General features: G+C 40.1%; 9 protein-coding genes across 18 annotated transcripts in view; 5 read left to right on the top strand and 4 right to left on the bottom strand.

Annotated features, from left to right (window-relative positions):
- Positions 1 to 27,138, bottom strand: part of LOC117831625 (RIMS-binding protein 2-like) — a 96,027-nt gene extending 68,889 nt beyond the window's left edge. For 5 of the 6 annotated variants that reach the window (XM_034710394.1, XM_034710398.1, XM_034710397.1 and 2 more), the window contains exons 1-3: positions 27,012 to 27,138; positions 21,560 to 21,703; positions 9,372 to 9,515 (exon numbers count right to left, since the gene is read on the bottom strand). In XM_034710394.1, the coding sequence (XP_034566285.1) occupies positions 9,372 to 9,515; positions 21,560 to 21,697 (282 nt within the window). In that variant the 5' untranslated portion in view covers positions 21,698 to 21,703; positions 27,012 to 27,138. Of the gene's footprint in view, positions 1 to 9,371; positions 9,516 to 21,559; positions 21,704 to 24,673; positions 24,754 to 27,011 lie in introns of those variants that run through there. The other variant, XM_034710395.1, reaches the window with a different exon arrangement.
- Positions 27,139 to 29,420: 2,282 nt separating this feature from the next.
- noc4l (nucleolar complex associated 4 homolog) lies at positions 29,421 to 38,978 on the bottom strand. Its single transcript, XM_034710370.1, has 15 exons — positions 38,787 to 38,978; positions 38,516 to 38,636; positions 37,252 to 37,358; positions 36,641 to 36,748; positions 36,057 to 36,206; positions 35,831 to 35,933; positions 35,660 to 35,694; positions 35,528 to 35,578; positions 35,313 to 35,424; positions 33,348 to 33,408; positions 33,079 to 33,189; positions 32,573 to 32,736; positions 31,486 to 31,568; positions 30,628 to 30,741; positions 29,421 to 29,716 (listed from the first exon to the last, which is right to left on the bottom strand). Exons 1-15 carry the CDS (start codon positions 38,937 to 38,939, stop codon positions 29,597 to 29,599), a joined length of 1,593 nt encoding a protein of 530 aa, XP_034566261.1. The 5' UTR covers positions 38,940 to 38,978; the 3' UTR covers positions 29,421 to 29,596.
- Positions 38,979 to 39,856: 878 nt separating this feature from the next.
- On the bottom strand, positions 39,857 to 42,361 carry pus1 (pseudouridine synthase 1). Of its 3 annotated transcripts, none has more exons than XM_034710233.1 (6): positions 41,979 to 42,361; positions 41,640 to 41,862; positions 41,395 to 41,532; positions 41,083 to 41,185; positions 40,187 to 40,881; positions 39,857 to 40,081 (listed from the first exon to the last, which is right to left on the bottom strand). In XM_034710233.1, exons 1-6 carry the CDS (start codon positions 42,044 to 42,046, stop codon positions 40,046 to 40,048), a joined length of 1,263 nt encoding a protein of 420 aa, XP_034566124.1. In that variant the 5' UTR covers positions 42,047 to 42,361; the 3' UTR covers positions 39,857 to 40,045. The 3 variants fall into 3 exon arrangements, with proteins under 3 accessions (XP_034566124.1, XP_034566123.1, XP_034566125.1); XM_034710232.1 differs by having other exon boundaries at positions 41,640 to 41,866; positions 41,983 to 42,360; XM_034710234.1 differs by having other exon boundaries at positions 41,640 to 41,840; positions 41,983 to 42,359.
- Positions 42,362 to 48,951: 6,590 nt separating this feature from the next.
- Positions 48,952 to 80,683, top strand: atp2a2b (ATPase sarcoplasmic/endoplasmic reticulum Ca2+ transporting 2b). Its single transcript, XM_034709022.1, has 23 exons — positions 48,952 to 49,597; positions 50,530 to 50,547; positions 51,270 to 51,352; positions 54,231 to 54,335; positions 57,193 to 57,331; positions 67,154 to 67,234; positions 67,984 to 68,069; positions 69,621 to 69,776; positions 69,911 to 70,052; positions 70,367 to 70,533; positions 75,401 to 75,489; positions 75,670 to 75,772; positions 75,909 to 76,040; positions 76,122 to 76,241; positions 76,375 to 76,593; positions 76,751 to 76,874; positions 76,994 to 77,205; positions 77,366 to 77,586; positions 77,696 to 77,898; positions 78,219 to 78,304; positions 78,390 to 78,523; positions 78,777 to 78,894; positions 79,043 to 80,683. The coding sequence occupies exons 1-23, from the start codon at positions 49,480 to 49,482 to the stop codon at positions 79,313 to 79,315; spliced, it is 3,129 nt and encodes a 1,042-aa protein (XP_034564913.1). The 5' UTR covers positions 48,952 to 49,479; the 3' UTR covers positions 79,316 to 80,683.
- Positions 80,684 to 87,717: 7,034 nt separating this feature from the next.
- LOC117831552 (breakpoint cluster region protein-like) lies at positions 87,718 to 205,508 on the top strand. 2 transcript variants are annotated; one of them, XM_034710291.1, is made up of 24 exons: positions 87,718 to 88,478; positions 88,841 to 90,588; positions 155,403 to 155,587; positions 164,339 to 164,443; positions 164,739 to 164,924; positions 176,141 to 176,248; positions 177,927 to 177,987; positions 178,130 to 178,182; positions 178,835 to 178,975; positions 186,938 to 187,059; positions 187,363 to 187,528; positions 187,710 to 187,829; positions 188,115 to 188,190; positions 188,337 to 188,441; positions 188,777 to 188,851; positions 189,277 to 189,374; positions 190,879 to 191,010; positions 194,929 to 194,988; positions 195,320 to 195,429; positions 196,616 to 196,755; positions 197,399 to 197,533; positions 197,660 to 197,765; positions 200,022 to 200,184; positions 201,198 to 205,508. In XM_034710291.1, exons 1-24 carry the CDS (start codon positions 88,420 to 88,422, stop codon positions 201,285 to 201,287), a joined length of 4,344 nt encoding a protein of 1,447 aa, XP_034566182.1. In that variant the 5' UTR covers positions 87,718 to 88,419; the 3' UTR covers positions 201,288 to 205,508. The 2 variants fall into 2 exon arrangements, with proteins under 2 accessions (XP_034566182.1, XP_034566183.1); XM_034710292.1 differs by having other exon boundaries at positions 87,719 to 88,465.
- Positions 205,509 to 209,230: 3,722 nt separating this feature from the next.
- On the top strand, positions 209,231 to 217,496 carry LOC117831255 (adenosine receptor A2a-like). The gene is made up of 5 exons (XM_034709869.1): positions 209,231 to 209,410; positions 212,680 to 213,235; positions 213,500 to 213,631; positions 215,740 to 215,843; positions 216,268 to 217,496. The coding sequence occupies exons 2-5, from the start codon at positions 213,036 to 213,038 to the stop codon at positions 217,200 to 217,202; spliced, it is 1,371 nt and encodes a 456-aa protein (XP_034565760.1). The 5' UTR covers positions 209,231 to 209,410; positions 212,680 to 213,035; the 3' UTR covers positions 217,203 to 217,496.
- Positions 217,497 to 228,583: 11,087 nt separating this feature from the next.
- On the top strand, positions 228,584 to 231,794 carry snrpd3l (small nuclear ribonucleoprotein D3 polypeptide, like). Its single transcript, XM_034710434.1, has 4 exons — positions 228,584 to 228,709; positions 229,297 to 229,436; positions 230,774 to 230,966; positions 231,559 to 231,794. The coding sequence occupies exons 2-4, from the start codon at positions 229,311 to 229,313 to the stop codon at positions 231,621 to 231,623; spliced, it is 384 nt and encodes a 127-aa protein (XP_034566325.1). The 5' UTR covers positions 228,584 to 228,709; positions 229,297 to 229,310; the 3' UTR covers positions 231,624 to 231,794.
- Positions 231,795 to 236,247: 4,453 nt separating this feature from the next.
- On the top strand, positions 236,248 to 270,046 carry LOC117831531 (calcium/calmodulin-dependent protein kinase kinase 2). 2 transcript variants are annotated; one of them, XM_034710257.1, is made up of 18 exons: positions 236,248 to 236,625; positions 247,437 to 247,733; positions 248,992 to 249,333; positions 250,908 to 250,955; positions 251,852 to 251,905; positions 256,552 to 256,603; positions 256,761 to 256,894; positions 257,970 to 258,006; positions 258,177 to 258,198; positions 258,313 to 258,401; positions 260,812 to 261,011; positions 261,198 to 261,251; positions 261,358 to 261,431; positions 261,626 to 261,713; positions 263,577 to 263,708; positions 264,231 to 264,334; positions 264,499 to 264,552; positions 267,327 to 270,046. In XM_034710257.1, exons 2-18 carry the CDS (start codon positions 247,503 to 247,505, stop codon positions 267,397 to 267,399), a joined length of 1,788 nt encoding a protein of 595 aa, XP_034566148.1. In that variant the 5' UTR covers positions 236,248 to 236,625; positions 247,437 to 247,502; the 3' UTR covers positions 267,400 to 270,046. The 2 variants fall into 2 exon arrangements, with proteins under 2 accessions (XP_034566148.1, XP_034566149.1); XM_034710258.1 differs by lacking the exon at positions 264,499 to 264,552 and having other exon boundaries at positions 236,249 to 236,625.
- A 15,828-nt stretch (positions 270,047 to 285,874) lies between these two features.
- Positions 285,875 to 288,358, bottom strand: part of LOC117830721 (NMDA receptor synaptonuclear signaling and neuronal migration factor) — a 60,410-nt gene continuing 57,926 nt past the window's right edge. The window contains 2 exon segments of the mRNA XM_034708971.1: positions 285,875 to 286,927; positions 288,329 to 288,358. The exon segment at positions 288,329 to 288,358 is cut by the window's right edge and continues 46 nt beyond it. Coding sequence (XP_034564862.1) covers positions 286,830 to 286,927; positions 288,329 to 288,358 — 128 coding nt within the window. The 3' untranslated portion in view covers positions 285,875 to 286,829.

The following is a 288,358-nucleotide window of genomic DNA, read 5'->3' as shown; positions in this document are numbered from 1 at the left end:
AAAAAACGTCCCTTTAATATTAGAATGGCTACACTATGATATTCAGACGGCTATGTATGTATACCATCCATGTTGAACATACACAGCAACATCATTGGTTTGCATAAACACTCCTTCACAACTACTGAATTTAATTTTATCCTGATGATGACACTAAACGAAACCTTGGTACAAAATATTCAGAGGAATCATTAACGTCTCTTCATTATTTCATGGTGAACAATGAAATAATTATTTCAGCCTAGCGAATAGAGGTGAAGCCATTAACCAAGCGACAGATGGGCAAATCAACAATGACATCCACAGAGTCATGTAACTTCACCATGGCTGATATGAGTCTAATATAATTGTGGTGAATCCAGCAATGAGCATGTTTATTTTTGTATAAAACTTTACATGCAAAATGAAGCTTCATTCTATCCCCATTTAACCAATTATTCCACTTTCGTTCTGTTCCAACACTAATCCTCACAGTTTCACAGCTTTTAGCCTTTAACTACAACACAGACTACTTGCTATCACACTGCCTACACTGCCTTGTCACAATGAGTAATTATTAATATCTTATTGACGTTAGATTATGTGTGGGGGCTCATGCGTGTCCATGCATGTGTCAGTGTGAGTGTGGGTAAACCACAGTTAGCCCCTAAAATGATTTAATCCGGTTAAGGGGATTTTCAATTAATCCAGGAGGGCCCTACATTTTGACAGCACCACACTTTTAGCACATTTTCCTTCTGATGCAACAGAATTTATTTCCCCCCTCTGCTTTAAAGGCTTGCATGATTCAGTGCTCCCACGGGATGGACTGCAAATTTGTTTTGGACACTTGTGTTGTTGAGTATACCCTCTGAAATGAAGCCAGTGTTGGACATTTATGTAACTATCCGTCTCTGTATCACACAGGACATCATACACAGACCTTTTCCCTTTATTTCAAATGACAGTTCCAACTCAAACAAAGATCTAAGCTGTAGCTGCATGGGAAGCAGGACTGTGAGATACCACAGTTATCACACAGACTCATCATGAAAATATGATCCACAGACTGACAGGAAGGAAGTATAACTCATTTCAGATTTTGTGTATGGATTGAACTCACAGAAAATGTTTGAAATCTGATTACAGGCTGGCATGGCCGACCCTGATACACATCACATCTACTTCAATTACTGCAGGCATGAAGCTGCACAAGCCAGACCAAGAGCAACACCAGTCCCTCTGCCTGGGTGTGGGCATTAAGAGGTTCGGACAGGAAGGAGCAGTGTGGAAGAGAAGAATGGTAGACACAGGAGAAAAGACAGAAGTATGAGGGGGAAAAAAAGAGAGGTGAGAGAACAGAGGTGAGGTATGGTGATGAGCTGAGAGGCTTACTGTGTAAAACAAAAAAGCAAGGATTCACTGCCACCGGAAATCTATCTGACCTTGCTTATTCAAAAGTCAAGTTCACAGACAAAAAATTAAGAAGTTTGATACATTTGACATTCATTAATTTGATGCCATTACAATGTCATAGTCAATAAAGCCAGTAAAGTGAGCTTACATAAAGGCACTGGGAGGAGCTTTCATCTTGTGTTGATTCTGGTGACCCCTTTGGATGAAATTTTGTAGTGTCTTACTGGAAGGGAAACTGCATTTCCCATGAGCACTTTGGTCAAGACTACTTTTAGCAGGATGCAAATTGATGAGGGAATGCATTGATTTGTAGCTGAATAACATTATTAAATGCAACTCGACAACAAAACATTGTAAACACTGATTTATCACTTTTATCATGAGCTTACTAAAGGTGATCAGACGCACCACTTTAACGTTACCCATCACAGCTCTAGTGTCATGTTGTGTTCTCCGTTGTCCCAGTAAATGTCCAAATAATGTAAATATGCACAACGAGCAGAGAAACATTCACACTCCTACATAAACACTCCTACATACAATCCTGCCCATAACCATTTCACTATTTACCAAGCAATGCCATGGTTGTAGAGTTGTAAAACTCCCACTGTTTGCTAGCTCACTTCTCACTGCCAAACTTTACCAGTGGAGATGTAAAAATATAGCCACTCTCAGGTGATTATTGATGTGGCTTTTGTCGCAGACAATCCGACCCCAATACAGGCACTAATATTCAGTTTCAAAAAAGTTTCAAGGAAATAATTCCATTATACTATATAGTTCATGCAGAGGCATCCTTATAGGAGTGACACTACTTCAAAATCAGTTAAAGGTGACATATCACACTTTTTTCATCAATATATATTGGTCTAAGAGGTCCCCAAAACATGTCTTTAAAGTTTATGCTCAAAAAAACACTTTGAAATCAGATTTTGGCATGCCTGAAAAACCCTCTTTTTCAGTCCTCCTCAGAACACTCTGTTTTCTCTCTGACCACGCCCCCTCAGGAAGTTTACATGTTGGCTGAATATACACGGCTGCTCAGAGATCACGTTACTTCAACCCTCTGAATCTGATCCAGAATCTGATCCTGACGGAGAGGCGCCTGTAGCAGGACCTTTCTGAAGGATTGGTCACAGATTTGGGGAGTAAAACTGACCTTTGTGTTTATTAAGACAGCCTACAACTAGCATGCCTCCCTCCTAAGCTCCTTGTTAGCACACATTTGTGCAGGGAATGAAAAACGGAGGAGGGATTCAGTATTATTTTATACAGTCTATGGGCTGAACAAGCTCCGAGCTCTGACTCCGTGACAGACCGGATATTGTTGTTACGTAACAAAAACACTGAAGTCTGAAACGGCTCGTTTCACACACATTTACAGAAAGGTGGAGAAATCAAAACAGGGGCAGAATGGATTTTTTTCATTCTCGGGGGTTTGTAGACATGCCAGGGACACATATTTCAGGTAGAGAACCATTAAAAAGTCCATTTTGCATGATATGTCACCTTTAAAACTCCTCACAGTGCATTTAAAAAGTGTGGAGACTGCCTTCTTTTTGCATAAGATATAAGTTACAAAATTTAACACACCCTAACCATAACTGCAAGGAGTATTTTTTGAATACTGATATTTTAATGTGACTGAAAAAAACAATCACGACATCCAAAAACAAGACAGACTAACTCTACATTGTTATTTTTAATGCCTGACACTGATCTTGTCCAGAATAGCAATTGATATAAAGCCCATTGGAGGTGCCTTTGTTTTCATTTCAAGCAGAGAAGATTCACAAAGTGTATTATGTTTGAAATTGAAAGACAGTAGGTGGATTTTTTTTTCATAATAGACAGTAGACACACATGTTGAGGACCAAAGATACACCTCTTTCAAAGACACAAACCTTGTCTAAATTAAATAACAGTTTTCCAGTTAGACATTTCTCTAACATTCAAAATAATGTAAGAGCAATACTTAGCAAGCCTCTATACACTGTAAGGCCGAACAGTCCATGCTTGTTAAAAATAATGAGTTCCTTCAACGCGGAAATTTGAAATTGTTATTTCACCTCTATTTTTTTGAGTAACTAGAACGTGATTTTAATTTTATGTAAACAATACTCAATCACTTTTTTGCCATAGTGATAGCACTCAAATTATTTGACATTCATACATTCAATCTGCATGACGTCATGGTCACGTTTGGACATGCTCTCATCTCGTCAAACTTTTGTAAGAATCCGCCATCTTTGCTCCTTGCATTTTGAAGTTAGTTGGACCCTCCGACTTATGCTGAGAGAATTTTTATACTGGAAAACGTTGAAATTACGTTGAAGCGTGAATTAAATCAGGATTATTTTTGGCTGTTCTATGCATTTGAGGGACCAAACGCAGGCTGTAGTAAACAGAATTTGTCTCTTTTCTCTGTCTCCACTGTGCTGACAACACTGCTGTTGCTGTTGCTGTTGTTGATGTTGTCTTTGAGCGTGCTTATCTGGTGAGTAGTTTTTATTTTATGACAATTCAATGTAATTTGTATTTTTCTGCATTAAATCTATTATGTGTATCTGCAGTTATTTCATGCATGAGCAATAAATGCATGTTGTACCCAGTTTGCTTAGTTTACTGTAATGCCGTTCTGCCCGTTACGTTAAAATTTGTGTATCTGGGGTGAATTTGAGTTGAAGCAATTTAAAAAGAATAATGTAATAAGTTTCAATAAAAAATTAAAGTTCTTCAAAATGCTGTTTTGAGTTGGAATCAATGATTATTGATTTATTTATTTTTATCATAGGTATAAGTTGGCACAGCTTAATTAAACTAAGAAGAGTTATGTTAACATTACCTAAAGAAGTACTTGCAGAGAACATAAAATAATTATGGTAAAGCTAAACAAAAAATGTGATTTTATAGTACTCAATTATTATTTGTAATGTCAACAGAAAAAAAGTAATTTAAAGTAAATCAACAATGAGAGTTAATTGTTCTTGTAAATTGAGTGACAATTAAACTAGGGTGTTTGTATTTGTATACAGTGGATAGAACATCATGTTTTTGAGATAAGCCTGCCACAGGTCTTCGTTTGTGTCCCATCTTAATGATTATTTGTATGTAAAAATATATGCACAATTGAAACGTGTCAGTTTCGAATGTGTCGCTGATTCTTCAATAACAGTTGTTTTTTGTTTTGTTTCTTGCACCCTGCATTAGTTGAGTTACAGACAGACAAGCTAACTAGGCTACCAGGTCTAGCTTTGTTACATCTTTAGTCCGCCCATCTTCCCTCATGGGAATCGAGCTACACAGAGGTTGGAAGATGCTTGGTGACCCCTTTGTTTCAGGGCTCTTTTCTGAGGACTTTGTTTTAAAGAAAAAGCTTTGTCTTTCCTTTAACTCTCAGTCATTCACTCACAAGACCAGGGATGGAAGAGGAAATGGACTGAAAAAAAGATAATCTGATTACTTGGAACCATCTATGAAAGCCTAAATACACCCTGTCTAAGATCAGTAGTTAAAAGAGACTTGAGAGGCCATACAAAGTGAATTTTCTGGACCATCCTGTCTAAGGAGATGGTATTATTAAAGCTTTTATTACACCGTGCTACTATTGAGTGTGGTTTGTCTCTGTGTTGTAGATTAGGGGGAGTAAAAATGGAGATCACTTGGTCAGCTGAGACAACACAGGCTATTAGTGATTATTGATTAGACGCTGTTCCTCTTCGCACTGGGACAGCCCATATCATCATGAGGACTATCATCTGAGTGAGCCTGCTGCGAGCAGTACACAATTGTTGCCATAGGGACGGTGTCCAGGGATACAGCTGTGGCCTTTTAGCGGCAAACAGAAGGTCATTTCTTACCTGAGGTACCGCTCTCTGACTGTCACAGATTGTTTCCAGGCAACAAATCTAAAGCTTTGTGTTCAGTATTTTTTTTTTTCCTGGGCAACAGTCCACCCTCTCAGACTTTCTGCCATTCAGGTAGAAGAGTAACAAAAAATGACAAGAAAGGAAGATTGTATGCAAGTGATAGACTTTTAGACCCTTAGCTGGAAGCATGCTCAAGCACCTTTATGGTTAACATAACAAAGGCATAAAGTGAAAAAGGGACCAACTGTCCATGTACTGGGTCTGCAAAGACATCACTTTATAGAATTGACCTTAATCTGGCCCTCACCTTTTACTCTTCTACTTTCACTCTGTGACAAAATAAGCATGCAAACTGTTGACATCTTAGTCTGCATTGTTTTAGAGAGACTATAAGAGCATATACTTCTGTAAGGTGGGCTGCTCATACCTCATTGGATTTGAACCAAATGTTCAATGCACTGTTCATAATAGGACCAGAAACATGAACACTCAACCAGGAAGTGCATGAAGGGAACTGTAAACCAACTTGGATGAACAGATTGATTAGATATGGACTACTTAAGCCTGATTTATACTTCTGCTTTGAATTGAAGGCGTAGCCTACACCGGCAGTCCGTGTAGCTCCCGTACCTATGCAGAGGCCTACACATGTAGCTGAAGTGCACCTCCTTCAAAATGTAACTACGCGTAGAATCGACTCGGACAGCAAGCCATGTGATTGGTCTGCTAGGCGGCATTGTGTTTCCCACATTTACAGCACTTCTGGGATCCCCGCTCATCGGACGCAAATCATCAGTGTATGTCATCTCCTCCTCTCTATTCTTCATGTCATCATGTCTGTATGATAAACAGCAACATGTATCAGCTGTAGATTAACATAACACGCTCTGAATCTCTGTGGAAAAGTAAACAGAGATCATAGCGGCGCCGGAAGCAGGCGACCGACTATCAGAGAGACCACACTAACCTCAAGCGTTTCGGAAGAGAATTGCTGCGTGACACGGACACAGCACAACTATGTGGTGCTCATGTCCGTGGCAGCCCCTGCTGCGTAGGGGAGATGCAGAAGTAGAAATCAGCCTTTAGAACTGCAATACCTGATATGTCTTGTTAATGAGAGCACTGAAAATGATCTGCGGACATACTATCATATTGTCATTTGTGTTCACAGGTTGTCAGTAGGGATGCATCGATCTGATCCTGTTATCGGATATCAGCTAGATCGGACTCAAAAAGCTAGATTGGATATCTGTGACAAGGGGCCGATATATAGTGCCGATCCATATGGCAGATCTATTCATCTCAGTTCTATGCTTTTCTGTGTTTACAGCAGCCATGTGCGTCTCCTACATCATCATTTATAAAATGTGCTGCTCATTAATATTGTCACAATATCAGACGCGGAGAAGGGAAACAGTAAGGGCAAAGCTGGGCAGAGTAATAGTGTATTCAATGATTTTAATAGCCCTCCTCCCTGCTACAGGTACAGAGGCTCTGCAGTTTAGTGTAGTTTAGTTTAGTTTAGTTTATTTTGGTTTAAAAAGTCAGACAAGCCTGAAGTTGCCAAAATATGATTCTATCCTCACATTAAGGAGATTGTTAAATCAATACCAGGATCGGATCGGCTAGTATCGGTATCTGCAGATACCAAATCCCAGGTATCGATATCGATATCAGGACCTAAAAAGTGGGACCGGTGCATCACTAGTTTTCAGATTCATTAATAGGCTCCATCAAGTCAGACAAGAACTGAGAAAGTTGGGGGAAATGTTTGTACCTGACTACCAAAGTTAACAGATGTGATGTCATATTACACAGGAACATAGTGGACAAAACTTCGGCTTGCCCAGTCAAAATGTTCCATTAAATTCCATTAATTCACATTATGCACCAAAACTTTTCTCCATGTAAGGAACTTAGTTTAGCTCTGAACAATTAAATATGATGCATCAATGCTGTTTTCAAATAATGTCTTAATGCATATATGTATTGTCCAAGATAAATAAAAATAATAAATAAAGAAGCTCCTGGACACACTGAAGTCTGAAGAATGACATCCCAACTAGGGAAACAAATGATCTGGGGAGCACATGGACGCAGAATGATCATAAGTGGAGCTGTGTAGAACAGCTGAGTGACATAACTCTGGCTCCATCACTACCAGTAACACCTTTCAAATATTGCCATTTGATCCAGAGTTAATATTAGAGTATCGATTATAGCCAAAACATTTCAGAGGTATTCTTATTCATTTGAGCCAGCATTTATTTTTGAAAGAGAAAAAAAAGCACCACGTCATGCTTCCTTTATGCAACCAAATACAACATGTGTATCTTTTTTCAATGACAACTGTACAATTATGCTAGAGTACAGGAAATAGAGCTGACAATAAATATCTTTGTCAATAAAACATCAGTTAAACCATAACTAACCTGACTAATCAGCCATCTGGAGTGTACCAGAGTCTTTGGTCGTAATCTCATATCTCCTATATAATGAATTCTGGACTGACTCCCTATGTCTTCCAGCATTTAACCCCAACCTCATCATAGATCTTTTAAAATTAAACACAATAAAGAGCACTTTGGTATTAAAGTCTGAATCGATTCATGTGACTCTCAACCTTCCTGTCCTTTCGATACCCTCCAACACAGTAAGCCCATAGTATATCTGCATGAGCACATCTAGGAGAGTAAAGCCTCCTCCATGACTGAGCCTTTTCTGAGTCCTGCTGATCCAAAGCTGAGTCTGTCTTTGCATGAATGACCATGATGCAGTCTGTGATACTGTAGCTGTCAGCAGTGACAGTAAATAGACTTCCAGGCACCAAGCTGGACTACCTCCAACCTTTCATAAGAAAAAAAACAACACACACGCACACACACAGACATAATTACATAACATTATTGAGTTATGTTGCTGACTGCTGCATGTTAGCTGTGATGACAGACAACAGGACAGGGTTCGGGCCAAGGTTTTGGCTGTGAAGACCAACAAAATCTCACACCAGGCAAGTTGCCATAAATGTCACTATTTGAAAAGGTGTTGATATATTCAAGAAGGAAAACGCTAAATAATAAAAAATGCTATTTCTTGTCTCATATTGTGAAGGGAGAGTGTTCAGTAGTCCAGGGAGATTTTAATGCATTTTGTTTTTTCAGATAAGGAATGATTGATGTCAGGGAGAGGGCTTTATTCTTATTTTGCACTGCATCTTATTCTGAGGGTGTTACTAGGAGATTATAGTGAATTATTTTGGATTCACTCTAAAGTAAAATAGAAACAAATGTATGCTTCTTTGCCAAATAAAATAAGACACTAGAATGCTCTTAATCTAAAAAAAAAATCAGATGTGCTAAAGAAGTTAGAGCCTTCCTGATACATGGACTTGAAACATTATCAGTATTAGGTTTGTAAAAGCAGACTGTAACATGTGGGTTCTGCTCTGTTTAAGTATTTTGAGGCATCGAAGCTTATAACATCAGCAGCTTTTATGCTCTGTCAGTTCCCCTCTTACGGTCTGTCCACACTCCTGCAAATGGGCATGTTGCCAAGACAACGGCTCACACACCTTGTCATCCGAGACCACCTGGGGGAGGCCTCCAAAGGACAAATTAACTAAATACACAACTGCATGCACGTACATACAGTGCACCGGAAAATGTACATGGCCCCAACAAGCACACACCAAACCACACGCACTTCCTCCTCTCTTTTATACCACATTACATATGCTCACGTGTGTGTGTGTGTGTGTGTGTGTGTGTGTGTGTGTGTGTGTGTGTGTGTGTGTGTGTGTGTGTGTGTGTGTGTGCATGACGAAGAACAAACAGAGGGAGGATGTATGCACAGGGCCATGAGAGTCACACCCATATACACAGCTGCGTCCTTGAAGAATAAAGGCTGCATCAGGGACAACAATACACCACACGCACCAGATTACCACCGTAATACCCTCTTTATATTTCCAGGTCAAGTGAAGGGTTATTAGTGAATATATATTGAGATTATTTGCAGGTAAACATAATCACAGTGATGACTTTGTGAACAGAACAAAGTAATTGAGATATGAAAGGGTTAACTGTCCAGGTGAGAACAGAGGATTACCAGTTTCCTGTACTGCTGCTTCTCTTGGCGGAGCGTGGCTAGCTCGAGCTTCAGTGCTCGGTTTCTCTCCTCCAGTAAGCGAAAGCGGTTCACACTGCAGACTGAGTGTCCGGAAGCTTGCTGGGATGAAACTTCATATCTCAACTGCAAAAAAGACATTCAAAATAAAAGAGAACAAATCAAGAGAAGGAAGGACTTTCAAACAGTTCCAACATCTGGTATCAATGCTAATCTTAGTATGGCAAGTAGTACATCAGATCTAAAGCGGGACACTACAGACATTCTTAAAAGATCATGGGAGGAAGACTTGGGCTTGTCTTTATCTGAAGACACTTGGGGCTCTATACTTGAGCGTGTTAACACAACCTCTCTCTGTGCTCACCATTGCCTAATCCAGTTTAAAGTGGTACACAGAGCTCATATCTCTAAAGCTTAACTGTCTCGTTTCTATCCTGACATCGACCGGTATTGTAAAAATTCAAGAATGCAAAAGCATCACTTATATCCAAGATAAACAACATTGAATTGAAACCCAATCCTCTTGTTGCTGTGTTTGGGGTCACTGGAGGAGTGGTACAGTCATTGGACCCTGGCCTTTGCTTCCCTCCTGGCCAGGCGTGCCGTGCTGCTCAGATGGAGAGACGCTACCCCGCCCACGCATGCACAATGGTTGGCAGATATTATGGCTTGCTTAAAGCTAGAGAAAATAAGATTCTCACTCCAACATTCAAATGCACAGTTTATTGAAATTTGGGGACCCTTTCTGAACTCTGTACACAACCTTTAAAACCATGATTCAGATGCAGCTTCATCATCTCTCTCTTCCAGATGTACAACTGGGTCTTTAATGGGACTGGGGAAAGTATTTCACTTTATCACTGGCAGTGACAGGGTAGGGATTGTTTTATAATGGTTGTTGTTGTTGTTTTTGTTTTGTTTTTTGTTTACCTTGATATTTTCTTTAACCTAAAAAGCAAAACAGTAATACAGGCTGTTGTTGTAGGTCCATGCTTCACTTATTTACCATGTGCAGTTAATAGTTCCCATGTAGACGTGACTGCTAACTGTGTTTGGTGTTTATTTATAACATCCTCTAATATCAGTGACTGATCAGCACTGCACTTCATGTATCCCTTGTTTGTATCTCAGTAAAAAGATTTTGACTAAAAATGTTAAATGACTAAATAGATAAGAATAATTCCCAAGAACAAGACTCAAAGTCTGCTGCCACACAAGTCGCTCTGTGAGGTAGACTGATCAATTAACCGATTTATATTATTTATGGAATAAGGATTTCTGCAATCAAGCGTTAGTTCCATCCTGTGGGGTCAGCCTCAGGAAAAGTATTACCAGGTCTGAAAATGAAGCTGCTTCTGCAACAGGTTTGAGTCTCAGCAGGATTTGCCACTCAACATTATTTTTCCTTTGAAATGTTCTTGATGGGATTGAACCCTCCATGAAAATAGGGTGCTTATCTGTAATAGGCAGTCTGGAAGCTTCTCTTGAGGTCTGCAAATACTTTCTGGTAAAACTCAGATAGTTTTCATTCATGCCAGACGTCAATTTAGCGGCACGTCTTCGGTTGGCAGTTGTCTTGTTTTAGAAGAAAACTGCTTTGCTGTCAATCTTGTACTTTTCCAAATTTCCTATTACTTTGTGGTCATCCAAGCTGTTGCAGATGATACAGGAACTGAGCATGTTTTTTTTGCTGAGGTAAGGAAGCTGTAACTCTGCCTGTGCCTTTAGAAGCACCCTTGCAGGATGTGAGGATGGCCTGTGCTCTGTTTTGTGTCACAGGGAGAAAAAAAAACTCTCCCAGTAAATTAATTTCAAATTGGATTTGATGCTCCTCTCCAGGCTGCTTTGAGTAATATAGATGTATGACACAGGGACATTTTGGAGAGCTGCGATCTGAAATCCCAAATGGGGTGTAGTCTTCCCATTTGCTTCCTGAAAAAGCACACTTAGCCAACCTAGCCACTCCAACAGTACCACGGCTATAAAAAGAAAACATTACCACACTATAAGAGAAACCTGTGCTGCATTTATCTAAAGCCTGTTCACTTTTTGTCTTTTCCTCTCCTGTCTCTGCTCTCGCCAAAATTTGGATTACCTTCATCCATTTGAAAGAAAGTAATGGGAGATGAGAAAATATCAGCCCACTGATCTCCTGGAGCATGTTTTTCCTTTTATTAACCCCTGAGAGAACAGCTAACAGATGGTTCTAATATCAGTTTATATGAGCCTAAGATATCCCTTAGCATGTTACCAGAGAATTTGGTATCTTTTCAGATGCACAAATGAACTCTCACTCACACACAACAGCCAGGTCCTCTGAACGGGAACCAGGCCATCTTCTTCAACTAAACAAATGCTAAAACAAAGTTGCAGGAAACATGTCCGTTTTCACAGACAGCAAGGGCTACCAAAGCCAGTCTGATGGATCTGCCAAGCAGACGGAAAGACGGCCAGATCCACCTGCTAATGCAGCAGACCTGCCAAGCAGACGAGCCTACTGATGGACCCACCGGTGGTGATACGGAGGACTTTCCAAGAACAGACAGAGAGATGGATGGACCTGCCAACCAGTACTGTGGGTTTTTCAGACAGACTAACACGTTCAAACAGCCTATTGAGAGCGAGATATTCAGCCATATGGACATCCATGTGAGTACTCAAACACCAGTCATTCAACTACAAAACTACTGATGCACAAACTGAAAGTTAGCTCAAATAAAAAAAGGAATCACTAAGTTAACTTGTTAGCATGCTCAGAGAATAAAAAAGAAGAAATAAGGGTAGGTGATGAAATCAGCTCCAACTGTAACACACTGCTTATCTTGCAGACCTTTATTCAAAGCATAAAAGAAAACTTCAAAATTGAAAGATGCAACTGACTGGACTGAGCAAATTAAGGTTCAAATCAATTCTTAACTCATCATGTGTACATGAGATGTCTCCGCCTGGCAATGTCCAGTCCCCAAGTCAGTCATCAAGCAGTCAATGGAGGCTATGACTGCCACCGGTCCCTTGTTGGACAGGGTTCAATTTGTGCCGTCCACTTGGGAGACGTCATCATCGTACCGAGGGAGCTGCTAAAGCTACTCTGACAGCAGCTGCGTCACAGTTTGGGAATCGTGACGCACTTGTGCGCTCGAGGGGGAAACAGGAAATACTGACAACATCCCCTGCTAAATGTGCTCCAGGAGGGGAGGAATTAAAAAGGACACAGAGAAAGGTGACACATTCTGGGCCATGCATTTACCCCAAAAGCTGCGCTGTCTAACACAACTTCAAAACACCAGCCTTTTGAAATTGGATCAGAACTTTGCAACACAGGTATCTGGATCAGTTTCTCCACATGTTGTACTGAATGAAGATTGGTAAAAGGTTCTGTATCATTACTACACAGCGATGGATCATGTTGCTGAAAAAAAGGAAATACTGTGTAAACAAAGATAAAGATTGTGTGGAAAGATGAGCAAGGATCAAATCATTTATTGGAGAAAAAGTGCAGACTAAGCAGTCTACAAAACAATGTAGAACCCTGCAGCAGCCACATTGAGACTCTAACATCAAACAAAGGATTTCCTTTGTGTATGTGTTTAATATTAGGTTTTTATCTACCCTTTCTCTTGTCATCACAGTGGGACAAGCACACAAACAAAAAAATAATCATTTCCAGGTGCTTGTCTGCATCTGTTGCAATATCTCATAACTTGCTCTTATCAAGTGTTGCCTGGCATTTTATTAAAAAATGGCTTGTCTCCTGTTAGAGAAAACTACAGTCAGCTTGTAAGAGAACATCCCCAGAGGTTCAGCAATATGTGAACTTTAAATGATGTTTTGAGCAGGTACAAAAAAAAAAGACTAAGACAACATTTGGAAATATGAAAATCAAGCTGTGTTGGGAACTGACTCTCAAGCCTTACTGTTGTTTACAAATGTAGCCCTGGGAAATAGTTTGATGTCATCACTATTCAACAGTATGTGTAAGTGCTATCTAGCATTATGGCCATTCAGCACACAGAGGAAGTTTATGATAAAAGATATATGACCACATTATAAACATTTAGACAGGAAAAGCCTGGGACACTACAAGTTTACTTTGTGAGGCTATTCTGATTGTCCGTCTTAGTCTTAGTGACACATTGTGTAAGATGCTTCACACTAGGTTCTTGATGCTCTGTATTTTTACACTGTGATACTATGATCAAATTAACAAGCATGTGAGCAGTGCAGCAACCTCAGGTCAAAACTGCTTGATCCTGATTTATTCGTTAAAGTGCTTGATGTATACAAAAAGCCTTTAAGTTCAAACATGGGGCAGTACCCTGTTCAAGCTGGATGACAATCAGAACTGGTTAAACACTAAAACAATACTTCTTTATGAAACAACACCAACTGTGTGAAAATATTTCAAACTAACAAGACAAAAAAAACAGGGGAATTCATGTGTACTGTGTGACCTGCACATCACTGTTGACAAAACTAATGACTGGTGCAGTGTAGAGGTGCCATGGATCATAAATCTCAAGGTTTGGATTGGGTGACAAATCAGGTACCAAAAACCAACTGAAGATTTCTGTAAAAGGCTTACAAGTTCCCACCCCTCAGCCAGCTACAGCTGTGCATTTTAAGGCACATTGCATCTCCATGCATCTCAATAATGGACTACATCCTCTGTTTTCTCCACTTTATACCAAGCGGCAAACTCCGGTCTCAAATGATGAAGCCAATGCGGAAGTGTTATAAACTGCAATACATCGAAAATCCGCTTGAGGCTGGCTGCAGAAACACCGGAAACCACATAGATATGAATGGGAAAAAGACGATCTTTGCAGCATTAATAAACAAGTTTACAGCCTGGTTCAAAAAACGGCTTGGCCCTACAACGCTAATCTCTCCAATGGCACACACTGTACGGGGGGTGAATTTTTTTCTAACATGACGGTTAAGAAGATATTAAGATTATGAGTTTTGCCCAAATAAGGACATGACTGACGTGACTCCCGGTCGGGAACACACAGCCATTGGCTAAGAGACTCACACTACGTCACACTCTGCCTAGTTGAGTTCCGCATTACCAATATGGCTGCTGCCGTCGATTTGCTTCAAAACAGCTCTCAGGAACAGATGGGTGACGTCACGGATACTACGTCCATATTTTATACAGTCTATGCTTTATACACATCGCTACAATTGCAAAAATTATAATACAGAAAAGTGCTTTTGAAAAATAGTCTAACAGCCTGTGAAATAAAAGGCTGTACCATTTCAATCTCAGCATGTGTTACCCCCAAAACAAAGTATATCAACATTACAAACCAAAAAACTCAATTTGCAGCACATTACAAGTCTGGTGTAATCTACAAAAATACGATTTTTCTTCTATGAGCTTCGGCGATGTGAACTAGTAACACACACACTACATTTGGTGTACAAGTGTGTCCCGGTGCACTGGCTCCTTCACACTTATTGTGTGAGTTAGATTAAACAATAAACAGGCAGCTTTTGTTTAGAGAATGTATCTTCAGTTTTACACCAAACATTGCCCTATTTCTTGAAGATTATATTTTGGGCTTTTCTATGCCTTTACTGGGAAGATATGACAGAGCATAGAGCAGGAAACTGGGAAGAAACAGTGGGGAATTGCATGTGTCAAAGTGCCACATGTTAGATTTGAACCCATCCCCTGCAGGGATATAGCCTCTGCACAGAGGAGCAGTTCAACCATTAAGCTAAACCAGCACCCCCACAGCACTGTTTAACACAGTTTGTGCATTATGGTAGCTATGGAGTATGGAAGGCTGTGGAATAATGTTACTAACATTAAGCTACTGGTTGTTGCCATACAACCACCTGTATGATAAATAAAGTCACTGTAAGAGTGAGAGAAGAAAAGTTGAAGCACTGTTTGATTCAAAGTGGCCATCACAAAGAAAAACAAACACTTGTTGACCATCGTCTGTGCAAGTAAGTGTTGTAATGTATTTTTTAAAAAGACTTGACAGTCGTCGTATTTGTACAGTGGATCTGGTGCCAACACACACTATTTATGCACTGCTTTCTTTTCATTGAGAATCCAAACAGGGATTTAAGATAAGTCTGTGGATCACATTGTTCGAATCCTGAGGGGTGATTGGAACCAATTATGGATCAACTGTGATCCATTACACCGCTAGTACATTGTCAACAGATGACCTAAAACTGATAACTAATTGGAAGATGGTGTAAAAGTGTATTAAGCAAAGCAGATAATGTGGGTAACTGATGAGATGTTACAGCATATAATTAAGTAATAGGGGCTTTTTAGTAAGAATTAGCTAGTGTCAAGATGAATTTAAGTCAGTAGCTATTTATTTCTACCACTGTGAAAGAACGCCTAAGTCTGCATTCATTGAATTGTTCAAATCATTCCATCCTTTTTAAGGAGGTTTATTACATTTCTGCTTTGCTGGATGACTGATGTTGGAGGCATACAGTAGAGTGAAATAGGAAAGCAGCATGTGGGGGCTGGATCCGAACCAAGGGCATTGTGGTTAAGTGGTGTGTGCTCAGCCAACCGTGCCACCAGGATACCCCAAGGTAATCTCATTTCGACTGGGAGTGATTTAAATAGATTGTCATAACGCCATCTGGTGTGCGAGTTAAATACTTGCATCAGTGTTGCCTGATGCAGTGAATCAAGGGTGTAAAATATTTAAGAAACTTAAAAAAAGAAGACATTGAGCTTTTCAATTCTATCAAGTCACATGTCCAGCAGAACTTTTGTTCTGAATGTGTTTCAGTTGGAATGGAATTTGCACAGACTGCAATAAATCTAGTCAACTTCTCCAGAGAGAAACAATCCACTTTCATATACAGACACTCAATCAGGGCTCCTCAAAAGAATTACAGCTTATCTTGTGTTTCCCTGCATGTACTACATTTCTCTGAATCACATCATCTTGTTGAACCTTTCACTGTTTTTACAAGATAATCTGAGATTTTAAAATAGGTGCTATATCTTTGCTTTCAATGATACTAATAGAGGTATTGTCCCTACCTTTAAAGCAGTAACCCACTTGTCCCAAAATGACTCTCCTACCTTCCCGTCACATCACAAGCTGGCAGTGAAGGCTGAGGTGGCACGTCCGTGAGTGTGCACGTGTGCTGCCGGTGTTCGAGTGTCCATGTGTGCTCTCAATCTGCAGATTTAATAGCTCGCTAGACTGAATGCCACTGGGTGTCTATCAGTGGAAGCAAAAACAGCTACAATGGCTTGACACTGGTACATGAATACAAACACAGTCCCCTGGTACCACCCCTAAATCTGTTTACGCTTTCTGTCTTCTCCTTCTTTCAGCTGTGTTTAAAATCCCCCCTCCCTCCTTATTTTTGCTCCCTGTCTCGCTCATACGCAGATTTGTGCACGCCCTATTCAAGTGACCAAAACCAACGTCACATATGCCAAAAACAGACACGCGTGGCAGCTTTCATCTAAATAGACTGTGTGCATCTGTTCAACAGGGATGATGTTTTAATCATTACATCAGAGATTGACATTTTGACCTGGGTATACATTGATGAAGCAAAGAAGATCATGGTCGCGCATCCCTTCTCTTCTGTGTCTTACCTTCTGATGGGGAGGAGATAATGATTGTCTGTTTTGCTGACAGAAGCAATGACACACACCTCAATGATCACCTCATCCCACATTTATCAATAGAACTTGTATGATTTATGCTATTTCAGAGCTGTCAGTGTTTACTCTGTATTACAACTTTCCTCTTGCAACAAATCAGATTTAGACTCTCATGTTGCTGGACTGATCTCAAACACAAAGATCCCTTTGCTCTCGTCACCCCTTCTAAATCCCTCATCAGAGAACTCAAATTAAATCGACGTGGCGGTTTTCGTGACGTTACATCAGCAGAAGGCACTCAGTGTTTGCTGTCATTAGGCGTTCACTGTTTCAACACTGGGACGGAGGCACAGGATGGAGGAGAGGACAGACAGAAAGAGACACTAAGTGTTCGTGAGTGAAAAGAGAAAAAACTAAACGTACACTCTGTTCCACTCTGTTGCCTAGCAACACTTGCTCTCTGTCTGTTCCCATCTTTTCTAGAGACACATTGCTCTTTCAGTGAATTGGTTTTCAGTCATGACATGAAGCCTTTTGAGACCAGGGATCAGGAACAGATGGAAACTGAATTAGGCAGAAATATGCAGTGACCCCTTTAAATATGCAAATACCTGAAGGCAGTGTGTCATATCACCACTTAAACAAGCTGCTACCATAAGACCACATTACAGCCATGTCTCTTTAACTATGTGGGTTTTAATACTGAAGTGTGTTTGCTGTCCTCTTCTGGACACATTTGTAAAAGACTTAGAATGAAATGTAAAGGAGGAATAATAATATCGTGCAGGAGGGTGTTGAAGGTTAAAAACTTAGAGGAACTAGTTGATTTGGCATAGAAATAAGAAACTGTGATGCATTTGAAAAATATGTGAAAAATATTGCATAAAGTAATTTGATATGACACTGTATGGCCGAGTCAAGGAAAGAGAGATACATCATTTTTCATATCCTTATAAAGACTCCTTTCTGACACTTGAGAAGCCTGTCTGACTGAAGCAATGTTTTGTTGCTTCTAAAGCAACAAAAGCAAATTTAATGTCACAACTAGAGGACCTGGAATGGGATTAGTAACATTCAGTGTTTACTCAACCAATGTTAAAAGGCTTAACATGAAAAATATCTTTGTTTGAAACTGATTGTGTTGTGGGACCAAGTTAATGACATACCTAGAAACTGCCTTTCTGTCAGTCTTAAGCTCAGTACCAATAATGATTTTATCTTCAGTTAGAGTTGTTCTTGGTTTTAAAACTCAGGTATAGAACTAGGTTTTGAGAGGGACTGTACATCACAGACAATCAACACACAACTCACTGAACTGCAGTGTTACTGGCAAATGCAAACACATGCACTCTAGAAAAGCTCATGGGCCAATAAGGAAAAAAGAACAATTGTCTTAGTCCTTGTAGAAAAATCTGCTCTGTCACAGAAAAAGGTTTGATCCCCAATGTGGGTGAAAGTCTTCTCTAAACTATTTCCTATCAGGGGTAAAAAGTCTCTCTTTACAACATGTGGGGTCCCTTTGTATGGAATCTAGAGAGGACAGCCTGGGGATTGATGGATTATGTGTTTGGGTGAATTTGTGTTTATATCTTCAGTTGTTTGCTGAGAATTCAGTTGTGTTTAGTGCTTCACATATTCTTGTGTAAACCTGAATGGATACATCCATTCGAGTACCCATATCGATACATGTGACTGCATACCTAATTATTTGTGTGAATATACAGTATGTTTGCATGTAGGGTTGCAGAGGGGTGGAAAATTTCCAGTAAATTTCCATGGGAAGTGAAGCTGGGGAATTTTGGAAATATTCCATATTGTAAACTCTCCATGGGAATTATGGGAATTTATGGGAGTTAACTGAGAATTGATGGTAATTTAATGGAAAGGTATCATATCCAAGCATAAATATTTGTTTTGTTATAAGCAGAAATCCATCCAAAAATAATACAATTAAATTTGATAATTGTAAGTTAAACAATAGTACCATACATCAAATTTGTTAAATATATTACCACATAATATCATCAAAACTTACTTCACTTTGTGTAGTCCACAGGCTAAAATATGTGGCTTCAATAGTCCTGTGTTCTGGTCTCAGAAGTGTGGTCCAGGATTCTAGAAATCATGTGTGCAGGTGATGGAGGAATGCACAGTGCATGTAGGGGGTGTGGTCTCAGTAGTCCTGCAGTAAGCAGTGTGCTATGTGCATGTGATTGAGGAATAGCAGAGATATTCAACTGTACTTGCATGAAATCTGGTTGTTTTAGTCAGGATTATGCTAAAATATATTTTCCCCAACTATATTTAAGTTCCCTATTAAGAGTTAACCTTCAATTTAGTAAATAATTGGTTTATTCCTGTTTATTCCCGTAAATTCCTGTTTATTCCCATGGAAAGTTTCCAACTTTGAAAATTCCCAGAATTTTGCAACCCTATTTGCATGTCTATGTATGTATCCTGTATACAATGTTAGATCTTGTCAGAAAAATAACAATCAGTGAAGTGATCATGCTAAAAAAAAAAACAGAAATAAGAGTTGAGTTCACATCATGATTTTGTTGCACTTTGTCACAGTAGCCTGCAGGGGGGGCTGCTTTGGCTGGCACAAAAGCAACCCTGAAAAACTCTGAGGAACAAAACTGATGATGTGTTGTAATGGCAGCAACATTGCCTGATGGTCGTCTCCAAAAGCCGACCAAACCCAAATCAATCGTGGAAGACTTGGCATGTCCAAGAACTCTCTCTGGCTCTGTCTGGTGGTATTACAGAAATAGACTCTGGACTCATAAAGGGAAAGTAGAGCAATTATTCTTTCTCTTAAACAGGAAGGTTGCCAGAAAAGACACTAAGTTGTCACCTCCTAGAACAAGAACAAGTTCTGACCTAAGTCAGCAGAATTGCATAAACCTCATGGTTTGTAAGACTCAGTCCCTTTAATAAATATGTCATCTTATATGAACTTTGCTTTTTCTGCTTGTATTTTTCACAGATCAGAAGACAGTGTAACGCCGTACCTTATTTAATCTCTTCAGATCTGTTAAACTGTTACTGCGTTAACTTAAAACTTAATTAAATATATTTCAGGGCTGTGGGGAAGAAATAGCACGGGACAACTTCTGCTCTGCGTCGTGATGCCTTTAATGACCCTTCAACAACGTTGGACAACCGCACATCAAACTCGTGACACATTTACTTAACCTCAGACAATATCACCCTGAGCAACCTTAAAGAAGCAGTGCAATATATGAAACAGTAGTCTTTCAAACTTCATTAAAGACTTAATGATATAAACACTTAGACCAAAATAAAATCTCATCTTACATACTTTCCTCTCTTCAGATGAAATGTCCTCATTTCAAAGGTTATGAAAAATAAATCTCATCCAACTGTGAAACCTATTAAGACTCGTAAACAGAACAACAGTCAAGAACAACCAGGCAATGCACATAAATTAATTCAAATATGCATAGAGACCAAAATAAAATCTCATCTTACAATAGCACAAATAGACATTCTCAGTATTGAGATGATTAAATGAGCTCTGTTTCTTGCCTGTCACAGAAAAAATCTTTCAATTTGTCAAATAATGGTGACTATGAGGTCAGAATGTAAGCTCTTTACTGTTAATGCAGTAATGCATAATGTTTGAGCTGTTCAATTAGAAAAGGTGCACATCACAGTAAACGGCAGTGGTGTATTTTTGTGTTGTATTGGACACAACTGTGAGAAAAGGGTTGACGAATCTGCACAAGAATCTCTTTCATAACAACTAAAAAAAAGGGGTCTAATGTTACATCATAACGATGTGTAATAAAGGTCTTTCATGTTAGACTGAGTAGATGTCACATTTTGTCTGAGGGTAGTCTATGAATCTATTCCTGGATTTCAATGGCACAAATGTAATCATAACAGAGGACATGTTTTGTGTGTGTTATAGGATACATTTATCAAGCCTCTTAAAAATATTAACTTGTTTTTTAGTTGTGATAGTAAACAATGGCAACCCTAATTATGCAGCCCACTCAGAGCACAAGGCATCATCATCTATCTGCTATATGATGAACACAGTATTACTAATGTAATGAACACCCAGTGTCTGCCCCACGAAGACTTTTGCTGGGTGTCACGTCTAGCCTCCTCCTGCTCCTGTTTCCTCACACACACTGCTACACACACATGCGACATGCACTCCTGCATCTCTCTTGTAAATGCAAGGAGTGTTTGTGGACCTCCCTCATTTAATGTCAATTTGTATTTTATGCCGTTGTTCATTAAGTGCTGCTGTATGTAACTGATGTGATTCAGTATGTTACCATGTTGGTTGTGGTGTGTTGACACATCATGTCATTAACATCTCACTTCATCCTCATGTGGCTCACCTAATATATTTGTCTTACAAATAAAGGTGAAGTTAATATGACACTATGTTAGTAACTGATTTTGTAGGTGCACCATAAATTTAGTGAGTCTGGTGAGCTGCTCAGGCCTGAAAACAAATTTAGCTTGGGGCTCCACTTTGAACAGAGGCAGTCCTGGTAGTAAGAGCACATTAGTAAAGTACCTTGGCCTTTGAGTGCAGGTGGTGATGGTGAATGTTTCTGGCAGCGATCATAGCTAGTTGTCTCTGGATCCACTGTAGCTCCATTTGAGACTGCCTCAGCAGCTCCTCCACATGAGCGCTGGATGTGTGATCCCGCATTATCACCTGCAAAAGCACACAACCTCAGATTACACACTGCAAACCTCACAGTTCATAGGCTTACTTAAAAAACACACATGAAAACAAACTCAAAACATGCACCTAAGTGAGAACAGAATGCATTTATACTTGAATATGATGCATCCATATGTCAGCTCAGACCAAGTACTGTGCCTTTCTCACAGTTTATCATATGTGCTTTAAATGAGGACTTCAGCTTTTTAATGAACTGGTTGTAAGTTGAGAGCGTTTACATCTTCTTTGTAAAATTACATGGAAAAATTAGTTACATTTTTACAACTTCTGAAAATGTAGCATATTAGAAACTTACAGTCAGAAAATCCCCTTAATGTAGGATTTTACATGATATTTGGTCCATCAAAGCACTCATTACCTCACAAAGACACCATCTACCATTATAAAGTATCATGTTCTTACAACTTTTTCATGTATTCTTTTGGTTCATTCTGGAAGACAGCCATGCCAAACAGTTTATGATAACTGCCTCTATGAATATCTTTCATTTACATAATCAATTCAAATTAAAATACACATTTAAACAAACGTACAGAAGCAAAAGCTATAATATAGAAAAAAATATCTCTTCACCTTTTACTTAATAGCATCATAACAAATGTATACTGTGCCAGGACGGCCCAACACCAATACATTTCCAGGTAGCAAAGAAACAACTGTGCATCTGTACAGTGAATAAGAATTCACTAATAGAGTAAACTGCATAGAATACTGCATCACTAAATACATCTAACAAAGAGTCACTTAGCACTTACTGTACAACTCCTTCATCTTCTGTCATTAAAAGTCTCATAACTTGCTGGTTACTGTAACTTTAAATAGTCCATGACAGCAGACATGTCCAGCTCCTTCTCTATGGATTTGTAAGTTCTGACTGTTGTGATCAATATGTATACGTGTGTGGCCATGTGCATGAGTGTGAGTTTGTTGAGTGAGAGAGAGAGAGGACTCCACTCGGTTACATAAGAGAGGATTACTGTATCACAGCAACACAAAGACACGAGGGAAGCCTGGGAAAAACATCAGCTTTTATCAGTCACTTTTAAATCCCCCCTCTACGGTGTTCTGTTTGGTACCGTCTTACAAACACACAAATACTGTCACTCACTGTACACATTCACTCACACTCTACCATATTACAAATTCACAAAAATAAATGTAGTGTGAACTGACAGGTTCAGAGGGTTAATACTGGCTATATTTGGTTTATCTGACTGCTGTATCATAATACACACAGATCTCAGTCATCTGGTGACAGTAAAGCCTGAGTCTATCCTGCTCCTGTCTTGCATCTCCATACATGCTTGGCAGATATAATAAGTTCACACAAGTTATCAACTGATGGAAGCATTTCCCAGCATGCCTTTCCTCTGTTACTTTTGTAAAGAAAACAGCCAAATTAAGAGAGTGATTACTATAAATAGATTCCATTAATAAAAGAAATGTAGTTCAGTATCGCAATCGTGACTTTGTGCAACCATGACTTTGTGTAATACCTAAGTGCAATAATAACATAAACTGTGCAATAATAAGACTGAGAAAAAAATTCACTCTCAAGTGTGAACTTTGCTGCTCCGTGGTTTGATTTGTATGTTGTGTGTGTATGACAGTGTTTTTTTTTATTCCTGTATTTATTACTTTTTATACCTTGATTGCTTTTGTCTCTTTTAAATGGCACCTAATGAGGACTGCACCTTGTACTTGTTGCAATGACAATAAAGGCATTCTATTCAACTGTATATTAAATAATCAAGTAAAATTAACATGACATAGAAGGGATTCAAAACTGTCAGTGTACTGGCCAAAAGGGTGTTATAAATAAATCCTGCTTGCCATTGTCAATAACTTGAACTAGGTTGACTAGCTGACACATTTCCCACTTAATCATTATAATGATACAGTAGGTGTCAAATCTCATCGTGAGCCCTGTCAAAGGTTTGGGCCCTGGAGCATGGCACCAGCTGCACCACCTATAATTTCTGTTGGTTATTTGTGAAAGAGGAAATGTAATATCTTTTAGACTCATTGCATCCAAATCATAGACTGTATATATAATGGACAGCATCCCTCCGCCTTTTCCAATTGTACGGTTTTGAAGCCAAAATATCCCATTCCAGATGGCAGACATCTTTTAAATTTTCTGCAGCCAGAGTCTGCACAGTAGGGAATTTGTGTGTTTCCACGGTAACAAGCTCCGCCCTACAGCATACTGTCCCGAGGTCCTATGGAGTTTCTCTCTACAGCAGCTGCCAAACAAAGTAAACCCAGATGTAAAACCCAGTTTTTTAACCTCCAATAACTAATGAAAAATAAACTTTTCAGAAAAAAAGTCACAGTCAAATAATAACTACATATCACCACAGCATACGGATGTGAGAAACATTCGTACCATGTGTATTTATTTTTTAAAGTTTAAACGCAGCCCCATTCAAATGAATGGGGGAAACAGAGTTTCTGACCTATACTGCAGCCAGCCACTAGGGGGGCAGTTTTTGTGGCAGCCTCACTTCGAGCTGAGCCAGATGATATCCATTTTATATACAGTCTATGATCCAAACCAAAATTATTCATTTGTTTGTTTTTTCATTCTAATTTTGATGATTATGACCTAAAACAAACAAAAAAAAGTAAAAATACATATCTCAAAATACTAGAATGTTCAACATTAAGTTTGAGTAAATCACTATCAAAAAATAAATAACATGTATCTCTCTATCTTGTTCAGAACATGCAACCACAATCTTAGGTAAAACTGCATACTTGACCGTTGTCCAGAAGACAATAATCCTCAACCTCAACAAGGAGGGTTAGTCAGAGGAGGTCATTGCTGAAAAGCCCAGCTGCTTGCAGAAGGCTGTATAAAGGCGTATTCATGGTAGGAATTAGAGTGGTAATTAATTTCATCTAGCCTGGCATCACCAGACCCATCCACCAGCTCACCTTCTTTTTCACTGGCAGGTGGGTCTGGAACGAGCGGCAACCTCCAGCCACGAGAATTGAAACCAACGCGGAAGTGTTAAAAACTGCAGTTTCTTGAGTGTCCACTTGAGCTGGCTTCGGAAGTATCAGAAACCACATACACACAAATTCAATAAAGCCGATCTTTACAGCAGAAATAATCACGTTTATAGCCTGGTACAAAAAAACGTGAGTAGTCTGGATTGCTCTCAATCGGCACACATTGCACGGGGGTTGAATTTTTTCATAACGCGGCAATTTCGAAGATATTAAGATTACGAGTCTTCCATTATGAGAGGCACAGCTGACTTGATTGACAGGCGGGATCACTGTAGCTGTTGGCTAGGAGGCTCAAAGCCCGCCTCTTTACGTCACACTAGCTCCACAGCTGTTACTGTATGTTGACTTCAGCATATCCAATATGATTCACGCCGACGATTGGCTTCAAAACAGCGCTTCAGAAACAGATGGGTGACATCATGGATGCAACAGCCATTGTTTAGACAGTCTATGGTCTGGAACCGCTAGCATTGTGAACAATTTCCCACCGATCTCGAGTATTCCAGACCAATCAGTCTTTTATTTAGAAATGGGGCAAGTTTCATAAGATGATGATGACACAGGAACGCTGCCATCAGCCCATTTGTAAACAACCAACATTGCCGCCTCCGCAGGGAGATCTGTTGAACTGTGGCAGTTTCAAACAAACTAGGTGTATTTTCATTTTCTGCAAACTGCAGAAAAGTCATTTGTATAAAAGATATGTATGCTGTACTGCAGACAGGAGTTTCGTAAAGTTTAATTTGTAAACTAGCTAGTCTTACATTGCATTGCTCTGATTGGATGTAGGTATGTCCAATATTACGTGTCATAGCATGTTATAATGGATTAATTTATCTCAGTATCATGTGACAACAACAAAGCTTGTTCTGAGTATCCCATGATAATGATGATAAAGGGGAGGTATGGTCATCTGATTTTAAATACAGATCTCAAGAGAACCCCTGAAATTGACTTATCACAGAGTAAATACAACGCATGGATGCATGTCCACTTCAGGCTTCCGTAGATTTCATAAGTCTTCTCAGAGCTAGGATTAAACAGTTCTTTCTCTCCTGTCTCTTTTAGAGCCTCGGCCAAATGCTTAAACAGCTTCTTCCATGCTGACTCACCTTGGACGGCTTCTATTTCCTCGCAGGGGACTGGAGGAGCAGGAGGAGGAAGAAGAAGAGGAGGAGGAGGAGGAGGAGGAGGACTGACACATCAACAAACGCACAGGAGTCTTTATGCAGAAATGTCCCATCCTGCCAAAACCTCTATGAACCTGCAGTGCTGAGCGTCTCTCTCACAGATTTATCAAAGAGAGATGGTAGAGCTTTGCCTGCGTCATAATCCATGCCTAAAGGAGGGTGTTATTTCCCATCTTTATACCTACGAATTAATCAACCATTGCTATAGTTTGTTTGGTATCACTACTTTGCTTATGATAACTTCTGCAAAGGAAGCCATTTGTGACATGTTAATAAATGTTGCCACCTTAAGTGAAAAGATCTTCAGATGGATTATACAAGAAAAAAAAGTTAAATTATTTGAAAGCATTTTACATGCCACAGGGACACGTGGGATAGGTAATTGAGGTGCTGGTTTCTTTCAAATAAAATGTATTTATATTATTAAATATTTCTAAAAGTAATGGTAGGCTATTTATTTTTTTTGAGGCTGTATGTCAAAGTAATAATGACCTTTACATCAACAGCATCTTGAACCTGGAGTTTGCATTTGCTTAGAATGACAAAATAAAAGGTGCATTTAAGTATATACTGGCACACTGAAAGTGCAAAACTGAAATGTTCATAGACATTATTAAAATGCATGGAGTGCATTATATTTGGTAAAAACAAACAAACTGTTAACTGTGACAAATAACTAAATCCATAATATGGCCTACCCATTCAAGTGACGCTCCTGTGTGTCTCTCATCCTCTCCGTGGTCATTTTGTCTCCTCACCTTTTTGCAAATTATAAGTATAAAAAAAAGGTGAAAAACTGAAAAACTTAAACGCTAATATGTCTGCTCTGCCACACGCATTGGTCCCTGGCTTTAAGCTTGTTTCGGGTTTTAGCAGTCTATCTCTGCATGTTTTTGGACAGCTTCTCTCTGTTATGACTTGCTCTTTTCTGACTGAACTCAGTTATGATTCAGAATTTTCTCTCACGGTGTTTATGTACCCCGGGCTGCCTGCTGTGTGGCCATATGGCTTACTTAACGAGAGGATAAAAAACAAACAGGAGATGGAAGAAAAAAGTATGAGAGGCTTACCTGTCTTCATGATATGAAGGGGGACTGGACCTCCTGACGGTGTTAACGGTACTTGTTCACGTTCGACATGAAGCAGAAACGTCAAACCTCAACAATATAATATTAACAGTTCACACACACAGGTGTTTTCACTTAGCCCAGGCGTGTCCAAAGTACGGCCCGGGGGCCAATCACGGCCCAAGGTCCATTCATTTATGGCCCCGAGCTTCCATCTTAAATTGTGTTATTTATAACACAGAAATTAATCACATTCTGTACATCTGCAGTTTCTTTCAAGCGCTCAAACAAAACTAAAGTCAATTCAGAAACGTCTCAAAAAGCTTCACATGGACTACTTTTATAAAAGACAAAACACTGGGAATTCAAACACAAGAACTCTTAAAGTTGACAGGTTTTCAAATTAATGTTTTTATCATGATGTGAAAATGTTCTTGATGAACACTAAAAGTTCAAAAGACACAAAAGAGGACACAAGACAAGATCAAAATTATGAAATTGTACAGAAAAGGCCAAATTTGATGCATAAAAATTGTTCAGAACGCATGAAAATAATAATTTTCTTATAAAATGTTGTCTGCTGGTCAGAAAAGTCTTAAAACAACATGAAAAAGAAGCGTGATGAAATCCAAATAGGGATCCTGCCATAGGAAAATAATGATACAGTATTTTTCCCACATTGCCCGACCCGAATGAAAAACATTTTCCTCCAGGAGAAGATACAGTTTGATAATGTTTACATGGCTTGTGGAGAACTGAGGACTTCCTAGTTACTGTTTAATTGAGAAATGTTTTTAAGTAATTGTTATTAAATAGAGATTTCATATCCAACTTTTATGATTCTTAGTCTCAGTAGGAGCCACTGGCCCTGAGGTATTCTGACAACATCAAATGTGGCCCTCTTTGAAAAAAGTTTGGCCACCACTGACTTAGCCTTATCAACTCTCACCTAAAACTACTGTTCATTTTCTTGAACTTGTCAGTGGAAGGAAACAGGTTTTATAGTTAGGGCCTTAGGATTTTCTTTTCTTTTTTTGATTCTTTCTTTATTCTATATGTTCTTTGCAGGTCAACTCTCAGACATTCGTGTCAAATTTCGAAGTCGTTCTTATTAATTCTACTCCATCATAGGCTAAAGCAGCTGCTATATTAAATTGCCATAACCCCAGGCCTTCTTGAATGTGAAAGTGTTGCAGTCCTTCCTTGCTCAAGTTTTTTAAAAATAAGTATTCATGGAGATAAATTGTATTAAGCCAAGCTTCAAGTTATTACAGTATCTTCTTTTAAATCACAGCTGAAAACATAGCTTTATTGAAAAGCCTTCCTGTAATATTGTTTTATCCATAATGCTATATTTATTTTTAATTTACTTTTATTAATATTTTTCTTTTATTCACTCTTTGTTTTTATTTGTTTTACTTATTTTAACAGTTTTTTTGTTTTAATTGCTTTTAGTAGTTTCTCTTTTACTTTTACTCAGCTGTTCCTATACGCAGTTCCTCTTAAATTGTATATTGCTTTGTTTATTATTCTGTGTTTTTATGATGTAAAGCACTTTGAAAAATCTGTTTTGATAAGTGCTATATAAATAAAATGTATTATTATTATTATTATTATTGTTATTATTATTATTATGACGACATACATTAAAAATATAGGATGGCTTTGATGCAGCTTAATTTTACCAAGCATAACAAGGACCCTGGTATTTTTGTCATACTGAATTTGAGATATATGATGTAACAAAAACTTAAATTATTTTGATGTACTGAATATTATGAAAGTACTGGAACACATCCACTCATTCAGCAGCATATGCAGGCCACAGCCACCTAAAACTCAGATGGTCTCCACTGGAATAAATGAAAACACCTATTTGATTATATGGATTTACAAGCTGGGTTACCTTCTTATCTATTTTAACTCAAAGGGATGAAATCCTTATCAGACAGAAAGATGTGAAAAATTAAAATCTTTCTTGGGCTTCCCTTTAGCAGACACTAATTTTCAGCAGTTGGAGCCGTGTATCACGCAGGTAGGCAGGCATATAGAAATGTATTACTGATTCTTTTTTAACACTGGAGTAATTTCTTGCTATAAAAGCTGGTAAATTGTGTAGCACATGCTGGATTTAAAGCTATTTTCATTTACTGAAAACTGCCGCTCTCAAGGTGAGACCATTTAACATTTAAATTGCTATAAAATGATTGAAAAGAGTCTGATAAGCACCATAGAGCTTTATGGTTTGATAGTTATAGTGACCGTAATGGCCATGAAATACTCAATCCTCACAGGAATTCAAAAGGAATAAATTGTTAATATCAAATATTCATAAGACTGTATGGTATAAGTGAATACCATTAATGTTTTATCCCTAAAATGTGCAGAGAAACAAAGAAAAAATATTCACCATGAGCTTCAAAAAGTATTTTTTATTGATGTGCTAAAGTGACACATCAGAGACGTATAAATATAACAACACAACTCAAGATCAAATGCATTTCCTCTGAACTTTCCTCTGCTGTTACTGCTGGTCCCAGAAATATTACCCACATGTGAATCCAGTTCCTTGTTTTTTTTTAATGGTTTTAATCCAGGCAGAAGTGCTGCCCCAGCACATCCCCTCCTCCTTGTAGTAACTGTGTGGCAGTTTCAAACTCCAGTGGGACACTCTTCTTTTGAGACTGCTTCAGGTCTCTCTCCATCACCTGGGGATGGAAGAACATGTGACACATTATTCATGACAACTAGAATGAAATAATCTGTAACGGCATTGTTAAGAGTAATTATTCATTTGGTTTTGTATAAAATACTGGAAGTCATTTACAAGGTTGATCTAAACCAGTGGTGGCCAAACTTTTTTCAAAGAGGGTCACATTTGATGTTGTCAGAAAACCTCAGGGCCAGTGGCTCCTACTGAGACTTAGGAATCATAAAAGTTAGATATGAAATCTCTATTTAATAACAATTTTTTTTTTTTTTCTCAATAAAACAGTAACTAGTAAGTCCTCAGTTCTCCACCAGCCATGTAAACATAAGTAAACGTTATCTTCTGGAGGAAAATATTGTCTCATTATTTTCCTATGGCATGATCACGATCTGGATTTCATCACACTTCTTTTTCATGTTGTTTTTAAGACTTTTCCGACCAGCAGACAACATTTTATAACAAAATAATTATTTTCCTGCGTTCTGAACAATTTTTATGCATCAAATTTTGCCTTTTCTGTACGATTTCATAAACTTGATCTTGTCTTGTGTCCTCTTTTGTGTCTTCTGAACTTTTAGTGTTCATCAAGAACATTTTCACATCATGATAAAAACATGAATTTGAAAACCTGTCAGCTTTAAGAGTTCTTGTGTTTCTTCTTTATTGCCGTCTTGCAGAATTCCCAGTTCTTTGTCTTTTATACAGGTAGTCCATATGAAGCTTTTTGAGACGTTTCTGGGTTGACTTTAGTTTGTTTGTGCGCATGAAAGAAACTGCAAATGTACAGAATGTGATTAATTTCTTGTGCTATAAATAACACAATTTAAGATTGGCCCCCGGGCCATACTTTGGACAAACTATTAAACATAACAGAAACAGATGAAGAAGAAGATAGAGGCGCTGCATTACCTCATATGTTGTTATCTCCAAAACCTCGTTGATGTCCTCCTCTTGTTCTGAAAGGGGCGAGTTGATTGACATAGCAGCTTTGGCCACATCTGGATGATAATGCTTCTGCAGAGTCTGCAAGAGAGGAGAAGAAAATAAAGGAAACTTTCAATCAACACAGCATACTTACGTCAAAGCTGCTCTGACGAACTCTCAGTTGTACATTTTTGCACACCCTGTGTGTAAAGATGTACACCTACTCTCTATTTTGGCCTTGTTCCTCACATCCATGTTCTTTGTTTGTTTAGTTTTTTTGAAAAAAAAAGCCTGCTTTCTCTTTTACAGTTTAATGTGTCATTCAAGGTGCACATTCTGCTCTTGAAAATGTGTTGTCAATCGTTAAATTCATTCTAATAAATTATAGGAAATATATTGTTGCTGGTTGTCTCACCTTTTGTAGGTCATAAAGAGGCATTAATATTCATTTAGATCTATTTCACAATCAGTTAAAACTCCTCACTGGAGCTTTAAAGCTGGGGTTGGCAGTCTCGGAAAACTAGCATGAATTTGAATGAAGCATTTCCACAGGACTCCGTCTAACCCCTCCCCTCCTCCCTCAGAGCTCCTCCAAAACGGAGGAAAAAATTTTGGGTCCCAAAAAACGGTGATTGGTTGGTGTTTTCCCAGGTTTACTCTTGCTGTAGATAGCAGCTTTTCTTCACTCTTTTTTAAGAACACATTATGTATTGATTGCCATCAGGACATAAAGATCATTTTAACCAATATAACAAAAAGTGTATCTAAATCTGATTACCAACCAATCTTGCCTGACACACAAAATAGATCAGTTGTATTAATGATCGACTAATATGTACACACCTTAATCTCCCACAAGCTGCTCTCTAAGGCACAGCAATGAGCAGGATCCCCTTCATCCATAAGATATGGGTCCTCCAAAAGCTCTGTCAACATCAACAGAAGAAAACATCTCTCAATTAATCCATTCATAATGTTTCCAACAATATTGTGGATTTCAGGAAACTCGATAGACACTATTTCAATATAATAATAATAATAATAATACATTTTATTTAAAGGTGCCTTTCTTGGCACTCAAGGACACCGCACAGATATAAATATATACAGACACGAATTTACATTAAAGGAAACAAAATCAGAGTCAAAAATGAAAACAATATAAACTAACAAGGGGTAAGAAAAAATAGAAACAATAACAAAATGACAGTGCAATTGGAGTCAGACGGAGTAAGCGGTTTTGAACAGATATGTTTTGAGTTGTGATTTGAAATGGGGGAAATGGGGGTGGATGGAGGGGGTTCGGGCAATGATACGGGCAGCTGAATTCTGGACCAGTTGGAGTTTATGGAGGGATTTGTGAGGGAGGCCGAAGAGGAGAGAGTTGCAGTAGTCCAGACGGGAAGTGACAAGGCTGTGGACAAGGATGGCGGCAGTGTGGGGGTGAGGGAGGGGCGAAGACGATTGATGTTACGAAGATGGAAGTAGGCAGTCCGGGTGATGTTATTGATGTGTGATTGAAAGGATAACGTGCTGTCAAGGATGACACCTAGACTCTTAACCTGGGGGGAGGGTGAGACGGAGGAGTTATCAATGGTGAGGGAGAAACTATTGGATTTGGATAGAGTGGATTTGGTGCCAATGAGGAGAACCTCGGTTTTATTACTGTTTAATGTAAGGAAATTTAGGGTGAACCAGGTTTTTATTTCAGAGATGCAATCAGTGAGGGAGGTGGGTGGGAGAGTGGACGAGGGGTTAGTGGTGAGGTAGAGCTGGGTGTCATCTGCGTAACAGTGGAAGTGAATGTTGAATTTGCGGAAGATATTACCGAGGGGAAGGTAATAAATCAGACAAGCTTAATACTGCAGATGATTTGAATGGTTATTGGCTGATGAAGTTACAAATGTTGAGGATGTGTGTTTGCTCTCACCATCTCCTGTAGTGGGCCTGTGAATGAGGACTCTGCAGGACGGGTGGCGACGGATCAGGTTGTAGATGAAGGGCAGCACTATGAGGAGGGCTGTGGGCGGGGCTGTGAGAGCCAGACGAGCCAGCCGTTTGGCGAAGGCAGCAACGAGGTACACTGGCAAGTGACTGAAGCCATGTACGAACACATTCACACAACACACAATATTATTGCTGATGGAAGTAAGCTTTTGCATTTTTATAATGAGAATTGTGAATAATGGGATGGACAAAAATAATTACAATGCATACAGAAGCACTTGACTTCCATTTAAACAGAAGGGCTAATATAGCTGGAGTCTAATGAGCAACGGTGTAGATGTACTGCGAAGTTCAGCTGACAGTGTAACACTTGGCTGCTGGTCAACAACACTTTTTTGCATCCAGTGTTACAAAAAGACAAATGTATACAATATAACTGGATAAACAGAAGGTCTAAACAAACTTTCAGAGTAGCACGGATCATCTCACCTGGAGCTGAGGAAGAGGTTAGCTAGGTGGAAAAAGCGAGCTCTGTACTTCACATGGAAAACAGACGGCTCAAGCAGATTATACAACTTCTTGTAGAAGTCAGGGTAATCTCTGAAAGAAACACACACATTTAAATATGTTTAAACACAGCTTCAAAGTATTTCTCTGTATTCTGTTGACCTTTACAGATTCAGGATGGAGCCGCACTTTGGGGTTGTACTTTTTGGAATTTCAAAATGTCTGAAATATTGTTACATTTGTGTACTCACAGGTTGTGTTGATGTATGAGGACAAACAGTCCATTGAGGGCCAGCAAACTGATAGCCCCACCTGTTCAACAAAAACATGACAAAGTTTCAGATCATCACTGTTATCATAACACACAGACAATACACATCACTCCCGTACTCGCTCCTCTCCACTGGCTTCCTGTGCGTTTTAGAATAGATTTTAAGATTTTACTGACCACTTTTAAAGCTTGCCTTGGTCTGGCCCCGAGGTTCATTGCAGAAATGCTAATAAATTATGAGCCAATCTCGTGGCCTTAGATCCTCAGGTGGGGCATTTTTAGTCGATCCAAAGTCGAGGCTCAAATCCAAAGGGGATCATGCTTTCTCCGTCAGAGCTCCTCGACTTTGGAACGACCTCCCTGAGGAGATAAGGCTCGCAGAATCAGTGACATCTTTTAAATCTCTTCTTAAAACCCATTTTTACAGACTTGCTTTTATGTGACTTTATCTTTCTAACCACTTTTACTTCTATTTTATTATAAATTTAAATTTTTATACAACTAATTCAATGTTTTAAATTGTATTTGAGTATTTATTGTTTTAATTTATTTTTATTTTTTTCATTTATTATTTTAGTGTTCCTAATTTATCCTGAACACTTTTTCTAATTTTCTGATGTGATGTCGTCCTCTTACTCTGAAAATCTTGTTTATTGTCCTTTTAATGCTTTCATTTACTTATCCATTTTTTTTTATTTATCCTTGAAAAACCTCTCAACAATGATTTACTGGTCTATTGTCCCACCACTTCATTCTGTTTAATTGACGTGTATTCCTTTTAACCTCTTGCGTTGCATTTTGTTTTGCATTGTTAAAATTCCTCCTCCCTGTCGTTCGAAATCTTTCCCAAGTTATTTGAACCATGCTTTGTTTGTCAAAGTACTTTGTAAACATTTGTTTTTAAAGGTGCTACATAAATAAAGTTATTATTCTTACTCTTAAAACAATAACTCTCAGAGACCAAAGCGGCATACCAGGAAGCGAGCTTTAACTCAGAGTTTTCCATACCACGAAGCTGGCTCCTGGTCGAAACTAGGTTACGAGTTTGAAATCAAATACAAGTGCCGTCATTTCATTAATCAACACCAGCTGATGTCCTCCCCAGGTAATACAGATCATCAGCTAATGTTGAATGAGAACTTTTGAAACAGTGACGTCATGATCATAACACAAACAAAAACTATGTCCGAATAATACCTGAATTCAATTTAATTCCCTAAGTTATGAATATCATAAATCCTCCTCCAGTCTCCCAGCTCTCTTTTCCGTCCTGTTTGCTTCCAGTAAAATAAACCCTTTAAGTTTCATCAGATCATCCGTACAATAAAAGAAAGATAAAGGCACAGCATCTTTGATCACATTAGATTAGGTCTCTATATCTGATCCCAAAATCCCTGCAAGTGGTTTTCCAGCCAAAACACAGATAATAAAATCTTGATATTATAAAATCAAATCAATAAAATAATTTGACTTCTATTTAACAAAATACTTAAATTATTTCTCCATTCTTCTATGAAGTGGAGGTATCCAATGACATTGCAGTGTCTTTCTGTGCTGCATGTGTATCATTGTTTAAGTTCAGAGTTGTCATGTGTGTCACTGTCACATTAGAAAGAAACAGGAGGCAGTGAATGATGTGATAAATCAAAAGGCTATATGAATGTATGAAGAACTAGATGTATTTCACAGGATTCCTTTCTTTCCTTAATTGACATGCTTAACACTCTCTATGGTGTGAGCCCGCACAGAGTCTGAGGCAGAAAGCATGGAGTTAACAGAGTAAGATCAAATCCAGTTTCTAATCCAGAGCCAGCTTACTCTAAGAACACCTGGATATGTTGAGCTCGCTTTGTGGTGGTATACCCCTCAGATAGAGAAACCACACGTTTGCTCTGATTACATATTAAAGACAATAAAACCTGAGTACACCACAGGCGCAACTTACCGACTTCATAGGCAGCAGTCAAGAAGTCAATCATCAGCGTGGGTTTACTCATGTGTGGCAAAATGGAGTCATGGAGGATGACCAGGATCTTTTTGTACATGTTGTTTGGCAGCTACAAGAAAGAGACTTAGACTTAGAAGGCTCAGTCTTGATGGCACACAGTTCCAAAGACGAGTACACACATTCATGTAATTGAAGGAATAAATCTGTCATACCTTGTACTTGAGAAAGCCAAGCCACATCTTCTCAAAGGCACGCTTGTGTTCCTGTAATGAGGTATAACTCTTTCATTCACAGGTTATGAGAAATAAATAATGTGTATGTGTGACAACAAATATTTTACGTACAAGCAGTTTTGCGGCTTTCCAGTCCTCGTGCTTAGCTGCAAAAAACACATCACTTAGTCAACATAGGAAATAGTCATATTAATGTACCAAAAAAAGCCTTTTCTGTACATAAAGTTCAGCATCACAGCAAGAAGGAAAACCACACCATGGTGCTGTAAAAGTAGGTCTTACCTTCCTGTTTGACCATAAAGTTGTTAAGCTCTGATTCCTGGCTCGGCACACTGATGTTGGACATGAGGGTGAGCACATTGCTCTGATATACAGGCATCACAGCCTGAGAGGAACAAGGCGTTTTGGTAAACTTGTAAATGAACATTTACTTCATTCCAAAAAGATGTCCCTACATTGCATTAATAAGAGCAACAAACAAGTAGAGGCACAGTCAGAGTTTTCCTACCCCTTTGCTTTTGTCCAGAACTTGACCCACATTCTCACGGATGGAGCTCATGACGTAGTAGCGTACGTCCTCCATCTCAAGGAACTCCTGGAATCTGGAGATCAGCAGGGAGTTGTCTGTAGTTTTGGACAGCAGTCTGTCCACCACAGCCTGACAGTAGAATAAGAAAAACATCAGAGTGTGCATTACCCAATAGGTTGAGGAAATTAACTGCTGCACAGTAGGGATGTAAGGATATATCACAAGACGGTATTTTTGTATAGTCATTTTTAGTTTTTTGCAAGCTGCTGAAAAAAAGTGTGCAGTGGTTTTATTTGAGTTACAACACACCTTAAAAATGAAAAAGGATGACTTTGTTTACAAAGAAATATAAGAGAACAAATATATATTGCAACTGTCCACATCTGAGTATTGAAATAAAATAATTCCTTATTTAAACTTTGAGTTCAATCCAGTTTTCTTGAAAATCATGAGTGAATCGTATCGTGAACCAAAAATCGGGATTCGAATCAAATCAAATTAAATCGTGGGTTGAGTGTATCCTTACATCCCTACTGCGCAGGCTATAAGAAACAAACTCCTACCAAGATGAGCTCTCTTGGAAAGCTGTAGTGTTCAGTCCAGTCCAGGTCCTCGAGGGGATGCTGTCCCTCTGCTGCAGCAAATTTCATCAAGCAGGACATAGCGCTCTCCTAGTATTTATAAAACAACATTAATAAGACAACTTTATTCCCGTCTTCATAGCTTGACATTTAATCCTCACATTAAAAGCTTTTTTACTAACATACATGTTGGTTCGTATTGGTGGACCTGAGCTGATATGTTGTTGTAGCACACAAGTTAATGTCAGATTATTGGTTGTAATAAAAGTATCATATATGCCATTTCTGTGTAAACAATAAAAGGGACAGCCCGTAAGCAGTGCCCACACTGCAGGCCTGAGTGTGTAAAATAGGAAAGAACCAAGTGGACTGGTAGAACAAAACTACCTTCATATTTCATCATGTGCGCACACAGAGTTATGACTTCATGTCTGTTGCTCATCTGTGTGTAGCTTCTCTTTTGTTACACTTCAGTAAACATCCTGGCTCCATACTGTGGTAGATGTCTAAATATATTTGTATATATTTTAGAAACAGTCCCGTTCTTTAGAAATTGTGGATGAGAGAGCCACTCAAGCTGTCAGTGAACTCACCTTAACTCCATGTTGCTCATGGCTGAGGTGTTCAAGCAGCATCTCCACACAGCTGTTGTACCGGTGTCTCATGAATATGCGGTACTTCTCTTCAGCACTGTAACTCCCTGAACCAGGAAATACACACAGACAAACAGACACACATAGAGAGGTATTCCATTAGTTGTGATTCAATCTGTAAATGTTTTGACTTCAATGTTCAGAACTGCAATCTTTGAACACTGCCTTTATGAGACATTCAAGATAATAAAATATATCTGCCATCCACAACAATCATAGTAAGACTTAACAGCCTATATACTATCTACTGCTCCCTGTATGCTCGAGTTGGCTGGACTGCATTGTCTACCCGTAGGCTACATCACTGGCATGTCCTTGTTTATAAGGCGTTTATTAACTTGCTTCCCTCGTATTTATACGATTTTAAAATACTGGAAGCTCCGGTCTCCGCTCTGTGACCCAGTCACAAAAATTGCTTTTGCTTTCAGTCCCCAGAGTGTGTCTTGAAATGGGTAAAAAGAGTTTTAGATATGCTGCTCCTGCATCCTGGAACCTGTTGCAGGAGAGCCTGGGTTTGAGTAAGCCTGGGTTTGAGTGAGCTTGTCTCTTTAAATGTTTTTAAAAGCAGACTGAAGGCTCTTGAGGAAGATGCTTCAGTTTGTAGATGCTTTGACTGATGACTTTTGTTCTGAAACCCATGATATGTTGTCATGTTTTAGAATTATGTGTTGTTTGTCTGTAACTTTTCTGGAATGTGCTGCTGCTGATCTTGACCAGGACACACTTGAAAATGAGATTTGTAATTCTCCTGGTTAAATAAAATAAAATAAAATAAATATACAGCCTATTGCTCACAGTGTATAACCCGAGCAGGATCCTTAGGTCAGCAGGTGGAAGTCTTTTAAATGTACCCAGAGTCAAATCAAAGTATGGTGAAGGGGCCTTTAGTTACTGTGGTCCATCTTTTTGGACAAACTGCCTGCTGACCTCAGCTCCATAAGAACTGTCTCCACCTTTTAAAAAAAGACTCAATACATATTTATTTTCTCAAGCGTATGAATGATATAATGACTATTGTGACTGGATGCATGTGCAGAAACAATTGCTGTTTGTTTGATTGCAGTGCCTGATGTATGTTGGGGTGTATTTGTTGTTTTTCTGTTTCTATTTATTCTATTTATTTTATGTTTCTCCATGTAAAGCACGTTGAACTTACGTGTAATGAAATGTACTTTATAAATAAAATTGCTATTGCTATACTCACCACTCAGAGCATCGTCCTCTGCGGGCAGTTTTCCCTTGAACAGCTCTTTCTTCTCCAACAGGGCGCTGAATAGTTTGCTGCACGCATTGACAGCACTGATGATAGTCTTTTCTTTTTCAGACTGCAAACAGACACAAATAGTACAAACACATTAAGGGTACAATCGTTTGAGTGAGTTTGGTAAGTATACAATGTGGCTGATGATAACAGCTAACCAGCATGTATGCTGTTAGGTTGTAATATGAGTGATACTTAGTGGTGAATACATTACCTGAAGAACCTCGAGGACGTCAAAAACGTCGTTGGCATGTTTTCTGCTCTCAAGTATTCTCTCGACTTTGCTATTAAGGTCAATTTTTCCAGTTTTTGCACTTGGTTCTGTTGTTTTTACTGAACTCACGTTGCGTTTTCTGGTCGGCGCCATGATTTCTGACTGATGCGTTCACATGCTGTTTAAAGAATACGAATAAATTGTTGCAGACATACAGATCATGGATTCTAAGTCAGTTGTGTTCTAAATTAAAATATATTGTGTACCTAAAGCAGTAATGTAGATGTATATAACTGGTTGGGTTATTTTATATATATTCTATTGTTTATGTAGTACGGTATTCATAGTTCAAGCTGATGTTCTTTACTGTGCGCCCAGGGGCTATTGAATGCAACATTATTTCAAAGCACCCAACAGCTGTGTCGCCCCCTAGTGGCTGGAGGGTGAAGTTTAAGATTTATGTAGTCAGCATCTGCTTGGAAACAGCTGCATCACAATTGGGAAAAATTGTGCGCCTATTAAATCAGTGTTTGTAACGCACTATTTTAAGATAATCATTTTGAGAGGGATACATAACGTTTAAGTTATCAACCTGTATGATTCAATAAAACTGATTCTGTTGTTTTGTAACTCTCTTGACTGCTGCTGGCATAAAAGCTACTGGACTGTTAAAACAGATCTTAACTTTCCTAGCCAAATTCATGCCAGTGAATGATCAGAATAGGGTTTTTTTTATGTCACTTGTGTCATTTCTTCAGTCTCTTGCTGCTGTTTTCTAAAAAGCAATCCAAGGTTTTGGTCAGATGTATCAATGATCTAATCAAAAACTGACATTGTTTCAAGATTTTAAAATACTGATATGCCAATTAAGTATCTGATGGCTGAGATTTTGTAAGGCATGGATTCCCATTTGTTATTGAAGATCTTGATTAGCATCCCATAATCTATATTTCAATTTGTATTCATTAATGGAAAGGGAGGATATTATTGTTCCCACTCTACATAGCAGTTATCTGTTTGTGTAGATATACATATATTAGTTTTATAAAAGGATAGACATGAAAAAAATATCAAGGTATAGAAAGAGAAAGGTCTTTATTAACATCTTTGTTTTTAACAAATATAAGAAAAGCAGAAGTTCATCCCACTCGAAAAGTAAATATTGGAAAATAAAATGTCAAACATAGAAACAAAAGCTTATTCCCAAAAGGAAATAATTTTTTGTTGAGAAAATGTCTTCTTTCAGCACGTAGGATGACTTAATCTGAGTCGTTTCCAATAATCTCTGCATTGTCCTGGGGGAAACATAATTCAGACAATGAATAAAACAAATTTAAATAATGAATTTTTGAAGTCAAACATCTAGTTTTGAAATAACAGTCTTTATAATGTCTAGATACCTTTTCTTTTTTCTGTTGAGTATCTGTAGCTGACGCTTCATAGTCGTGGATTGGAAGTGTGGCCATCCAGCTGAGCATGGAGCGCTCCTGACACTCCGTCTCCACAATGGAGGGGTAGATGTGAGCCTCCTTGAAGGCTTTGACCGCCTCCCCCTCGGTGTCCCACTCCAGCCGCTCATGCAGCCCATCCCCTCCAAACCGCTTATTGTACCGGTCAAAGTGAACCTTTTCAAGAACCAGGCCCAGCCCTGGAGCTTTGGGCACATCCACCTTTTCCTTTCCCCAGCTCCGCTCCATCACATCCTCCTTTGCGTAGCCCCTAATCACTGCGATCACCAGGCCGATCATTTTACGGATTTGGTGCAGCATAAAGCTCTGGCCTCGCACTGTGATCACAGCGAACTCTGTACTGCTGCACATAAATGGCTCTCCACAGGACATCTCCGTGATGTAGCGACGGGCACTGGGGTCGTTTGCTGCCTTCTGAGAGGTGAAGTTATGGAAGTTATGAGTACCTTTGTAAAAAGCAAACAGATGGTTCACCCTCTGAAGTGTCTCTGGCTCAACGCGAAAGCCTGTTATATCTGCTGTGTCATAGTCTTTGGGGGAAAAAGCCACTGTTGGAAGCATGTAGGTGTATGTGCGAGCATCACAGTTGTTTTTGGAGTTAAAACCCTGAGTCACCCTCTTGAGACCTGTTGAAAAAAAAGTGTAAACACTTACTTGTGGTAACATAAAATAAAAACTCAGCTCCAATCAATAAAACTTGAATATGGGGAACGGGTGGGGCTCATATTAATGAAATGCAAAGTTTAGATGAGTTTTCCCCTAATCTTTGACTTATTGTTAAAAATGTAATCAGGCAAATACTAAAAGCAAAATGAACATTTTCTCACCGATTACTCTGATCTGTGGCGGCAGATGCTCATTGATTTTAGCAACTGTGTCATCAATAAGTCGCAGCTTTAGTGACACCACTTGGCCCGCAGCAGACACACCCTTAAAAATGTAAGAAACAACACCAACACTGTTTTATGTAAGGACACACCAGTAACAATGCTGCGTGCAAACTCTTCTTTTAGTTTGTTACACACTATTACACCAATCTAAGTGACATGTAATACATAACCCTGCAACATCCAACCACATTGAATGCTTTGGTCTTCTTCAAAAGCTCCTTGTTGGCAAACTACTGTAAAAGCCCATACCTTATCTGTCCGGGCACATCTTTGAAAAGACATCTTCCTCATGTCTTCACCGTGATTTTCAGGAATGCATTCAGAAGTAACAAGTGCAGTGACCAGGGCATCTTCAATGGTCCTAAATTGAGAGTTTCCTGGATTTCTCTAAAACACAGAAAACGTGCATTATGTAAGTCTGAGGTTGCAAAACATAAGTAAACAAAGTGATGGTGAAAAACCTGAGAGAGGATTAAACCAGCTTCAGAGTTTACCTGCATGCCATAGTAGCCCTTTCCAGAGTATGCCAGGAGAAGGACTACTTTCTTTTTGGGATATTTCTTGTCATCATCAACTTGTTCCCCCTCTGTTTTTATTCTTTTCGAATCCTGCAGCCTCTCAGTAGAGTCTTCATTTTCTTCATTGGCTCTTTTCAGCAGCTTAGCTGACTGCTCGTCCTTGAGTGCCTCGGTCATCTTGTTTAGGAAAGATAAAAAAACACCTGTAAATACAACACGGCACATCCCCTGTTATCACTTACCCATACGGATTGCATGGATTAAAATACAACATACATCCCATTACCATAATGTCACATCTCATTTTCAAGTGTCCTACCTCTTCTCTGTAACGTCAGTCCAGGTTTCAGTAAGGCACTTAACAGTGATCCGGTTTTCAGCATGTCACGCCGAGCCTTCAGATCAACATCTCACTGCTAAATGATGCAAGCTGGTTCATTTAAACTACGGAAGCTAGCCCGCAGCAGAGCAGAAAATAGAGCTAAAACTAACTTTAAGAAATCTCTTCACGAAATATACAACCTCCTCAAAACTCAAGGAAGCCTTTAAAACTAAATCCTTACACACGAAGTGATATATTCCTATACTTTAAGTACAAAATGTAGCTATATAGACAGTTATTCTGTGGATACCGCAACATTTACACATGGCCAATGTCAACTTTGACCCCGGATGTAAAATATCGCGAGACTCGTTTAGTTCCGTCCTCTGTCTACGTCATAACCTGGTCATAATATGAACTCAACTCAACTTTATTTATACATCAGCTTTCATACATAAAATCATGCAGCCCAAAGTGCTTCACAGAATGACAGAGACAGAAATGGTAAAATTATAAAAGGCATGATTATAAATAAAATACCTAAAAACGAAATAAAATAAATTCTGTAAAATTAATAAAATAAGCAATAGTGGAAGAAAAGTTAAAAATAAGATAGTGTTAACAAGATTAGATGAATACAAGAAATAAATAGATAAATACATTATTAAATAAGATAAACATATGTTGATTCAAATACTAATGGTTAAAATAATAATAAAAAATAGAATAATAATAGTAATAATAAAAATGATAATGTAGTTCAGGGCTAAAAATGAATTACTTCAAATTAAAAGCTAGATTAAAGTCTTAAGTTTACTTTTAAAAACACCCAGAAAGCTCACTGTTTTAATATCCAGAGGCAGAGAGTTCCAAAGCTTAGGGGCTTGAAAAAAGAAAGCTCTCTGGCTAGAGCTTGTGTGAGACACACAAGGAACATCTATCATTAGATTTATCATTAATCATAACTCATCATTAGAATCCTTAAAAGGGACACATACAATTAAAGTTGACCTCTCTATGAAAATGCTAATACTCGTGTTCCTCTTGATTTTTGTGTTGACTTAGAACACATTATTAGGATTTAAGTATCTTAGTACACAGCCAATCATTTTTTTTTTGTCATATTAGCAAAAACACTGATCATTTCTAACATTATTGCATTCAGTTTCTTAATGAAATTAAGGACACATTAAACTACATAAGCTCAATATAATTTCTAGAAATTCAAAGAATCCCCAAATGCAGTGACATAGTTGTCCACTTGAAGGCAGTAAAACTTCAAAAATCAAAAACTTGTCCAGTTAGTTTGCATTTTTGAAGGAAAATGCATCCAACTGGTATTTAGGTTTGTGTTATTGTTACAGGTCCCAAGGATAAGACCATGTAGGCAATTAATAATAATGCTGAATTCCATCTCTGATCCCGGGCAACACTGTAAAACAGTGTAAAACAGTGTAAAACAAAGAATAGAGGCGGGACGTGGCACATTACAGGTTTATATTCGTAGACTGGACAGACTATTAATTGTGTTGTTTTAACTAACAATCTGACAGTAGAAAAATAAATGAAAAATAATAAAAATTTAAAAATAATACCCCACACCTGACCACACATTTGTGAGCGACACATTATCAATCTCATGTTGCTCCTAACAGTAACACCACATGCAACATATATGTTTGAGCTTGTAGGCTTTTATTTCTGTGTGGGTATTAGTTCCATAGAAGACTGTCCTTTATCACAATAAAATATGAATATAATATAAAATGTAATAATTTTGAATGATGTGGCCATGTAGCTGTAAACTCTGTGGGTGGATACTGAGTTCAAATTTAAGCAGCACTTTGGTAGAGAAGACGTGTTTGGGTCTCAAGTACCCCACAATAACAGGGAACACTGGTTGCTTTGAGGCCAAACCTTTAAAAATCGTATCCTGGCGTGACCTCAGAATGCGCACTTGCACTTTTTCATAAGCCCGTATAAGGTGATCAACTTGTTTTCTACGGTAATGTCCAAAGCCAAACATAGACATGCCACTGGAAAATGGGCCTGCGGTTGTCACTATCTAACATCATGCAAAGCATGTGCCTGTTTTGCTAACAAACGCTGGTAATGCGGGACCGTGGTGATACTAAATGTGTAACAGTGATTTTTCAAGGTTGGTTTCACAGCTGATGAGACTTAGGGTGAAAGGGTGCAAAGTTGTTGTTTTGTTTAAAACAACTGGGACATTGCTGGGAGATTTTCACATCATCAAAAATAAAGGGTGCTCAGATGTTGTAAAAAAGCCAAGTGTAAAGTTCAAATGACTTATGAGGCTCTCAACTTGGGGAATGACAAAAAGTGACTCCCATTGCAGTAAATAACGGTACGTTTGAGCCTGACCAGGGAGACACACTTATCAAGTCTTTTGAAACATAGCAAAAAGGTTTGTATCCCCTGGAGTCAGACATAAACAAAGCCAACATTGATTTTGTCCTCAGTGTCTCAAGATATTTCGTTTCAAGACTGATAGAAAGGAATGAGCACCACCGATCAGACTGCAACCATGGATTCTCAAATCTCCCAAGACAGTGCATCGTCCTCAAGGTGAGCATAAAAAAGCAGTCAATACAGACCCAAACCTGTCTGCAGGTCTCTCTCTCATCTGTAAATCTTACAAAGTGCAAGCTGGACACATTTTTCTTTGAAGGAAACAGCCAGAGCTCTTTGGATGAGGCTCCAACTCTCTGCCTCTGCTGCCCCCACATATAACAGAAAAATAATGAATTAAAAACCATCCTCACTGTCAGCAGAGAAATCCACAGCTGTTGGAGCTCTTGCTCTGCTGGCTCAGTTATATAATCTGCCAAATAAAATAAATATCACATATTTTTCAAATGTGAAAAGGAATGTCTTCATTTGAAACCACAAAAACACTGTTACCTATGATGCTAATAACTTTAATTAAGAGGGAGAAAACACTGAGATCTTCTTTCTGATATTTTTCATGTATTTCCTTTTTAAAAACAATTTTATTCTCTTAAACAGCAGTGATTTAGTTCTACAGGAAAGTCAGTGATGTCAAGCGTGAAAGTGTCTCGTGATTTGTTTAATCCCTACAAACTAAGGATTAGGGATGCTTGCTGGTCTGCTTGGAGGAAACGTTTGTGTTATGTGTTTTACTTGAAACACTGAGATTTGGTTCTCAAAATGGATCCATCCTGTAACCATACATGATAGTTATCCAACTGTAAATTAATCAAACTGCAATGATAGAAGAGGCGTTTGGTTGTGAATTATGGCTGTTTAGTAACCCACAGTGCATACAGAATTCATACAGATTTTGCAGTAGTTATTTCGATAAAGTTAAAGCATATGAACCATGATATTGTTTTTTTATAAGCAAACTTCATTTTTTGGGTCCTGTGTCTCCATGTAGATATGCACATTATGATGTGCGCATACCTGTGAATAAGGCTTAACAACTAGTCATCTATAGTCACATAAAACAAACCCACCTTCATATAAGAGTGGTGATTTGTTGTTTTTATTAGCATTACAATGCAAAAGAGTTACAAATAAATACATACACAGTGGAATTTCAGTTAGGTGAACAATCCATGAAAGCTGCTCTCACTGTCTGCACTTCAAAACTCCACTGTTTGTATTTCTGATCACTTGCTTAAAGATGTTTTATTTTATTTCAACTTGGATCAGGTTTTACCCACTTATACAATTTGTCTGCACAGTGTTTCCCCGTCACTGAGCATGAGTCTGATCGTGGGAGCACACATTAATCACAGTGTCCAAAAATAACTTGGTGATAGACAGGAGATACTGTGGGCTGCAAAAGACAGAAACCATCTCACACAGGAGCTGTCTCATCATTTTTAGGCATTTTGATTTTATCTGTTTAAAGGATTCATTTAGTTATCTGTGAGTTCAGCATTACAGCAAAGTGACCTCGGCACCAGTTCACACTCTTGCCTTGTGTATGTAGTGTTTTGTGTTCCTGTGAAATGTCTCACTGCAAAAGGTTAGATATATCACTGCCAGTTTGAATGCATGGTGCCATTTTAAGACATAGACATTCCAAGTCCACTTTACAAGATAAATTACTCCTAAAACTTTAATGAAAGGCAGAAAACAAATGATAAAATCCCTTTTTTATCACTTATACTGTGTCAGTATAACTGAGTCTTCTCAAACAGCTCCTTAGTAGTAACAACATAAGACAAGAAGAAGAATATCTGACCTGTGGACTTGTGTGATAGACTTCGATGAATCAAAAGTGTTTTTTTTTTAATTATTATTATTATCTAACCGTCAAGTACTTGAAACTAAAAATATGGTGAACAGTCAAGGGCTGATAAGAAGATTATCTATTTGAAGAGTGTAATTTATTTTAAAACGCTGACATTTTGAAGCAGCATCTAATACAAGAGTTTTTTTAAACCTGGGCAGGTGTTTAAATATTGTGCTGAATTTTAAACCTTAAATGTAGGGACAACGACTTTACATCATAGACGCACATTTACTTCTGTTGTAGAGAGAGAGAGAGAGAGAGAGAGAGAGAGAGAGAGAGAGAGAGAGAGAGAGAGAGAGAGAGAGAGAGAGAGAGAGAGAAGAATTGTGGAAGAATTCTACATGTTCAAAGAAAAACTTTAAATAACGCCTGCCGAGCAGAACTGGGACGTTTCTCATTACTGTTAAACATTCATAAAGCGGCAATCAAATTTTAGACACATCTAAATTTAAGCCCAAAAGACTCACTTCAATTTAAAGCACTAAAAACCCCAAGAGCTGAACCCTGAAAACTGTCCCCTTAGTCAGCTGGTGAGGAAGCTAATCAGCCAGACCCCCATCAGCACTGATCCAAAACACAACCAAATTAAACTCATCATGAAGCGATCCAAAGATCTGTATGTAGAACAAAGACCCAAAGTAGAATGAATTGTTATTTGACCCTAAACCGTGATTATAAATGATCTGAATATCTGTACAGTGTCAGAGATACAAAACAACGACGTATCCTGACCAAATACAGGCTTAGTGACCACCAGCTAGCTGTAGGGACAGGGAGACACAGACAGACATGGCTGCCCAGAGAGGAGCGTCTATGTGCTCACTGCTCCACAGTGGACATAGAGACAGAGATCTCCACTGCAGCAAGTTCTCTTTGCTAAGAGATTCCCACTACAGGGAAATTACGACAATAGTAACAAACTTCCCAACATTAACCCCAGAAGAGAAACTGTCAGTTCTCCTGGGGGAAGGGTCAGCAGCTCCTCTGGCTGCTAAATATGTGTCTGCCTGTCACAGCCTGAGGGACACACCATCCCATAATATCTGATTTTAGCTGAAGGTTTTATGAGCATACTGCATCAAGTGAGGACATTGAGATGTGTTGTATGGGTGACATCATTGTTTATTAATGCCTATAAAATATGTAATGTATATAATCAGTGGTGGACAAGGTACACAGCTTCATTACTGAAGTCAAAGTATAGATCCTCCAGGTCAAATATTACTCCAATACAAGTGAAAGTTGTCCTGTCTGATTATTACTTGAGTTAAAGTACTGAAGTACTTGCTTTTAAAAATACTTAAGTATTCAAAGTACTTCTTAAAATATCTCAAAACATTGTATTTTCACAAAGCATGAGCACAGTCAAGAATACATAGGAGTATATTCTGTTACATTATGTTTATTTAGAAACCATTACTTGAAATCTTTAAAAACTAAATCCTGGAATAAAAACAGAAACTAAGTTACTCTAAGCACAGACAACTTAGTTTGAAATGTTCATCTGGAATAAAACAAAGGTTACGTAGCTCAACACGCTTTCTCAGGTTGGACAGTGAATGTTTGTATGTTTGGACAGAGTGGGAAACAGGGAGAACATTTCAAACAACAAGTATCATTCTTCATTTCAAAAACCTCTAACACGGGCTGAAGATATGGACATGGGTGCTCAGGTGGAGCATTATAGCCATCATTACCACCTCTACATGAACTGCCTGATCTGAGTGAAATCTGCTCTGTGTTTGCTCCACGTTCAACCATGGAGACACAGGATATACAGGTACGACTAAACCACTGAGACAAACAGAACTACACAAACACAGTTTACTGTCTTAGGATTTCGGAAAAGAGAAGGAAATTCATGAGCTGACTTCAAAGCTAAAGTAGTGAGTAACTAGAGCACTGATAGAAATGTAGTTGAGTAAAAAGTGCAATAATTGTCTTCTGAATGTAGTGGAGTAAAAGTAATAAGTATCCCCAAAATATAATACTCAAGTAAAGTACAGATACTCAAAAAATTTACTTAAGTACTGTACTCAAGTAAAAACTGTATATAATATGAAATATATAATATGTAATTTATATATATGTAATGTATATGTGTATGAATCTTATGTGCTTTGGCAACAACATGTCTTTGTTAATGCCAATAAAGCAAATTGAATTGAAATTGAGAGAGAGAGAGAGAGAGAGAGAGAGAGAGAGAGAGAGAGAGAGAGAGAGAGAGAGAGAGAGAGAGAGAGAGAGAGAGAGAGAGAGATTCATCCTTTTATTTTTATTATTTCTTATTATTTCTTTTTCTCTTTTTCTTTTTTCTTTTTATGGTGATAATAATAATAATGATAATTATTATTATGATTATTGTTTTTGTTGTTATTTTATTAAATCAATTAACGTTTATAATGATCTATCATTTTTTAAATATATATTGTATATTTTGTTTCAGACTTTTGTTTTTGATCTAGCTTTGATGGGATAATATATTATATTGTTTATATATGTATGTGTATTATTTGATGCGATTTATGATTAATGTTATTATCATTGTTAGAGAGAGAGAGAGAGAGAGAGAGAGAGAGAGAGAGAGAGAGAGAGAGAGAGAGAGAGAGAGAGAGAGAGAGAGAGTGGGACTTCCGGTTTGTCCAGCCAATGGGCTGATTCCACATGCGGACAGCGAACGCCGCATTCGACACACGCGAGAACTGCAGCGGACAAACGCGATCGGTGCCGATGAGGACGCCAGTGATTCCGCAACACACAGCAGAGTGAAGGGAACTGAGCTGTAACTCAGCCACATGTTTAAATTATCGCATTGGACCAATTTATTCAGGAACTCGTTCTCTTTCAGGACGTCACTAGAATACCCACACGACACCGGAATGTTAGTATGAATCGTTTGTTCAAGGTCTGACTGGAAAGCTAGCGGAGCTCAACCGGCGAATTGAAGCGGATTCAGAAGAGCAGTTAGCTAGCTGTAGCCTGTTAGCTCTCCGTTAGCCCAGGAGCCGCTAACCCTTCCACTCACCCAGGCACCTGCACGCCTGTGAAACACATAATTAACCGGTAACAGTGTACACAGTGAGGCCTCGCCCTGACACTTACAGGTATTTGTATTTTTGAGTGCGGGAGTGACACACGAGGGAGGAGAGAACCGTGACAGGTCGAGGTTGGGACCAGCAGCGCTGTCCTCAAGTGGCCGTTCAACCATGGACAACGCACACACAAAGACGGTGGAAGAAGTTTACAGCTTTTTTAACGTGAACGAGAGCACGGGCTTGAGTTTAGAGGAAGTGAAGAAACAACGGGAACGATTCGGAGCAAACGGTAAGGAGCTGAGTGACTGAAGCACGTCGCCTCACTGTGCCGGTGTCATGGCCCGTAGTGACTCCTGGTTTATTGTAACGGGCAGAAAAGGAAAAGTGTTGACGTCACGATCTGTAGTGGACAAAGTCACATATCTGTGGCACATTATCAGAGATGACTCATTGTGATGATGATGATCTGCAGCGACAGTGCTGTAAACTTTACGCACAGACTAATATGCTGGCACGTAAATTTCCAATGTGGACAGATAATGTTAAAACAGAGCTTTGTAGAGCTTCCTCTTTACACTGCCCATGAGTGGTGCAGTTACAGTTAAAAGCTACAATGAAAAAGCTTCAGGTAGCATTTAATGATGCATATCGAATTTTCCTTAAACTACTAAGATGGATCAGTGCAAGTTTTATGTTTGTATCAAATAATGTCCCTACGTTTCATGCTGTACTGAGAAATCTGATGTATAAATGTATGTGTCACTTAGCTGATTCAGACATTTTAAGGGAGATCACTCAGCCCACATTAAGTGGCACAAGGTATTTTCATGCTTTTGGAAACATTGGAACAAATGCCTTTTTATGCTTTAATCAAAATCAATGTGTAAATTGTTGTCATATGATCTTTTTATTTCTTGCTGGACATATATTTGACTTGTTTAAAGTCTTTTATATTACTCTTGTGCTGATATGGACCTATGGGTCTGAAATAAAATCTATCTATCTATCTATCTATCTATCTATCTATCTGTCTATCTGTCTATCTGTATGTTGAATTACTGGAAAGTCATTTCTGGGACTCCTCACTTGGCTGATATCAAAACATACTCCTTTTTTTTTACACTGCTACTGCTCCAGTACTGTGCTCTTACATTTGACAAGTACTGAAATTAACTGCTTGTTCATCTCTCCTGTTTGCGGTCTGAATGGTCTGATCTGCAGAGCTGCCAGCTGAGGAGGGTGAGTGGACCTCTGAAATAATGCACGATTTCCTAATCCTGTTTGATTATAATGAAAGGGAAATAGTTCATACTAGGGATGCACGATGTTGAGTTTTTTGCTGATATTTTACAACTCATTTAGCCGATTAACGATATTTTTTTCCGCACACCTAATTGCAGAGATCAACAATCCTCTTCTGTATTGGAGTTAGCGTACAGTATTATGATGATACTCTTATCACATTTGTTATGTAATATTCATTTCTTGTGCAAAATAAGAAAAATACTTAATCCTTAAAACTGCATATTTATTTCTGAAAAGTGCGTTCATATAAAAAGATACATCCTACTTAAAACTTGGATGATGCTCTCCCTGAGACAATCATAACAAAACCCACAACCAGGGCAAATTTGACCGATTTCACATTTGACATAGTAAGTAAACCTAACCTCTGTTCACAGGGAACATGTGAAAAGTGTAACTGTAAAGCAATTAAATCAAACCGTTTACTCTTTGATGGTAAATGTGTCTAAATTATTCAGCTACATGTACCTTACTGACTGCTGACTGAATTCAAATTTAACTTCAAACATGAGCCCAACATGTATGCAGCAGCCCATTAGTGTATCGGTTCATTATATCGGCGGATATTGGCGTGTTGGCCGATGTTCGATAGTTCATTTGCCGATAATACTGTGCACTCCTCCCTTCATGCATTTTAACCTACCTCTTGTTTTCAGGTAAATCTCTATGGGAACTAGTCATTGAACAGTTTGAAGATTTGCTCGTGAGGATCCTTTTACTTGCTGCCTGCATATCTTTTGTAAGTAACTAAAGTCACTACATATGAATCTTTGAACTTTACTTTTTTCTTTAATGAATAAAATGTGAGTTATAGATTGAAGTTCTACGAGCCACCCCTTTAGAAATGTTATGAAGTCAAGTCAACTTTATTTATATAGCGCATTTAAAAACAACCAGTGTTGGCCAAAGTGCTTTACAAGGTAAAAAGTACATAAAGACAACAATAAACAACACAACATATCGGGGTATTCATGTCCTCCTCACGAGGAGAAGATGGGTCTTCAGCAAAGATTTAAAACATTCAACAGTGGGGGCCAGTCGAAAATGCAGTGGCAAGCCATTTCAGAGCGTGGGGGCCGCTGCTGCAAAGGCTCGGTGGCCCCGGGTTTTAAGTTGAGTTTTAGGCACATCCAGGAGAAGCTGGTTTGTTGACCTCAGTGCTCGAGCTGGGTTGTGAACATAAAGGATATCGGCCAAGTAGGATGGCGCCAATCCATTTAGGGTCTTGTATGTTAACAGTGCAATTTCAAAATCAATCCTGTGATGGACTGGGAGCCAGTGGTATGAAGATGAGAAGCAGTCAGTGGCTGTTGTTCCGCCTGAAGAGGTGTGCATAACACTTAACTTATGATTAAGTTGAAATGAGATCGGGTGTTTTAGAGAGCCTAATTCCCCACTGTGATCTCGAATACAACAGTCACTTTGTAGTCACCATCATTTCACACCACTCTTTTAGTGAAACATTGCTATTCATCTTCACAACCATGTTTAATTTACTATCTTTGCACAAATGCATCATCTCAAGTGTCTGCTCAGACTGATTCAGTGCAGATCAGAGTTTAGGAAGCATGCTATTCAGAGTGGAGAAGGCTGCCAGAATCTATCCAGTGACACAACACAGAAGACGATGAAGATTTAAAGCTTTTTCAGAAGACATAGAACATTCCGAAGGTTAACAAAGAAGAACAATACCCCCCTCCCCCATCCCATTCTACAAACAAAAAAACAAGACGAAACAAACAAAAAAAAACAGAAAAACAAACAATCAAACAAACAGAAACAAAACACACACCTCTTCTGTGTAGCACTCTAAATTACATATTGCTATGGTCATCATTTTGTGCAATTATATTGTGTAATTAAAGGGCAAAGGCATTGAGGTGTCATGTGGGTCTTCTAAGAGCCGTGATGTAGTCCAGGAAGGGCTGCCATATCTGTTTGAACCTCGTTGTTTTGCCCAACAACTCGTATCTGATCCTCTCCATATATAAGGTACTGGAGAATTCTGTAAGCCAGGCCTCACAGCAGGGCGGTCCCTCCTTGTTCCAAACTTTTTCGAATCATTTTCTTTTTGCAATTACCATTCCATACTGAATTGAGGAGGTTTTCAAATGGCTTAGAGCTTCCAGCTGTTGCAACCAGCCGAGAATGGCTGTTTCTGGGTTTGAAGGAACGTTATAGCCATAAACCTCAGAGTAGCAAAGAAAGATTTCTGACCAAAACTTACGGAGCTTCGCACAGAACCAAATCATATGGGCCAAGTTACCATCAGTGTGTTTACAGTTAATGCAGAGAGGTGATGAAGATGGGTGAAAGGAATGTAGCTTTGCTGTATACATGCTTTTACAGCAGATCATAAGTCATTGCTGCCTCTTCTTGCCTGTTGTTTGACAGAGATCACGTCAATACATCAATAACCAACAATTATGTAGTTAATGTGACTTAATGATGATATTGCACATTGCTGGACGAGGCAGCACATGTCCTGTTTTAGGCTATTCCAAAACAAAACGGACAGACACTTAGGAAGTCTGCATATCTCTCTCATGTTTTAGTTTCCTGTTGTCAACTCGCCTCCACGCTCTCCACACCCCTCTCTCTTAAATGCCCAGTGTTCTCTCTGTTAATGCGAGAACAACATGACAAGTTCAAAGACGGACAGGCATAACTTGTGCTAACTTGTGTTCTTGACACCAGCGAGCGTCGACCGCAGTGTAGTTTATGTGACACAGAGTTAGCTCAACCCTCTCTGCTCTCTCTCTCTACTTGGATTGGCTGTCAGCCTATTGTCTGTCATAACATCAGTCACAGAGGCATGATGATGACAGCCAGCTACAGTTACAAAGCTTATAAATCACTGCCTGTAGTCCATGGCTGGCACTCATTCCCACAAGCAAATGCAAAGGCATTTACTTTTCTTTTAACACAACAACATTTTGATTGCAGTTGAATATGATTATATTTGAAGATTAGATTCTGCGTTCAGTTACACAGCACTGATAGAGGCTGCATTGTTTAACAGACTGAGAATTGAATTTGATGTGTGATTGGCCATGCTTAAACAGGTTGGAGTAGAAGAAAGGAGGCCGTTGGCGTATCATTTGACACACTTCACTCCTGGCACAGATTCTAAAAGAGGGGAGAGCGGTTACTACTCTCTTACTCCCTCTGAAATGACTTCCTTACACACTTGGCCCAGTTTCTGCAACACTCGCAGAACCCTGCCTGGCGTTTATTAAGAATTATTAAACAGTTGTGAGATCTTTAAAATCCGCTGTACGTTTGAAATTCTAAGTGAGGTTTTGGCAGAACTTAATCGAAGAGCACAAATAACACAAGGGTGGAAGTGCCCTCCTAAAACATCATCAGAATCCGGTTTATTGCCAAGTCAGATGTCTTGTAAAATGAATGATGATAATCTAATCATCACCAGCAAATATGTAGCAAGCCCTTATTAAGATAATAAATTTGGATAATACTCACAAAGTGGAAGTTTCTAAAGTATCTTCTGTTATCCAGTGAGACCGTCTGAGCTCAGTATCTGAAATGAGTCTGTTCACTCTTTGTTTCTGGTGTATGTAATGTTGCTAATTTTTCTCTCTCTGTTCTGTGTGTAGGTACTGGCCTGGTTTGAGGAGGGAGAAGAGACCGTTACAGCCTTTGTGGAGCCTTTTGTTATCCTACTTATTCTCATAGCAAATGCCATTGTAGGAGTCTGGCAGGTAATTGCATCACATTTACAAAGCTACCTTATATGTGGTTATTAAAAATCATGTTGTGTTTAGCTAAATGTTTGACACTTGTTGAAATGTTTAAGCAGTTTTCCTCAAAGCTGAGACCGTAGTTTTATTTACAATTTTAAAGTCATCACTCAACACTGAATAGTTAGGTGAGCTTTGGAGGTAGCACAAGGTTAAGTCATAATGTTCTATATAGTAGTATAGTTTAAAGTTGAGGAGTGGAAGTTGTTTCACATAGCAAGCAACGTTATAATACTTTTATGAAAGCCTAAAGCCAGAGTGAAAATAGTAAGTACACTGCACAAACGTTAATCAGACTTTACTTACCCCTCCTGTTATGTTCGTTTCTCTGGAGCAGCTATAATGTTCCTGGGTCAATTTGACCCGGGGCATATTCAATAATCCAAAATTGTCAGAACCCCAAAAAATCCCAATATAAATTTTTTTAAATCTAGTTTTTAACTCAATTTCTAACCATTTAAATCAAGATTTGGTCCATTGGTGTTCTTTAATTCTCACAGATCATGGACTCCTCTTCTGTCACATGCTGCCCAGATTTTTATGCTGTATTTAGCTGGTTTGGAGGGCACATATTGCCTAAAATAGACTTTAAAAAGGGTCAATTTGACCCGCAACATAACAGGAGGGTTAAAAGTAGGATAAATGGCAAGGAAGGGAAAGGCAACTTTATTTGTATAGAGCATTTCATACACGAGGGCAACTCAATGTGCTTTACATTAAAACATTAAAAGCATTGGAAACATTCAGACAGGCATAAAAGAACACAATTAAAATGACAAATATGGCAATATGTTAAAAAATAAAAATTAGGTTAAAGTGAGTTAAAATGAGCTAAGATAGGAAGGCAGTGTCAAATAAAAAGGTCTTAGTCTTTGATTTAAAAGAGGTGAGAGTTGGAGCAGACCTGCAGCTTTCAGGGAGTGTGTTCCAGATATGTGGTGCATAATGACTAAACGCTGCTTCACCATGTTTCGTTCTGACTCTAGGGACTGAAAGCAGACCAGTACCTGATGACCTCAGAGGTCAAGGTGGTTCATAATGTAGCAGCAGATCAGCATGTATTTTGGGCCTAAGCCATTCAGTGCTTTATAAACCATCAGCAGGATTTTAAAGTCTATTCTCTGACAGACAGGAAGCCAGTGTAGAGATCTAAGAACTGGAGTGATGTGGTCTACTTTCTTGGTCCTTGTTAGGACTCGAGCAGCAGCATTCTGTATGAGCTGAAGCCGTCTGATGGACTTTTTTTAGGGAGTCCTGAAAAGACCCCGTTACAGTAGTCCAGTCTGCTAAAGATAAATGCATGAACGAGAGAAGATGTACCTCCAAAGAATTTCCCTTCAACTGTAATAGTCACCAAATGTGTATACAAAGTGTAAAGCTGAATATCATTCTCAAAGAAGGAGCATTAATGGAAAAATCCTCAGGTTCTTTGTGTTAGCTTGAAATAAATTAGAAATCCAACATGGCTACGCTGACATTCAGCATACATCCTACTGGACCCTCAGGGTAAAATACCCACCGATGTTATACGCTCCTTTTTGTCTCAGTCACCCAGGAAACCTGTCCTGCTTTACTTCCCTCTCTCTCCCTTGATACATCCTGACTCTCATTCATTAGCCTACCCTTTGAGGAAAACCCTAACTCTTACCCTCTGACTGAGCAGGGCAACATTCAGTCCTAAAGATCGGATGTTTTAAATGGCACTGGTGCAGATGTATTTTTATGCCTGTGTTTGCATGTGGCTGCCAAGTCTTGGGTTTTACCCCCTGGAGTTACTGTTGCAGTTCCTTTGAGAGGCGGTATTGATTCATCAACATGCACTTTAATTACAGACACAAAGCATTAAAGCAAAGGCAGCAGCAGCGGTGTATGGAGGCACTCATCTGAACACAGACAACTCATTGTTTTCTCCCCTGGCACTCATTCCTATCAATTTTAGAACGGCCCTGAAAACAATCCGTATTAGTGAGGTTCATTAATACCTCCACGCTGTGAGATCTAAACAGGAGTTCAGGGATAATTAATTAATAACTTATGGATAGTCTCTGGTCTACATTGTAAATCACCCCACAGTCTCCCTGGTCAATGAAGACACCTGTCAGGTTGGGTGGGTCTCTGTTCGAATGGGTTGTAAATTGAACAGTCAAAGAGGGCTCTGTTGAGGGGCTCTGTTGAGGTCTGTGCAGTTCAGGAGTTGTTGCTGGCTGTTTACCTTTTTTAAAGCAAACAAAGTCTGAGTGACAAAGAAGCCAAGGGCTTTTTTTTGGGCCTGTTTGTTTGTCCTTACATGTTTGAAAATAGCCCCCTCCCCTCCTCCCAGTTCGTTGCAGTCCCTGTTTTGTATGTCTTTTGTAGCCTCCATTAACCTTGTAAGCTCTCACCTTTACTGCCAGCCACCTCAGGGACTTTGTGTCCTTGTTGCTGCCCCCTTCCAAATGTCCCGGGGGTCGTGCAGCCCTGTCTTGCCGTGTCTGGTTGAGTGCTGCCTGCCAGCCAGGGCTGAGCACCGCCACTAAAACTGTCCACACTGAGAGCAATCAGTCAGGCAAGGTAACGTCAGCACTGACAAAAAAGTGCAAGTGAAGACTGATTAAGAAGGAACTGAGTGGGCAAGAAGAAGACATTTTTCAGCCTTTTATAATACGCCGCAGTGTTTACATAATTCTGCTTCTCATTCCCTTAAAGACCACTTTTCAGATGCACTTAGTTTATTTGCTGTATTTTTATGTAAAGTCTACTTTCATCAGTTGATTTGGAGTAACAGAGCCACACCATATAAGACATCTCTTTAATGTGTACTGTTTGTAACATTTTCCAGGAGCGAAATGCAGAAAATGCTATTGAAGCTCTCAAGGAGTATGAGCCAGAAATGGGGAAGGTGTACCGCCAGGACAGGAAGAGTGTCCAGAGAATCAAGGCCAGGGACATTGTGCCTGGAGACATTGTGGAAGTGGCAGGTAAGATTAAAAGTATTAATCTCTTTTTTTTTTGTGTATAAAGCAGTGTCCCTCTCGGCTGGTTGCCTACCTAAGTCGATGTCTCTGAATCTCAACAAGTATTATTATTCCACAATGTTTTGGAGTCCAGCCGCCTGCTGCAGCGCCTCTCTTTTCAGAACGTGTTTGAAGGTAGAAGAGCTGAACTTTTCATCTGTTCAAACATCTGTATCAGTCTCTGCTAAGAGACCACTGGGACAAGCAGGTGGTGGGAAGAGATGAATTCCTATTCTCTGTTTGCTTGTTTATTAGTTTATGATGAAACGGAAAGTGACAGAAGGCTCATCCAGGAGAACAGATGGTTCTTACGTTTACTTGAATGTAGACTTGACATGGATCACTGCTGGGACTCTGACCTTTCAGAGGGGCAAGAGTTGCATAGGTTGGAGTCAATTTGTTTGTCAAAGGTTTGTTTTTGTAAGATTAAGATATTTGTTTATTCAAATATATTCATATTGGCTCCTACTGAGTTGAGTCTCCACGTGTGGCCAAGACTGTTTCCCCCCAGATTGACAAATCGTAATTCAAAACATAAGTCGTTTAAGTTAAGTTAATATTAAATTAAACACACTGGCTAGCTCCAGTGTATGCTAGGTTGGGACTGATTGATCAATCAAACTCTTTTGCACAAGTCAAGTGAAATGTATTTATGAAGCACATTTAAAAACACAGCAGAAGCTGACCAAAGTGCTGTACAATACATACAAAAAGAGACAAACAGACAACAAGGAAAGCATTGGGGATTAAACCTATTCAGGGCTTGAGGACTCAAATGCTAAAATATAAAAGTGTGTTTTTGAGGCGAGTCTTAAAAGAGTGGACAGAGGGGGCGGCCCCATTGAGGAGGGGAGGCTGTTCCAAAGACGTGGGGCCTTTACACTAAAAGCGTGGTTGCCCTTCAGTTTATATTTTGACCGGAGAACTGCCAGGAGACCCACGTCAGAAGACCTACTGGCCTGGAGGTTTTGTAATGGCTCAGGAGGTCAGTTATATAAGGTGGAGCCAGACCATTCAGAGCTTTGAAAACAAAAAGCAAAATTTTAAAATCAATTCTAAAGCGATTTGGAAGCCAGTGGAGAGAAGCCAAGGCGGGGCTGATGTGATCGCTCTTCCTGGAACCAGTCAGAAGCCTTGCTACAGTGTTCTGGAGTAACTGCAGGCGGGACATGGCTGACTAACTGATTCCAGAGTACAGGGAGTTGCAATATTAAAGGCGTGATGAAACAAAAGCATGGATGACTATTTCAAGGTCGTTTTGAGAAAGAACTGGTTTTAACTTTGAGATGGTTCTGAGCTGGAAGAAACTATTTTTCACCACTGATTTTACCTGAGAGTCAAAAGTGAGGGCTGAATCAAAAATGAATCCAAGGTTTTTTAACAGATGGTTTGATGAAGGTTGACAGATCACTTAAGTTATTGTGAATTAGTTTGGTGGCATCCACAAAGACTCCTCTCATTGACTAAGAGTTTTGTCAGTCACTTGGCTCTAGCAGAAGAGAACATCATGTTTGTTGGTCTGTCTCGATGATAATTGTCAGTGTTGCATTTCTGGAAATGAATAAGAGATAAATTGAAGGCATTAATTCAACACTCAGATGTTATCGTTGACTGCAGGACATGAAAAGATAACATGGGTTATGATTTCCGTAAACCTCTTCCTCAGTGTTATGATGCACGCTTTACCGTTTCAAACACACACAGCTGATCCCTCATCCTGTTCTTCTCTCTTGACATTTTCAAAATAATGGTCGTCCCAAGTACGTAAAGCAGTTATGTAACACAGAGCAGAGGGCCAATCTGTTCCTTAACTGCTTCTTTTCTTGGCTAACCTCAATTTAGACAGTGCCACATGTGTTTATGCCTTTTGCGTCACCGCTCTTCAGGCTTTCTGTGTTTTTTTCTTACAGCTTTTTGCTCAGAGGCCCCTTAATAACTTTTTTAAAACCAACTTGTGTTTTCTGTCTCTGTCCCTGCTGATTATGTCATATCCCATGAAAAACTGACTTTATCTAAAAGCAAAGGTCGGTGGGGTAGGGTCCATGAAAAGATGTTCTACCTTTCTTGATAGTCTTGTCTTAAAGTGACGGTTATGGATTTATTCCGTGTGGCTCGATGCCGTCCAGCAGCACTTTTGGATTTCACTCAGTGGCACGGATCTGCACTTCAATAAATCACTGAAGTTGGAAATTTGAAATGACTTACTGCCACAGTGATTTTCGAGCACATAAGTGAGGACTGATTCATTAATCTTGTATAAAATATATTGTGCAACAGTGCACTCATTTTTTATTTACATCCAATGAAGACTTGAGGAATCAGCTGGTTTTAAAACCATGATCAGCACTTATGTAATTGCCTGGCATGGCATCATGGCTTATAGCGACAGTAGCCTTGCAGTGAGACTGCTGCACAGTTAGGAGAGTATTCCTTTACGTATTGCATCATATGCAAATAAATATAACCAGCCTCCAACAAATGACAATTTAAGACTGAATGAAGCCACTCACATTAGATTTGTCTGACTAATTCTTAAGACTGATTGATCTCAGCATGAACTGCTGCACTCGACATTTGTGTGACTTTTTGAAAACCCTGCAGACATTTCCTCATTGTTCTCCAAGTTGAACTGCTGCGACTGTTGTGCATTCATTCAACCTCCTATTTTGATGTTTTGGTGGGAAGGAAGTTGAATCAAATAAGCTGATCGCAGTTCTTTTTGTACATATTTACAGCCATGTGATTTACTGTCCACTTACTTACGACGCCAAGCTGTTTCGTAAATGTAGTCGTAAGTCTGACAGATTTGCCTCCGAGGTCACAAAGTAATCAGAACGCGGTCGATTAACAGGTTTAGGCTGTTCAGTATCGATCATAGACTGTATAAATAATGGATGTAGTATCCATGACGTCACCTATCTGTTTCTGAAGCGCTGTTTTGAAGCCAATCACTGGCGGGAACCATATTGGATATGCTGAACTCAACCTAACTGCTGTCATGTTGGTGTGAGGTAAAGAGGCGGGCTTTGAGCCTCCTAGCCAACAGCTACAGTGTTCCCGCCTGTCAGTCAAGTCAGCTGTGCCTCCCATAATGAAAAAGTCGCAATCTTAATATCTTTGAAATTTACACGTTATGAAAAAATTAGGGATGCACCAAAATGAAAATTCTTGGACGAAACCGAAAACCGAAAATGAGGACACAAGGCTGAAAACTGAAACACTGACATAAATGATTATGCCAATTATTAGTCGGGAGACTGGGGACAGTTGTAACATTTCACTCCTTGGTTTTGAGAATAAGCCATGCATTTTCTGTCTGTGTTGCACAGGCCTTTACTAGACCATTTATTAGTTTGAACACACTGGGTTAAAAGAGCTCAAAGTTATAGACAGAAATGTCAAAAGTGTTACAACTGTCCCAGGTCTCCCCTACCATTGCATTTCTGGCTCTGACTGTACTAACCTCACTAAAATCAAGGATCTCATTGAACATATCAGACAACGAGGGTGCATGCCCCTCATCTGGTTCAGAGAGACCAGTCCTTTTTTCTGCGCTCTGTTGTCCTTCTCCTGTGCTGTGCGCTTCTCCGTCTCCAAGCAGGTTCTCTGCATCCATCCTGGCCTGGATCATTTCTCGTGCACGCTGCTTTATTCACACATCCAAGTAATGATCTTTATAACGCAGATCAAGTATAGTCGTCATGAAGTGCAGAGGATCCGAATAGATCTTTGGTGCATCCCTAGAAAAAATTCACCCCCTGGACAGTGTGCGCTGATCAAGAAATGAGCTATCCAGACTACACTCGTCTTTTGTACCATCTTTTTATTTGTTTATTTGTATGTATGTGGTGTCCGGTACTTCTGGAGCCAGCCTCAAGCGGACACTCGAGGAACTGCAGTTTTTAGTTCACGCATTGGCTTTGATTCTCGCGGCCGGAGGTTGCCGCTTGGTATCGATCTATCACAGTTTTGACTGGCTGTCTAGCTGTGTTTACTTATTCAAAAAGCTATGTCTGCATGTGTTTGTGTAAACAGCTGTAGAGACACGCCGTCTACTCAACGCAGTGCTGCGCAAGTCTTGATGACATATGAGTGTAACACCAGACACAAAGCGCCTCATCAGATCTGGCATATTGTTTTATATGGAGCACTTTAAGATCCAGCGCTGTGATAACTTCATCACCAGCTCAGGTGCTCCTGGAGAGGACAGTGTTGAATACTTAGTGGAATTCAGTGTGTCATGTGTTTGAATAACTCAGCACTGCATTGTGTTATGAATGTGCTTTTATCATTCCTTCTTTTGAAACACACTGGGATGTGCTCACTTTCCCTCTCACAGACACACTTCCAGCTCCTTTTCCTCTAATTGACATCTCAAAAAACTGCTGTCTCGACTACCCGGTCAACATCAGACATCTTTTGGTACGGGCGAGCCAAGATTCTCCTCTGAAAAATGGACATGTGCAATGTTTGCTTACTTGTCTAAAAGAAGTCCTTTTGCTGTGTCGGCCTAAAAGCTGATTAATTAATTTGGTATATTTCTCCAGAGTTTGCCTTTTGCTCTTCTCTCTGGACAGGGCATACCTGCCCCCCTTTGGCATCAGTGGGGTAGTTCTGAGCTGGCAGCTTTGAGGGGGAAAATATATTGTCAGAAAATGTATTTAAAAGGAATTTAAATTAATATACAAAACTAACAAACTGAGAAAAGAGTTTACCTTCTTACTGTGCCACAGGTCAATGTCATTGTAAAACATTGACACCCACTCTAGCCTGAGGAGGCGGCGGCAATGCCCTTTGGTTAGTGACCATGAACAAGCAAATGATCAGCCATTAGCGGTGAAAACGGGTCGTTTGTACTAATGGTGAAAAAGACATGGATTAGCGGTCTGCATGAGTCAGGTTAACACCCCAACAAAGCATCACATTTAATGTCAGTAGACCCCACCATTACAAGTGCTAACGGCAGGATTACCTCACCTGTTAGTCTGTATAAAGGATGGAGGACATCGTGCTTATGTGTTACCGTTTAAGACGAAATATGAGAAGACAACGGATATTTAGGGATCGAATGAATCCTTTGGAAAAGTATGACCATGTCGAAATATACAGCAAATTTAGATTTAGGAGACGTGACACAATTCTTGGTAACCTACCAGCAACACCGTGAAGTGAATCCTTCCCAAACAACTCCGTTAACAAGTCCTCATCCTTCAATGGGGGGACAAGTGGTCTTCCACCTGGACCACGTTGGTGGTGGTGCTTGTTGCGCTAAGCTGCTTTCATGTTGCTGATTTTATTTTGTAGGTCTTCTACTGTGCGCTCAGAAACACCACACGCATTAACCCGGTTCTAGATCTTCAGACAGACTTTCCCTTTCTCCTTGTTTGTTATCTTTGACGATCTTTGAGGATTGACTTTCTGATAGTATCTGTTTGTTCATTCTATATTCTTCTAATAAAATGTTAATTTCTTCTTCCACTGAAAAATAGTTTTTTCTTCATGTTCTCTCAGTCACAGCGGTACCGCTCGCCATGTTTATTGTTGTTTATGCGTTGAAGGCATGCTCAGTTTGAATTTGTTGGATCAGGGTTTTCCAGAAGGGTTCCCTGGACATATGACGTTTTGCACCAGCCTCGCTTTCATGGTGCAATTAGTTAATCCTCCAATGCATGCGGCTAACGCTACGGTCAAATGTGCCGTTCCATAATGGTGCGTTAAGACTAATGGTCCCGTTTGTGTAATAGCTGGACGTGCATATGGGCCCTGGAGTCAGTCTACGTTGTTGTTGGTCACAAATCACTCCATTACACTACCAATTTTTATCCACCACTGAGGCTGCATTGGTGTTGGAGGAGGTAAATCTCTGTTGTGTGTGCACTAAAGTTAAAACGTGTGTACAAAAAAACAAAACATGATCAAAGCAGTGATGACGGTTTTGCTTATTCCTTGTTGTGGCAGACAACATGACGTTACACCAGTGATGCAATTGAAACCGGAACACCATCCACTGCTTCTTTCTATACAAGACAGTATTAAAGATGTGACATTACTAAAGCTGTCTTTTATTTGCTCTGATTATTCCTGTCCTTTTAGACGTGCCATTCATTCACCATTTGGACCTTTTGAATATTAAAAGAACTCCTTTAGAACCCAAAGGGACTCTGGTGGATTTATCCACTGAAGCAGCACTAACAGTTCTTTGAGTCTTCGGTATCTTTTGTTCTGCCTTTTTACTGCAGCTCCTTATTGGACCAGAGTTTCTCTGTCTGTTACCAAAGTGATGGCCTTGATCCTTGTAGCAACAACATCCTGTGTTGAGGGATTAAATATCCTTTTATTCCTTTTTTTATTTCTCTCCTCCAACTCAATCTTTCTGTCTGTGTGTGTGTGTGTGTGTGACTTGGATGAGCATTAAACGCAAGAGTGATCACGTTCCTGGCCTGTGGATTTTATCTGAACCCCGGTCTGAGTAAATGTCCAGCGTTAGGTGAGAGGAGACGGCAGGACAGGATGTCAGGTTTAGAGAAGTTACAGATGCAATGTGGTCAATCATTTGTGCTGCAGATGGCCTAATGTCTTAATGTCCTTTCTTTTGTATATTAGTATGAGACTGTCTGTTTATTGTCATCACCTCTGCTGTTTGTTTTTGCCTGTCCTCCACCGACTGTCTATTCCATCACTCCATCCTCTGAGCTTCTTCTTACATTTAAGGCTCTTACGTGTTGCCAGCTCAAGGTGGGATATTTGTGCCGCTGTCACGTCTCTTGAAGTCTTTCTGCCTCATCTGCTGTTTGAGGTAGTAACAGAGGCATAACTGGGGGGAGGTGACGGCAGTGTGTCGCGTTATAGCCGGCGGGGTTGAACAGTGGTGTGTGTGTGTGTGTGTGTCTGTGTACACAGAGCTCCTGCTGAGTGTTTACACACGGTGCCTCTTGTGCTTCCACAATGCTGTAAATCAATGCAAATCATACACTGGGACACCGACATTAAATCATTGCGGCGTCCAATGTGTAAGTGCAAAGACATGATGATGGCAGTACTTACTTACAGTGCTGTTGCAGAATTGCTACGTGCAAGTGGCTATTCACGGCATTGCTGCATTATTGTGACACACAGAAACGGCACAGTGTCGTGTGTGGTTGTGTGTGTGTGTAGGTTTTCTCTTATAATTTTTCCATTCATAGAGAAGTAAAGAGTCCCTCGAGGCCTGGAGGAACCCATGAAGGGTCACAAGAGGCTACAGGCCTACGTGCTTGCAAATCAGGGAGTCCCAGTCATCGAGAGGGAAAATATACAACCCCCCTAAGGCCTTTTAAAGTTTCAAAAGACCCCCCATGTTGAAAAGTTTGGTGCTGATGTGTGAAGGTTTACCCTGTCAGTCACATGAGGAAAGGGTGTCAACCACAGTGAGTACTTTGAGGTGAAACAGTAGGGATTCAGATTTATGGCTTTACAAGCGCATACACTTTTCAATGTATGCAAACTCAAAACAATCCCCAGAGTGAGAGACAATTGCCCCGTACTCCAGAGAACGGACATCAGATAAAACACTTTGTTCATGTGAGAGAAACAAAGTTCCCTGTCCCGCAGGCTGTCCACTCTTTCCCAGGAAACGCTAAAAAAAGAGCTTGCGATGTCAGATCAAGGGAGAGATAATTGAGTGCTTGAGCTGGGGTTGAAACAGCTGCAAATTTTGCGTCACTGAACTTCATATCTGTTGATAATTGCAAAATAACTCTTTATGGTGTGCAATTAAATGTTTGAGCATACACCAACAGTTAAAGTCATTTTTATAGACAAATGACGATTGATCATATGGTTGATTTCCTCACTGAAGTGTAGTGGGTTCATCAATTTGAGGACTCAATTTGTTTTTGATGAAGTTTTGATTCAAAAGGCCTGAAAAGTATTAAATAGGTCTGATGTTTTCTTTCTGTAAAACTAATCTGTGCCTGTAAAAATGGCCTGTTCTACTTGCTGTGACCTTTGTCCCTGCATACGCCAGCAGGTGGTAAATAGGGGGGTGTTTTACGAGTACTTTAAGGTAGGCGGGTTTCTAATTAGTTACTTTTTTAGAAACTGTCCCCCCTGGGCTTTTCCTCTTAAACATCCCCGGAGACTACTGTTCCTTATCTCTTCTGTGTCGGCCCCTCATGCTCCGCTTGCTCATCTCCTTCACTGTCTCTTGTCAGTTAAGAGGGATGTAGTCTGAAGAGGAAGGTGATGATGAAGAGGTTCTGACAGCATCTGGTCAAACACAGGACCAAATTTGGAAGTGCAGCTGGTCCAGCACGGAAGCGTTATCACTCACCATGAACTCAGGGTTATCACATGTTTCGGTGTATTTACAGTCGTGTGATAACTTTGTTTTTTGGATGACTAGTATTGCTCGAGAGATGCATCAAAAATGCAGCGATGTGTTGTTTGTCCTGTTTTTTTAGTTCTTTGAAAAAGTCTCAAAATCCTCATCTAGGTCTCAATGTTTGTCCCAAAGTCAAATAAGATTGGTGGGAGTGAATAAAGAGTCCGCACACAAGGAAACATCCCTCTGTTTCTATTTAAACACACATGACGGAGAACAGGTTTCCTTGCTTTAAACAGAAGTTCCTATCAGTCCCCCTGCCTCAAATCCAGCAGCACGTTTGCAACTGATCAAAATAGTTTTCCCATTTTTGGACGTGTGTTTTGCAGGACTCATCTGATCCCCTCTTCTCATTCTCTCCTCTCCACCACCAACCCCCCTCTCTTCTCTTCTCTTCCTCTCCACTCAGAAGGGCACCGCAGAGGCCCAAGGGTTGGTTTACATGTCTGTCACCACTGTCCGCAGAGGGATCTGTTAAGAGCCTCTGGGTCCTTGCTTTGTAATGCTTTTACCTTCATCCTTTCAAGCTGCGTGATATCCTACTGTAAGATGAAACCAATGTTTCACTTTGTCCTAACAGTGGCGTTTTACACCGTGCTCTCCAATTTCATTACAACTTCAACCATCACATCTGAAGGCTTACTGGAATATCAACGCATCGCTGGGGGATTCTTTGGATTCTTCATTCCTGATCCGACCTTACAAGAGATAATAGCATTTTGTATTATCAGCCAAGTCTCATAGATGGAATCTGCAACCATAAACTCTAGGAACAATGAAAGCTGATGCACAAATCGGACCTACACAGCATGCAAAATGATAGAAAGTAGTCCAAACGCTTGAACTCCTTATACACCAAGCTAATAAATGTCAGTAGTGTCAGTGGTGCTAATCTGCTCTCTGCAGAGGAAACACTTGTTTGGAACTTTGTGTATATTTACATTTTACATTTGTTTTACTTAGGATCACCAAAGCCTTGTGTTAGTGGAAAGAATGAGCAGGGATCTATTTGCGTCTCGTGAGGGAGATGAGTGGAACATTAATAATTTTTGAACGGATGACTTTCTCTCAGCCTCTCTCAAGCAAATAACTTGAGTTTGATTATTTTATCACGCTCACGGAGCATGATTTGGGATAACAGAGCATTTTATTGTATTTCCAAGACGTTAGCGTCTGTGTGTGGTAACTCTGTGTTTGTTTATTGCTCTTATCTCAAAGTATCATCCCTCTACATGAAGATGTTCTTGTTTTAGACGTATCCTTTTTCATGAGGGACATCGAAATGCCGGACAAAGTGTTTAAACTGAACATCACAGATCCTCTTGTGGTCGTACAAAGTATCAAACCACCTGTAGACAGATCCATTAACATGTTTGTGGAGAGGTACTTAAGTGTCTCCTGTGCTTTGTTGTCTCTGTCCACAGTTGGTGATAAAGTGCCTGCAGACATCAGGCTGACTTCTATCAAGTCAACCACACTGAGGGTGGACCAGTCCATTCTCACAGGTAGGAACTGTTTGAAATGGTTAAGTTTTTCTCTTGTTTGTTTTCTTACCATCACACTGGTACATTTCCATCACATGTTTCCCTCATATTTAACATACTGCCCTAATGGATGTTCCCCGTGAGACCGCCTGTCCTCTTTTGATCAACCCCAACACAGAAGAAGAATAAACCACTTTCTTCTCCTTTTGACGCACATGCCCCTCATACACTCTGTTGTCATGGCGGCTCGGTCCATTCCAACACAAAGACACATGAGAGATAAGGAGGAAAGGAAGAGCAAATGAATGAATCTGTAGACGGAAGATCAAAAAGAGTGATGTCGATGGAAAATATTAGGAGGGGGAGTATATTGGAGGATGTAAAATGCACAAGAGAGGGGCCATGTGAATTAAGTCCTTAAGACTCGTGTCTGCCTGTACTGCCTTAATTGGTAGTGAATTCCGTGGGATATTTTAGTGTTTCAGCTATTTTCCCTCTTCTCTTCCCTCCCCATTCATGGCCAGACCTTATGTTACATGCTCCCTGTGTTAGTCTGAGCAGAGCAGTGCAGTGCAGAGCCTGCAGAGTTGATTACACGCTAAGACGAACAAAGTGCAAGTGCTCATCAGATACACCGTTTCAAAGGCAGAGGCAGTGCATTATTTAATCATCTTCAGGCCTGCTAAGCCGTGTCCACTACAACATATCTGCCCAGGTGTGAACAAAGTATCACAACTCCATCTTTAATGTTTTGTTTCATCTGTCTGCAGGAGAGTCAGTGTCTGTGATCAAACACACTGACCCAGTGCCTGACCCTCGGGCAGTCAACCAGGACAAGAAGAACATGCTCTTCTCTGTGAGTGACACACATCTCTGTTTAGTCTGTTCAGTGTGTTTTGTACACTTTTGGTCTAACCACCCCCTTTGAAGTCAACACCCTTCCCCTCCCCTAGATATTAACTTATTTCTTTGCTTTTAGAGTCGTCACAATTTCATTTTACATCAAAACTGATCATTAAACAGATTGAGTTTTCAAGTGCTCTGTGTACTCTCCTTAACTGTAGCCATCAGTTGCTCTTTTGTTGACAACATGGTCTTTGTTGGAGTAAGAGACAGCAGAAGAAAGAAAAGAAGAAAATACTTAAAGAGGAAAAACAACCTGCTTCCCTAAAGTTACCTGTGGCAACCTTTTCTCTTTTTGTGAGGCTTGATTGTTGAATATCAGCATTTAGCCTTTGTTAAGATTAATTCAATACTCCAATGTTTACTCCTTTTTTTAAACAGTTTTGTTTATTAAATTGTTGTACACAAAGAGGTAATAGGTTCACAGTACTTATGAGTGACAGTGTTGAGAGATTTACATCAACAAACAAGAACAGACAACATTAAAACATGGTGGTCAGTCTGGTCATACTATGGATCATGGCTGTTGCTATGAAGAGTAATCTCAGTCCTCAAAGCAGAGCAGGAGAAGGAAGATAAAAGAAGATACACTAAAGAAGTACATACATCAATTCAATAATTACAAGACTTCATTTAATTGACAAACAGAGGCAAGCAGCAGGACAGGGCAGGATCCTATTCAGGAACAAGTGGGAAAATAAAAAAACTCTGCATAAATAAGGAAGTGGCCCCACACCTCTCTGTTTTACAAGATGACCCTTTTAATGTATTTCGAATTCTTTCAAGTTTTAAGTTATTAAAAATCTCTTTCACCCAGAGAGTGTGGGAAGGGGGTGTTGCTGATTTGCACCTCATTAGAATGAGGCGTCGACCAATTTTTACTCCTAAAAATAAAAAAAACTTGTCTCTTCACATGGTTCTGAAGAAGGCATTTTACTAATATTCCTGCTGACATGCAGCATCAAATACATTATTTTCCAAATGCGCTGTATATGTGTCTAAAGAAGGCTCCCAACAATGTTTACGTCATGGTTCTTGTTTCGCACCAGTTACCTGTTTTTACTAAACACCCTCTTCACTAGCCCTCTGGCTTGTTTTGACAAAATTACAATATTTTATAGACTATGCATCATTTTTGCAAAGTCATCTGAATAATAAAGACTTGCATCAAATTTGGGACACTGTTAAATCATTAATAATCATGATATTTGAACCGTTAACGTGCGAACGTGTTAACTGGCAAACCTCCAGTGTGTGAAAACTGTATCAATGGAAATCTCGTCTAATCCATTAGTGGTTTGAGGAATCGTGTAAGCCTTATTTGCTTTCTCTGTCTGATGCATGTTGACTCTTTCTGCATGTTGACACTTGTTGCGTGTTACCCTCTCCTGTCTTTGTGACAGACCTCTCTCAATAGTTGCTGAACTAGTTCTACCTCCATGCTGAGAATCTTACTGAGTAATATGGTTCATTTTCTGTCTGCTTTTTTAATACCCCTCCACAGGGCACCAACATTGCAGCTGGTAAAGCTGTTGGTGTGGTGGTGGCCACAGCTGGAAACACAGAGATCGGCAAAATCCGAGACGAGATGGCAGCAACAGAGCAGGAGCGCACACCTCTGCAGCAGAAGCTGGATGAGTTTGGACAGCAGCTATCCAAGGTGATTACATGAGTTCCTTTATTTTCACTCTCTGTTTACCCTCTTCTATTTAAGAAAAGAAAACAACCTCAGTTATTTCAGGTTGATGAATTAATTGCTACTGACATAGGTAACCCAGTCTTGTGCAATTGCAGGTGATTACGCTGATCTGCATCGCTGTGTGGATCATTAACATTGGACATTTTAATGATCCTGTCCATGGAGGCTCCTGGATCAGAGGTGCTGTCTACTACTTCAAGATTGCTGTGGCTCTTGCAGTTGCTGCCATCCCTGAGGGTAAGCTGAGGAGCAACACACATGCATCTTTCTCTTGTACATGTTTTCTTCACAATGAGAGGTTTCATTGCCGTACCATAATTCAAACTCTTCCAACAGTCAGCCATAAGCTGCCAGAGTTGGTAGAAACATCCTCCTTTATGGAGCTGTTTTAGAATTCTTCATATGCAAGGGACTGTGGATTATATTTCCATTACCTGATGAAATAAGTGAATATGAATGACTGCCTTTCTGTATCTGCTAATCCCCTCTCCCATGTGTCTTAATCCCTCTTTTTCTCTCTCTTGTGCTTCTGTTGCTGTTCCTCTCTCCAGGTCTGCCTGCTGTCATCACTACTTGCCTAGCTTTAGGAACACGGCGCATGGCCAAGAAAAATGCCATTGTCCGCAGTCTGCCTTCTGTGGAGACCCTCGGCTGTACATCTGTCATCTGCTCTGACAAGACCGGCACCCTGACCACCAATCAGATGTCCGTGTGCAGGGTAAGTGACGAGTGAACCGTGGCAGAGACATGAGGAAGCCAGAAACCTCTACTACTGGCAACAGATGCATAGTTGATGGTTTCATGATCTCTGTGTGTTTATTCATGAATATAAATCAGGACTCTAGAATTATAAAAGGTTTGAATGTTTTATAGGGTCCTGTGTTGCCTGTTAGCTTTGTCCATTAGTCTGCTGGTTACCAGTCAGTTATCTACCCAGAGAATAAGATGACATTGATTCTCATCCTTAAATGATAAAACTAGGGAATACATTTCCATAGCAAGGTGTTAGAAAATAATTGCATGTAGTGTGGTGGACAGTAACAAAGTACATTCACTTGAGTACTGTACTTAAGTACAGTTTTTGAGTATCTGTACTTTACTTGAGTATTATTTTGGGGGTACTTAGTACTTTTACTCCACTACATTTGAAAGACACATATTCTACTTTTTACTCTACTCACTACATTTCTATCAGTGCTCTAGTTACTCACTACTTTTGATTTGAAGTCAGCTGATAAATTGTCTTTTCTGAAATCAGATCCCAAAGACAGTAAACTGTTCTTGTCCTTGTGTTTGGTTTGTCTCAATGGTGTAGCCGTACCTCAGTTGAGTGTAGAACAAATGCAGATCAAACGTTCTTCAGATCAGTGCGTTCATTTAGTCGTGGTGATGATTACTATGACTGAGGAAGGATGATGATTCTCTACCTGAGCACCACGGCCATATTTTATTCCACGATTGAGGTTTTTGAAATAAAGAATAATTCGTAATGTTGTGAATCTCTATATAAATATAAATATCTAAATATCTGTTTACCACACAAACTCCATCACAGCCTACAGAAAATATCCATCTAACCTGAGAAAGCATGTGGAGGTCTGTGACTAACAAACTTGTTTTATTCCAGATGAACATTTGAAACTTGTCTGTGCTTGTAGAAACTTAGTCGCTGTTTATATTTCATGTTCAAGTTTTCAGATGTGAAATAATGTTTTCTAGATCAACTTAACGGAGCTGAACGTACACCCATGTATTCTTGACTGCACTCATGCTTTATGAAAATACATTTTAAGATATTTTAAGAAGTACTTTGAATATTTAAGTATTTTTAAAAGCAAGTGCTCCAGGATTTTAACTCAAGTAATAATTTAATGGAACAACTTTCTCTTGTATTGGAGTAATATTAGACCTGGAGGATCTATACTCTGACTAAAGTAATGAAGCTGTGTACTTTGTCCACCGCTGCACTGGGTTTTGTTTTTTTATATGTAGCCAGGCCAGACTTTGCCTTCATATAAAAAAATCAAAATGTAATGTACCTGGTCCATTACTTCCCATATTCATAGCCCATGATGTCAGTAATCACTTAAAGCGTCCTCCTTAACCGTTTAAACTTGGCTCACTACACTTACAACCCTGTTGACATGGTTGCTTATCTCCTCTGGTTTCGTAGTAACCAGTGTAACCGTATGAGTAGTTGTTTAATTCTTCAGTATGTCAACAAAGGAGAGTGCCTAGATAGAGTACCATGACATCATTAGAGCATATAAACATGGTGTAGTGAAATGATAAAGTACCACACAGAAATCATTGATTATCGGTGGATTGACCGACCTCTGTGTGAGTTTTCAGATTATGAACATTAATAATGTCTTAGACTCAGGATTCTCTGCTCAAGTAAATGGTGTATCGACTTCTTCAGGTCACTTGACTGCAGTGCTCGTAATTAGTCCACTTTAGGAATACTAGCTGAAATCCCTTCCAGCAGAGTATGACTAAAAAAACATTCAGTGAAAGGACAGAAGTAATGTGTCTCACTGGATGTGTTGATTCAAAGTTAATTGTGGATTTGGCAACAATGGAATTTCATTAAAATATACTTAAGTGGCACACCATAAATTTTAAAGAGATGACAAAGGACTTTTAAATTTGAGGTTAGCAATCACTCATCTTCCTCTCCTCTAACATAAATAGCACAACCCTGACTGGTTGCTGCCAAAATCAACACAATGAGCATCCAGGTCTTTCTGTGAATTTGAATCTGACACTGTACACACACGGGGCAGGGACCATGGCTCTCTACATCCTCCCCAGGGTAATAGCCAGCTCAGGAAGCAGTGACAGGGTCTGCAGTGCAGAGGGAATCGGTCATTTCAAAGAGGGAGAAAAATGTGAGAAAAGTCTAAAAATAACTGTTGCCATATATGGAAAGAGCAAGGGCTGAATCCCTCCTGACATCAGAGAACTTCCAAGCATAAACTTTTCAGCGAGTAATAAAGCAGCCCTGACAGTCTTCTGCTGACAGTGGAGATTTGTTGACACTAAGCTCTGCTGACATTAAATGGCTAATACTGGATAATGAAGGATTTAATTTAGACAAAGTAAGACTCAAAGTACATTCTGTCTTTATGTTTGTTTCCATATCTCTAAATTATATATTTCCTTCTTATGGCCTGTTTTCATCTTTCTGCTTTAATGTTGCTTCAGAGCTCATCCCTTCACAGAAGACTCATGCTTTACCCTCTTCTGCTCCATCCCTCCATCTTTCGCAGTGCTATGCCTCAACCCTTTATCCTCATGGTCCTCCGTCTCCCTCCTCCTCCTCTCTCTCTCTCTCTCTCTCTCTCTCTCCCTCTCTCTCTCTCTCTCTCTCTCTCTCTCTCTCTCTCTCTCTCTCTCTCTCTCTCTCTCTCTCTCTCTCTCTCTCTCTCTCTCTCTCTCTCTCTCCCTCTCTCCTCCCCCTTCTTGTTCAGGCAGCATGCTGATCAGTATGCAGTAGTTAGTCACTTGCAGCAGAACCAGCAGTCGAGTTGCATAACTGACCTTGTGTTGAAAGATTCTCTCTCTCTCTCCCGTCTTTCTTCTTCTTCCTCTCCTTCCCCATCCCTTGCTTTTCTAGCACAGATTTTAAATCAGAATTATGTTCACCAGTTTTGGCCTCATTTCGTAAACCCATCGGGTTCTGTTCCTGGCTGTTTGACAGGCACTGACTGAGACGCTTTGGCTTGACGCATCAGCAGCACCCAAATGTCTCCTTTAATTTATAGCCCTAAGTAACTGAATGTTTCTTTCAGTTTGAGTTCTTCTTCTTCTTGTGACTGACATCGCTGCTCTTTGTGGTCATGAGAGTGCCTGTGGGAAGTGAAGCCGTTAATGCCAGCTCATCATTTCATTCACATACTTCTATTTTTGTCCCCTCTGTGTCTGTGTCCCTCCCCTCTTTGACTTTGGGCAAATGTGAAGCTTTTAAAGGTTGATTCAATAACACTGGCTATTACAGCAGCTTTACCTAGTATGTGTTTTTTTCAACTCTTTGATTTTCCATTAAAAATGTAGCCTTGCTCCCTAACATCATTAGCATACAGATGACATTGCTATTAGTGGGTCAAAAACTCCTTCTTTTTTACCCCTGATTTGGAAACGCTTACATTTCATTCATCAAGTCCTCAATGAACGAGACACTGTTACATTTTTCTCAGCTATGGGTTTGTCTGCTCGAGGTCAAGTTATTTCCGCCTTACAGTGATCGACTTTGATACAGTGTACTCATGTAGCGTGACTACACGCAGGGGAATTCTGCGTCTGCCTTGCTGTAAGATGACATTTATTAGCCCGCCCCACCAGACTTCTCAGTGTCTGCTTTGGCTCAGCATTTCTTTATTGTACTCTGTTGTGTGTTCAAACAGACTCATGATGTGGTTGGGAGTCTGCTGCCACCTGCTGGATACAGTGTCCATTGCAAATACATCTGATTTTTGCTCCCTTTTCTTGTCTTTGAGACCTAAATATGTAAAAAAGACTACTTTTAAAATGTGGTAAAATTACTGATAACACCTTCAATCATGTTTGCATTCACTGGCATAACCAATGCAGAGACACTAGTTCATGCTTTTATAACCTGTAGAATTGACTATTGTATTGCTCTTCCTTCTGGTCTTCCTAAAAAGAACATGTCTCTGCATCAGCTGCTCCAAAACTCAGCTGCTAGAATGCTGACAAAGACCAGAAAGAGAGCCCACATCACACCAATTTTAAAGTCTCTGCATTGGCCTCCAGTATCTTTCAGAATAGATTCTAAGATTATTTAATTGGTTTTTAGATCTCTTAATGGTCTTGGTCCTTCTTATTTATCAGATTTTCTTGAGTCAGTGAGAACCCTCAGGTCTTCAGGTAGTGGACTTTTAATTGTACTAAAAGTAAGAACATAGACTCACAGTGAGGCAGCTTTTTATTATCATGGCCCACGCCTGTGGAACACCCTACCTGAAGATCTGAGGGCTGCACAGAACATCAACATTTTTAAAAATAAACTCAAGACCGACCTTTTTAGTCTCGCCTTTAACTGAGTTTCATTCTTAACAGTTTTATGTATTTATTTATTTATTATCTAGTTCAAATTCTTGTCAGTTTTATTCTATTTTATTTATTTATGTACTTATTTATTTAATTTTGTAAGTACAACAACTTAGTTTCTTTTAATAGTTTAATATTTTAGTGTCTTATTATCTTAGAAATGTATTTTATTATGGTGATTTCAATTTCCTGTGTTGAGTTTTCACATCTTTTTATAACTCCAGTGTTTCAGCGACTTCTTTTTTCTTTATTTATTTCATTTTTATTGTTATTATTATAATTGTTGCATATGTATTGTTCTTAACCTTAGGATTGTGGGGTGGGTTTGGGGTCGGGCTGTGGATGGGATCTTTTTCTTAATTTATTCTATTTTAAGTTGTTTTTATTTACAGCACTTTGTGTTAAAATGCCATTGTATGAAAAGGGCTTTATAAATAAAGTCTGATTGATATATGTTTCATGCACATACATTGTACTAACATTGTACTCTCTCTCTCTCTTTGTATCTGTAGATGTTCATCCTGGATCAAGCAGATGGGGAGCGCTGCTCACTAAAAGAATTCACTGTTTCTGGCTCCACCTATGCCCCAGATGGAGAAGTGTGAGTATTAAGACTCATACGCTTGAGTGCAATGATGTAATAATGCTTTTATAACAACACAACATGTGTACATTATCCCTGTAGTTCAAAACACACTATTAATTTACAGCTGATTCATTGTTGTGAACATTAAACCTGTACAGTTGGCTGACCTGATTCTTCCATCCTTGCATTACTCAGGTTCCAAGATGGCAAAACAGTCAAGTGTTCCCAGTATGACGCCCTGGTGGAGCTGGCCTCTATCTGTGCCCTGTGCAATGACTCCTCATTGGACTATAATGAGGTCTGTAGTGAATCTATTCTGCATGTTGATTGGCTCACAATCCTCAAGTGCCAGTTTTGCTAAGTCTACAAAGTCTTGCATGTTTTATTTGATATTTTTCTGATTTTGGTTTGTGTCCATGTGTGTGTGTCCCCAGGGTAAAGGTGTGTATGAGAAGGTGGGAGAAGCCACAGAGACAGCTCTCACATGCCTGGTTGAGAAGATGAACGTGTTTGACACAGATGTTAAAGGCCTGTCCAAGATTGAGAGAGCCAACGCCTGCAATTCAGTAAGTCACCTTCTGATCACAACCATGTTCACTTCACTTCACATGAAGAGGACTAACAAACTGCTGTTGTCTTATTTGTAGGTGATCAAACAGCTGATGAAGAAAGAGTTTACACTGGAGTTTTCCAGAGACAGGAAGTCCATGTCTGTGTATTGCACTCCCAATAAGGCTCGCTCCTCTATCGGCAAGATGTTTGTAAAGGTAAAGGACAAAGGATGAAGGACATTTTCCTAAACATTTTATATAATCTGAGATTCATCTTATTTAAGTGTCTCTTAGACCTTGTTATTCTGTTCTTTTGGATCCTCATCATCCTGTTTGTGCCTGTACACAGGGTGCCCCCGAGGGAGTGATTGACAGGTGCACACACATCCGTGTAGGCAGTAACAAGGTGCCCTTGACGGCCGGCATCAAAGAAAAGCTCATGTCTGTGATCAGGGAATATGGAACCGGTAGGGACACACTGCGCTGCCTCGCTCTGGCCACCAGAGACAGCCTCATGAACAAAGACGACATGGTGTTGGAGGACTCCAGCCGCTTTGTTGAGTATGAGGTGAGATTGATACGGTCACTGGATTCTCATTCAGCTTTGTTTCACTTCAGATTCCCAGATTACATTTAATTTCAATTGTGCTGCTGTCTATGTGTGCAAGAAATGTGTGGGTTAAGCTTAATCACATGAATATTTCACCTTCTTTCACATCATCCAGACTGATCTGACATTTGTCGGCTGTGTCGGCATGCTGGATCCTCCCAGAGCAGAGGTAGCAGCCTCTATCAGACTCTGCCGACTTGCAGGCATCCGAGTTATTATGATCACTGGAGACAACAAGGGTATGTAGACAAATTCCTTTACTTATGTACAAGAATGAGCTATCACTTCCTTCACAACATGCATACGAGCTTGAACTCCAGAGAGCATCAAGGTAAACACGCTCTCGTTTGTATCTCAGGGACGGCCGTGGCTATCTGCAGACGGATTGGAATCTTTGGAGAGGAGGACGATGTTTCCAGCATGGCATACACTGGCCGAGAGTTCGATGATCTGTCACCTGCTGCTCAGAGAGACGCTGTGGTCAAAGCTCGCTGCTTTGCACGTGTGGAGCCTTCACACAAATCTAAGATTGTGGAGTTCCTGCAGTCCTATGATGAGATCACAGCTATGGTAAGACGAACCTGAAGAACACTACTTGCTAGCATCTTTTAGTTTGTTCTCTTTTGAAACATACTGAATCAAGTGCAATCTTCTCTCAAATTTGAGGGTATAGATGAGATTCAGTTATCTTTGAGTTAAACAATTCAAATGTGACTTTTCTCTCCCTCAGACTGGTGATGGAGTGAACGACGCCCCCGCTCTGAAGAAAGCTGAAATCGGTATCGCCATGGGCTCCGGCACAGCTGTGGCCAAAACTGCCTCTGAGATGGTGCTCGCTGATGACAACTTTTCCACCATCGTAGCTGCCGTCGAGGAAGGCCGAGCCATTTACAACAACATGAAACAGTTCATCAGATACCTCATCTCATCAAATGTGGGCGAAGTCGTCTGGTAAGAATGACCGAATAAACAATCAAACTCAGTTCTCTGTAAATGAAGCCCCTCTGAAACACACAGACACAGGTTGACTTTGTCATAACTCCACTTCTTTTATCTGCAGCATCTTCTTGACTGCCGCTCTGGGATTCCCTGAAGCCCTCATCCCCGTTCAGCTGCTCTGGGTCAACCTGGTGACAGACGGTCTGCCCGCCACTGCTTTAGGCTTCAACCCACCAGACCTGGACATCATGAGCAAGCCACCTCGTAACGCCCGTGAGCCCCTCATCTCAGGATGGCTCTTCTTCAGATACCTGGCCATCGGATGTAAGTCGCAGCTGCATGTGACACTCTTGAGTAATGTTTCACTCATCAGATTATTTAATTATCTTCACTTGTACAAACCTGTTGGTAAAATCTTAGTGTAGTATAAACTGGGCAGCCATAGTACTGCAGTAGAAACATATCCGTCAGTTCTATACGGTGGCCCTGAAGTGCAAATCACAACGGCAAATCAGATCATCTAATTTCATGAGTATTTAAAAACAATTGACATAAGCAATACAACATGCAGCATTTAGTCACGTAACTTCCATCATGTCTTGCTTGCATGTATGAACCATGTCTCTTCTGCTTTGCATCATCAGGTTATGTGGGTGCTGGCACTGTCGGTGCTGCTGCCTGGTGGTTTGTTGCAGCCGAGGATGGTCCAAGGATCACCTTCTACCAGCTGGTATAAATAAGAGCCAAGTCACTCCTTTTGATTACTCTCTTTCATAAACCATTACTAACCATGAGCTTTAATCTGTGTGTTGTAGAGCCACTTCCTGCAGTGTGGTCCAGAGAATCCAGACTTCCAGGATCTAGACTGCAAGGTCTTCGAGTCCCCTTACCCCATGACCATGGCTCTGTCTGTGCTAGTCACCATTGAGATGTGCAATGCCCTGAACAGGTAAGATTATAAAAGGCATATTCTAAACAATTTTCATGACTAAGAGAGTAGGTCCAACATGTTCACCTATTTTGCCTTTTAGTCAGTTTTATGGGTTACTGCTCTGTGATCGGTCTTCACATTTACTGCTGCTGTTTACTGGAGGTCTATGTTTCACCCCCCTGGTGTTTTCCTTCTCTGTTTTGGTACACAAAAATCTTAACCCAGTGAGTAAGTTTTTAACCAACACGCCAATTTGTCTTTCGTTGCTCAGCGTGTCAGAGAACCAGTCCCTGCTGAGGATGCCTCCCTGGGAGAATGTTTGGCTGCTGGGCGCCATCTGCCTCTCCATGTCCCTCCACTTCCTCATCCTCTATGTGGAGCCTCTGCCTGTAAGAACTTTTATTTATTGGACACGTATCATGACAACATGAAACACTATTATATTTTACAAGAATGACCTAGTTTAACTCAACCCATTGGTCTTTATGATTGAGTTTGTACCACAGTTTGACTCGTGTCCTGCGCGCCTCTTTTCAGATCATCTTCCAGATCACCCCTCTAAACCTGACGCAGTGGCTGATGGTGCTAAAGATCTCCCTGCCTGTCATTCTACTGGACGAGTTCCTCAAGTTCGCTGCCAGGAACTACCTGGAGCCGGGTAAAGAGCTGGAGAAGCCCGACGGCTCCAAAGGCTGCCGCCTGTCTGCATGCATGGAGGGCATCTCCTGGCCCTTCGTGGCCGTCTCCCTCCCTCTGGTCCTCTGGATCTACAGCACCGACACTAACATGGCCGACATGTTCTGGTCCTGACTGACTTGAGCACAACCTCAACTTTTTCCATTCCTCCCCCCCCACCCCCTCCCATCCCCACTCATCCACCACTTTCACTTCCCTCCTCCCTCCCCCTCCTCCCTTTCTCCACCTTCCTACATGTGCATAGCTAGCGTGTGTGCGCGTTTGTAGAGTTAGTGTGTAGTTGTGGGTGCGTACCATGTGTGTATGAGAAGGACCAACTTTAATACATAAGACATAACAAATAATATAAAAAGTTAACATTTAGAAGTCAGCTGGTTTGAGTTGGGATAGGATTTAAGAATGAGGCTTGAAAAGAGAGTGTTAGAAGACCGTCACTCCTGTAGCTGTGGACTTATTTTGCTGGTTTAAAGAATGACTCTGTCGACAGACTTTTATTTCTTCTTCACGTCAGCACTGCCTTTAAGGTTTCTATTTTTAATGATTCTGAGGATATCACTCGTCTCATGTCACTACAGTAACAACACCAACTTGTTCTGTTTAGCTCCCCCTCTTCATGAACAGAAAATTTAGATACCTTTCCATGAATTGTTCTGTACAGCGATTGAATTTCATGCAATTTTTTTATGGCTTTGTACATTTTTTGACCAGCGTGGCTTAAACATTCAGCCTTGATTTATTTTCTAATGTTTACCATTGTGTCTTCAGTATATACACTCAGAACTCTTACAGAGGGGACAGGCTCCGTGTGGAGGACGAGGACGGGGGAAAGGTTTGGCAGTGACTGATTGAATGCTCTTAAACTTAGAAAGGAAAAAGAAAAAAAAAAGTCCTGCAAAACGAAACAAAAAGCCGCATGTCCTGTGACCAAGCATGAATTCTATGTGGTTTCTCATTTTAATTTAATTGTGTTTGTCCCTTCCAACCCCATGTTTGAGTATAAATTAACTTCATGGATGTTTTTTTTACCAAAATGATTTGAGAAGAAGCCAGTTTTTCTGCACTGGGCAGAGCACAGCTACCTCAATATGATAAAAGATTTTTTGTTGTTTTTGCTCATCTCTAGATGCTTTTCCTAAACGGTCTTGCTAAAGCGCAACATCTGAGGTGTGCCCCTATTTGCTTGTGCAGAAAACAAAGAACGAAATTTGCCTCCCCTCTAACATTTTAAGGATATACTTTGTTTGTATTGATTTTTGACATTCTTAACTTTATTTTGTGTTTTGCTTTGGAGACTGAGTGGGAATGACTTTTGTTAATTACGTCTCCGTGGCGTTTGATTCAAAGGATGGTAATATTAAAGATTAAAGAAGTAAGAAAATACTAATTAAGAACGTATTCCAATGAACTTGGATTGCAAATCCCAAAATGTTGTTTTTTTACTCCAAGAAAAAAAAAATACACTCATAAACCCTTTGAATCAAAGTGTTTTCTGTCTTTATTTATTAAAACCAGAGGTTGACTTTATTCATTTCCAGTGTTATTTGTATGTGCATTTAAAACTTGAATCCAAATCCTTTCAGTCAAATGAATGCTCCAGCTTCCTTGGCACAACATGACAGGCAGGAGATACCGACCACAGAGCTCTTGTGAATATTTGACTTTTCTAGGCTTTGATATTTTGGGATCTTGGTTTGTGTTGGGTTCACCACACTCTGTGGAAGTGTACAAACATTGAATTTAAAGCCCATATTGTCAACAGCACTAATCTTGGACCACCTAGGCATTATTTTTTTGTGGGAAATTTCCACGTTATGAGAAAAAACAAAACCTCTTCTGAAGCATGCGTTTGGGTTGAAGCCTGGTTTGTTGGCACGGTGTGTTTGTGTTCCACTTAACAACTGTGTGCTTTTCTTCCTCAATGCCGCCATTGGCTCCCCTGTCACTAGAGTGAGTATCCATTTGTCTTTATTCACATGCAAGTCACTACAGTAGAGAGCGATTTCACAAGACAACAGCAGAGAGCAATTTTAAAGAAAAGAGATAGAGATATTTGAGTCCACAACAATACTTGACAAAAGAAAAGAAGCCTTTATTATCACACTGTGCAGCAAAATCTAGTGTGCTTCTCCCAAAACAAGAATTACTCTCACTACATGAGTCTAAGCATTTAACCACAATCACATGCACAATAGATGCAGAGAAAGGTAGGGAAAAAAGAGTGCAAAATATGTGCTACTGTATGTTGAATATTTGTGCATGTTATTTCCCCAATGATGATGTGTAGATAGAATATTCCCTGAGAGGAGTTGCTGTAAATATTCCCATGCTTAGCGGTTACAGCTTGCAGATTTATGAATTAAAAATAGATGATGTTCTTATCTTGACCACAAGCCACGAGTGTGAATGCCACTGTGTGCTGCTCCTTTCACATCTCCCACCCTTGCTTACATTCACAAAGCCAGTATCTCCACGTGATGTTGTGGATGAAAATAGAACAATGTTAAAATGTAAACAAGTCGTGAAAATTCTCCTTTTCTTGTACTGATCTTCTTTCTCTCTCTCCTTCTAGGTTGGCTCTCATAAACGCTTCTGCAAAATTACAGAGTGCGCTCAGAGGCTGGACTCATTCCACTATCCAGCATGTGTGCTCACTCTGAACTTCACACACCTCAGACAACATGATGACCAGCAGAGTGTGTGTGTGTTTGTGTGTGTGTGTATCATTGCACAGACAAAGAAAGGACAAGTTTTCACAGTAATAAGATCATATCATGAAGGTGCAGTTTGGCTGGGAACATCTTTGCCCCTCGCACCACAATACAAACCACAACCACATACACTTCTTTAACACACTTATACCTCCGTGTGCAGATGCTCTATCAACATAATATTCCAGTTTGTGTGCAGGGAAGTTCTTAACACCCTTGACGTCCCTCCTTGCATGAAGAACTTTTTTCCCAACTTCCATGGTAGCTTTGTCATGTAGAGAATCTTAGAAACACGAGGTTGAACGGTCTTAGCTGTACATCAGTGTACAAAAACATTCATGCATGCGTTCCAGCTGTATGTAGGCTTTGCAATTTGTATTTATAGATTCTAATGTATAATACTCAAATGACATATTAAGATGGTTTTAAGATGGATTTATTGCAGATATTAGAGAATCACTGTTTTTATGGTAACAGTTTGGGTAATTTGCACAATATACGACATGGAGAAATGACTCATGCTGAACTTGACTGTGCTCTACTTGAGTTGATTTTTTTTTTTACTTTAATCTTTTTCCTCTTGATCACTGATCCATTTACTTTATGATGAATTAATCCTTTGCAATGAGGACAACGGACTTACACTTTGATTCAATGGTAATCCTGCAATACAACAGTGTTCTCCTGTTTTCTTATTATCTTTGCATTATTAATATTATTATCATGTATCTTTAACAACTGCTGTAAAACTGTGATCCAATGTGAGGGGGGAGCCCGTGCTGTCCCCTCAGCGACACATGGTCGAAGAACAATATTAACCATATGTAAAAAGTCGATCATTATTGAGGAGTAATAATGATTGTACATGCATTACTGAGGTTGTGGTTTCAGGTAAATAAAACAATATAGTACTTGAACTTTGTCATTTTGCTTTATTTGGACCGCCAATTCCAAACTTTCAATTCAATTCAAATCCTTTATTTATTCTCAAAAAGATATTGAGGTTTCCCTCATTTCCAATGTGGTTGAGATCACAGGCACATTAGAAACAACAAACAAACAATCATTCACAAAACAATAGATTCATTAAAACAGATGCAATTTGAGACACAGTGGTCTGTGATCAAAGTCTTAGATTCTGCAAAAGAGGGGATGGATATCAACTTTAGGAGGGTATTCCATGATTTAGGGACAATATGGAAAATGCTGGTCGACCCAGTTCAGTGTTTACTCGAGGGACTTTCAAAACGAGCCAATCAGAAGAGCGAGTCCCGTAGGATACATAATTCCATTCCAACAAGTTTTACCCAATAACAACCATTTACAGTATTAAAGATAAGTCAGAAACACTTGAGTTAACACTAGAAAGGCCATGAGAGGTCATTTTGACTGCAAGACTCCAAATTGTATTATCTGTTATGATAAATACCCAATCTAGACAATGATGTGTTTATTATTGAAGGATATACTACACAGTGCTGTGAAAAAGTATTAGCCCCCTTCCTGATTTCTCATATTTTTGCACATTTTTCTCACTTAAATGTTTCAGATCTTCAAACAAATTTTAATATTAGACAAAGATAACCAGAGTAAACATTAAATGATGATTTCATTTATTAAGGGAAAAAAGTGATCCAAACCCACCTGACCCTGTGTGAAAAAGTATTTGCCCCCCCTTGTTAAATCACAAATTAACTGTGATAAACCAGATTTTTTTTTAAAGCTGAGCTCAATTTCACTCTCCACACCCAGACCTGATTACTGACAGACCTGTTGAATCAAGAAAATCACTTAAAGAGAACCTCCCTGACAAAGTGAAGTGGGCTAAAAGATCTCAAAAAGCAACACATCATGCCGTGATCCAAATAAATTCCAGAACAGATGAGAAACAAAGTCATCGACATCTATCAGTCTGGAAAGAGTTACAAAGCCATCTCTAAGGCTTTGGGACTCCAGAGAACCACAGTGAGAGACATTATCTACAAATGGAGAAGGCTTGGAACAGTGGTGAACCTTCTCAGGAGTCGCCGGCCTGCCAAAATTACTCCAAGAGCACAGCTACGACTTATCCAGGTCACAAAAGAACCCAGAACCACATTTGAAGACCTGCAGGACTCACTTGCCTCAGTTCAGGTCAGTGTCCATGATTTCACAATAAGAAAGAGACCGGGCAGAAACAGCATCCATGGGAGAGTTCCAAGGTGAAAACCACTGCTGATAAAGCTCAAAAACCCTCCAGTGTGGCTGAATGAAAACAATTCTGTAAAGAAGAGTGAGCCAAAATTCATCCAGAGGGATGTCAAAGACTCATCACCAGTTATCACAAACACTTGATTGCAGTTATTTCCTCCAAGGGTGGCACAACCAGTTATTAGGTTTAGGGGGCAAATACTTTTTCACACAGGGTCAGGAGGGTTTGGATCACTTTCTTCCCTTAAAAAATAAAATCATCATTTAAAAACTACATTTAATGTTTACTCTGGTTATCTTTGTCTAATATTAAAACATTTTGGATGATCTGAAACATTTAAGTGTGAAAAATGTGCAAAAATATAAGAAATCAGGAAGGGGGCAAATACTTTTTCACAGCACTGTATATTTATGAAAATATATATTTATATGAAGCTTTCATTGGTGAGTCACTTTTATCCCCTTCTCATTCAGATAGATCACCGGTCTGTGCTGTCCATCCCTGGAACAACTGTCAGACTTCCTCAGCAGTCAGGTATCTCTCTCTGTGCTTCTCTTTGCCATAATTGCCAAAACAGAGTTGTCTAGTTTTCTCAGTTTCAATTCCAAACTTTTAAAATTGCTTTGTACACTACAAGGAGAGTTGCCAAGCAAGAGGCATATGCCCAGCGTGAAAATGTATCAATCTAATCGTGGTAGTCATCATGACGAAGTAGGTACAACTAAACATAGAATTGTTGCCTTTTGTGCAATTTGTATAAATGACATTTTAAATAAACACACAACTTCAGGAAAAGTCAAGAACAGTCAGCATTGTAATCTTTAAAGCTGCAGATGGTAGGATTGGGGTAAAAAAAACAATACTTATTTTGTGCTGTGTTTGAAAAAAAGTCATAACACTCATCAACAGCCATCAATAAATGAGGTATTTTGAGATTATGGCGAGATCTCTATGTTTTCCTCTGCCTCTGTATCCAGCAATCTATAAATTCCAATCGCTCCTGTCAGCTCTGACCAATCAGAGCCACTCTCCTGATTGGTCCTCCTACATCGTCCTGATTGAGCATGCACTACGATCTGTTTGTGGGCAGGGCTTACAGGAGCAGAGAGGGGGGAGAGGTGAGAGGGGTGTAGTGTGAGGGAAATCTGGTGTGGAGGGGTAGTGTTTACATTCGAAGTCTCTCCCTGAACTGATGCTTATTCCAGGTCTACCAACTGCAGCTTTAATTAAACAAGGTAACACGACATATCAATGTGAAAACAGTCAAAATGACCACCTTGTACGGTGGCCCTGAAGGACAAAACAAATTTACAAAAGATGAAACACTTTTACAAAGTTGGAGACAATTTTACAAACGACGAAACACTTTTACCGTTTAGTCTGACTCCTTTTAGCCTGACTGCGTTTAGCCTGAGGCTACGTGGTCTGAAGCCGTTTCATCTGAATTCTGACACATGATGAAGGTTTTGTGGAGATATGATGCTTTTTCATCTGAGGTCTGACACCTCTCTCTGAGACCCGAGGATGTCCTAATATGCAAACCATGTCCATCACCGTTTGGTTTCTCTCCATCAAAACAAACTAAATGACCCCTCATTCGATCACATCCAGTATTTGGTATATTCCCTTTCCGTAAAAATGAAATGTTAATTTGGTTCAGAAATGGTAAAAGTGTTCCGTCGTTTGTGAAATTGTCTCCAACTTTGTAAAAGTGTTTCATCTTTTATAAATTTGTTTTATCCTTCAGGGCCACCGTATCCTTGGCCTTACTAGTGTTAAGCAGTGGTGGACAAAATACACAGCTTCATTACTTAAGTCAAAGTATAGATCCTCCAGGTCAAATATTACTCCAATACAAGAGAAAGTTGCTCTGTCAGATTAATACTTGAGTTAAAGTACTGAAGTACTTGCTTTTAAAAGTACTTAAGTATTCAAAGTACTTCTTAAAATATCTCAAAACTTTGTATTTCCACAAAGCATGATGGCAGTCAAGAATACATAGGAGTAAATTCTGTTACATCATGTTTATTTAGAAACCATTACTTGAAATCTTTTGAAACTATACCATTGAATAAAAACAGAAACTAAGTTCCTCAAAGCACAGACAACTTGGAATGAAACAAATGTTCTGTAGCTCCACACGCTCTCTCAGGTTGGACAGTGAATGTTTGTATGTTTGGGCAGAGTGTGAAACAGGGAGAACATTTCAAACAATATGTATCATTCTTCATTTTAAAAACCTCTAACACAGGCTGAAGATATGGACATGTGTGCTCAGGTGGAGAATTATAGCCATCATTACCACCTCTAAATGAACTGCCTGATCTGAGTGAAATCTGCTCTGTGTTTGCTCCACGTTCAACCGTGGAGACGCACGATATACAGGTATGACTAAACCACTGAGACAAACAGAACTACACAAACACAGTTTACTGTCTTAGGATCAGATTTCAGAAAAGTGAAGGAAATTCATGAGCTGACTTCAAAGATAAAGTAGTGAGTAACTAGAGCACTGATAGAAATGTAGTGGAGTCAAAAGTACAATAATTGTCTTCTGAATGTAGTTGAGTAAAAGTAATAAGTATCCCAAAAAAACTACTTCAGTCAGAGTATAGATCCTCCTGGTGTAATATTACTCAAATACAAGTGAAAGTTGTTCAGTCAGATTATTACTTGAGTTAAAGTCCTGGAGTCCTTTCTTTTAAAAATACTTAAGTATTCAAAGAACTTTTTAAAATATCTTTAAATGTATTTTCATAAAGCATGAGTGCAGTCAAGAATACATGGGTGTACGTTCAGCTCCGTTAAGTTGATCTAGAAAACATTATTTCACATCTGAAAACTTGAACATGAAATATAAACAGCGACTAAGTTTCTACAAGCACAGACAAGTTTCAAATGTTCATCTGGAATAAAACAAGTTTGTTAGTCACAGACCTCCACATGCTTTCTCAGGTTAGATGGATATTCTTTGTAGGCTGTGATGGAGTTTGTGTGGTAAACAGATATTTAGATATTAATATTTATATTGAGATTCACAACATTACGAATTATTCTTTATTTCAAAAACCTCAAACGTGGGGTAAAATATGGCCGTGCTGCTCAGGTAGAGAAGCATCATCCTTCCTCAGTCATAGTAATCATCACCATGACTTAATGAACGCACTGATCTGAGTAAGGTTTGATCTGCATTTGTTCTACACTCAACTGAGGTACGGCTACACCGTTTAGACAAACCAAACACAAGTACAAGAACAGTTTACTGTCTTTGGGATCTGATTTCAGAAAAGAAAATTCATGAGCTGACTTCAAATCAAAAGTAGTGAGTAACTAGAGCATTGACTGGAATTTAGTGGAGTAAAAGTATCCCCCAAAATAATACTCAAGTAAAGTATAGATATTTAAAAACTGTACTTAAGTACAGTACTCAAGTAAATGTACTTCGTTACTGTCCACCACTGGTGTTAAGTATGCACTTTGTAATTCAAAAGGTATTTACTTTCAAAGCAGGTAATTGCATTGTTGAGCAGTAATCTGTAAACTCGCACTTTCATATTTCACCACCAGGTGGCAGCATTGGGTTAACAATACCAATAGCACTCCCACTATTCTGTAACACCTGCCTGACAGGTACAGCCTGCCAGCTGCTTTTAAAGGATCCAAGAGAGAGTATAATGCTGACATTATCTTTAATGATAGCTTGATAATGAAGGGAACTGAAACGGAAATACTACAAGCTAATTGAAAGGATATGTTAACACGTGCAAGCTGTGTAGCTCTCATCTGTATCTGCCTCAATGTGCGGTGAGATTGAGAGAAACAAGACAAAGAAACACACAAGGCTTAAAAAGCTTCGGCTACTTCTTTGAAACACCGTTTTGTATGTAAATGGATGTGAACAGTTACATTACAGAACCAGAAACCCGTGTCATGTGAGCCGTGTCTGCATCCCTGCTCTGTCTCTTTAACCAGCAGGCTCACTGTCACCCTGGTCCCTCCCATTCTCCCAGCCCCTCCAGTGTTGCTCGGCCTGAGATGGGAGCGCACACAGCAGCACCATCACGGCCGAAGAAACGGGATAAACCTGGGAGAAAGAACATCCAAAACACTACAATACTTCTCACAAACCGTGGAATAAAAATGGGATAACGGGATGTTTTACTCACAGCGGATCCTAGCAGCTTGATCGCGTCCTGGAGAGACACTCAGATGTGGTCGTCGCTTGTGTTTTGCGCTTTTTATCCATTCTCCTTCAGCGCTGCTGGTACAAAGGCGCTCAGTCTGGAGCAGCAGCAGCACCTGGGATTACTGCCGTATGAATGGGCGAGAGTGAACACATCCACTGTCAGGAACAAACACGAGACGGTAAACACAAACAGTGAGTTGCAGGATTAAAAACACTTTCTTTGTATCTCTCTATCCCTGGAGCCAGTGTCACCCCGCGAGGACAGATGCTGTCATTGTGTCAAGGCTGAGATTATCAAAGAAAAAAAAAAAGTGTCTGCGTGTGAAAGTGTCCTTTTGTGGAATAATGCACAAGAAAACCGGGCTGTGTCCCAGCTTTTTATTCCTTTTTATGCCTCACACATTCCCTCAGAGTGAGCAGCCGGTTTCTCTTGTTCAGAATGGGATGTATTGTTGCATCTGTGCAGCCCACGACAAGTGTCAGCAATTAGACTGTGTGTTCCTCCTGAACGGGGTACCTGAAGAATTGTTCTAAACACTACTTTCTCGCTTCAGGTGGCCTTTTGTTGTTGTGAAGGATTCTTTGGTGAACAGAACTAAACGGTGCCCTCTTTGGCATCATTCATCCGACCTGTGTGAACCAGGGTCGGTCACAGAAATAAGCAGGCACAATATGGTGGAGCCCGTGGGTTTCATTGAGGCGTGGAAGGCGCAATTCCCTGAGTCTGAACCCCCAAAGATGGAGCTGCGGTCTGTAGGAGGAATTGAGCATGAGCTGGAGAGGTGCAAATCATCCATCAGGCGCCTGGAGCAGGAGGTGAACAAGGAGCGCTTCCGCATGATCTACCTGCAGACTCTCTTGGCCAAAGAGAGGAAGAGCTATGACAAGCAGCGGTGGGGTTTCAGAAAGACCCCTTTAAATGAGGGGATGGACCCTGCAGCCACACAAGGAGCAGAGTGCCAATCTCAGCAGCCCCACATGCAAGAGACTGGTGGAGTTGGTGTGGGAGTCGTGGGTGGAGGGTATGGTGCAGTTAGTGGGGGTGTTGTTGGGGACAGGAGCCGGTATCAGCCTCTTGGGGATGGAACAGGCAGGTCCAAGCCTAGACCTCCACCTGCCAGAAAGTCGGCCTCCCACGGAGACGGCTTGGAGTCGGCTTTTGAGGTACCCCCGCAGGCTGAGTCGACATCTTGCGACAACCTTGATGGACTCTCGCCGTCCAAGCAGAGAAGCAGCGTCAACCTGTCCCCCCGCAGGCCCAACCTTCCACCCCCAGACAAGGAGCTGCCCATTGACCCCAAGGACAAGCTGGGGATGGGACTTGGCGTGGCAGCTCTTCGGTCCAACTTTGAGAGGATCAAGCGGGCCAACTCTCACTCTGGAGGTGATGTAGCAAAAGGCCAGGAGAAGCAGCTGCCCCCACCACCACCGCCCTTCTACACTAATATGGAGTTTCATCATGATAGGGGTCTGGTCAGGGTCAACGACCGTGACGTCTCAGACAAGATCAGCTCTCTGGGCAGCCAGGCCATGCAGATGGAGCGAAAAAGATCCCTTCATTCCCTTCCAGGAAACCTAGCTACAGTGGCAGGGGAGCTCCGTGCCAGACCCGTGTACAGAGGTCGATCTACTGAGAGCACCTGCGGCTATGATGCAGAATATGAAGACGGGGAACCCAACCAGCGACATTCAGGGAGAGCCAATGGGGGCAAACCTCCTCCTCCTCCTTGGCAGCCCTCTGAGTTCCAGGCCTACTCCAGCGTCTATGTCGGTGGGGTGATGATGGGTGAAGGTGGTGGAGGAGATGGGAGAGGTAGTGGCGGTGGAGGTGGTAGCGGAGTCACAATGAGAGACATTGGGGGTGGCGATGACCACCTCCTGACCTGGCCACGCCGCTCCTACTCCCCAGGCAGCTTCGAGGATGTTGGCGGAGGTGGCGGTTACACACCAGACTGCAGCTCCAACGAGAACCTGACGTCCAGCGAGGAGGACTTCTCCTCGGGCCAGTCCAGCCACGTCTCCCCAAGTCCCACCACCGCCTTCAGGCGGCCCTTTAGAGAGAAGAGCCGCTCGCCCTCCCAAAATTCCCAGAACTCCCAGCACTCCTTCGACAGCAGCAGCCCTCCGACACCGCAGTCCCAGAAGCGTCACCACCGGCAGCAGGGCGGCCACGTGGTCATGTCTGAGGCCACTATTGTAAGCGTTCGCAAGACTGGGCAAATCTGGCCACCTGCTGCCCACCATGACCTCATGCCACATGGCAGAACATCCCACGACAACAGTTTCCATGGAGACCATCTAGGTAAGTGTTAGCTGCTCTTAAATCTTTGTTGTGGCAGAGAGGAGACGGGTAAAGGGCTTTTTAGAGCCCACACAGTTACACAATTACTTGGTTTTGCTTGGAGGAAGGAAAGATGAATGGATGCCCGAGTGAATGAGTGTAATTCAGTCATGCTGGAAATATGTTGGCACCGAAGCTTTTACATTTAGAGCCCCTTCCCTGTCCCTCTGAAGACCGCAAAGTATCCAGATGTTCACATCATTAATAGTATTTGAATAATTGTGTGTGTGCTCACCAACACTCAGAACCCTCAGTGTCCTTTGCGTGGCCTTGTGTGGGAGACACATGAACGATCCACCTCTGCTTATTCCTGGAATGTCAGCCGGGTGGGTGAACAATGAATGCGGTCAGTCTGGGTTGAAACTGCAGGTCTAGTCTTACTCAGACGACTCCTGCGGCTCTGAGAATGGCATTCCAATCACAGGTGTCGATCTGTCTGTCTGCTCGTCTCTCTTTCTGCCTGACTAGAAGACGTAACCACTGAACATTGAGCTAGCGCAGAACAGGACAAAAGAAATCCACTGTAATCTTGACAAACCATTATCTGCAGTATCCTTAACCACTAAATTGCAGCCTTGGAGCCATGGCACCTGTAATAGAGCAGCAGCTAGCAGATGGATGTGCAGCCCGGAGCTTAAAACACAAGCACTGGCTAACTGACTCCAGCCCAACGACAGAGGAGTGTGTTGCTCAAAGAAGCCCATTAGGAGGGCTTAGTTTGCTGTAATTCCTCTGTAAAGTTCCCTTTGCTGTTTACAGAAGGATGTTAGCTGTGGTTGTGCACATTTTGCACGTCCTCTTTCTCTCTCTCTATCTTTGATTGCTCCCGTTGAAATGATTAGTGATTTGGCGCCAACATATATTCTAACAGATTTGGGACCAGAGCCTGGCTGGACCAGACAGGCTGCAGGGTGCAGGGATCAGTGTCAGATAGGGAGTGAAGGAGGCAAGACTGGAATATTAGATACGGGGTTAATACAATGATGGATAAAAGAGAGGGAAATTGTTTAAGCATATGTTTTTTTAATGGACCCACTAAGCATTTGCAGTATACTCACAGCATATTTAAGTATTGTAAGTCCTTTATATCACCAATATTTTGCTGTTGTAATATGATTCTGAAGACATTATTGCATTACTGCCTGAAACCTAATACATCTCTTTGCTTAAATAGCCTCAACAGAGAGCAGGTTTCTGTGCATCTATAATTCATTTGTTTCAATAGAGCCACTGACACGTTGGCTCTGTTGGGATCATCTAAAATGTTTTTCCAGACAGGATACAACCCTCAAAGCACAGGATCACATCCTGTCCATAACCGTCTCAGACATATTTTCAGAAAAATCAATGTCAACAAAAGCTATGTCATGACACTTAACACATAGAGCTTGTCTAGACAGTGCTCTATAACATTATTTACAGCATCCAACACATATTGACCAACAAACAAGGACTTGGCAACAGTAGCAAGAAAAAGACGTCCTGTGACGGGGAGAAACCACAAGCAGGACTAGAGAAATTGGTGGATAGCCATCTGCCACACCCGGGCTGAGTAAGTGGAATAGTGGGAGAAACTTAAAGATACCTTCCCAATTTATTCCTCAGGAAAACTTTATTATTAATAGGCAGAAACCTCAAGCTGAACCAGACACATTGGTGGACAGCAATGTGCTGCAACTGGACCAAGACAGTGGGATAGTAGAGGCAGAAAGACAACTTCCCTTTAGACATTAGTTGACCAACAAGCAAGTGTTCTGCAGTCGTGACAAAGGAAAACGTCCTTATAACAGGCAGTAACCTTTAGCAGAACCATAGACTGTATAAAATATGGACGTAGGATCCATGACGTCACCCATCTGTTTCTGAAGAGCTGTTTGAGGCTAATCGTCGGTGGCCATATTGCTGCAGTTGAGCCAGTGTGACGTAAAGAGGCAGAGTTTGAGCCTCTTAGCCAACAGCTACAGTGTTCATGTAGTCAGCTGTGCCTCTCATTGGAAGACTTGTAATCTCAATATCTTTGAAATTGCTGCGTTAGAAAAAAATCACCCCCTGTACAGTGTGTGCCGATTGAGACATGAGCTATCCAGACTACACTCGTCTTTTGTACCAGGCTGTAAACATGTTTATTTCTGCTGTAGAGATCGGCTTTTTCCCATTCATGTGTATATGACTTCTGGTACTTCCAGAACCAGCCTCGAGTGGATCCTCGATGAACTGCAGTATTTAGCACTTCCGCATTGGATTGATATTTTTAGACCGAAGGTTGCCGCTTGAGCAGAACCAGACACCATTGGTGGACAGCCATCTGCCTCAACTGGACTGAAAAAGTGAGATACTATTAGGATGCAGATAAACATCTCCCCTTCCAATCACCATTCCCTCCCTGATGGCATGTAATGAGCAAACACCATTAACAATGAAGTACAATGCTAACATGCTTTTCTCTAACAGCAATTAAGATTTTGCATAGTTAGCAGCAAAAGCCAAATAGCGAGGCTCTAGCAAATGGCTAGCTAATTCCCCAGCTGCTATGTTTAGGATTATCACTGTGCTGTCTGCTCTCTTTGTTTTAACATCTTTTCCACAACAATGCGCCCTGTGGGGTGGAAGGCGAGCCGGAAAAGCGGGGATGGAGATAGAGGAGGGGAGGGGGGATTGCAGACAGAGATGCATTTAGTGGGATAATCTGGACTTTGAGCATAAGAAGTGAAATGTTGGTTAGACACCCTGCAGAGTGCTCTTGTTTTCTAGTAGGGGTTTAAGCTGAGGGCAGACAGGCGCGATGTTAGTAGTAAAGGTGATGACAAAGATGATACTACATCATTCTGCCGCCCCTAGCTGTGTAAAGTCTCAGCCAACAAGAGTAAAGAGAGGATAGTGAGGGGTTGAGGAGTCGAGAGTGTGTTTTTAGTGGGCGTCTGATGATAATAATGAAGAGTGGGATGGTGTTGTGAAGAAGACTGAGGGAGGCAGAGTGCAAGGCAGAGCTGTCGTTTCTCGCTTCATTGGTCAAGGATGCGGGGGCTGCAGAGAGGCACAGATGGAAAGAACTCTCCCGTTGCGTAACGGAAACACACAGACTCTGGCTCACACACAAAGACACACACGGTTTGATGTTTACTCTGCTACCTTGAGGCTGCCTTGCCTTCAGCAATTAGGTGCACACGTATGCTTGAGATAATGGTCCAACTGGAGGAAGGATGTTTCATGCCAGTGGTTGACCCGAGTCTGGAGGAGTCACACCATTTGCCACAAGTGTTCTCATCTACAGTGATTCTTTCTTCACCCCTTCTTCTCTTTCTCTCTTATTCGCGTGCCAGCAACAGTAGTAACTGTTCCATGGTGTGTTTTGTTTATTTAATGTAGGAGGTGGTTTTCAGGATGACAAGTTCACATGCTGAGCAGAGATGAGCAGGTCTTTGTGACTGCGACAGAAAACAGAACAACACAAGCGAAAGATCAGAATAAAGAAATCTCCCTCGAGTGTCATTCAGCGGGAAAGCAGAGACGTCTGGCAAGTGAAAACTAGGCTCATGAAAATATAACAAAAAAAATGTTTGGAGGCGCAACTATCAGCTGCCAGCTTTTCATTTCTGAACTCAGCTAAACAAACATGAGCCTGGAAGCGTTACATCATGTATTTGATCATATGTGCCGAATGAGATGACTGACAAGTCTCTTTCACATCACTATGACTCAATGTTTTATCTCATCCTGCATGCAAAAGCAAAGCAAATCTCATTAAGAGAACAAGAAAAATATATGAAGTAGGCAGAAGTGTTTTGTCAGTTGTAAGGTTGCAGAAACTGAAAAGGTGCAAAAGAAATCGGATTGCAGAGAGATGTCTGAATCAAAATCAAAACCCTAACCAACACACATTCCCCCATAAATTTAAAGTGACATCACTGAATAAAAGGAGCTTTCAAAACCTTCCTCAAGTTAAATGGGTGGTAACCAAGAAATGGCTTGTTTCTTCCTATGCTGTTTCCATTTATTCATTTCCAGGGAACTCTGCCTCTAAACCAGGGAATACCTGTGGGTTTGTGTCTGTGAGGGCGGGGATGCCAAAGCAGGACAGACCTTAAAAAGCCTCAATGGTTTTATTGTCCACAGCCTCACACTCCCTCAGCTTGGTCCTGTCAGCAGCTATATTTTCAGGCAGTTATAACCTCCCGTGTCCTTCTCTGCAATCTCTTTGGTTGGGAGGTTATTTTTTATTGCTATGGATGAAATATGTTTTGTGTTGAATTTTGTGTTTTCCACATGTGGGTTGCACCAGAAGAGTTTTGTTTATAGATGTTAAACTGAGCTAATTTTGGTCAAGTTTGGGACAAACCTGGCTGTGGAGGGTTGTTATAGTTGAAACACTTCATTAGATATTCTCATGTAAACTAGTGGACAGTTAGTTCTGAACTTTATCTGCTCAAAGTTGATTTTCTATTTAAAAAATGCTGTAATCACTGCAAATGAAATGATGCTCATCTACAATCCTGAACAAAACACAAAAGAGTAAAACAAGTCAAATCTCTCTAGATAAAGGTTGCCTCTGGAGGTTTTGGGAAGCTTGAAGTCTAATTTGAGGGAACTTGCCCTTATAAGTGTCTGCATTGTTTTTAAGGAGAGGAATGGTTCATCCCTGTCATTCACTTTGAAATAAATGTTTAAGTTCATGGTAGATTATGTAGAGAAAATAAGTCAAAATTTTGCTGTTAGCTCGCTAACACAATGAACATCTTTTAGGACCAAAAGAGAATATGGGAAGTGATAAAGTGTTGATTCTATAATCCTTTAAACTTGGAAAGCACAATCAAATTCAACGAATACAACACAACATTGCCTGCCTCAAATTTTAAATTGTTAGGCTAACATTTTGCTAAATGAACTCATAAGCTAACTTCAGCTAGGTTAGCATGACCTGATTTGCTAATCATTGCAAAAAATCAAAACCCTCTGCACTCACTTTAATAAAAGCACATTGCTCTGTGTAATTAGAAATAAGTATTATTCCAATGTCATTGCACTTAAAGCTACTGTTGGTAGGAATGGTGTAAAAATGTTTTACTTTTTTCTGCTGGGTTTGGAGAAAAGATAATACCCATCAGTACTCATCAGTAAGTAGAGTAATTTGAGACTATTATGAAATCGCTGCGTTTTCCAATGCCTTTGTATCAAGCAATGTTATTATTCCCTTCGTTCCCATTATGATGGACCAATCAGAGCTCATCTCCAATCCTCTGTCCTGATTGGTCCCCTACTATGTCCTCCGATTGGTTATGAGTCCGGCACTATCATGACTGCGCACACCGATCTGTGTTGGGGGGTTAAGAGGAAACCTGGTTGGGAGGGAGAGTGTTGACATTCAAAGTCCCTCTCTCTGAACAGATGTTTACTCTGTGACTACCAACAGCAAATTTAATATATATTTCTTAGATATTTCCCATGCTGTTTACCATTTTTTTTTTAAGTATTAATGTTGCAACCTGGTGTAAAAACCTACAAGCTAATAAACTAGCAAATTATGACAAAACTTTGGAAGCACTTTATTCCAATGTCACTAAGTAAGGGATCATGTATAGTGAAAAGCTGGTTATTATGCAAATTAGAACCCCAACAAGGTGAGCAAATCACCTTTCACCTCACCGATCATAAGCCAGAGATTGAAGTTACTTTATATTGATCAGCAATTTAGAGATACATTCACTAGCTCTGCTGCTGTTGTCTGGATTGCAGCACAGGATCATGCTCCAGAGATGCTTAGGGCACAGTAGCTCCTCAGGCTGCTCTTACATCTGTGCCACGTAACTCTCATTATTCCCCAACATTCAAGTCCAGCCTGGGACAACAGGTAATGATTTTACCACAGTGTCAACCATAGACTGTATATAAAATGGACGTCATCTCGCTTGGCTTGAAGTGAGGCTGCCACAAAAACTGCTCCCCCTAGTGGCTGGCTGCAGTATAGGTCAAAAACTCTGTCTCGGTCAAACTTTAAAAAATAAATACACGTGGTATAAATGTTTCTCACATCCGTATGCTGTGATGATATGTAGTTATTATTTGACTGTTTTGTGTTCAAGGCCTCTTTTTTCTGAAAAGTTTCTTTTTCGTAAGTTATCAGAGGTTTAAAAAACAGGGTTTTACTTCCAGGTTTGCTTTGATTGACAGCTGTAGGGTACACTGTAGGGCGGAGCTTGTTACAGTGGAAACACACAAAAGTCCCTACTGTGCAGACTCTGGCTGCAGAAAATTTACAAGATGTCTGCGTTCTGGAACGGGATATTTTGGCTTCAAAAGCGTACAATGGGGAAAAGCGAGTGACGCTGTCCATTATATATACAGTCTATGGAGTCAACAGGCAGAGGTGAAACGTGCCATAACTCTTTCCTGTGGATTGATTTGATGATGGATTTGGCGACATATGTGACATGTACCTGGTGTCACTTTTGTTGTTGAGAATTGATATCCTTTGGTATGGGGTTTTGACCAATCAGAATCAAGTATTCAAAGCAGCTGGGTAATGAATAAAAAAGCCAGTTAATAAAATAATTTACAAACATATTTCTCAACCTTCGAATTATACAATCTGCCTTTCAGAGGAGATGTGTCCATGTATCGGATGTACTTATGTAGTTATTAAGAGCAGATTGTATGCCAGTGATGTCACCAGTGTTGCTGTGTGTGTGTTAGTGGATATTTTGCTAAAATATATTTGGTGCTTAATGTCCTGATGTCAAATGTACACCATGCTTACTTCCTGGGAAATCAAAGTTAAGCGTGTTGTTCTTGTGTGTGTGTGTGTGTGTGTGTGTGTGTGTGTGTGTGTGCGTCTGTCTGTCTGAGGGGATTTTCGGAGCAAATGTAAATCCTGTAACAAGCAGGCGATCAGTGGAGATGACGGTCTGTAGCAGCTCTGCCAGAGAGGATCTGAGCCTGTGTATGTTTCTTCCTGTCTGAGCTTCTGTGTGTGTGAATGTGCAGTTGTCACACCATGTGATTCAGCCTGTTTCCATGTATGTATGTGTGCAGGGACTGAGAGCCAGAGGATGAAAAGCAATGATGGGTAGAGATGGCTCATGAGACACAGGGAGCGATTTTTTCAGTGGTACCTCCGGCCAACACCACATGCTTTACTGTAGTCCAGCGTGGCACAATGACCTTCTTTTCACACTGAAGGAGGGAAGCGGGTGGGAGTGGGGGTGGAGGAAAAAGGGACCGTAGCTCTTTAACTGGCTTGTTCGGTCTGTTGAGTGAGCTTGGCAGTGAAAGCCTTCGTTACCTCAGCCGACACACACTCACAGGAGCTGGAAGCTTGCAGTCAGGCCCTGAATGGGGTAAAGGAGGAAAAGGGGAGAAGCATGGGAGGATAAAAAGAAGAAGAAGTAGAGGAGGAGGAGGGGTTGGGGGGTGGGAGCGGATCTGTCTTTCTTCCAGCTGGGTGCTCAGCTCAGCCCTTCACTGGGCTGGTGCAACCTGCTCTGCCCAATTATGCAGTTACAAAAATGGTCCCTTTGTTCCCTTTACTGGGAACAGTTATAGAGGAAGAAAACTTTCTCCGAATAAAAGGTTGTTAAAATTCAAATTATGTTTTTATAGGTAACATGCATCCATTTAATCATGTTTAAAAACAACACATTAAAACATTTGTTCAAGCTGCACAAATCAGCAAGTAAGAGCAGTTCTGAAAAGGTGGGTATTGATGTGTGATGTGTTGTCTTGCGTGTGTTTGGGGAGCGAGATCCAGAGAGAAGGGGAAGCAGTGGAAAAGACTCTGTAACCCCAGGTTTGGTGCTTGGACCTGGTGGCTAGGGATAAGAGTTTGGCACTAGACGGATTTGCAGGTAAGAAAAAGGGTTTTGAACTAGCTGTGGAACTCGGTGCAGGTGTAGGTTCTGGAGGACAGGGGTTGTGTGGTCACAGAAGTGGGAGAGTGTGACCGGCAGAGTTCTGGGTGTACTGGAGTTTATTGAGGACTTTGGATGATGAGAAAGAAAAGAGTCATGGCAGCAGAGAAAGAGGGGGATGGGCAAAGATAAGATACAGTATGATTTTGAGGTGGAAGAAGGCAATTCTAACAATGTGATTGACATGATGGTCAAATGGAGAAGCTGCCGTTGAAAAGGACTCCAAAATGAAAATTTGTGGTGATGGAAACACAGAGTTGTCAATAGTGAGGCCGTAGTTGTGGTACTGGTGAGTTTGGACCAATGGTTCCCATACCTGGTTTGTCACAGTTGAGTTGGAGGAAGTTGGCTTGCATCCATGATTTTATTTAAGTGATACACTTGGTCAAGACAAAGACCTGGATGTCATCAGCATAGCCATGATAATGATAACCATATTTGTGTATGATGCTTCCTCAGGGGAATGTGTAGAGAATAAATAAGACAGGACTAAGCATCGAACCCTGGGGGACGCCTTGGGACAGAGGAACAGTAGAAGAGGTGCAGTCATAGCTATTGATGAGCTTTTTAACAGGCAGAAACCTGGAGCAGAAATAGGCTCATTGGTGGACAGCCATCTGCCACATCTTGGCCAATAAAGTGGGAAGGGGTTACAGAACATAGAAAGATATCTACCTTTATAAACACCATTACCTCCATGGTGGCATGTAATAAGCAAACTCCATCAACAATGAGGTGGAAACAGGAACCATGACGCAATCAGCCTAAAAAATACTGCATAGTGTGTAGTTACAAAAATCAGACCTGATGATTCAGATTCACACGCCTGAATAAAAGTGTGTAAGTGAGTGTTTGACAGCATGGACTCCTTCCTGCCTTACAGGTCCAGTCCGGCATCAAGGGTGGTGTAGTGTTGCTGGGTTGGCAGTGGGCAGGAGGGTGGAGTAGCCCAGCAGCTACCCAGTGAGAGTCAAACTGCCCGGCTGGCCTGTGCTGCCAGTTTCTGCTCTGCACTCAAATGTGGACCTCTATATGTGAATATGTGTGTGTGTGGGTTTGGCCACTGCCCATTAGTTTGAGGCCTAGGGAGAGACATTAAAAGGACATTAAAGCTAACCTTTAGGTGAAGGGAAGCAGATTGGATGATCATAACTAGACACTGCAGAGAGGCATTCAAATACAAACACACATAAACAAAGTCACAACCCTCCAAAGGGTAATTACTCTTCCCTGCCTCTGTTTATTTCTTCTCCTTTTTATGTCTTCTTGTATACTTTTGTGCCAAGCATCCAGCCACAGTCTCTCCTCTGCTGACTGACAGCTCTTAAAAAAAAGGGAAAAAAAGGAAAATCCCTGACATAAGTTCTGGTGACTTGTTTCTCCCTGTGCGTAACTGCCTGCCCTTTTGAACAGCGGCCATCTTGACTCTCTGTAAAATGGCACGCACTGTCACAGTCACTAAGCTTGTCATTTGGATTGGTCTGAGTGCAGGGGAGCTGTGCTAGTTAGCGTCCGCCGCTAACCACTAACGGCTCACCACAGGCCTTTGGCCTTGGAGTGTAACTGTTGTGCTGGTGTGTATCTTCTGGTCTTCTATGTAGCCCAGCTTAGCTGTGGAGGTCGTTAATCACAGCCTTCTTAGGGACTGGGGTATGGGAGGGGAGTGGGATGGAAAGAGGGACCTGGTTTATGGATTCAGTGGTTGGGACCACAAGACAACATGGAATCTATGAAGATATATAAATATAAGTATGACCCGAAAGACCCTTAGAGAGAATATGTCTGGATATACTGTTAAAGGAGCATTCCACCTATTTCACAAGTGCATTTTCTAGGAAGTGCAAATCAGCTGTGAACACAAATGTGTTACAATTTTTGTGGCTCTGGTGGGTCTCTGTCAGGTCTGATAAAAATACTTCAGCAATACATTAGTATCTTATCCTTGGCTGAGTAAAAATGTAGAGTTTGAATGAGGTGACCCACCATTATGTTAAAGGTAGGATTTAGGTTTTTTGAGCTCTTAAGTGAAAGGTCAGGATTCATCTGCCTTGCTTTTCTTCATCCGTCTCTTGTTAGTCCCCCAACTTTAATTTCATACTGAATTATTAGATTAAATCTGGCACACACTGCTGCTTGTAACCTACTGTAGAAATGATTCAAAATGTACTGAAAGAGACTCAAAGTGCATACAGAATATGCAAGTAATACACATTCAAGACATGCTTTTGTTATTAAATTCACTGAGGTAAATTCAGGTAAATCGGTAGTCTTCTTGCATACATATTACACACACATGCACAATTGAAAGCTGGATTAGAGGGCAACACAAACCTGTCTAGTCATGCAAACATGTAGGCCTTAATCTCCACCCTTTATCTGGGAATTAGAAACTGGCTAACAATCAGATTACCATTTCCCCTCATATAACACAGCTGTACTCATCACAGCACTAATGCATGTTGTCCTATATATTACAGCTGGGATTATCATCACCCATAAAATATTGCTTACATGCCTTCATAACAGGTTATATAGAAATTATAGTATACATCAGGAATAATGGAAGGGATACATTACAGTACACTGACTGATGTGTGATGTTTTTCTCATTGAATTACAGTGGAGCAGGATTTGTGGTTTGAAATGTCGGTTTCTGCCCCACAGTGAACAGATATTCTAAACTTACATAAATCTAATGTAGCATTTTTGATTTAATGAGGCATTTTCGCTCTATTTTGCTGCCTCATTTCTCCCCTAAAGTTCTCATCTCATCCCTTTCACTTAATAATCCTCTTCTCTCCATTTCATCCAACTGGTCCCGTTTCCTTCTCCTTTTCTCTCTCCCTTTATGCTTCATTCACGCTCAGCTGCTGCCAGTTTCCTTTCGCTTGGAGCCAATTAGAGGTGCATCACCTTTCTGTCTTTGTTTCCTCGGGTTTTCCACCGAGCAAGGGGAAAAGCAGCGAGAGATCAAAGTCACGACCCCCCCTGCAGGAGCGAACAGGCTCTCCCTGTAATTGTCCAACGGGGGTTTAACTGACGAATGCCCATAAAACAACACAATCAATGCCAAATGTCAGCAGCCGGCCTCCTAGTTACAGCACAGTATAGACTGCAGTCGATTCCCCTGCAGCTCGTAGACTCTTTCCTTCCCCTCTCTATTCCTCCAGCTATCTCTTTATGCCTACATGTCTGTCTCTTTCCTCTGTCAGTCAGTCTGCCACACACTCCTCACTTTAATGTCTAATGTTTGTCACCTATGTGTGTTTGGACAGTTTAAATCTTGTGATTCTTTGAAAAACAGAGTTAATCTAGGTTTACTGACAATTTTCAGGAGGAGTGTGGATTTTGAATTCCTAGTAATCCTAGTTCTTTACAGAGACATGGATGTAAATATTAGGAAACATAATGCACCTGAATGGATGAATGCACGGTTAGCTGGCACTGTAGGGCGATGAAGAATGAACAAACTGGTGTTTGTCTTACATTTCACATTCCATTGGAATCATGTATTGTTCAGCTGATCGATCTTTAGTGACCAATGCTATCGTATTTTACAACTTGTGCTGAGGCGGACTACGGCTGGAATCACACAGCTTCATCACCATTGCTCCTATCATTATCCCAGACTAATTTAACCCAGCCTCTAGGAGAATAGCAAAGACTGTGGGTGGTCATCAGATCCAGCCCCAGCTGTGCATAGATTTAGGACAAAATCCTTGACGGTCAAGTTTTCCCACATTTAATTCTAAGTTTGGGAACTCTTTTCTTTTGCTAAAAGAGAAGCGCAGGATTCATCGCCGCACTCCTACCAGGACAGAGAGAAGCCCAAAGGTTTTCTATTGCAAAACACAGGCTGTAATAAGTGGAAGAAGAACTGACTTTTTTTTAGCTGTACATGATGTGGAAGTTCAGGTTAAAGTAGCTGAACCTGATACATTTTGCTAGTAGTTTGCCCAACACTGTTGGATTGAACAGAAAAGCAAAACTCACCTTTCTTTGAAACCATTGTTGGACAGCAGCTTGCTTGGTTTACTTTAATTAGAAACAGCCTACAGTTTCACTTTGGCTGTCTGTCAATAAGCTACAGCTGATGGATGGCCTTAGCTAGCAAAAGTCAATTCCAGCACGGCTTCATTCCAGAGGTCTTTTACCTCAAGTTGTTAAATGTTTTAGAACAAAAGATTTTATGAAAGAGTAATGTATTAACTCCAGGTGTTGTTACTAACCTGCAACCACATCTAAAATAGAGCCAGTTATCCAAAACCTAATACCCAACCCTCACTTGCCTTCACACATTCATACACACACATAGACACACAACAAGACAACAAAGTCATTACAGCCAGCTAGTCCCTCTTTCACCTCCACTCTCACACTCTAGGCCTTTTGCCTCCTTTGGGTCCAACAACTCTATCTCTATTTCCTTTTTTCTCTGTGTCTCTATTCTCTCTCTCTCTTGTTCTTTCCACTTCTTCTTGTGTGTGTGTGTCTCTCTACCCTCCTTCAGGCCCTTTGTTATTGGCCCTGTGTTTGCACAGGGCAGCTAGATGGTTGTACTCAATTAATGGCGGCTGTTTTGGGGAACCAAAGCTATTAGAGGTGAAAGTGTTAGTGTGTCTGTGTAAGGTTTGAGAGCTCAAACCCGCTGTGTGAGTGAGTGGGTGAGCTAGAGAGAGACACAGGAGAATGATGTAGCTCTGCTATAAAATTAACACATCATCAAAGTAATGAGGAAACGGCTCGGGCTGTTGATTAACGCTGCAGCTGGCTACTTTTTTCTTTAGAGAGCCTGCTGAAGAGAGTGGAACGACTGTAGTGGTTTATTCAGAGTTTGTTCATAGGGGGCAACTTTTAAAGTGTCTCAGCAGTTTAACACTTCTTCTATGGTTTTTGTTGGATTAGACTACATAATGTTCAAAGTAGTATCAAGAGGAGTCGAGGGTGGAGGAACTGAATTTGATGGTGCTCAGAGGATATTTGTACAGAGTATCTGAATTATAAGAATACAATAATTAATCCTAATATTAGGGGAACAAAGGCGTAAGAGAATGAAGTTGTAAAATTACCAGCATGAAGTTGTGATATTACAAAGAATGAAGAATTAACTTAAGAAAAACAGTGAAAAAAGTGTTCCATTTATTTGGCACTTCTAAACATGATATAACAGAGTCTGTGGATGAACAATGTCTAACTGGTTTGTCGAGTGTGGCTGACATCAGCAGAGCTAGCGCCATCAGCCTTAAAGATTACCGTCCACATGCCTGTGCTTGTTACAGGTTCCTCTGGTCGAGTGGTTTTATGCCAGTTTAACCAGAAACAGCCTGCATTCAACTTTATCTCCATTTTCTACATCAAATACTGCCAAACCGCATTGCAGAGATGTTTCCTATTATCTGTGCTTGTTAACATCCGACGACTGTGGCTCGGTGGTAGAGTCGGTCAATTGAAAGGTTGGGCTGTCCACATGCTGAAGTGTCCTTTGGTAAGACACTTAACCCCCTAACTCTCCCTGTGTTTGTTCCAGCAGATTGTGAATGGGATTAGCTAGTACCAATGGTGGTGTATGTGACATGTAATGTAAAAGTGCTTTGAGTGGTCAGAAGACCAGAGAAAGTGCTATATAAACAGAGCCCATTTACCATTGATCCAATTGGTATATTATTATAGAAGTAGCCATTTTCTACAGCTACAGCTCAGACTTGTGACTGGTGACTGCACTACACCTTGGACATGACATATGATTGGCATTTCAGGCTCACAATAATACAAATATTCAGAATTTGTTTTGCCAGTTATTGGTGTGAACCAGTGAGGGTGACAATATTTAACTGTCAAGCCAATTAAATGAGCACATCTCTAATTAAATAGAATAAAGTCTGAAAGTCAGTTGAAAAGAGTCATAACATTACAAAATAAAGTCAGAAGATTATATATAGATGTTGAAAAATTAGGAAAATAAAGTGGTAGACTTTAAAGGTGACATATCATGCAAAATGGACTTTTTAATGGTTCTCTACCTGAAATATGTTTCCCTGGCATGTCTACAAACCCCCCGAGAATGAAAAAAATCCATTCTGCCCCTGTTTTGATTTCTCCACCTTTCTGTAAATGTGTGTGAAACGAGCCGTTTCAGACTTCCGTGTTTTTGTTACGTAACAACAATATCCGGTCTGTCACGGAGTCAGAGCTCGGAGCTTGTTCAGCCCATAGACTGAATAAAATAATACTGAATCCCTCCTCCGTTTTTCATTACCTGCACAAATGTGTGCTAACAAGGAGCTTAGGAGGGAGGCATGCTAGTTAGGCTGTCTTAATAAACACAAAGGTCGGTTTTACTCCCCACGTCTGCAGATTTGAAGATCTAGTGGATGATTTTTATTTTTCATGGATAAGTGCTAGTGCTAGTTAGCATAGCTACATGTCCTAGCTGTAGCTGTGTACCAAGACACACGTCTACATACTGACAAATAAAACAACAAGAAACACTAAATCTGTGACCAATCCTTCAGAAAGGTCCCGCTGCCTTTCTGGTAGAGGTCAGTTTTACTCCCCAGGCCTGCAGATTTGAAGATCTAGTGGATGATTTTTATTTGTCATGGATAAGTGCTAGCGCTAGTTAGCATAGCCACATAGCTACATGTTCATAGCTGTAGCTGTAGCTGTGTACCAAGACACACGTCAACATACTGACAAATAAAACAACAAGAAACACTAAATCTGTGACCAATCCTTCAGAAAGGTCCCGCTGCCTTTCTGGTAGAGGTCAGTTTTACTCCCCAGGCCTGCAGATTTGAAGATCTAGTGGATGATTTTTATTTATCATGGATAAGTGCTAGCGCTAGTTAGCATAGCCACATAGCTACATGTTCGTAGCTGCTACAGGTCCTGCTACAGGCGCCTCTCCGTCAGGATCAGATTCTGGATCAGATTCAGAGGGTTGAAGTAACGCGATCTCTGAGCAGCCGTGTATATTCAGCCAACATGTAAACATTAGATCAACGTGCTGGAGAGCCGAGGCACATCCACTTCCTGAGGGGGCGTGGTCAGAGGGAAAACAGACTGTTCTGAGGAGGACTGAAGAAGAGGACTTTTCAGGCATGCCAAAATCTGATTTCAAAGTGTTTTTTTGAGCATAAACTTTAAAGACATGTTTTGGGGACCTCTTAGACCAATATATATTGATGAAAAAAGCGTGATATGTCACCTTTAATTTTCACTCAGTATCTTAGACAGTCTTTTCAGTGTCCTGATATTTGTGTCACTGTGTTACTAATTTTTGAAAAGATAGAAGTAATTTGTGAAACCTATACAAGATACGCCACATTCCTTTTTTTAGTGCAGGCTGCTGTTCTGATATTCCCCTTGAAATAACATACAGGCTAAGCATAGCATTACTTTATTGTAGTAATAGCCTGACTTCATTCTAAAACATTATGACTTGATTCTTAAAATATTATTGTAATCTCAGATGATATTTTTTATTTAATGTAGCCCTAACACTCCGTCATACGTATTGGTGTTATAATATGGGCAAGAAAATGGTTGATGATATCAGTAACTGACAGAGATATTTGTATTTAGAGGTAATGTCCATTTTGAAAGAACATTAGCGATGTCACTACACAGCTCACTGCTAAGATTTTTATTTACAACCATTAATAGGAAACATTAATTGGTCCTTTGGGTGTATTCTCCATGTCAGCATGGTATATATGACTCCATGTGAAGATACCAACAGATGCATGGAGACCCAGGGTAGATATTAAAAAGCTTTTTGCAGAATGGGTGCACAGATGGAGGGAGGAGACCATTGTGCTTCAATCAATTGAATCCAGAGCAGAATTTATCTTTCCTGGACAAACATTTGCAAACAGCCTTAGAAAAAGAGGGAAAAAAGGCATTTGTCCAGATTTAGAGATTTGTTCAGTTTCTATTAGTCTTACTGTTTCTGCCTCCATTTATTGTTTGTTATTTGTTGAACCCTCAGTTGCAGAGAGACTGGATAGATGCTGCCTCTCTGGAAAATCAGTTTTCATCTTGCAATCTGCCTCCCTTCTTCTCCGTCCATCCCCCCTCTGAATGCCCTTCGGTTACATCCCTCCTTCTGTGATATCTCTTTTATGTCACTTAATATCCCCCTCTGTATCCCTCTGACCATTTCTCTCCATCTCTGCCTGCTTCTTTCACTCAGACTGCTATTCAGCCCAGAGCGCACTCTGCAATATAAAGGCTCATTTTAAGCCCAATTTGGCCACGACAAGTGATTTTGACTTTTTTGAGGGACGGCACTTATCTGCCAAAACGAAGGACATGCTACCAGGGACAGTCATTAAACTTTATCTTTTGTGGTTTTTACTTTGTTGGCTCTCAGTGTGGACTATATTATAGCTATATCAAATGTGTTCCTTTATAAAAACAGACTTTTATATCAGTTTAAATAAGCTGTCCTGCGCAGGTGGACAGAAATGTGAAGGGCAGTTGCTCATCTGGAAAAAAATCTGATCTAAAACGTTTGATGTCGTCTCTTTCCACGTATAGTGAGAGTTTAAAAAGCCTTTCTTTCACCACTATATTGTCTTTCCATCTTTCTGTTTCAGTCTAAAAGCCCTCTTTTCTTCTGATAGCAGAGCCCCAGCCAGCAGCCATAAATGGAGACAAGAAATGCAACTCTTCGACTTTTCTAGCTTAAGCTGTGCCGAGAGCAAAACACTTAAAACACACGCTTCTGAGTTGAACATCATTTTAATCACTCTGAATAATTCATGGGTTCAACCATGGATTTAAAACCACTGTGGATATTTCCCTCAGAGTTTTTCAGGCCTATTATCTGTGACTCTGCAACAGAAACGCTGTGCAACTATCTTTAACAGCAAGATAACAAGGCCTCACTGAAGGTGTGTCTTGTTTGTTCTGGGCTGGTACTTGGTCTGACATGGCTACTTGCCTAACTGATCATTTGGAAGGAAATATAAGAATTTTATGAACAGGAGCGAAGGAAAAAAATATCATCAGACACTCTGTTAATTCTAACAAAAAAAAGACGTATTAATTGAGCGTGTTTCTTTGTGTTTAAAGCTCAGAGTTGAATGACAGAGATGTTTGTGGATGTAAGAGGAAGAAACCAAGAAGTGATTCCTCATGTGCTGCTTTGTTGTGGGAATGGCAGCTTCCTCTGTAGCGTCCACATGGTATCCACATGGTCAGCACAGTCACATGTAGCCTTTTCCTTCTTCTGTCTCTCATTCTTTGTCAGCTCTTTCCTTTTTCTGTCTCTTTGGATTCCATTTTTTCCTCCTAGAGTGCTCCAGTTTTACACATCTTCCTGTGTCTTCCTTTGTCATTGTCATTGCTGCTTCTCTCTCTCTCTCTCTCTCTCTCTCTCTCTCTCTCTCTCTCTCTCTCTCTCTCTCTCTCTCTCTCTCTCTCTCTCTCTCTCATTTGGCCCACTTTATAGAGACCTATAAATGGCAGAGCGTGCCCGGGGCAAAGTGGTTGTGATCGGCTCCCAGTGACAACTCAATAAGTGTTTTCTCTGTCACATCTGTGAGGAGGATGTACAGTAGCTTGCCTTGTTGAATTTGGGCTCTATGTGAGTGTATAGTACAGCCTGAGGGAAGTGTTAGACATTCAACTCCAAAATCTAGCAGTCCATTCTTACTTATAAACATTTGAATAATGCTGACATCCCAAAAGTAAACTCCCCAAATCCCCTCTGTCTCTCCTGAACATCACTTCTCTTCTGTTTACTCCAAAAAAAATATGCAAGGTGTAAAAACAGATCTTCAAATACAAACCAACACGCTCGTTTACTTTAGAATTTTGATAAAAGGCCGTCTCCTGTCTGACCCCTTCTATCATCCATTATTGATGCTGTAGCCCACTTGTTGCAAAAATGAGACGCAGAGTGTCATATTCCACACACCCCACCCTGCAAGCCTACCATTGTACATCCAATCACATTGTAGGCTGTTATACTGGATGAGGACACACATGTATATCCTTTTGTCTGCACACTAATCTGGTGCGGGAGAACAGAATCTGCAGTGCATTGAATGTGATTAATGTAAAATTTCTGATTCAAGTGTTAGTCATTTCAGCATGGTCTGATCCTACAACAATAACATGTCTGCATCTGCAACCAACCATAAACTACAGGGTTGATTATCAGCCAATTATTTCAATGTGTCATCATTTCATGTTTCTAAATGCCAAAGAACTGTTGACACAAAGACATTCACAATTTCAAAAACGAATGAAGATGTTTTCAATGTCTTATTTTCTTTACTGAGCTAATGTCTAAAGGAGTAAGACTTTAAGTCACTGTGATTATGATACAAAAAAGCAGAAACTCCTCACATTTTGGGAGCTGCAATCAGAAACTATGACTGGATAAATAGCTGATTAGCTGAACCTTGGGCAAAGGTACAAAAAGACACTATTCTATACTACTTTCCAACGATCAAGACAACAAATTCCACCTCTTGATGACCTAAAATAACATATCTATACATTAACTTTACATTATTAGTCTCTTAACATTACTTTGACATCAGAGAGTGGAGATGCTGACAGCTCGTCTCCATAATCGGACGCAAAACAAGAGCAAACTGCACAGAACAGCTGAACTTTATAAGCCTGTGTTTGAATATCATTAGTTCAATATGCTTTGTGAATTGGACATTGAGATAGCGGGGGCATATGATGCACAATTCTTGGAGCTATTAGCGACCACAATTCGTTCTTTGTGAATTCCACATGACTAACTCTAAAAGAACAGCTCTGACTAATCCCCCATTTGTACATAGTTGAACATCATGACTTTGTGGTGTTCTTCTTATTCCAAGGAATACCATTTTCTTAATTCAACACGTGTTGCAAGCTATTTTTTCCTGAACATGTAAAGGTGGTGTTTCCAGTGGTACAGTACACATAGTCTTCTTTGATGCTGTCCTACTCTGTTTGAGAAAAGTTACAGCATTTGAAATGTCAACATCTGGAATGTCAGTTTTTCAATAGTTTCACTTTCACTAACAAGATATCTTTTATGGTGGAGTTTCCAAATACATCCTTAATCACATACAGCATGAGTAATTAAATGCTTGTTTGCTTGTGTAAATGCTCAAGACATAGACAAGACTAAACTGTGCATCATCCAAGTCCAGCATGAAGTGTTTTAGATTAACAAGACATCAAAATAAATCAGCATGAACATTTACATTAAGGTTAGAGTATTAAAATGTTACTCAATCATGGTTCTTACCTCCACTGTGCAATACATGACCAAGCTCTTATAAATTAGGATCTTTGCCTTGCAGTCAGTGGATGCTTTTCATCCTGAGTTGTCTTAAGAACTTGACATTTACAACTAAAGAGCCAAACAAACTGTCATAAGCGAGTGTTAAACACTGTTAAAAACTGTCCTTATAGAAATATATCCTACTGCTACTTTTATGAGTCACATAATAATGTAATAACTACTTTATTAATACGCCACTTTTAACACACACGGTTACAAAGTGCACGATAACCACAAATACCTGCAACATGATGACTCTCCCACATCTGTATGCATAAGCTTTTGTGAGCTTTTTCTCTGTAGTTCTTTGTTTTACCTCAGTAGTGACCATTTTCTTTTAATAGGCTACCAGTGTTTGATGTTGGATTCCGCTACAGGCAAGAACTGTTTACTCTGAACTCAACTTTAATCTGTAAACTCCCTCCAAGCTTGCAATTTAGTGCCCCTAAACAATCACTTGCGCGCAGTGTTGTGGCAGCAGCTGATGAGCAGTATACATGGCAGTGTAAACAACAGTACAGAGGGCCTTGCTATAGGCTCAGCCGTGTGGATCCATCTGCCAGAACTAATTTAGGTTACTCATGTATCATGGGAAACTGAGGCGAATAACTAATCGACTATAAACTAGAAAATCTAGATTTTCTGCTCCGCAAAGTGGAATAAAAATGGATCCAAACTGTTCATTTCAATTGTTTGTTGCAGAAATTCCTGTTGGAGGATACTCTCTGGTTCGCTATATCATTGGATACCCACTGGGAGAATTTCTGATCGGACAACCTCATAGAAAGAATTCATTGTGATTTAACATTAGAGGTCTGATTGGATGTCACAAATAGCAGCAAAGTCTTGGTTTGAATCTCCTCGGGGAGCTTGAGAGCAGCCATGGTGCTGTAACAAATGATTGACATGCTTTCGTCCCTGCCCCCTCTCCTCTGCAGCGGATTGGAAGAAGGCCAGAGGACAGAGCACCTCAAAGAATCCCTTTGTCACTGGAGAGGCTTTCACACTCACAATCGCACACTCAGAGTTAGCAGAAAACCTCACATCCAGAACTACACACCCTACACATGCACCACCTCTTACTTCAGGTCTTGTCATCTGGATTTCAGCAAAGGAGAGGCCACTGCTTTTTTGGTTATCTTACCTGGTAGTGTAATCAGGCTTTAGCGTTTTGTACACACTCACACGTACTCACTGAAAGATAAACACACTGCCAAAAACCTCACACCCACAGATCTTTACTCCAAAGCCTCCCATTTAGGTATTGTCATCTGCTCTTTGGTTACATTCACTGACAGTTCAAACACACTTAATGTAAACACCACTACGGTCACTCTGAGCATCGCTGTTCTTGTCTGTTTGAAAGCTTCCTCTCTCCTCTGCACCGTGTTATAGCCCACAGAGGGATGCCACTCCCTGCAGTTGACGTCTGTCTGTTAATGTGTGGGCACAAATGTGTGTCTGTGTGAGTTCTTTTGCCAGTCTGCCTTGAGAGTGACCTTGTACTGAAAGCGGAGAGCTCTGATCAATATGAGGACCTGCGGTGCCCACAATCTGCTCCCCGTGCCTGAGGAAAGTGGAATAATTTTATTACTGTTGTACCACGCCGAGAGATATTCATAACGCTATTGATTGCTAAAGTGAATCCATGGTGAGGGCGCCCATCAGAAGACCTCAATAAATCTTGCAGCAGCGAGGACTGAGCACTTGTCTGAGCGATGTAACCGCAATCTGAATCTGTTTCAGTTAATCAGGCCTGCAGCATGATCTACATTTAACTCCAGCAAGCTTTCAACTCCCTGATGTTTGTTTGTTCGGTCCTACATTGAAGAAATAGATCCCCAGATGTCGTCCCCAATATTATCTGTGATGTACATTCAATAGGTGTGTCTGTTTTTTAAAGATGAGCTCATAAAAAAGCACCCAGTCACCTGCCATCTTTGCCTGGTAAACTGAACAGAGAAAGCAAACAGATGGCTTTGACTGCGTGAATAGATGTAGTACCCTGCAAAGTGGAATCTTCCAGTGTTTTACACTGACACAATTAGCTGTAATGAATTGAGTTAGCCTGCCAAGGTAGGGGTGGCTTCAGCAAAAAAATAAAAGAAACCCACAGCTCTAGAGAATCTCCTCTGGCAGACTTACCATCCAACTTGCTTCAAGGCCTCCGTTAACACAGAGAGAAATAGATGTGTTAGTTTTATAGAAGTGTGTCTCACTTGAGTGTCTGGGTGACAGCTCAAAGTGAGATTTTGGATCAGAACGTGTCTGTGTGTTCATGTAAGAGTACGTCACTGTCTATTAGTGTGTGTGTAGGTGTGAGACTGTCAAAAAGCTGCATGCAGCTTTGCTGGATGTTCAACAGAGGTGTCCTCCTGTCTCACTCCCAGTCAAAACAGGAACCCTGTGACCGACAACTATATAATTTGTCACTAACGTTACCATGGTTGCATACTAAACATAAAGTTAATAACATGAAATTAAACCGCTTTTTCTTGATTTTTAAACAGGCCCAAATTAGCTTAAAGTTACAGCAACGCAGCAGTTTTAGCATCTTTAGCTTCTGTGAGATTTCTGTGAGAAGAACAGAGAATGAATAGATTAGACTTCAAATACATTCTTTGGAAATGTGAACAAGCAGGCAAATGACATCTTAATGCTCACATCCTATTCTGATGTAGCCCTGCTAGCTGCTAGCCTACAGCCAATAAACTAGGGCTCAAGTCTTCCAAATTCAGGCTTGATGTTATGTAGGTTATATGAGTAGGGATGCATCGAAACGAAAATTGGAAACCGAAAAACCGAAAATGAGGAAGCCAAGGCCGAATACCGAAAAACCGAAATAAATTATTATGCCAATTATTAGTAGGGAGACCGGGGACAGTTGTAACATTTCACTCCCTGGATTTGAGATTAAGCCATGCATTTTCTGTTTGTGTTGCACAGGCAATTTCTAGGCCATTTATAAGCAGACACTTGAAGCTAGTTTGTATAGCAGTTTGAACACACTGGGTTAAAAGAGCTCCAAGTTATAGACAGAAATGTCAAAAATGTTACAACTGTCCCCGGTCTCCCCTACCATTGCATTTCTGGCTCTGACTGTGTACTAACCTCACTTAAATCAAGGATCTCATTAAACATATCAGACAACGAGGGTGCATGCCCCTCATCTGGTTCAGAGAGACCAGTCCTTTTTTCTGTGCTCTGTTCTCATTCTCCTGCACTGTGCGCTTCTCCGTCTCCAAGCGGGTTCTCTGCATCCATCGCAGCCTGGATCATTTCTTGTGTGCGCTGCTTTAGTCCCACATGCAAGTAATGATCTTTATAATGCGGATCAAGTACAGTCACGATGAAGTGCAGAAGATCCGAATAGATCTCAGTGAAACGTGTGCTGACAGACTCTGAGAGTGTACTTTTCATTGTTTTCATTCCGTGGTCCGTCTCAACCTCTTTGCTTAGAAGACGCTTTAGTGCTGAGTTAAAGGAATAATGGATGCAGACATGTTGGCCCTTATCCAGACGAGCGTGTACTGGCTGTGGTTTTTGCTTGCGTCATCACAACATTATGTTTCGGTGAAAAGTCTTTTAAAAGTCTTTCGGCTGAAAACCGAAAATGCACTTTTGGGCCATTTACGGCCAAAAATGTTCGTTGGCCGAATGTTCGGTGCATCCCTGATTATGAGTATTTGAATAGTGAGCAAGAAGAGAAGACAGGATCTTCACATAAGAAAACTTTGTTTACTGTTTTTTTCTGTATAGCAAAGACTGTAACACGAGATAGATATGAATTGATAAAACAGACACGAGCGCTGAATGATTCTCACACTAACAAGCAAACAAGGAAATGTGTTGTGAACATGTAATGGAGGCGAGTCAGCCAGTGGAACAACTGCTCTGTTGTGTGCTCACGTCTGGGGAAAAGAAAGCTTCTCCTTAGCTTTGATTAGCATCTTTTGCCCTCCGGTCAATGCTCTTTGGCCTGCTGTCAGTTGGCCTGCCAGTCAGTAATAAGCTACTCACAGAAAAGCAACTCAAGTGTATTCACTGTCAGCTGCACGAGAAAGCAACAACAGAAGAGAATTAAAAAGACTGAGATTACCAAAGACAAAATGCAAGCCTGTGTCCGCAACACACACTGCCTGAGAAAAACTGTATGTACTCACGAACTGGAAACAATTGTGCTGCCTGTGAAGAGGAAGTGCCAACCAGCCTGTCTCTGTCTGGACTGGAGATCAAAACTTAAGTGGCATGTTTCCAGAAATACTACAGGAGAATTACATCCCTGCTCTGTCAGCTGAGTGTTGATCATAGTTAGTAAATCTCCGCCGCCTGTGAGTGTGTCTGTGTGTATTAAAGGCTACGAGATGATGTGTGGGAGAAGAAATCTTCACAGGGAGTCTGAGAAATCCACTGTGATATAATGAATGGCCTCAGCTTGGAGTATATATAATAATAGTTGCAGTGTAGTTTAGGTTCTATGTCGATTTAATGTACTGTCTTTTATTTGGCTGAAATACAAAGAATGATTCAGAAGGCTGAGGCTTGTAGACAATAAAATATGTACATTTTAAATACGCTTTCCTGCTCTTGCCTTGATGCTGCTCTGTGTTTATTCTTCGCATCTCTCTGTGATTTTAAATTCATGTCTCAGTTGAGGCTCTTATGTAAGTGAATTAGCTGGCAATGTAGCGTTTCATTTTTTATGTGCTGTGCTGGCGATCAGAGACAAGCTGGCTTATGTCATCTTTTCTCCAGCAGAGGAGAGAGATTTAAACATGAACTTAAATAGAGCTCCTTCTGCAATGAATCTGCAAACCGTACATACTTCTGATGACTGTTTTTCTCCTTTGCTGTCTTGAAAAGACACTTTAAAGGTATTACATAAGGCCAAATGTACAATGAATTATCCACTGTAGCTTTATATAGCATTAGAGGTTTGTAAGAATGTAAGAGTGGCTGTATCCAGGTTAAACAGTGTTATCCTATTCAGGTGGATGGATTGATATTGACTCTGGGCCACTTTCTGTTGCCATTTTAGTCACAAGGCCAGACCTCTAGAGGAAAAAGAAAGATCTGCCAGTAAAAAGCCATTATCTCCTTTTCCCTTCGTAAAATAGAAAGTGCAGTCTCACTCAGTCGGATTATTTTTGACTCATTTTACCGCAGAGAAAGGACAAGATTTAAGGGAAGATGACATGTCAAATGTGTCTCAGGTTAGAACAAATGTATAGTGGAATGTGAGGGGAAAAAAATATGTCATAAAGAAAGCAATGTGCTGTGACAAGATGTGTGATGTTTTTCATTTTAACTCTGCAGCATTTGGTAGCAGCAGAAACACATTAGCCAACATGCAGTAACGTTAGCTTAAGCAAACACAGCCCTTTATGCTTACTTGGTAAAAACAAAGTTTTCACTCTTTCTTTTTTTTTAAATTCTCCATTTACCCCTGAATCTTTTCACTGTCTCCTAATGTTAAAGTAAACTTCTTGTGTTTGTTTCATATGAAGCAATTTGCTAGTTGGCTAACCACGCAGCTAGCTTGTAGTTACCGTCGCTTCAAATGACTTCTTTGTTTTCACTTGTCTGAACATTTTTGTGCAAGATTTTATTTTAGTGCCCTTCAAAGACCATAGCTTTACTATTTTATTAATTTATTTATTTTTGCTGAAGTCATGTTTACTAGATTTTTACAATAGAGCTAGCTAGTGCAAAGTTAGCATTGCCCATGTAGCTGTAATTGTGTGGATAGCCCAGTTTTACGACACAAGATTTTCTCCTTTAAGGCGACTGTACACTGCATTATTTTCACTGTATTTTTGAGAAACATGAGTTTGTTTGGTAAAATTTTTAAATTGAAAAAAAGGATTGGTCCAGTAAAAACAAAGCATGACTAGCACCAGTACTTAATGCTTTTCCTTTTGTGTTTTGGGCTTCCTAGCTGCACTGCTGTTGGGCCAATGTTTACTTTTCAGTCCTTTTCAGTCTGCGTAGTTGTTTAGCTGTGTTAGCTGCTAAATGACATCAGAAATGCCTCTCCTTAAGCTTTTTAGTCACATGTAGGCAGGGTTTCTATATTTTGACTGTTTCATTAGGCTGATTCATGAATCCCAGGCGGAACATATGACTGAAGGGACAGCCTGGGTTGGACATTTGTCTTCAGTATGTGTGCGTACATGCACATCTTTATCCATGCCTGCGTGAATGAGACTGAGCCTATTTTCAAGCTGTTAGGGTCATTTCAAGGCGTGGAACAACAACTGACAGAGGAAAAAGGGTAAAACAGATTTTAAAATAACCCCAGGATGAGTAATGAAGAAGGAGCCATAAAAGCCTTACAGTCAAAAGAGCGGCCGCCACAAGAACAAGCGTTGTGAAGCACTATATTCAGACAGAGTTAATTTTGCTCTGGAGGCAAAAAGCCTGTTAAAACATATTTAAGACATGTGCTGTTTGGTGACTCAAAAGAAACAAGCCTGGGCCCCATATGGCTGTTAGGGAAACAATCTGGGTAATGCAGGTACTTATTTGGAGTGCTGTGGTGGACCTTTTTATATTCCACTAAATTGTGGAATCCAGACTAGTATCACGATAATGGGAGTTTTCTGACAATAAATGCCACAGAGCATAACAGAAACAACATAAGCTTAAACAAAAAATATACATAATAAAGCCTCTACATGAATAATATAAATACTGGGGGGATATAAGAAGATGTAAGTGAGAATATAATGGTTATCTTGGCATATTAAGCAAATTAAATGTCCTTTTATTAACCTCTTGTGTCCAAATAACGAGGCTTATACTTAAAGGTCATGTGAGGAGTTATTAGCTGATCATAAAAGGGCCTGAAATCAATACTGCTACCTCTTTTTATGACCTACACAGGCAATTGAGACCAGAATCAGCAAGATATTATTTCTGTGTTGTAATTTGTAATGCTTTAAACCAGGGGTTCCCAAACTTCACCATGCCAAGGCCACCCTACCAGCATTAGCTTCTGGCCGGGGACCCCCTTTGCGAATACACACACAATGCTTCAACATATGTAAAGAAACATCAACTTTTAGCATGTATTTTCTTACTTTTATTCACTTTAAAATGATTATTATATTTGTTTAGCATAGGAAATCAATCATCAAACGTGTTGTAAAAAATGAATAAATAAAAATAATTAGATTCTATTATTTTCCCTTCCCTCCAATTATTCTGAGCGCCCCCTATTTCCCCCTGGCAGCCCCCAAATTGAAAACCACTGCTTTAAACTACTGCTTCTGGGTAGGTAGCCGATACAGTGATAAACTGACTTTGTTGACATCTTCCACCGCAAAAAATTCTCACTGAGTGGTTCATTCGACTGTTAAAAGACAGCAGGAAAACACAACTTGTGCATCTTGGGACACGATCAGCAAGAATCAGTTTGTCCACAGGGGGCGCCAGAATCAGTGCAAACCCAAAGTTTCTGAGAGGAGCTTTAAGTAAATTTTTTGGCCTAGTTTTAAAACAAAGACAATACTCTACTTGCTAAATTTATTACAACTAATCTGAAGTGCACTCATTGAGATCCACCTAGAAATAGATGTCTGATGTCAAGAAGGTTGTCAACAGTTGACAAAGTTGTTCATCTAATAGAACTAAGAGATAGTTTGTGTGTGTAAACATTTGATCACACACAAACACATCTAGCAACACACAAAGCCAGTATAGCTGTATTATTGATGGCTTCAATTACAGACTGAATCCCCCCATGAAAGCACTCACACTCTGCTTCACCTGTTTATTAGTTCTCTACACCATTTTTTTCTCATGGGTTAAGTGATTCTCAGGTTGCTCTCAAGGTGCTGAGGAGGAAAGAAAACCAACTGGACTGGATTCAGCTTAATGAACTGTATGAAAAAGTATAATGAGGTTCTTTCTTTGACTAGTTCATGTCCTTTTGTTTGCATTTGCTGCTCTTTTCTTGCTTTTTTTCTTGTAATTTTAACATCTTAAAGTCACGTCATAGCGGAAATATTGCATGGATTCATTTGAACAATCTAAAACAGGTTATCAGTTAATACAATAAAATCTGGCTGCAGCTATGGTGTTGTAATGATTAGACAAGTATAAAAGGGGAGAGAGGTCAAGTTAGCAGAGATCCAGAGAGAGAGAGGGGTGAGGATGAGCTGTAGCACATGCAGCTTTCCCACGCCCCTCCCTGTCTCTACGCCAACACACATCTTTCTCTTCTCTCTCTTTTTTTCGCACATGTGCACACACCTTCAGCCTCACACAGCTCTGGGTGACTCGCTGATCATTCGAGTCGCGGTATCACTGGTCTGCTAACGCTGAAAAAGTGGGTCACTCAAGGGTCTTGTCCCATTTTTTTATTTGGAAGCTATTATGTGTTGTCACTCGAGTGTAGCGAGGCCCCGCCGTGCTTTGTGTCTCTTGTCAATGGATAATGGTTTCCCCTCCTCTCTCTCTCTCTCCCTCACTCTTTCCCTCTCTCTCTCTGTTCGTCCTTGACCACTGGTTGACTCAGTATTGCCTCAGGCTCACTGCCAAGGGCTCACAACTCGGTGCTAAAAGGTTACTCTTACTTTACTGCCACTTCTTCTGAAGAGGGTGTGAGATTGTTGGAACATTTTGCTGAGTGCATTGACAACGGTGCACCAATTTCTTTAGTGTTTACTTACATGTATTTACTTTCCAATTTGACCACCAATTAAAGGTTGTTAGAGAGCTTGAAGGGCACTTCCCCCTCCATCCATTGGTGCGATAACATGAAAAGTGAGGAAGAGGAGAAAACAAGACAAAAGAAAGGCAGTATACAATAATGTATGGATCATGTAGGATAGATCTACTGATGGTACTTAAAAAGTTGTCCTTTTGTACAGTGGATAACAAAAGTCGTCCACCCCCTTTTAATCCAAACATAGATACATTGATTTTTTTCAAACTTATATTAAAGGCAAGGCAAGGCAGCTTTATTTGTATAGAGCATTTCATACACAAGGGCAACTCAATGTGCTTTACATTAAAACATTAAAAGCATTGAAGACATTCAGACAAGCATAAAAGAACATCATTAAAATGACAAATATGATTAAACAGAAAAGAAAAGGAAAATTAGAAATATATTAAAGGTATATTTCAAGCATTTTAGAATAGGGTTGTAAGAGGAACTTATGAAGAGTCAGTGTACTGCCTCAAAGAAATCCCAGTCAGCATGTCCCCAGCTTGGAGAAGTTGGCCCAAAGTGCATGCATGTAAGCTAGGGCATATACCACATGGGTATTACAGGGTCACGAAAAACACAGATTTTAACCACTAAAACAATCCTACATATGAAAAAATCACGTTAGTTTTAGTGTATGTTACACTTTATTTTATATATTTTCATGACAACATCTTGATTTAAAAAGCCTTTCCCACTTTCCAACATCTCTCTGTCCTCACTGTGCAGCTTTGAGGAATGTTTGTGGAACCAAAATGAAGGATAATCTTGTACAGCATGAATAAATGTATCACTGTCTTTCAGATTCAAATACTTCAATATGCATCATACTGTATATCACAAAATCCACTCCATCTTAGCATTATTGAAATATAAAAATGATGGTAAAACATATTGCCTATGTGACGGTAATCTAATATGTTATGCATAATGTAACACTCCAAAAGAAGAAATTCCACGCTCCATCAATTATTCGTTTTTCAATTATATTGCTTGTGCAGTCAAAACTACATACATTGGAAAAAGTGCATATCTACATTTTAGGGTTGCTACTTTCCAAGAGATCTGATTTTTGTTGAACCAATGTTTAAAACATGGCACATTGTTTGGCTAAGTGGTTAAATCGCTCACCCCATGGAGAGAGTCCTTGAAGTGGGCAGCTCTGATTCAATTCCACATGTTGCATGTTATTCCCCATGCTGTCCTCCCAGTTTCCTACTATATCTACTGTCCTCTCTCATAATACAGGCGTAAAATCCCCCACATTTTCAAAAATTGCCTGTTTTTACGTATTATTATGTTTTACTTTCTCTTCAGTAGTAGCAGATGCTCAGAGTAGTTACTGCTCTGTCTGTGTTCATGTCAAGCTTGTCAGAATACACTCCAAAACAAGTGAGAAATTAAAATCTGCATACATTTCTGCAATGCACTTTAGTCCACATTAGCATGACCCTCATAGCATATGACTGAATAGTAACATAATATTGTTTTTTTAGATTAACTGTTTAGCTACAAAAAAATACATAGAATTGATGTCTGCTCTGGGAACTTTAGTTTGATGGAGGCTATTACGCCTGGTGATAATTTGTTATGCTTTTAACTTTATTTTGTGTGTAGTAACGCTGTAGTGGAAACGGTTGTGTTACTTCTTTGTGGCGCTCTGAGGCAGACATGTGGCTCACAAAACCACAAGGTATAAATACTGCATGTCCTTACACTTCTGTCACTAATTTGGGTTAATTGTTTCCATGCACACACTTGAACTGGTGCTTCCCTGCATTTATCCTGACACAGCCTGCCTGACACGTCTAATGACACACAGACAGACAGACGCACACACACTTCATTTTTAACCCTCCTACAGCAGGATTTGGGTCAAACGCCTCCTCTCACACTGACTTGTGTTCGTGTGTGTGTTTGTGTGTGTAGAGGCTTTAGGGGCTCTGGCCTTTGTATCCCACTGATATCCCCCTCAGTAGCTCACTGCTATCTGTTCCTGCTTATTGTCAGTGAGACAGCTCTCCTGTAGTTCTCTATGGAGGGTGCTTAATAAGAGCATACACACAAATAGCGTGCTGAGTGATCTCAGTAGCCTTCTAGGAGTGTGTTTGTGGATTTGGGCACACAGGCCCATGTTTTGGATAAATACTTACCTGAGAACTGAACACAAAACCCCTGATATTTTATAATAACCCAGATTCAAGAGGGGAAATCCACAGATATCACACATGGCATGAGCTGGAATAAGAATAAACCTTTCCGGATCTTGTTTCTTTTTAAATTTTACACTAACACAAATATGCAAAGGCGTCCAGAAGGCTGCCTCCTCAAAAACACCTTGATAAAAACATTTTATCAAACATTGTGTTCTACTGTGGGATGCAGGCAGTGTGAGTGGAAATAAAGAAGAAAAACTTCCAACCAGGTGTTCCATGAAGTGTAGGCTCATATTTTATTCAGCCAGTTATATTTAGGGAAAAAAACACAGTTTGCTGGGTTCCCTGTGATAACAAAAGAAATTTGAGAAAAGTTAACATAAGTTCAAAAGGCTCTTCTTCTGACCTCAGGTCACACAGCAGTGTAGAGAGCGTGGCCATTTTCCTGCAGCTCCTTTTAAAGCTGGTCACCTGCTCACTTGGCCAATCAGGCAGCAGCTCTCCAATCAGTGGAACCTACTTCAGGTGAGGAATGAGGAGGAATCAAGAGGAATGTGCACTGTTAAACTCATAATGTGGCATTAGGCCTCATGACACATTGTTTAAAACAACAAATTCAACATGCTGCAGACGGTGCTGCAAAATAATTAATTTAGAGCATGCTCAGTTGGACAGATTAAATGAACAATAGCTATAAATCATATCAATCATCTATAAATCAGCCTAATCGTAGTTTTAGGAGTCATATGTTCAGTAAAAGAGCTAAATCCACAATATTGGGACATTCTTGTTTTGTTTTGTTTTTTGTTTTTTTAATTAAAGTGATGCTTAACGATACAGGACAGGTGAGAGACATGACAATACCATACACAATACACAAAAAGTGAAAGACAAGACAACAAGTGAACATTACAGAAATTAGTGCACAAATGTGCGTGTGTGCGCGCGCGTGTGTGTGTGTGTGTGTGTTCATTTGTGTGAGTCCGTATGTGTGTATTTGTGGGCATTCGTCTCCCCGTATGTACAACTGCATCAAAATAGGACAGTAGTTTGGGACAAGCTGGGCGGGAGAAGGCAGCGAAGGCAATTCAGGAGGGGAGGGGAGAGGAGGGGGGGGGACATCCGAAACCAAATCATTAGAATAATAGATAAACACAATAAAAATAAAAATAAATAAAATAAAATAAAATAAAATAAAGGGGGGGTGAACTAGTTCAGTGGGCAAGCAAGAACCCCGGTCAACCATAACAAAGGGCTACAATTCCACAACCACCACCAATAATACCAACAATAATAATAATAATATAAATAATAATAATAATAATAATAATAATAATAGTATTTATAGTAATAGTATTTATAGTAATAGTATTTATAGTAATAGTATTTATAGTAATAGTATTAATAATAGTATTATTAATATTAATAATAATTTAAAAAAATATATAATAATAATAATAATAATAACAATAAAAGTAATTAGTTTGATTTGATAAAAATTAAAAATAAATAAACAAATAAGAAAAAGAAAAAAAGAAAGATCTTATAACTAAATAGTAAATATACATAGCCATGTTAATACTAAAGGTAATAATATCCGTAGAACTTATCATAATTCTTAGTATCATTTACACATTGACCTTAACCATCATCATGGTTCATTGCATCATTGGAACATTCTTGTTACACATATGGCAGACCTCTTTATCTGATCATACCAGCCATCAAATATATCACTCTGACTTATTTTAAGTTAGAACATCACTGAGTCAGTTAAAGCATTGCCTTGTCGCAGCATCCTGGAGTTTGAGTAATCTGTTCTCACACTCACATTTATTCGTAGGAGGAAATGTTTAGACGGTACGTAATAACAGAGGCTTCAGTCCTTGAGCCTCAAACCCAACCCAGACAAAGACAGAAAGTCAGCGAGAGCTTTATGAAACATGAAAATAATCCTTGCCAACTAAACATTTCAACACTCAGAGAGCAGACAGCGTCAAATCAAGTCTGTTTGTTTGTATTTGTGGTGCTTGTTTGTCCTTCTGTGAGTGTGTGTGTGTGTGTGTAGGAGTAATATTAGCTCAGACACTGTACATCTTATGACTCATCGTATCTGTCTGCTGAGGGTTTATTTTATTCACTTCAGCAGAGTTTAACAGCGCGGGTGGAAGCTTGTTACTTGTTTATGTCTTTTTGAAGGCAAAATCCTGTTTTTATAGTGTTCATGACTCTTTTCTGAGTGATTGATGTGATGTGTAGTTTATTCTGCTGAAACAATAGAGCTAGAGGTCTTTATAAATCTATACCCGGTTGGTTGTAGGCTTATGTATTTTTTTCTGAGCGTTTCTTATAGTTAAAATTCAAGCCTGTTTTGTTGTATTGATTCATCAGCATCAGAAAGATTGAAAGTAAAAGGAGGAAGTATAGGAAACGAATGTCAATGAAAAGTGAAATTAATTCTGTGCATGTTCCTTGACAGAGTATGTGATATGATTCATTACATCTGGCTCCCTGCACTGCATTATCAAGAGACACTCTGCTGCTCTGCTTACCACCCAGTGAGCCTCTTCTATGTGTGTGTGTGCGTGTGCGTGTGCATGTGTATGCTGAGTGTGCGTGCTGACAGGGTTTTTCCAGAAGCATGCTGCTGTGAACGCTCAGATGATAACAACAACAACAAGGCTGACAGTAGGGCCTGTTTAATTCAAGGGATAGAGTCCTATAAACAAATACATATACCTAAAATAATCTAAACAGACACACAGTCACACAGGGATACTTCGAAATATACACAGAACAAATATTTAAACCTGCAAATGCAACTCTTGTTGTCTACCTTCTTTTCCTATTTGTCTCCGTCCTCTCAGTTCGACACACTGTGCAGGGCAGATTAGAGGAGAACACAACACCCACAAGTGAGTAGCTGCATTTGTGGCTCTGCAGAGAAAAGCTGAGAACCTTGTGGGAGACCCACACTTTAATTTGATTTTTGCTCTTGAGGTCACAGCTCTATATCAAGCCACTTCACAATTCATCTTTATTGACTACACCCACCCTCCCTCCCTGTAGATAGACTTTTTGACTTTTTTTGTCGGCCTTACAGCTCCAGCTGCAAAACAATTGCACAAGCTTCACAAGCGTGAAAAGATACGACAAGGTGGCTGCAAGCTTGTCAGTTTTTCAGTTAAAAATTCACTTCTTAGTCTCCAATTTGTGAGAAAATAATTGAAAATGAGCAAAAGTACCAACAAAACACTTATTAAAGGAACCCTTGCATGTATGTATTTTCATACTTTTGTATTTGTTCAAACCTAGATTGCAGACATTCAGATTCAGATTACTCAGTTTATACATATACTAATAATCTAACTATAAGAATCTAACTTGTACAGTTGACCTTGGTGCTCCAATGTAAAAAAAATTTCCCTTTATTTTTTGTGGAATATATTTTTCTATTTCCATCCTATAGAAGACTCTAAAAATAGTCTGCGTCTCCTTCTCTTCACTCTCTGCTCTGTTCCTGTGTGTGTTTGTGTATTTACTTTGTTTACCTTTGTGCATCAGTCCGTGCTGATGTGTGACTTTCTGTAAGCTCACCTCGATGCGCATGTTTGCTTAAAGCTTGAATGTGAGCCTCTGGGTCTCGGCTGCATCATGCCCTGAGTGACGTGCTATATGGAACGTCCTGTGCCAAAAAAAAAAAGGTGTGAACATCTCATCCTATTACCACTAGCTTGCTAACGGGCAGATTTTTTCTCACCTTCAGTAAATCTTGATGGACTAAATTTGATGTACAACCTTGAGACAAAATTGCCAGAGGTGAGTGAATGGCACAGCAGAGAGATGAAGAAAGAAATTCAGCTTGTTCAGAGCTTGCTCATGAGCCAACAGTTAGCGTGCTAGCTACACTAGCAAACTAAGAAACCCTGTGAAAGGTGGGTTAAATACTAGGGATGTAAGGATATATATCGCAAATCGGTAAAAAATCAATACAAATAAGGGTGGATTAAAATCGATTCAACATCATTTGTATCTGGATATTATTTTTAAACAGTAGAAGGCGCTATCTGCATTATACTCTGCTTGTTCAACATCATTAAGTCTGTTGCGCTGCTCTCTCGTCACTCGCTGAGTGGAGGTGTTTTAACTTTAAAGCATGTTTAAGTATCAGCTGACTGCACACAGCAGAGACGCTCAGCTGGGGGCTGCAGCTGAGTGACAGGTCTCCACGAGCGCTTTTTTTCCTCCTCCACCGGACTGATTCTGACCCGGTTGCGTTCCCGGCTGACACCTGACCACGTTCACATGCTTATTTTTCTCAATAAGAACGAGTAGACAGAAAACTGGACACTGAGTCTGAAATCTGATCCTGTTCAGTTTTCCTGTTGCAGTAAATCCACATGTTGTAGTCTGAGTCTTAACTCTATGACCATGCATCCACTTAGATTATTTATAAAGCTAATTATTGCAAAGCTATCTTCCCTGATGAACAACACGTCACACCCCCTCCAGGAGACCATAACAACACTAAGTAGCTCGCTCAGTGACAGACTTCTTCACCTGTCTCACGGAGAGATATCACAGGTCTTTTCTTCCTGCAGTGGTCAGACTCTATAACCAATAATATATACATGTTGTAAGACATGCTTATTTTGTACCTCTTTAATTTTAATTGCTAATAACTTTTTAATAATTGATACTTTATAGGCTCTTGTTTGATTTATATATTTTTTGCACTGTCTACTTTGCTACTGTGATATTTCAATTTCCCCGTTGTGGGAGGAGTAAAGGACTATCTTATCTTATCTTATCTTATCTTATCTTATCTTATAAGCCTGCTTCTCACATTGATATTCAGTGTGTTTAACATTTTGAACACCTCAATATGATCCGTAGCTGTTTAATACTGTCAGTAATATACATTGTGTCGTGAAGGAAAATTTGATTTAGGGGGAATTAAAGCATTTGGCGTTATTTTTGACATGGAAAACGTTCACGTTTTTTTATATGATTAAACAATAATTGATCGTTAACATATCCAAAGATCAATCACGGAAAATACTTGAAATTGACATCCCTAATTTACAGAGATTTACCTTTTTTTTTTAATATAATTAATACTTTAATTTGTGAACCATTCACTTTCCATTTCTCTATAATTGATCTGAAATTTTCCAACAAGGTATTTTTGTGCGGTCATTTTTAGTTTTTTTGCAAGGTGCTGAAAAAGTGTGCAGTGTTTTTATTTGAGTTACAACACACCTTAAAAATGTAAAAGGATTACATTGTTTATAAAGAAATATAAGAAAACAAATATATATTGCAACTGTCTATCTGATAATTGAAATAAAATAATAGTTATTTAAATTTTGAGTTCAATCCAGTTTTCTTGAAAAGTGTTAGAGAATCGTGAGTGAACCAAAAATCAGGATTCGAATGGAATGGTGGGTTGAGTGTGTTGTTACATCCCTACTAGTAAACTAAGAAACCCTGTGAAAGGTGGGTTAAAGACCAGGGAGTTTTCTATTTTCATGTAACTGGCTAGTGCTAGCATGTTGGAAGCTTGCTAACATGTAAGGAGTTAGCCCACCAGCTATAGTAACCAGCACATTAGCTAAGTAGCCTTTTTAGTGGCAGATGAATAAAATGTTTTGCTTCTGTAGTGACCAAAGAGCTTTCGTGTCAGACTACAGAAAGCATGGAAAAAACATGCTAGCTCACCAGCTACAGTACTTTAGCATCTAGCTCTGTGTGTGGCGTATGACTTTTACTGTGCTGCTCTCTTTTTGTGACCAGGCTTTTGACTGGAGAAAAATGACACCCCCATCATTTAGGCTAACATTGTTTTATCACTAAATGGTATACAAGGTCGACTTCATCACCATTCATCCATCCATCTGTCCATCCAAGCATGTGTTACTCTGTCCATTCATCCGTCCCTCATCTGTAAACCAGTAATTTTCCCCTCTGTGTGCTCTCGCTCCACTGCTGCTGAAACTGAGCTGAGTCCAGCTTCTCTTTCATTAACAGCTGGCTGGTCTAATCATAGTGATGCGTTTTTTTTATGCTGCAGTTGCATAATAATTTTTCCCATCATCAACCTCATCATCATTCACTGTCATCTGAGTCCTCACACGCACAGACAGCATCCCTGTACTTGGAAACCATCTTCCTCTTTCTCTCTGTCCTCTTTGTTTTCATACCTCTTGTTCTTACTCCCTGTGTTACCCTGATTCTGTCATACTCTGAGGCTGCTCTTTTTGATGCTCGTGGGAACAGATGGTTCAGTGGTGATCAAGAGCTTCAGTTGAAAATTAGTGTTCACCTACTCTCGGGAACTGAAGCAGACAGAAAAGAAACAGTTTGTTCCTGTGAGACAAAAACACTTGAAAAACAAATTGATTTGATAACAGAAACAGGGAGTTTGTATCCAAAGAGAAGAGCTGGTATTAAAACTTGATGTGTGTCTAGAAGAGTAAAAAAGCACAAGAGTTTGAGGAGTCATTTCTAGGTGTTTTGATTAGAGTGGGGAAATATTTGCACTAGTGGTGGGTGTATCAATTCTTTGGTATCAGTATAGCGATATTTACACGCTACTCATTTGAGTATCGATTACTCTAATAAGATATCGATCCCAATGAATAAATGTGAAATAAAAGCGCATGTGTCACTTCTGATTCTTTTAGGGTAACTTCCTCCAAAGTTTTGTACCGACAAATTCAGAGACATCATGATCACAGTGTCATTTTAACAGTAGTCATGGTGAAGAGGCTGTTTTAAGCTTTCCACTCAGACAATTTAAATACAGGATGTTGATTCTTTATTATTTATGTGTTTTTCTAAATGTATTTCATTGTTTAAAAAAGGCCAGCAAAATTTGCATATTAAAGGTGACATATTATGCTTTTTTTCATCAAAATATATTGGTCTAAGAGGTCCCCAAAACATGTCTTTAAAGTTTGTTGCTCAAAAAAACACTTTGAAATCAGATTTTGGTCTGCCTGTAAACCCCTCTTTTTCAGCCCTGCTCAGAACAGGCTGTTTTCTGTGTCTGTGCCTTTAAATGAGAATGAGCTCTCTGACCACGCCCCCTCAGGAAGTGGATGTGCCCTCGGCTGTCCAGCATGTTGATCTAATGTTTACATGTTGGCTGAATATACACCGCTGCTAACAGACCCGTGTTACTTCAACCCTCTGAATCTGATCCAGAATCTGATCCTGACGGAGAGGCGCCTGCAGCAGGACCTTTCTGAACGACTGGTCACAGATTTAGTGTTTCTTGTTGTTTTATTTGTCAGTATGTCGACGTGTGTCTTGGTACACAGCTACAAACATGTAGCTATGTAGCTATGCTAACTAGCACTAGCACTTTTCCATGATAAATAAAAATCATCCACTAGATCTTCAAATCTGCAGACGTGGGGAGTAAAACCGACCTTTGTGTTTATTAAGACAGCCTACAACTAGCATGCCTCCCTCCTAAGCTCCTTGTTAGCACACACGTGTGCAGGGAATGAAAAACAGAGGAGGGGTTGAGTTGTATTTTATACAGTCTATGGGCTGAACAAGCTCCGAGCTCTGATTCCGTGACAGACCGGATGGCGTTGTGACGTATGAAAAACACTGAAAACTGAAATGGCTGGTTTCACACACATTTACAGAAAGGTGGAGAAATCAGAACAGGGGCAGAATGGATTCTTTTCATTTTCGGGGGGTTTGTAGACATGCCAGGGACACATATTTCAGGTAGAGAACCATTAAAAAGTCCATTTTGCATGATATGTCACCTTTAAAGTTTTTAAATTAACTGTATTTGTCATGGGACTTGTCTTTCAGGGTTGCATTTTATTAAAATAAGTAAATCACTGAAAGTATCGGGTATTGAATGAATTGCCAAAAAAGTAATCAGTATGGTATCGAATCATAAAAGTGTGGTATCCCCCAGCACTAATTTGCACTGAACTTTACTCGGCTTAATAGGAACAAGCACGAAATATGCTTGGATGTAAGTTACTAAAACTTATAATGTCGCAAGTAACAGCCCAGCATTATCATGCTTTTTACAATAGTTAGTTCAAACCAAGTCATCTGATTGGTCGAAAGGAATTCCTTGAGTGCTGATATTTAGTATAACAGCATACAGACTCTTCAACATATTAGCTTCCTCCTGGTGCCATTAGTTGGGTAATAACAGAAACATGATAAAAGTACATAGTACGTCTGCATTAATTAATGCTTAAAAACATATACATCTATACATGTATATTTTCTTATTACTTGTAGTAATGTTGTATTAAAGTGATATCACAGTAGCGCTGTTGCACCAAATATTGGTATGACTGTAACTCATTTTGTGTTTTCTGCACTATTATTGTCCTGATATTCAGTATAACAGCACTCCCCCTCATGCATATTGCTCATTTCAGGATTGCTATAACATTTATGTTTGAATTGAATCACTGCTTGTATTTTTTAGCTCGTCTGCAGTCTGGGGATTTTTCAGGCTGAATCAAAGGTTTTGAGGAGAAATGTGTTTGGATTCAAGGGCAACAATAGGACATTGGAGCTTAAGTTTTCACTTGGCTCCACTGCATTTCTGTTTTGTACAACAAGAGGGACTATTTGAACACCACAAAAACACACATCACACATACACATTTAGTGGTGAGACAGGCCTGATTCATAGTCACACACTGGCCTTACAGGGATGATGACAAAAATGACTCCCTTGTTCTTCCACAGTCTGTACGTCTCTGTCTGCCCTCTCTATTTGGTGACATGGAGTTGAATGTTTCTGAGTGTCTGTGTCTTCATGAGGAAGTTGCCATGTGAAATCAGGCTGGTACTTCACATGCACATCTGGAATGAGTGTGTGCTTGTGTGTGTGTGTGTGTGTGTGTGTGTGTGTGTGTGTGTGTGTGTGTGTGTGTGTGTGTGTGTGTGTGCCTTCAGAATGCAGTTCCACAAAAATACTCCTCAGTGTTGATAGATGGCATTCACGTGTCCTTGTGGTGCGTTCTGCTCTATATGAGGTCATGTTTGCATGCGTGTGTGCCTCCATGTGTGTGTGTGTGTGTGTGTGTGGCTCCCCCTGCCTTGTCCTTGGCATGTAATAAGCATGTGGGACTGCGGCTCTTTGCACATCTGTCTGGTGGTCGAGAAACGGTGCAGTGCTGCTGCAGCCGCTTTGCACCATTTCTAACAGCAGCTGCCCCACCCCCCACCTGCTCTGCCCTCCCAGTCAGTTTGTACCAACACTTACATATGCTCATGCACACACTACACATACACATACATGCACCAAAGGAGGTTGCTTCCATTGAGTTTGAGGACACCCACACCCAGTTTAGAAATCTGCCTTTGTCTGAATGAATACAAGAACCTGCTGTGCTTTCATCATGTTTCTTCTCACTCTATCATACACTTACTGATCACCTCAAATTTCACTTCGCTCTATCAGAAGCGTGTGCTGAAAGGTTCAGACACTGTCACTGTGAGGAAAAAGCAGCTTATAAAGGATAAGCTTGTGCAAGTTCTCCAGGCAGCGAAACTGAAACCTCTTGTCATTTTGTCTGCTGCAGACTTGCATTTAGTTTTCTGGTTTCCAGAATTTACAAGTGAAGATTTGTACAGAGAGCATCAACTCTGATACCACCTACTTTACCAGTCCATGTTCCATGAACTTCTATAACTCAAAAGTCATGAATTTCATCGTTCAGACTTAAAAAGAAACTGGTTTCTGTTGTGTGTATATTAATAAAAAGTCACAAAGTAACTTTAATTTTTATACTACAGTTATTTAGGTGTAAAGAAACTACAGTCCCCAAAGGATGCATGCAGTGCCAGGACACCTTTTCATAACTCTTCCACCCTAATCATTATCAGAACCAAGTAGCCAAACATCAGCCTGTCCAACCCTTTTATTTGAAGCTGTGAAAAACAGGATTTACCCTTAAATCTGGAATACAAATTGCACCAATAAATAAGATGCAGTCTTTTTTTTCTGGGGGGGCTCCCTTAGTGGTAAAAAAAAAAAAGGTTGAAGCTGTCATCCTATGTGATGATTTCTTTTGCATTAAGCAAACTTCACACGTACAGTTTCTGTGCAGCTGTGTGTCTCTTTCAAGTACCACTTCATTTTTCAAGTAGAGTTTGCAACCCTGTTAGCTACCAGTACAGGAGTTGAGCTGAGCCAACAGTTACGTTAATAGCTGAGTGGTACAGTCCTAATTCCCACGACCAATTCACAGAGACTTGCACCACCCATCTCTGCTAGTTACTTGTTTCAAATTGAGGAGTCTTCTTAATCACACCAGCACACCATAAGATGTATTTACGTAATACTATGAAACCTTTATCTTTAAATGCATGATTATGACCTTTAAGGGAGCCACTCGACCGGGCTGCCTCGCCGTGTTGCACGCTTTGAGCAGCGAAGTGGTCACTAGCTTCTTGGAGTCCTGTCTTATGGGTTAAATACCACATTACACAATTAAATCTCTCTCTGCATTCTACACAGGCATATATTGGTTGCTCTGATGTATGATGCAGCTTACTCTGTAGATGACTTTAAAGGTGTTGGTGTTGAAAGTCAACCCTTGTTAGAGCCAGCTGTACAGAGACTTTAACCTTTGCCCATTCTTCATGGCAGAATAGCTCGAAGGCAGTCAGATTAGATGAAGACTGTCTCTGAACAGCAATTTTCACGTCTCACCACACATTCTTTATTGGATTGAGGTCTGAGCTTTGAATGAGCCATTTGTAGACATTTACATTCTTGGCGTATTCCAGTGCAGTTCTGACTGTATACTTTTAGGTCATTGTCCTGCAGAAGTAAACTTTGAATCAAGTCTCAAATCTCTTGTGACCGAAACGAGTTTCCTTTTAGGAATTGTTTTGTATTTGGCTCCATCCATCTCGCCAAGAGCAGTTTCCTTGTATCTCCTGATGAGTTGGACATGCTATCTTAAGCTTTTTTTATCTGGATCCAAAAGTTACATATTGGACTTCTCTGACCAGAGTGTCTCCTTCCATGTGTCTCACATATGGTTTCTGTGAATTTATTGACAGATTTTTCATTCTGACAGTTTCTTCTAAAGGTGGATTTAATGGTGCTCTGCTCAAAGCTTGGACTACATTCAGAATCCTGCTTTGTACTTCATCATAGGTCTACCCCTTTCCATGGTCCATCTTTTGGAAATTCTGGACTTTTTAGGGTTTTAAAATAAGACATATGAAACCAATAAGTCCATCTTAATTTGCAGATGTATCATTACGCAATCTGAAAAGTCAATAGCAGTTTATTTTTCAGTGAAAGGCCCTGTATTTGAGTCAAATTGGGACAGTCAAAGCAAACAAAACAGATAATAGCTTTCTGGCCGCCGGTAGGAATTGAAGCTTTGAAAGCGCTTATGTGCTCTGCTGCTCTCTCATAGTACTCTATAGTTAAATGACACCCGTGGGCGTACACCCATGCATACATATGAGCTGCTCTACAACCCCGCTGTGCCACGCTCTCCTCTGCTTGTAGTGTCTTGTTACATAAGCAGGCTAATGTTACCCCGACAGGCCGTGTAACTGGCACCTCAATATCAGTTCATCACAGAGACAGAGGGGAGATGTAAGTGGAGAAGAGGAAGAGGGCAATGAAATGATTATTAGAAAGTTTGGGATGAGAGAAAAGGAGGTTCTAGAAACAGAAGGTTGTGATTGAGAGTAGAAGGGAAGAAGAATCATGGAGGAAATTAAACTGAAGCAAAATAAGGAAAGTTTTGTTCTATAGCAGTCATTTTTTTATGGTTTTGAGTGACAATCTGCTGCCCTCATGGCCATGTTTTTATTTTGCAATGACAGCTCGTACCTTTGATCCTGTTCAGTAAAAGCTCCGCTCCTGAATCTCTCAATTACCATCCAGCAGAGAAACACAGGCGAGGCATTAATCCTCCAATCCGTGTCTTGCATGCACTCCGGGGCCCAACGCAGTGTTTCCTTTCTAAACGCATTCTTTTAACCCAAATTGAATATATCACTCCTCCCTGGAGGCGCCAGAGAAGAAAGGCTCTAATTCACACCGCCTCCCTCACTGTCTCTCTGTAAGTAGTTAATGTTTGTGAGAGGCTCCTATCTCGTCTCATCTCTCCTCTCTCTGTTTTTTTCGCACTAGATTTCTCTCGACCTCTGACACTTTTTTGTCTCAAGTTGTGTACACAGCAGAAGATATACAGATTTTTTTCTGAGGAAATATTCAGATGATATCTGTGGAGAGAGTTCATTAAGGGGGTAAGATTGTTCTCTCTCCTCCCATATAAGGAGCACAGAATGTGTGATGAAAAAAGCACAAATTTAAACTCCATCTGCAATGGCTGACATAATGAAGCAATCTGTAATGGCCTGAATGATCTTCATTAGAAGAAATGTGATACAAATTAAGAAGCTATGCACGTTCAGATGTTTGAGTAAAAATGCATAAGCAGACAAAGCAATGCAAATGAGAAAAATGGCGTGCAAACCAACTGCTTTAATAGCAAACGTGCTACAAATACATAAGAGATGACAATTCGACAGTACGCATCAAAGTAACACACCTGCACATGAAATATGATACAAATGGAGACATGACTAAGCACCAACATCCAGTCTAAAAATATGAGTCCAATGCAGAAGTGCTAAAAACTGCAGTTCATCAAGGATCCACTTGAGGCTGGCTCCGGAAGTACAGGAAATCACATACACACCAATTCAAAAAAGATGATCTTTACAGCAGAAATAAACATGTTTACAGCCTGGTACAAAATACCAGTGTAGTCTGGATAGCTAATTTCTCGATCGGCACACACTGTAGGGTGGGTGATTTTTTTCTAACACGGCAGTTTCAAAGATATTGAGATTACTAGTCTTACAATGAGAGGCACAGCTGACTTGATTGACAGCTGGGAACACTGTAGCTGTTGGCTAGGAGGCTCAAAGCCCGCCTCTTTACGTCACCATCGCTCGACAGCAGCAATATGGCTGCCGCCGACGATTTGCCTCAAACAGCGCTTCAGAAACAGATGGGTGACGTCACGGGTAACACGTCCAAATTTTATACAGTCTATGGTTGGCTACAGATCCAAATTACCAATGTAGCTTCCGTAGAAAATACTTATGCTACTTTCTCTCGCTAATAATGCATTTAATTTCTCGTCAAGTTTACAGTTTTATTTGGGCTGTAGTCTTCCTCACTCACTCCTGTCGATAAGAAACAGTTCCACTTAGCGTCCCCCACAGGCTTGGATTACTCTATCGTCATGTTAGGATTTGCAGTGTTTTTCCTTTGAATGTGTTTTCTGTGTTTGAGCATGTTTGTATTTGCATCATTTAACTTGCAGCGTGTTTTCTATTAATACAGTTGTCAAACTATTTGCATGTTTTGTTTTTAATTTGCAGTGCTAATTGGTCACTAATGTCAAGAGAGAGTACATGGAGATCAGTATGCTGCAAGGTTCCACAAGATGCTTTGAGTTTAGCTCAAATTTGGCACAAGTGAAAATTTCAAACTCGTATACTTCACCCTTCATGTTTCACTAAACACACTGCATATTGCCCTTTATGGTATTTTATAACATTTAATTCATAAACAATGATAATCTGTGACGAACCAGCTACACCCGAAGTGTCCATATTTGATCTAAATTCTAAACTTCTGTTAAAAAAAATTAAAGCTGTTCAGGCAATTAAATATTCTTGTTAATTAATTCATGTTGATACTAATCTCTTGGCTGAACAGCATTGCTGGATGGATGGATTAAAGAACACACTGATGTGTTCTTGTTTTCCTATTTTTGAACCTTTTTCCTGCGTCAGCCTTTGTTTATATGAAGGTGCTAACAGTCAGTGTCACATTGGGTTATTATGAGTCGTGTCCTTGCAGCAGAGCTGTAGAGGACAGTGTGTGTTTCCAGAGGAAGGCAGATACAGAGTACACACACACACACACACACACATGCACACTTACACAGGTCTACCTAGAGCTTCCTGTGTCTCCCTGCTAGGTCCTGTTGCCAAGGAGACCAGGGCCTAGGCTGAACATATTGTATAAATACCTGCGAGGATTTAGGAGTGGGAGTGAGGGGTAAAGGGTTTGCTGTTTATCATATCACAGTGTAGCTGTAAAGTGACCACAAATGCATACAACTGGCTCAGCTGCAAGTCAGTGTCTTCACATTACAAGCTTGGAATTGGTGAAAAATCCTTCTTTCTTTTACATCTCTTTTACTGTACTTATTGTTTTGCCTATAGTCTGAACAGCTGTTGGGAAATTGATCACACCTATCACGGGAAAAGAATCAATACAAAGTGGCTCCTCATGACTAAATCCCAGCAGACTGTGGTGAGTTGAGCCCATCACCTTCAGAGACAGCAGCCAGACAGCCAGAGGAATCAAGATAATTGAAATGACTGTCTGTGTAGGCATCGACTCTTTTTTTCATCCCGCTAATTATTCAGTGTCCTCATTTTGTGAAAACGTGTGTGTGTGTACATGAAAGGAGTGTGTAGGGTTTTCCTTCTAGTATCTCACTGTGTTAGTGTGTATTTTTTAAGGCATTGTGTGGGGGCGACGGATGTAGGTTGTAAGTGTGGGTGTATGAGTTTTAGAGCCATTATGGGAATATGTGAGTGCTGCTGCGTTCAGGTAATTGATGCTGGGACGCTTCAAACTGGCAGACAGTCAGAGCGGCACCATGCCAGCATAAAGAGGGGGGAGGAGGAGGAGATTAGAGAAGAAGAGATGGAGGCCGCATAAATTCCATGGCAGCTATAGGATCAAGTGAAAAATTTATTACATGGATGTTAAAGTGACAGTCCATGTCATAATGGAAGGTTATCTGTATTTACAGATTCTACAGAACATTTTAGTATTGGAAGTGTTCTGATGATCATTTGTAGTACATGTATAGTGTGGACCAGTCATGCATCAGCAGGCTAGCAGCAAGAGCATTGTGGGATGGTAAGCAAAAGCAGGTGGAACACAGTTGGCTGTAATGACATCTGCATCCATCGCTGGTAAACTGATGATGATTTATTCATCACATATTATCTCATGTACGTAACCTGACAGTTACCAGCGTGCGGACGCATCTAACAATCTGCTGCAGATCAGAAAACTTTAACCTAAGTGACAAATCTGCTTGATGCTGTCAAAACACAGCCACTCACTGTTAGGACTTCTGGGCTTCCTGTATCAGTAATGCATTGTATTTTTTGCCTTTTCAATGACAGACCCGATACAGTTTGCATTTGAACTTTTTTACAAATCTTCATCATGACTTTTTTTCTTCATACTTAAAACTGGAAGTAACCTGATGAGAAGCCCTGTGAAACATATTTACAGTGAAGCTGAAACTCACTACAAACAGATTGCTGGATGCTACTCTAACTCTATGGGATTTGATAAACTAAAAAAAACAATGGTATTCACTTTGCAGACATTGCTGGAGGGGCAAAATGTGTTTCACATTTGATCCTCAAGTAGCTGACTGGACTGCAAACAGTGCAGCACTTTAAAAGGGAAGTCTTAGCTGGTAGTCATTTATCGCTAACTGCTAGCAAAACCTGATGTACAGAGATTTGTACCATCTTTGGCAGAGGCATCTTTCATGGGGTGCTGGTGGCCTAGCAGTCTAAGCTAGCAGTATAAGCTAGCAGTCTAAGCTAGCAGTCTAAGCTAGCAGTCTAAGCGCCCCACATGTAGAGGCTACAATCATCGTTGCAGAGGTTGCCGGTTCGACTCCCGGCCGGTCAACCATTTGCTGGATGTCCTCCCCCACTCTCTACTCCCCACATTTCCTGTCTCTCTTCAGCTGTCCTATCATTAAGAAAAAATGCATCCAAAAAACACAACTTAAAAAAAGTCCCATAACTTTAAGAGGCATCTTTCATCTTTGGGTTTATTGTAAATCAACTTTGCTTGCTGGTCTCAAATGTTTTTATTTCCTATGGGCTGGTGTTCCCAGTTAGGTTAAAATGTTATTTTACATTTCCTTCCTGCTGTTGGTTTCAGAGGTGGTCTTCTAATCTTTATTCAGTTGTATTAGGACTATGGTCCTCCAAAATGCTGCTGAGGTGGTCTAGGTCAAGGAATGTATAGGAGTGTCTTTTAAGTGCCCATGAGCCAAACGTCTGCAAAAAAAAAAGACTAATCTGAAACAAAACAAAAATCCCTTCATTAGATATTCACCTGGGATCCTTCTGGTTATTTTTCCCTAAGTACCACAAATAAAAGCCTCTTCTGTACCCTGACAGGTTACCTAATCAGAACTGAAATGCTCTTCCTGTTGGCTCTGGTAACCCAGGCAACAGTTCCCCTGGAGACAGGCTTCGGCAAATCTCTCTGGTCCGTTAAGCAAAGTCCTAACGCGTGTCCCCTGAACAGCTCCGGCATAAAGCAGCAGTTTATTGCCCTGAGCAGCGATGATGCTGCTGCTTGTGTTTGACCAGAGATTAGGCAGATTGGAGCTTTTTGTGTTCGTTCTGCTGTTTGCTGATGATAAGCAGCGCTGCAGGCCGTGATGTCTGCGCTGACAGCCATGGGAGAGGGGAGAGAGTGGAGGTGAAGTGAGCGGAGCCTTTTCAGTATGTTGCCTCAAAGTGTTACACTATTGCATATTCTAAAGAAGGCGGACATTGCATAATGGTTATTATTTAGGAAAACAGAAATAACTTTTTATAGCTTGCTAGCTAACTTTACACAGGACTCCCACACAGTATTCAAAGAATGGGCATAGATTTTAGTCATTTTCAGGTCCTGTCCAGTATGGAAAAAAGAATATAAAGTTTGTAAAAATACAATGTTTCTATACAATTGGCCCCGTTACTTTTTCATATCATCAATAATAAACAACATAAACATACCAAAAGTGTCTCTTATGTTGTTTGGTATGGGCAGCTGTTATTGAGGAATACTAATTTTATAATTAAGAGTAAAGTTGTCAGAGGGCTAAACAGATATTCATATCTTTAATAGCTTTATTGGCTTGTAAACCAGGTGTACAGAACATATGAAGTGTGCAGACAGGTACATATGCAGTTGTTTGTCAGGGGCGTGAGCAGGGCCTCCCTGTGTTTGATTTGGTTTCTTGGAGACAATCTGAGCAGCAACAGCAGAAAGAGTGCAACATTACCTGCGTTACAGGACTCAGGGGATGGTAATGGGGATGATGTGATGCGCCCTTGAGATGGAATAATGCCTCTATAACGCACTCTCATTGAATTTCAGCCTAACTGTATGAAGTACATCAAATGATTGGATGTGGTTTCAAGCAGCATGGGCGGAGGAACATGTGAGCCATTTGTACCTTACTTCATTACATCTGTGCCAAGGATTTTATAGCTGGAGAGAAAGCAGCAGCACTTCATTTGTATCTTTCACGGAAGTAGCTGTGACAGCTCGCTCCTCAAATTTGACTTAATGAGTAATTCATACATTGACATGGCTTTAGATTTACACAATCACATCTCACAGTACTTGGATGTTGCCTCAGCCCCCAATTTGTTGATGGTAGGTTGGTGTCTGATGTGTTGCCATCTGTATTTCCATCTTGTAGCTCTGCACCCAAAAAGTAAAAATAATCCCAGAACCATAAAACTCACAACCACAGCACTTTATAGGAGGTGTTGCTGTACACATGAACACATTAAAGCAACTGAGCTGTTGTAGAAAAGCTCCTCCTGGGGAGCTAACAAAGCACTTTAATTACTTGGGGCCTCTTGTGTCGTTTCACAGGGACCAACCTCCTCCAGTAGTGGAAGAGGTACACATCTTTTAATTTCACTTGGATTAAAGTAGCACCACCAGTGTATTAACACTTGTTTCAAAGTAAAAAGTTACAAGTTGAAGTCTTTCATTCTGATTATATAAAAATATAAGTGTGTAGGTTTTGGCATCAAACTACTATTCTAATTTCATTTACATAAAAGCTTTATTTAAAGTCATCTAACAAACCAAATAAAGGAGCAAAAGCAGAGTCATTCATATTGTTAGTTATAAAATAGTTGGAATGTTTGGATCTAAATTGATGTGGTACAAATCAAACTGAAACACAAATGATTTTTGTAAGAAAAAACAAGTCAACCACAACCTTTCATGGATTATATTTCAGTTATTTGCTAACTCAGCATGACTTCTCAAATCTGGTCCAAAGAAGCAGTGGTAGTGCACTCATCACTCATCGAGGATGATATCATAGAGCAACATTTTTCTTTCACACATCAGTCAAAACTGTTTGGTTCTGTCAGACTGTATGAAATAAAACAGGAGCAAAAGCTTTTTGTCATTCCTTGCTGTGCAGGGCTAAAACAAAAGCCAAATGAAATGTGGAGAAGATTTATCCTGATGTCTGGAAGCACTTACAGAAAACAAATAAAAACCCAGCCCACAGACCCACCCTCTTTATTTCATGTTGTGTATTATAATACCTTCACAGCAGCATGACCTACATTTTACTGCTCTTTCCAGATTTCAGAACTAAAACAGAGAGATTAAGCCTTTTGTTTCTGTACAAAGACTCTTCTATATCATTCTATGGCTCTCTCCAGTGAGATTCAAACGCTTCCTATTATCCAGACTTTTCAGTATTTAAAGAAGAGGCATGCGTTGTCAATATCTGATAGGAGCTAGTGTGCATTTCCCAGCTAGTGGCTTTATTGATTGTTGTAGTAATACTGTTTGTTAATTGGATTTCAGCTCCCTATCTCCACGCGTATATGTATACGCAAACACACACGTATGAAGACACATAGTAACACAAAACTCATGTGACCTCTGTCCCCACTCGGTCAATGCGTTAACCTCTAACCTCCGGCCTTTGCTCTGCTCGGGGCCTTGAGTGCCTCAACCCTCAAGCAACAGACACATGAAAACAGTTTACACCCGGGGTTGTGAGATGATGTTTAGTTATACCGTATATCACTCTGTTATCTCTTTATTTGCCACACTAGCAGCTTAGCTGACACTCCCATTAGGCTTAGCTGTACTCAATGAATAAGTGCCAATTAGCATGCTAACAAGCTATTGTCAACATGATCAATGCTGTCCTTGTCTAACTGTTGGGTTGGAATCACTGATAGTGATAGGCTGCCCACAATAATGATGATATCCCGATACAGTAATTCTGCAATAATTAAAATACTACAAGACAACCATATACTGCACATCTCGGTAAAAGTTAAGCAGGGAAATTTTGGAAATATTCTAAATTGGAAACTTTCCATGGGAATTAATGGGAATTAATGGGAATTGAGGATAATTTAATGGAATGGTATCATATCCAAGCATACATATTTGTTTTGTTATAAGCAGACATCCATCCAAAATAATACAATTAAAACAGATTTATTTGTAAGTATATGTTATTGAACAATCAATTATTTCATTGAAGAACAAAAACATGAATGTTGACTTAAGTATTACTCATACCCCTGACCCAACTCATTGAAAGATTAACAAAACTGCAATCCCAACAAAGTCCCATTCAAAATGTTAAATGAAAAGAGCCCCTCTCCCTCCTAAAGAGTCCCATTCAACATGCAAATAAAAATGCATCTTCCCTCAAGCTTCTCAAGCCCCTGCATTTTAGCTAAACCCTTTCAGGCAATGGGCTCTTCCTGGGCTCTTCCCAAATTCCCTATTAAGAGCCAACCTTTTACTTAGTAAATTCCTGTTTATTCCCATGGAAAGTTTCCAACTTTGAAAATTCCGGGAATTTTGCAACCCCATATCTGATTAACTGAAGACCACAAAATGCCTCTAGAATGGCACATAGCAGGATGAATGTATGTATTCACTGCACTTTGGTGGACTCCATGGCCAGTGAAGTTCACCTATCACTGGTGAGTACAAGCGCATATAGTGTGTGGGTTAAGCTGGATGGGCTAAGGTAATTTGTTTGAGCAGCCGAGTTAAGTGAACATCAATCTCTAGAGTTCAAACCACACTTATGCAAATCTCTTGACTTCTTTCAGTGCCATTTGACATCATCCTGCTGTATTTCCTCTTCTGTTATGCTGCTGTCCAATTCCTGTTGGGCCAGCTAGCTGCTGTTCACATTATCCCTCATGTATGTCGAGAGTCAAATTGGCAGGAAAATTTATTTTGTGCAATTAGCATTATTTAGCCCTGGCACATCAATGATTTTAACACACAGGTCAGGACAACTTTATTAATATTTGTCCCACCCCAAACTAACAGTATAGCTAATGTGAACAAAAAATAATGTTATTTTTCCTGTTCCTAAGCAGGTTAGCTTACTGCCTTTAGCATTTAGCTTAAAGCACTTTTTGCCTCAACAGTCTTATTGAGCTGCTAGCAAATCTGTCGACTCTCAATTCTTACATAGCTATAAATCCTGTCCTGTCTCTTTCCATGTTCATCCATCATTATTTTTTAACTTTGTTTTTGTAGCAATATGAAGCAAGTAAACTGATGCTACTTTTGTCTTTATTGCTTAAGTTAATTTGTAATGTTTGTCCCTAGTTATAGTACTAGTTAGCTCAGTTTTTTGAACTGGGGTTGTAAGAGGTATTTGTCAATGATAGGTGTATTAGCCACAGGGGATGCCAGTCAGTTTGGCCCTTTTGCTGAGACAGCAGCCGCTGCAGACGGGGGTTAGCTCTACCAAGTATTTAAGCTAATTCTAACAAACTCCAACCAGAGTGCCCTTCTCTGTGTAAGTGTACGCTCTCTTTGGAAAAATGTCAGTGCTTTACTCTTCCATCAGAAAGCCTGTTAGTCTTTAGCACTATTCTCTGGGACATGTTCTTCGTGTTCTGCTCTGTGCTCAGCACAATGCTAGCAGCTCAGTAAGACTGAATATGTTGGTACTGGTTTGTTGCAAATATAACCTTTATGTTGCATCAAGATAATTTACAAGAAATTGCTAAAAGGCAAATGTTGTTATAGTGTATGAACAGTGAAACCAACATCAATACCTGACTTAAAATATGGTTATGCCTGATCAAATTACTCTAAAAACTACAAAATAAACTACAAATATTTAGCTTGTAGGCATCGCATGCTTGTGTTGGAGGTTTTGCCATCGGCCTACTTTAACTTAAATTCCATTCAGAGTGGTTTTCTTTCAGATATGTGTCAGACAACATAACTACACATCAGTGGAGTATGAATATGCCACTAAAGTACGGTCAATTGAAAGCTGTGTTTTTGGAATACATTGCAACATATAACTTAAAAGCCTTCCTCATACTGTTCTTTTTCTCAGTGACATTAAATTCAAATGGTACAAAAGTTTTATTTAGATTTTTACCTCGTCTTGTGCAAGATGATGCAAAGACTCTCAGTCATAGTCCTTCTATTTTTACCAAGAACATTAGAGCATTTAAAACCCACACATTACTTACGGGGGCAGCAGAGTGTTTTGCAGATAGCCATGGAGATCCAAGTGCCAGCTCCAGTGTAGATAAATTAATGAAGCTGCTCTCCGCCCACACAGAAACACACGCCATGGCTGCGGTGCTCATGATGCATTAAAGAGAGTGTCAGAGGGCCCGGGTCTGCCCTCGAGATTTACCACCGCTGTGAGATCGCAGACTGGCTCCCACAGAGGCCAGCATGGACAGGAAACGAGAGGAAGGGACACAACTAAGGGCAAAGAAATGCTGCAGAAAGAAATAAGGATCTTGTGTTGTGTTTTATGAATGAAACCAAGTGACAAAGTAGGGATGTGTTGTTATTTCAATATCTCTGGATGTACTGAGAAAAACAATGCACGTATCACAAACACCACTTTACACCCATTATCACTCCTCCACAAAAAAAGACCACAGTCTATCATTTGCTGACTTAACCCAAAAGCTAAGCATCTTCTATTTCTCATCACACATTACCATCTTGCTCCATTGAAAGCCTAAGTCTAATGAGCGTCGTCCATGTTTCAAAGCGGAGCTGGTAATTTAGCATGCTGTATTATTAATCACAGTCTCTGTGTGATTTTGCAGCAATTTGAACGCTTATTTCCCCCATAATGCTTCGGGGGTCTGGGTAATGAGTCTTTTTCCTAATGACTTTAGCAGTTGACGAAGAAGACACGACAGACGCTTGTGGAATCAAAGGTTTGTCTGGCAGGATGATGGTAGTAGAGCAGGGAGTGTGTGTCTGTCTGTGTCGAGTGTGTGTCCACTGAGACAGGAGAGCGATCTGCTTGAAAGTCTGGTGTGATCAAAGGAGGCAGAGTCAGGACAGAGAGAGAGAAAAAAGTACAAAAGATGTAGACTGAAACAGAGAGGGAGCGAAGAATGTAAAACACACAGCGTGTGGAAGGAAGTTGACACAACACACAAGATCCGACAACTGCCTGGTTTTCATTCACGTCAGTCTGCATGACTGTAATAGTCTTTGTGTCCATGTCTCCTTCTCTTCTGTAATTATGTTTATTTTTGTGTCTGGGTCATTTCTCCTCAGTGTATATCTGCCAACTTTTGTCATCTTCCTGTTGTCTGTTTTCATTTGTCTAACTTTTCATCAAGTCTTTTTTGTTTCTGCTTTGGTCTGCTTTCCCATATTTTGACGCAATGTCCCCTTTTGGCAGCATACTCCTGTAAATGTAAAATAATGAGTCTCATTGAATTCAAAACTCAACTGAAACTATCCATACTATCAAAACGTTCCCATATTTCTCTGAATTCCATTACAAATTGAATAAATTCTTGAAATTTAGGCTAGGTGTTGGACTTCAATTAGTTTTGTAATGGTGCTTGTGGCCAAGCGGTCTAAGCGTCTCACATAAAGAGGCTATAGTCCTCATTGCAGAGGTCACCGGTTCGACTCCCGGCTGGTCGACCATTTACTGCATGTCTTCCCCCACTCTCTACTCCCTACATTTCCTGTCTCTCTTCAGCAGTCCTATCCAATAGAGACGAAAAAGCCAAAATTATAACTTTAAAAAAAAAGTGTCAGAACCCCAAAAAATCCCAATTTACATTTTTTTAATCTCATTATTAACTCCATTACTAACCATTTAAATCAATATTTAGTACATTGGTATTCTTTATTTTGCTCAGATCATGGTTCAATGAGGATAACTCATTCTTTTTTTTTATGTACATTGAAAAAGGATTGGGGTGAAATATGTAACACAGTTGCAAAGGAACATTGATTAATTGACACTTCTGACCCCTTTTAGCCTCCACTTTGACTGCCGGGTCAAATTGACCCACAAACAGTATCTATGTAATGTTAACATGCAGAGGGGGTTGCAAATGTGTGAAATGAACCATTTTTATTATATATGTTGTTCAAGCTAATTAAGCCAAGCAGGAGGTGTCATAGTGAAAATTACTTTTAACATTTTTATTTTTGTTTTTGAACTTTAAAATGGGTCAATTTGACCCGCAACATAACAGGAGGGTTAAAATAATCTGTTAAATGTTAATAAGAGAATGTAAACCTTTCTTATGAAGCTGAACTTTTTAAGTAGTTTTAAATTATTTGAACTAATTGTGCTCCTTAAAATGCGTTCCTTCAGGTTTATCTGTAGTTGACTTTTTTTTTATCCTCCTCTGAAGATAAACTTCAAGAAGAAGCTGCAGAAAATAAAAAATGACTTGCACTATTTCATGGGATAACAGAAAGTCTAATTCTGCAGAATGCCCCGTCTTTTATGTAAAGCAGTGCTGTAACACCGCCACACTGAATCAGTTGGTGTGTTGGCCAGCAGTAGCTAACTTAAGTTTTGCAGCTAGCTTCAAGCAGAGAAGCAGCTGACTGCAGATGTCTGGTAAAGTTGGCTTGATTTTTCCTCCAACAACTGATTTATGTATTGATTATTTATTTTTCATGTGAAGTATCTATCTATCTCTCTCTATGTAAGTGTAGTGCATTCTGAGAAAAATAAACTATCCTCTGATTTTCTCACATAACAAGATAATTATAAAAGAAGTTTTAATGAAAAGATACAAATCTGCTTGTTTTTCTGAACAAACAGGATATGGAGCCTCAGTCGCTCTCCATGGGTATCCAGTATTGTCAGCAGCAGCCTAATTGTCTCTAAAGTCACCACATAGTCAGCCTGAATGCATTTCAGATGCATCATCTTAGCTACATGAAGCATGCCGCATCAGCTCAGCTGATCCTGAGAAAAACTGCAACTTCAGGTGGATCAGAGTGGGCTTTACGTCTGAAGTGATGCAAAGCTCTAATGTGCCTGCCCAAAGCCCACAAACTAATAACAGCATCTATGTTACTGAAAGAAATGAGTATTTTCCAATGAAACCCAAACCAAAAGAACTGGATTCAACCAAACAACCAGGGCATGTTTGCCTCCTGAGGTATCAGTATCTTGTTAATTCAGCAAAACAGCACAGATATTTATTTATTCAGAAGAATGTTTCTTGTTATTCAGTTATAATTATTGAATTCAGAATCACGGAGGACGTTTTTTCTCTCAAGTGAATGCAATATGCTTCTGTAGTCTTACACTTTAGCCAAGTATCTCAGTTGTATGGGGGCCAACAAGGCTAACCAGTCTGCACCACCCTAACAAACTTCATTAGGAGAAATGTAGTTCAAATTCACCAACAATGCACATTTGTTAATTTCTCTGAGGACCCAAAAGGGCCTTGCAGCACTTCTTTTGTCACATCTCCATTTGCAGCGTGTTTCTTTTGCATGTGTTTTCTGTTTTTGCTCATTACTGGATTTGCATCATTTGTGTATTTGCAGCATGCTTGCTATTAATGCAGTTGTCTGAATATGCCACCTATTTCCCCTGATGAAGTTAACTTTGGTGGTTGCAGATTGGTTAGCCTTGTTAGCCAACATACAAATGACATCACTTTAGACAAATCAAATACTTGTGTCAACGCGTGCAGCTCCCTGAAGGCTTTACAACTTTTTCCCCATGTGCAGTTCTACACTCAATTACTTTCACCGACTTCGATGTGCAAAATCCTTCCCTGCGAGTGTCTTTAATTCAAAATGTATTTACGTTTCCTTTATCTGACTTTTGTACCACCTTTAGACAAATTGCTCATAACCCTCAGACAAAACATGCCAAATAAAGTGGATCAGTAGAGACAGTTGAAACCTGTTAGTATCATCGGAAAGCCTGTCTGCAGTAGATTTTAATTCTGAAGGAGTTGTTCTTTTAGATCACAGCAGGCAGCAAATCAAGCAGCCACAGGCAATGCTTCAGGTGGAACTGACTCATCTATCAAGCTGTCAAACCTGACATTGTTTCTCTCTCAGTAGCAGAGATTCATCACGTGAAGTAACAAAGAAAATGTGTTTGGATTTCTCCTCACATTTGAGGAGCTCAGTAACACAAATCACACAAGATATTAAGAATATGAGAAATCTATCATTCCTCCTTCAGTGGTATGATATCAAACCTTCCTTCTTCCTATGTAGCCTTTTGTCTTTCATCCTGTGTGCCTCTGATCCCTCCATCCTGAGACAAAGAGATGATTACATCACTGCAGGGGGCGCTGTTTCAATTTAAAGGGGCAGCGTCACTGACTTGGCGATCTTCCCGGCTTTATAACTGAAACCGGCTGTTGCTGCTGGGTTGTTTCCACAGAGATTATCAACACAGAGGCAAAGAGATTACCTCCAGGAAACAAATTGGTTTATTGTCATTTCTTGACTCGAGTCAATTTTTATAACACCAGGAAGCGGAAATGAGGAGTTCTCCGTCAGATAGAAGTCAGGCAGCTTTGATTGGTAATAAATTGGCTTCAATTGAAAAAGATGAGCAGAGGTGCTGCCTTTATATAGACAATGTGTGGTTCTCATCATCAAGGAGCGATAGAAATACTAAACAATATGTATAAAATACTTGAAAACACACATCAGGGGACACATTGCCTCAGTGGAGCTAATGCACACTCTGCTTGTTAAATGGAATCAAAGGCGGCCGTGTATTTCTCAGCCTCAAGGATTCATCTTTATCTTGGGACGGTCATTTTGCTCTCCAATCTTGTTCCACTGAATTATTTCTGCGTGTGTGATGAAACGCCACCTATGATCCAAATTGAAAAACAATTTCACTCCAAACTGTCCCCCGTCTGTCCAATTTTTTGAGCAGATGAAAGAAGCGCCTTTACATTGTCATGCTTTAAATGCAGACATGGAGCACTTTAAAAACAAATGCATACATTTAATTCACAGCACCAAGTCTGCCCTTTAATGACAAGATAACGACATTTATCAAATTAACGGCTGTCAAGTGCCTGTGCAGTCGCGGGAGGATTACTGGAGAAGTTCATTTGATGGCGTGTCTGTCCCCCCCGGCGATTCTGTAGCCGGGGTTTCACTTTAATTTCCACAGCTTTCCCTTTCAACACATCCACCCGCCCCCTCTTTTCTGTGTCACTTTGTCTTTAAATTGGATATTTGGCGGAAGGAGGAACTCAAGGGAAGGGATGCCCTCATCTTTCCTTTTCATCATAGTTTACAGTACAGTACTGGGGTTGTATTTGACGCCACGTTTGAGGTGAAATCATGAAGTGTTATTCAGAAGCAGAGGCCCCTTTTATTTATCACCACTTTCCAGACCCGACCTCTTAAATCCACTGTGGCCCACTAGCATGCTGTATGTGAATCAGATTTAACGGAAGGAATGGGAGGAAGCCATTAAAACACACCATTTGATCTCTGATTACATTGGCTGGATTAAGAGAGAGGGAGAGAGGGCTTTGAGTGTTGTAGCGTAACAGTAGCATCCTCTGGGTCTGGGTGGGGTCGGGTGGGGCTGTAAGGTAAGTGTGTGAATGGATTTGTGATAGTGTGTGTGTGCGCGTGTGTGTGTGTGTCAGAGAGAGAGAAAAAGAGGCAGACGTGGGGTTATATTGGCAGTGTTAGTATGACTCCTCCCAGAGTCCAATAAATGCAGGGCAGATTTATGACGGCCGAGCTGAGTGAAAAGCATGATGGGGGATGGAGAGGCAGTTCTCACTATCGAGGATATCTTATGCCTCCTTTGAGAGTCGCTCCCTCTCTCTCTCTCTGTGGTTTCATAGCTCCCAGACTGTCGCTTTGTCCTTGTCTGCTCTCCTTTTTTTCTTTTTCTTTGTCTTTCCTATTATTTTACTTTCACCATAGTGTCCATCTGAACAGAGGCTTATTTCCCCCCATGGTTTTTATACTTTCACCTCTGCTTCCCTGCAGCACTACACAGAACATTGCAGGTGTTGAGGCAATGAATATTTCCCCAGTTGGTGACGTCTCAAGTTTGAAACACCTTGTATTTTGAGAATGAGTCAGGCCTTTATCTTTTGAAACCTTTGAGAGGTAGTCAAAGAAAAGTTACATGAGAAAGAGTAGCAAGAATCGAAAAAGGAATAAAATCAGTGTGTTGAATTGCTTCTTAAGAGGACATATCATTCCAACTATAAAGCTATTGTAAACAAAGCGAGGGCTGAAAGTTAGCTCGAAAGAAGTAGATTGAATGAAAGTGATAAGCTCTCTTTATCTCATATCCCTGTGTGGTTTTCTTTTTATTTGTGTAAAATGCTGCAATGCTCTACTACCTGGTGAGGTGCGGTTTGGCAGTATATTGTTCTGGAAAATGGAGATAAACTTGTATGTAGTCTGTGTCATATAAACATTTTACTGGAGCAGTGTGGGATCAGCACAGTTGATGTCAAACTGCAAGGAGGACCAAACTGGTGGTGCTAGCTCTGCTAGAGTTAGCCACACTAAACCAATTTGACATGGTTTACCAACAGGCTCTGTGATCTGTATTTACCAAGCAGCAACATCCAATCTAAAAATATGAGTCCAATGCGGAAGTGCTAAAAACTGCAGTTCATTGAGGATCTGCTTGAGGCTGGCTTCAGAGTACAGGAAACCACATACACACCAATACAAAAAAGCCGATCTTTACAGCAGAAATAAACATGTTTACAGCCTGGTACAAAAAACAAGTGTAGTCTGGATAGCTCATTTCTAGATTGGCTCACACTGTACTGGGGGTGAATTTTTTTCTGAAGCGGCAATTTTGAAGATATTGAGATTACAAGTCTCCCAATGAGAGGCACAGCTGACTTGATTGACAGGTGGGAACACTGTAGCTGTTGGCTAGGAGGCTCAAAGCCCGCCTCTTTATGTCACAATAGCTCAACAGCAGCAATCTGGCTGCAGCTGACGATTTGCCTCAAACAGCTCTTCAGAAACAAATGAGTGACATCACAGATTCTACTTCCACATTTTATACAGTCTATGGTATTTACCCATGTGAAATAAATGGTGCTCAGTTTTTCCTTACCTTTAGACTAGTCAATGAGTCAGGATTGAAATTTCCAAGCACTAGTAGATAAGTCGCTTTGGTTAATAGTTACGACACAAGAAAAATGTTTCAATACTTTTCACAGAGAAATAAAATATTTTTCTTACAAAAACATTTCTTACATAATTCTGAGGAAATACAGTATTTGAAAGCCATACAGCCAGCTAATGATAGGTTTAGCTTAGCATTAAGAATGGAATTACACTTAGTCCTGCACTTTTAACCATTACAAAAAATAGGGGCCAAAAAATGTCAAGTTGGTGTATTGCTATTTATTCTACGGTGGCTTTAGAGTTGGAGGTGACTAGATTTTACAGCCAGGCTAGCTGTTTCCATCCATTTACCAGTTGTCATGCCAAGCTAAGCTAAGCTAACTGCTTTCTTGGTTACGAGATGTTGTACTGTGCCTTTAAAAGAAAAAGCTGAAGATTTTAAATGATACATTTTGTCCAAAAAAAACCCACTGTACATGAGTGTTAAATCAATAAAACATTGTCTTAAATATAAAAAATTATCTCATGAAACACAACCAAATCAAATTATTAATGTAAATAGATGCAAAAAAAGTGTAAGTATTCTAGGCTCGTGTTGATCTGGACCAAAATATATCAAGGTTTAATACCAAGCTGTAGTCCCCTCAGATCCTTTTAGAACTGCACACAAACACAGTAACAGATGCATAATCCATTATTTCAAAGTGTAACAGCCTCCAAAAGTCCCCATTATGGGACTATGGATCAAAAACAGCAAACAGGGGCGTATTGCTTTAACAGATGTAAGGTCATTATGAAGACATGAATGTTAACAGTTACAAAAGCTTCTATGTGCAACATATGAAGCCCAAGTCTTCTATTATATAGGATGTCCCATCAACAGACCTGTGTCACAGGACACCCTGATACCCTGATACCCTGATACCCCTGCCCTGCCTGCTACATTGTTTTGGAAAGACCCATGTGTTGCCATGAGAGCAGAGCAAGAGGTATTCCCAGTGTGATTGTAGTTTTCCACCTGCAGCAGGAAAAAAGACCTGTTCCCCTCCCAAACACTGTTTCCATGTAAACATTTTACAGCAATGTGTGTGTGTGTGTGTGTGTTTTATATCTGTGGTTCCAGGCAGACTTTGGATGTGTTATTTTGCCAATAGCTTCAGGACCAAATCAATAGGTGGGCTGTTTTTTTGGAGGATGGTATAAGACAAATCTCTCTTTATCTAAATGTGTGCTTGTGTGTTTGTGTGTGTTTTCCCTTCTATATAGACACGTGTTGCCTTTTTTATGTCAGATTTGCTGCTCATTCTTTTCCTGAGGGGGATCATGTGGAAAACAAGCTCAGAGAGGAATGTGAGGCAGCTCAGAGCAGGAAGAGGAAGATGCTGATCTGTGAGCAGCATGAGGATGAAGAGGCCAGCTGTGGAGGCCACATTTCAGCGGGAACACAGGCGATCTGTTCACAAGGAAAGAGAGAAAGGACGGACAGCCCGTAAAGACAAAGAAAGAAGGAGATAGATATATGCAGTTGAACAAAGAGCGTGAGGGACAGATGGAGAGAAAGTGACTCGAGGTGGTGTTTGTTGCGGCGTCTGGGCCCAGATGAGGTCAGACGTGGGGAGACTGAAGCCTGGTGTTTGATGACCACGGGCCATAGTGACCCATTAACCGACTTGTAAAGCTTAGTCAGTTCTTTGGAAACTGCTGGTCATGCATTCACACATTGTTATCACTATATAAGGCAACAAGATAAGAAAACTTCAGGATTCTCTTCTTCAGTTTGTTAAAACAGATAAATTGGAGCTATTTACCTTGTAGCTTCTGTTTGCTTTTGTACCATAGAGACTTACATTTCCCAGAAGACACTGTTTATTCAGAGCTTTGGTGGTTCATTTGGCTTTCCTCATTTTATCTGCAGTTTGTTATTATTATTCATGATTGTGGTTTATGTGTGTGGCTGTTCCCCCTTTTAACCAAGAGCTGGTTACGGACTAAAAATGGATGTTTGGAAGCTCAATATTTTTGGCCTCAGGGCTGTGTGGGCACTAAAGACATTACACACACACACATGCACACACAGCTTCAGTGTGTTTCTAGGGATAACCTTTTTTTCCAAAGAAAGGTGTTAGGGCGTTAAAAAGTGAGCATGGGATGCTATGCTTTCTGGCCTGAATACATAAAGGTGTGTCTGGGAAACTGAAAGGGAAGAAAAACATTCCAGGATGGCATCATTTCCCACTTAGTGTTTTTCATATTGACACCTTTTCTTTTCTTTTCTTTTCTTTTCACAAGCCATACATCAGTCTTCAAAGTTAGCATTGTCTCTTCAAGTTTTTAGTTGTGAAAAATTTAGGGTTACATGCAACACACCCAGCAACATTTATTTACACAACAGTTTACTTGTGTATTAGTATTAGTATCAGTATTATCTATTGCTCGAGTCCAATCCATGAGCACTACAAAATTGGCTCATTATGTTTACATCAGACTATATAGAAAGATGAATGACATGACAGCTACGCAAAATAGAAGCCAAAACATTTGGAGCTCCCCCTAATTGACTGGCTGCATTATAGGCCATAAACCCTCCTCCTAGGTACCAGATGGGACTAGGGTTTCAAAGTGGTGGAAAAAGTTTCCAGTAAATTTCCATGGGAAGTTAAGCTAGGGAATTTTGGATTTTTTTCCAAATTGGAAACTTTCCATGGGAATTATGGGAATTAACTGTGAATTGAGGGTAATTTAATGGAAAGGTATCATATCCAAGCATAAATATTTGTTTTGTTATAAGCAGACATCCATCCAAAATAATACAATTAAAACAGATGTATTTGTAAGTAGAACTTTATCAAGTGTTAAATATTTTATTCAACAATCAATTCTTTCATTGAAGAACAAAAACATGAATGTTGAGTTAAATATTACTCATCCCCCAGACTCAACCCATTCAAAAATTAACAAAAATGCAATCCCAACAAAGTCCCATTCAAACATGTTAAATGAAAAGAGCCACTCTCCCTCCAAAAAATCACATTCAACATGCAAATAAAAAAGCATCTTCCCTTAAGCTTCTCAAGCTTAGCCTCTGCAGGATTCTAGAAATCATGTGTGCATGTGATGGAGGAATGCACAGTGCATGTAGGGGGCGTGGTCTCAATAGCCCTGTAGTAAGCAGTGTGCTATGTGCATGTGATTGAGGAATAGCATAGATATTCAACTGTACTTGCATGAAATCTGGTTGTTTTAGTCAGGATTATGCTAAAATATATATTTCACCAACTATATTTAAGTTCCCTATTAAGAGCCAACCTTCAGTTTAGTAAATTCCTGGTTTATTCCTGTATATTCCCATGGAAAGTTTCCAACTTTGAAAATTCCCTGAATTTTGCAACCCTAGGTGGGATATCAGTTAAACTTTAAAATCAGTTATGATGTTGTCATAACCATCCCAGCTGAGTCAGATGATTAATCTTATGTAGTTGTTAATGAACATAAAGTAACAAGTCCTTTAACTTTCTGTAATTGAAATGGTGTTAATTGAATTGGGCAGTGAATAGATACACTACTAGCTACTGCAATCATAGTTGTACTAATTTGTTTCTCAGTGAAGCATTGCTCAGAATATTAGTTATTTCATGTTAAAGGAGAGGCACAGCACCATGATCAACAACACCTGCATCCTGAACCGCACTGAGTTCTACACAGTCAGTGGTTTCCATCAGTTTCAGTGAGTTCAGCTGCAGGTCAAAACGTTAATGCAAGAAAATCTGATCTCCTGTTGTACTATGTTGAAATAATATTAATCCAGTGTCTTATAGAAAAGTAGTAAACAATGACAAGCCTGAAGAAGATGATGAAGGAAGGTAAACAACAATACAATGTGTTAAGTAGGAGTGTATACAGCATATGTGCAGAACATAAAAGATATAAGCAGTGGCTTATAGTAATGCTATAAATGAATACAAAATGTGTAGCATGCTTTTCAGTTGGTTTCTTGTGAGTTTTGGCATTGTTGACGGAAACTGTTTGCACATAAATATACACGTGCAAACACACACACACACACACGCTCTTACACACACACAGCCTCTATGTTGCCGGGCTGGCAGGGTGCCGTTGATCCAAGCAGGCACAGTGGGCAGCACCCACCCACAGCCTGCAGCGAGTACAAGGAGCGAGCCGTGGGTGGGCTGAAGGTCAGACGGGCCCTGGACACTCTGGCATTGTTTCTATCCACCCCTTCCTCTCCTTGTTTCTCACCACGTTCTCTGTTTCTTTAAGAGCGTATGTCCATGTATGTGCTTGTGTAAGCCAAGAAATCCTAAAACACGATGAAAGAAAGAGAGACTGTAGATGCAACAGAGGCACAAAGAAAGCAGCTAAGTACATGTTTGTAATTGGTGTGGACTGTAGTGTGTTTGTGCGGCATGTTATTGGTCTGAGTCAGCACGGAGAAGAAGTGCGGCTCTGTTGAATGCAAGAGTGGGAGGAGATGAGCAAAAGGTCTTCAGTGGCTCTCAGAGATGCATGATGTCTTCCCCTCAGCTGTTACACACACATATTCCCCGAACTGCTGACTGTACTCTCTTCCCACGGGAATTTGTAACAGTTTTGATGCACCGAAACATGTTTGGAAAATGTTAAAACCTCAACAAACTAAATTTAATGCATCCATTTATGAGGCTGTTAAACAAGTCATCACAGTCATAGTTTGTGACCTTTTAGTTTTTTCTTTCCATCCCTCTCATCTCTCATTGTAAAGGGCAGCACACAGAAATCATACTCACTTTGTTCCAGCTGAGGTGTTCTTTTGTGTCAGGAAAAGCAATATTGCCCACCATAGAAGAAGAAGTGCAGTGGGGGGGGGGGTGGCTGAAAATTTCCCCGGAGATGCCGCAGAACTCTATCTTCAAATTATTTGAACCTTGACCCACTTTTTATTTGGCTTTTTTTTTTTTGAAGTGCCTTCTCTCCCAGCTTTATGTTTTTGTATGAATGCATGAGCATGGATGCAAGAGGGAACTCATTTTGTGTGCCCTACTTTCTGATACTTGCATTAATTAGTGTTGGAAATTAACTCTGCAGTACACATGACAACCCTCTGTGAGCATGAGGCCAGCTAATGTTAGACATGAATCTCACAGTGTGCATATTAAAGACACAGGTAACATGAATAGATTAGAGTTAGATTCAAGCTGTACTTTGCAAAAAATGACAAATTATGGCGTTAGAAATCTGTCGCTAAATAAATCTACTCTTCATGCAGAAAGCTACACGGTTAGCTAGACATGTTCCAATATACTTTTACCATAAAAACATAAACTTATTGTTTTAAATTGTTTTATATAATAGCTGTAGGCTATAATACTAATCCTGTTTTATTTGATTTGAATGCTATCATTGTTTTATTGCCTGGCTTAATACACTGAATACAGCGATAAGCTAATCTAATATTAGAGAAGCAGTGGCTTAGCTTGCAGCCCCTCCTGACTTCTTGTGTCTGCACAAGTTTTCTCAGGAAAACAAAGATTCTTAACATGAAACTAGATATCTTTTGTGTATATTTCTGTGTTTTTATTAGTTTTCAATTCAAATAATGAATACACAGTGTGGACTTTTTGCTAGCTTAGCAGTGTGCTAATGGGCCATTTTTGCCATAAGCTGATACCATATTCAAAGCTCCTTTTCAAAGTTTTTATCTGGTTATGAAACAGACTGAAAGTAATATTGATGCCTCTATGTGAGCTAAAAACAACAAAACGATCAATAAGAACATCTAATATGAGCCTGTAAGCAACTTTTAGTTTTTGGCCTAGATAAGACCAGTTTAGACCATATATCTAGACATTTTAAGTTCTGAAAATTAGAGGCTGAAACTATTCCTTGATCAACTGGACTACACCTCAAATCCATAGACTGTATAAAACATGGACGTAGTATCCATGACGTCACCCATCTGTTTCTGAAGCGCTGTTTTGAGGCCAATCATCGGCGGCAGCCATATTGCTGCTGTCGAGTGATTGTGACGTAAAGAGGCGGGCTTTGAGCCTCCTAGCCAACAGCTACAGTGTTCCCGCCTGTCAATCAAATCAGCTGTGCCTCTCATTGGAAGACTCAATATCAATATCTTCGAAATTGCCGCGTTACAAAAAGATTCACCCCCATACATTGAGAGCACATCGAGTAATGATCTATCCAGACTACACTCGTCTTCTGTACCAGGCTGTAAACATGTTTATTTCTGCTGTAAAGATCAGCTTTTTTGAATTGGTGTGTATGTGGTTTCTGGTACTTCCGGAACCAGCCTCAAGCGGATCCTTGATGAACTGCAGTTTTTGTGCAGGCACCTGTACTTTCAACCTCAAGCTGTCTCTTAAAGCTTTAAGAGAGTGATATAAATTTAACTAACCAATGGTTTTGTTCTTTCTTATCACAGATGGTCACTACACCAGTACCCCTCCCTCTTATGGTTACGATGCAGACCGTGCAGAGGAGCAACGGAGGCACCACGACATCCTACCGTACATAGATGACTCACCATCATCTTCGCCGCACCTCAGCTCCAAGAGCCGTAGCAGCAGGGACACCCTCTCCTCCGGATCGTTGGAGTCCTCTAAGTCGGTCAGTGTGCTACCATGCCATCTCCCTACTCTTTTAATGCAGCGAATCACAACCAGATTCTAATCAAAGCTTCAGAATATTGTTTTTTGTTATTACTATTGATTACAAGTCTTATAACTTATCAATGTAATACCCGACAATCACAGTTACCAATATAAGTGCCAATTGCTCCACACTTGGACCCTAATACCATGCAAGATGTGAGCTAATCTATTCTTAAGCAATCTTGCACCATCAGAAACCTGTCAATTGATTTGAAATCAAATCTGCCACTTGAGAGGATTGATAAGGGACGATATCACTTGCCCCATAACCCTTTGAGCAGTGATCCCAGGAAGAAACTCATCCCCTTAAAGAGCCCGGCTTTTTTCTCATCCCGGGGTATTAGGCAGAATTACTTATCGCCCCCATCGCTGCCTTCATCCTCTTACTCCCTCCTTGGCTTTTACTTGGGTGTGGGGAGAAAAGCAGTGATCTATGACGTCTGGTGCTCTTCAAAGGGTTACCATGGAGAGGATACACACATACATACACGCACACATCCACACACACACAACGTCAGTGTCAGCAGACGTTAAAAAATATGGGATCTACGTTCAGAATTTATTTCCTGATCCTGTTTTTGTGACAATTAATTTTCAGTGAGAAGACAAACATGCTACAGCCGTGTGTTCTTTCTGACAGAAAGGTATTGTGGGTAATAAATAGGCTAATTCTGCCCCTTTCTCTACTTTGCCCTTGGAGGGAGTCATCGCATCAGTGGTCATGAAGCTATATCAGTTACTCCGCCCCCTCAGTGCTCTCGCTCACTGTCTGAGCTAGAGAGAGAGCGACTGTTAATCTGATTGATGGCTTGAATCTGCCAATAAATGATGAGCCCCTCGACTCAATCTGACCTTTGACCTGTGAGCTCGGAACTCTCGCTGATTTAATTAAAACACATGCACACACATATCATGATGTCTGCTGTTTAGGCTGCACCAACCAATGTCTTTTTATTTACTTTGCACACACACACGCACACACACACACACACACACACACACACACACGCACACACACACACACACACACACTCGTTTTCTTCTCCCAGTGCAGACTGAGACTTTTATTGTGGATGAGATTTGCTGAGTAAACCCTTGTGTTAAGAGGCAGAGTTGCTGAGCAAACCCAAAGCTGTGGGTGTGTATTTTTTTGTTCAGCAGAGGCAGCATAATAAATAAATGATGCATCCCAAAAACAAGACCAACAAACATGCCTCCAATAACTGCCTTAGAAACTGGAGGTACCATTGTCCGTCATTTGCCCTTGGACAGCCCTCCCTTTAAAATCATCCCAGTCTGCCTCCACTCTAATTGATGAGTCAGAGCCTGGGCGAGCTCTGATTGGCTCAGTGGGAGCTGATGGTATTATGATGTCACTATGATGAGTCATCACCATCAGAAATACCACTGATTTAATTATAAAAGCGTCTCTTTTTCTGTCATAATCTGGCTGTGCCCTGCACTGCAAAGGGGGGGTCACTTATGGGAAAACAGCTATAGTAAGAGGACTGTGCTGTCGTGATTCAACAATTTTACTGAAATACTGACTAAATATGTTTCATTTATTTAATCTTAGTGCACAGTAACAGCAAGAAACTGCATAAGCTGGTTTGTTGCTGAGTTACAATGTCTCCACAGTACAAACACAAAAGTAGGAAACAGTGTATTCAACTACAGCAAGCAGGAAAGAGCAGCAATCCTCAGCTCAACATGACCGATGCTATGCCTACACCTACTCACTAGTTAATGTTGCAGAATGTTGCAGAATGTTGCTTGCTGCGATCACACATTAGCTTGCTTTGACTTTCTGCAGACTTTTTATTTTTTGTGCAGGAGAAAAAATCTGACTTACATAGTGGTGAATGAGCATTTTAATAAACTGATGTTTCCAGTGATCCAAAACTCTGTTTACCTTCAGCTGCAAGGCCAAAACCAAGAGAAAGAACTATGTTTTCAAAGAAGACTTTGAAAGCATGACATTTCCTTTGCTACAATTTATCACAACTGTAATGAATGCACAGCTTGTTTTCATGCAATTAAAGTCATGGTGTGATGCAACACTTAAAGGATCATAAGACAGAAAATCCCTGCAGACTGCAGCTCTGTCAACATTGATCATGTCTAGCTGACACATAATGTAAATAATCTGAATACATTTCTCTTGAAACTCTGGATGGAGTCATTCCTCTATTATAAAGCAGATAGAAAACAAGAGTTGGCAGAGCATGAGATGAAAACTGAAAAGGGACATCTCTCCTCTTCGACATGGTTCTGAGTGTTTTAATGTCTTTTATTTCGGGTATGGAAGCGTGGGAAAGCGGGAGAAAAAGACACAGAATAATGATATTACAGTCACTACTGCTCGGCTTCTACGTCTCCTGAGTAACATCTGCAGACTTATCAAATAAACACTGTTTATATTGACCCTTGTGTATATCCCACAAGTGCATATAAAACCTGAAGTAATTCAGAATAGCTAAATCATGTAAGTTAGTGCTACAGTTATGGTTTTGTGTGAGCTGAAGAGTGTACGTTTCAGTGTTGAAAGTGTTGAAATATTAACTTTTATTGACTTTTTCACACACAAAAAAAATGTGAACACAAAACCAAAATCTACCCCAAGCTGTGAGAATGTGTCTTATTTTGAGTTCTTTGATTACTTAAAAAATGCAGCGAGACACCCCTTTTAGTATGAACCCAGAGATGGTCTCATTAGTTGCCATGGCGATGAATAAAAGATGATATGTCTGGAGATGTGGGTACATCCTCGGGGAGCCGTCTGGGCTCTGAAAAGATGAATAAACACTTTACGGCTCTGCCTTCTCTCTGTTCATTCATTAACATGTGGCTGAATTTCTGAGGTTTCCTCCTGGTGATTTTTATCGAATGTTCTTGGTGCTGCTAATAAACCCTCGTGTTTCTTATGTTACTCAAGCAGAAGACATATCTTATGATAGTAAAGTCATAAAGCTCATGCTGATACTTGTAGCCCAGCAAGGATTCATTCATTTTTCATGAATTTTAGGAACTTTGCGGGGCTCCATTTCTGCCTGAGGCTAACCTCTGTAATTCAGAGGAGACGGACAGATTTAAAGCTACTTTAAAGAAGTGTTATCCGTCTGAGAGCATCATAATTCATAGTTACATTACTTATTTATCTTCAGGACTTTTTAATCTGCACTCTAAATCTGATAGCGTACTAACTTTTTGTCTGAGTTTGAATATAATGCTCAATTAAGGCTTTTTGGAGGGAAACTGATATTATTGTAGTCAGCACAGATCCTAGACAGCGCTGTGTCATGCATAATACATGTCTGTCAGAATCATTTCCTTCATCCTTCACATGAGAAACAGACACAAAGAGAGAGAATGAAGAGAGAGAGAAAATATACAGTGGACGCATCAACAATTGAAGACGGGGAAAAACAGTCGATGAGGAGAGGAGATAAACTTAAAAGGACGACCCATTATACTTTTGTTCTTCAAACTACATTTAAAACATAAAGGAAGTGCTGAGTTGCTAAAGTTGTCAATGTCTAGCTTCCTATATTTTTGCATTTTCTGCTTTCTTTTGGACATCTAGTTTGAAAATCATGACATAGAATACCTACATTTGCATTTAACTACATCCATCCATTATCTTGACCGCTTATCCCGTTGGGGGTCACAGGGGGATGGAGCCTATCCCAGCTGGCTTCGGGCGGAAGGCAGGGTACACCCTGGACTGGTCGCCAACCTATCACAGGGCTAACACAGAGAGACAGACAACCATTCATGCACACACTCACACCTACGGGCAATTTAGAGTGATCAATCAACCTGAGCATGTTTTTGGATTGTGGGAGGAAGCCGGAGTACCCGGAGAGAACCCACGCATGCACGGGGAGAACATGCAAACTCCACACAGAAAGGCACCCGCCCGGCCTGGGATTCGAACCAGGAACCTTTTAGCTGTGAGGCAACAGCGCTACCCACTGCAGCCCCATTTAACTACATGATGAGACTAATTCAGAATAAAATCCTCAGAAGAAATCCAAGTAATCGTCAGATAATATTTCTGTTGGGTGAAACATTTACACAAAGACACCATGTGTGTTAACTGACTAATGAAAACATGAATGGCACAAAGTCCAGTCCAAACTTTACTCCTACTCACAAATGACCCTGTGCACCACTCATAGGTCTGTTCAGCTCCGACTTGTTTTCACTCATGTGCATCTGAGCCACTCATAGCCATTCAAACTCATCTCTTATAATAATAATAATAATAATAATAATTCATAGAATTTATATAGTGCTTTTCTTAGTACTCAAAGTCGCTTTAAATTAGGTAAATAAAAGAAAATAAAACACATAAATAAAAACAAACAAAACAGGGACAGAGGTGGGGCGGGGGGAGAGGTCATGTGTGGTATGCTTTTTGGAACAGGTAGGTCTTGAGGTGGTTTTTGAAAGAGAGAAGAGAGTCAGAGTTACGGATGTGTGGAGGGAGAGAGTTCCAGAGAGTGAGGGCAGTGATGGCAAGGGCTCTGTCCCCCAAGGTGCGGTGCTTGGAATTGGTGATAGGGGACAGGAGGTTGGCATCTGATGATCTGAGGCGGCGAGGTGGGGAGTGGCGTTTGAGGAGGTCGGTCAGGTAAGAGGGGGCGAGGTTATTGAGGGCTTTGTAGGTGATGAGTAGGATCTTGAAGTGGATTCGGTGCTGAATGGGGAGCCAGTGGAGGTGCTGAAGGATGGGTGTGATGTGGGCTCTGGAGCGGGAGTGGGTGAGTAAACGGGCAGCTGAATTTTGGACATATTGAAGTTTTTTGAGGTCGGTGGAGGGGAGGCCGTAAAGAATGCTGTTGCAATAGTCCAGTCTGGAGGTTATGAAGGCGTGGATGAGGGTTTCTGCAGCAGGGGAGGAGAGAGAAGATCTGAGCCGTGCAATGTTGCTTATGACGCTTTTAGTCTGCAAAAGAGGAGATTAAACACATTTAACCCACTGTGTTCTGTCCTTTTCACTAAAACCCGCTGATTGTGATATGTACGTAACAAAAGGACAGTCAATTCACCGAGATACCTAAAGCGATGTGATGTCTCAGTGGATTATTAATATACTGTAGTTTCAGATTACCGTCACTTTACTGTCATAGTAGTTGTGCTATGGTTAGGGGAAAAACATAGATCCTTTACTTGAGTTACTGTACTGTGACTACAGTACAAAGAAAAGTTCAGAGAGCTGATGGACACAGAGAAGCTGATGGAAAGCAAATCACACAATCTCAGGCACATGTCCGAAATTTGGATCATGATTTGGGAATGTCAATAAACCTGCCTTTAGTTTAGTTTATTCTTTCAAGCTTTATTCCTTCTCAGCTTACCCCATTTCTGTTAAATTGCAAACTACAATTGTTAAAGATGTGGTCTCAAAAATTTTTGGAAAGGTTTTTGAAAAAATGTCTTTTAAAAAAGGTATTGAAATTAACCTCAGGATTCCAGCACATACCCTGTATTATTTGATGTTAAAAAGAGGAGATGTGAAATCACAACTGACTGCTCTGTTGACAAATATGGACTCCAGCAGGGTTGTATACCAGGTTAGCAGAGTGGAGGAGGATCAGTGAGAGAAGTTGTAACAAACACTAACACAGGAGTCATTGAACTTTTAATAACCATGAGTGTCTGCTTCAGATCAACACAAGAAGCTGTTCTGCTGAGGACTGTACTGACCAGGGGAAATGTAACATTTTATCGGCAGGTTAAATGTGCACTTTGGTTAGAAGAAGGGCATGACGATAAGCCAGGCCACTTCAGGGGTGCAGCTCGCTCGGCTGAAAGTGAAGCTTCCACCAAAGCATCTGCCCCCTGGTGGCTGGCTGCAGAATAGGTCAACAACTCCGTCATTCCCATTCATTTGAATGGGGCTGCAGTCAAACATTAAAGAATAAATACACATGGTACAAATGTTTCTCACATCAGTATGCTGTGGTGATATGTGGTTATTATTTGACTTTTTTGTGTTCTAGGCCTCTTTTTTTGAAAAGCTTCTTTTTCGTTAGTTATCAGAGGTTAAAGGTGACATATCATGCAAAATTGACTTTTTAATGGTTCTCTACCTGAAATATGTTTCCCTGGCATGTCTACAAACCCCCCGAGAATGAAAAAAATCCATTCTGCCCCTGTTTTGATTTCTCCACCTTTCTGTAAATGTGTGTGAAACGAGCCGTTTCAGACTTCCGTGTTTTTGTTACGTAACAACAATATCCGGTCTGTCACGGAGTCAGAGCTCGGAGCTTGTTCAGCCCATAGACTGTATAAAATAATACTGAATCCCCCCTCCGTTTTTCATTACCTGCACACATGTGTTAACAAGGAGCTTAGGAGGGAGGCATGCTAGTTGTAGGCTGTCTTAATAAACACAAAGGTCGGTTTTACTCCCCACGTCTGCAGATTTGAAGATCTAGTGGATGATTTTTATTTATCATGGATAAGTGCTAGCGCTAGTTAGCATAGCTACATAGCTACATGTCGTAGCTGTAGCTGTGTACCAAGACACACGTCTACATACTGATAAATAAAACAACAAGAAACACAGAATCTGTGACCAATCCTTCAGAAAAGGTCCCGCTGCCTTTCTGGTAGAGGTCGGTTTTACTCCCCACGTCTGCAGATTTGAAGATCTAGTGGATGATTTTTATTTATCATGGATAAGTGCTAGCGCTAGTTAGCAAAGCCACATAGCTACATGTTCGTAGCTGTGTACCAAGACACACGTCGACATACTGACAAATAAAACAACAAGAAACACTAAATCTGTGACCAATCCTTCAGAAAGGTCCTGCTACAGGCGCCTCTCCATCAGGATCAGATTCTGGATCAGATTCAGAGGGTTGAAGTAACGTGATCTCTGAGCAGCCGTGTATATTCAGCTAACATGTAAACATTAGATCAACGTGCTGGAGAGCCGAGGCACATCCACTTCCTGAGGGGGCGTGGTCAGAGAGAAAACAGAGTGTTCTGAGGAGGACTGAAGAAGAGGGATTTTCAGGCATGCCAAAATCTGATTTCAAAGTGGTTTCTTTGAGCATAAACTTTAAAGACATGTTTTGGGGACCTCTTAGACCAATATATATTGATGAAAAAAGTGTGATATGTCACCTTTAAAATACGTGTTAACTAAATTGAATTTCTTGGACTGACAAACCTGGATAATGTGGTTGGGGATCTATTTTTCTTGCATGTGTACACCCAAATCGGACCCAAACTGGCCTAGGCATTCTACACATGCTCCACGGTTTGCATGCTGGGCTTTGACCCGGAAGTTTAACAACATAAATACATAGAGGGAAGCTGGCGTTGTTGTCTGCCCTCAGATATCACTGTAAGCCCGAGAGATGGTATGCATCTCATTAGTACCAAAAGTAATGCATAGAATACGGATGAAAGGTACAGACTGTGTTCCAATTAAAAATAAATGATAAGGATGTGTCTTGATCCAGGAACTGTATGGCTTTGTTCACACAGTGGATCCCAGAAATTCCTTAGAGGGGAAATTCAAATGTCGTCTATATTGACTGTCTAGTAAACTTCTTTATTTGTTCTCTGTTATTTTTTGTTTTGTTTTTCACTTTGTATTTTATCACTTTTTCTCTTCTTTAAGTCACTTCTTCTCCATCTCATAACTCTACCATCCTCTTTCTTCTCCCCCCTCTTATATCTATTCATGTTCATCTTTTCCTTATCTGATGGTTCTTTGTGTTTCCTTACATCACTCCTAGCTAAGGAGGAAGAGAAACCATTTCTGCCTGCCTTTTCCCGCCCTCTCTCTCCCTCTGCTCCATATCATTCTTTTCTACATGGTACAGTGTGGAGTTCAGTTTTGATCATGTCTTCCTTGTTCTACTATTCATACAGTCTCTCTCTCTTTTGTAATGTTTCAAATACATATATATATGTACTCCTACATTTTCTCTTCATCATGTCAGAAAATTTGCCCTCTTTCCCATCTATTTTTCCTCTCTACTAATTAGTCTGAATCTGCTCTGGCTCTCCATCCCTTCTTCTCATCTTCTCTCTTTGTCACTCTCTTACTCTTTTCTCTCATAGCCTCAGGGACCGGATGCTTCTACATCCCAACCTGGGCTTTTTCAGTGTGTATGTGTGTGTGTGTGTGTGTGTGTGTGTATGGGTGTATGAGTGTGTGCTTTGCATTCTCTCACAGACACGTATTTATACGCCAACCTTACTCCCGTGGGAGACTCTGCCTGTTTGAGTTATTTCAGAGTTCACGGTTAAACAAGACAGCCCGAGGAATCTGTCTGTCTCTCTGTTTTCTTTCATGTCCGCACAGCTCAGTGAGCTCTGACTGGGCTGAGGGGAACACGGAGGCAGCCAGGGAGGATTTGTAGACAGTGCAATTGTTGCTGTTTGATTTTCTAGACTTTGGCGCTCACAGAAAGAAAAACCTGCTGGAGCTCCAAACTCAAATAGAGATCATTCAATTTCCTTTTTGAAAACAAGTCATCTCAGAAGTCCTTTTAACAGAGCGTCATGATGCTTGAATGTGTGTCATGACTCAGAAATAAAACCATTGACATTGTGTGCTTTCTAGTGTAAAACCAGAGTCATTAAAAGAGGCATATGAATTACTATTCATACTATTAATGTTGTATTCTTGGAAACTGTTTCAAACTAATGTTTGTGTGTGTCCTTGTGTTTGTTACAGACTGAATGTGACCTGGAGAAAGGGTTGGAGATGAGGAAGTGGGTCCTGTCTGGGATCTTAGCCACAGAGGAAACATACCTCAGTCACCTGGAGGCACTGCTGTTGGTGAGACACACACACACACACACACACACGCACACACACACACACACTGTAATGTGAGAACAATCAAAGGTTAAAGACGTTCAACATTCAGGATCATGTTTTTGAATTGTATTGTGTCTGGATAGCAGTCCATTCTTTGTTTCAGATTTAAAGTACCTGTCCTTGCTTCACAGAATCAAATCATCTTCTGTATTTGAATAATAATGCTAATTTTTTTAGAAATGTAGTATAAGGTGATTACATTGTACAAAAAACAACCTTTATACCCATTATGTTTCATGTGTGTTCCTCCCAGCCTATGAAGCCTCTGAAGGCTGCAGCTACGACGTCGCAGCCTGTGCTCACCGTGGCCCAAATAGAAACCATCTTCTTCAAAGTGCCTGAGCTCTACGAGATCCACAGAGAGTTTTACGACGGTCTTCTACCCCGCGTCCAGCAGTGGAGCCACCACCAGAGAGTCGGGGACCTCTTCCAGAAACTGGTGAGGAAAAAATAAAGCAACTTGTCATGAGGGTTTAAGGGTTTGGGGGTTTGGGGGTTTAGGGGTTTGTGTCTTTGCCCCTGACTGTAGAGATGCCCCTCGATGTATCTGCATGACTCGACTCTTAATCAGAGTGACAGCATTGGGATCCTCACAAAGTTGATATTACTAGAATAGACGTTCAGGGTTCAGCGGCTACTTTTCTGACCTATGGATGCAGACTCAAAGAAAACACTGTGAGTGACATCACTCACATAAACGTTATTATTTTGATTTGAAGGCTTTCAGAGGCAGAATCTGTCCCTCTAATGAAATAAACCAATAGAAAAGAGAAACAAAGATTTGATTTTTTGAGCGATGCTCTTCCTTATCAAACTAAATTTAAACAAATTGAATTTGTTTGTCCTTTTCTTTTCCCATTTCCTCCTCAACAGCCGCTCGCTCTCTTTCTCTCAGCTCTCCAGTAGTTTCTGCCAAGGATGTCGGGGCCAAATATACACTGGCTCTTTTTAATCATCTCTACAATGGGTCAATTAACCGACAATGAATCATTTGTTAATTCTCTGCCAAATACTGCTCCTCTCCCACGAGTGTCTCCCTCAATCTGCCCGTCTCCCTCTCTATCTGTCTGTCTTTCTCCCGCTCATACTCACTCATGCTCTAGCACACACAAACACACATGCGTGCACACTCACACACAGAGGGAGGTGCAGCCACGTTTCACAATGCAGCCTTTCTGCCCAAGGCAGCTGAGGCCATCACTGCACTGTGTGCTTTGTGTCTCCAAGAAGCTGCTATAAATAGGAGGCTCTCTCCCTTTTTTTTTTTTTTTGCTCTTTCACACTCACATACACAAACACACACATATACACCCATTCCCACACACTTATTAACTTGTCCCAGGAGGCTCCCCTTGGGACTGAGCTAAGAAATTAGTTTTTAATATGTATTTTTTTTACTGTCATTTGGCACACCAAATTCAATTCTGCTTCTTTCTTTAAAAGCTCATCTGCATACTTTTTCCTTCCTAAAAAGTGCCTACAATATGCCTTTGATTCATTAAAACGAATCCCCACTCAGCCTCAAGGAAAGATGTAATGTTAATATTTTTTGCATGGGTGGAAAATGTATATTGAACAGAGTGATATTGAGACTGTTATAGGGATGTACATTTTAAGTATTTTCCTTGATCGATTTTTGGAAATGTTAACGATCAATTATCGATTAATTGATAAAAAAAAAAAACATTATTATTCTTACGTCAAAAACAATGCCAAATACGTTGTTTTCCCCCTAAATTGTATTTTCTACAGCAACAAAATGCATATAACTGACGGGATTGAATACGGGTACATGTTTGACACGCAGAATATCAACGATCAGGCTCATTAAAATATTCTACGCGGACATAGTCTTATAAAGTGAAGCCTGAGACTACTAACAGAAGCATACTTCAGACTCGCAGTGTCCAGTTTGCTGCCTACTCGTTCTTATTGAGAAAAATAAACGTGTATTCAATCAGGTGTCAGCCGGGAGCGCAACCGGGTCACTATCCAGCTGCAGAAAAGCTCAGACGGCTCTGATGTTGCTGCTCTGCAAACATAGTGTACCTGAATTCCCCACCTGTCTGTTGCCTTCGTATCCAAAGGAGGGAAATATCCTGTTTAAAGTTGTCAACCTTCGTGTCGTTGTTGGCAGCAGTTTTGTATTGATCCTCTTTAAAAAAGCGCACGTGGAGACCTGACGCGCGCCGCAGCCGCCAGCTGAGTGTCTCCGCTGTGCGCAACACCTTTAACAGCTGATTTACATTGAAACATGCTTTAAACTTAAAACACCTTCCTGATAGCTGAGTGTAATATGAGACCACATGATGTTTGTTCCACGTGGCGGAAAATTGCTAACAAAAATGCGTGTTTCGAGTAATTTCTTAACAATCAATTAATCGATAATCAATTAATTGTGGTCATCCCTAGACTGTTTACAGTGCTGATGAGTTATTCTACAGTTATGATATTGAAGTGAATGTGAAGATCACACAAAACAGAAAATACATCCCTCATTTTGTTTGTCATATGTTCTTCAACTAGGAAATTAAGCGAATAATCCCACCCTCCGGCACTGGTGTGAACGTCAGTTTACCTGTTTTCTTTGTCTTGCTTCAACAATTACGTCAACCTGACAAAGAAAGTCTATTCACGTGCTTTGTATCATCCTCAATACTCTAGAGTCTGGCTGTCTTTGTTGTATTTTCCTTGTAACATGTTCACACACATTTTTATACCAATAAATACAAACTGACGCCTTCATGCACACGTGCACACGGCCCCCTCGCTCACTCCAGACAGTAGTTAATAGAAGTCAGGAGCAGGAGATGCTGAGCCTACAAAAAAAGGAAAGAAGGAAAAATGCTTCATGACAGCCGTTCTGTTAGGAGCTAGAAAAGGAGGGAGGAAGAGATTAGATGAGTGAAGTGGAGGTGATACAGGCGAGGCAAGGGAGGATGAGGATGAGATTCGGCAAGGCAAGTAGATTTAGGCTGCTGTGACTCTGATAGAGCTGTCTCACCGTGACTGTGAAACCTGTGAGGGGAGCAGACGGGCTTAGGAATCATAAAACATCAGAACAAGTAACACGAGTAAGAGACAGAAAGGAGGAAGAGGCAAAGCGTCACTGACAGGTTATGAGCATGAGTGTCAGGAATGAATGTTTGAAGGCTTGAAAGAAAGGCCTAAATACATCATACACTGCTGTAGAGGGAGAGAGTTACACCATGTAGACTGGTACACTACCTTTGAATCTTGGCCTTCTGAAAAGCTTGATTCTGTGAATGTGCAAAAGAACAAGGATACCTCTTGATCTTTCCTTTGACCTCACACACCCAACCTACAAAACGCTCTTCACACTGTGGAGGATTTTTTTAGCATGGTTTCTCTGAAGTGGCAGCTGTGAGTGAGTATATTCAATGTGTTTCGAAGAGCAGTTAGCCTGCATGTCCTACTTTGGGTAGAGAACAGATAAATACTGTTACAGACTAGTGTGTGGTTCAAAGAATTGTTGGGTCTGTTCAGTATTATCTACAAAAAAAAACAAGCTGTGGATAATCTGATGTATTAAAACAGGCCATGTAAATTAGTCTTTGCGGAAATGTTCCTTCCACCTCATTTGAGAGTGAAGATGTGAAAAAAGTCCCACTTGACCACATCTTTACATGAAAGCCTCTTACCTCTGAAACCACATTTAGCTTTAATGCTGCCATCATTGTAGCACTGTGCTAATAGCCTAAGCTGTAAATATAAATAGATTCTGTTTCACCAGTTTTACAGTCAAAGTTCAGAGGGACATCATGGAATGGTTAATTCAAAAATATATTTGGACAGCAGCTAATTGTTAGCATTTAACTACTTCCTTGCTAACATTACTGCTACCAAACATTACTGTTAGTTAGGAGTCTATGCATTTACTACTGTATCGTGTACCCCTACCAACCAGGGTTGCCACCTTGGATTTGTGAAAAATAGGGACACTCGACCAATTGTTTTGGGCACCCAAAGTAATCCCTATTAATAATTATTATTATAATAGGGCTCGGCCACTATTACCAGTTCAGACTGACCAAATGAACATCAAATTCGGACATAGGACACTGGTAAACTCTGCCGCTGCAATCTTGTCTTCTTCTGGTGAACCTTTTTTGGTCATCAAAGTTCAATGGCTGCCTGTTTTTGTTTGTTTGATACCACAGCTTGATGCTTTTTTGTTTCTGCATGGATTTTCAATGCGTTTTTCCCTTCATAATTTTCGCCGGACACAAAACGCATGTAGCGGAAAAATTGTCTCCCTGGGTCGGCCGTACCCATTCAAACTCTGACAGTGTCACTCAGTCAGGATTGTAACTAGTATAAGTTTTTTTTGTGCTGGTGGCTTGCATGTATTTGCTCCATCTGCTTCCTTGTCAGTCGTTTCTCCTCACATTTCAAATGGAGACGCCAAAAGTTGGTGAAAAGAAGTCCTCAGCGCAGTATGTCGGTCAATTCAGCTTGCTGTCTCTCTTCGGTCAAGTTTCCCTCCCTGCTTGAGCCGCTTTGAGCGCTAGTGCGCGTGCGTGTGATGTATGCATAGACGGGAAGAAAACAGAGACATATTTAAATAGCTGCAGAAGCATGGGAGCTTTCTAGACTACAGAATGAAGGAAATCAAATGAGGTTTTTGTATTTTCCCCCAAAAATGGGACAAATTGTGTCCCGGGAGAGATTTTATTTTCCTGGGACAGCTGGTGAAAAAAGGGAACAGTTCTGGGGAAAAACGGGACGAGTGGCAACTCTACTACCAACAGGCAATGTGTTTGAAAGGTGGCTAAATGCTAACATTAGCAGCTGTCTGCTAACCTGGAAACAGTGAGATAAAAATGAGTTTTGAGCTTCCTTCCAGTAGGATGAAAAGGATTGCATTTTCATAGCTCCTAAAAATTGTTGTAAGGACAGATGACAATGGCTGATGTTTGAGTATGGTCAATAGCCTTGCCAAAAATCAAAGAATACTTTCCATGCTTCAGTGAAATGTTGATGTCACACTGCTTTTTGAATGAGAAATGTTGCATTAGACAGACTAGCTACTAGCTGCTGACTAATGAAACAGTCTTTGTTTATTTGTTTTGGGGTGAGAGGAGGGTGAAATTAACAACTAGAAGATGAACCAACATTAAATGAACTAAACGGCCTTTGCCTTATAGGCAATTTTTTTGTATAGATTAACACAGAAGCATGCAAAACAAGCATTACACACATTACCTGTTAAAGATTAGCCTGGTGATAGTGTTATTTTGATTATGTTAGCATGCTCGTTTTAGCACTAAGCTCAAAGCACTGCACTACAGCTCCTGGCATGGCTGGAGACTCCACTGGCAAAAACAGGATTATATTTTTTCCTCGCTCTGCTTATTGGTATCATTATATCATCACAGAATAAGCAGTGCGTCTTCCCTCCCTGTGAGAAAATATCTCAGTCTGTAAGAACTCCCAAGTGGCTAAATCCAGCGCTCTCATATAATGGCCGTAGACTGTCATGAGGCTGTTTTCCTAATGTTGTTTTCCGCTGTGGATTACACACAGACTCTCACGCAGGACAAATCCTGAACTGAGAAATCCAAACACCCAAGCAGTTTCTTTCATCAGCAAAAGCCATTTTCTGCTCTGATACTGTAGCTGCAGCTGAACACTTGGTAAGCCTTCACGGCGCTATGTGGATGTGTCTGGCAGACATTCGGGCTCTCTGTTCTCTGCACAGTCAAACTGTCACACTCTGAATGGTCTCCACTGTGGTGCAGATTGTGTGGCCCAGGGCAGGACACAGGATTTCAGGATTGTGAAAATTGCTTTACTCCTTGCCTTCCTCCATTTTGCTTCTTCCAGAGTGTGCAGATGTTCTTGTATGTGTGGAGCACTAAAGGTCCATGTTTGAACAATTTTAATGCCTGAAATGCATCAGTGAGTGTTTGAACAAGGGGGAGGTGAACTTCAGTCATGCATTCATCGTGTGTTTTTAAATGTGACTCATGGCATGCAGCTATTTTGACCTTTTTGAAGATCTACACATTCACATGTTGTAACTCTCTGCGACAACATAATTAGTGCAAACACTGTTAAGAAAAACTTGTGACCTTACATTCCTGCTTAAATTGAATCTCACAGCCCCCTATGACCGCAAAGATCAAGGCTTGTGAGTAAGGTCAGGGTGATGCTAAAAATAGGATGTCAGGACATGCAAACAAGTGGAAAACAGTAAAAAAAAAAAAAAATCACAGATGTGTGATCATCACTTTTATGAGGGAAAATACTTTTAGAAGGTGCTTTAAACAAGTTAAATAATTAAAGATTATCAGCTCAAATATTAAAATAATCAACATTTTCATCTCAACTACATTTTGTTTCAATATCACCTTTCATGAATAATAGCATGCAGCTCAAAGTGCTTCATAGATGAAAAATAGACAGAAGATAGAAACAGAAATTGATAAATCGATACAAGACCAAAACAAGAAAGAAGACTGCAATGAGATAACATAAATTAATTAAAATAAGTTAAAAATAAAAACTAAAACAGTAAAAAACAGTCAAATATGAAGGAATCAATAAATAAATGATGAAATATTTGAATTTTAAAAAATCAATGAACAGGTTAATGCCAGATATAAACTTATTGTAAAAACAATGATAAAACATCAATTAAACTATGACATTTCTCCAAATTAAAAGACAGAATAAATAACTTAAAAGTTAAAGTACTGAGAGAGCTCATCACTCTCAAATGAAGAGGCAGTGACAGTTTAGAAACAGAAAGCTCTCTCCCCTGTGTGTTGGTGGGAAACATGAGGAACATTTAAAATGAAGCAGTCATAGACTTGAAGTGATCTGGCTGGGACATAACATGAAAGATGTGTGATGTATGTAAATAAGGGCATGATCATGTAAAGCAGTGGTGTCCAAACATTTTTCAAGGAGGGTCACATTTGATGTTGTCAGAATACCTCAGGGCCAGTGGCTCCTACTGAGACTTAGGAATCATAAAAGTTATATTTGAAATCTCTATTTAATAACAATTATTTAAAAAATGTTCTCACTAAATCTAAACTAGGTAGTCCTCAGTTCTCCACAAGCCATGTAAACATTAGCAAACTTTATCTTCTTCTGGAGGAAAATGTTTTTCATTAGGGTCGGGCAATGTGGGAAAAATACTGTATCATTATTTTCCTATGGCAGGATCACTATTTGGATTTCCTCACACTTCTTTTTCATGTTTTTTTAAGACGTTTCTGACCAGCAGACAACAATTGAAGAACAAAATAATTATTTTTGAAAAAATGTTCTGCACCAAATTTTACCTTTTCTGTACAATTTCATAATTTGGATCTTGTCTTGTGTCCTCTTTTGTGTCTTCTGAACTTTTAGTGTTCATCCAGAACATTTTCACATCATGATAAAAACATTAATTTGAAAACCTGTCAACTTTAAGAGTTCTTGTGTTTCTTCTTTATTTCCATCTTGCAGAATTCCCAGAGCTTTGGCTTTTATACAAGTAGTCCATATGAAGCTTTTTGAGACGTTTCTGAATTGACTTTAGTTTGTTTGTGCGCATGAAAGAAACTGCAAATGTACAGAGGATTCAGAATGTGATTGATTTCTGTGCTATAAATAACACAATTTAAGATGGAAGCTTGGGGCCAAAAATAAATGGACTGTGGGCCGCGATTGGCCCCCGGGCCGTACTTTGGACATGCCTGATGTAAAGCTTTAAGAAAAGTAAAGTAAGTAAAATAACTTTAACATGAATTCTTTAAGAAACAGGAAGCCAGTGCAGAGTTCTTAGAAATGGATTTATGTGTGATCCTGATCCACTTTATTTTTCAGGGTTTAGATTGTGGCATCAGTTTTCTGAGCAAGCTCAAGCTTTTTTGTTTTTTTCTGGGGATGCTTGAAGAACCTGTTGGTGCAAAAAATAAAAGAATCATTTCAGATTTAAGATGAAGTAAGAAGTAAAACAGAATACAAGAAAAGTTACAAAACCCGAAGTACTGACTCAGCCTGTCTGATCTCCTGAGGCAGATTGTTCTAACACTTCAGGGCCCTGACTTCAAAATGTCTCTGTACCATCTTGTTGAAAATGCTATTCAGCTGTGATGAAACTAGAATCTTATTTTTCATTCAAATCCCTATCAACAACTATAGACAGGTGATGCAATAAACCCTCGGGTTAGAAACTGCCTTTTTTTATTCCTAGACTTTTTTATACGCCCATCGTAGTCAGACCAGTTTCTTACTCTAACTTTGACCTACTTCTGATTGTAGTTACACATGCAGAGTTTTCCTGCACAATGAGGGATTATTAACAACTTTTGGGTGCTCTCACTTAGGATTTTAAGACCAAATCAAGTGTTTTATACAAGTTTGCTAAACTTTTGTTTTGTTTTGAACCTGTCTGATCGTCTTAACATGTTACATTTCAGTGTAATAACATCATTTGTGTAAAGCTGGTTTAAAGTCTAGCACTGGGTTGTCTTGGGTTATACTTTGAGGATATGGATACAGCCAGAGCTCTATCTGCTGTGTCTCAGAGATAAATGTAGTGTGAATCACTGCACAACAAAAACAACAACAGCGATACATTATCACACTAATGTGAACAAAATCACTGCAATAAGCTTGCTGATAGGTTACATTATGGGAATGTGTATCTTGTGAAACTCTTTTTCAAAATAAATAACCGTATACATTTTAACTATATTTGATACCAACAAATACAATTATGCAAATAACCGCAATACCCCAGAAAAAAATGTGTTTACAAAATAAAACGGCACAAAAGAAGATCTTGTCTTACTCATGAATGATACAGTCGTATTACCATTGATGCAAATGATGACTAAAGCTACAAACGTTAGGAGATACAGTACATCATAATAATCCTTCATTCCTGGTCTTTGAGAGGGTCAAAAGATAACTATGCATACTATAAAGCTCTTTTCACTCTGGCATGGTGCTCTCAGGTCTTTAATGAAGTAATAAGCTGGGTCATTAAGTGCTATAGATGCAATAATTCAGATTGCATACATTCCTGTTTTTCATTATACTCAGGTGAGATGTTCCTTGGTTATTTGGTGTTATTTTAAAGAGTGTGTGAGAGTGTGTGTGTAGCCCTATGTGTGTGTGTTGCACCAGACAAAGCCCGTCTCCACTGTACTCTCTCCTCCCCTGGCTTTTGTTCAAGAGAATTGATTGTCCCTTTTGTTCACCGTCGAGATGGATCGCAGCGCTGGCAGGCAGCGTTTGCTAGAGTTTTATTCAGCCATCCAGCTTCCTAAATGTGCTTTCATAGCCTCTGTTACACCAATCATTAATTACCCAACCCCAGTACAGTGCGGGGCTTGCTGGTTTCCACAGCAACCAAGGCCTGACTGCATGAAGCACCATGGTTTCATGCTGTTGTTGTGACTGTGATTGTGTTTATCTTTTATGGTTGATTCATTCAGTTGTATGCAAGTCAGTGACTAAGTCTCAGCGGACAGGGATGGATCTTCTATGTTGGATGTAAAACTTCCAGATGTATACATCTCGCTGGTTTAAAGTAGCATTACGCAGACTTTTATACTTACTAGTGTTTAAGCTCCTGTGAGGAACTGTCTTTTTTTGGCGCCCCCTGCAGAAAAAGTACTGACTCCTATCTCTTTACCAATCTGTGTCCACCTGCTGTCATTAAACAGTCAAGCGTTTCCCTTGCTATGAGTCTTGGAAGTGGCATATCTGATAAAAGAGCACACTTTGTCTGACGCCTGCTCCGGGCAGTGGTTATAAGTTTTTTTTTAAAACATTAAAATGATCACTTTTGTGGGGTGACGGTTTGGCCTTGTGGTTAAATTGCACACTGGCACTAGTCCTCAAAGCACCAGCCTGGGTTTCAGTCCCAACCAGCTTTTGTAGGTCACATAGAAGGATCAGGTCAGGGATCAGTGACTACATCCATTGGTTTCTGAAGGAGTGTAGAGAAGCCAAACATGGCAGCCCCCATATTGGAAATGCTGGCGGAGTTTAGGCGTACTGTTAGCCGTCTGGCAAAAAAGTCTGCCCACCTGTCTATCGAAAACAGCCCCGCCCCTTATCATGCATAAATAACCTAAGGCCTTAAATGGATGGGCATACAAAACATTCATCCCCCTTGTACAGTTGTCACAAATAAAGTCACAGAATGGAGAGACCAAAAATTCAACCAGCATGATTAACCCAAACATTGAAATAACCCAAGAAACATACACAATGCAGTATAATAGAATCTCTAATGGGGTTTCCTTGGGGTTTTATTGGAACAATAGGCGGACACTTCAGAAACTGCAGGGTTTTTTTGTTTCTTTTTTTCAAACTCTTTTTTATTAAGTTTTGAACATTTTAACAGACAATGTCAAGTTGCTTTGAATAATAAGGCACAGGATTACAGTAATGTCTTAACCCCCCCCGCCCCACTCACCCAGTTCAGGTCCAGACTGTACGGAGGTTGGTGGACACACACTACACACACAGTCACACAACAGGGAAAAAGAAAGAAAGAAAGAAAGAAAGAAAGAAAGAAAGAAAGAAAGAAAGAAAGAAAAACAATAAATAAATAATTTAAAAAAGACAGGGAAAAAAAATTACAATAAAGCAGAAGGTGCAGCAGTTGGAGGAGAAGGGTGAAAAGAGTGGGAGTAAGGTGAATTACTCATCATCAGAATCAGGAATTAAAGTAAGGGATTTTTCAAGGAGAATCTGAGTTTTTCCAGCTTAAGGTTGCAGAGGACTTCTCTGATCCAGCGATCATATGATGGGAGCTAGTTTCCAGTCAAACAGGATCAACTGCGGGGGGTTTTGCATTGGCTACATTTTTTTAACACTTATGGTTAAACGTGATTTAGACAAAACATTTGCAGACTCTGTGACTTTCTTTAAAGAAGAGTTTACTTTATTTGTCTGGCTCTGCTTTATCCATAGTTTTTTGTTTGTATTTAAATCCAGATTTGTTTGATTTAAAGAGGACGATGCAATTGAACACTTTTCCAATACAGATTCAAGTGATGTGTAACAGAGAGAGTTTAATTATCCTGCAGATTTCAATTTGTGTCCCTATTTGGCCATCACATTTACAGAGTAGCATTCAGTGAAATAAAACCACATAAAAAGGGAACATTGAAATAAAAATTTCAGTAATTGTTAATTGTTCAGTTGCTTTGCTGCTTATAATGAAACTTCACTTGAAACAGTATTTTAGCACTCAGTTTAAGCTGGCCATGTATCTACACTTTTTGCCTCCTCTCTTTTCACTCTAGAAATTGAAGCAGCAGCAGGTTTGTAATTTGCATAATGTTTATGAATGAGATGGTTGATGCTAAGAAAAGTAAAGTAGTGAAGAGGACACTTGAGTGTGTTTGGATGTGTCTGAGCTTCTGGCTGAAAGACCGTTATGTGATTTTCATTCATAGGGTCTACAATAAGCTGCTCTGTCTAAGGACCTAGCAGATGCTGCTATGTATTACTACTCTAAAGAAACATTCTTTGTTTCAGCAGAGTTTACTGTGTGTGTTGAAGCTTTTGATGCATTATAACAGTGCATTCCACACTATCAAGCTTTTCCAAATGTCATGTCTGTTACACAAAATTTAACTCCATATCTCTTTCCTTTCTCTTTTCTCTTACCAGGCCAGTCAGCTGGGAGTTTACAGAGCATTCGTGGACAACTACGAGCTGGCTGTGGAGACGGCGGAGAAGTGCTGCCAGGCTAACACGCAGTTTGCTGAAATCTCTGAGGTAAGAAGGGGGAGAGGAGGAAAGTGAATAAAAACACCAATTAGGCATGGATATGCATGTTTTTATTTTTATAGAAAGTTACACCGTGTAAGTGGGGGAAGGACTCGGACAGAGAGGCGATAGTAACAGGGTTGGATCCTGTGTCAAAGCTGTTTCAGCCTGTGTTGTAGCTGTGATCTCTGTGAGTTATGGGATCATTTTACCACCGTGTAAAATCAGTCACTCAGACACTTAACCCCCCACATACCAACAAATTATCCAATTGGGTTTCACAAGCTGGTCTCCTTTCACTGTTGTATCTTTGTGAAGATAAAAGGGAGTACATATTTTGGTAGATATTTATCACTGGAGCGATTTTTAACAGTTTTACACATCATTGTGGAAATCCTGTTATTACAGCCAGTACTGAACAAGATGAGTGTCTGGTCAGTGATGTTTTCCTCCCACTTATTATTTTGTTTTTGTAAACTTCTTAACTATCCCATACTCTGCTTTTACACCATTACTATTATATCACTGTTTCACATTAATGTGTTGGTCTGTCGTAGCTGTATACTTATTTACATTTTAAAAAACACAGCCATCCTACGCTCACTGCATCTGGAGAGTTTGTGACTTTGTGACTGAAAGACAGTGTTACCTCCTCAAACAGAAGATGAGTGACTTTCCACAGTGTCAAATTATGTGTTATCAGGGAAAAGAGCAGTTTCTAGGATTTCCGATTATGCAGCTGCATTACAGATTTGTTCTCCGTGCACTCTACATGCAAAACACTCTCCCATTATTCACCCACGCAGCTTTCATCATTTGACTACATCTAAATTTGAATGTACTGTACAGCTGAATATTTCTGGGCAAGTGCAGCCACAGGCAATTTTGTGTGAATGTGTGTGTCTGCACCCATTTTTGGATTTTGTTGACAATGATGTGTGTCTATCCTGAACAAAGCAGATAGGAATGACTTGAGGATGGTTTGTGATATTTTCTGTATATTTAGCTGGGTGTTATTCCAAACTGTGCGCCACAAAAATTGTATATAAGTCCTGACAGTGTGATAAATCCGTGCATTTATCTTGTCATCAAACATGTTTGTCTTTTATATGAGATGTACTGGATTTGAACGTTTACTGTAGCTGTATGCCTCAAAGTTAGTTTTAATGGCCAACAAAAAAATATGTACCTCAGTTACATCAGAGGGCTGTCACCATGTGACACATTTAAGATGATCAGTTTGTTCGTTAGTTACCTAAACAGAGAAAATAGATTGTCTTATTTCGTTATCTTTAGGTTAGCAGGACAAACTAAAGTCAAGTGTTGAACAGTACATTGGTGGCTTTTTTCCAAGCGTTTTACAGTGTCCATACATCATTAGTCCTGGTCTATGTTTCATGAGATCTCCCTGTTAGTGTTGAGGTTGGTGTCTCCATGCAGGATGGGGAATTCATCATCGAGGGTTGTTAATGGTCTAAGTAATGATGCATGACTCTCAGCCATCTGAGCAAGCTGGTGGGGGGAAAAGCTGCTGAGGTTGGCATAATTAATTTGGAAGTGGGTGACCTCAGTGCTGGAGCAAGGATAATAACCTCACTATGTTTTGATATGATATACAGGTGTGAAAAGGCTTTTAAAGGACTTCTTTTTTTTTAAAGGGGTCTCCTTTCTTTTTGTGTCCGAACAGAACCTGAAGGTGAGGAGCCCCAAGGACTCCAAGGACCAGACGGCCAAGAACTCTCTAGAGGGTCAGTCACATCTGCTAGCTTTTACTTATTTATATCAAAAGTAACGGGGGGAAAAATGCATTGTGATGTTTGTTTTCATCATATGAATGTAGTCCATTTATATAAACATTTTTGTGTGGTTTCTCTCCTTCTACCAATGCAGCGTTGCTTTATAAACCGGTGGACAGAGTGACTCGCAGCACGTTGGTTCTCCATGTAAGTAAGAGTGAGCACTTCAGTGGCAACACATTTAAAGCTCCTGTAAGGGGTTTTAAGCTGAAAATGAAAAATACTGAAATTAACATTCATGCTTTAAAATGAGCTACAAAAGCAAATCAAACCATTAACATAAAGATTGGTTCGGTCCATATAGTTATTTTTAATGCCCGAAACCACTGTGGAGAGATAGGTGTCAGATTAACAGCGCTCGGCAGAAAGAGTCTTTGTTTACATTTTCCTAAGTAAAGATTCTCATTGAGTGATACACTTTAGATTTTTTGTTAAATACTACTTACAGATGTAAAGGGTCAATTTAATAAAGTGATAAGAGGTACTGCTTTAACCATAGAGGGTGCCTAAATTGACACAAACGAAAAGTTCCTGCAGGATGTTTTAATGCTGTCACATTCAAATCATGTTCTTTCATGTTATATAATTGACTCACACGCTCAGAAGACTAACCTTTGAGGAATGACACACAGGATAAAAATCCTGTGTGTCACCAATCAGTTATTGGTATTATTGAATGTAATTGTCATATGTGTCAGTTATTTACAAATCTGCATTTTCACCATCTCTGTCCAACATCTGTTTGTATCTCACTTTTGCTTTTGGAATTCATATTTCTTCATCCACTGCCGCACACCAGGACTTACTCAAACACACGCCCACCAGCCATCCGGACCACCCACTTCTGCAGGACGCCTTGCGGATCTCCCAGAACTTCCTGTCCAGCATCAACGAGGAGTCAACACCGAGGCGGCAGTCTATGACGGTCAAGAAGGGAGAGGTGAGCGCCCAGACATTTACATACACAGTTAATTACTGGAATGAACCAGGGATAAAACAAAGACAGATTAAGGTTACCAAAAGACTGGACAATACATTTAAGAAGCAAGCGAGGGTTGCAACATATTATTGTAAGCTATATTGAAACAAAAAACAGATCACATATTATGGCTTTTGCTGTCATAAATTGGACCTATTAAGCTTTCTTCTGAATTTGCATCTCTCAACCTTCCCTTTAAAAATCTAGAATGGTTTCAGTTTTTAATCACTATCCACTAATAAGAGCAGGCAGTTAAGATGTATTATTTTACTCTTTGTTCTTTAATTTAACTCTTTTCACCTCTGATGTTGAGCATGGTGATGCTATGACCCCACCCTATCTAAATGCTTCTGAAGTCAGTGCCAAATGAGTGTATGGGGGCGTCAGTCTGCAGCCTAAAGCAGAGCCTCATGCCCATATATGGTCATACCAGGGTTGCCTGGCTGAGGGTGATCCTCTGTTTGTTCTGTGCGTCTCTTGTGGCTTCCCATCCCTCCTTCTCCCCCGGCGCAAACACACACACACACATACGCATACACCCATTCACACACTACCCCCCACTGTCTCTCCGTCCCCCGGAGATGACTTGACGCACATGAATGGCTGCTTCTTGATTGATAGCTTGCGTGACACTGCCGTACATAATGCCTTGTAATGAGCCACCGGTCCACTCTGACTGGCAGATTCCGATTTAATTATTCATAAACGGAGGGAGGGAGTGAAGGAGTGAAAAGGCCGATCCAGCTCCTCCCTCTGCTCACAGGGGGGTCATTACTGCACCCTTTCTATACACACACACACACACACGCACACACACACACAACACACAACACATTTTCCTCACTCTGTTCCATTCGCTCGTCTCTTTCTCGTCCTCTTGTTTGCCTTTGAACATACACATAGACCAAGAAAGACACACAGACGCACGTTCACTCCTATCCCCGCAGGCCCCAGCTTCATCCCAGTCAGTGCGGACCTCCACTCCAGCCATCAAATATTTATTGTGGATACATGAAAGCAGCACATGGAAATCGATGGAGCTCATTATGTGGTACCTTAGAGTGTATTATATGTCCATGTTTTTTGTCTTCAGTAACTGTGCTGCAACGGTTTTTACGTTTCAGTCATCAAGACTATTGTTACCTTGAAAGATCAGGAGCTTTGTCAGCAGGACGCTACAGCACACAGCTATATAGCTAATAAAACGTATTACTTGTAGTAGAGACAGTGTGTCTTTGATGCTGTTTTAATAGCTATAATTTCAGTTAAGAAATCCATGTTGATAAGAACAGTTGCACTGATACTGATGCCAAAACTAATACTGATACGAATGCTGATACTTTTACTCCTACCTAGATTAATACCAGTTCTAACTGGTCTCTAATACTGCGTACTATGAGATATGAGTTATTAATGAGTTCATCAGTCACTGAACGGATAAGATACTATAATGCATTTGCCCCTCAAAAATAAGGCAAAACTACAGAGTGATGCTATCTGGGAATCTAATGTTAGTCAGAGCTAGCAAGATGTTTACAAGCAGAGCTTCTCCACCAATTTGATGTAGAAACAGAACATCTTCATTGATAACCTCACTTTTTCTCTGACTTCAAATGTCAAATAAGGACTCTTTTTTTGCTTGCACTAGTGGTTGACAAAGAAAATGAGTAAGCCTGGGTATCATGTAAAGACAGCATAAATTGTATACTAAAAGTACTGATTATTTCTAACCACAGAACACATGTTTCACTATATTAATGATAGTGAACAAAAGAGGAGACAACAATCAAATAACACAAGTGAGCAGAAAAGAGACAAAAGTGATTGCTTTAGTTTCTTTCCTGTTCTGCAGAGAATGAAGGGAACTCTGAAGTGCCGATACATTGCGCACACAGTAGTGAGTAACCTGTGTTTTTTCAGTGCAGGCATGCAGGAGCAGAGCAGCACAAGTGGCCCCCAGAGGCCCTCACCCGACCGTACGAGGGGAGGGAACAAACAGAAGCTGCTTAATTAAAATGCAAATGATGGCGCTGCCTAAATCTCAATTCACCTCCTCGCTCTGCTTTGTTTGCCTGTGGGAAAAATATGCTCTTGGAGTGTGTATGTGTGTGTATTCTGAGTAGAAATGCACACATTGATTTACGCTGCTTTCATCTATCTGTAGCTCATCTTTTTCTCTATCAACACACAAAAACATCCCTGTACAGTCACAAATCTGCAGGAAGTTCAGGCACAAGCACCGAGATGCTCCTTCAAGCGTGTATTCTAAATATAAATATGGATCTTTTGTAAATTCATGCCATTACTTGGGTACATGCTCTCTGCAAGGCTCCTCCAGGAGATGGTCAATATTTAATCTGTGTTCTGTGCCGTCAGCGTGCTGTGCCTCATGCTGCTCCCCACCCACAGTGGTTTTAGCTGATGTTCTGGTCAGCTATTATGAGAAATAGAGAAAGTCACATTTCTCCTACTGGCAGTGCAATATTAAGAAAATGTCATCTGATGCGCTGAGACAGCTGGTTTGTTAAGGATGTTGTTTCCCCAGTAGCAAAGAAAAAGCAGCAGCGCAAGCACATTTTCAAAATCATCAGATTACTGATGTAGAATAAGCATTGTTGGAATATGAGTCTGCATCATCATATAAGACAATCAGCATTAATTAAAAGTATCTCTAGGCATTTTATGTATGTATGAACCCTTCATTCAGAATATTAAAACTCATTATAACAGCATTGTTCAGGCTATCATTATTATAGATTTTTTTATGCATCCAAAATTAAAATCCATAAACTCATAAATTTGAGACCTTTTGTTTTTGAATAACAAATCTGGATGTTCACAGTTGCAGTATTTGGCTTGTCTGTCTTGCTTTGTCCTATCACATGATTTCCATTCACTCTCACACAGTTAGAGTCCTGTAAATCCCTTATCTTGTTGTTATCCCTCCCTTCATTTGATCCCTTTATCATGAGATCAGTGGAGTAGAGGATTATCACCAAGGCCTGGTGGACAGTGTATTTTATTGGAGGTCATTTCCTATTAAGTTTACATACATCCTTTTACGACAAATCTGCAGCATCCAAGGCAAGCAGTGCAGCTAACCCTTCATTTTAGTCTGCATGCATTATTGGCAGTAGTTAAGGTACCATCTGTATAGTAATCCATCTTAATCTACTGTTGTACTTTTTGTTCAGAAATCCAATCAAAAACCTGGTCAAGTCTACAAATTGTCTGCTGACCTGACATGATTATCAAAACAGGTTTTAGCTTGTTGGATAAAAATATTACTTCCAAAGCTTTATTCAACATTCAAAGCTGCAATGTGATACATTAGGCCCACACATAAAAAAAATCAATCTTAGTCTGGTTCCATCTGAAAGATGAATTTAAAATCCACATTAGTCCACATTTTGAAGGCCTGTGTGGGTTCAAAGGTATCCAGAGCACACCCAGCATCATCACTAGGTGTGGTCGGGTGTGGTCTGTGATAATTTTGACCACAACCAACTGTGGTTTAGTGTGGTACCAGAGTGCCACCATTACATCACTGCTGCACAGGGTGTGGAAGATGAATGCTGTCAACACTAGTAAACCGGGCACAGCGACTCTTTAAAAATTTAAGAGAACAGTTAGGAAAGGAACATTTAAAAGAAGTACAGCGCTTGACATTATTGTTGTGTACACTCTACAGATTTCTTTAACAAGAGTCCAATGTGTGACAATATGTAAAAATCATCAGTATCAGCTATATTTTGTATTTAGTGCTGTGAGCAAATGTTAGCATGCTAGTATTCTAAACTATCATGGTGAACATTGAAAACACCTCATTGCTTGAGATACTTTGCTGAAGGCAAATTAAGGTGCTGAACATGTTCTAGATAACAAGTTAACTTACACTGACACAAGTGTTTGTGTCAGGTTTCCTTAAAATTAGCTAAATTACGTTTCCATGTTTACAGCCGTTGTTAGCTTAGCTTCCTTTCCATTTCACCCTTCGCCCAGTTTTTCAACAAAGGGTATGAAAGCCAAACAGGGTCCCCTGTGGGTAATACACTTACTATGGACAAGTATCTCATACAACCCCACTTCATAAATCAGTTCATGCCTAAACACCTGAAACAGTAACAACCTCCCCATCATCAGCTATACTTTGTGTTCGATGCTAATTGTCACTTGTTAGCTTACTGATTTACTAAAGGAAGATGCTCACACCACTAACTTCACCAAAAAGTTATAATTGTCATCAGCAGGGTAGAGTGCTGAAATACCATGATGCTCATAGCCGCTTTAATTAGCTAAATACTGCAGGGTGCAATGCTCATGCTGGATTAAGATGAGATAAGACTGAGGATGTTTTCAAACCGCCTACTATACTAGCAGTACGTACTGATTTGGCAAAAATTCAGTATGTAGTATGTGAACAAGAGTAAAATCTGCAGTGTGCTAAAACTCCACAGATCTACTGATTCGGGAAAATTTCACAGTATTCATCAGACCAGTCTGCCTTGCGTACTGTTTCCCACAATGCACAGCGCTTGTTCCGCTTTTTCTTTTCTCTTCTTTTATTGACGGGGGGAACTCAGTTTTTAGGTGCTGTGAAAATTAATAAATTCAATATAAACCACTTCCTAACTTTTTAAATCATAAGTGATGCTAAAGAATCAGTTTCGCTATCAGCTTGGCCGTTGTTTACTTCCGCTTTCTGAAACTTGAAATCCAGTGACGTCTGGCCCAGCGTACAGCAACACAGATCTAACAGAACAGTCATAGTACAGACTAAATTCAAATGCAGTATGTAGTAGACAGTACATACTGCCTACTACATTAGTAGGTAGTATGTAGAAGGCCGTTTCGAAAACAGCCTGAGTCTTATCCTGTCTTGGTGTTGGGTCTTTGTTAATAATTTAACATAGAGTATGGTCTAGAGCTGCTATGTTTTTAAAAGCGTCTTGAGATAAAATTTGTTCAGATTTGGCACTATACAAATAAAGATTGATTGATTGATTGATTGACTGATTGATTGATTGATTGACTGATTGATTGATTGATTGATTGATTGATTGATTGATTGATTGATTGTTATTTTGTGTATAAGTACATCCTAACAGAGCTGTTAGCAAAGCAGTGGGCTCTTGGTCCTGTTTCTAAATCTATGTTGTGTTAAAAAAAATTAAACACTCTAGATACCTTACTTCGATATTTAACCAAATATCCTCAAAACTAATGACCTTTGGTTGTCCTCAGCTGTACTTTGAGTGTTAAGATAAGATAAAGTAACATGCTATTGTACTAAACTAACATGGTGAATATGGAAAACATTGCTCATGCTAATAATCGTTGTGTAATATGTTAACATGCACTTAAAATTTAGTTAATTTCGTTTATCTAACGGAGCTGTTAGCATTACTGTTGATTCTTGGTCTTGTTTGAATTATCTTTTTCAATATTTAAATAATTAGCAACGATTAGAATAACATTTGTACCTCAAATCTCCAATACTCTTACAATAATTAACTGGCCCCACTGGAAGAGGAGATCATTGATTGTGTGCTATATAACTAATGGTGCCTCTGTGCTTTTAATGTGCTATAATAAGCAGCAGTCTTCCATTAAGCACCAGTCCATTAATTGTTTTTTAATAATGTGCCAAAACTAAGCAGAGCAGTGTGACCAATATCTCACTCTGACTCCTGTACAGTGTGTTTCCTAAATATAGACTGACATGACAGCATGTAGATTGACAGAAGTAAGGCAAGATGGAGACTTGTTTCATATCCTAGAGAGAAATCATCCTCAGGGGGATTACGTTACATGTGGAATGACTTTCTTGTGGCATCAAAGTCCAAAACCAGGAGATGGAGAGTGAACGATGAACGTTTACAGAGACCAGTTATGATGAGGGAATTTAACATATCTCAGTCAGTAATCCATCACAAACGGGTACAGGAATCAGGACCACAGGGGAAAAGAGAGGAAATATGTTATCATGTGTGGTCTGACAGGTGTTGCATCCTATCCCGCATGGCTATAAAAAAAAAAAGACTACATGATGGAAAGCAACCCATCTGGAAGTTATCTGTCATAGGCCGTCATCATTGCAGGCTTCATTATCTGGTTGGTAATGAATAATTAGATCCACCAGTGAGAATTAGAATACAATTAGGTCCTGATTTCAGGGATCAGAACATAATTGGAATCTTCTGTACAGTAGGATCTTCCTTCGTGGGTGATTTTGCAGTGCATGTAGAGACAACAGATCTCTGCAGTGGAGCTGCTTGGATGACGTGTCGACAGTAAACTGCGGCATGACATTGGATCCTTTGGGAGCTACTGTGTTGCACTTATTTCCTTTTCACCGTCTCCTTCTCCTATTTCTCTTTAAACCTTTGACTTTCATCTTCATGTCTTTTTCATCTCTGTCTTTCTCTTTTTCTAACACATTCTCTCTCTGTCTTTGTCTTTGTCCCTGTCCCTGTCCCTTTTACCTTTACACAATGAACTAAATGTAACAGCATGATCCTCCTCTTCGCCAGCAGATGCCTGTCAGGTTTTTAAAGCATATAAAGCTCTCTCACACAAGTATAGGCTCCACTTCAGCGTGCTCTGTTGGTGACAGTAGCTGTGTGGTCGTGATGGAAAGGCCAGGAGTACTCGGACAGGAGGGGAGGGAGTAAAGAAGAAGATAGGATGTGATTGGCTCTGAACAAGTGTGACGTCCTCGTGGCTTTGCTGCCAGGTCTTTGTAGGGTTGGCTTAGATTTGATTTTTTTTTAAAAGCTGTATTTAAAGTGTTGCAAACTAGTAGTGCTGACTCTTAAATGTCTAACTCTGGGGTTAACTTGGTTAAGTCCAGTGATATGCACTGAAGAGTTTGACTGTGAAAACGGCGGTTACAAATGAAGCAAGAACAAAAAGAAAGAGGAACAAAAAACACAAATATCAAATTGTATGAATAATTATTTTACAAAAGATATAGAATGGAAAGAATCAAACCAAGTTTTTTATGGGGTGCATTCCCTGTAAAATACTCCCTGTTATGTTTTCCTGCTGTATTTAAAAACAACATCTGAATATTTTCTCCTGTTTTTACAGTTTTATGTCCCACACCACTTATAAAGCCAAGCTTCCGAGCGTGTGAAAGTGAACTGTTTACTACTGAGATGTGGTTTGACTTTTGTTTGCTCCTCGTTTCATTCCAAGTCTATTCTTGTGACTGTAACCTCATGTCTGGAAAATGACATCACTGCCCCCTTTTGGTAAATGAAAGTATTACACACCTCATTACATAGTCTGACATCAGTGATAAGTCTCAGAGCTCCTAATCACACCGTTCACAATCCATCATTACGTCAGTGATTAATCAGTGTGCTGGAAATGGATGATTATGCCAGAATATAACAAAATAATCTAACAGGTTTAAGTTTAATCAATGCATGAAATGAAAACACTCAACTCTTTTGGAACAGTAATCTTTTGTCTGAATGTGGTTAGCTCAGAGCACGTGAGATTTGTCATTGATGGATTAAAGAGGACAGTTTTGAGCATACTGCAGCAAGTAAAAGTCCAGTTTCCTCTCCTTTACTCCAGTCTCTCTTTTTTGTTTCATTTTGGGGAGTTTTCCTCTCCAAATGTCTCTCCTCTTAGGTTGGAGGAGGGGTTAATCTTTTGGATGAAGCTGCTAAACAAAGGCTCCACAAGCTGTTTTTCTCTCTCACTGATATAAGTCGCTGCTTTCCCTTGAATGCAGACCTCTATCTGTGAAATAGTTTTGTATGATTTCCATTCAAATAAATACTTATATGTTTAATTGAATGCTTGCTAGACCCACTGAAAAAGCTGAACAACTGACAACAACAGTCTGAATGTGCCTCATACTGCAGCTTCATGTCACTAACCCGCCCCTGTTGTGTGTTGTTGCTGCAGCACCGGCAGCTCCTGAAGGACAGTTTCATGGTGGAGTTGGTTGAAGGAGCAAGGAAGCTGCGACACGTCTTCCTCTTCAGTGATCTGCTGCTCTGCGCCAAGCTGAAGAAACAGATTGGAGGGTAAGAATCGTGACTGTTTATGCATCTTATCCTCGCCAAGTTAGAGTGACTGAATCAGTAAGAAACAGCAAAGTCCATACTCCAGAAAAACTGCACGCAACAGTAGTAATAGAGAGGTGGAGTAGAATCTCAGCTTGTTTTAGAGCAGTTTGAAACACAGTGAAACTATGTTTAAATTAACTTGCTTCTTACTCTTCTGACTTCCTTTTCATTCATTCACATCTACCTTTCATATTGATGTCACATTGTGCTGTTTTTACTCATCTGTCATTCCTCCTTTTCCTGTCCTCCTCCCTACTGCAGGAAAAACCAGCAGTATGACAGTAAGTGGTACATCCCTCTGACTGAGCTGACCTTCCAGAGCCCCGAGGAGGCCGAGCCTCTTACCATCCCCCAGGTTCCTGATGAAGAGCTCGATGCAATGAAGGTCAAGATCTCACACCTCCGCAGTGAGCTCCAGAGAGAGAAGGTAACATCAGCGCACACTTACCCAGATGTATGTATGGACACAGATTGTCAGGGACCAGAGCAGTGTTACTTTTGAAATTTTGAAAGTGTTCCACCAGGATGGGAATTTTCCCAACCAACGTGAAGTCAGGAAGGTGAGAGTTCCTACAATAAATGAAGCATTTTCATATTTGTGATTTCAGAGAGCTAACAAGGGTTCAAAGGTCATCGACCGTCTCAGGAAGAAGCTGTCTGAGCAGGAGTCTATGCTCCTGTTAACGTCTCCAAGCATGCCACTCAGAGTCTATAACAAGAACGGCAAGGTGATGACATCATCATCCTCATCTCCCTTCCTCTGTCTGCACAAACTTCTTCTTCTCCACATTTTTACCTGTTTCTCTCATTTGACTGCTTTTTTCACTATCTCGTGTTACATTTCCAGCACAATACCCTCTCACATTTCTTCACGAACACGAATTCTCCTTGATCCATTTAATACTTTCGTGTGTAAGCTTGAAGCAAACGCTGCTTGACTTTTCAGCACTGATTGATTCCCCAGATTGATTGCTGATGAAATAAAAGCCTGTTTTTGTGTGTCTCGTGTTCAGGGTTACAGTTTCCTGATGTCCTCTGACTACGAGCGTGCAGAGTGGAGGGAGACAATGAAGGAGCAGCAGAAGAAATGTAAGTGTCCCAGAAATGTCTCACAGACAAAGTTGGATTTTCCCACTCACAAACATTCAAAGGGCTTAAAAGTGTTTGTACTACTAATTCAAGAATCTTGTTATTATGAAAAAGAATGAACAGTTAGTGTGTTGTCTGTCCTGTAGGTGTAAAAACGTCCTCGTTGACTTCCATGGAGCTTCAAATGTTGACAAGCTCCTGTCTCAAACTGCAGACTGTCCACCACATCCCACTCAGCATCAACAAAGAAGGTAAGCTGAAAACTTTTTAACACTCAGGTCCTCATCCATATGTAGTCTTTTCCATACAACTGCAGTGTGCCACATGATGTTGAGTTGAAATTCCACACCATCTGGAGCTCTACACAAACATGGGTAGCTACACATTTTAAACGTGATTAATTATTATGAACAAAACGAGGCACACAGATGTATAAGCTACATATTTCAAACTGTACAGGGCCGTTCTATCCCCTTTTTCCATGTCAGATTCTGCTCCAACAAAAACAGAGATGTGCATGTTTTTCTAACCCCTCCTCGCTCTCTGTGTTGTTTTTTTTCTCTCTGCTCGCTGACTGTTTTTCCAGAGGATGAGTCCCCCGGTCTCTGCGGGTTCCTGAATGTAATCGTCCACTCTGCCTCCGGCCTCAAACAGAGCTTGAGTGAGTCACTAGATTTGAGCCTCCACACAGACAACAGAGGATACGGATAATTAGACAAAATGAGTCTGATGTGAACATGGAGCTGTGGGAAACTGTGTTGAGCTGTTTTTGTGCTGAAGGAAAATAAAAGTGTCATCAGTAGAAGTTAAGCTTTAAGTTTCACTACTTAGAACTCTGCTTAATTTGGATGAAGTTACATTTTCAAATCTTAGTGTTTTAGCTGCTGGTTTAGTTTATTTACCAAGTGAAACACTCCTGAAGGAAGACATATGTCTAAGCAACTTGAACATGATGCATCTTTAGTTTTCTTTGTGGGAAAAACATTGAATATTTGGTCAGTTTAATGAATTATGCAACAACTTCACAAAGCACTCTTTAGTATGAGTACAAATGTGATATATTTCCTCCTCTCTCCATTCTATCAGATCTCTACTGCACATTGGAGGTGGATTCCTTTGGCTTCTTTTCAAGTAAAGCCAAGACGAGAGTGTATCGATACACAACTGAACCCAAATGGAACGAGGTAAGACATTATGTTTTTAAGTGATGTCAGAATGAAATGTCTTTGCAGACTGTGTTTCATATGACAGAGTACTGGGACTCAAGAATCAAAAACCTGACCCTTACTGTTTGCCCAGTAAAGGTGTAGGACCGAAATGTTGCTTAATGCATATTTTTGCAAGTTTAGAAGCTTGCAGGAGTTTCACTTTTTGATTGCTTCACTTCTTACGCACCTGTCCTTTGAAATTGTTGTGTGAAGCTTTCTTGAAATATTACAAGAATAGAGTTGCAATAAAGAGATTGTGAAGAAGTCTGCACAGGCGGTTCATCTAAATAAACTTGACTTTGCTTTTTGTGAAACTTGTGTACTAAAATATAACTTCACAAGACACCTCACTCATTCCTCATTTAGGTGCAGGCAGCTGGCTGCTTTTATCCTTTTTAAAAATAACATATTTGCTATCCTTAGACTCAAGTTACAACTCTATTCTCATGAAGTCACAACTTTATTCTAGAAAAATACTATTTGTCCTCATTTTGTAATTTGTTTCCCCATAAACTATGACTTTTGTATTGTAATTTGACAACCAAATATTCTTGCAATGATATGATTTAGTCATTTTAATTTAAAGCTTTATTCTCTGTACCTCAGTATTGTTGTCTTTAATGTTGCCCTAATACTCTTACTTCATAAAGGGATCAATTTTTACATTTTTATGAATTAAACATGAAAACATGAGTATAATCCTAAAGGCATTTCAACTGAAAACCTTTGAATTGCTAATTGCAAGGATCTAATATTTTTATTGGTTATAGATTCAGAATTTCCCATAATACTTCACCAAATATGCTCAACACCCCTAATGTCTTTCTTTAACTAAAAAAGACACTTGTGAATTTTCTCCATACAGATTATGCTCTCTCTGTTTCTGACATCTGCTCCTGTACTCAGTCAGTTCTCCATCTATGAGTAGCATAAAGGGTTACAGCATTTGCAACCCCTGTAAACATATAGAAAAGCACATCTGCTTGCTTTATGTTCATGCAATCACCTATACCTTGCCAGGCATGAGTGCATTAATAACACAGCTGTATGTTGGAGGTTAGTGCTGCAGAAGAAGAAGAAGAAGAAGAGCTTTAAGACACAATCAGTGGTTTGTTTTTCCTCTTGAACCCAAAGACTCTTTGAGGATTTTTGTCCAGCTAAGTGGAAATAATATCAGTTAATGAGGGGCTGCTGGTGATGACTCACATCTGTCCAAATGCTAAGTGAACCAACGCAGTGTGGGGTTCAGAACGATGTGCAAACCATATGTGGAGCGCTCCTGTGCTGCACATAATTACAGGGAATGTTGGTCAGCTGCAGAGGGATTTATGGATTCATAAAGTAGGCGGTAGATGAATGCTGATTATTTTCCCGGAGTCACTATACCCAGTGTTTCTCTTTGCAATCGACATTCTTGCTTTTTGCACCAAATTTTGCAAAACCTAATCTTCCAACACCTGTTTTTCTTCTTGTCCCTCAGGAGTTTGAAATCGAGCTGGAGGGCTCTCAGACCCTGAGGCTGCTCTGCTATGAGAAGTGTTACAACAAGACCAAGCAGAACAAAGAGGATGGAGAGAGCACGGACCGCATCATGGGGAAAGGACAGCTCCCGGTATGACATGACGTCACCCCCCTCTTTTCTGCAGACCCACCATGAGTCATTACCGATAGACGGTTATGTCACTGCAACTGCTGCAAAGCGTGAAATCCAAATTATTGCTCAATGGATGACTTAAACTGGGCACGATGTAGAAACTGGCTGAGTAGATTAATTAGGCGGTTATGTAATGGATTGGCAGAGGCGGGTTAAATGGAGAGTGTCATTTGAATATTAAAAAGTGATGATGTGTCACTTTGATCAATTAACATTTATCTGACTCAAGCTATTTTAGAGCGTTTTAAAAAAGGACTTAAAGAATTTATTTGTATGCCATATATTTCTCATTGAGCTGAACAGTGAGGCTGTTTACAAACAAGCCACAGTCCAGGGTCTGTAAAGGCTACTGAGTCACAGCTTTGATACTCTGCACACAAGGAGATCACGTCAATTTCTGGAGAGGTGTCTTGAAGAATGCCAGAATCTGTTGATTACCAGAAATAACCCGACTCAGACATTGTCCTGAGCAGTCTGTCTGTGACGGCTGATGATAAATAGCAGGTGATTAGGTTGCCAAGACAACGGCAGCCTGCAGGATAATGCCAAGTGTCACTCAAGTGATGAACGGAGAGAAAGCAAAGAGATAAAGGAAAAAAGAGAGAATTATTCAAAAACCTCCCTCTCTTACTCCTCAACACACATCAGGGAAGGTGTGTGGGATTTGTTTGAGATCTAACCCAGCTGGATACACACAACAACACAAAGACCCTTCTTATTTTGAAAGATGTGTTAGATACACAAACATTCATTAAATGAACAAATCAATCATACAACATATTGATGTCCTCATTTGTATAAGCCTTTATATAAGCAGCATTCATCCTCAGCAGCCTGTATCTCGAACAAATTGTTCAAAAAGCATCCAGACTAGACCGAGTATCCTCTTTGCTCATTCTCTGCCAAACTGTGATTTACAGTCACATGCTCCATCTAGTGGCTCCTCCGGTAATCCAGCCACATGATCACTTCTATACAGATGATGTCATTCAAAACAAACCACCCAGAGTGGTGAGAAAGTCGCTGAGCAGGATTTTCATAAATCCGGGGCAAGAAACTGCTGCTGCAGTCTTCAGTCGAAGCCACAGTGGCTGATAAATCCCCCAGAATGCTGTCCAGTCACTCTGTTTAACTAATCAGATGACAGAGTGGATGAACTTTGTTCCTTATACATGTCAATATGGTTATAGATTGTTCTCATTTCTCTATCTTTTCTAGCTTTGTGTGTATTGTTTGTCCAATTTCTTTACTTTTGTCATTTACCACTCTAGCTCTCTCCATCTTTTAGTGTTTTCTTATTATTTATAAGCTACCCAATATCGTCAGTTCAAATATACTTTCAAATTAACTATGTATATGTACAGTATCTCACAAAAATGAGTACACCTCTCACATTTCTGCACATATTTAATTATATCTTTTCATGGGACAACACTGCAGAAATGACACTTTGATACAATGTAAAGTAGTCAGTGTACAGCTTGTATAACAGTGTAAATGTACTGTCCCCTCCAAATAATTCAAAACACAGCCATTAATGTCTAAACCACCAGCAACAAAAGTGAGTACACCCCTAAGTGAAAATGTCCAAATTGGGTGTCAAAGTGTCAATATTTTGTGTGGCCACCATTATTTTCCAGTGCCGCCTTAACCCTCTTGGGCATGGAGTTCACCAGAGCTTCACAGGTTGCCAATGTAACCCTCTTCCACTCCTCCATGACGACATCACGGAGCTGGTGGATGTTAGAGACCTTGTGCTCCTCCAGCTTCCGTCTGGGTTGGCCCCACAGATGCTCAATAGGGTTTAGGTCTGGAGACATGCTTGGCCACTCCATCACCTTCACCCTCAGCTTCTTTAGCAAGGCAGGGGCCGTCTTGGAGGTGTGTTTGTGGGTTGTTATCATGTTGGAGTACTGCTCTGTGGCCCAGTTTCTGAAGAGGGAGGGGATCATGCTCTGCTTCAGTATGTCACAGTACATGCTGGCATTCATGGTGTCCTCAATGAACTGTAGCTCCCCAGTGCTGGCAGGACCCATGCAGACCCAGACCATGACACTCCCACCACCATGCTTGACTGTGGGCAAGAAACACTTATCTTTGTACTCCTCACCTGGTTGCTGACACCATCTGAACCAAATAAGTTTATCTTGGTCTCATCAGACCACAAGACATGGTTCCAGTAATCCATGTCCTTAGTCTGCTGGTCTTCAGCAAACTGTTTGCGGGCTTTCTTGTGCTTCATCTTTAGAAGAAATGTGAGGGGTGTACTCACTTTTGTGAGATACTGTATGTGGATGTTTTCGAATTGAAATTGAAATCAGTTTTGGTCTGAAGTTTGAGTAGTTACACAAACACTTATATCAGGGGAGGGAAAAGCTACAAAACTAAACAGTGTGAAATGATAAATCATAACCAGATATAGGCTGGGAATAACATGTGTCTGGCCCTTTAATAAAAAAGACAAACTGATTGTGAACACTCGCTGAAAACAAAAGTTACACATCTGAAAGTTAATATGCTTTCATTGCAAAATAGAATTTATCTTATACTAGTTTACATTTTGTACATCTCAAAGTGTCGAAAAGTCTTGAAGTGTGTGCTGCAGATGTTCAGTGTCTGCTAGTATCATCATGTAAATGCAACACACTGTCCAATGAGCTGTGAGTATTTATTATTAATCTTATACCTCATATATACATAAAGTTTTATAAACAGCTTCCATATTTCTTCACTGTATGGGCCTTTCTTTATTGAAACGAGCTGTTAACTTAATGCCGTCTCTCTTCTTTGTATGCAATTTAGCAAAACTGTCCTTGTTCAAACTATTTGATACAGTTTAGTTTGATAGCCCTGTCATTTATTATAACATTAAATACTAAGGAGCACAGGGCTGCACTGTTCCACTTTAAAGGCTGCAGAAGATAAATTCATAGTGTGGGCCTTAATGGGAGCTTTTAAACATTTTATCATGAAGATAAAGGAGCTCCTATGACTCTGCTGCTCTTCAGTGGAACATAATTCTTCATAGATAAACGGCTCGAACCGAAGAGCACTCCCAGCAGTGAAAGATTCAGTTATGAGAAACATGATCCAGATTTGCACGCAACCAGATGGGCCTTAGCCTAGGTAAACATACAAGATACAGTATACAGCGTGTGTGTTTGTCTCTGTGTGTGTGTGTGTGTGTGTGTGTGTGTGTGTGTGTGTGTGTGTGTGTGTGCCAGGCTATTATTGACCCAGATGGCACGTCACTTCAGATCTGAGTGTGTTTGTGCATGAATGGGTGTGAATGTTGGCTCTTAAAAAGACAAACACATTGTTTATCTAAAAAATGAGAAATACAGTGACAGCATGTAATGAAATAACAAAGCCACATTTTAAAACATTCACTACAGTGGCAGGGAGAGTTGCACTGTTGATGCAGTTCATTTTAAGTTTTATCCAAGATATTTTCAGCCCCAGTTTCTCGAAGAAGTGAAGTGAAAGCAAGAGTCAGGCAGCGAAATGTCACCAGTAACTCACACAAGATAACATGTGACATTTAACTTTTATTATTGCTTTATTGCATAGGCAGCAATTTTACTGTTGTAGCTGCTTGAGGTGAAGCTAGATTTTACTACTTTTTATACAGCAGCTAAATTAAATTTGAGTACTACATTTTAAGGGTCTTGAAGTTGATAGGAAAAAGGTTCAGCTCAGCAAATTTCCATCTACTTTTCCTTAACCTGTTTATTGTTTTTTTTAGATAACATGTAAGTCAAACAGTTCAAATGTGAGAAATGAAACCATATGACACACTATTTTTAAGCTTACTGAACACCACTTTGAATTTTTTAAACATAATGCTAACATATATATGTTCTTTTCCCCACTCAGCTGGAGCTTCAGGCTCTGGAAGGCAAAGACTGGCAGAGAACAGTTATTCCCATGAATGGGGTGAGTAAATCACACCTTTTTCCTGAGCATCTTTTCTTTAGCTTCCCTGTATTTCCTCCCGTCATTTTAAAAAGTTTGACAAGTCTCAGAGCTGTCATTATTAAGCAGCTCTAGTACAGTTTTCTATTAGAACAGAAGCAAAGCAATTCCTCAATCATTTCTCCAAGAAGTGATTCAGCAGTTGATTTCAACTGTGAAGTCCACATCTGGCTTAAACATGGCAGGATATCCACCAGATCATGGACAGCTATTCAGATGGATTTCAGGCTCGTAGATTGGCTTCTCACTCTGTAAACCTGCTTTAACTGTAAGCTCTCTTTTCCTGTGTCAGATCGAGGTCAAACTTTCCATAAAGTACACCACCCGGGAATTCAGCTTGAAGAGGATGCCATCACGGAAGCCCATGGGTGTGTTCGGAGTCAAGATCTCCACAGTGACCAAGTAAGTTAATATTAAAACACAGGAACCCAATTATAAAGAAGTGATCCTTTTATTCATCAGTATATAAGGATTTACTTTCACTCCTAATGGTGTTCCTCAGGGCTCAAGTTTTAGCCTCCTTTTCTTTTGTGCAGACACTAATCTGATCGCTTCAATAATTTAGCATGCTCTTTGTACATTTATTAAGAAAAAAGGAGTCTTCAGGTATATTCAGGCTAAAAGTAATGGTAAACAGGCTGCACTTAGGGAGCACCTTCATCGTCCATGCACCACTCAAGACGTTTTACACTCAGTGTCAACATCTACACATTCAAGCACACACTTATGCTCATGAATTTGCCATGCATGTTGACACCATCCAACAAATTCACACACTCTCACATATTTCAGACCTTTAGTGTTCAGTGTCTTGCAAACTGGAAAAGACAGGTTTGAATAGCATGTTTGAGAAATACAAATTTGATGGTGCTGGATGTAAATGTTTATCAAAATTATTACAGCTCAACCTTAGGGGTGCATGGATGTCAACTTCACCAAAGTCACATGATTTATTATAAGAGCAGTAACCATGATCTGTATTGATATTCATATCACATTAAGTATTTTTTAAGCTGTTTATACAGAATAACAAAAGGATTGTACCTCATTGTTATCCCTAAAGAACATGTATCCATTCAGCAGCTGTTGGCATGGAGGTGGACACGTTTTTTGGTTTGATTAACTTCAGATATCATGAAGACCAACTTGCAAGAGCCTCACCTTAAATATTTGTAGAGTGAAGACTTTGTTGTCTTAACTTCTTTAAGTCAGAAAAAGGAATGAGGGAGAAAGATTTGATGTTAAGACAATGAAAACATGCACAAGAAGCAAGGGCATGCTGTGTGTTTGTTGTTGTGCACTTATGACTGACATTAATGATGATTACAGATAACAACTGGGTGAACTACATGTACCAGTAACAATCAATTGGCATTTGAGATAGACCATTTCCATAGAAATACAAGCCAGAGGCGTTAGTAGCTCTTCCAGTAATTACAACACAACATACACAACATACTGTTCATGTTCCCCTTAAGTCTAAATAAACAAAAACACTCAGGGCATGATTTGTTCCCTATTTCTTCTGGTAAGTGTTTGCTGAACATAAACCCCTCTGTGATGATCATTAATGTTTTTGTTCATCCAGGCGGGAGCGCTCCAAGGTGCCCTACATTGTCCGGCAGTGCCTGGAGGAGATAGAGAGGAGGGGGATGGAGGAGGTGGGCATCTACAGAGTGTCAGGGGTGGCAACAGACATTCAGGCCTTGAAGACTGCCTTTGATACCAGTGAGTAAAGCCATCATCTTTGCATTGTGTGGATTATGAGCAGGTTTTATGAAGCTTTCAAATGTGAGCAGCTGACACTTGAAAAGATATGAACATTCCTGGTCAAATTATCTATTTGTGTGCCAGAATTTCACATTTCAAAAATTGTGATAGTACTTAAAATATATTATTATTTTTCCTACATTGTTTTTGAAGATTTACAATTATTACTAGGTTTTGTTGCAAAGATGTAGATTTTTTTCCTTCATTATTAAACTGCATCTGCCATGCATTTCTAGGACAGAAGGCTGAGAAGATTTATTGACCACCACCTGAAGGAAACTGAGTCTAAACTTTGTATTTCTGTTGCTCAGGTCATCATTAGTTTCGCTGTCTTCCTGAGTTTTTTAGCATGAGGAATTTTCCCTGACATGAACTAATTAACCAGATATCTGACCAGATTTGTCATGAAATTGCATTTTCCCTTTGTGAGTGTCCTCATTTTCACTTTGTATGGAGTGTGTGTTTTACCATAACTCTGATAAAAAGCTGAAACGTATATTGCACGGTGACTGCTGCTTGTAACGAGGTGTTTCCCCTTGTTTATCCTCCTTTACCCCTTCACAACCCCCGTCTTCATGCTGTTATCGTGTCTCTCCTGCAGACCATAAAGATGTGTCAGTGATGATGAGTGAGATGGACGTGAATGCCATCGCTGGGACCTTGAAGCTGTACTTCAGAGAGCTGCCAGAACCGCTCTTCACTGATGACCTGTACCCTAATTTTGCAGGCGGCATCAGTAAGCCACTTTCCAACACAGCAAATTTCATCATAGTAGTTGCAACGTTTCAATGTCTGCTAGTGTAACAAAAAGTCCTTTGTTTGTAGGACATGTTAAAATCTGTGTTCCTTTGCTTCTGTGCAGCTCTGTCTGATAGTGTTGCAAAAGAGAGCTGTATGCTGAACTTACTGCTGTCGCTGCCTGAACCCAACCTGGTCACATTCCTTTTCCTTTTGGATCACCTGAAGAGGTAGGAACAAGTAAAGACACATGCTTGCATAATATGCAGACATGAATGTTCCCATGCAAAGACAGAACAAACATACTTCCAATGCATGCAAAACAGCAAGCCACAAATAAACAGCAAGTTCACACAGCTGTAATAAAAGACAAACATATATGCACATTTGCATCACTGAATGACTTTAATTTTGTTTGTGTATCCAAATGAAGCACATTTGTTGTTTTAATATTTGGGATTTTATTGAGCTATAAGAGATGCATTCTGGTAGCCATAGCAACTTTGATTAACAGGAGATAAATGTGTTTGAAGAGCTTTGAATGGGTTTGTATTGCTCTGCAAAGTCACAGCTTACCTTGAGAATAAATACATTCTTTAACTGTAAATATATATAGCAAGGATTGATCACTTACTATAATATGTAGTACAATATAAAATACAAAATGTTGTTATTTGGTAGGAATGTTGAATGCTTTTTTTGTGATCAAATTTTTATTGTAATTTCTGCAATTACATACAAATATAGATTTCCAAGGAACATACAGAATAAAAACCAAAACAAACAAACAAACAAACAGACAAAAATGAATAAATACATTTATAATTCATATGTTCTCAACTCAAACTTTATTTATGGAGCACGTTTAAAACAACCGGGGTTGACCAAAATGCTGTACAGATAAAAACCAGCCCAAATGGCAAACATAATATACAATACAATACTAAAATACAATACTAGAATGCGTAAACAGTGCAAATATATAATAAAATAAGATAGAATAAAATACATTTAAATTGAATTAAGATTATGCCAGATGTCCACTCAACCTTGATTAAAAGCCAGGGAGAAATGTTGTGGTAATGTGGTGAAGTTATGTTCATGTTGGTGTGTGTATGTGGGTATGTAAGAGAAACTGCGTGAGGGGGATTGCTCAGCTCAGCAAGCTCTTAAGATCGTCACCTGTAGCACACCATAGCTGAGTTATGTCCTCTTTGGCTCCATGGATGCGAGCTGTAGAAAGTTCCAAATACACAATATTAATAAACATTAGTAACCATTGTTTACAAGTGAGCAGTAAGGGGTGTTTCCATCTAGTGGCAACCTTCTTCTTCGCAGTTGTCAAGCCAGATAAAAACACACGCTTCTGAGCTCTATGGACCTTTAGCTGATGTAAGTCATTCAAAATCAAGACGGAAGGAGACAACTGTATAAACACATGTAACAACAAATTTACCTTAACCATTTTCCAAAAAGTGTCCACACCAGGGCATTCCCATATCATATGGTAAAAAGTACCAGTTACAACTAATGGACTCAATGTGCAATTTGGGTCGGGCTTCAGTTTCATGCTGAAGAGTCTACGAGGGGTCATATACAGTAAGTCCTGTGTATGAAGTTAAAGTGTATTAATTGATGGTTTGGATTCCTGGAAGACTGTTTAACAATGTTGAATGCTAAGGATGAAATCAGTTAATGAAGGCCTAAGTCAACGCCACTTTGTCCATGATTGCATTTTTTTTGCAATAGCTGATGTGGTGATGAAAAAAGTGGTTCATCAGAGTCAGACATGCAGATAAAACATAAACAACTTACAGTAATGTATGTGATCATATGGACAGTTTGAGTTAAGATTGTATTAGATTTCCAAAGTAAAAAAAAGAAGAAGAAAAAGATTAAATGATATACACAAATCTATAAGATGTGGTAGTGTTAAGGTGTGTGGGGGGGTATGAAAGGCAGTGAAATGTCTCAGTGATCCTGGTCAGGTTGGTGTGTGTGCAGTGAGAAATGTGCCATGCTTGATGTCATACAGTTAAGATAAATATATGATAATAAACCAATATCATTATTATTATTTTTGAAGTAATTTCATAATCTCATCATTATTAGGGTGCTACATTCCCTAAGTGGCCCAACAACAACAATGATTAAGTAAAGGAAGCATCACTTTCATCTAATGCAATGCAAAATTGTTATTATGAGATGGAGTAATATGATAATACATTAATGCTATTATAATCATTATATTAATACAATATGATAATGGAGAACAGTGAGGTGCTAGTGAGGAAAAGGTATTTTAAGGATTAATGAAATATCCCTGCTGCTCTCTCAGCCGACTCACTTGTGAATCATTTCACCACAAATGAAATCTAATAAATGCCAGAGGTCCATACACAACACTCAGATCCGTCACTGCACATTAACATCACTTCATGTGGTTGTTTCCTTCCTAATAGACTCATCTATCTGTCTTTTCTCAGGGTGGCCGAGAAGGAAAGTATCAACAAGATGTCTCTCCACAACCTGGCAACGGTGTTTGGGCCGACACTACTGAGGCCTTCTGAGAAGGACAGCAAGATCCCCACGAACCCCACCCAGCCCATCAGTATGGGAGACAGCTGGTCCCTGGAGGTCATGGCACAGGTGAGATGCACAGAACGTCTTCTCTGATTTATCATTCATTATCTCTATTTACAGATTCCAAAATATAGAACCTGTATGCTGTTACAAATCCTGTATACAAGAAGGGTTCTGGTTCCTGGTTGAAGCACATTTATACTCCAGGTTGTTTTGACCAATCAGATACCAGCAAGCTTCAGTGTATGCAGGAAAAACAGTTTGTATGGGGAGCAAAAGCAGGCAGAAAGAAATTCACTGTAATGACATCCTGGTTTCTACCATTAGTACTCTGTCAACATTTGTTTAATAAACAGATATCTGCAGCTAACTAACCGTTAAAAATACTAAATAAAATGTTCTGACTTCCTGGATCAGAAACCAACAATTCAACTTTCATTTGCATAAGAAGCATTCAAAAGTTATTTTCCTTCCTATTGAGGATACACCTGACAAAGTTTCATTTTTACCTTTTTATTAACTGCATTATGATGTTATTATTTCAACAATCTTTAGACCCTTCAATTGCAGGAAAATCACAAGCAGTCCTGTTTCTCATTCTGGGTTCAGACTGCTGAAGTTATCCAGGATGAAATCTGTGTATCTTACTATTTACAGTGAAGCTGAGACTCACCAGAAACAAAGGAGCGTGCGCTACTTTTGGGGATTCAATGAAACAAGAAATGACAGCGTTTATTTTGCTTACTTACCTGGAGGAATTTCACTTGGTGTGTGATCTAAACATACGGCCCACTCAAGTTGCTAAAAGACTATAAACAATGCAGTGCATGGAGAGGGAAGTCTTAGTGGGAGGTTTTTATTGGCTAACTGTTGGCTACAGAGGAATTATGGAGACGTTGGTCATCATCCTCAGAGGTATATATTGTTGAGAGTAGCCACTGGATTCCAGATTGGAACTTTTAGAAATTGTTAACATTTTTGTAAAGAAAGAGGCAATCTTTGCCATGACAAACATGAAAAAATCTAATTCCCTTTATATTTAGTTATGCGTATCTTTTCTGTCTTTCATTTTACTCCAGGTCCAGGTGTTGTTGTATTACCTCCAGCTGGAGACGATCCCCACCCCGGACAGTAAACGACAGAGCATCCTCTTCTCCACTGAAGTATAAAGCAAGCACTGACTGCAGATCTGAGGCTTTGGCCAGGAAATAGGGGAAAGAAGACAAACCCGTGGCTCAAAGTGAGCCTGTATTAGTATGTTTTTGAATTGACTTGTCAGATTCAGTTTGGCTCCTGCAGCTGGAAAAGATTGTCTCTCGCGATGCCTGCTCCCCTTAAACACCAGAGGGTGCCATTGGGCCTCTAAAACTCAGAGAGAGTGAGGATATCTCTCATACCCTGATACTTTGTGTACCTCTGAAAGGATTTGGATACATATGCCATCTACATTTCTCCTCTTTGTTGGTATTGGAACTTCTAAATCAAGAAATTGTCAAATTCAGTTTGTAAAAATCAAACTTTTGCGATTCTTGAATCAGTATGCCAACACATCAAAATCCCATGTACCTTTTTTCTGATATCGTTCACCATCTCTCTTCATTTAGGACAATCATCATATTTGTTATTCCATCTCAAACTTCACATCCTGCTGAGGAAAAATTCAAACTGCTTTTCATCATCTCAGTGTTGTTCCTGAGAAGACAAAGGAGACATTAATGGGAGTTAAAGGTGAACATCCAGAGCTGCCACGACACTGGCATTTTACTTTGTGTCAAGAAGCCAACACCTGTAAGTTTAAGTGTTTACAACGTAAACAAACCTGGTCAGAGTCAGAGACTACATTTAAAGAAAGACTGTGAGACAAAAAGGAACCTGACCATGAAAGCAAAACTCCCCTGTTTGTGTTGTTTGTGTCTCAAGTTAGTCTTCAGCTTAAATATCCAGGAAGCAATATATTTTCTAACATAGGAGTTGTGTGTGTTCATATCTTTGCTGACGAAATGTCCTTCGTATTGTAACAGAGGACATCTTGCCAAAATTATGTCATTTGTTTGTTTCTAGGAGCAAAGGAAGCCGTTGTATTTACATATACAGTTTGTAAATAATCTTAAAGTTGTATTTTTTTCTTTGAGTTTAACAGTATAATCATTGATGCTATTATTGTAATTTATTTCGGGGGCCTTGGGGGGAGAAATCTGTTTGTTTTTCTATGTGTTTGATTAAGAAAGTGGTAGGTCTTAGCCTTGACTTCAAGTCTTGCAGTAAATAAGCAGGATTTAGCCTTGTTCTTACACAAACTACTCAGCTGTACTGTCCAGCCTATCAATCATACATTTAGTCATTATTACTATGAACACACGTTGTAGTTACAGACTCTATGCTGCTGTGGAAAAAAGGCACAAGCTCTTTAAACTGCTGGGTGTTCCTCAGCAGTACGTCTCACATCCGGAGACCATCGCCTGTCTAGTGTAGACATTATGCAATGTCATAATAGAGCATACACACACACACACACACACACATACATACAAACACAAACACACACACATACGTATGACATAGTCTCTTTTTATACCATTTAATCTGTGGCTGCAGAATCATGCAACGTTAGAACTACTGTATTACAATTCAAGTGACCTGAGCACTCAGCGTTAATGTCAAAGAGCATATCTGTTGGACTTAATGAAGGAATATTGTTTTGTCTCATCCTCTTCTGATTTGATTTCTTATTTAACTAATCCCTGTAGAAGTGTCCTAATAATGCTGTGTCCTTTAAATTGTTCTTTGTCCTGTCTAACCTGAAGGTGTCCATCTCAGTGGCTAATTTAAAGAAAGCTCTTAAGGCATTTTGCATTTTGTGGATATTTAAAAGACATGTTTCTTGTTTTGATTTTTGTGTCCTTGATTTAACATGCAGGCATGTTTGATTCTTTATCTTTCTTATTGGTTTTTGTTTTTTTATATAATTACTGTTTTTATTCACAAATGTGTCATCATAGACTTTGGGATATTGGTAACATGAGAGAATCTGGCATTGCATTTTCTGAACAATTTGAAGGATAGGTGCACAGTATGCCAAGTCTGTCCAAACAAAACAATAAGGTGCTGACATAAACAATGACACATTCTTTTGACGACATTGCACAGAAACTTGATTGCTGATTTGTTCAGTATGAACAGTCACACGGCAAGGAAAACCTGTTTAAAGCGCCTGTGAAGAGTTTTTGGCTGGACTTGAAAGACTAAAATGAACACTGATGCCTCTTTATGACCCACAAAATCAAACACGACCATCAGAAGGAAGATAAACTCTATTTAAAATTGTGGTTTTTAATATCTGAACTGTATGCTGCAGGGTGTCAGACATTCAATCTGTCCGTTAAAAGAAAGCAGAATGAGAGTTTTGCTAAAACAAACCTCTCATGATTTGCAGGACAAGATCAGTAAAGATATTAGAGGTTCCACTTTCCACAGGGAGCGCCAAAATCAACACACACCCACATTTCCTCATGAGCTTTGAGTGATTGAGTGGGCAGCTTGTCTACAGTTTAAAGAGAAACATTAAGAGTGCACATTTCCTTTTAAACTTTAATATCATGGCTGGTGACTCTTATATCTCTTAATCATAAAACTAATACCAATGAGCAGTTTAGCGGATGTAATAAGGGCTTGTCTGTGGTTACATCAATGTTAAAAAATATATCTACAAGGGGCTTATACACCGAAGTCAAATAAAAGAAATGGCATTAGATTTAAAGGGCAAGCTGAGGCTTTGTTTGGATACATATCAACTCTTTAAATGATCTTTCACACTCATTTAGAGTATGACGATAAAGAATAAGTATCATTATTGTATCAACCCCAGAAATATCAATGTCAAGCTTCTATTCTTTTATTCTGAGTGTTCAAGCCTGCAGTCCCAGCACTGTTGTGTGTGCTTTTTTACCACCACTGTGTACTTCTACTGATTTTGGCCAATGGTAGCATGCAAATGTCTTGTTTTTTGTCATCACACAAACAGAGAATTATTTCATTCATCTGTCATATTTACAAATCCTGATTGCCTACACTTCTGTACCCTATCGTGCCTCGACACTTTTTTTTGATTTGCGCCTGTGGTACTCTTAAATTTGTTCGGCCTCCTGTTGCCTTTTCTGGGGACATTCACACACTTTTCATCTCCACAAGTCTAAGACAGGACCTTTAACTTAAGCATGGTCTTAGCTCACACTGTACTCTGCTTACCACCTTCATCTAACTGTGATGCTGTGTTTCAAATTGTGTTAAAGTCAGTCTTAAATAGGACTTAATTTCTTACTCCTTATTTTAGCTCTTAAAGTTACACCTCCTTTAATGCCTTTTATTCTTACGTATTGAAACTTCTCCCTGTTTGGTGTTGGATGGCCCACAGTGTCTATAACATGACAATGTCATCTAAAGCTAAATTGACATCAGAAAATGATCACTTTTTGTTCATCCTGTCAAAGTTACAAAGACTTGTCTGTATTCCCACACAACCATTGTGTACAATTGCAGATATCTTTCAGCACCCCACTACTATAACTACATCTCCGTGCTTGTGTCACAAACAGACTGGCCACTGTGATTGTTCAGCTATCAATAGAAGGTGCAGGAACTTGTCCGTTTTTCAACTTTAACAGAACTCAAACTTCTCTTTCATTTCTGTGGAGTTGTATAATATGTATTATACTAGAGAGTACATTATTTGGTTCCTGTTTTATTTATTGTGGCGTGAAGGATTGAGCCTGAGCGCCTCTAGTCTCTTTGAAAAGCCGAGCTGTCAGTATGTGGTAGAGGAGAAAGAGTCTTATATTTGCTCTAAAATCTGTTTTGGTCTGTTGATTGTCAGTGTAACTGCATGTATCCTCCATATCACACTTACACACATAACACCAGTCCCCTCTGTACTGTACATGAGAAGTAAATACAACGAAAGGTTTAATTTTACGTGGAAAGATATGGAACATATTGCTCTATGTGACGGTTTCCAGTCTCATCGATTTGTGTACAGGACGCCGGTAATGCTCACCACATTTCCATACTACAGTTAATGCTTCTAAAGGGACCCTCTGCTGCCTCCTCTGTGGCATCGAGCTGACATGACATAGACGACTTTAACCTTTGGAAATATGCTAGTTTGGTTTTCCATGTAACGTCAAGCTGAGGATGAGACTTGATGACCAACCACGGACACTTTCTCTTTATACCTCCCTCAAGTTTTGGACTCTTGTTCCTGTTCAATACTCAATGTTCTGCCTGTAGAACTGTACAAAGGAATACTGAATACTGAGGGCAAACATGTTTAGAAGGCATTTGCAGCCTATGTTTGTACACAAAAATGTTAAATAAAACCTCCTTGTATCTACATAGTATAAAGTGTGTGATTTCCTTCTTTCTTGGAAAGCCAGTTTGCAGAAAGGAGAGCCTTTGGGTTCAGGAAAAATCTTAAGCACGTTATCTGTCAGCAGGGGTGAATCCAGACGTGTGTGTGTGTGTGTGTGTGTGTTGGCCACACTGAAGAGCTGACTGACACGGGGATGGCATAGAAATTGTACAATAAAAGTATGAATATTAAATACTTATTCTTTCTGTCCCCATCAATCACATTCACTTTATCCATTAATAATAGATGATTATTTTACTCTGTATAAGTTTATTTCATTAATAAAAGCAACACAACAGATTGATAACATATCAAACTCTCCATGCTGAACTATGTGGGGACTCAATAGGAAGGTATCTCTCCAGAAGTCACAGTATAAATAAAAATGTCCTACATTGGATCGCCCACACTGGAAAAAATGCCCTTCCAAAGAAGAGGGAAAACAAATTATTTCAAGGTACTTTTATCTTGAAATAAGCAAAAAAAAAGTCTGCCAATAGAACAAGTGAAAATTTGCTTGGAAAGATTTCTTAAAATAAGATGTAATATTTAGAAAGCTGTGATCTTAAAATTAGCAAGGAAAACTTATATGACCAGTATTTTAAAGCTTAGTGTCTCAGAATAAGACAGAAATGATAACAATTAGTATTTTTCACTCAAAAAAAGATTTTTGCACTAATACATTTCATGTCAACTTCTTCATTTGAGATATATTCACCTTAATTTGAGTTGTATTATAGCAGCACTTCTCTAGGTTTAAGACCGTCTTGAACTTGAAATAAGATGACAAAGTTTAATTTGAGCATTTTGAGATATAATGTCTTCTCATAGTGAGCTGGATATACTAATATTCATTCATGTTGTTTTTTAGTATAAGTCAGCTATGCTCTAAAGGAGGTGTTTCATTGTGGGCATATAGTTTTTAGGATGTATATTTTAATCTGATTTAGAAGAAACTGCCTGAAAACTGTAACCCACCCTTAAAAAACACACAACATTTCTTTTTTTCTTTCTTTCTTTCTTCCTGTCTTTCTTTTATCAATGGAGCTGTTTTCTGATAGATTCTCCAGTAAAATGCATTTACTTAAATCAAGGGTTAATCTTAAATCAAGATTATCCGTCTTCCACAAATAAGATCTCAGCTTGAAAAATGTCTGAAATGTAAAATAAACCTTGTTTCTTCTAAATTACAACTCAAAACAAGATCAATTCAAGATTATTTGACTAACAAGATATTTAAGATGTATTAAAACAAATCCCTCTATCTTGCTCAAATGTTATTTGTTAAAGCTGCTGTGAGGAACTTTTAGCTTGTATTGATTCTGGCGCCCCCTTGTGGACAAAGTGATACCTCTTATCTCTCGTCCTGTACATGCAAAAAAATTGTCTTCAGACAATAACCTCATCCTGTTGTCTTTTAACATTTAGACTTATCTTACAATGTGATTATTTGCAATGAAAACTGCCAAAAAGGGTGTTTCTAAAGCGAGATGTCAATCATCTGTTCTGACACCTACCCCCGCAGAGCAGTTTTAGACATTAAAATGACAACAGAGAAGGTATCAGTGTTGTTGTAGATGGTCTTGTTTGCTTTTGAGGGTTATAAAGAGGCATCAGTATCAGTTTCAGTCTGTTTCTCAGCCAGTTAAAAACTCCTCATAGTGCCTTTAAGTAAATTTATCTTAAATCAAGTGGGAGATGACATTTTGACTCAAAATGAGACAATTTCACTTGGTAAGATTTTGAGTTTTTGCAGTGCAAAGGTGCTTACAGCCTGCTGCCACACAGCCCAAATAATGAGTTTGTACTTATCACCTATAGTCAAATACTGACTCTGATTGGTCAAATTCCCATAAAATAGTGATTAATTGTCAACAGACAATGCAACACCAGGGGGAAGCTATCACTTATGTTATAACAAACCAATCCCTGTAAAGGAGTCTGAAACACTTCACCTCTGCCTGTTGACACTGTGGCAAAAAATCTTCGTTTCCAACTCAGGCTGGTCTGGTGTCAGGCAATAATGACAGTCGGTTAGACTTGACAAATGTGAGAGCAGCCTGAAGAGCCACTGGGCCACAACCATCTCTGTTTAAGGAGAAGTGGACCAATTCTTGTCCTGAAATCCAGGCAACAGCAGAAGAGCTGGTGAGTATAAGTTCACTATAGCAACAAAGCTAAAAGTTATATTTTTTAAGTCCACTGCAAAGCCCTGAGAAGAAGTAGAGCTGAATAAGGATAGAAATGTCAACATAAATGTCCCTGCAAAAGTCCCATCCATCTTGTCTAATGTAACCTTCAGTTGAAATTAATTTCAATGTGAGTCCTTCTGACTGTCATGGAAGTGTTACTGACTGCAATCAGAGCGACTATTTTTATGTGTATCAAAAAATAACTTCTGAAACGCTTTGATCATCCTAAAATCAATATTTGATGGTGATGTCTTTTGTTGTTAGTCTAATAAGTGAAATAGTGCATAGTGAGCAGGTGGTTATTTACACTGAAATCTCTTCAAGGTGACACAAAACCCTGACATGAAGCAGAGGGGTCTTGCTCAACCTGAAGGGATAATATTTCATATAACCACTCACTCATATACAATATCTCCTACATTAATCCAGCCTCCGGCCAGACAAACAATCATAGTTTGGCTTTGGATGGCACCTATAAGATTTTAGGATGAGTCCATGCCACTCCAGGTCAGCCACCTGGACAGGCTTGTTTTGTTAGGTCTCAAATCTCTTATCATCATAGTAGTTATATTAACTAACAGTGACCTCAAGTTAAGAGACAACAAACAATGAATGACAAAATTTACAAGCTAATTTATAATAAAAAATCATTAACTTGCCTGTGAACCTCAATTTGCATTGTTATCTTTAGGTTGGCCCCTGTGTTCTTATTTTCAGTGTTGCCTGACCTTTGCATGTAATATTTCCATGTCTGAATTTCATGTTTACCTCCACTGCTTGTGATTTTGCAAAAAGGGAAGATCCAATTTTCTTGAAAAATTATAAAGCTGTAGATTGGAGGGGGGTTCCTGTTATAGTGGATTGTAGAAATCTACTCATGTCATCGGAAAATCTTATTTAGAAATAATGAATCATGGTCTGTGTGATAAAGAGAAGTAACACCGTGGAGAACTGAATCACCACTCTAGTTACTGTGTAAACCTGACAGTTCCACATGAAAATTCAAACTTCTCTGGTTTTATTTATTTTTCAGTCACAATGCACTACTCAAACTTCTGCAGAAGTCTTTAACCTGTTAAAAAAGGATTTACAGAGTGATGAACAGTTTCCTCCATTTTTCTGTGTCCGCACTTTTACGCACAGGTTATTGATATTTAACCACAAGTTAGCACGTGGGCTCGGCTGGGGGTTTTCTCGTCTTGACATGAATGATCGACAAAACATTTGATGGATATGAGATTCAAAGTATACGATATTTCTTGAAATGTAGGGAACTTCAACTGAAGTATTTTTACTGCATTCCTTTCAACTTTACTGCTGTGTGCCTTTACTTTATCTTTTTGTTTCCATCCATCCATTTACCGGAAGGCCCCCTCAATCCCCCCCACCTCTCTCTCTCTCTCTCTCTCTCTCTCTCTCTCTCTTTCCATTTCATTCACAGACGCACAAACACAGAGGGGGCGGAGGAGCGCTTGTGGCCGCGCTTTTTCCTGTAGCAGTCTCTTCTCGCAGCTCATACTCACCGCGGGTTGCATCTCACAGGACTTACAACTTGTCATGCTTTCGGTGTATTTTTTTTAAACTCCTTGTTAATTCTCGAGATAAATCTATCATGTCATGGTGTTCTTTTACTTTTTTACTTTCGCTGCCTGCCAAGAAAGACATCACCTGAACACACTTATACGCTCATAACAAGGTAAGAAAGGTGTATTGTTGTGTGCTTGTTCTTTTAAACGCCTCATAATATATACAGTAACTACTGGTGTTATTACAAATCATTGTAACTGGACATTCTTTAACTATTGAAGTCCCTATGCTGTCAGGATTGTGAATATTTTTTATATATAGATGAATTACATGTTTTTACTAACAGTTTTATAAGGTACACAATATTGCCTTAGGAAAAACCTTACTGTATTTTTTCTATATTCGTGATTGTGTGTCCTTATCTCAACTTGTGATGCTGAAATGGAAAAGAAATGCATTAGGCAAGTGCTGAGCCTTTTTTCCATCACTTGACATCTATTCCATGAAACATATGACCTACCCTGCAGTGCAGTGTTGTCTCACATCATGTTTATGCCTCCTTTATCCAATCTGCTTCCGTCATCATGAGTTCAAAATAATGAATCAGGTCCTCCCTCATCAGATATCCATGGTATTTTCTCCAAATATACTCCAGCAGCTTTTTTCTGTATTTTTCTTTCACTTTATTGGAGCCGGGCTGGGACATTGATTGACAGGGCAGAAACAGATGCCCTCAGGCAGGATGTACAGTTTCTTATCACTTCCTACAAAGGCCTCTCTGCACATTTAGCCATGGTCATAATAACGTGGAGTAGCTTTCTGCCAAATCAGCCATCTGGAAGAAGGTTAAACAAAAGGCTCTCACATGGGCTACAACAAAAGGGAGAAGATGAGTTGGTCCAGTTTTGTTCAGGATTTTTTTACCTTTGCATCCTCTTTAGGCTTTAAACGTGTGGGCAGGACAGTTTTCAGCTGTTGCAGCTTCTCATACTGGCTTGATAAATCCTGAACAGCAAAAGTTTAAACAGAACAACAACCAGGTAAAATCAGACTTTGGTCCTTCGTTCTGGGGATCAGATAAATGCTGGTAGGGTGACAGGGCTGTATGTGACCAACCAAGGTAAATTAATGACAACACATGTGAGTGTAGGAGGGAAACTTTCTCTATTTTTCTTTCTTTCTTATCTCTTAATATGACCTTACATTTCTGTGTGAGGATGGTAAAGTGAATCCAGTATATAAAAAAAGGGAATTTGCAATAAAAATATGTCTTTTAATCATGTACAACTACTAACTGCCACAGACAGGAAAGTCCTAGCAGTTACCCCACATTTCATCAGAACTGTAAAGGGAAATATGACTTTTGATGTCTTAAATGTTTGTGGTTTCATTTTTACTTAATGGGGAGTTCCCCAATAACTTAATTTTATTGTAGTGATAGTCATCATAACTAGTAAAGTGATAAATGTTAATACCACATCCTTCATGATTTAAAACCTCACCCTCAAAGCTGCTGGAGTTTGAGACCCTGATCTGAGTGACATTTGACATCCACCACTTGTCAGTGATTAAGCATCAGAGTGAGTCATAGGGAAAAGGTCAGTGAGCATCATTCTAAGATAACCCCAAGAATATGGGCACATGGAGACTAAAACGAGTCAGTGTACTTGGTAATTTTGCTGTAAACTTACGCCGAGATCTCCTCAGCTACACCTGAATCTGTGGACTCACGTCCGATAGAGTGGTGGAAACCTAGGATTGGGAACACTGTGACTGAATGAGGATTTATTGAAATGCCTTTTAGCTGAGGTATTCCGCTGTAATGCGTCCAAAATAGGTCAGAATGGTCCCAGCATTACCCCTGTGTTGACATTTTTCCCTTTGCTGTCACAGAATCATTTATTTGCCATACATTCAGTCTCATTGAATCCTGTCTTTTCAAATCTACCTCCCTGCATTGAACTTGCTCGGCTCAGATTGAGGTCATGTTTACAAATCTTTTTTTTCTTTACAATGTGGTCGATAACTTTCAACTTCAACACCTGCTCCATGCTCTGTTCATCAATACAGAATTAGATAAAAACACCTCTTATGTGTTCTGTATGTTTTGTTTTCCAATACAGGATGAAACATTTAGAAACATTAAAAAATCTGCTAATGCTATTAGGGTAGGTGGCGTGACATGGCATTTTCATAGAAAGTAGGATTAAATACATTTAATGAGTAAAATAAATTATGATAATTTTCTAAAAGCCTGAAACGCAAAGCAGTAGTAACCAAAAACTATGTCTTCTTGTGTGACACCATATCTTGATTTTGAATCAGGCAATTCCCCAGACAAACTAATTTAATCAAAGGACCTCATTTAAAGCCATGTTTCTGAAGCACTATGTGGAGGCCATTATGTGCGTAATGCATTTCTTTGTCTTGAAATCATTCAGATGTTTGACTCTTTTCTCAAACACTATAAAAGAGTCAAATGTCAAACCCCTAACCATCTGACCAAGAGATGACCAACTCAGCCATTGAGCTGAAGCTGCGCTTAGCAGTATTTGTTAATGCACAAACATGGGAGTGGTACCAACCCCCTCATTAACCAGCTCATTAGAATGGGATCAAAATTAGATCAGCATTAGCATTAGCTAATATTTCATATTTTTAATGTGTGGCTTGAAAAAGATGCAAAAAGTGTTAGCTTTCGGTAATACTAAGAGGCTTTTTTTTTAAGAGTTAGACAGACCTAGGCTAACAGTTTTCCTCTCCCTCTTTATGTTAAGCTTAGCTAAATGCCTCCCAGCTCTCACTTCACTGGCAGCTTCAAATATTTCCGTTTAGCTGCCAAACAGAGAAATATCAAACATGCACCAGCCAATCTCAAGCACTGCTACAGTCTTGGTTATTTTTTATTTTGCATGATCTTGAAACCTGTTAATTTTCTTCCCCACTACCCTGAGCTGTCGTACCCCAGTAACCTTAATACTTTGGCCTACATTTCATTCACACCCCTTGTGAAGGTTATTTAAGGTTGTGCCATGGTTAATCTGCTTACATTGTAGACTCACTTAGCAAAAGACCCTGAAATATGCTGCTAAGCTACCTTAACAAGGTGTTCCAGTGTTGTTATGATGGCTTCAACATTTTAAACTGGTATATTTTGGGTCATTATCAGTTATTTTGGAGGAAATATGTCAGTGGCGGGAACGATGAGTGGGCAGAAGGTTTCGGGAAATTTTTCCTGAAATAAAAGGTGCTTTGTTAAACCATCCGCCTTGACTCCCCTGTGTGTAAAACAAACTGCCCCCCTGTCCTCTGGAGATAAATGGCTTTTCAAACACATGTGTGCATCTATGTGGTATCCTGTAATCTGTTTGTACAGTTTATACCTCTGAGATTGTGCTCTTACTCTCTCTCTCTCTCTTTCTCCCTCTCTCTCTCCAGACCATTGCTCTTACTCTGGCAGCCCTCCAGACATTTCCTCCTCAGTATTCTGCAGCCGTCTGTGACATATTTCACCAACCTGAACACAAAAGAGACAAAGACATTGCACAGACACAGAGGAAGACTAACAGACTGGTATAGTGTGTGCAACAGTACAAGGTGCAAGTGAAGTCAGGCATTGCAACTGTGATGTTTGTGCTGGGAACTTCCTGCTTTGGCTATCCTCCCATGACACAATCACTCTTCCCCTAAATTGGGCCATGTTGTTTGAAAAGCAGTTGTTTTGTCTAAAAACACAAGTGACTGAGCCTGTGGGATGAAAGTGGAACAAAAACAAGAAAGTGGAAAGACTAACCATGCTGAGGGATGACCAGCTGGTATATATAATCCTGGAGCTGGTGATCGCTTTACTGGCCGTGACTGGGAATGTCCTGGTGTGCTGTGCCGTCTTCCTCAACTCTAACCTGCAGAGCATCACCAACTTCTTTGTAGTGTCTCTGGCAGTGGCTGATATCGCTGTGGGGCTGCTGGCAATTCCATTCGCTATCACTATTAGGTATCACAAAGTTTGTTTTTTAATTTTAATTCAAACATTTCTTAATTTTCTTAAATTTCCTAAATCAAACTGTAGCAAATTGAGCTAGAACTAGAGTTGTACAGATACAAGCATTGAAACTGGCCTCCAATACGGCTTAAAATGTATTATCGGGTATTTGTGAGTACTCTGCTCCATGTACTCAATCATTGCATTATTAAAATACTCTCTGTATGTTTGTATGATTTTCATAACTTGTGATTTTTTCTCTGCAAACTCAACCAGTACCGGCTTCTGTGCCAACTTCTTTGGCTGCTTGTTCATCGCCTGCTTCGTCCTCATCCTCACCCAGAGCTCCATCTTCAGCCTGTTGGCTATCGCTGTGGACCGCTACATCGCCATCAAGAACCCACTCAGGTGAGGAGGAGCAAAAAAGTCACATTAACCTTGCTGAAAAATGAACATGGACAGCTACCCATAGTCTTACTGACCTACATTTTTTCTTCCTGCGTGTATATTTTGATTTCTTCCGTTTTGTCTTCTTTTCTTTTGCCTAATTGTGATGACAATAAAAGTGCTAGCCAGCATGAAACATTCCAAACTTGGTGTTAGAGGACAAGAAAGGGGTTACTAAATAATCAGACGTAATCAAAGTAGGATTAAGAAAAACAGACCTTTTTTTTCCATTTTCAACCTGCTGCTCTCTTCACACATGGCACTCAAGCCAGAGGAGTATGAGTGAACCATTAAGCAGTATGAGCGTCCAAAGCGCATATGGAGTGGTGTAGCAAACACATCGAATTACAGTGAGATCTTATTCAATTAAGGCTATCCTGGCCGGTTATGGGCAGACAGAGATGTATGCCTCTACAAGCTTTATTAGGTTACAGCCCGTGTGCTGCTGGATGGATTAAACATACTGAAGGCTTTTATCATTCTCATCCATGTTTAATCAACACCAATCAAATGCAAATTAGTTTTTATAGATGCTTCTTTTGCAGTTAACATCAAAGCAAATTTTTGCAACAGGTGTTTTGACACATCATTGACTCATATTGTTACCAAATACATTGTTAAGTCACAGCTGCACTCTTTACTCTTGTCATGGGTGGATATATCATGTAGGAAGCCACAGCAGATGACACATTTGCATAAGCCCTTGCATAACACCCCTGTGTATGTGTCTGTGGGTTTTTGTGGCTCATCCTGGTGCCACAACCCTGGCACCAAAGACTGGTGAGCTAATAATTCATCAGATTTTAGGGTGCTTAATATAGCCTACTGGCTGCCACCCTGTCCACAAAAGAGTTCAGTCACATGAGACAATGGCTGTAGGTGGGGTGACATTACCAAGGATACTGTAGTTATTCATGCTGATTCGCTATTTTTACCCCCTTTTCTCGATTTGCGCATTCCTTTTGTCTGCATGAAACAAAGTACAGATGTTTACTTCCTGAAACTGGTCAGTCTTTAGAGACGCCTCACAATACTTTAAGTTATAAGTTCCTTTATTTGTTTTAATAGAGGCAAACGAAAGGTTCAAAGGAGGACTCCAAAAACTCTTGTCAGGGCCTTCTGTGTTGGCTGCTTCTACATGGCAGGTTTTCTTTATAAAAGTGAATATTTTATCAGAGAAAATTGGCCAAAATCCTAACATAACTGTTATGTTACTGGCTATTTATATGTATAATGTTATCAGTAGTTGTTAATACTTCTAAGCTAGTGTTATATATAGTGTCATTGAATTGTGAATGCAGGATATATCCTCTGAAATCAAGCCAGAGTCTGAGTTAAGAAGCAATGCCATGCCGTGCCATGCCATGCCGTGCCGTGCCATGCCATCCAGTGGGATGCAAACCACACGTGAACAGATACTTTCACATACTTGTGAAACATCAAATAAAAAATATAACACATTACCCATACTGCCATTTAAATGAAGCATAGTAACAAGGTAGAGCAAAGAGTATATGTGTATATCAGTTGTGGTTTTAGATTTCAGTCTTCATCATTTTTGCTGCAGTTAATGACCTGATAGTTATATTTGTCATTTGTGTATTTCCCTCACTCTTGAGAAACTCTGATATGATGTTACTGGATGCGAATATTAAAGCCATGAGTCGTCATGAGGGCTGAGATGAGTAAGATGTGCCGCTACATGACCATGTAGGAAGGAAATGTGCTGTATGCTCACTCAGCCAACTGTTGTCATGCAACAGCATGCAGCAAGATTTTACACTGTCTAGTCCTGCACTTTTTAACAAGCTAGAGAGGAAGAGTTTACAGGTCATCACTGATGCCGCCATATTGTTAAAAAAAAAAGGCAGAAATGCATTGCATTTGAAATCATGCGTAGAACGTTGAAAGTAAATAATGTAGTAAAGTATGCTTGAATGCACAACCACTGTCTCCATGTTTTAACTCCCAAATATTGATTTTGCCTAGAGAGACACTATCACTTTAAGATTAGATAAAAAAAACAACCTTAGCTCTAATGTAATACTTTCCTCTGCTTACCCTGTCAGGTACAGCGGCCTGGTGACCGGGCAGAGGGCAAAGGGCATCATCGCCCTGTGCTGGTTTTTCTCAGTAGGCATCGGATTGACACCGATGCTGGGCTGGAACAGAGGTGGGGTAATTATTTCTGTAAATGTTAACGTTCAATCTGAGTGTTTCCATCAAACATATACGCATTATATAATTTGCAACTTTGCGGTTAAAGCTTATACAGAGGACTGAATACAATGAAATTTGGTGGCAGTAGGAAAGGCTACCATTGGCTCATAAGGGCTTGAGGTGGGTGGAGGCTGCAGGTTTAGTGTTAACGATTCACTCAAGCAAATTCCCATGTTCCTCAATATGAATGCACGAGCAGAGATTATAACTCCAAATATACCTAACTCTTTAGCCTCATCATCACCACCCGCCCAAACTTTCAAAATAATCAGAAACTTGAAAGAAAGCACTAAAGAATCAAGCTTTTTAACCTGCTGTAGCAGAATTAATGTGTCATGTAAGAATGAAAATGAATCAGCTTTGGCTCTGTTGTACAGGTTCGAATGCCACCGCTGCCACAAACAGCAAAATCTGCCCTGAGGGCCTGACAGTGTGCCTGTTTGAAGAAGTGGTTACCATGGACTACATGATCTACTTCAACTTCTTCGGCTGTGTGCTGATGCCCCTGATGATAATGTTGGTTATCTATGCTCATATTTTCATGGCTGCTCGGAGACAGCTCCGCCTGATGGGACTGAAAGTTGCAAACGTGCCTACACCAGGAGGGGTGACTTCAACGTCCGGCACTTCTCGCTCCACCCTGCAGAAGGAAGTGCATGCAGCCAAATCTCTAGCCATCATTGTTGGTCTTTTTGCTCTATGTTGGCTTCCTCTGCACATTATCAACTGTTTTAACCACCTGTGTGAGGGCTGTGGGCGTTCACACGTGTGGGTCATGAACATCGCCATCATCCTCTCTCATGCTAACTCTGTTATAAACCCATTGATTTACGCTTACCGCATTCGAGAGTTCAGACAGACTTTTCGGAAGATCCTATATCAGCACATTCTTCGGCGAAGGGGCAGACATGATTTGGGGGTTGGTAATGGGGAAAGCAGGGGTGTCAGGAGCAACAGCGTCATGAGGACTTCCTCTGGTGTCAGTAAAGAGGGTTCATCGAGTGGCACAGTGGTGAATAGCTACGTGCTGGATTCAAGTCCTGGTGGAACTCCCAAAAAATCTCATGAAGCCTCCTGCCATTGGACATCAAGCAGCTCTTTACCCAACGGACACAAAGTAATGGGTAGCAACCTTTCAGTTATACAGTCGTGCATTGTGGGTTATGCTCCTCAGGATGGAGTGAAGAGTGGAACAACTGATGTGTTGGAGGTGAAAGACAGTGGGTCATGCATTTCTTTCGTGAACGTTCAGGCTTTCTCTCATAAACAGACTGAGTGTGAACGCTCTACAGAGCTAACAGAAGTCTCCTGACAAAGATATTTAAAAATATTGATTGCTATATCTATATGCAAGCATAGCACTAAAAATGATGAATGAAGCCTCAACAAATTAAAAGCAAATTTTCCTTTGGTATTTTGAAGGCTGAATATTTGTCAAACTGCTTTTCCATCTACAACAAGCAATTAAACTGTACTCTCTTGCAATGCAACACTTTAAATCCTTAAACTCTTGAACTACAACTTTTGAAAATGCTGTATCAGGTAATTTTTTTAATGCTCGTCTGAAGTATTGTAACTCGACAGAGAATTAAAAGTCTTAAATATGTGGTTGTTCACTGTTTTTATGAACAATGTCAGTTTCTGTGTGGAAATTCCATATTGTCATAGTCCGAGCAAGTGTATGCTGAATATTCTAACTTAGAGCTTCAGTGGTTTGATTGCACAAAAACAGTCCTATTTGAAAAACTAACCTTGATACCATCTTTTGTTCAAAGAACTGATAAAGAGTTATTCTCAAAGTGCTTCCTACGCACACGGAGATTTCATCACTGCCAACATGTGTTGCCTGTGCCTCTGGTACAACTACTATCTATGAGTGTCAAAATAATCTGATCTATACAGGCCAGTTACCAACCAACTATCCAAAACAAAGAGCCTGTTTGATCCATTCAAGTATCACTCCATATGCGTGCAGTGTGGTTACTCTTAGAGTCAGATGGACACTAGAGAAAAACAAGTACACACGTATACACACTTAAAGTGCATACACATGACCCCAGACTCTTCAGAAAGAGGTGTTTACAGAGTAGCCGGGCTGCTGACGCCAGTCAACGAGCCTAATGCAATGGAAATCAAATGAAGGTTTATTTGATGATGCCTTTTATTATGCCATTATGCTTTCTCTTTCCTCATCAAAAAGCCCTTCCATTGCGGGAAAGACCGGCATTAAGAAACATTTAGGTGCCTCAGAGCAATCCCAGAGTCATGTGTCTGGGGACAAACATTCATGGGTATGTGTTTCTCTCATCTAGCTTCATTCAAAAACTAAGCATATCAGTTGTTTATTGTGCAATGTGTTTTGCATGAAGCCATTTCATTTGAATGCCTTTGTTTTTTTTTAATGATGAGAATGACATAAGGGCTCATAGGAATTATGTAATTATGGGTAATACAAATCTGTCACATAAAGGCAATGGAAAAACAAAACATCCAAATAAACAAGACTGGGGGAAACAATGCTGTGCAGATACTAAAGTGCCATCATTTGGATTTTAACATAGACTGTATACAATTGATTTTAATCCCATAAAAAGCTCTAGCAGGGACCGTGATGGCATGATGACAGAAGGAAAACAATCCACAAGGCCATTTCATCTGAGTCATAAAGCAACTATGGAGTGAATTACTGTATAAAATATATATAGTATGTAAAAACCGTTTGCCCTTTAGGAAGGACAGGAAAGTTAACACTGTTTCTTAGAAACACCTGGAGTGTTTGTAAGGATTGTCATTGCTTTCTGTCAAGCTTCTGTAGTGGAAATGGATAAACAACAATCATAAAACATCTGGTTTCTCATATCCATCACAAAGATGCCAGATGAACCCATTTGAATAAAACTATATGTGTAGGTTTAGGGTACAGGTTGTGATGTCATTGTGTGCATGGGATGATGCAGATTTGTAAGTATGCACAAACTGAAAGTAAGTTCTTGTACTTTGGTGCAAATTAAAAATGCAACATTCTGGTTATCAGTGATATTTAAAAGACAGAAAGATAAAAGATCTGAAAAAAGAACTTCAAGATTAAAAAAGCTTTATTGCCAGGTGAGCTCACACACACAAGGAATATGACGTGGTGAATGGAACACTGGTACTTAACAACAAGACAGTAAGGACACAACAAGACAGTAAGGACAATAAATATATAAACCTAAACACAAATCCAAAAATTCTAAATAAAAATAAAAATACTATCTGTACAAAGAAAGGTATGGAAGCACTTTTAAAGACATGAAATAAGTTAAATTAGCTAAAGCCAGAGTGCACATGTAGTAGATGAATATAATAATAAATTAAAGCCGCAAGCGGCGATGTGCGGGCCCTCGTTCAAGCACCGCCTGATGTGCGCGACTCCCTGATGTGCACGACTCCCTGATGTGCACGACCGCCTGATGTAAGCCACCGCCTGATGTGCTGCAGGTGTTGCTGTGCTGCCTAGGCTGAAACTGTGAGCTTACCTGTGCAGTTATCAGCATAGTGTACATTGCAGTACCACCTGTCACCAGTAGGTGCTGCTGTGTCTTTAATTATGTTCTGAAGGATTGTTCATCACAGATCATTATAGAAAGAGTTGGGATCACAAGCATGTTAAAAACAAGTTCTGAGAGTAAATACTGCTTGTGTCCATTAGGTGGCGCTATTCATATGACAAACATGTGTATGTATACATGAGTTCAGGCTGGGCCCATGATGAAACATGTGAAATTTGGAAGAGATCGGAGATTGTATGTAAATGTCAGTACCATGTATTTCCTGTGGGTGGCGCTATGGCTGTAGTAGATAAATGAGTCCATAGGTTTGTTGAGGGATGGACCCTGATCATGCGTATGTAAGTTCAAACAAATTGAACACTGTATGAAGGAGCTATCAGTACTTCCTGTTTCATGGCGAGACATCAGAGTTTGAGGCGTGGCCACGCCCACACCGATTGACTTAGAGAAATTCTGTCTGATGACTTTTGATCGTCAATGTGTCAGCTTCAAAATGTGCGTGGTTGGGAGTTGATCGGAGCAAAATTGTAGGAGCTATTTACATAAATACATACTTTAGAGGTTGAAAAAATGTACTCCAAGTTTAGTGAAGTGCCACGCCCACAAAAATTGACGTAGAGAAATTCTGTCTGATATCGTTTGATCGTTAATCTGTCCACTCCAAAATGTGCGTGGTTGAGAGTTGATCGGAGCAAAATTGTAGGAGGAGTTCGAACAAATACATACCCAAAATAAAGGGGTCAAAAACAGAAAAATCAAAATGGCCGACTTCCTGTTGGGATTTCACCACGACGTTAAGAGGATTTTTTGTAGGTCTTGGCATGACACCTTACCAAAAAAAATTTGATGCATGTATGTTGAACCGTATTATGGGGCTAGCCTTTTCAAATTTCCAACTTCAAGGGGGCGCCGTTGAGCCATTTTGGGGAATTTTTTTTCGGGACCCCAAAAATGTCGAAATTTTCGCCAGACTTGGTGCATGTGCAACGGTTGGGGACTTTTGCACCGCGTTAAGGCAAGCACATTGGGGTTTGAAAAGTCGGGAGAAAGAAAAAATAATAATAATTAAAGCCGCAAGCGGCGATGTGCGGGCCCTCGTTCAAGCACCGCCTGATGTGCGCGACTCCCTGATGTGCACGACCGCCTGATGTAAGCCACCGCCTGATGTGCTGCCGGTGTTGCTGTGCTGCCTAGGCTGAAACTGTGAGCTTACCTGTGCAGTTATCAGCATAGTGTACCTTGCAGTACCACCTGTCACCAGTAGGTGCTGCTGTGTCTTGAATTATGTTCTGAAGGATTGTTCATCACAGATCATTATAGAAAGAGTTGGGATCACAAGCATGTTAAAAACATGTTCTGAGAGTAAATACTGCTTGTGTCCAATAGGTGGCACTATTCATATGACAAACATGTGTATGTAGATGAGTTCAGGCTGGGCCCATGATGAAACATGTCAAATTTGGAAGAGATCGGAGATTGTATGTAAATGTCAGTACCATGTATTTCCTGAGGGTGGCGCTATGGCTGTAGTAGATAAATGAGTCCATAGGTGTGTTGAGGGATGGACCCTGATCATGTGTATGTAAGATCAAACAAATTGAACACTGTATGAAGGAGCTATAAGTATTTCCTGTTTCATGGCGAGACATCAGAGTTTGAGGCGTGGCCACGCCCACACCGATTGACTTAGAGAAATTCTGTCTGATGACTTTTGATCGTCAATGTGTCTACTTCAAAATGTGCGTGGTTGGGAGTTGATCGGAGCAAAATTGTAGGAGCTATTTACATAAATACATACTTTAGCGGTTGAAAAAATGTACTCCAAGTTTAGCGAAGTGCCACGCCCACAAATATTGAAGTAGAGAAATTCTGTCTGATATCGTTTGATCGTTAATCTGTCCACTCCAAAATGTGCGTGGTTGGGAGTTGATCGGGCAAAATTGTAGGAGGAGTTCGAACAAATACATACCCAAAATAAAGGGGTCAAAAACAGAAAAATCAAAATGGCCGACTTCCTGTTGGGATTTCACCACGACGTTAAGAGGATTTTTTGTAGGTCTTGGCATGACACCTTACCAAAAAAAATTTCATGCATGCATGTTGAACCGTCGTGAGGGGCTGGCCCTCCGAAATTTTCAAATTCAAGGGGGCGCCGTTTAGCCATTTTGGGGATTTTTTTTTCGGGACCACCAAAATGTCGAAATTTTCACCAGGCCTGGTGCATGTGCAGCGGTTGGGGACTTTTGCACCGCGTTATGGCAAGCACATTGGGGATTCAAACGGCGGAAGAAACAAAAAAAGAATAATAATAATAATAATCACTCGGGTTTCAATAGGGCCTTCGCCGACCTTGTCGGTGCTCGGGCCCTAATTAAAGCCGCAAGCGGCGATGTGCGGGCCCTCGTTCAAGCACCGCCTGATGTGCGCGACTCCCTGATGTGCACGACCGCCTGATGTAAGCCACCGCCTGATGTGCTGCAGGTGTTGCTGTGCTGCCGAGGCTGAAACTGTGAGCTTACCTGTGCAGTTATCAGCATAGTGTACATTGCAGTACCACCTGTCACCAGTAGGTGCTGCTGTGTCTTGAATTATGTTCTGAAGGATTGTTCATCACAGATCATTATAGAAAGAGTTGGGATCACAAGCATGTTAAAAACATGTTCTGAGAGTAAATACTGCTTGTGTCCATTAGGTGGCGCTATTCATATGACAAACATGTGTATGTATATGAGTTCAGGCTGGGCCCATGATGAAACATGTCAAATTTGGAAGAGATCGGAGATTGTATGTAAATGTCAGTACCATGTATTTCCTGAGGGTGGCGCTATGGCTGTAGTAGATAAATGAGTCCATAGGTGTGTTGAGGGATGGACCCTGATCATGTGTATGTAACTTCAAACAAATTGAACACTGTATGAAGGAGCTATAAGTATTTCCTGTTTCATGGCGAGACATCAGAGTTTGAGGCGTGGCCACGCCCACACCGATTGACTCAGAGAAATTCTGTCTGATGACTTTTGATCGTCAATGTGTCTGCTTCAAAATGTGCGTGGTTGGGAGTTGATCGGAGCAAAATTGTAGGAGCTATTTACATAAATACATACTTTAGCGGTTGAAAAAATGTACTCCAAGTTTAGCGAAGTGCCACGCCCACACCGATTGACTTAGAGAAATTCTGTCCGATAACTTTTGATCGTTAATCTGTCCACTCCAAAATGTGCGTGGTTGGGAGTTGATGGGACCAAAACTGTAGGAGATGTTTACACAAATACATACCCAAAATAAAGGGGTCAAAAACAGAAAAATCAAAATGGCCGACTTCCTGTTGGGATTTCACCACGACGTTAAGAGGATTTTTTGTAGGTCTTGGCATGACACCTTCCCAAAAAAAATTTGATGCATGTATGTTGAACCGTATTATGGGGCTAGCCTTTTCAAATTTCCAACTTCAAGGGGGCGCCATTTAGCCATTTTGGGGAATTTTTTTTCGGGACCACAAAAATGTCGAAATTTTCGCCAGGCCTGGTGCATGTGCAACAGTTGGGGACATTTGCACCGCGTTATGGCAAGCACATTGGGCATTGAAACGGCGGAAGAAAGAAACAAAGAATAATAATAATAATTAAAGCCGCAAGCGGCGATGTGCGGGCCCTCGTTCAAGCACCGCCTGACGTGCGCGACTCCCTGATGTGCACGACCGCCTGATGTAAGCCACCGCCTGATGTGCTGCAGGTGTTGCTGTGCTGCCTAGGCTGAAACTGTGAGCTTACCTGTGCAGTTATCAGCATAGTGTACATTGCAGTACCGCCTGTCACCAGTAGGTGCTGCTGTGTCTTGAATTATGTTCTGAAGGATTGTTCATCACAGATCATTATAGAAAGAGTTGGGATCACAAGCATGTTAAAAACATGTTCTGAGAGTAAATACTGCTTGTGTCCAATAGGTGGCGCTATTCATATGACAAACATGTGTATGTAGATGAGTTCAGGCTGGGCCCATGATGAAACATGTCAAATTTGGAAGAGATCGGAGATTGTATGTAAATGTCAGTACCATGTATTTCCTGAGGGTGGCGCTATGGCTGTAGTAGATAAATGAGTCCATAGGTGTGTTGAGGGATGGACCCTGATCATGTGTATGTAAGATCAAACAAATTGAACACTGTATGAAGGAGCTATAAGTGTTTCCTGTTTCATGGCGAGACATCAGAGTTTGAGGCGTGGCCACGCCCACACCGATTGACTTGGAGAAATTCTGTCTGATGACTTTTGATCGTCATTGTGTCTGCTTCAAAATGTGCGTGGTTGGGAGTTGATCAGAGCAAAATTGTAGGAGCTATTTACATAAATACAGACTTTAGCGGTTGAAAAAATGTACTCCAAGTTTAGCGAAGTGCCACGCCCACAAAAATTGAGTTAGAGAAATTCTGTCTGATAACGTTTGATTGTTAATCTGTCCACTCCAAAATGTGTGTGGTTGGGAGTTGATCGGAGCAAAATTGTAGGAGGAGTTCAAACAAATACATACCCAAAATAATGGGGTCAAAAACAGAAAAATCAAAATGGCCGACTTCCTGTTGGGATTTCACCACGACGTTAAGAGGCTTTTTTGTAGATCTTGGCATGACACCTTACCAAAAAAATTTCATGCATGCATGTTGAACCGTCGTGAGGGGCTGGCCCTCCGAAATTTTCAAATTCAAGGGGGCGCCGTTTAGCCATTTTGGGGATTTTTTTTTCGGGACCACCAAAATGTCGAAATTTTCACCAGGCCTGGTGCATGTGCAGCGGTTGGGGACTTTTGCACCGCGTTATGGCAAGCACATTGGGGATTCAAACGGCGGAAGAAACAAAAAAAGAATAATAATAATAATAATCACTCGGGTTTCAATAGGGCCTCGCCGACATTGTCGGTGCTCGGGCCCTAATTAAAGCCGCAAGCGGCGATGTGCGGGCCCTCGTTCAAGCACCGCCTGATGTGCGCGACTCCCTGATGTGCACGACCGCCTGATGTAAGCCACCGCCTGATGTGCTGCAGGTGTTGCTGTGCTGCCGAGGCTGAAACTGTGAGCTTACCTGTGCAGTTATCAGCATAGTGTACATTGCAGTACCGCCTGTCAGCAGTAGGTGCTGCTGTGTCTTTAATTATGTTCTGAAGGATTGTTCATCACAGATCATTATAGAAAGAGTTGGGATCACAAGCATGTTAAAAACATGTTCTGAGAGTAAATACTGCTTGTGTCCATTAGGTGGCGCTATTCATATGACAAACATGTGTATGTATATGAGTTCAGGCTGGGCCCATGATGAAACATGTCAAATTTGGAAGAGATCGGGTATTGTATGTAAATGTCAGTACCATGTATTTCCTGAGGGTGGCGCTATGGCTGTAGTAGATAAATGAGTCCATAGGTGTGTTGAGGGATGGACCCTGATCATGTGTATGTAACTTCAAACAAATTGAACACTGTATGATGGAGCTATAAGTATTTCCTGTTTCATGGCGAGACATCAGAGTTTGAGGCGTGGCCACGCCCACACCGATTGACTTAGAGAAATTCTGTCTGATGACTTTTGATCGTCAATGTGTCTGCTTCAAAATGTGCGTGGTTGGGAGTTGATCGGAGCAAAATTGTAGGAGCTATTTACATAAATACATACTTTAGCGGTTGAAAAAATGTACTCCAAGTTTAGCGAAGTGCCACGCCCACAAAAATTGAGTTAGAGAAATTCTGTCTGATATCGTTTGATCGTTAATCTGTCCACTCCAAAATGTGCGTGGTTGGGAGTTGGTGGGACCAAAACTGTAGGAGGAGTTCAAACAAACACGTAATCTTGCGAATCGGGTAAAATCAAAATGGCCGACTTCCTGTTGGGATTTCACCACGACGTTAAGAGGCTTTTTTGTAGGTCTTGGCATGATACCTATGCAAAAAAAATTTCATGCATGTACGTTGAACCGTATTGAGGGGCTGGCTCTTTGAAACATAGGGGGCGCTATTGAGCCATTTGTGGGAATTTTTTCACGGGACCACCAAAATATCGAATTTTTCACCAGGCCTGATGCATGTGCAACTTTTGGGGACTTTTGCACCGCGTTAAGGCAAGCACATTGGGGTTTGAAAAGTCGGGAGAAGAAATAATAATAATAATTAAAGCCGCAAGCGGCGATGTGCGGGCCCTCGTTCAAGCACCGCCTGATGTGCGCGACTCCCTGATGTGCACGACCGCCTGATGTAAGCCACCGCCTGATGTGCTGCAGGTGTTGCTGTGCTGCCTAGGCTGAAACTGTGAGCTTACCTGTGCAGTTATCAGCATAGTGTACATTGCAGTACCACCTGTCACCAGTAGGTGCTGCTGTGTCTTTAATTATGTTCTGAAGGATTGTTCATCACAGATCATTATAGAAAGAGTTGGGATCACAAGCATGTTAAAAACATGTTCTGAGAGTAAATACTGCTTGTGTCCATTAGGTGGCGCTATTCATATGACAAACATGTGTATGTATATGAGTTCAGGCTGGGCCCATGATGAAACATGTCAAATTTGGAAGAGATCGGAGATTGTATGTAAATGTCAGTACCATGTATTTCCTGAGGGTGGCGCTATGGCTGTAGTAGATGTATGAGTCCATAGGTGTGTTGAGGGATGGACCCTGATCATGTGTATGTAAGATCAAACAAATTGAACACTGTATGAAGGAGCTATAAGTATTTCCTGTTTCATGGCGAAACATCAGAGTTTGAGGCTTGGCCACGCCCTCACCGATTGACTCAGAGAAATTCTGTCTGATAGCTTTTGATCGTCAATGTGTCTGCTTCAAAATGTGCGTGGTTGGGAGTTGATCGGAGCAAAATTGTAGGAGCTATTTACATAAATACATACTTTAGAGGTTGAAAAAATGTCCTCCCAGTTTAGTGAGGTGCCACGCCCACAAAAATTGACTTAGAGAAATTCTGTCTGATATCGTTTGATCGTTAATCTGTCCACTCCAAAATGTACGTGGTTGGGAGTTGGTGGGACCAAGACTGTAGGAGGAGTTCGAACAAATACATACCCAAAATAAAGGGGTCAAAAACAGAAAAATCAAAATGGCCGACTTCCTGTTGGGATTTCACCACGACGTTAAGAGGCTTTTTTGTAGATCTTGGCATGACACCTTACCAAAAAAAATTTCATGCATGCATGTTGAACCGTCGTGAGGGGCTGGCCCTCCGAAATTTTCAAATTCAAGGGGGCGCCGTTTAGCCATTTTGGGGATTTTTTTTTCGGGACCACCAAAATGTCGAAATTTTCACCAGGCCTGGTCCATGTGCAACAGTTGGGGACTTTTGCAACGCGTTATGGCAAGCACATTGGGGATTCAAATGGCGCGAGAAACAATAATAATAATAATAATCCTTACGGTTACAAGAGGGCCTCCGCCGCCACTGCGTGTCGGTGCTCGGGCCCTAATAATAATAATAATTAAAGCCGCAAGCGGCGATGTGCGGGCCCTCGTTCAAGCACCGCCTGATGTGCGCGAGTCCCAGACGTGCACGACCGCCTGATGTGCTGCAGGTGTTGCTGTGCTGCCGAGGCTGAAACTGTGAGCTTACCTGTGCAGTTATCAGCATAGTGTACATTGCAGTACCACCTGTCACCAGTAGGTGCTGCCGTGTCTTTAATTATGTTCTGATGGATTGTTCATCACAGATCATTAAAGAAAGAGTTGGGATCACAAGCATGTTAAAAAGAAGTTCTGAGAGTAAATACTGCTTGTGTCCATTAGGTGGCGCTATTCATATGACAAACATGTGTATGTGTATGAGTTCAGGCTGGGTCCACGATGAAACATGTCAAATTTGGAAGAGATCGGAGATTGTATGTAAATGTCAGTACCATGTATTTCCTGAGGGTGGCGCTATGGCTGTAGTAGATAAATGAGTCCATAGGTGTGTTGAGGGATGGACCCTGATCATGTGTATGTAAGATCAAACAAATTGAACACTGTATGAAGGAGCTATAAGTACTTCCTGTTTCATGGCGAGACATCAGAGTTTGAGGCGTGGCCACGCTCACACCGATTGACTTAGAGAAATTCTGTCTGATGACTTTTGATCGTCAATGTGTCTGCTTCAAAATGTGCGTGGTTGGGAGTTGATCGGAGCAAAATTGTAGGAGCTATTTACATAAATACATACTTTAGCGGTTGAAAAAATGTACTCCAAGTTTAGCGAAGTGCCACGCCCACAAAAATTGACTTAGAGAAATTCTGTCTGATATCGTTTGATCGTTAATCTGTCCACTCCAAAATGTGCGTGGTTGGGAGTTGGTGGGACCAAAATTGTAGGAGGAGTTCAAACAAATACATACCCAAAATAATGGGGTCAAAAACAGAAAAATCAAAATGGCCGACTTCCTGTTGGGATTTCACCACGACGTTAAGAGGCTTTTTTGTAGATCTTGGCATGACACCTTACCAAAAAAAATTTCATGCATGCATGTTGAACTGTCGTGAGGGGCTGGCCCTCCGAAATTTTCAAATTCAAGGGGGCGCCGTTTAGCCATTTTGGGGATTTTTTTTTCGGGACCACAAAAATGTCGAAATTTTCGCCAGGCCTGGTGCATGTGCAGCGGTTGGGGACTTTTGCACCGCGTTATGGCAAGCACATTGGGGATTCAAATGGCGCGAGAAACAATAATAATAATAATAATCCTTACGGTTACAAGAGGGCCTCCGCCGCCACTGCGTGTCGGTGCTCGGGCCCTAATAATAATCACTCGGGTTTCAAGAGGGCCTTCGCCGACATTGTCGGTGCTCGGGCCCTAATAATAATAATAATCCTTAGGGTTACAAGAGGGCCTTCGCCGACATTGTCGGTGCTCGGGCCCTAAATATGTTATGGAATAAATTACAATATTGCACATGGTTACGAGGTATTGCAGCAGAAATCAAGTATTGCTCATGTATGTGATACATCACAGGAGTTACTCCTCTGGTAAAATACTGCATAGCATTTCCACAAGTGTTTTCTATAAATAAAACAAAGTATCTAAAACTTTCGATGAACAAGCAAGGACTATTTCAGGAGGATTTCATGTTGACACAAAAAAATACAAGTCCCACAATGCACCGCAGCACAAAACCGGAAGCACTTTATTGACCCTTCGTGGCATTGTGGGTAAGCGGAAAAAGGCTCCAAAAGGTACACCAGAGCGTCAGTCGCACGTTGCGGAGTTGCTGAAGAAGAAACAACAAAGAAACACGTCCTTTGGATTAAATCAAGGTAACCTTCTTTAAATATTGAATTAAACTGAATTATAATGTAGTTTGTTCGACGGTAGCATGGTTTGTGTGAATTTTAAGGAGGCTCATTCATTCTGTCGGCCATTGTGGTTCCGTCTGCTTTTGGAACATGAAGTTTGTGCTGTAAAGATTCACATTTGAATGTTAAATTAAAGATTTAAGACGCACTAGACTTGAAAGAAGTGTATATTCTAAACGCAATTGATAACATATTTTATTTGGGGATAAAACATCTTGTTAGAAAACGTGCATTGTGTAAAGTCGTTGAAGAATAGCATTAGCTGTTGGTAGCAATTGTGGCTAATGTAGGCCACCGTGCGGTAAGTTTCACAGCTCTTACAAACAATTTTACATCTATCAGTATTTATTTATTAACTCAACTAGCTGATGGAAAAACACACCACTAAAGCTTCTAGTAGTTTATAATCAGTTTGAAGAGTTCAAGAAATAGGAGGCAGGGAGACGACAGAGAAGATCATTTGTACATTCGACTGTAAAGCTTGGCCTGTGACTATGTTTTATTTTAGTGTAAACTAAAATTACTCATTTCGTTTTGTTTTTTTGCAGGAAACAGTTGAAAAATGTCCATCGGAGTCCCAATCAAGGTCCTGCATGAGGCAGAGGGACACATTGTGACCTGTGAGACAAACACAGGGGAGGTGTACAGAGGCAAGCTGATTGAGGCAGAGGACAACATGAACTGCCAGGTGGGTCTCCCAGAAGAAGGCTCCTTTTGTGCAAAGTGTTTCGTCTTTATTATCTCTCTCACTACTACCACTTTCCTTTTGGGGGTAGTTCAGAATACATGTGACATAATGTGCAAAATGAGCTGTGTGATTTGCAATTATGGTCGCAATGGGGTGGAAAGTTTCTGGTACATTTCCATGGGAAGGTAAGCTGGGGAATTTTGGAAATATTCCAAATTGGAAACTTTACATTGGAATTATGGGAATTAACTGGGAATTGAAAAGGTATCATTTCCAAGCATAAATATTTGTTTTGTTACAAGCAGACATCAATCTGAAAGAGTACAATTAAAACAGATTTATTTGTAAGTAGAACTTTATCAAGTGTTAAATATTTTATTGAACAATCAATTATTTCATTGAAGAACAAAACATGAATGTTGAGTTACATATTACTCATCCCTCTGACCCAACCCATTCAAAAATGCAATCCCAACAAACTCCCATTCGAAATGATAAATGTAAAGAGCATCTTCCCTCAAGCTTCTCAAGCCTAGCCTCTGCAGGATTCTAGAAATCATCTGTGCTTCATGTGATGGAGGAATGCACAGTCCATGTAGGGGGCGTGGTCTCAATAGCTCTGCAGTAAGCAGTGTGCTATGTGCTTTTGATTGAGGAATAGCATAGATATTCAACTAGCATGCAATCTGGTTGATTTAGTCAGGATTATGCCAAATATATATTTTCCCCAACTATATTTAAGTTCCCTATTAAGAGCCAACCTTCAATTTATCCCATGGAACGTTTCCAACTTTGAAAATTCCTGGAATTTTGCAACCCTATTTGCAATAATGTAGTGTTTCAAAACACGTGACAGTGACCAAGGAACCGATGTACCAACATTTAAGTTTAAAGTGAAAAGAGAAAATACATATTATCTCTACCTTTTTGTAAATCATGATATCAATCGCTCTGTTTTAAAGGTGCTTCATCAAAGGTGCAGGCATTACTATACATTGAATAGCTAAACTAGATAGAGTTCATACTTGCTTGTTTTACACTTACCCTTTTCCCCCACATGAATCAGTCTGAAGTACTTGGCAAAGTAAAGGGAGATGGTTGCATGTCTTCACAAAGGTTATCACTCTCTCAGATACTAAGTCCTGACTCTCAGTTATGCTAGCCACTTACTTCACCAACCAGGGAACTGAGCTGTCAATCATTTGCTGTTTGGATTGTGAGCATTGAAGGCAGAGCTGGAATGTAAACCACTGATTTGTCAGACCTATTGTTACGGTAAACTGGAATTGGTATGTTAAGCTGTTGCTATAACTACACCCCATCTTCTGTCCTTGCAGATGTCTAACATAACAGTGACATACCGTGATGGCAGAGTGGCACAGTTGGAGCAAGTGTACATCCGTGGCAGCAAAATCCGCTTCCTGATCTTACCTGACATGTTAAAGAATGCTCCTATGTTAAAGAGTATGAAGAATAAGAACCAGGGGTCTGGTGCAGGAAGGGGCAAGGCAGCTATTCTCAAAGCACAAGGTGAGTGGGTGCTTTTTAAAATGAAATCTCTCTGACAACAAAATGAAATTTGGGGTTTTGTGAACCTCAACATATTCTTATACCTAAATCTCCAGCTTCAGCAGGAAACAACATGGACTGTAATAAATACTGATGGCTGTTATATTCAAAGTAAAGGATGAACTATTAGTTATTTTAAGTCTGTTGTTGCTGGTGGTACCCCTTTGTCCAAAGGGCGTGCTAAGGTCCTCCAAAATAGAAGTTTTTCACGGTCACTTTAATTTGACCAGTCACTCTTTAAATCTCTAGTGTTATTGAATCCTTGTTTAAGAGTTCATGCATTCACTCACCATAAGCTCTCTTTAAATCAGCGTGTGCACATTTTTGGGTGAATCCATGGAAACTGTTTGCATCTCGACATCATTTTTGAAAGCCTGAGGATGACAATGATTTACAACAAAGTATCAACATTCCAAAACATGATACAGATGACAAAATAACTGATATACGTATAAGGAGTAATTCAGTTGGCACCTTTTTTAGAGTGGAATAGATTGTATCTCACATTTAGCCTGTGATTTGTAGCCTGAACCTTGCTCTTTTTTGTCTTCAGTGGCTGCAAGGGGTCGGGGGCGTGGCGGAATGGGAAGAGGCAACATCTTCCAGAAGAGACGATAACTGTTCCAGCTGTGTTCAAAATGTTGTTTTGTATAGTCCTTTGTTTTTATTAATCTTGTCATCATTGGATTGGATTGGACACCTTTGGTATTGTTTGCAATTTTATGCTTCTCAGTCTTTTTCTTTGATTTCATTTTTTTTTTTTTAAGAAATAAACATATTTCACTTTGAGTTCTGTCTTCTGAGAATATCTTACTGACAAAGAGCCAGATTACATTGGTCCTCATTAAGCCTTTTTGAAGTCCCATTTCTAAACCCTACCAGACCCAGTCACATTTTACATCACAAACATATATCTTTTAGAGTGGGGGTCCTCAATCCAGATTACGACAGGTTCAATAAGGGTTAAATATCTTCACGTGAAGGTATAGAGCATCATGTCTACACTTAGACACGTGTCTAATTGACAAGGATGATAGTGTAAGCTCAGAAGTTACAAATGTCCCTTACACTTAGGCAATTTCTGAAAATGTCTCAACCTGTTTGCATCATGTTTTGCTTGTGTTGGCAAGAATGATTGCAAATCGCACATTTAAAAAAAAATGTATTGTAAAGTTTTACACAAATGAAAAATGAAGTCACTCTATTGCACAAATTGAGATTGTAGAAACAAGCTACTGCACTCTTGCATGATTTTTAGTAAATGTATCACCCATGGAGTCAACGATACTTTTTGAAACCTGGTTTTCATGTGTCGTGATTATCAAAATCAAATTAATTAGATTAGAATTTTATTTGTCCACAATCTGGAAAATTGCCTTTGGCTTCACACAGACAGACAATACTACATTTGTAGACAAGAACACAGAGTGCTTGGAGTTCTTCCTATACTGGGATGGCCAGCAGAATTCCTTAAAGGAGCCAATATAAAATATAAAACATATTTACAGTATCTCACAAAAGAGAGAAACCCCTTACATTTCTGCAAATATTCAATTATATCTTTTCATGGGACAACTCTGAAGAAATGACACTTTGATACAATGTAAAGTAGTCAGTGTACAGCTTGTGTAACCGTGTAAATGTACTGTCCCCTCAAAATAACTCAACACAGCCATTAATGTCTAAACAACCTGCAACAAAAGTGAGTACACCTCTAAGTGAAAATATCCAAATTTGGCCCAAAGAGTCAATATTTTGTGTGGCCACCATTATTTTCCAGCACTGCCTTAACCCTCTTGGGCATGGAGTTCACCAGAGCTTCACAGGTTGCCACTGGAATTCTCTTCACTCCTCTATGATGACATCACGGAGCCGGTGGATGGTAGAGACCTTGTGCTCCTCCACCTTCTGTCTGAGGAGGCCCCACAGATGCTCAATATGATTTAGGTCTGGAGACATGCTTGGCCTCTCCATCACCTTCAGCCTCAGCTCCTTTAGTAAGGCAGTGGCTGTCTTGAAGGTGAAGGTGTTGGGGTCGTTATCATGTTATCATGAATACTGCCCTGCAGCCCAGTTTTTGAAGGGAGGGGATCATGCTCTGCTTCAGTATGTCACAGTACATGTTGGCATTCATGGTTCCCTTAATGAACTATAGCTCCCAAGTGCCAGCAGCACTGATGCAGACCCAGACCATGACACTCCCACCACCATGCTTGACTGTAGGCAAGACACACTTGTCTTTGTACTCCTCACCTGGTTGCCCCCACACACGCTTGACACCATCTGAACCAAATAAGTTTATCTTGGTCTCATCAGACCACAAGTCATGTCTCCAGTAATCCATGTCCTTAGTCTGCTGGTCTTCAGCAAACTGTTAGCAGGCTTTCTTGTGCTTCATCTTTAGAAGAGGCTTCCTTCTAGGACGACAGCCATGCAGACCAATTTGATGCAGCGTGCGGCGTATGATCTGAGCACTGACAGGCTGACCCCTTCAACCTCTGCAGCAATGCTGGCAGCACTCGTACATCTATTTTCCCAAGACAACCTCTGAATATGACGCTGAGCACGTGCACTCAATTATTTTGGTCGACCACGGCGAGGCCTGTTCTGAGAGGAACCTGTCCTGTTAAACCGCTGTATGGTCTTGGCCACCATGCTGCAGCTCAGTTTCAGGGTGTTGGCAATCTTCTTATAGCCTAGACCATCTATTTATAGAGCAACAATTCATTTTTTTCCAGATCCTCAAAGAGTTCTTTGCCATGAGGTGCCATGTTGAACTTCCAGTGACCAGTATGAGAGAGTGTGAAAGAGATAACACCAAATTTAACACACCAGCTCCCCATTCACACCTGAGACCCTGTAACACTAACTGGTTTAGTAAGTGTCACATGACACCAGGGAGGGAAAATGGCTAATTGGGCCCAATTTGGATATTTTCACTTAGTGGTGTACTCACTTTTGTTGCCAGTGATTTAGACATGAATGTCTGTGTGTTGAGTTATTTTGAGGGGAAGTACATTTACACTGTTATACAAGCTGTACACTGACTAAATTACATTATATCAAAGTGTCATTTCTTCAGTGTTGTCCCATGAAAAGATATAATTAAATATTTGCAGACATTTGAGGGGTGTACTCACTTTTGTGAGATACTGTATATACATACACACATACATACGCATGCACATAGGCACATGTACATACATGCATACATATATACCTAAAATTGAGGTCATAAAAATTAGGAAAGTCCCTTAAAGGGTGGATGCTACAGTTTGTTATTTAAAGACCTTTCTAAAATTAAAAAGTTAGGTTTGATTTTGCAATCTAAGAATTTAATAATTGAATTTCTTTTGGAACAAAAGAGTTAAGAGTAAAATGCTGAACTGAAGGGAGCAGTTCAAAATGGTAGTGCAAAGGATGGGACGTGTCACCTGTGATGTTCAGGGCCTTCTTCCTCCTAATCTGTGCATATGTACACTACCGTTCAAAAGTTTGGGGTCACCCAGACAATTTTGTGTTTTCCATGAAAACTCACACTTTTATTTATCAAATGAGTTACAAAATGAATAGAAAATATAGTCAAGACATTGAGAATGTTAGAAATAATGATTTTTTATTGAAATAATAATTTTGTCCTTCAAACTTTGCTTTCATTAAAGAATGCTCCCTTTGCAGCAATTACAGCATTGCAGACCTTTGGCATTCTAGCTGTTTATTTCTTGAGGGAATCTGAAGAAATGTCACCCCACGCTTCCTGAAGCACCTCCCACAAGTTGGATTGGCTTGATGGACACTTCTTGCGTACCATACGGTCAAGCTGCTCCCACAACAGCTCAATGGGGTTGAGATCTGGTGACTGCGCTGTCCACTCCATTACAGACAGAATACCAGCTGCCTGCTTCTTCCCTAAATAGTTCTTGCATAATTTTGAAGTGTGCTTTGGGTCATTGTCCACAGGGTATGGCATGGCGTTGCAAAATTGAGTGATAGCCCTCATTATTCAAAATCCCTTTTATTTTTTTACAAATTTCCCCCTTATATTGCACCAAAGCAGCTCCACACCATCACATGACCTCCACCGTGCTTAACAGATGGCGTCAGGCACTCTTCCAGCATCTTTTCACTTGTTCTGCATCTCACTAATCTTCTTCTGTGTGATCCAAACACCTGAAACTTTGATTCGTCTGTCCATAACACTTTTTTCCAATCTTCCTCTGTCCAATGTCTGTGTTCTTTTGCCCATATTAATCTTTTCCTTTTATTGGCCAGTCTCAGATATGGCTTTTTCTTTGCCACTCTGCCTAGAAGGCCAGCATCCCGGAGTCACCTCTTCACTGTAGACGTTGACACTGGCGTTTTGCGGGAACCATTTAATGAAGCTGCCAGTTCAGGACCTGTGAGGCGTCTATTTCTCAAACTAGAGACTCTACTGTACGTGTCTTCTTGTTCAGTTGTGCACCGGGGCCTCCCACTTCTCTTTCTACTCTGGTTAGAACCTGTTTCTGCTGTTCTCTGAAGGGAGTGGTACACATCGTTGTAGGAAATGTTCAGTTTCTTGGCAATTTCTCGCATGGAATACCCTTCATTTCTAAGAACAAGAATAGACTGTGGAGTTTCATATGAAAGTTCTCTTTTTCTGGACATTCTGAGAGTATAATCGAACCCACAAATGTGATGCTCCAGATACTCAACTAGCTCGAAGAAAGGCCAGTTTTACAGCTTCTCTAACCAGCAAAACCATTTTCAGCTGTGCTAACGTAACTGCACAAGGGTTTTCAAGATGTTTCTAATCATCCATTAGCTTTCTAACACGATTAGCAAACACAATGTACCATTAGAACACTGGAGTGATGGTTGCTGGAAATGAGCCTCTATACACCTATGTAGATATTCCATTAAAAACCAGACGTTTGCAGCTAGAATAGTCATTTACCACATTAACAATGTATAGAGTGTATTTCTGATTAATTTAATGTTATCTTCATTGAAAAAAACAGTGCTTTTCTTTCAAAAATAAGGACATTTCGAAGTGACCCCAAACTTTTGAACGGTAGTGTATCACTGAGTGGAACATGTGGTTGCCATATAATCTTGCTGGTTGTATTAACCACTCTTGTCAATTTACCTTTACATTTGACATCCAAGTACCCGTACCATGCGATCATATTAAAAAATACAATTCTGTCTAACTTCGTAATTACAAGAAATGCGCCCACAAAGCTGCTTCAATTCCAGGTTACAACTACCCAACACACCACAGGGGGGAGCCAGTCGTCCACCTTGCATGTAGCAGAAATCCCATCCCCAAGAAGAACCTGTGTTCATTTTTTGAGTTCGTGAGTCAAACAAAGAGATAGCAAAAGGAAGCCTTCTCTGCGGGTGTGGGTGTTTTCAGAAGTGCATTGCTGTAACTAACGTGACATGTGCAGATTGCATGAGTCTGTAACTCTTCCTCCATGAGAAGCACGGGACCTGTGTGCTCAGCTGGATTGGTCCATCACAACATCGGTGATCAGTCTGCTAGCTAGCTGTCGATTTACAGTCGCTGCTTTCACCGCAGCTGAAGACGGAGAAGGAACCTCACAGTGCAGAGCTGAGGCCCCAACTAACACGGAAGGTAAAGTACCATTTGTAACATGTAGTATTTGTTTGTTGTTGTCTTCTGTGGCTCTGATATCGGGCGGAATTACCATCCTCAGGCGCACTAGCATCCCTGACTCCTGCCCAACAACATCTGTATGTTTGACAGATGAGGCTAACGTTAGCTTGGAGGGTCCACAGACAACAGATTACACTCCTGTCAGTTTGTGAGAGCGCTTAGAATCAGATTCTCTGTTTGTGTGTTGAACAGACAGTTCTGATTGTATTTACGGAGTTAAGCAGGTATCATGAATGATGAAAGCGTTGTCGTTTTTTACAGCAGGAAACATTAAAGCTTAGCGCGTCGAGTAAACCTTTATTTGTGTGTTTTAAATACAGTCAGTCGTCCGATTGCGTTACATTAAGTTCGTACTAATGCTGCAGTGATTGTAATGTTAAGTGTTCTTAGCTTTGCAAGCATCCAAAGTTCATAAGACATGTCCTTTTCCTGTATTTCATGGTGAGGCGGCTGACATATATACAAATATACTAATTCAAGTAAAGTGATGGCACAAGGAGTTAAGAAATTAAATGAAAAGGATAAAAATGATACAGAAAGGGATTAGGCCACTGAAGAAAAATATAATAAGGTCACATTTTCTAAAATTATTATTATTATGAGAAAATAGTCAGAATTCTAAGATTAAAGACAGAATTCTGAGTAAAAAAGTCAGAATTCAGAGATTAAAGTCAGAATTCAGAGATTAAAGTCAGGAATCTGAGTAAAAAAAGTAAAAATTCAGAGAAAAAAAGAAAAAATTCAGAGATTAAAGTCAGGATTCTGTGAAAAAAGCCATAATTCTGACTTCAATCATAGAATTCTGACTTTTTTCTCAGAATTTCTTTTAAAAATCAGAAATATGAGATGAAACTCAGAATTCTGAGATTAAACTCAGAATTCTGACTTTTTTTCCCAGAATAATAATAATTTTATTTATTTTATTATAATTTTAAAAATATGTGACCTTATTTTTTTTTCCAGTGGCCCTAATCCTCTTGCGTAAAATAAACATTATATTTTGTTATATTTCATGATCTGTTTGTTTTTATAATATTTCGATCAAGTACGATGATTGGACAAAAAAAAGGCTTTCTATAAGTGCAGATCAAGAGCAGGGGTTCCCAAAGTGAGGGTTGGCACCCCCTGGGTGGTCGCGAGACGCAAATTGGGGGTCGTGAGATGTCTTCCAGAATGTTTTTTCTTTTAAGTTATCTAATAATAGTACATTTTACCCATAAAAAATATCAACACAAATAATAGCTAAACTAGAAATAAAACCTTGAAAATAGAAAATGTAATGAGTTCTCTGCCTTTCTTTGTTGCCAGATGACTCCTAAGTTTAGGGTTAGTGAGCAGTTAATTATCAAAAGCATCAGTATAAGCAGGTTTATTCACAACAACACATGAAACACAGACACATGCTCATATAGGTAGGGTCATTTTCAGCAGACCAGCTAAATGAAGCCACATTAAATCACTTTGAGGGACAGTGGGGGTCTTCGGCACCTATATTTTGGGGGTCGCGGGCTGAAAAGTTTGGGAACTCCTGATCTAGAGAACATCAACATGACTTTTCACGGGATGTATCACTCCGCCTCACCAAGGTGTTTTCAATACAATTAATGAAGATCACCTGTGGCCTGTTTTGGAGTTAAATGTTGTAGCTGCCAATTAAACAGTCCAGATTCTCAGTGTCACTTAGCTGTGACTGTGTGATAAAGTCCAGTAAAGTTGGCCGAGGATGCTCATCTCTCCATTTACAGGAGCTTATCTCTTGCACTGCTCCGCAGATCACCGACAGGGTTGACCTGTTGATCTTTTAATGAAGCTGGGGATCCTCCCCTGCTCCAGATGGCTCTGTGTTGTGCTTGTATGTCTGTCTGCGGGGCGGCGTCTGTGTTGTTATTAATGCTGTACATGGCCCGGACCCCAGCAAGCACTGATAAGTCCTCTCTCCCCCTCCCCTCCTGTCCAGATAGTGAAGGTCAGATCATGTGACTTTTATTGTGATAAGAGACGCAGGACGGCATCTGGACCTTGACAGCATCTGTTGGTGCTTCACCAGACTCAGGTCTGGCCACAGCGCTTGTTCTTCATCTAGTCACTGTGATTGACAGGGATCAGGACACTTTAAAGCTTTAGCCATCAGGTTGGTTTTCCATGACAAACGTTAAGTGCAAGTGTGTAACTTTGTCTAGTAAGCTGGAGGGGTGTATGAATTAAACTTTCTGCTAAAATCTTGGATAAACAAAAGTACTTAGCTTGTGTCCTTTCCTCCAGGACGAGTGGGTGACATAACGAAACAAATCAATGAACAAAACTTGTGATTTGTTTGTGTAAAAGTAGTTATGGAGTAGCTTAAGCTGCGCCCAGATTCATGACTCTGATGAGTGAAGGGCCAGTGGGGTGTCATTAACCACTGATGGTTAATGACACCCCACAGTTTTTTAATGCCAATTTAATTCATTATTGTAAACATATAAACGATAGCAGTAGTAGTTACATTTCAAATAAAACCATGAAAATTAGGGATTATGATATTGACAATTCTCAATTTTTGGGAGGAATTTGCAGATAACAATAAAACCATGGACTGTGTAATTAATGGACGTAGTATCTGTGATGTCACCCATGTGTTTCTGAAGCACTGATTTGAAGCCAATCGTCGGTGGGAGCCATATTGGAAATGATGAACACAACCTAACTTCTGTCAAGCTAGTGTGAGGTGAAGAGGCGGGCTTTGAGCCTCCTAGCCAACAGCTACAGTGTTCCCGCCTGTCAGTCAAGTCAGTCACGTTCTTAAATGGGCATATTCCTAATCTTAATATCTTCTGAACTGCTGTGTTATAGATGGGTGACATCACCCATCTGTTCCTGAGAGCTGTTTTGAAGCCAATCGATGGCGGCAGCCATATTGGAAATGCGGAACTCAACCAGGCAGAGTGTGACGTACTGTGAGCCTCCTAGCCAATAGCTATGTGTTCCCGACAGAGAGTCACGTCAGTCATGTCCTTATTTGGGAAAAAACTTGTAATCTTAATATCTTCTGAACCGTCACGTTAGAATAAAATGCACCCCCGTACAGTGTGTGCCGATAGAGAGACTAACTTTGTATTGCCAAGCTGCTTTTTGAACCAGGCTGTAAACATGTTCATTAATGCTGCAAAGATCGTCTTTCTCCCGTTCATGTCTATGTGGTTTCCGGTGTTTCTGCAGGCAGCCTCAAGTGGATTCTGGATGTATTGCAGTTTATAACACTTCCACATGGGCTTCATAGTTTGAGACCGGAGGTTGCCGCTTGGTCATATCAGTGGAAATGTCCGATTTAATGTCACCTTTAAAATGTATACAGCCGCATCAGAAACCAGTGTCTGTTTCATCCTCAAAGTTCCCACAATCCTCTGGCTTTGTTGTAAATGATTGCGTCATATTAAAGCTTTTAACCATCATCTCCATTATAGAAACTGTAGGAACCTCTTCATGTGAACAGAGATGGGTGTGATGTGTGCCTTACCATTTCACTGAGATCAAAGTAGGTCAAGTGTTGTAAGTTGCCTCTGCTCCCTCGATATAAAAAGTCTTCTGTAGCTGGAGCAATGTGAGTTTCATCCAGGGTCATGTCTCTTTATAGTCCTGTAGTCCACTGAGGCTGAGTCCACTTAGCAGACCACATTGTGTTTCTTTGCTCGCAGGGTACCTGTGTGTTTAAAAGTCAAATTGGATTTCAAAAAGCTTACTCTCCTAACTGAATGAAACAACGACCACGTAGAGTGAACAGTGAGGCCAACACTGTGTCCTCTTTCACAAGGAATCAGGACAGAGTGAGAGGTCATGTGGACAGGGCTAAAAAGAGACTGAAAGAAGACGAGGAAGCAAATCTTCATCATGAAGCAGTTTAGCACAATGTGATTGTCTGTGTAAAGTTGGCGCTTATCGCTTTCCCTTTGTTCGTTTACATCACTATAGAAAGGCTGGTGATGGAGGTAGAGAGGCCACCTGGTGTGGGTGTCTCTTCCCACACATGGCCCTCATTCTGAACATGGCTAGAGCTCCCACTGTCTTGTTTTTCTTTTTGCCTCCCCTCGTTTTGCTGTATCTGTGAGATTTACTTTACTGAGATTTACTCCCACACATACTCTGACACAATCCTGTCAGAACCATGACGGAAAACAAGGGTCTCTACCTCTCTCTCTCTCTCTCTCTCTCTCTCTCTCTCTCTTTCTCTTGTCTTTTCCTTTCACTCTCTTCTTCTCCCCTTTCCTGCCCTTTCCATTTCCCTCACCGATAATGAGCAGATAATAAGCTGAGTGGACTTGGAGATGGAAATGGCCCTCTTGAAATTATGCAGAAAGGTTTTCAGTAATATGCTTTACAGCTAATAATGAACCATGTTATATAACCCTCATCAAAAAGCAGACTGAAGAGTTGCTTTTACAGACGCATCAAATCTGTCCACTTAGCACTGGAGTTTGTGATACTAGACGTGTTCGCATGCATTAATTAGCACTAAACAGACGTGTGGAAAGGGACAAGACTCCACAGATGTTTCGTGTGGAGAAAGCTCTCACTGATGTTTCAGAGCTGTGATTGTTTATTCCCACACACTTTCATTACACCCACATCTTGATTCATGCTTGTCTAAGACTGAGCTCTTGCTGTGAGCACAGGTAATTAAACGTTTGCACATATACCTTTTATTATACTGAGTCATGGGGGCCTAAATACAGATACAGTTACCAGCCATCTGCTTAAATGTGAATTTTGACTAGGCTCACAAAGGGGTGGAACATTTCCGGTAAATTTCCATGGGAAGTTAAGCTGGGGAATTTGGGAAATTTTCCAAATTGGAAACTTTCCATGGGGATTATTATGGGAATTTAATTTATAAGCAGACATCCATCCAAGATAATACAATTAAAACAGATGTATTTGTAAGTAGAACTTTATCAAGTGTTAGACATTTTATTGAACAATCAATTCTTTCATTGAAGAAGAAAAACAGGAATGTTGAGTTACATATTACTCATCCCCTCGACCCAACTCATTGAAAGATTAACAAAAATGCAATCCCAACAAAGTCCCATTCAAAATGTTAAATGAAAAGAGCTGCTCTCCCTCCAAAAAAGTCCCATTCAACATGCAAATAAAAAAGCATCTTCCCTCAAGCTTCTCAAGCCTCTGCATTTTAGCTGAACCCTTTCAGGCAATGGGCTCTTCCTGGGCTCTTCCTAAGTTCCTTGTAAGAGCCAACCTTCAATTCAGTTAATTCCTGGTTTTATTCAACTTTGAAAATTCCTGGAATTTTGCAACTCTAATCTTGACTTTGGTTTATAGTTGTGGAATAAGGATGGTAAAATAAGTAGAGCAGATAGAGACTTATTAGTTTTGTTCAACATGCATGCACAAAAAACAGACTCTCAGTAAAGTCAAATTTTGATTGCAAAGTTGTTCATGCTCCAAAGTGAAATATTAATACAACAACAGGATGTTGTGATTTGCTTAATATGGTTTGAGCTCCACACATATAACATTATTTTATATCTGTTATGTTGTAACCCTAACCCTGAAGCATGAGTACATCCTACAAAAATTCAAAGCTAAGTGAGAAGGGATGGGCATCGAGATCCAGTCATTTTTGCCACTGTTTCGAAATGGCCTGCTACATACTACCTAAGAATGTAGTAGGCAGTACATACTGCGTTTGAATTTAGTATGTACTGTAGTATGACTGGTCTGTTGGATCTGTGTTGCAGTATGCTGAGCCAGACGTCACTAGATTTCCTGTTTCGGAAAGCAGAAGTAAACAACGGCCAAGCTGATAGCGAAACTGATTCTTTAGCATTCACTAATGATTTAATAAGTTAAGAAGTGTTATATATGGAATTTTATTATTTTCCCAGCACCTACAAACTGAGTTCTGGAGTCCCTGAGCTCCCTTGTCTCGTAGGTTCCTCTGAACTGCCGTAGATGTCCTCCTGCTGCAGACGTTCTGGACTCCAGCTGATACAGATGTGCTGGACTATCACTATCACCTCTCTCTTACTCCCCTCTATCTGTCTTTCAAGACCCAACTCGGTCGAGGCATGATGGCTGTCTAACATGAGTCTGTTTTTTTCTAACGTGACGGTTCAGAAGATATTAAGATTACAAGTTTTTGCCCAAATAAGGACATGACTGACGTGACTCCCGGTCGGGAACACATAGCTATTGGCTAGGAGGCTCAAACGCCACCTCTTTACGTCACACTACACCTGGTTGAGTTCCGCATTTCCAATATGGCTCCCGCCGTTGATTGGCTTCAAAACAGCTCTCAGGAACAGATGGGTGACATCAGGGATACTACGTCCATATTTTATACAGTCTATGATCAAGAACTATGAAATAAAACAGGAAACACAAGACTAGCCTAAGAAACACAAGAAAATACAAAAAGAGACATGGATCACTAAAACACACAAGGGTGACAAAGGATAACAGAATAAACACTGGGAGGAACCTAATCTAAACATCAACTCATGACAGGTACATGATTGGTCGGTACTGAAAGCACTGTTAAGCTCATGGACAAACGGCGCTCCTGTCTGAACTTGATGTTCATTTTTAATACGGGGCTATATAAACCAAAGCTGACAGCAGGCCAGAAAGCCAACTAGTAATCAGATCATCACAGCTAACTACTTGTTTCTGTTTATGGTTCTAATAAATAGTTTTGAGCATGAGAAATATGCTCGCCCGTCTGTTTCAGCCGAGCCCCCGTGTGTGTGAGCGTGTGGGGGTGAGGACACTCAGATGACAGGAGACAACAGTGTTTGAGATTGGTAGAATAATTTAAGACAAGAAGAAAATAAACATTTTACTGAACAGAGTGAGGGATCGTCATTATATCATCTCAATATTGATTTAGCTGAAAGGTGGTATTATATATCTTGATATTTTTTTCTGTAAAAAGTTTTCCCATTTAGCTTTCACATTTCAAATAGACTATGTTGTGATCAATCAGTACATTATTTTAAATGCTTCTTACTGTAAACACTCTGTTTACTGAGAATAAAGCCTGGCATCTGTATTTTTTAATGAATTGATTCAACAGTGCACTCACCAATGACCACATGAAGTCTGTGACTGAAACACTTAATCCTCATGTTGAGCTGCACCTGTCCGACATTACTCGTGTAGTCGATTGTTATAGCAACCAGTCCTGTAGGGCTGAGCCTCCAGCTTGTGAGGGCATCCCTGTGTGATCTTCGGGAAAATAGCTGGTTTAGAGACTCTTCATCTTCCAGTCTTCCATGAACACACTCTCATGACTCACAGGTCTTACTGGACCATTTATTGGTGGTCAGCGTGAAGTGAGACACTTAAACATGCCGTGTGGCGAGGCTGACTTCAGTCCCAGTTTCCACTGACTAATTTCAGTTCAGATAGTGGACAGCTTTATGATGTAATCCTGTAATTCACAAGAAGATCTGATGTGTCATTTCAAAATAAAAGACACTTGAAATGTAGTATAATTGCAATAATTTTGTATATTTTATATATTTTCAAAGATTTTTTTTTTTTGAATTCCAGTTTCCATTGACTAATTTCAGTTCAGGCTAATAGAAGTAACAATAACAGCAGTCTGCAAGAGAGGCTTCTCAACACAAAACAGAATTTAGTTAGATGTTAGAGCAAGCCTGCACACTGATACTGTGGAGGACCTCCTCCGAATCAGTGTTGAGGGGCCAGAATTGATGGATTATGATGCCTGGCAGGATGTTAAGCTGTGGTTCTCTCAGGAGAAGAGGGTTAGGAGGCCCCACTATAAGAGCTGGCCCCTCTGAGTTTAATTGCAGGGGGTGAAGCAATGCTGATATTAAGTTAAAGTTATGCTGCTGTTAAGTTAATTTAAGTACAGCATTTATGGAAATTAAAAAAACAGAACACATGTAAACTAGGGGTGCAACAATACGTGTATCTGTATCGAACCATTCGATACAGTGGTCACGGTTCGGTACGCCCTATGAACCGAACGATACGCAGCTTTATATTTATTTGATCAACTCCTGACGAGGCGCTCTGTGCTGAAAGATCAGTGGATCTGCACTGACTCCTCTGGTCTGCATTGTCGAGCGCAGGTCCACTGAACTGTCACACCTCCTCCCACATTCATTCAGTCCAAGCTGGTCACGTTTGTTTTAACTGTGCTTCATATGGAAATATATATTTCACCATATGACGGTCTGCTGGGTTCATATGTTCACGTATGTGTGTGTGAGCGTGCGCCCGCACAAGAGGGAAGCACGAGTGATCCGCTTTGGTTGCAGAGCAGAGTTGTTCCGTGGTCCTCTAGTGATGCTAGTCTGGATGATATGTTTTTAAAGTGCATTTATGCATTACTTGTGGTCTTATACTGCATGCTCTGTAGACTTCAGCCTGATACCGGACAGTGTTTTCCTGCAGTTACATCGGGGGCACACCTGTCGGGTCCCGCCCCCCCTTAGAAGTCAAAGCAGAAGTGATTTAAGGTTCCCTCTCTCATAGATCAGGTCTATACCTTGTTCTTTTATGTAACAGACTAAATATCCTTATTAGGGATGACCACAATTAATCGATTATCGATTAATTGATTGTTAAGAACTTACTCGAAACACGCATTTTTGTTATCAATTTTCCGCCACGTGAAACAAACATCATGTGGTCTCATATTACACTCAGCTATCAGGGAGGTGTTTTAAGTTTAAAGCATGTATCAATGTAAATCAGTTGTTAAAGGTGTTGCGCACAGCGGAGACGCTCAGCTGGCGGCTGCGGCACGCGTCAGGTCTCCACGTGCGCTTTTTAAAAGAGGATCAATACAAAACTGCTGCCAACAACGACATGAAGGTTGACAACTTTAAACAGGATATTTCCCTCCTTTGGATACTGAGGCAACAGACAGGTGGGAAATTCAGGTACACTATGTTTGCACAGCAGCAACATCAGAGCTGTCTGAGCTTTTCTGCAGCTGGATAGTGACCCGGTTGCGCTCCCGGCTGACACCTGATTGAATACACGTTTATTTTTCTCAATAAGAACGAGTAGACAGCAAACTGGACACTGCGAGTCTGAAGTATGCTTCTGTTAGTAGTCTCAGGCTTCACTTTATAAGACTATGTCCGCGTAGAATATTTTAATGAGCCTGATCGTTGATATTCTGCGTGTCAAACATGTACCCGTATTCAATCCCGTCAGTTATATGCATTTTGTTGCTGTAGAAAATATAATTTAGGGGGAAAACAACGTATTTGGCATTGTTTTTGACATAAGAATAATAATGGTTTTTTTTTTATCAATTAATCGATAATTGATCATTAACATTTCCAAAAATCGATCACGGAAAATACTTAAAATGTACATCCCTAATCCTTATGTTATTTATCTTATTTACATGACGGGATGTCATTTCTGTCTCTACATGGTCGCACGTTCACAATTCTTGGAAATTTCTCTTTTTCTGTATCGAAAACGTATCGAACCGTGACAAAAACGTACCGAACCGAACCGAACCGTGGATTTCTAGTATCGTTGCACCCCTAATGTAAACACATGCATGCTGGTTGCTATGCTTTACTTTTATTTTAAAACATTTTTGTTATGTCTTCTTTTAAAATTATATAAAAGACATGACCTGTTCTGTCAGCCACTGCTTGTTGCAGACAAACTTCATATTCACAGTAAAATATTTAGCAAATATCATAACTCAAGCCACTGTCAATCTTTACTTCATACAAAACTACGTTATGCCAATTAAGACAACTTTTCATCAGCATGCATGGCCATGCTGTACCCCCCCAAAAAAAGGGTGCGACCAAATCATGTACTGGTGTGACCAACTGAGAAAGTTGGTCGCACCAGTGCTACCAGTGGAAAAGTGTAGAGCCCTAGTGTACATTTTTTGTCAGTACTTCTCTTACAAAGTAGGGATTGCGACTGGAACCTCGGGTCATGGTTGTTAGCAGCTGTATTATGCCGTCCTGTTTCATAGTTGCAATGGGTAATGTCTTTTAGGCTTAATGGGTACCAGAAACCAGTTCCAGCTTGGAACCCAGAAACATTTTTTTCTTGTAATCTTGTCAATATAAGAAAGCATGAGACTCTGCAGATCCATCAAGAGCTGCAAAGTATGAGTAGATCTGTGTATTTACTGTCTTATCTATTCATTAGTTTTTTGTCTAAGGCCATTCAGATAAGAGCTGGGTCTGCAGGGTTTTATAACATTTGTTCAACTATTGCTCAACATTTCAATAATGATGGGACCTTTGTTGTATAAACAAATGTTGGAGTGTGAACATTAGCTTTGATTTTACAGTCCTGGTTGTCGTATTGCTGTTTGTCAAGTTTTGCACGTACCTGTGTTTGACGTCTTTTCTGATTCAAAATCATTTCAAAACACAGAAGTCATGTTTTTTGTGAATTGTGTTTGTACTGCTCTTTACTCCTTCCTCACTCATTTTCCCTGCTGACCCCCACAAATGACCAAAAATAATCAGAGGGTGTTTTTGCTGTTCTATGCAATTCAGGAAAGGTCTTGGGATATGCTTACTACCCCTGTTTATATTGCACTAGTAATGAAATTCCCATCAAGGTCTCTGTCCCAAATGAATTTGAATGTGCTTAACACACTGAATGTAAGGTCCAGCTGGGGTCACTCAATTACTAAAAATGTGATGCATCATAGAAGAAGCTGAGTTTTCTGTCCATAGAGAGGTTTCTGGAAAGAAAAGATGCATTTATGTTCATGTTCTACATGTGCTCTTGTCACTTAGGTACTGATTCCCCCTGAGGTTCTCATCTGATGGATCAGTGGTTGTCAGTCTTTGTGAAGAGGCACGATGTTTCCTTGTCACGTCAGCCCCTGGCCCTCTGCTGAGCCGCCGGCTTCCTGCGGCAGTCATGCACCTCAAGCACAGCCTTCACAACCCCTCCCGGATCTGCTGTGCAGCTGTCCTGCTGCACCTTTAAACGCCCACTCTGAGACGCCTTCTCCAGACCCCATGGAGTCCCTCATCGTTGTTACCGAGTATGAACCCAGTAGAGCGCCTGGAGAGGCCAGGGAGGAGGAGGTAAGATGAGACAAGTACAGGTATCCCTGAAATTGAATTCCTAGATTATCTAGTTTCAGGTGGACGGCTTTAAGAACATTTGTTGTTGCATTAAAATAGTTTTCCAGCAGCATCTTAAGTGAGTGCTTTGTAACCCAACTTATACACCAATAAGCAAATAAAACACTCTCATCATGAAACCATCAATTGATTAAAAAGTGTGTTGGTAAATGTAGAAGAACAAACGTTGTGTTGGCAGGGCGCTTCATGTGAAGTCTCTGGTTGTATGGTTCATCTCAAAATGTATGATTTTCACTTAAGACTGGAGTCTGACATCAACAAACTAACAGATCTGCATTATACTCGTCTCCTCTTCTATGAAACATCAGTACCCTGACTGCACTGCATTATTATAATCTATAATATGTTATATGTGGGTCGAATCTCTTGCCCTTGTCCCTATACAGGGTCATTTTTCCAGTATTGAAAAATTAAAAGCTCTGTCTGTCAATAAATCAATACTTGAGACAGTTTGTACAGGATGAAAATGTGCACAGACCATCCTAATGCATGACACATCAACATGTTTGGAGTGCTGAGAAAAAACAAAACAAAATAGCTTTTAAGACTTTGCAGGAACGTTAGCAATAAGACAAGTGGTCTGTCTTTCAGTCTAAAGAGATAAGAGACATTTGATTCAACCCAGAACAAATAAGTGTTCTCACTGCCAAAAGAATGAAGCCATTTAAATCCCTAACTGACCCCGAACATGGTCTGAACCATTCGATAACATTGCAGCCTCAGTGTGTCTTAGATGCATTCAGACTTATACTTGGAGCTGTCCACTCTCATTAAGATCACCCAGGATGCACGTTGATATCAGGTGTGAACAGGGTCTCTATGTCCTTGTTTTCTTTTATGATGGCATGATACATATCGATCTACAACATACATTCAACCCTTTTTCTTTCCAAGACTCCCTTTAGAATCATTAAACCAGCACTTTTGAGTTATGATTTGGACACCATGTAGGGCGTTAATAGTCTCAGTTTTAGATTATAATCTCATGCATTCATTTGTGTTTATAGATCCAATAAATAGATATTGAATGAGGAATAATGAGTGAGTTTTGTCCATTTAGATTCATACTAAAAACAAAACTTGTGTAATACAAAGTCGATACAAACTAATAAATGTTGGCAGTTATTTCAAATACAAACATTGATAACCTTGTTTATGTGAATGTTGAAAAATATATTTTTCTGCCTTTATGTCTCAGGTAGAGGACATGGACAGTTCTGAGACTCCAGAGCCAGCCTCCTCCGTGGCCGCCCCTTTCCGGGCGCCGTCCTGCGACCTGCTGTCCCACACAGTCGGCCGATCAGAGTCCCTGCTACCTGTAAGCCACGAGCAAAGGGGAAGGTTAAACCTGTCCGACAGAAAACTATCCCTGCAGGAGCGCTCGCAAACGGCAGCATCGCCCTGCAGCTCTCCAGGAATCAATGGGCGCTACATCTACCCGTCATTACCCTACTCCCCCATCACATCACCTCACTCCTCTCCGCGCTTGTCCCGGCGGCCAACTGTTGAGTCCCACAGTGTTTCCATCACAGACCTCCAGGTATGGTCCAGCCTTAAAAAAACCCAGCCTATCTTTTACTTAATCAGTGCTCAGTACACCAAATAAAACCAAAGGTTAGTTGTGATACCTCTATTATTAAATCTCTGTTTGTTTGTTTTTAAATGATCAGATAATGAAGTAAATAAGAGTAAAGAGCCTGTAGCTGATTTGATTCTTATTATTATAAGATCATTTGAGGTCTCTGTACTATTTAAACTGTGTATTTCTCTACAGACTTTCAGAGCATAAAGAATTATGCATGAGAGTAGTTTCTGCTGAACAGAGCCTGGCTCACCCAGAGGTCAACATCTGGTAGTAATCAAAATATCACGATCGTACTCGTCTGTATTTTAGTAAGCAGAACTCCATGTGTAATTCTCCTTAAAGCTGCAGCACACTGGTAAAGACCGTTTTGTGGGGGTCAAAGGTAAGCTTTCACAATTTCAGTAGATGTAGATCATAGCTGCTACAGATAGATGCAGAAAACTGTAGAAAAGTAGGTAGTGAATCTTTGAATGCAGCAGGCTGTAGAGGTCCTCTAGGATTTAGCTTTCATAGAATCACAAACTGTAGATTAGAAAGACATCCACATGGAGAAATTGTTTGAAGTCCTCTCTTCTTCTTCTTCTTAATATTCCCATTAAGAAACCAACAGTCATTAGAATCACAGGCAGTAATGTATTTTAATGAAGAGCTGGTTCGTCAGTGCATTGCTACTTGTTAGTGTGAATCATTCTCTGCCGTCTGGGTTCAGTTTGTTCTGAGCAAGGTCCCCATCACTCACTGGATTAAATCCATATTTCAACAGATAAATGAGGGTATGTTGCTCTTGTATTAAAGCCCCATGTGACAAGTTTTAACTGGTAATGAAACAGACAAACATGCTGAAGAAACAGCCTTCTTCCACAGCAACTATTCAAAATGAGTGATAGATTTGACTGCTTAAAAAAGCTAGGATGTGATTTTGTGTTAATGAACACTACCTACACATGCACAGAACAAGGTCAGCAAAGAGAAGTGGTAGACATTTTTTCCACAAGGGTGCCCCAAATCAATAAAAACCCAGAGTGCTTCACAAGAGCTCAAAGCTATGAAATATACTGTTGAGGTAGGGAAACACATCTTTTCACTCGAATGGTTAAAATGTAGGTAAAGTGTCAGTTTTTATGTTTTATCACTGTTACCTCTGATAAGTTATTTGTCTACATTTTTAGAAGTTTCACTTCAAATGAAATTTTCCTCAAATGACAAATTGAGCCGGGACAGTGATTGTAGATACATACTGGTATGTCAACAAGCAGAGGAAATGTTACTTGAGCTGGGAGGCATCAGGCTCCCTTGGGAACACTGGTATTCAAAAACACACTGTACTTGAAACTGGAATTCAAAACACAAAAAGAATTCATTGAAAGGATATGTCACAGAGGAAATATTCCATACCTTCTATGAAAAGATTTGATAAGAGTACTTATGATGTATCTAGGGTATCTAGCTAAGATATGCAATATGATTTCATTTGAAAAGAAACCATTTTCTCTTCTTCTCCTCTCTCCTCCCTCCCTTCTCTCTTCAAGGACTGTGTTCAACTCAACCAGTACAAGCTGAAAGATGAGATTGGAAAGGTACCATCAGAGACAACTCACTGATTGCTCCCTTTAACTGACTCTTCCATTTTCCTTCTCCCTTCCGCCTACTGCATGTCTGTCAAGTAGTTCACATCATCAAGGACATGCAGTAACAGCCTCTGATATCCTCTCTCCCGGCTGTCCTCATTTCCCGAAACTCTGCGTAAACCAGCAGGCCATGGGAGAGTTGGAAGATGGATGAGAGGCTGGTATAAATAGCGCTCTCTAAGGGTTGTGCAAGACTGGATACAAGTGTGTCACTGACTCTCTCTCTGTGTGTGTGTGTGTGTGTGTGTGTGTGTGTGTGTGTGTGTGTGTGTGTGTGTGTTTTAAAAAATGCACTGCATGTTTGTACATTTCTGCACATACATAGGTATATGTTGATGTGTGTTGTTTTGTGTTCAGTGGAGACAATTAGGGCCTTTTAGGGTAGTTGGAGAAGCCTCTGTTCTCAGATCATATCTGAGACTGTAGGGTGAGCACCGTGCTGCCTGTCCAATCTGCTCCCCCAGCAGGATCTGATCCTGCTCTCCCTATTACCCTCTTCTTTCCCTCTCTCTCTCTGTCTGTTTTGGGCATGCAATAATTCACACAGGCTACTAATTGTGCCTAGTTTTTTCCTGTGTGTGGGCAGGGGAGCTTGATAGCAGAAACCAGATCCAGTTTCCTTAATTAGCCTGAAATCAAAAATGAAAGGCAGAGAGAGGAAGAGATGATTTGAATTTCTCTGTTCTCACTTTGAAGCAGCTGGTACTCTGTTGGCGTACACTGTCAGCCCACACACTTCCCTTTTGTGTGTGTTTATGTTTGTGTATCTTACATTATTATTTTTTTCACATGAAGAATTGACAGCTGCTCACTCTCCGTTCTCTCTTGCTTTTTCCCCGCCCTAGGGCTCCTATGGTGTCGTTAAGCTGGCTTACAACGAGGACGACAACACATACTATGTGAGTTCATCATGCACATGTTAATGCAGATGTGAAATCATACTTTCAACACCATGTCGTTCACCTGGTACACACACACTGAAAGATACGCCTCATAATTGAGTGTGTTGTCACATGTGCTGGTGTGATTTTCAGTGAAAATGTCTCAAATTAATTGTGCCTCGCTGAGTCCTGTAATAGCACACCAGCTTGAGCTTTTCTGCTCTCTGTTTGTGATTATCGCTTCAATCCTCATTAAGCTGCCTGATATTGACAGACAATGACGGGGTGATTATTTTAATATTCCTCCCAAGTGACAATGCCCAAATGTCCCATTCACTGATTATATCATTGCAACAACAACAGAGGGCTTTGAGGCTGTTGTATTATTCCCAGAAATGTAGCTGTCAAACATTGAGCACTATATTTATTGTTGTCAGCTATGGTTATTGCTTATGAAATAGTCAGGGAGATCTCTGACTGGTTATTTTCTAGATATCTGTATTGCATGATTGAAGGCTGTACTGGTACTTAAAGCTCATTTTCACATGGTGCTACGTTCCTAGTTTAGGGTTAGGGATGCACCCATCCTACTTTTTAGGTCCCGATACCGATTTCCATACCTGGGCTTTGGTATCTGCATATACCGATCTACTAGCGGATCTGATCCTGGTATTGATTCAACAATCTCTATTTCTTAATGTGAGGATAGAATCATGTTTTGGCAACTTCATGCTTTTCTGACTTTGTAAACCAAAATAAAATAAGCATTTTTAAACTGACAGTATCATTATTCAAGAGATTAGAAATGTGTACCAGCAGTTTGCTGAGTTAATCTTCATTACCAACAGATATTATAATTCAACTGTAAACATCAGCAGTGGATAAGAGGAATTAGCACTGCACATGTTCCAAGTTCCCGGTGGAGTTGTTAGCAAAAGAAGCGTGACATGCAGCTAAACTGCAGAGCCTCTGTAGTTACCCTCCATCAAGCCCCGCTTGGCAAAAATGCACAGACCGCCCGGCGCTGATGACGCAGGAGACGCACATGGCTGTTGTAAATTCAGAAAAGCATAGAACTGAGATGAAGAGATCTGCCATATGGATCGGCACTATATATCGGCCCCTTGTCACCGATATCCCATCTAGCTTTTTGAGTCCGATCTAGCCGATATCCAATACCAGGATCGGATCAGTGCAACCCTATTTAGGGTAAACCTAAACAGAAAGAAAGAAAGAAAGAAAGAAACGTTCTTTATTAATCCCCAGGGGGGAAATTAAATTTTTCCACTTGTGTAATTTTTTGGTCATGCTACACACATAGTTTGGTATATATACATACAACTTTATGCACAAACATGCAGTGGACATGCACTTAAGGAGAGATGTCAGAGTGAGGATGCTGCCATCAACCAGCGCACCCCGAGCAGTTGGGGGTTCATTGCTTTGCTCAAGGGCACCTTGGCAGTGCCCAGGCAAGTGAACCAGCACCTCTCCAGCCACCAGTCCACAATAGGATGTGTGACCCCCACTCTTCCCACTCCCATTATAGCCAGCAGTACAGGACAATAAGGAGTAAAGCAGCAGTTTTAATTAACTTTTGGGATGAATAAAAGGCCAAAACAACAAACAAAAGTTATCTATAGATACTGTAATCCTCCATAAACACAAACAAAATCTGAATCACATGGCAAATACCCTCCCTGTGCTCCTAACCAACAAAACAGGAGAAAACTGGAACAAACAAAAAAGGTTACTTACTCCGCTTTGCTGCTAAATGTGCTCTGTATTTACTGTGGATTTTAATAACAAAATATTGACACACTACCAAGCATTCAAACTATCAAAATCTGACAACAGGCTTACACAATTCACACAGATCTGTCATGATGAACACACAATCTAATGCTGATCTGTTGGAGGTAGCATGAGAAGGGGAGAGCATGCTGCAGCAGCTGAGATTTGAAACCACTGATGGCTATCTTCATCCAGTCCAGGAGCAGCATTTCTGTGTGAACGGGCCAAACAGAGGCCACGCCTGTATCGGGCGCACACCTACAGACCCAGACACACTTACATAACAGAGCTGCACAAACACAACAAGTTCAGTTCACATTGACTCAAACAGTTATCTGACCTGAATCTCTGGCTCTCTAACGCCTCTCAGTCATTCTCAGTCTAACAAACAACCCAGAGAAAGAAAATGGTCAAATCCGACATGGCTCAGGCTTCACTTTAACAATACAACAAATAACCAACCTGGGCTTAGCAAACTAACTAGAGGTTACTCTTTCTATCATGATAAAGTCTGCAGGAGGATGGAGGTGAAGGTGGCTGATCAGGTTGGTGGTGTCCCCCCGGTCACTACTGCTTCACACTTCTTTCAGACAGGAGTGTGCACAAACACCATATTATTTTTTACCAAAAACCTCCTAAACTGGTGAGGGAAATGTTTCAGTGTGTGGGTAGAGTACCTCACTTTCATCTGTCATCTCCTCCAACATGATTTGCACTTCATAAGTAGTCACACACTGTGGTCAAGGTCAGCTAGTTAGCTGGTTACTTTGGCTGTTTTCGAAACGGCCTGCTATATACTACATACGAATACTGCGTTTGAATTTAGTCTGTAGTATGAGTGTTCTGTTGGATCTGTGTTCCAGTACGCTGGGCCAGACGTCACTGGTTGTCTGGTTTCAGAAAGCGGGAGTTAACAACAGCCAAACTGAAACTGCTTCTTTAGCATCACTAATGATTTGAAAAGTTAGGAAGTGGTTTATATGGAATTTTAAAAATTTCACAGCATCTAAAAAAGTGAGTTCCCCCCGTCAATAAAGGAAGAGAAAAGAAAAAGCGGAACGAGCGCTGTGCATTGTGGGAAACAGTACGCAAGGCAGACTGGTCCGATGCATACTGAGAAATTTTCCTGTATCAGCCAGCCAGCTGTTTTCGAAACCGCCCACTATACTAGCAGTACGTACTGATTTGGCCAAAATCCAGTAAACTCCCCGGATGTCTACTGATTCGGTAAAATTTCACAGTATGCATCGGACCAGTCTGCCTCATGTACTGTTTCCCACAATGCACAGTGCTTGCTCCTCTTTTTCTTTCCTCTTCTTTTTTTTGACGGGGGGGACTCAGTTTTTATGTGCTGTGAAAATGATTAAACTCATAATAAAAACCACTTCCTAACTTTTTAAATCATAAGTGGATGCTAAAGAAGAAGTTTCTCTATCAGCTTGGCCGTTGTTTATTTATTGTTTATTTATTAGTTTATTTGACAGGGGCCATGCAAAACAAAAACTGTCAAGCCAGAGTTAGCTATAAGCTAATTTTCATCTGTGGTCCCTGGGCAGGAAGATGTTAACAAATGTACAATACAAACAATAAAAAAACATACTAGCATTTAAAACAATATATAGACTACTCAACACAGTCCATCACTAATAACAACACATTTAAAATTACATTTCATCGTCTCTAATTTGATGCATTCAGATGAGCACATGATTGTTTTTCCTTGAGCCATAATTTTAGTTTACTTTTAAAAACACTGAGGCTTGTACAGTCTCTAATGTGGGTAAGAATTGAGTTCCATTTTCCTGCTGCTCTGACTGAAAATGCAGACTCTCCAAATGCAGTTCAGCTGAACAGTCTCCTCTTGCTGATGCCCTGGTCTCCCTAAGATTGTTCCTGCAGAGTAACACACATTGTTTAAGTGGTGGTGGGGCCTGATCAGGAATTAATTATACATCAGACACATATCTGCATAACAAAAAAAACTGTCAAGGGTCATTAAGTTATATTTTGTAATGATTTTACAGTGGTGGTACTTCCTTGGTTTTTATCCAGAGTTTTCAGTGATTGTTTGTAGAGGGTGCATAATGGTGTTAGAGTGGTTGCTCCAGCCTGAGACCAGCTCGTGGCACAATAAGGTAAATGAGAAAAAATCATTGAGTGCATGTATAGTGTAGCAGCGGCCAAAGGTAACTGATGCTTGACATGTCTGTTTACTCCCGCATTCCGAAACCGGAAATTCAGTGACGTCTAGCCCAGCATACTGCAACACAGATCGAACAGAACAGACATACTACAGACTAAATTCAAACGCAGTATGAGGTAGGAAGTACCTACTGCATACTACATCAGTAGGTAGTATGTAGCAGCCTTTGTCTTCTGCTGCTGCTGCTGCTGCCGGCTCTTCTTTGCCTTCCCTCTTTTTTATGGTGTGTGGTAACCAAGGGAAAGAGCCACTGCTGCCCCCTTCTATGAAGCAAATAGCTTACCGAGTATTACCGTATGCTTGTTTTAAGCACAATATCAGTAATTTGTTTTTTTTTAAAAGATGGTTATCGTCCATACTGGTATATAGTGACAGCCTTTGTTGGATTCTATTTAAAAACACATTTGTTTTCCTGTCTGCTCGATGTTAGTAGTTTCAGAAACACAAGGATGTTCAAGGTGAGGGGAGCAGTTGATAGTTGCTGCTGTGATATCGATCTGTAGGTGTGTGACTGGGTGAACTGCCAGATATGCATCACCTCTCTTCGCTGAGCTTTTCTCTTCTTTAAAGTCTACCTTTTATGTTCATCTTCCTCTGGATTTCTGGATCTCACTCTTCCTCTTATCCTCCCCCACTGTCCAAATCCCTCCCCTGTTCTCTCCTGTAGGCGATGAAGGTGCTGTCCAAGAAGAGGCTGATGAGGCAGGCAGGTTTCCCACGTAAGTCTGGCGCCAGCGGCAGATGGCAAACACAGCAGAGTGCACAGACTCTAATAATGCTCCATCAGTGCAGGAACACTGCATAAAGATACTAGTTTTTGTTCAATCCAGCCATCAATGCTAACCTATCTCTACTTTTGTTGTCTCTGTTTCTCAGGGAGACCTCCCCCTCGTGGAGCCAAAGCAGCACCTGAGGGCCCCCCTCAGCCTAAAGGACCCCTGGAGAGGGTCTATCAAGAGATTGCCATTCTGAAAAAGCTAGATCATCCCAATGTGGTGAAACTAGTAGAGGTGAGTTCTGTTACAACTTGTATTTAGTTTATTTGTATGTGTTTTTTAACCTGAGGAAGTAAGTCTTCAGGCAAAACAGGACATCAAGATGAAGCTGCAGAGGCTACAGTGTAATGTTTACGACATAATGAAAGACATAGCAACAGAGAGCTATGCTGTAATGGCAGATTTTGCATTATCAATGCTACGTGCAAGCAGATATCTTCGCTGATCTTGTCTTGAAAATAATCATCCTTTAACCTCAGATGTTTTTATTAATCTGTTTCATGTTACTCTTCCAGTTTTCACTGGTCACATGACATTAAATTCGTCACCCCCTGCTTGCTCAGTGAAATTTACCGAATATGTCCTGCTGCGTTCTCACATTGGCTCCCCCCAACTTCACCTGGAAATTTAACAAGGGGGCTGGCAGGAAAGAAGTCTGGTTGAAAATGTTGGTTGCTTCCGAATGCAGCTCATTCTAGACATCTGGAAGAGTTTTGTGTATGTGTGAACACAGCTAAGGACAGGTATAAGGTGGAAGACAAAAATCAGAGTATTAAATTTGTGTGCCAAGAACAACACGGTCTACTCAGGCTAGAATGAGTACACAAACAATGTTGGCCGCCTCTTCCCTCAAAAGAGAAACAAAGTACCCTGCCAACTCTGTAATGGACCAATTTTGAAAGAAGCCTCAGAGGGTAGAAAATGAAAGATCAAAACAGCAGCCTTCATTATTTCAAATGACATTATTTTATCCTGCTTGTTCTTATAAATGAAAGACAAAACACATTTTGACAAAACCAGAGACTAAAATGTGAAAACAAACAAACTTTAAAGCCTTAAATTCTAAAAGATACACAGACAACTATCTATCTGCAAAATATCTGAAACTCCAGATTGAAGGGATAATTATTTCCAACAGGTGATCTGTTGTGTGTGTGTGTGTGTGTGTGTGTGTGTGTGTGTGTGTGTGTGTGTGTGTGTGTGTGTGTGTGTGTGTGTGTGTGTGTGTGTGTGTGTGTGTGTGTGTGTGTGCGTGTGTGTGCATGTGTGTGTTGACACTCATTTCTGTGTCTTTGTGACTCGGTGCCAGGTTTTGGACGACCCCAGTGAGGACCATCTGTACATGGGTATGTTACAGCCAAACAATCAACCTTCAGAAGTTCTCATGCACGCACACACATGCAAGAATGTCCCACAAAGTGCAGTCAGAAATAAAGCAATAATATGATTTGAGTTATTATTTTGAACTCATCTGCATCGCTAACTTTGACTTTGTATCTGTCTTTTTCTACCACAGTGTTTGAGCTGGTCAAACAAGGGTAAGCTGTTCCCCTTTCACGGTTTTGATTGTGACACTGGAGCAAGTTCATCTCATTCAGTATGATTGCTGATTGAGTGCGTTTGTGTATCCGTTTGCATGTTGGTGTATTCAGGGCAGTGATGGAGGTTCCCACGGATAAACCTTTCAGCGAGGACCAGTCACGCTTTTACTTCCAAGATCTGCTCAGGGGAATCGAGTACCGTGAGTCTTTCTTACGGCCTGTTACTTTTGCACTCAGCCTGTGATGTCATCTGGTGATTAGTTAAGATAAGATACTCCTTTATTCGTCCCACAACAGGGAAATTCATGGAGTTACAGCAGCAAACAAAAAGGTGTACAGTACAAGAATTTAAACAAGAATATATATAGGAGAGAAATTAACATCAGAGACGACAGCTTGGCCATAATTCTCCTGTCAGCCACCACCTCCACAGAGTCCAGGACTGAACTGAGCTGGCCTTCTTCACCAGTTACTTCAGTCTTGCTCTCCTGTATCCTGTCCGCCCGCAGCAGGTGTAATCCTTCCAATGTGGCGTTCGTGTGCGGTGTTAGCTCTGTTAGCATGATGCTACTCTGCCAGTATTCCCTCTGGTGCTGGGTTAGCTCGTCCACCTTATTGTAGATAGATCTTCCATTCCCCATACGGTGTATAATGGTGGGTGGAGGGACAGGTCGATGTCGTCTTCTCTTAGCTTGCACCTCAGTACCAGCACGTTGTCCTTGCCTCCTTCACCTCAGCTCGCAGGAAACATCGGTCCTAGCATCGTTTAGCATCGACATGCTAAGGGCTGCTAACAGCTGATCTCGTATGTAAACAATGTTACCATGGATACACGTAGGATGTCCAGACACACACAGGAACAAAAATAGTAAAATCACCACTGCAAACGTAGCCAGTTTGGTGTCCATGGCCAACAAATGAGTCATTAAAAGTCATGACAGGCTCCAAATACAAAGAGAACTAAACAGATATGAAAAAAGAACAATGAAGAGAGAGCTGCTGCAACAAGCAGCCTTTCGAGCGGCGCTAAGCAACGGACACAATTAGGGATGTGTATCTGTCTTTCTGTGATGATATTATATGCATCCTGATGAACTTTTAAAGCTAAAGTAATGTCAAAATGGCTGCAGTTAAATATATATGATGATATATTGGTTAATTTCGACTTGCAATTTATAATGAGTGTAAAGGCCAAATTCCACCAGATCCGTGTCCGGTCCATCTCCGATCTGTCACGGCACCGGATCTGATAGATTTCTATTCTAGTCAATGTGTTAACTTCCACTGGATCCGCTCTGTTTCGTTCCAGCTGCGTCTCTGATCCGGCAGGTCGGAACACAACGGATCAGATGCGCAAGACTTCTATTTTTGCTGGATGCAGGATATGACACATCAATTCACCACAGAGCAGATAGAGCAGGACAGGAAGTCAGGCACCAAAACAAAATGAAAACATGGTTAATTTTCAGAATAAAACACTCTGTGTTATCGTTAGATCGTTTTTTAACTTGACTATGACAAAAAAAAGCAGTTTAGAGTGGAGGCGGACCTGAAGTCATCAAGTCAGAGGTGTTCAGAGGACCAGAAAGACAACATGGATGAGGAGAGGAGGAGGAGAATCCTTGATTCAGTGATTGCCGTGGGAAAACCTCGGTCACATGACTCCAGCTGTTTGGCGGTCCTGCTCCATGCTGTGTTCTGAAAACTCAACCGGTGAGTGTTGATAGACGAGAGAGCACGGAGCCGAACTGCAGGGGATTGGAGACTGACTGGACATGGATCTGGTGGAAGTCCCTCGCATTTTTCCTCGCATCCTTATATAACAAAAACCTTCTTTGAAACAAATTGGTCTGACAGACACCACATTGTTTCACTAATGCAGGTAATTACTGTCTTACAATGTTTTTTTTTTATTTATGTAATACAGAAAACACTCCCTCATTAGTTCTACCAGCCTGAACTCAAATCTTTTGTGCTCCCCAACGACATGAATAGAGAAACTGTCAATCCTGTATATGCACAGTTATGGATGTCTTAATTTGCTTTGCGAGATGCGATATCAATCTGAATATCTCTTCTATGTAGATCCGTTTTAATTCCTCTGTGTCATTAAAAGAAGTTTTGTCAGTCTGTGCTGTTCTTGGCTCCAGCCACCCACCAGACTCATTTCACACAATCTCAGAGGCTCTTTCAGCACACCAGAAAAGGTTTTGCACTAAATGTCGTCTAGGAGACTAGACTGGAAAAAGAGAGGGAGGGCTCTGCACCAAGGACACTGCAACAGTCTGAACCTTGATTTTTTCTTTTTTTTAAGAAATCATTACTAAAGAGAGATTTAACTCTCTGAAGTCACATTGCAGGTAGTGTCGTTATATAACATATTTTAAATAGACAGTATGATGCGGTTTTGTCCTGCGAATACTTCTAAAGCAGAAACCCGGGTGTGATCCTTTCTTGTGATGACTGTAATCACTGAAAAATATTCAAACCTTTCTATTTTATTTTGATCGTGTTATTTTAAGAAGTCCCTTATTTATCCATCTATCATTTCCTGCAGAACTCCCCAAATAGGATCCTGTTGATATGATGTCTTTTTTCTCCATTGAACAGTACATTACCAGAGGATCATTCACAGAGACGTCAAACCCTCCAACCTCCTGGTGGGAGAAGATGGACACATCAAGATCGCAGACTTTGGAGTCAGTAATCAGTTTGAAGGGACAGACGCCCTTCTGACCAGCACAGTGGGTACACCTGCTTTCCTTGCCCCTGAAGCACTCTCTGAGACCAGAAAGAACTTCTCTGGAAAGGTGAAGCAACAGTTAGCTTCTAACGCCCTCTGGTGGTAATATTCAGAAATGCACAAATATTTAAAGTAATTTTCCTACTATTGATTTAAAATGTAAAAACGTCCTCGTCATCCCCTTTTATTGGGACCGTGAATTTTAACCTCCATATGCCAATATTATGTAACCTTCATCATGTTTATTATTTAGGCTCTGGATGTTTGGGCCATGGGTGTGACACTTCACTGCTTCGTCTTTGGAGTGGTGAGTGATAAATCAAGTTCATGCTGTGACTTACTTGTTTGAGTTTCTCCTGTATGATTACCTGCTGGTCCTCTTTAACAACCAATACCATGCCTTTGATTCACAGTGTCCATTTATGGACGAACGCATCCTCAGTCTTCATCAGAAAATCAAGACCCAACCTGTGGAGTTACCTGAACAGTCAGTTCTCCTCCTACATGCATGTTATGTCAACCTGCTTAATCACTGTTCGGCAATAATCAAAAGCCTGCTAGTGTAAATTCTACATTAAGTTTGCATTTCTGTGGCCACTTATTTATTTGATTATTTGTTTGTTTGTTCACTAAATTATTATTATTTTTTAATCTACAACAGTTATTCTTCTGTCTCAACAGTGGGGATCTCTCCGATGATCTCAAGGATTTGTTGTTGAAAATGCTGGTCAAGAATCCAGAGACCAGAATATCAATCCCACAGATTAAGGTTAACACTTTTTTAAAAATGTACCCACTGGTTTCCATTATTTTTGGATCAAGCATTATTATTGATATCAGAAAGAGTGCAGTGAATTACTCGGGGGGGGGGGACGGGACTTGAAAAAGAAAGGAAGCATCTGTGAATCCAGAGCTGAGCATTTCCCACAGCCTCACATTATGACAGGTATCAGGATACAAAGCCCACGATACCAGATATGCCCCTGTGTCCTTGCTTTCAGTTTTCCTGTTGGTAGATAGTCTATCATCCATACTTGTTTGTTTCCATTTGAAATTTTGCTGCACCTTGTAGTTCGGCTTTCACTGCCATCTAGTGGATTTGTATTCTACTACACTATAGGGAAATGGTCTTTTAAAACTGCCATTATTTGCTACCACATTGATTCTGAAGCATTGAGCCTCAATGCACGTGTTGATAGGGAGTACATGATGATATGTTGCTGTATTGATTTTTTGACAGCATCCCTAAATCCCTGTATCTTACTGGAACACATTCTTTGACCTGCACAGCGGTCCTGATAGTGATGTTAGTGATGTGACACAAGCTGTGGTGTTCTCAAACATTGTTTGGCATCAGGGTTGTAGAGGCCATTTGTCATAAAAACTCAATGTCATATCAAACTCAAACTTGAACTAAACTTAATCAAAGGGTCACTGATGCAACGTGGGGATGTGATGTACGCAGGCAAAAGAAGTCCAGTGTCCATGCAAAAGTTCAGCAGTTTCCAATGGTTTATTTTGATGGCAAGCAAGCAAACAAAAGGAAGAAAAGGAAATCACGGCTCCTGCTTCCTCTCTTGTGCTGGTACAAAACCATAGGCCCACCCAGGTGCATGCTGGCCTTCTGCCACCTACCTACCTAAATATCCTCAGGTGCCCACAGTTCCTAATTACCAAACAAACAGAAGAAATACTAAATATACAAAAATCTAAATATACTAAGCAAAAAATATAACCCGAAAATTTAAGTTAAATGAGTTATAAATAGAAAGTTTTAGATAAATCTAACAACTAATACTACTTATTAATTCTAAACTAAATAAACAACTAAATACAAAAAATAAACAAATAGCTCTAACAGGGGTAAAAACTCCTTATACTGCAGTTCTTTGGAAATAAGGACTTATATTCAGTTTTTTCTTCCATGAAATTCTAAATATGACACAAATTAATTACAATGATAATAATACATTATATCTATACAGACACTTTACAAATCATAAAAACACACATTATCAGAATCAGAAATACTTTATTAAGCCTGTGGGAAATTCAGTTGTTACAGAAAGCTCTTATACACAGTATGAAAAAGTGAAAATATTAATAGAAAGAAGGAATAAAATAAGATATAGATACGAATGAAATAACATAATTTGGATTAATAATAAGTATATACAGAAACGCAGAATATTTACAGTTTTCTATGTACAAAAGCACTGGGAATGAAGGTATTGTATACAGGATGTTGAAGTGGCAGGGATATTGCACAGTGTATTGCACAGTGTATTGCACGTTATTGCACAGAGTACAGAATCTAGTTCAGTCAGGAGGGAGGAGTTGTACAGTCTAATGGCCACAGGCAGGAAAGACTTCCTGCCTTCATGTCCCTCTATATTGCATTTGTTTCAACAAATTGTACCCTGTTCACTGTATCCTGCATCATTAACCTAAATCTACTTCAGAATCACTTTGCACTCACATCATATAGAATAGAATAGAATGCACTTTATTAAGTATATATATATATTATATCATATCCTTGTTAATGTATTTCCTGAGGCGTAGTTTTGTTTGAATCTGACTGAAATACATTAAAAAAAAAAACTCTTTTCCTCCTCATGTTTATTTGCAGGTGCACCCGTGGGTGACGAGGCACGGCGCTGAGCCCCTCCCCCCGGAGGATGACAACTGCTGTATGCTGATTGAAGTGACCGAGGAGGAGGTGGAAAATTCTGTCAAACATATCCCCAGCCTGGCTACAGTGGTGAGCTTATGTTGTTTGTACAACATCACAGACAGGCTTGTGTCTAATTTGTTTAAGCCTCTGGTAACAATCAGTCCAAAGTGACTGATGGGTGAAGTTTGTTTACAGTTCAGATCCCACCAGAGGGGCATGACGCCTGTCACAGCAGTTGTCACTTATTGGAACATAACCAGACTAAATGTTATGTGAAGTGCAAATGACTTCCTAATCTCTATGCAAATTTGAAAGGATCTTTTCAGGTCTTTATTGGTAATTTTCTTTTTTGCTTTATATCAGTCACATCGCACCATCCTACAACACACTATAACACTACCACCTACTCTAAAACCCTCTGAACTTTGTGCTGGAACAGATGTATGACTCATTCAGTCCTTTCAGGAAAGTTTGTATCTAAAAGTTTGGACATTTTGTTCTGTCTCTTTTGTGTTGACTCTTCTAGCATCACACTGTAGACTGTGGGGTCTAGTGAAGTAGTGCAGACCTGTTACTCATAAATGCTCAACATTTACTTTTCGTTTTCAGATCCTTGTGAGAACTATGCTGAGGAAGCGCTCCTTTGGGAACCCCTTTGACTGGGCACGCAAAGAGGACCGCAGCAGTTTGAGTGCTTCAGGGCAAACACTCACGTAAGGATTGTATACAGACACACTACAGACTATCTAAACTATGCCTCTAGCATGAGTACAAGGAATCAGATCACAACAAGTGTAGATGGGTCCTCCTATGTTAGCCTTCTAATGTTTATCAAATAGGACTGTTATTTCTCTCTCTTCCTTCTCCTGCCCTGCAGGAAAGGCAGAGCAGGCAAAGTGCGATACTGCTACATTCATTGTAACCAAAGAAGGTAAAAACCTGCAGTTTTGTTTAAGTAGTTGAGTGTACTTAAAGAACCCCAGCATGAGCTCTATTTCCTTCTGTGGCTTTAATTGTCAAATGCTCATTTGCATTAAGTTTCTGAACCAGCTTATGTTGGTTCAAGATTGTTTATAAAGCAGCTTTTGTTGACATTAAGTTCTGTAGTGCGTAGCAATGGTAAGATTTTGCTGAGTCATGTGTAGTGTTGTGTAGAACCCCTTTTTAAGTTTAACACATTTTATCAAATACAGTATTGTATAGCTTGTTGGAGTTTGCATGAGCTTCTTTGTATGAAAAAGGCCATGACAAGTGACCCGAGCTGTGGGTATGTACTTATAAAGAATCAAACCCTGTTCACCTCATTTGAGAAATGATGTTGGGAATTATGGTGATGGTCAAAGGGTCATTATTAAATACAAAATTTGTTGAAATTCAGATTAACTGAGACTTTGTTAGAAAGGACACAAACCAACTGTGTTTCATTTTGTTGGTGTAGAGTGAGTCCACGAGATAGCAGCTCAGCATGTTGTCATAGTTCGTTGTAGTCTGCTACTTCAGGGACTACCTGAGTAGTGTAGCTTGTGACTTTAATAGATGTATAATCAATCTCTTCAGTAGCCACAGTTGCAGATTTTAATCTTGTTTTGGCAAAGCATCTGACTCATTTATTGCTGTTGGCATGAACAGAACATTTGAACAAATTACAGTTACAGACAATGCTTTAGCATAAATTACATGCATTAGCTTTGCCTACTCTCAATGCTGCCTTATATGCAATATATAAAATATAATGTATATGAAATACTTCAGCCTTTATTTTACAAATTACCAATATAAAGTTGAATCAATGCCTCTTTGTCTCAGTTAAAATAAAATGGCACTTTGGACCATCATCATAAACCAAGCACTATATAAAAAAGTGGACGACCTGTCATCCCCCCCCAAAAAAGTGAAGCCAACACATTTAGCCCTCCCCTTACTTGACTGGGTGCAGAAAAGGTCATAATGTCAAACAATGTGACATGTTTTTTTTTCTTATCATACTGATTTATATGATGCTATAAAGAGGGGTCTAGCACCATGATTGACAGCTATGTTGACCAATGCGACTCCTGCGGCGCTGTCTAAAGGTGCATTTCCACTAAGAGTTTCGGGGTCTTTTAGCCCCCAGAACTACTTTACCCTGAACTAAAAGGTTCCTGTGCCCCCATTGATGTCTGCGTTTCGACCTCGGGCTGAAGTCCTGGGTAGATTGTGCAAATCAGGCCAGTGACGTATGGAGGAAAAATAAAGGTATATACACTACACCACCAGACCAGTAGAGGGCAGTAAAACAGGTAGGTATAATTATGAGCAACACAACAGTTAGCCTGTTAGCATGAAGAGACTCAGCTGGCTCTGTTTTAGATGGTGCTATATTTCATCACAGATGGATTCACTGAATCAACACGTGAGAGGAGATAAGCGCGAGTAGCAAAGACGTTTCAACACGGCTTTAAAATCCTTTTGAACTCAAAAAGACGTGGCAGAGATCGGCCGGTGTTTTGGTTTAAACAGCGACCCTGTTAACTGCCGACTTTCAGCCGGATGCGTCCCTCAGAAACGTCTTTAGACGATCATTAAATATCTGATGAGGATATTGAATCTTAAAACTCCCTCTGTGTTTCAACAGCTGTGTAAACTCCACAAACACTGACACGTTCAGCTGAAGGTCTCCAGTTTACAGGGTCACTTTTAAAACCGTAACACCGGGAGAGACGCATTCACCGTGGGCTGAGAGAAGACTACTGTTACAAGCTGCTAAATCAAGAGAATCACAGCTTCTTCTTTTGAAAAGAACAAACCCATACAAAAAAGATAGAACAAATAAAAGAAAGAGAAATCAAGTGAATCACAGATGTGTGTGATGTTATTGTGGACGGTGGGCGGAATAAAAACACTGCAGTAAATCTACCAATCAGACACGTTCAGCATTGCAGGCCCGGCCCCCCAAAAGCCCTGGGACCTTTGAAAAGTTACTACCCTCCTAGCAGGGGCTTTTTAGGGGGAGATTATCTACCCCTGAACTACATTTAGACCCTGGGTCCACCAGTCGAAAGTTCCGGGGTAAAGTCCCTCTGGTCGAAAAATGTCTTAAGAAGAGAAAAGGAGCTGTTACACTGTAGGCTGTACCCACTTCGACTTCTGACTTCTGCCATTTTATCGCTACGTTAAATGTGTGCATTGGTTCATGAAATGGGGGCGGGAATTCAACATTGGAGCTCCACCTGTTTGATCCCTACTGCACAGACTCTGTCTCCAAAAATGACACCAGCCTTATATATCAGCGCTCATCTCAAGGGGGACTTTGGCTTTGTTTTTGTACAACTGGAGGAGGTTGAGACATGCCGTCCATCTTTATATAAAGTCAATATCATTGAACCCGGGGCATCTACTTGACTTGATAAGTTGTAGCTCGTTAATTTGCATGAAGCCTGTAGAAAATCATAAATGCCTCTTTGCCTTGTTTTAGAAACAACATGTTTCCCTTTCCCTCTAGTTGTTGCCTTATTTATATTTCTTTAATTTGTCCCTCATGTGTTATTTCAATTTGTCTAAGTTTTGCCTAAGCGCTTTGCATTATGTAACAGTTCAATAGTTTGTTTTGATTCCTAAACATAGCTTGAACATCGGCTTACTCCTTCCTCTGAAGAGGGTTACAGGATAGACAACAGGCCCACAGCAGTGCTACAAGTAAAGCCGTGTTTCTGTTGTGTTACTTAGGAAACAGGAGAGCGGTGACGGCATGAGGAGCATGGACCTGCCCTACGTGGGAGAGGATGAGTCTCTGTCCTGATGCAGATGGTTTATTTTGCACACTGGTATCTGCCTGCCTGCAGTCACACAGCACGACACCCCTTTACTCACAGTTTCATACTGCCAGTCCACACCTATGTACACTTCCTGGGAGGTGGACAGGTGCGGCAGACGCAGAAAGAAAAGGGAGACATAAGGATGGAAGGCACTTTTTAAAGCTTTTATTCAATTCTCTCCACTTCGAAGGCTCAGTTTGAAGATGTGGAACTTGAAGCTGTCACATGGGGACCTGAAGGAGAGGATATCTCCTGAACTCTGAACCTGTCTCCGGCCTTTGTTTCCCCACCTGCGCCCTCCTCTTATCCTGCATGCGTTTATAGTCCCAGCATGCTTTGTCTCAGGCTTCAACTGTACAGTTTGGTGTTTTATTGTAGTCTATCCACATGTATTTCTCCTTGTCTCTACTGGACAATTCTTTCAGGTACACAGGGCATGAAAACAGGCGATGGTTGACGGGGGGAGATGGTTGTGGTTACCATCACCTCAATGCTTCTCTGCAGTAGGGCAGGTTTTCTTGACACTGATTGTCTGGCTCACTCGGCTTTAGAGGGGCAGGGCCCAGTTTTGTAAAATATTTTCCAGAGAAGAATATGTACAGTTTTCCTGAAACTAAACAAAGGGGAGTGAAAAAGTGTTTACTTCATTAAATGCATGTGTTTACTTTCCCAATGCAAACACAATATAAGCTACATATAAGCATTTGCACGCTCATAGACAAACTTACTTTACACAGTCTGGTTGGTTCTTATTAAGGCTCCCGTTTACTAGAATCAACCAAAAGCTTTAAAAACCAGTCCATGTAGTGCTTCTGAACAATCAAATTCATCATTACTGAGTTCAAGAGAGCAAAGTTACAAAGCTACTTCACCACCATATTATTTATAGGTGTTTCAAACTTATAGTATATCATGAAGGTAATATTCTACCAAATTCATAAGAGAAAAAAATGAATGTTTTTGTGCAAAAATATTCTGGAGCCATCATGTGCAATGATTCAAATTGATTTTTATCACTCAAATTTCTACTAAGTTCTCTCCACTTCTTTGGACAAACACAGTCGTGTTGTGATATGGAGTTCCATGTTTGAGCTGTGTTGTATATTTGTTTCACTTCTAAAGTGTATGTTTGTACGTAGAGTGAAAAACAGAAGGTGATTGAACCTCAAGTGAAGATTGTGAATGTTTATACTCGTTTTATTTGCTCTGTTATGTATCGTCAGGATTACCAATGTTTTAAAAACGGCACATTTTTACGACACCAAAAACTTAAATTCTGTTTAATTTTGTACAAGTATAGAAGGATACCTTAAAGAAAACAAACCTTTAATCTATTTGTTCTTTATTGAGCTGTAACAGCCGGCTACAGGAGTACATTTTCAGATGAAGCATAGTGCAGCTGCAGACTTTTTGTACAAATCTATGCACGACATATCTGTCGATGTGTTGGAGGAGTTGTTGTCACCTACTGTTGGAGGAGAAAGCCACTCTGCAAATATTCAAACTGAAATGATAAGTCTTTTATTTGTTCATGTGTTTTATTTTAGATGATCCCAAAGCAGTAAATGAAAATGTTCCAGTGTTGTTCCTTTGATTCAACTTTCATTTCTTTTCTTCTGTTTTCTAATTTTCTTCTGTTTGTACCAGTTAAGATAAAATCACACTTGTCTCTAACATCAGATATTGACTCATAATTTAATACACGGTTTAATGCTTCCACAATCTAATTACTTCAGCACCAGTGTGTTGATTAAGAAACAAAGAAAGGGATTTTCTTTTTACTTCTACCTTGCATGTCATTAAACTGTACGCACTGTATGTCTGTTTTAAAGAGGAGTACTATGCATATAACGTGACTTTCTCTGTATAGTGCAATGTACTGGCTGGATGAGGAAGGCTTATTTTTGCTTACCCCTCATTTTTTTTCCTCAAAAATGCAAGTAAGTTGTGCTCCCCTCTGTGGAGGGCTGCAAACACAGACTCTGGTGTCAGATTTCCATAACATCATTGGTGTTCTTTTGAAGGAGATTCTCATTTCTCTTTAGAGAGCTTAAAATAATAGCCAATTATCTCTCTCTGCTCATGATTTAGTCAGAAAAATTAATTGCAGAATTGCAACTTGTGTTATACTGTGAAGTGTTACCTCATTTCAACCATATTATTCACACATTAAGCATCTTTTACATTCTGAAGAACTATGTCGCTTTAAATTATGACAAGTTTTTACCTTGAGCAAAAGACTGCAAGTATCTTCTAATGGGACTTCTTGACCTACAAGAAAAGCAAACTGGAGGACGTTTTGAGAATGAATGAAAGCCACAGAGAAGCTGTAAGATAACATTTTGATACATGTAATATTTAAACCTGTACTTTGTTTTCATGCAGTCGTTGCCCTTTTGTGTCAGAAGGGCTGAGCCGAGTGATTAACCTTTGCTGTTCACAGTTTTGTGGTTTCATTAAGAGCTTCGAGGGCTGTTTTTCCCTGAATGCATGCCAACATACTGAACACATACCACTGTATCGTCACAGCATGAGAGGTCTTTCACTACACAAAGGGACCCTTAAATTAATTATTCTATACATACTGTATCTTGTTCATTATTTGAATAAAATATTATTGCCTTTCTGAAATGTTTCTTATCTGATTGTGTTTAAGCTTCAGTTCTTCAATTCCACCACTAGTGTGTGCTGTGCACCGCGACATGTCTGAGGCTGAGAGGGACTCCTCCTGAGGGCCTGAAAATCACATTTTGTTCCTCGTGTGTCAACGGCACATTTTCTGCTCCTGCCAACTACAATGGAACTATGTGAGTGATTGTTGCATTTTATTTTAAAGTTCCCTGATAGTTTAAATGGGGATGTTCATAACTTGTGCATCAGACAGCTGTCCTGTACCTTAGATTAAAGTTAACCCTTTTTAAATTAAATTAGTGTTTGTTTATAGGTGGAAAAAACTCAAGATTTGTTTACAGTAGTTTAATATTTTCTCTTATTATAATAATAATAATAATACATTTTATTTATATAGCACCTTTTAAAAACATGTTTACAAAGTGTTTTACAGAGTGCAAGACATAGCGAGCGAAACAAAACAATAGAGTACATAACAAAGGTAAGGAGAGCTAAAATGAGTGAAGTAAAAACAAGCAGAAATGAAAAAGTCAGTGATGAGTTAAGAAGTGAAAGCACATTTAAAAAAGTGTGTTTTTAAAAGAGATTTAAAAGAGGACAAGGATGTGGCTTGCCTGATCTCCTCCGGCAGGTCATTCCAGAGTGACTGGCCCCTCACTGCAAAGACCCGGTCACCTCTGGTTTTTAACTTCGCCCTTGTAAGTTCCAAGAGGGACCTGCCGGAGGATCTCAGGCAGCAGTTGGGGACATACATTTTTAGACATTCACTTAGGTACTCAGGGGCCAGTCCATTTATTGCTTTAAAAGTGAGAGTTAAAATCTTAAAATCAATTCTAAAACCCAGAGGCTACCAGTGAAGGGAGGCTGAAATTGGTGTGATGTGTTCCCTTTTCTTGGTGTGTGTGAGGAGTCTGGCAGCAGCGTTTTGGACTAACTGGAGTTTTGAGAGGTGGTGTTTGCTTAGGCAGGTGTAGAGTGAGTTACAATAATCTAATCGGGAAGTGATGAATGCATGGATGACAGTTTCTAGGTTATGGTGTGAAAGGAAGGGCATGATCTGAGAGATTTTGTGTAGCTGGTAAAAACAAGACTGGACTCTGGTTTTGATATGTTGGTTGAAGTTGCAGTCTTTATCAGAAGTGATGCCAAGATTCTTGCTGTGGGGGGTGACAGGAGAACCAAGCTGAAGTGAGGAGAGAATCTGTGATGAGTGTGGACCTATGAGCATGATTTCGGATTTGTCTGTGTTGAGTTGGAGGAAATTGTGCGACAGCCGTACTTTAACTTCATTCAGACAGGATATCAGACATTATAGCTGTGATTCCACTGATTTCCATGTGATGCTGATTTAGAGCAAATTTCACACAGCCAAAAAAGCTTGACCTTATCAGTCAGACTAAACAGATCTAGATTTCTCTCTCTCTGTCTCTCGCTCTCTCCTTCTTCCCTTCTATTTCCAATAAAAGATAAACGATAGTGAAATGTTAATAGACGTTCAGAAATCCTACATGACTTGGCGATTTTAGAAATGTCAAAGGCATTCATCTTTTAATAGCATGAACTCAACATATAACCCTGTGCTTCAGAATGATCAAGAACTCCTTTATAGAAAGAAAACTGTATATCTTATCTTAGAGTTATGATTGGTTCTTTTAAAAACAGTGTATAAATCCTTAGACCTACATCAATAATAAAAAGCAAAAAGTGCTGATAGTTTAATCTTTCTACAGTATGTGTCCCTCTTGGCCTTTGTGTTTTATAATTTTCACACTACTCTTGACACTTTCTGGGGTGAAAAATGTGTCAACAAGCGAAAAGTTGACCTTCAATCTCAACACTTCTGTAGGATTTTAACACAAAATAAAAAGTGTGACACTGACCTCTTGTGCACATTTCACAGTATTGCAGTCAGAGAATTGTTATGACAGGTAACTATCAGGTTCTCAATGAATTCGGACACATTGATCACGTTCACGGATTACTCAAGTTATTAAAAAGTGAAATGTAGTTCTGGCTTCAGAACAGGAGGTTTAGTTTAAGGTTCATCCTCGGTGCCAATTATATTCCTGCCAAACAAACTGACTAAATAACACCAGATAAGTGCAGGATGGACATTAGTTTGCATAACGTGCAAATAGGAATGCAATCCAAAAAAAACCTGCTGCTTGAAGTAAATCAGTGAGTCAGAAATCCCATAGAAGAAAACCATATACAGGAAAGGTTGGACTTAAAAAAGCCTCCTCCATCCTACATAAACACACCAGCACATCAAAAATACAAAAGGCACAACTGAAATTGGTCGAGTCCCTGGAGCCGAAGCCAAATCACCCTCCCTGCACATCGATGTAATGCTCATCATATAGCGTACAGGGTAAAAACAGTTCAGAGGCTATTCCAGGTCTTGAACTGTAGTTTTATGCCCCCAGTTGGGGCTGTAAAACCCCACATCAGCAAATAAGAAGTGCTGATTGTGACAGAATGGGAGCCTTCACTCTTTCATGCTCGGTTAATTGTTTACCTGCTTCAGGCTGCAGGAGGTAAGAAAACGCACAGAAACGCACTCAAACAATACAACAAAGGACTTGCTCAGCGTTCTGTGAAACTGCAGCTTAGACCTACTTGAGCAGGTGAGATGTTTCAGCTCACTGACAGCCCTTTCTTCCTCTTTTTCTCTGCTTTAGTACACTGCATCACTGCTCAATTACAGCTGGCTACAACCTCTGGCTTACAAAGAGAACAGTTATTAAATCAAAAGAAGCAGAAGTTAGAAAAATGTAGGAAAGAATGGAAAGAACCTTTCTTTTTTAGACGGAGTGAAAGAGAACGCACTGATTGCACACGGCGTACTTGAAGAGATTAAAGGACTGTGAATTATATCATAACTGCTTGTTAAAGAAGAAAAGAACCGATTTGAGGCACTTGACATCAGTGATGGATATTAATGATACATTTTTGCAGAAACAATCTCAGTCAGGAAGAAGCTACTGAATTGAAATTAGTTGTGTGAATCACTATCTCCCACTCAGACTCAGACTTGTATGCGTCTGAAATTTGATGCAGGACTGATTCACTTTAAGGGACTATGGTATGTAAACGTTAGTAAACCTGATACATAATGTCCATGGACAATAGACATGGACAAAATGAGTAGACTCTCCCAAAAGAGACAACAAAAGAAAAAGAATGACTCATGAAATCCATTAAAAACACAGTCTCTATGTTCTTTCTTAATGTATTGTCAGCATCTGGAAATCCTTTTGCTGTTTTGAGTCTGAGTTACATGAGAAACACTGATCTGAATCTTATCTTCTGTAACATTAAGCTGCATCATGGTCTTGATAATTATTATGATCCTCACCGTGAGTGTCAAAAGCCCCAGAGCCTCGTTTGTGTACAGTGGCCTTTCTGCTCAAATGTCAAATAATCGATGTTTGAATTCAGACCATGTGCAGTTTTCAACATGGAATACAAGGCTGGTCATTTGTTGAGCTTGTTGTTGCCTCTGGTATTCTGAAAAGATTAATATGTATGAAGAAGATTTTGGTCAAACAAAGCCTGCAGACAACCTTGTACAAAATCAGCGATTCATTTAAATACATTTCTAGACAACCCTTGGTTTAGATTAAGGAAACTGTTCTCAACTTAAGCCATTTTACTCTCCTCCACTACATTTCTGGAAAATACCAATGTTGCTTCAGAAGCCCTGCATTTATAACAGTCCAACAGTTGATGTTATACTGCTGTTATATAATGGAATGCACAAATCCAAATTAAAACACAATCATCCTGTACAATAAACATTTTTGATATTGTACAGAGCATGCTGCTTTATGGGAAAACACTGGACACTCATGTATTGACCTTTTCATGATTTCCAACCAAACACATAATCTATTGCAAGGGGTCCCAAACTTTTCAGCCCGTGATCCCAAAACATAGGTGCCAAAGACTCGCGACCCTACGTTCGCTCACAGTGATTTTAAAGGTGACATATCACGCTTTTTTCATCAATATATATTGGTCTAAGAGGTCCCCAAAACATGTCTTTAAAGTTTATGCTCAAAAAAACACTTTGAAATCAGATTTTGGCATGCCTGAAAAGCCCTCTTCTTCAGTCCTCCTCAGAACAGTCTGTTTTCTCTCTGACCACGCCCCCTCAGGAAGTGGATGTGCCTCGGCTGTCCAGCACGTTGATCTAATGTTTACATGTTGGCTGAAAATACACGGCTGCTCAGAGATCACGTTACTTCAACCCTCTGAATCTGATCCAGAATCTGATCCTGACGGAGAGGCGCCTGTAGCAGGACCTTTCTGAAGGATTGGTCACAGATTTAGTGTTTCTTGTTGTTTTATTTATCAGTATGTCGACGTGTGTCTTGGTACACAGCTACGAACATGTTGCTATGTGGCTATGCTAACTAGCGCTAGCACTTATCCATGACAAATAAAAATCATCCACTAGATCTTCAAATCTGCAGACGTGGGGAGTAAAACCGACCTCTACCAGAGAGGCAGCAGGACCTTTCTGATGGATTGGTCACAGATTTAGTGTTTCTTGTTGTTTTATTTGTCAGTATGTCGACGTGCGTCTTGGTACACAGCTACAGCTACAGCTACGAACATGTAGCTATGTAGCTATGCTAACTAGCTCTAGCACTTATCCATGATAAATAAAAATCATCCACTAGATCTTCAAATCTGCAGACGTGGGGAGTAAAACCGACCTTTGTGTTTATTAAGACAGCCTACAACTAGCATGCCTCCCTCCTAAGCTCCTTGTTAGCACACATTTGTGCAGGTAATGAAAAACGGAGGAGGGGTTCAGTATTATTTTATACAGTCTATGGGCTGAACAAGCTCCGAGCTCTGACTCCGTGACAGACCGGATATTGTTGTTACGTAACAAAAACACAGAAGTCTGAAACGGCTCGTTTCACACACATTTACAGAAAGGTGGAGAAATCAGAACAGGGGCAGAATGGATTTTTTTCATTCTCGGGGGGTTTGTAGACATGCCAGGGAAACATATTTCAGGTAGAGAACCATTAAAAAGTCAATTTTGCATGATATGTCACCTTTAATATCGCTTCATTTAGCTGGTCTGCAGAAAATGTGACTACCTATACGAGCATGTGTCTGTGTTTCCTGTGTTGTTATGAATTAACCTGCTGCTACTGATGCTTTGATAATTAACTGTTCACTAACTCTAAACTCAGGAGTAATCTAGCAAAAAGAAAGGCTAAAAACTCATTACATTTTCTATTTTCAAGGTTTTATTTCAAGTTTCTCTAATTTGGATACTATTTTTGGGGACATTTTTTTACTATAATAGGTAAAATGTACTATTTTTAGATGACTTCAATAAAAAAAAATTCTGTAAGACATCTCACGACCCACCATTTGTGTCTCGCGACCCACCAGGGGGTCCTGACCCACACTTTGAGAACCCCTAGTCTACTGCATCAACAACCTATCATGCCATTTTTCCCCATCATGCTCTGTGCTTATTTGTTGTTTTTCGTTAATGTTTTAAACATGTAAATGTAACTTCTTATATGTGATATTGATTTCAGGATTTTACAGTGGTGCATTGAATTCAACTAAAGCACATTTGGAGACCTCTTATCTCATAATTAAGAGACAAGGATCTCCAAATTATGATATCTTTTTCTCATAATTACAAGAAGATCTCAAAATAACAATAAAGGATCCGTTTATTATGAGATCTTTGAAGGGTCAACCTTCCCGTATCAGTACGACATCCAGGGGAGTTTTGGCACACTGCAGTTTTCACATACTGCATACTACATACTGAGTTTTGGCCAAATCAGTACGTCCTGCCAGTATAGTAGGCGATTTTGAAAACAGCCACAGTCTTCACCTGGGCCTTGATGTCTCACCTGTGTCTCATTGCTTTTTATCTGGTGTATTTAGTCTCTTTATGTCCTCCCTTCTGTGTCAGATTGTTGTCAACCTTTCCCTTTGTCCTTGTGATTTACCAAGTCATTTCTGTGTTTTCTATGGACTGTGTAGAAGTAGGTTTTCTATGTTTTGCCACTTGGTCTTTGTTAAATAAATCTTAAGTCATCTGCACGGGAGTCCCCCTCCTTAAAGATCTATCTATCTATCTATCTATCTATCTATCTATCTATCTATCTATCTATCTATCTATCTATCTATCTATCTATCTATCTATCTATCTATCTATCTATCTATCTATCTATCTATCTATCTATCTATCTATCTATCTATCTATCTATCTTTGTTTTATCATCACATATGACACCTATATTAATGACAATAATGAAAAATGTAGTAATACGTACTTTTCCCACTTTATTTAAAGTGTAAATTACTTCTCACCTCTTCTGAAAATTCAACATCATGTAGACTTTCATGAAATAAAATCATTTATATAATTTTTGAGTTGCCTTATCTTACATGATTTAAACTTTTTTTCATGTAAATCTTTATTTAGCGATGTCTTAATACATTATTATAGGTATGATATAAGTGTTTCTTTAATGGGCTCTTCATCCCCACATAGATAACTGTTTCACAATAAAATACAACTCTTTAGACAAGATATGTCATCTTTAAAATATGTAAGATTGAATTGGTATCATTGGTTAGTACTGTTGTTCAAATGTGTGCTTCTATAGAAACATGGTCACACTCATCAGCATTTAAGCAGACACATCCATGCACTCTGCAGCCTGTCGCCTCAGGAGAAGTGTAGCAGAGATGATTTTTGACCTTGTCAGACTCGAGAGCTGCTCAGGATAACAATGTGTTTGAGTGATCCTTCAGTGAAATTGTTGCTTCCTTGGGCTGTCTTTTCTTAACAATATGTTTTACTCGTCTCTCTTACACAATCGCACTTAACATTTTTCTCTGTCAAGTCAGATTTGTTTGTGTCTGCCATGTGTTGCACAGTGGTGAATGTGAAGTCTAAAAATGTATGTTGGCATAGGGGAATAAGTGAGCTTACAGCTCGTGGAAAATCAGGGTGTGTTTAATGGGTCGCAGTTGCATATTAACAAAATTGTCTGTGATATTTGCAGACTCTGTTTTGCATTTCAAACTTAATGCTAATTCACCGTTCTAGCTCAAGTGGGGCAGAAAGGAGAGGAGATGGAGGTGGAAAACCAGAGAATACAAAGCAGTGCATGAAAGGCGAGCGCATAGAGATTAGGGATCAAGGCATTTCTGGGACAACGAGATAAGGCACCTTAAAAACTCTTTTCTGTGTACTAGGACTGCTTTATCAGTGTGTGTGCACACTGAGTTGCACCCCAAGACAAAATAATTAAACATATGAGTTGTGTCATTTACAAATCTCTGTTTTTTTCTCCTTGTACTTATAATAGTTTCTGGCACTGAATCTGAAGCGTCAACACACGATGGAATGATTCCCCCCTCTCTGTTCACCCTGGTCTTCTCTACCTTATTCCGGCTATAGCTTTGCATTCATTTGTCCACACTGTATTGAAAGCAAATAGGTTTGCCTAAGAAGTAACTTCTCAAACTCTAAATTGTATCTATATTTGCTGCCTGGTTCTTCATACGCAAATATCTCTAGCCCAGGTTTCCCTTTGAAAGCACTGCTGTGGCAAAGGCTTCTACTGGGAAAGTGAAATGTCTTCATTTCACATTAAATTGGACCGGAGCAGTCAAGGCAATTTGTAGTTTGACCAGGGTGTTTCATTAAAAAGTTCTCTACATTTTAAATTGGGGGTTGTCATGCAGAACCCTCTTTATGCCTCATCCTTGAAACCCTCTTACATTTGGCCGGGTGCCTATTTAAAGTAAATGGTTCCATACAGGTGCAGCTTTGAAAATTACATATTGTGAAAAAGTTCATTCTTATCATAATATATTTCATGAAGGTATGTTCTGTATTCATTGGATGTCAAGTGAATGTAATGTAATGTAGTGTCGCCTAATGCTCCTACGGTGTAGCCTATATATTAGGACATCCTCAGGTCCTCAGAGTCTGGTGTCAGACCTCAGCTTAAAAAACCTCAGGTTTTTTTTGCTTCCGATGTAAATTGTCTCCCTTTTCTCACATTCTGATGACATGTAATTTGACTACTCTTTGGAAAGTACTCTGATTACATGTAATCTGATGACTTGAGGAACAATAACAGGATGGTATTCTTTCTGATTAGTTGGGTAAAGAACTCTGATCATTACAGGCATGTCAATTGTGTGGTGGTTAGCACGGACAATCTTCAACAAAATAATTCTTGGTTCACATCCTGGACTGAGACTTGTCATGTGAGGAACAATTTTTTTCACACTGTCTAACATGTGCTTTTAAATTATCCCGATAAAATGTTTTAATGAAAACACCTAAATCTCAGTTAGATCAACACTGCCAGGCAGGCCTGTGGTGAGGTGGTTGGTACTGCATGCTTTCAGTGATATAGTTAAAGGTTCAAATCCTGGGCAGAGACCTATTTGGTGGTAAACATTAAATGTTTTCATCACAAAGGAGACAAGCTGAGCTTTTGAAGTACCATTAAGATATGAAAGAGAAGACCTAGAGAGACAAGCAGAGACAAAGTGGACAGGGCAGCTGCCTTTCAATGCAAGGGTCCTTTGTTCAAACTCCAGCAGGGAAAACTTTCTTCACACTATAGGTTGATCTGTGCTTTATAAGTACAATATCCAAATTGTGAAATAAAAAGACCTAAAAAAGAAGGCCTATTCAAGCAGCACTGTGGTGTTGAGGATTGGCCTGCTCCCTGTTAATCTGATGGTTCTGGGTCCAACTCCCACTAAGGGCTTCTAATGTGATGTGGAAATGAAACACTTTGTGCACAATGTGCGTGAGCTGTGCTTTTAAACTACTACTACACAGAAACTGTGAAATGAAAAGACCTAAAGAGGCGTGCACTGCAAAGTTGCCCTGTGATGTGCTGGACAGGGCCGCTGCCTTTTAATCTATGGGTTCTGGGTTTGAATTCTGGAGCAGGGACTGTCCATGGGAGATGGAAAAGAAACAATTTTCCTCACACTTTAGATTTGTGGAATTGTGGAATGAAAAGACCTAATAAAGAAAACTCAGGAGCCCCATGGTTTTGGAGATGGGCCTACTTCCTTTCAGTCTGATGGTTCTGGGTTCATATCCCACAAAGGGCTTCCAATGTGAAATGAAACACTTTCCTCAAATGTGCATGAGCTATGCTTTTAAACTACTACAATCCTGAATCCTGGTGAGGACTGTCCATGGGAGATGGATATGAAGCACTTTCCTCACACATGTTGTTATGTTTTGTTAAATGTTGTACTGTTTTGTGAAATAATGTTGTGTTTTCAGTAATGTTGTCGAGTTTTGTGAAATGTTGTTGTGTTTATTGAAATGTTGTTGTGTTTTGCCCTTGAGGGCCACCGTACATCACAGACTGCAGAAACTTCACACTGGTCTTGAAACACATTGGATTCAGTGTGTCACCACTCTTTCCCCAGACTCTGGGACCACTGAGGAACAGTCCAGTTTTTTCCCCCTTTCAGCTTCTGATGTCTCTGATCCAGGAATGCATTGATACTAGGAGTGCAACAGTGGTAGCCTTTTTCCTATAGATGCCCATGTGTGCTGGCTCCTGATGCACTGACATCAGCCTCAGTCCACTCCTTATGAAGTTCTCCAAAGTTCATGGATCAACTTTTCTTGACAATCCTCACAAGGCTGCAGTCATCCCTTTTGCTTGTGCCTCATTTCCTACCACACTTTTCCCTTCTAGTCAACTTTCATTCATATGCTTGGATACAGCGCTCTGTGAACAGCTGGCCTTTTCAGCAATGACCTTCTGTGGCTTACGCTCCTTGTGGAGGGTGTCCATGATCTTCTTCTGGATTACTGTGAAGTCAGTCAGTCAGTCTTTTACACGATTGTGGTTGTGTACTTAGACTGGGAGATAAACAGTACTTATACTGATTTGATAGTGATTTACTCAAATTCCATAGAAAGAGTTCTAATTTTTGAGAGATGGTGGTTTGAAAAACACTTGAAACATTTTAATTTGCATATCCAGAATACATTAGATTGCCACTTTCTTAAATAACTGATGGACATATGTATCATACAGTGTTATGATATTCTTATTTTTGAGCTGCACCTGAATATATCACACTTGGTATTACTATACAGCATTATGTCATGTCATGAGATTTCCGTGCAGAGATAACCTCTCTCTCTAACTCTCCTCTATCCCTCTTTCAAGACCCAACTCGGTCGAGGCATGATGTGTGTCTAACATGAGTCTGGTTCTGCTCGAGGTTTCTGCCTGTTAAAAGGAAGTTTTTCCTCGCCACTGTAACTAGCTAAATATTGCGAGGTGCAATGGTCATGATGGATTAAGGTGGGGTCAGACTGAGTCTTATCCTGTCTTGAAGTTGGGTCTCTGTTCATAATTTGACATAGAGTGGTCTAGACCTCCTATGTTTGTAAAAGCATCTTGAGATCACGTTTGCTGTGATTTGGCGCTATACAAATAAAGACTGATTGATTGATTGATTGATGACAAACATTTAAGCATATCGCTTTCCTTGGATTATCTCAGTCTATTTAAAAACAGGTGAACTGTGTTGATGACATTATGTACTGGGTGACCAATTACTTCTGACAGCCCAATACAGATGAGACTTAAATACTCTTAAAAGTTAGAGACAGAAAATGTATTCATACTTTTTTCTTTGATTGGTGTTTCGTACTAAACACTTTCTCCTTGGGTGTGAACTTAGCCTAATGGTTAAGTTGCATGCCCATGTAGTGGGCTGCATGGGTTCAAATCCAGCCCGTGGTCTCTTTCTCGCATGTCCCATTCGCTCCCAGGTGTCCTCTCCTCTATAAAATAAAGGTGTAAAAAAGCCCCAACAATAGAACATAAAAAAAAAAACATTTTCTCCTTTAAATCCAACTAAAAGTCTATAAAGCAATCAATTAACTCACTAACTTGCACTAACCCATGACACAAGGTCCTCTAGCTCTACCAAGATTTGATTCCTGTAAGGCCTATTGCTGTGGTCCAGCTCTTGGATCAATCTGTATGCTGACTTTGCTCCATGATCACTGAGTCCACAAGGAAAAGCAAACATCAAATGTGTATACTTGTGTGGGGCACTTGTTTCTTGGAGGTTTTTATTTTGAGGGCTTTATTGCTGTGTGGTTTACATTCTGTGTAAGCCACATTGATCCGTCTCTGCATTCCTCTTCTCTTATATTCTGTAGGGGTCCAAACAGAGGTGCTCACTCCTGAAGCCTGATTGATTTTGGTCTCCTATTTTTCTTTATTTTTCTCAGTTTGAAAGGGTTTTGCACAAAGAGTCCACAACTAAAAAAAAATGGTAGGTAGATCACCAATTCAACTACTTCTGCACATAAAATAATACTCTTTCATCCCGTCCAAACATAAAAAGATAACAACTGTTGTATCTGGTTCATCTAAAAAAGAAATTAAAATTCTAGGATTTTTTCTTTCAGTTTTCTTAAAATAAGTGTTGTGAAGTACTTTAAAACATCTGTCTTTAACCCATGGGCTTGCCAAAAATGTATCCAGGTCACATACAGACTTAACTTTTAATAAATCAGTATAGGTTGAATTATCCCTGTTTCTTACTAATCACCTGGCTGTGTAGGATTCTTCATTCTGATAGGTCATAACACTCGTCGCTGTTGTTTTTTGGGTGTTTATGTGTTGTGTATTGCCATAGCCAATCAGGCTGAGGCTGGCCAGGAAACAGGAAGTGTTGGATGTTCAATATAGGCCGACAGGGACAGAGTTGGGAAATGTTATGATTGAATCCACATTCATCCTTCTTTGTTACTCTAAGGAAAGCATTGCATGTGAGTATTTCAACACTAACATGTCTGAGAAGCATTGTTGATAACTGTTTGGAAATTTTAAGTATTTTGATGAATTATATTTTATGATGTTTGTATTATTAACATAGCAGGGTGGCCAAAGCTAGCTCAGGATTTGTATCATCTTTGATGCATATATTTTGGTTACGATAGATGTACACCGGTGTCTGTATTGGCTGCATACAATTTTCAGCCTAATTTTGACATTGTTTTGTAGTTGGTTGGTCAAGTATTTAATTTAACACAGAAATGTGCTTTGTGTCCTTTTTTCAGTTTTACTCAGCTGACATTTGAAGGATACGTCTCATTAAAGAAGACACTACACCTGTCACTTGTTGAAGAGTTATCTGTCTGCTTAGCTGAGCTCAGGTCAAACAGTGAGGGCAGAACAAAAGGTAATTAATTTTCGATAGCAAAGGCGACACCAGGGACGACCTGATCCCACACGTCATACCAAATCAACCTTCTTAAGGGAGTATGGCACATTTCACCTTCTCTGTTGACATTGTGGCAAAAACATTTGTTTCCATTAGCATTCTAATCAACCAATAGGCTAAACAACATTACATTTTGTTATTAGATCCTTTCCTACAATCTGGTCAGAGCTGTAACTGTGGCATTTGCCTCATATATGTTTACATTTGTGTTCTCCCATGAGGAAAGAGAGCTGAATGTGGACAAAAGTCACCATAAATACTCCTGAAGAAGCTTCTTTCATCTTGTCTTACTCCACTTTCAATGGTAATGTGCAGTCTGGTGTCATTTAAACAGCAGGGTAATGTTTTAGCTTGACTGTGATATAAATAAGAAGTTTTAGTTTCTTGCCAGTTATGTAAAAAGCAAATTCTAACAAAACCTTTCTTTCACCTTTATGATTATATATCTTTGTAGTTTGTCTTTAGATATAAAGCGCACTGAGTTTATTTGTAATGACATGTTCTCTTTAGGTACAATGATCAATGCCATCGCAGTTCAAGCCTGTTCTACACGCAACTTAAGTGAAATCAAAAGCCAAATATAAAGAGATCAAGCTGCTCATGTTTGCTCTTGGCTTTTTTCCAAAGCCGATGCTTCAAAGAAGAAAATCGTCTCTCATGAAAATGTGTGCCTTGCTCTTTTTCTTTGGTTTCATTTTCCCTAAATGTGTGATGAAATGAAAAGACAAAGAAAACACCACAGATTGAGAGGGACAGACACATTTGCATCTTTAATTAGATTCCCAATGAAGTGTTGCTGAATAAGGAAACAAAGCTCTCTCAAACTCCTGAGTCAGAGTGCTCTTCACATCATGGTCCATTCAGCCCAGTTAATTCAAACTGAAGGTTAATGATCAGTTATTTATTTATAGCCAGGATATGAGATTGTTTTATAGGGCATGAGAAAAAAGATTTTCTCAATCGACTGAATCCTTCATAATGCAATTTGCAAATAAACCACTGTCCTATCAAGCTTGGGTAAAGTTTTCAAAAAAATATTCCACTTAACCCAGCAGCTGTGGAGAAAAACATCTTGAATTTGGCAGCTTAATGCTTAGCTGAATTAAAATGGTTCAATGATATGACAGGTTGTTTAACTGTTGAATTTTTTTAATCTGTAGTGAAAACATTTACTGCACGACTCAGGCTGAGAGAGCACTTGTCTGTGCCAGACAAACTGTAGGCCAGCACTGCAATGTCAGAGAGAGGGCAAAAGCAAATAAAAACCCGAGTTCTGCTCGTAGAGAAATAGAGAGCACTCCAAAGAGACAGATCGACTTCAACACAAAAAATCTGCACATAATGCTCCAAATACTAACGCATCCACACGAGTCATGACAAGAAGAAAAGTATTTACCAAACACAGATGAAGAACAGCTTTGCCAGTGTATGAGTGTGTGTTTATTTGTGTTTGTGTATGCTAAGCAGGGCTGGGACCCCCAAACCTATTAAATAACAAAAATCAGTGTCGTCATTGAATTAAAAGTCCACCTAGCTTGCCTGAGCAGTGATTCAGCAATGTCTCTTTGGACCTCTGCCACATTGACAATTATTCCTGACATGCAGCAGCATTTTGAAAAGCCAAAAAGCTCAGAAACATCCATTAGAAGAACAGCAAACTGGAGCCAAACAAAAACAACCTTAAAACCAAGTCTGGCTGAATTCTGAGGCTGATGCATTTAAGAAAGATTTGCCTTTGATTGGACCTTCAGCAAAACGTGTCGAGAGAAACCAAATAGTTAACTCAGGCTACATCACTGAGCTTGATGCCTTGGGAGTTTGGGTGTTGCTACCAAATGCAAACAGCTGCATAAAGCACAGCAATGAAATATCATTTTCAGTAAATGCACAGAATGAATCTGGGGGAGTTGGGTTAAAAAACAGATGAAGTTGAGATGTAGAAACTTGAACTACCTTGTTTGAGTAACGCCTTATTACTCTGAATCCAACATTCTCCATAACACAACTGGACATCTTTCATAATAACTCTACTACCGGGTGAACTGCAGTATATTTTGATCTCTCCTCTCCCACTGTTGTTACTAACACATGCTTTCTGATGGAACCAGGGTTATTTTTTCAAAAAGTTATAGTCCACATATCTTCAAAGACTCAGTGTTGCACTTTTTATGTTAACTGATGATACATTTTTAAACCCAGTGAATCCCCATAATAACCTGTGTATAAAATCTGGATGTAGCTTTTTGGCCAACATTAAAGGAATCCTGATTTAACAGCAACTGCAATCAGAACACAGGGATCTCTAGTCTAGAGACAAAGGAGGCAACAAAAGCGTTCCAGTTTCTATTTGTAGTCAACCAAGTAGAGCGGCTGTGGTTGAACGCAGGAAACATTCTGCTTAGACAGAAAACAAGCTGGAGTGCTTTAAAACGGTGTTTCTGCAAATGGCCTTAGGACATAACTCCAATGGTTGTAAATACAAGAAACAAGTATAGTGTTTAAGTCAGTGAGAAAATAAAGCTTCTTACCCCTTGAGTTAAGAGTAGAAGTAGTTCCTCAATGACAATATGGTGTCAAGTTTTCAACTCATCTGTGTAAGTTTGATGTTACATTTGTATATTATGGTGGTAGTTAGAGCTAAGCCAAAAGACTGCATACATGGGATGCCATTTCAGCTCAGTAGTTAAACTTCACGCTCTACAAACAGAGGTTGTATTTCTGCGGTCATCTTAGGTTTGAATCTGATTCTTGGCTCTCTGTTGCATGTCATCCCCCATTGTCTCTCTCAAGTTTCCAACCGACACTATTCACTGGCCTGTCCTCTAAATAAAGGTATAAAGGTATAAAGAGCCAAAAAATAAACTTGAAAGAAGATTGCATGCGTAGGGTGCAGTAATGTATTGATCGATATTTTGCCACAAAGGCAAGCTCTCAATCGTGATTAATTCTCAGCTATTGTATCCAATGGCTTGTCCCAACATGGCCTGTTTCTTGTCCCAGCCCTATTGATTTGTTTGTGTGTGACTCCGTGTGTGTGTTAGCACTTGCATACTTGTTTCAGAACGCTGTCAATCAGTTGGCTCAGCTGTGCGACTCTCTGCAGTTGACCATGCTTAATCTGTTCAAGACAGCTCAGGTACTGCGGTGATGGACTCGGTCACTCAGTGCATATTTGGGGCTTTTTTTTACTAGCTGACACCTGGCAGAGGCAGCAGATGGCTGTTAACAGCTAAAACTCCTGGCTGATCTGTTTAATTCAGAGAACTTGGGTCCTCAGACTGGATCACAGCCCAGCGAAAGGTGGCGGAAGCTCGTTTGGCTGCCATTAGGAGAAGCCGAGAGTGTTTGGCCGACAGCATGAGCAGCTGGCACTGTTGACAGGGGCCGACTAAGTGGCCTGAACCTTCTGCAAAAAGAGCGGGAGGGATCAAAAGGGCAACTCCTACACTACAGGGGCAGGAGCACTTGGATGGCTGTTTCATCCCTCTTGACATCATGATTCACATAATAATGTCTTTGTATTTGTGTATGAATGTGACAGAGGGAGAGAACTTGAATGATGAAGATGATGAACAATTATTTTTGCTTTAGCCGAGAAGCAGAAAGAGAAACTACACACAGTACATCTGCATGGTAACTTTTTTGGACATGGAAAAACACACCCACATCCGCACACTCACACACAAAATCAGCACATTGTACTTTTTTTTCTTTTTACAAACCAAAACATTAAGCTCAATTTCTCAAACTGAGGATACATTTCTAGAGAGAGAATGCATTCATTCCAAGCAATGGCAATGAAGATTACAATATCTTGATAGAAGACAAACAGATTAATTACTTTATGGCTAAAACCTGAGTTATTCCAAAGTATTTCCATATGAAACTGCACAACAATGCACATCAAAAATAAATGATGCATCATTATTCTCATATGGAGTATTATTTGCATGACCAAAGCTATGCTAATATAATCATATGATATATATATACACACACACAATAACAGATGAATTTATATGTATAATCTGAGATTATCTGAGGGGTCCAGTCAAAACACAGAACCACATTATGACAGATGATTTTCAGCAGTTTTGGTGACAAAATCATAACCTTTTTTACAAGTTTGAATTCTTAATTCTCTTTTTGCTTTCAAGCTCAAGAGGCAAAGTAGACATGGACAGCCCAGATGTCTCTGCTCTATCATCTTTTGTTTATTTTTTCGGCCCTTTTATGCAAGTCCTTGATCCTTTTTCTGAAATTGAGGAGGAGAAATTGTTTTAGTTTCTCTTCAGCCTCCTTGTCCAGCCACTCCTCTTCCTCTCCAGGATGAAAGCAGATATGATCGTATTTGTATTTAGTTTGAGCTTCTTGGTTGAGCACTACAGTGAAGCAGAGTTCAGTCATTGGATCAGTTTTTAACTTGTTCCCCGTGGCAATGGATGGCTCAGCTTGACCCGCTATCCAGGTTTCTTCGTCACAAAAATTCCTCATAGTCCAAGAGTTTGGAGTGCTGGCGTGTCTTCCAAAGGCGGTAGAGGCGAAAGTCGAAGTACTTCTCAATCATCTCTTTGCCTTGATTGGAAAATGGGACAAGACAGGAAAGTTATAAAAATACACAATGTAATGCAAACAGATTATCCAGGTGGGAAAAAAAAGCAATCAGAAAACAGAAATATTCTCCACCACAATTTAGAAAATCTATAGCGAAGTTTAAAGGTGACATATCACGCTTTTTTCATCAATATATATTGGTCTAAGAGGTCCCCAAAACATGTATTTAAAGTTTATGCTCAAAAAAAACACTTTGAAATCAGATTTTGGCATGCCTGAAAAACCCTCTTCTTCAGTCCTCCTCAGAACACTCTGTTTTCTCTCTGACCACGCCCCCTCAGGAAGTGGATGTGCCTCGGCTCTCCAGCACGTTGATCTAATGTTTACATGTTGGCTGAATATACACGGCTGCTCAGAGATCATGTTACTTCAACCCTCTGAATCTGATCCAGAATCTGATCCTGACGGAGAGGTGCCTGCAGCAGGACCTTTCTGAAGGATTGGTCACAGATTTAGTGTTTCTTGTTGTTTTATTTATCAGTATGTCGACGTGTGTCTTGGTACACAGCTACGAACATGTAGCTATGTGGCTATGCTAACTAGCGTTAGCACTTATCCATGATAAATAAAAATCATCCACTAGATCTTCAAATCTGCAGACGTGGGGAGTAAAACCGACCTCTGCCAGAAAGGCAGCAGGACCTTTTCTGAAGGATTGGTCACAGATTTAGTGTTTCTTGTTGTTTTATTTGTCAGTATGTCGACGTGTGTCTTGGTACACAGCTACAGCTACGACATGTAGCTATGTAGCTATGCTGACTAGCGCTAGCACTTATCCATGATAAATAAAAATCATCCACTAGATCTTCAAATCTGCAGACGCGGGGAGTAAAACCGACCTTTGTGTTTATTAAGACAGCCTACAACTAGCATGCCTCCCTCCTAAGCTCCTTGTTAGCACACATTTGTGCAGGTAATGAAAAACAGAGGAGGGATTCAGTATTATTTTATACAGTCTATGGCTGAACAAGCTCCGAGCTCTGACTCCGTGACAGACCGGATATTGTTGTTACGTAACAAAAACACGGAAGTCTGAAACGGCTCGTTTCACACACATTTACAGAAAGGTGGAGAAATCAGAACAGGGGCAGAATGGATTTTTTTCATTCTCGGGGGGTTTGTAGACATGCCAGGGAAACATATTTCAGCTAGAGAACCATTAAAAAGTCAATTTTGCATGATATGTCACCTTTAAATGATTAGCATTAGTAGAGACAAAAAAACAGCTGCTTATACTGTGCATGTGGATCAACCAAATCTTGTAATACCCTGATGTGACATGTAAATGCCAGAGACATACAGTATACATGTACAGTATGTTCCCCCTATGATGCATGTGTTTGTATGACTGTTCAGACCCACCCTGTGCCGACAGCTCCAGCGGCGACTCAA

The sequence above is a fragment of the Notolabrus celidotus genome, chromosome 19, assembly GCF_009762535.1.
Source record: "Notolabrus celidotus isolate fNotCel1 chromosome 19, fNotCel1.pri, whole genome shotgun sequence".
NCBI lineage: Eukaryota > Metazoa > Chordata > Actinopteri > Labriformes > Labridae > Notolabrus > Notolabrus celidotus.
Note: the sequence above shows the minus strand (reverse complement) of the source record. Positions and strands in the feature narration are given on the sequence as shown.

Bases quoted from the DNA above. Each gene is read 5' to 3' on its own strand.
- snrpd3l (XM_034710434.1), top strand. From the start codon at position 229,311: ATGTCCATCGGAGTCCCAATCAAGGTCCTGCATGAGGCAGAGGGACAC. The intron at 229,437-230,773 runs GTGGGTCTCCCA...CTGTCCTTGCAG, and splicing joins AGGACAACATGAACTGCCAG to ATGTCTAACATAACAGTGAC. The intron at 230,967-231,558 runs GTGAGTGGGTGC...TTTTGTCTTCAG, and splicing joins AGCTATTCTCAAAGCACAAG to TGGCTGCAAGGGGTCGGGGG.
- LOC117831531 (XM_034710257.1), top strand. From the start codon at position 247,503: ATGTTTCCTTGTCACGTCAGCCCCTGGCCCTCTGCTGAGCCGCCGGCT. The intron at 258,402-260,811 runs GTGAGTCTTTCT...TCCATTGAACAG, and splicing joins GCTCAGGGGAATCGAGTACC to TACATTACCAGAGGATCATT. The intron at 261,432-261,625 runs GTCAGTTCTCCT...CTGTCTCAACAG, and splicing joins CCTGTGGAGTTACCTGAACA to TGGGGATCTCTCCGATGATC.
- LOC117831255 (XM_034709869.1), top strand. From the start codon at position 213,036: ATGCTGAGGGATGACCAGCTGGTATATATAATCCTGGAGCTGGTGATC. The intron at 213,236-213,499 runs GTATCACAAAGT...AAACTCAACCAG, and splicing joins CCATTCGCTATCACTATTAG to TACCGGCTTCTGTGCCAACT. The intron at 213,632-215,739 runs GTGAGGAGGAGC...TTACCCTGTCAG, and splicing joins GCCATCAAGAACCCACTCAG to GTACAGCGGCCTGGTGACCG.
- atp2a2b (XM_034709022.1), top strand. From the start codon at position 49,480: ATGGACAACGCACACACAAAGACGGTGGAAGAAGTTTACAGCTTTTTT. The intron at 54,336-57,192 runs GTAATTGCATCA...AACATTTTCCAG, and splicing joins CCATTGTAGGAGTCTGGCAG to GAGCGAAATGCAGAAAATGC. The intron at 75,773-75,908 runs GTCTGTAGTGAA...GTGTGTCCCCAG, and splicing joins CCTCATTGGACTATAATGAG to GGTAAAGGTGTGTATGAGAA.
- pus1 (XM_034710233.1), bottom strand. From the start codon at position 42,046: ATGCTGAAAACCGGATCACTGTTAAGTGCCTTACTGAAACCTGGACTG. The intron at 40,882-41,082 runs GTGAGAAAATGT...TTTTTTCAACAG, and splicing joins GCCACAGATCAGAGTAATCG to GTCTCAAGAGGGTGACTCAG. The intron at 40,082-40,186 runs GTATCTAGACAT...TGTTTCCCCCAG, and splicing joins CTCAACAGAAAAAAGAAAAG to GACAATGCAGAGATTATTGG.
- LOC117831552 (XM_034710291.1), top strand. From the start codon at position 88,420: ATGGGCGAGAGTGAACACATCCACTGTCAGGAACAAACACGAGACGGT. The intron at 178,183-178,834 runs GTAAGTAAGAGT...GCCGCACACCAG, and splicing joins GCAGCACGTTGGTTCTCCAT to GACTTACTCAAACACACGCC. The intron at 195,430-196,615 runs GTAAGTTAATAT...TTGTTCATCCAG, and splicing joins AAGATCTCCACAGTGACCAA to GCGGGAGCGCTCCAAGGTGC.
- noc4l (XM_034710370.1), bottom strand. From the start codon at position 38,939: ATGGCGCCGACCAGAAAACGCAACGTGAGTTCAGTAAAAACAACAGAA. The intron at 36,207-36,640 runs GTAGGAGTTTGT...TTCTACTGTCAG, and splicing joins TTCCAAGAGAGCTCATCTTG to GCTGTGGTGGACAGACTGCT. The intron at 33,190-33,347 runs GTGAGTACACAA...TGTTTCTTTCAG, and splicing joins CTCATACATCAACACAACCT to AGATTACCCTGACTTCTACA.